This window comes from Oppia nitens, unplaced genomic scaffold, assembly GCF_028296485.1.
Source record: "Oppia nitens isolate AA-2021 unplaced genomic scaffold, nextdenovo-longstitch-racon4-pilon3 scaffold10_pilon_pilon_pilon, whole genome shotgun sequence".
Classification (NCBI taxonomy): domain Eukaryota; kingdom Metazoa; phylum Arthropoda; class Arachnida; order Sarcoptiformes; family Oppiidae; genus Oppia; species Oppia nitens.
In genome coordinates this window covers 1536428-1750000 of record NW_026533189.1, presented here as the reverse complement: position 1 = coordinate 1750000, position 213573 = coordinate 1536428, and the positions used below count along the sequence as shown (strand labels likewise).

Genomic DNA, 213573 nt, shown 5'->3' with positions numbered 1-213573 from the left:
ATATAAACATATTTTATATTTTGAAAACTTATTGTTGATATAAACTGTTTTTGTCATAAAATATCATTCTATAGAATCAAATATTCTATTTATCTATTTATATATATATATATGTATTATATGTTGMAATGATTGTTTGAGACTATTATCGTTGATTACAATTCATAGTATAACTTCATGTTCATTGTGTAAGAAAATAACAAATAACACATAATATAAAAGTTTTTAATATTATTGCTATCATTGTATAAAATACTCTGTGATGAAAATGATATGTAATTTAAAGTAATTGAATAAATAAACAATTTTTCTTAAAACAAATACAATTTATTTGAATAGTACTGCAGATTCTTTATATTATTAATAACATTGATGTTTCTTTTCATATATATATTTATATAATATTATATATTATTAATTTTATTATTRTATTTGCAAAMACAAAAGATCAAAATGGCTGAAAAAGTGGACAATTTTTAGATTGTTTTAATCAGATTACTAATTGTTGGACTGAGTTATTGAATAAATTATTATTTAATTAATAATCCGATAATTTTATAGTGCAGACCCGTGTTTGATGTCTCTATGGAGTGAATCTATTAATAAATAATTATCTAACAAATAGATAGATTGTTACTAAATAATCTATGATAAACTCAAAAATAAATACATATAAAGACAGTAAAGTACTATACAATATACAATATATAAGATATATTACTATATATATACACACAGTAACAAAATCAAGTTGTTTGATGGTTTGTATGCCAACAATGATATTACTAAATATTATAATCTAAAATATAGAGAAACTTTCCAATAACTTAATATAATTTTTTTTAAATAAAGTTATAATTGTTAGTTTTGGAGTAATATAAAAATTTGTGAAAACATATATAACATTAAATATAATGCTTAATAATCACAAACTTGATAATATGTGTCCATCAGTTGACCACTCAAGTGGACTCCATTTGATTAGAYATTTGATTTAAATAAATTAATATTGAATCAATAGTTAGATCAATGGTGTCAACCAAAGTGTTAAACTAATGGACACATATATTTTTTTAGTGAAAATGTTTACATATTTTTATATTAGTCCAAAACTATCGATTATAATTTTATGGTAAATTTCTGGAATGTTTCTCTATATCTTAACCTAATATTTGATAATATTTAGTAATACCATTGTTGAGATACAAAAATGCAACGTGATTTTGTCACTGTGTGTATATACTGTGTGTATATCTAAATCATATATTAATATTTAATCACTAAAAACGTATTATAGTTATTATAGTAAAATATTGAACTCTCAAAAAATGTTTTAATAAATTATAATATCAATTTTATCATAATACTAATGTTAAATAATGTATATTAATTATAAAACATATTATAAAATACTATATATATATATATATATATATATTAGAATTTCCAATAATTAAAACGTTAATATAATATAGTATTATCATTGACATTGTATCAAAAGCTTTAAAATTTATTTATTTATTTATTTAGTATTAATTAAATTTTAAATAAACTCATAAATCATCATAACATAAGATAGTTAGCAAATAATCCAATTAATATACGGATATAGGAAATACAGTAAATTTAATTTTAAATATTTATTTTTGTTTTGTTTTTGATTAGTAAACTTTACAATTAATATTTAATGAATATTTATGTATATATTATTGTATTGCGTCAATAGTATAGTATTTGTATAGTTTATTCAAAATAATTGTACATTAATTTCATGTGACAACAAATCACTAAACATAGAAAATATGTCTATTTTTTATATTCATTATTAATAAGCATTTAATTAAATTGTAGTAAAAATAGTTTATTTATTTGCCGCCCACTCAAAGATAAACTGATCGATAAAATTTCATAACTATACTAATAATGTTTTATATGACAATCTATTCAATATATAAATAYTGTAGTTTTGCATAATTATAACACTGGAAAATAATTTTATTATTAAATTGTGATTATTATTGATATAATTTTTATTGAAAATATACTCTACTAATTCATCACAATAGTTATCAAATAAAATATTTATATAAATTACTTTAAATGTTGACATAAAAATACAGTTAAACAATAAACCGATTGTTTTATGATTTATATTTCGGAAATGTCTTATATAATAATATAATAAATGAGTTGTCTGTGAAATTTATATATATATATAATATCTATAAAGTTATGAAATTGAAGTGAAACATAAAATCAAGTGATCCGTCAATTCATGCCATAAGCCATTCAAACATATTTCCATCTCTTTTGAAAACCATTTCCAACTCTACTATTGTTATTGTTGTCTACAGTTTCCCAATCAATAATAGTTTTACTTTTAAAGTATTACTGATACTAACAATTGGAGAATAATAATAATAATAATAATAACATAAATAGAAATATGAGATAGTTTGAATGAGTTTGAAGACAAATTTAGTTATATATAAAGTACTATAATTTTTTTTAATATACTGTATTGTATAATATATTATGTTAAAAAAATTTTAGTTATTTTTTTTGATAAATATATGAATATAAAAAAATAGTGTATAAATAATTGAATAATATAATTTTTTAAAATTATGGCTATATATATATATTATAAACATAAAAGTTACAGTTAAAATTGGAGTTTATTATTAATGGTTTATCATTATTTTTCTGTGAATCTAATACATCACAGKAAAAAATATTTTTTAGTTTTTTTAGATATGTTGTATTGTACTGTATTTATATAAATTACTATTTATATTAACCTTTAAGATACTGTACTTATACAGTATAATATGATAAGTAAATTTAATAACTTAAATAGCTTTAGGTTTAAAATATATGTTTCAATAAAAATATTTTCACACAAAAATGTGGCAATCAAAAAAATGTATTTTTGCCAAATATTTAATAAAAAAATAATTTAATTTTAATGTATTTTATTAAATTAAATTTTTTAGTTTTATTCTCTTTATTGAAGAAATATTAAATCTAAAATTTTCAATTTCAATAATACAATAATAATTATATCAAGTTAGAAGATATTTATAACTTTATTAAATAAAATTATATATTTTTATATAAAATATTACTTAAAATATACTTTAAAATATTGAAAAACTAACTCATATTTGATTTTTAAATATAATAAAATCTCAAATAAAAAATAATCTCTCATTAATTTATAGTAATATCTTTAAAGTATATTAAAGTTATTATATTTTATAAATTATAATATGATTAATATCTTTAAAATATTAATACATATTTTTATTGTACTACATATTATTTTTGAAATCATTATTGATTTAGTAGTTATCTCAAAACAGATAAATAAAAGCAATTTGTTAAAACATTAATATGTATTCATATTAATAATATCATAGCTATTAAACTTAAAAAACAAATTTAATTTAATATATATTTTTCAATTTATTATTTTAAATATAATTATTTTTTATATAGAATAATATGTAGAATGTAATAGATTTATTTTTAAAGATATTTATATAATTTATTTTGCAATTAAAACATATATAACTATAATATAGATAAAAATGTTATTTCACTTAAACGTTATATTTTAGTTTAAATTAAATAATTGCAACTTTATTTTCACAATAAATCTATTTCATTTTTAATTAATTAAAATATTTTACCATAAAATATATATCGTATATTTAGTAAACACATATTACACTATAAAAATAATATCATAAATAATTAAAAAATAAATGTATATTTAAATATAATTTAATACTATCACTGCTATTATAATATCATACAAAAAAACGAGAATCAAATAAATGAATATTTGCACTACAAATACATTGTACTATAATATGCATTGCTTTACAATAAAAATAATGTAAACATTGATTGAAAAAAATGTTAATATATTTTCTATTTATATACTGTATTATAATATGTGATAATAGTTATACAGTTTATCATTATATTTGTAGCATTTTTTTCTTTATATATGATAATAATACCAACGACAACAACGACACACAAAAAGGTAAAACTAAAATCAATGGTTAAATAAATAGTTTTAGGACATACCTATCATATACTATAATAAACGCTTATAAATATATATGATTTATATGTAATTTTTATCACAAAAAAACTTCTACACACATATAAATATACACACAAACTGTTTTGACGACACGTAACTATTTTGACAAACAATAAAAAATATATACAATTATAGAGTGTTTGCATTAAAAATTGTTTTTTATATTTTTTTCTCTCTAGTTTTATATAATAAAAATGTGGTAAATGTTAGTCAATTGTGTAAATACATTAAAGCAAAGTTTTACGAGAATGAGAAAACTTTTCCAAATAAAAAGTAAAGTAAATTAATTAGCAAATAATTTGTTGTCAATAATATTTTTTTGTATTTGAAATTACAGGAAACACTTCTATAATAGTGTATAATATTAGTGAAATTACATTTAAAAAAAACTTATATAGCATTATATATACTATAAATGCTTATCATTTAGTCACGTAAATGTATGGTTAGTAAACTTCAAATAATTGATATAAAAAATAAAATAAAAAACAAATTAATTGGTTACACATACAAAAATGTACTTTTTTGCGTATGTCCTCAACTAATAATTATTTGATGTTATAAAGAGATAAACCTAATGGACAGTTAACTAATTTTTTGCTTACTTAGGCTTTTTCTACATTATATACAAGTTTTGTTTTATACAGACAAAAATAAAAGTTTTCAAAACAGTTTACAACAACAACAACAACAACTACTACTATACTTATTATTATTATAATAAAAAACATTGAATTCACTTTTATTTTATTTTTTGTTTGTTTATAATTTTGTTCAATAGTTGTCTTTCATACCAAATAAACACTATTACTTGGATATAAACTAAACTATATGTATAAATATAATAACGAAAGAAACACTGTATGCCATTGTATTTTTGTTTGACATGAGAGTAGCACTGGTAGACAGTAGTAGACAGTGATAAATGAACATTACTTTACATTGCGTATGACTGGGTATTTCTAAAGTATTATATATTAAACTAAGGAGTTGTTGTATTTTTTTCGGATGGGGAAAGGGATACAAAAATTTGCATTATGTGTCAGCAAATGAAAACAACTGAATAATATATTATATTTATAAGAAAATAAAATTTTTAACAAAAAAAAACAATTTCAAAACAATGCAAAATAATTTCACCCTTCAAAATTATTTAGATATAATTTACTATAATATATTCATTAATTTTTTAAAAAAATTATATAAATTATTATTATTATTGTATAAATGCTTTACAATTTGGCATAATAAATTGTTAAGGTTAAACTTATTTTTAAATTTTAATTTAATATACACAAACAAATTTTTTAGATGTACAATAATTTTTTTAACTTTAATAAAAATTCTTAAATTGTCACTTAATAAAAATAAATTCAATTTTTATAACAAATATTGTTTCTAAAAGCAACAATAAACAGAAAAAAATATTTTATTAAATATATATATATAGAAAACAGTTTTATCGTTTAGACTCAGTTAAAGCAAACAAGAGTTTAAGTAATTTTAAAGTAAATCAATTTCTGTGTCCAAAAACATGAATTTTTTTTAAAGCCTGGATTTAAGTGAGTGATATAATCTCTCATTATATGTCGTGTGTTATTATCACAAACTCGTGTCACTTATATTATGTAATGTCTTGAATAAGAAAGAGAAAGAAAGAAAGAGAGATAAGTTAAATCATAGGTTAGTCGTTAAGTCACGTATATTGTGGTCTGTTTTTTAATAATTTTAAAATCAAACATAACTATACAGTATTTTTATATAATATAAGTATATATATAGTATAAAAGTTTAAGTAAAAGTTTTAAAAACACATCGGACTAAAAAAAAGTGTCTGAAATGTAATTAAAAAATGTGTTCACATAAACTAAATTCCAATTTTGTTTATAGAAAATATTTTTTATAAACTAGATATAGTCTATTTTAAAACAAACTTTGAAAATGTTTTGTATTCTGGAATGTATATGTCTGTGTATGTCTGACTGTCTGTCTGTCTGTCTGTTATGATAATAACCAATTTTGTAAAACAGAACCGAAGATCAAGTATTGCCGTTAGAGGCGGTGCTAACCCGCCTGAGCGCAGACAGTGTAGTCAATCACTATTACACATTCACACGAAGGCTATCACATGCATTGAGACAAAAGTGTTTGACACTGTTTTTTGGTCTTAATGTTATAATAACAAGATTAATGTTTATCCGCAATAAACATTTTGGTTATATTATGAGTTATGTGCTATTTATATTTAGCAATGTTTACTTTGTTATAATGTGAATCCTATAGACTAATGGTTATCATTAGTAAATATTTTAGTTATACTATGACTAAAAAGAAATATACGGTTTTCTTAGTAAATATTTTTAATATTAAGTGATAAATACATACAATAAAATAATAGCCATTTATATGTGGGTTATTTTATTATTTATAGAAGTAATTATACCATTAATTTTTGTGTCTGGCAATGCTTTCTAGCATTCTCAACTAGTATATACACTGTGTATACTGTATCTATAAAGTAAAAAATTATATTAAATTTTTTTCTTAAAAGCTAAGTATTTTTGTGAAAACAATTATTAAATGTTTGACTTTAATATAAACTTTATTTTGTTGTACTTTTGATATAATACTACTACTAATGTAACATTATTGAAGTTTGTTGTCGTTTTTAAAAATTTATTTATAAATATAATTACTTTTTAAACAAATACTGTATTTCCTTAAATATTTGTAACGAAAAATTCAATAGAATAGCATTAAAAATGTTATAAACTATTAATTAAATTTTAATTAAATTTATTTACTCGTTATAATTTTTAAATTTGTTGTAACTATATATAAATAAAATTACAGTATTAATTTTAAAACTATTTAATAGTTTTTTTTAAATGTTACTTAAGTAATTTAATTTTCATTTATTGTAAAATATAATAAAAATGAAAACATAAGTGAAAATTTAATGAATTGCAAAAAAATTACAGCAATAAATGTCTTAAATTGAAAAAAATAAATATATGATTATTAAATGCATTTATTATATATATATGCAAAGCAATACTCATATCAATGACAACACAAACAACTTTTTTTTTAAAAAGTTTTTTAATTTTGGTTTCCAAAATTTTCCATTAAATGCAATATAATTTAATCTATAGTTCTATTGTATTGCACTTAATATATACAATACTTTTAATACGATTATTCAATACAAGATTTAATTTAATTTCTCACTTTTAATATATATATATATATATATATATATATATACTGTATATTTGTAATATATAGTTCTATAATATTAATAGACTTTTAGGGTCAAATAAATGTTGACATTTAAATAAATGTTAATTTTGAAAAAATATTTTATTAAATATAATAATATATTTATAATATTCTTTCTTAAACAATTATAAAGTTTTGTATAATTAATATTATTAATTTTTGTTTGCTTACAGAATAATTTTGTGTATATTAAATAGTTTTGTTTTTATTTTATTATTCAGTATTTTTTCAATAAAAACTAAAAATTATTTGTAAAAACAAAAATTCACAACATAATCTTTATAACATAATTTATTTTATTTAGAGAATATTTTTATATTATCTAGTACATTTCTATTTTTATTATTTGTTAGGTAAATAATAAATAATAATTAATTAATTAATTTTTTCTAGTTTTTATTATTATTGCTTTTATTAGTATTCTTATTTTATATTATTTTTTCATTAATTATATATATATTTAATTATTAACAACCAAATAAATATAATAAGAATAGCACTTTACATATTATTATATGTTTATATTAATTATATACTGTATTATACTATAATAATATAATAGTATACTAATAACAAATAATTGTTTTTTAATGTAATTATAGTCTATAATATATTAATAAAATATATAAATTATAACATTTAATAAAAAGTGTAGTAGTTTTTTTGCTAAAATAAAAATAAATTCAGTAATTTTTAATATTCAATTATATTTTACACATTTTTGTTATAGATTTCACATTGCTTGAAGATAACTAAAATATTAAATATAATTGAATTTTTAAAATATAAATAGATGTTTAAATATTTTTTGAAAATTGTCGTAAAAAATAATTGACTTTAAATTAAAGAAGTTTTTTTTACTTTAGGCTAAATGTTAGACATAAATAAACTAATAACTTTTTTGACAAATTTTTTATTTATATTATTATATTTATTATTGATAATATACGGTATATAATTATATTAGAAAGTTATTTAAATATAAAACTTGTGAGTATAAGCGCTAGTAATCAACATTTTACATATAATAGATATAAATAGTACTTAAACACAGAAATGTGTTTCAGACAAATTGTTTTCAAAAATTGTTTTGCCATTAATTTAATGGTTTAAATTGAATGCAATTGTATTACTTAACGAATATCATTATTTGAAGACATTAATGGCTATTCATTTAAAACAAACCATTTTTTGTGTATATATTATATAAGAGTCAAACTCTCACCCATTCATACACTTAAACACTTACATACATACTGTCCATCACTTGTTATTTAGCAATTGTATCCATTATTTCTTTATATACTCCGTTTGCCATTATTATCACACCAAACACACATCGGTTGAATAAATTTAGTTTTAAAAAACAAAACAAACAAAAAATAACACAATTTGTTGTGATATGAGATATAATGGTTCATTGATATCAAATGCTAATGTGACAATTTGTTTATTTTTTTAAAGTATCTCTCCTTGATCATTTACATAATAACATAAAATATAATATATATAATATGTTGCAAAAGAAATTGAATATAAAATTTTTATTGTTTATTACAATTTCGACTTAATATATATATATATAGTATAGTATATCTCAGTATATTTATAGTCTATAGTATTAAGTTAATAAAATTATAACTTAAATATATGTATATAAAATAATGTATATCTATCTAGAGCATAAATATATATTAATATATATGATAAATAACAATTTATGGAAATTTAATATTAGGTTTCACTTGATTTTGTTTATTTATAAAAAATATCCTCTTATAGTAACATAATCTGTTTAAATGTAAAGCCATTAATAGATATAAATTTTGATTCACGCATTTGTTGAAATTTTCAAAAATGACAATATATACAGTATTATAGTATTATAGTATATTTTTTTATAACCGTATAAGTACTAATGACAATAATAATAAATCTCATTTAAACCAATATATGGTTGAAATTCAATAATAACAACAATAATGATAAATATAATACTATGGAGGAAATGCCAGTGAAATATGAATTTGCACTCAAAGAGAGAGAGAGAGAGAGAGAGAGAGAGAGAGAGAGAAATAGTACTGAAATTAATGGTTTGAAACATTTTCGGATATATTTTTGTCAATAGTTTTTCATAAATACAATTCAGTTATACTGTAATTTAAGATATAAAGAGTTAGACAAAAAAAACTATACTGTATTTGGAAAAAAATGATTAAATATCATTCATCAATATATCATCTAAATGTATTGTTATAATATACAATATACGTATAATTTAATATATATAATATATTAGATGTTTAATGATTATTTACATTGTTTACATACCTTATAATTATTTTTAATATTAATACACTATAATTCAATTTTTTAAGATTAATTAAATTTTCAATGTTTATTTTTATCATTTAATAAAAATAATTTTTAATTACTTGAATTTGATACTGCATAAAAATCTATTGTTAATTGATTACAGAGAGTGATTGAGTGTGTATGTGTATGTGTGTGTGTGTGTGTGTGTGTGTGTGTGTGTGTGTGTGTGTGTGTGTGTGTGTGTGTGTGTGTGTGAATGTGTTACTAATATTGATTCATTTGATTTTGACGCTGACATGACTAGGCTTGTAGTCAATCAGTCAGTCAGTTAGTCAGCCAGTAATCAGTAGTAGTCTATTGAGTGTCTAAATTGACGATCAATTTGTTGCCAAAAAAAAAGGAGTGATAAAACCGCTAAACTGGTTCACAAAAAAAAACATATATTAAATCAAATGTCGATTTAGTTGAAGCAAGAAAAAAAACTTTTTCCATTTGTATAATATTTTATTTTTTTTTAAAAATGTTGAATTCAACAAAAAAAAACTAAGTAGTCGTAGAAATATTAATTTTAATTTACAAGTATAATTACAATTTTACATTTATTTTTTAGTTTAGTTTAGTGTTACTTTTTTTATTTTGTAGAGACAATATGTTACAGTAATCGCAAGCATACATTATATATTAGCCACAAAAATAGTACATTTTATCATAAAAAAATAAACTAAAAGAGTAAATGATATAAATTCTCAATGGACTCACTTATTTCCGTAATATTTGCAATACATTACTACTATATTGTTAATACTACTATTACTATAATACTACTGTTGTTAATGATAACAACTGAAAAAACATTATGTTTTTAAAAAAAAAGTTAATACTAAGTGACGAAACATAATATATAAATGATATGATAAAAAAGATTTACTTGTAATAAGGATTAATAATTTTTTTATTATATACTCTATACTATTCAGTATACTATTACACAAACCTATTGTTGGGACAGTCATTATATCTGTCATTTACTATGTTTACATGTTTTGACAAATAATAATATTAAAAAAATAATAATAAAGTAAACTAATATAAATAGAAACTAAACTAAATTTTATATATCATATATATTATTTCTATAAAAAATAGACACGTATCGTATGATACTTAAATTATTTGTGTGTTTGTTTATAATGTAACAAATATTTGTTTATTTCATATAATAATGCTTTTTGTTTTGCACGTAAACATATATATATAAAGTATAAGTTTTCCTTAATACTGTATAATTATATATTGGTAATAATGATATAGGATTTTTACTATCTTATATCATATAAGTTATTTGGTATAATATAGTGATATACTATTAATAGTTTATAAATTTAATCCAGCTTAAATCGTGATATTACAAGTTAATACAACTATCTCTGTTTCAGTTATAATAATATATTGTCTATTTGTGTGTAAAAATCTAAAAAATATAATATATATATATATATATATATATATACTGCACTACTATCTATATCTATATCTATACTATATATATATATATACAAAATTATAAATTATATAAAATGATATTATAAATCATAATGCAAGAAAATAGTTTTTTATATAATTAAAAAGTTTTTTATTTGAATTATATTTTTGTTTCTACAATAGTTAATATACCTTAAGAATCGTCATATTTTTATATGATTTTGTCTAATATTTGTATCTTTAAAAAGTGAACAACAAAAATAACCACATTTTAAATATCATAGATTAAACATATACAGTACTATAATTGTTAAAGTAAATACTAGTATTTAATGTTAAGTAAATAAATCATTAAAATGCAAAAAATTATAATAGAGAAAGAATTATAATTATAATGTAAATCTATTAAGTGTAAAATTATACAATGTTTTATTATGTTAATATAATTAAAATATTATAATTTATACAGTATTATATAATAGTGAATACATAATAATTATAACTTTTTAAACCCATAAAAGATTTTATATTAAAATGTAGCTTTTGCTAAGTTAGCCAACACATTGTTTTTGTCATATATTACTTAAAAATTAAAATAAATCATTTTAAAACCTATTTTATAGATATAACATTTATAATGATTTTTATTTTAAAATAATATTTTATGTAATATAATATATTAATGTTTATATTTAGTTATTTTAGTTGTTATTGTAATTATTTTCTTAATATTCAAAGTTCTTTAAAAATCTTTTAAAAATTTAATTTAAAAATATAAATATATAAATATGATAAGTTTGAATATATCAATATAAGCAATAAATATATAATAACTTTACATTAAAAGGATATTATTATTTAAACTTAAAGTAAATATTAAAGTTTTGTAATATTTTTGTATTATTAAAACTAATAAGTAAATAAAAATATATTATAAAATTTGTTTTTTATATGAAATATATTTGAAAATATAAATAACAATAACTTACCATTAAATGTCAGCAAAATATTAGCAAAATTTTTATTTTAAAAATATATATTAAATATATTTTTTTTATCACAAAAAATTGTAGTCTTTTATGTGATGATCACTTATTTTGCAATTGGCTGTAACCAAACCACCAGTGATATTAAAAGTGCAAAAAGTTACTAAAAACTTGGAGTCAAACTGTTAGATATATATATATATATATATCTATAGAGAATATTCTGTGTATGTGTCGGCTCACAATATTTTCAATGCCTAAGAGTCTAAACGTACTGTACATACAGTGCACTCGCACTCACTCTTTCATTTAGACAGATGTGCGAGACATCAGTAAAGATGAGAGAAAAGGATAGAAAGAGAGAGAGAGAGAGAGAGAGAGAGAGAGAGAGCTGTTTACTGGGGAAAGTAGTGTTTCACTAACGGTTTTCTCTCTCTCTCTCTCTCTCTCTCTCTCTCTCATATATATATAACATTATCTTATTTAAAGGAGAGAGAGAGAGAGAGAGAGAGAGAGAGTGCGATATATAGAGTGTGTACTGTACTACACAGTGTTAGGTATTGTTAAACTATTGGCGATGCGAGTCATGCGCCCAATAATTTTAATTGTACGCCAAAAACATATATCAAAATATTGAATTTATAATAAATTTTCAAACAATAGAAAACAATATTAGTGAATATTATTATATATATATATATATATATTGTTTATAAATATTTATTAAGAAATTAATTTCTATTATTATATTATCTTATATTTATTAATGTATTGTTAAAGTTAAGTTTAAATTGGTTTGTTTGTAAGTCTAAAGCACTAAATTTATTTCAATGTAAAATAAATTTAGTTTATATATTAGTTAAACAATAAGTTGAAAAATTATGTAAATTTTAATTTAAATAAAGCATAAAATATGCTTTAATAAAACAAAACTATACGTTAAGTAATTGAATAAATATTTATTTGTAATTATGATAAAAATGTTGACCAATGATCAAAATGATAAGAGTTATGTATTTATTTAATTTAATATTATTCATATAGTTATTTTAAAAATTATTTTTGGTTAATTATATTGACTGATAGTTTAAACATAAAATTTATTTTGACATTTCAAATATATTCAATTTTCTATAAATTAGAAATTTATTATAATTTAATTATTATGATTTATAATTTATAATTTATAAATATTTTTAAAAATATTTTAGTGCATCAAACTATACAAATGATATAATAATTTGTTCTAAAAATATTTAATAAACTTTAAAGTGTCTAAACTGTAAGGTTTGTGTCAAAATTAATATCAATTTTTTTATTTTATTTTATTGGTTTATAAAAGTAAAATTTTATAATATATATTAACTTTAGACATTTTCATAGGAATTTTATTTTAAAAATAAATTATAAATAAAGTATATCATAGTCCTATATAAAAGCTTGATTTAAATACTCTAACATTAGCTTGACATCAAATTTATTAATCTACTTTTTTTTAAGTGTATTATAATAATTAATTTTCAACGAACTTCAAACAAGTTTCGTTATCTGAAATGTATTGTGTGTCTGTCTGTCTGTGTGTGTGTGTGTTTCTGTCTGTCTGACTGTCTGTCTGTACAACTATTTTGTTGTAATTTTTAAAAAACTTACTTCAGATTCTGTTCAAACATCAAAAATGAATTATCTCATCAAAAACATTGTGAAAATATTATAATTTATATTATTTGACTTTGGATTCATACATAACATTAAAATGTAAAATATGATTGTTTGAAAACATATTGAGCTATCCTTGTCATAAACATAGTCAAAATGGTTGGAAATTTATTTTCCAAGTTTGAGCAGGTTCATTTTAGAAATATAAATGTCAATTATGATATGATTATATAATTATATTTGATAATAAATAATTTGATTATATGACTCATATAATATCAATTATTATTAAAAATTAATACTTGTATTTTGTTATTGTTATTAATAATTGTCTGTTTAATTATTTAGATTTATTTAGATAAATATAGTTTTTAAAAATGTCACATGAAAAATATACTTAAAACAATTATTGAATATAATGAAGTTTATTATGGCAATGATATTTTTGTATTTGTCAAATGGTTTTTATTATAAATATGTAAATAAATAAAAAATATTTTTTTTGTCGAATATAAAAAATAAATAATTCTAAAGTTTTATTTAAAAATTGTATTAATAATAATTATACAAATATTTTATATTTATTTGACATTAATTTAATATAATACGTCATAATTAAAAACTGCTGCTATTTTGTGTATTCAAAATAAATATGTATTATTATTAGTCAAAATAGTAAAATGTTTTAATAATTTAATTAAACAATAGATTTCAATATAATTTTTAACACAAAGATATGATTAAAACTTATTTAAATACACTATTAATAATAGAATTTCTTTTATTTGTCTTATTTTGTGAAAATTTTTATCACAAAATTGCCATTTATTTACAATAAAGTCTAGACATTAAATTTTGACATTACTAATGGCACATATTATACCATATAAAATATTAATATATAAAAACCATTTTTAAAGCTATATTCATTTTTTATGTGATTTATATACAGTATATATATTTTTTTAAAATTAAGCTTATTGTTAGCAATGCAACAATAATATATATTTTATATATAAATTTATATAAAAATATATTGAATAACAAATCGTAGGCCATATTATGTGATATTGACTTCAGAATATTTGTGGGGTTTTATTATTTTGTAAAGTCATCAGAAAAAAGTGCTTAAATTTTATGTTCATTAAAAAAAACTTTAAATAAAATTGACTTTTTTTTAGTTAGTTAAATATCAAGTATAAGTAATGCTAAGAAAGTGGGAATAATAATAATAAGCAACAAAACATTAATGCTATAAATGCAATGCAAAACACTTTTAAATAGACTTTTAAATAGACTTTTTGTGTGTATTTTTTTCTGATAATATTAATATTGTTGAATGTGTTGGGGAAAACTCATTTGCCAGCAAAATGTCAATTAGATTTACTTAAAGTATTGAAGTATCGATAATATAAATTAAAAATTAACTCTACATTTATTAATGTTATTTACTTATAATTATTACGATAAAATACAATTAAAAAAATATTAGTAATATTAGCAAAATAAAATATATAATAATATTTTGTTAATCAATGTATATTTCATTAACAATAAAGAGGTAAACTAATTATAAATAGTTTATAATTTTTAAAAAATTATTATTTATTGTTTTAGATTTTATAAATGATTTAGCAATTCGTAAACTACAACACAAAGTTTGCGTATTTAATAAATAATGTTAAAACAAAATAATGGTTTACCAAAAATCATTTAATATAAATAATAAATATAACTAATTTTTTAGCATATATGTTATTATTATAGTTGTGACTATAATTAATAAATATTTAATTTATAAAAAATACTAATGCTTTTATTACATAAACAATTGCTTGTAATTTACGATATAATTTATAAAAGCTTAAAAATTACACAATCCTATATAATTGGATAAATTTTCAAAAAAAACTTGAAAAGTTTTGTTTTCTGAAATCTATACGAGCCTTTTTTGTGTGTGTGTGTGTGTCCGTCTGTAGCATTTCATTTTGCGAATTTTGAAATTCTGACTTCAGATTCGGTTAGAGGACTACTAATAATGTATTGAAAAGTTGCATTAAAATTTTGATATCTCTTCGGGAACATAGACAAAATGGCGGCCAAAGTAAGAAAAATTTTAAGAAATTTTTTTTAAGTATAGATTTGAATAAAGCATCAAAAACAAGAATAAAAAATATACATTAAAATTTTGATATTTCTTCGGGAACATAAAGAAAATGGCGGCCAAAGTAAAAAAATTATGTAAAAATTTTAACGTTTAGAATTGTAAAGAGCATCAAAAATATGATATAATATATCAGTATAATTTTTTTTAAAATGGCGGCAAAAGTATAAAAAATTTTAAGATTTTTTTTTTAAGTATAGATTTGAATAAAGCATCAAAAACAATGATAAAAATATGCATTAAAATTTTGATATCTACGGGAACAAAAAGAAAAGTATAAGCGGCAAAAGTATAATTATTTTTATGATTATTTTGTTATACTAAATCATTTGATACTACAAATGAGTAGTTATTTTGTCAAACCGAGTCATTTGATACCCTACATGACTAAAGTTAAGTTTATTTTGTCATACTGAATCATTTGATACCATACATGACAATATTTATATTATGTATATTTGACCAGTTTTTAAATTTTTATATGTTACTATATAGACGCTATAATTATACAAACTAATGGTTTTCAATGCTATTCAAGTTTTTTTTTCTGAAAATGCTTTCTAGCATTCTTAACTGGTTTTTTTTGAGATAGCAAAAGCTATTTTTAATTAAATTAATATATATTTAAATAATTTAAGCACATTTTCCGATTATTTTATTTATTATAATTTTTATATTTTTTATATATTGATTTTTAAAATTTTTTATGCTTTTTTTTAACTATAATAACAGACACAACTAATACAGTCCTCACAATCGAAAACTTTTGTTTCATATGACTATAATATCGTTGGACACGAAGCTTATAGACGGCCGACAAATAAGTAACAAAATATATATATATTTCTTCAATAGATTATTGAATCAAAAAATATCTTTCATGTTATTGTAATTTTGTTAATAATATATTTTCATAGATTTTTAGTTACTACTAGTGTTGGCAGAGACAAAATGTTTGTATTATACAAATCGTATTATACAGTATAATACAATGTATAATAAATAACAAATATTGCCAAACAAAACAAGAGTTAACGCAACCTATTATATACAGTAATAAACATAGATATGATATTAATTTTTTAGTTTATTTCAATCTTTTATATTTATTTTATTGTTATTTTTGAAAACAAATATTAATATAGAAAAATGAGTTATTAAATTATATTGTGATTGAATAATATTTATAAAATTTTTAACATAATATATTATATTTTAGTTTTTTTTTAAATGTATAATACAATATACAGTCAAAATTCAAAATTCAAAACCTTGTATTTTTCAAACCCTAGTGACTACAGTATATAAATGTCCAAAAATAATACTTAATATTAAAGTTTTTTATTTAATAAATAAATAAAATAGTATATAATTTCCTTTCCATACATAGAAATATGTTTTATATGAAAATAAATATTCAATTCTGGAATCTATATATGTATGTACTGTATATCTGTCGGTCTGTCGATTTCTTTTTGTAAATTTTGTAATTTTCATTTAAGATTTAGTTAGAGCATCAAAAATGTACTATCACTTCAAAAAACATAGATAAAATGGCGGCCAAAATATAAAAAATACAAACTTTTGACTATGAATTTATTTAAAACTTTCAATTATATAATTGTCTCAATAATTGCTGTTAAAATAGTCAAATTATTTTTAAAAATTTTGAAAGAAATGAAATTAGAAATAATTATGTATACTGATGTTGTGATCTCATGATGTCGCAAAAAATAGCAAATTTTAAATTTGATTTTATTAAAAAGTTAATTTTAAATAATCAATGATATAATATCTATTAACTTCAATAACATCTTAAAATTTATTCAGCAATTTTTCAAATTTTTCGGCCTGCAACTTTTTCTGTTATAAATCGAAAAACTCTTCGTTTCCCATTTTGACTTCTTCTCGATTTTCGATTTATTTGCCGCCTAGGAAGTGTTACATTGATCGAAACAAATACTAATCTGACAAAGCAATATCTGGTCAATACAATGATTCATCAACGGTTTTAATACATCATATAAATCCGTCAAATTTTAATTGTAAACAAAATATTGGCAAATTTTTATCAACTTTGCCTATTGTTTAGGAGTGAAATCATAATGTAATTAACTTAATTACAAATATCCTATGTCAATTTAGACTAAATTCCTTTTAATAGTTTATATATCATAGCCGGATATTAATCGAATTTATTTTTAGAAAAACTTAAGATTTATCACCACTAATAGTTTTTATTTTTCGTTTTGAATCTTTGATGATTTTCCCGCGCTTTATTGTTTCCCACGTCAACACCGTTTTCTTTTCATAACTTTCATTAAAGGTGACTAATCATTTTATTAACGGCTTTAAGATAGGCATCACTAATATTTATTACCGCCATCGATGGATTAGTTTTGGGACAATATTCAAATTTTATCACAAATCTTATCTGAATGTCATGAGAGTTTAAGCAGTGTAACGGATCCATTTAAAGTGATATAACAAATATTTCTTAGCATACTTAAAGACCAATAATCTATGTTATATTTTATCAAAAAATAAATTTAAAAACATTGCTAGGACTATTACAAAAATAAAATTACTTTTAAAAATATTTTATGCGACAAGAAGAGATCACACTATCAGTAGTTATGTATGTATAGTTAGTCACTCATAATTAACTTATTTTATCGATGATTATTTTTGATTTAATATGATTCATTGACTAATGTTATATTAGGAGCAATAAATATTTTGGTTATTATATGACTATAATAAGTAATTTATGCCATCAAAGTTTGTTTCTGGCAATGCTAATTTAAACATAATTATATTTAAAATTATCTTAATTAAATTGTGTTTTTATATATAAATTTTATAAATGATTATTATCTAAAATTATATTAATATATTAAATACTATTAATTATAATAATACTTTTATATTCATTTAGTATAATTCATATAATTTTGTTATTTACTTATATAAATGTCATTTACTATAAATAACGTTATTTGACATGTATTTACTTTTATTTATTCAATCACTTTGCTATTAAGTTATAAAATGTGTCACAAAATAAAAACATTTCATTAAATACATACTGAGTGTATAAAATAAAAAAATATATTTTCTGATAATAGTAAAAATGTCAGGCCTTGAGGTGGGAACGGGTGGCCAACAAATACATCTAAAAAGCAAAATATGATATATTTTGTATATAAATGTCGATTTTTTAACAAATCTATTTTTAAGATTTAAAATATTTGTGACTTTTATTGAAAAGTTTTGTGATTTTTGTTTTGCTTGTAAAAACTTATCAATAAAAACTTTGCAAAAATAATTTTTGCTTTTAACTAAAAGATATATTATTGATAAATAATAATAATTAAACCATAATATTAATACAATTAAATTTAATTAATCTTAAATATTTTTATATTTGTAATAATAAATACAAATTGAATAAAATTTTATTTTTAATTATTTTTTAAACGCTTTTCCTACTTTTAACAAAATAATATTTATTTATATTTTGTTATTATATTTATTTTGTATTTTGTTTTTTATTAGTCTGTCTAAACTAAAAAATTATTTTTTTTGTTATAGAAAAATGTTTGTAAAACTAATAATAGCCTTTAAATTGATAAAACACTTTAGTGAAAGAAATAAATTTAAAATTTTTTTTTTGATAAAAATTAAATTGCAAAATTATTGCCCAAAATTTTATTAAAATATATTGCATTACATTAAAAAATGAGTTTATTTTATTTTTCGGGTTTTTTATAAAAACAGTATCACTTTTAACAAATTATTAGTTTGCCTCTATTTTTCAATTTAATAAATTTTAATAAAATTACTTATTTTTTCAATATTTGTAAATCATTGTATAAAATTTAATTAAATATTTAATAATGTTTATTGTTTTAAAATATAAGTTAAAATGAAATTCAAGTAAAAATACAACAACAACAACAAAATCCTTAGCTTTTAAGATAAATAAAATCTATTAAAGTATAAAATCGTGTAGATTTAAATATAAACAAAATATAAAGATATTATATAAATATATATATATAAGATATAAAACAAAATTCTGTTATATTGTTGTAGAAAATAAAAAATTTAAGTGTGATTTACACAGATTTTAGTGATCAACACAATAACTATTGCATTAAATTACTTCTACATTGCAAACCAAATGCTATAGTTTTATCTAAAAATACATGTTATATAATATAATTAAATTGTATTTTTATTTTATAGAATTATGTCAAAGTATTTATTTTGTTTATTAGTTTTGTTATTTTATTATTATAAATACAATAATAATATATTAGTAGACTTTATGTTTTACTATTCAGTTATATTTTTAAATATTTAATTATTAATATTTAATTGTTAATTAATAATTTATATTATTATATAATTAATAATTAATCATTATAATTATTATTGTTTTGAAAAGCCTAATTATATTTCATATTTTATATTACATAAAAATATTTTTTAATAATAAAATATTTGGATTTAACGCAGACTGATAAACATATTTGAAGCTATTTAGTTTATTAATTGTTTTAAAATTTGTTTAAAAAATTATAACATATAATTTTTAATATATTTATATAATATATTAAATAAACATATTATAAACTATGTAAAGAATTGAAATTAATTGATTAAATTAGTGATTAAGTCATTATTAAAAATAATTTCAGATTAATTGAAAAATATTAGCAACAAGTATCTGTTCACATATTAAGGTCTATTACTTAAAAACAAAAATAAATACAACATTAGTTAAGTTATTGAACGATACAATATTTTATAGATAAAACATAAATAAATTATATGTTATGTATTGATATATAATAATATTACGGAAATAGTCAATAATAATAACTGACATAATGTTGATAGTAATGAGATAAAACTGTGATAAAAACAGTCAATAAATTTGAATGACATACAGAATATTTGCAAAATAACTTTAAGATTATTATTTATTTACATTTAATGAATTAACAAACTATGGTTAATATTAAACAAAGTTATAAATATTTAATAATCTGTAATTATTTTTACAGTTTTTAAATTATATATGAATTTATATATAAACTAATACAATATATCATATATATTTTGAAATAATATTTATAAAAAACAAATTATAAAAATAAATTATGAAGAAAAATTATTTATTATGAATAAACTATTTTAAATAACAAAATATGTAACTATCAAAAATTATGTTAAATATAATTTATAATCTAAACATCTCTATTAAATTTTTTACTAAACTTAATAAACTACTTAAGTATATAAGTGATTAATTATATTTAAAAATTAAGTTTACTAAAGATAATTGCTAAACACACAGTTGTTGTGCACTTTTTTCTAAAAAATAAAGTAATAAATGATTCAAAATTACAAAATTTGTTTTTTTATAATTAATAATAAGTAATAGAAATAAAAACAGACTAAAAACAGTCTAATAAATAAATTTTTTATATAAATATCTGTTTAGTGTTTTATATTATAGTTTACATAATAGTACATAACAGTTAATTATTAAATGGTTTAATAAATTTTATTATTATTATATAAATATATTTTTATTATTATTATAATAGTAATCACTGATTTCTAAAATACAGTATATATTGTTTATGAATAAATGTATTTTTTACTAAACTTAAATAAATGTCAAAAAACTATTTTAAAGATTATGTTTTATACACAAAAAAACTGATGTAAACCGGATATAATGTAAGTCATAAATACACGCAAATATGTTTCACATTTGGACACTTATATACATACTATGATATATACTAAATACTGATTAATGGTTTAAATATGCTTAAAAATAAATATATATATATTACTATATATTTATAATATGTATGTTTATTTTCAAATTATATACAGTATACAATAAAATATAATTTATATATATATATATATCAGGGTTAAGCAAGGTTTTGGATTTTAGGGGGGGGGTATTGGGTGGGGTAAGATTTTTATTGCATTTTTAAACGGCAATTTTTTCAAAAATCCAAAATCAAGGGGGGGGGTCAAGAGAAAATTCCCTAAAAATTCCTTAAGTTCCCGAATATTCCCATGTAAATTCAATAAAATTCACATAAGTTCCCGTATAAATTCCCGGGAAAATAGGTAAAATTTCCAAAAATATAAAAAAACTTAAATTTTAACAAAAAATTAATATTTTTTTTTAAATTTTAAAAATTAATAAAAACTTAAATTTTAACAAAAAATAAAATAATGTATTTAAGATTTTAAAATAGTTGATAAAAGCATTAATGATACACTATGAGTTATTTTTAGTATTTTAATAATTTTTAACTTTTAACATAATTAATTTTTAAAATAATACTTAATGTTCATAGTTTAAAGATATATAATTTTATTTTTTAATGTTTATTTTATATAAATAGTGACTGAATACTATTATTAAATTCAAAATTTTAAAGATTTTTTAGTTAAAATTTTTAAAAATATTAATAAAAACCTTCTAATATAAGTATTTATTGTTTTATTAACTTATTAAACTATCTTAATTTTATATTTAAATTGTAATAAGATTACTTTTTTCAACAAATAGGTAATTTTTAATTTTTTAGTTTAATATTTTAATTAAAATTATGTTATTTTTTCATGAGATTTAATGTTATTTTAACTATTTTATTTATTTTTAATCAATAATTAGATTCATATAGATTTTAAAAACATATAAACACTAAAAAAACTAAAATTAAAATTTTTAAAAACTTCAAAAAATTTTCTGCCCTTCGGCGCCGTAATTTTAGGGGGAGGGTCATTTCTCCTCGTTTTTAAACGACAATTTTTCCCATTTGGTCAAAAAGTCTGGGGGGTAAACTCTCAAATTCTCGATCCTAGGGGGGGTATTTTGGCCTTACCCCCCCCCCTACCCCCCTTACTTAACCCTGATATATATATATATAATATACATATCTTACATATATATATATATAGTTAGTCAGTACATAATATGTGTCCGGAATTCATACCTGATTGAAATTTTTACATATATTTATGACTTATACATTAAACATGTATTAGAAAAAATATATTTGCTAAATTAAATTCAATATAAAATATTAATGTTGAGTTTATTTATTATGTAAATTACATATACCAGTACATCCATTATCATAGGTTATATCTTAAAATATATTTATGATTTTAGTATTTTTTTAATTTTTAACATAGCTTTACTAAATAAAAATATTATTTATATATTCATATAAAATTACAAATGATAAAATATTATTATTGTTTTATTAAAAACTATTTTATTATACTATTTTTTTATCCACAACTAAGTGCCCGGAAATTCTGTATTACAATAACGGGAAATACTGTATGATGTCGTGCGTCAAACAATACAAACTCATTGATCGCACAATTAATCATCATATTTATCACAGTGTAGTTACTACTACTGAATAATACTGTATAATATACTATATATATTGTATAATATTATTTATATATATATATATATATATATATATATATATATACTCTAGATGAAAGAGAGATCAAAAGAAATAAAGTACATATAAACATGATAAGCAAAATATATAATGCATATATATATAGATAACTTTTTATTGACTTAAACAATTATAAGACACTAATGCAACCATACTCTTAGCATTAATAACACAATCATAATATAAAATTATATATATATATATAATTTACTATATATATATATATATATGATATACAGTTATGTGAGTGAGTATCATATTAGTTGACTGTATATTTATAAAGATAATCATCATTTATCACTTGATAAAAATACAATAGTCTATAGCTATAGTGTATGAGTTGAAAGATAGAAAGCAAAAAAAAATAGTTAAGAAATATTATCTATTAGTACTATATTATATCGTATTATACAGTGTATATAAATACTGTATGTATACTGTAATACAGTATAGGACTAACTAATAATAGGAGTCGTAGAAACATTTTATGGTATTTGTCAAAAAAAATCCAATGTATTTATATACTGTATATATAATTTAGGTGTTAACATATAAATAAAAAATATTTTTTTTTAAACTATAAAATTATTAATGAAGTTATATTTAATTCACAATAAATAGCACATAACAGATTAAGTAAATGTATTAATCAAATAGACAAAAACATGTTAGCATTTTTAAGTTTTAAACTGTTGAATTTATTGATGATATTTTTATTTTATTATCTAATTTATTGATAATTTAATTATGTTATAGAACAATATAATAGAAATAATTTAAGTTTATAAATATAGATAATAAATTTAGTCGATTAAAAAAATATTTGATTAAAAAATAATAAAACTTATTTCATGGATAAATATTGCTAATAATTATATAGATATTCATATTGTTAACAAAAAGCTATAATTATAGTTAACAATATCCATATTTTTGTCTAAAATAAACCATATTTTATTGATTAAGTAGTATTATGTTGCATACCGTCAAAAATATTGCGATAATAAAATATAAATTATTCTGTTTACTATAAACTTTGAAATTATATAAGTTTTTATTTGTAATAAATTGAATTTATTTATAGTTAAAATTAAACTAAATGTAAATATAATTACAATATTATTGACACTTATTATTAATATTACAGTAATATATAATATAATATATTAGGGAATTTGTTTATAAATATATGATTCAGTACTTGAAATACTGTATTTACAATATGTTTATGAAAAATATTAGATCCTAAATATTTTTATTTTAATATAAAACATTTTGTTACATAAAATTCATGATAACATTTTTTAATACATAACTATTTAATGCAATAATATTGTAATTTTGTTATAAAAATATATTAATCTTTTCTATTGAATGTCATTTTACACCTAATTAATTAAATTTATATTGATTTATTAATATCATATATTCATCTCTAAATAAATTTACAGTATTTTATATTACTTTTCATGTTAAATTTTTTATATATCATATATACTGTATATTATTAAAAATTAATAATTATGCGGGATAACATTTTTTTTGTGTAAATATCTACAAAATAATGTTTAATATAAATTGATTGCTACTATAGTACAGTATATACCCTATAGTGTAATAATACGATACAATCCATACATAGATAGATAACTATTGAATAAATATAAGACACTGATGTAGTAAACAAGTAAACGACAATTTATTAACTCTTGATAATTGTGTTTCTTTGCTAAAAAACCTATTTGTTAAGTGTTATGGTTTGATAATAAATCATAAGAAAAATAAAAGCTATGTATAATACACTATACATACAGATATGTATTGTCTGTCTCCGACTGGTGTGTTGGTATCCAACACCGACTTTATACTTAACAAACATTTAGTATTTATTATTAGTAAATAAATAATAATAATAATAATAATATATTGTTTTCTGATATGTATTTTTGTTTCTGAATACATATCCGCATGACATTGCTATGTGTTTAATATTGTATATACGTATATATACAGTATATAAAAGATTTATGTTTTATATACAGTATTACAGTATATGACTATAACGAGAACAGTTGGATATATCACTTGAATTAATCAGTAATAGGAATGCTATCAAAAACAGACACTAATATGCTTTTACTTTTTCTCCCAATATATGCCATATATATACCACTTCTGTCTCTTTACTTGAGATAATCATCACTGACTTACGGGCATCGATAGCAACAATCATTTATTTAAGTATATTTTATATCAATTAGTAAAGACATAAAGTTAACAAAGCATAAATATTTAACTAAATGTCAAAATTTTATCACTAATCAATTTATTACTATACGTATAATATATACACAGTATATATAGTATATATATATACGAGATGACCACTAAAGCTGATTGTGTTTTGGGGGTGACATCCTATCTATAAAAGTTTGTCAGTTTGATTCCTAGTTGGATAGCATTGATTTATACAGTATTATACTGTATATAAACATACAAAATAACATTAGTATAAAAAAGATAATACTTAAAAAAACACTTAAACAATAACACTAATCTACAATTTTATTACTTAACTAATTAAGTTAACTGTATTTTCTTAAATATTCTAAACAAATATTAATATAAAATAATATCTTATAACTGTTTTTTCTTATAAATTTTCTTAAATTTTTTTATGATATACTATTTTTTATAACTTATTTACTAAATATTAATACTCTAAATATTCATAATCTAAATATTTATATTCATACAATTTAATAGTTAAAACATTTTTAATGATGACGATAAGCATATATTATTATTATTATTATTATCTATTGTTATAAAACTTATTTTTTATATGGTTAACAAGTTGCCTATTGTGTGACGGATTTGGCATCATTTTTAAGAAAACAATTGTGATTAACATTTGTTACTAAACAAACTAATAAAAATAGTTTGCAATGCGTTTATAAGTAAAATATATAAATATTTTGTATATTTTATATATTTTAAAATTAGAAATAAAAATATAGTAAATATTAAATATAAAAAATAATTTTATTTTCTTATATATTTAGAAATGTTATTATTTTTTATGTTTAACAATATATCTCTCAAATATTTTAATATACTTTAAATTTATTTTGATTAATATATTGCAGTTTTTATTGGTAATATAAACAATGTCCGGTTACATTTGGTAACTATAAGCTTAAAAATAATATACAAGTATAATATATGCAATATATTTATATGTTATGTCATTATTTGTGGACTTTACTATAATATATTAAAGCAAAACTTATCTGACTTTTTTATAAGTGCCCATAAGGTATAGGCATTTAAAACTATAGTAGACATCAATCGATAGGCGAAATACAATGATTTTAATGAACTCTTTAAATAAAAATATCTATATATTCAATGCTATTTTGGATATTTCTTATACTGTATTTTATTTTATAGTTTCCAATGGTTTAAGTCTTGAAATGCTTTCAGAAAGAAAGAAAGAGAGAGAGAGAGAGAGAGAGAGAGAGAGAGAGAGAAAGAGAGAGAGAGAGAGAGAGAAAGAGAGATCAAAGAATTGGTCGAATGTTTAAAATGATTGCTCTTTTGATTTAATCTCAAAAGACGTGTCTATTTACTAATACTTTCTCTGTATTTATTTGTATAAATAAATGTCTGAATTTGACTTTTAAAAGCAATTTTAAATTTACTCAAATTTAATTATATTTATTGTATTTAATTAAATTATACGACATTTTCTCTAATTTATGCAGATTTTGGCATTTTTTGTCAGACTAATAAAAAAAGTTTAATAAATTAAAATTTATTCATATACTGATAAATGTATTTGAAATAAATTTTTAAATAGATATTCAAAATAATATAATTACGGTATAAATCGGTCGCATTTCATATGATTCAAATCACTAAATAATATTATTTAATCTAAAATTAATTTTTATATTAACATTACACTTAAACTAATCACACAATTTATTTGTTTAGTTGAATAAAAATTATATTACATTTTTTAGTTTTATTTATAATCATTTGTTTGATCATCAACTAGATTTAAAATTGTTTTTAATATCACATTTTGGTGAGATTAGTTTAAATGCAATTAGGGGTTGTTCACATATTACGTTCACACTTTTTAAGAAATCTAGACCCTCCTCCCCTATGTTCGCAATTGTTCGCATGTAGTTATTATAAAAAATTACGTTCACATTTCCATAACCGCTAACCCCCCCCCAGTACTAAAAAATAACATTATCTAAATGCGAACGTTGTTAAGATCACTACCCATCCCTCCCCTCGTTCGCAAAAGTTCGCTTTGACCGACCCCCCCTCCTCTCAAGTGCGAACGTAATATGTGAACCACGCCTTATTAATATAAAAATTAATTTTGGATCAAACGAGTTTGGATCATATGAACTAGATCCATTATAAATTATATTAATAGATATTAATTTTTTTTTAAATTTCATAATAATCTCTAGGGACCAGTTATTAAAACAGTTAAAATGTTAAATATTTTATTTACTAACAAAATTATAAAAATATGATAATTTGATGTTTGATAACTTTATTTATATAAAATATATCAAAATATATTTTAAAATATCATTTTGATTAAGCGTTTCATTTACTTTTATTGATTAATTTATACGTACAATATATTTAAATGTTGATTAAAATTAAAACGTAAATTGTAAGTTTAAAAATTAAAAAACATAATTACTAATTAGCATGCATTATATGAAAGCATAGTATTAATATTTACAATATATAGTAAATTATAATAAAAATATATGTTATTAAAATATAAATTTTATATAATTCATTGTAAAGTTTTCAATACTAGACATATTTGATATAAAATTGCTATTCATATACACTTTTCATATGACTATAGCTATAATGTACTATATTTACACTATCAGTATATTATATATGACAAATTGTGACCAAAAAAAACTTATTTTATTTTTATACTCTACTCACACAACAAATCAATATTTTTATTGTCAAAAAACATTTTTTAATTTAAAGTTTCTCTAAATAAAATTACTATACTTGTACTATACTATATAGTATTTAATACAAAGTAATAACCATTTTACAATTTTTAACATTTTCACAATAATGTCATTGCAAATACTTGGACTGTATATTAGATATACAGTACTATTCAGGTACATAATAATAGTAATAAAACTATGTGTATGTAATTTTAGATATAATGATTATTATAGTATTTTATTTTTAATATTTTTATATGCATTGCAATTACATTTTATCTATTACTATAAAAAAAATTTTATTCATTTTATATATTTAAATAATTGTATAAATTTATATTTGAAATTAAAGAATTGCATAGAGTTTGGTTCGGTTAAACCGTTAAAATTTAAATAAAACTGTTTTAATTTAGTTAATTTGTAAATTACAACAAATAAACTACAATTATGTAAAATATTTGCTTAAATTTTAATAAAATTAATCTATAGAATGAATAGTGTGTTTAACTATAAATTAGATAAATTAAATGTTAATTATTAATAATTTATAGTTTTTAAAAATTAATATTAAATATTAAATTAATTTAGATTAGAAACCAAATCAATTAGAATTTAAATCAAATCCAGATTTTAAATAAGTATTTTTGTTAATTTTTACTAATTTAAAAAAATTCTATGATTAAATTCAATTTGTAATAAAATAACATTAAAAATGTAAATAATAATATCATATATGTTTAACAATTAATTGATTTATAAAAAATAAAAACAAAACATTCTCTGTTCATATATTTTACAATACAAGTCATTAAATTGTTGTTTATTATAAATATTTTCGTTGTAAATAACACTTGCATTTATTAATATATCTATATATATATATTATTATTATTATATACAATATAACAATAGTATAACAATATAGAAATAGATAAATTTATATATAAACTGTACATCAAATCTATGTGTTTTATTTGGGAGTAAAAAGTTGTTTATTGTTAATATCTTTTGGTTTATATATCTCTGTTTATGACACTATTATTATTATTATTATTATACAGTATCTAACTGTCACACAATTGCTATTATGCTAGTGTCAGGTGTTATTAACATTATTAACAATTTTCATATGAAATATTTCAGTTAAATAATTGTTTAGTAGTGTATTATTATTATTATTATTATTATTTCTATTCAATAATTGTATTCCTAGAAATAAATAAGTAATTCTTATAATTTATATATCATAATATTACTAAATACTAAAATAATTTTAAAATGTTAAATATTTAAATTTAATAATAAAAATAAAATACCACTTTAAACATTACTACTAAAACTAGAAATATGGACAAATAGAAAGTTTCTAATAAATTTCTGTGAAAGTTTCTAGAAATTTTTTCAAGAATAAATTTCTATAGAAATTTGACTTTATTGTAATACTATGGGATACCTATATATAAAATAATTATAATTATTTAATAATAATCAGTTTTGTAAAATTTTATTTATCATTTTATTATATATTAATATATAATAGTTTAATATAATTAAATTAATCAATTTTTACTTTAATTGATAATTAAAATACTAAATAAAATCAATGTATTTTTAAAAGATAACAAATATCTTTAGAACAAAATAAAACAATGAAATCCTATAGATTAAATTTTTTTAGAAACTTTCTAGAAATTTCTCTATTATTTTATAAATTTCTCTTATTTTGCCAACATTAACTACAAAATTTAATGCTAAAATTGTTAAATTAAACATTTTTATTTAATTATTTATATTTTCAAATATTTTTATAGTATAATTTGCATTATAATACATATTTCATAACATATCTGATAATATGTCAGTAAAAATAATTTTTTAATATAATTTTTTTGTTATATTGTTAATTAAATCATAGAAAACATTTATGTTAATGCATATTTGATATTTTAATTTATAATTTAATTTAGCCAAACAATGTTATTTAAATTATTTTAGACAAATTGTGATTTTTATATAATTTTTATTATTTGTTGTAATGTCAGATGTTTTTTGCAAATTAAATGCAAAACTCATTTATTGGATTTATTTTGTATGAATTGTATTGTGTATACCATCTGAATGTATAATGAACTTAAATGTTATACAAATTGATTACTATTTAAAAAAATAATATAAATGCAACATTTGTGTCACAAAATTACAATTTCTAATCTATTTTATGTTAAAATTTATTTGTCTGTTTTTATCATTTAAATAATTAAGAAAATTAAAAACTATTATAAAATAAATAAGAAATTAATAAATATTTATCTCAAATTGAAAGTTATTGGCTATTTTTATAGAAATATAAAACTGATAGATATTATTTAACAAAAACATTTAATCATATCTTATAACATATGATTTATGAGCGTTTAAAATAGTAATTGACATAAATGTATATTAAATTATATATTTAATTGACAGCTACTTATTATTAAAGTTATAATAAAATCTTTCTTTTTTTTTGTTAAAAACAACAACAAAAATTGTTGTAGACATCTATAAACCAAAAATAAAAATATATTTTTTTCTTATCATACTACTCTATACTTTAATCTTAATTTTTATTTTTTATATATTTTATGTGTTATATAATGTACAATATATCGTATATTTGTCGTATATAAGTTTTAATACTTTTTCATTTATAATAATTATAGTTTTTTTGACAAATACAAACACTGCTATCATATATATATATCATATAAGTATATATACTGTATATATATATGATATGTATTGTTGTACTATTTTTTCATAATTTGATAGAAAGAAAAATTAATTTTATTGTTCACAGTATTTAATATCAAACCATTACATGAAATTTGTGAGACTGTTATTAACAACACACATGTCTACAAAATACAGATATTTCTAAACTTAATGTTAAATAATATATATTGATATTTAATAAACTATTTGCCAAATTTTCTACAATGTTTTTGCTATTGATTTTAACATTTGCTCAAACATTTTTATATGTTTAGAAAATATTTTTAAAATTAAACTGTCAAATGTGTTATTATTAGATATCATTTAGTAATTTATATTAATTCAGTCAAGTGTGTAATTATTTAATAATTAAAATATAATAAATTGTATAATTTATTAAAATTATTCACATTAATGATTAAAATTGATTTAATTTTTCAGTAAAAATATATACAGTATATATTATTATAATAATATTAAAATTTGCATCATATATTTTGTCAATTTATAAAATTTACTTTTAATTTTTTTGTCTAAATTTTATTATTATTTTAGTATATTTATTATAATTTATATTAAAAATTTGCTTTACTTACAATAACAAGTTTATTTCTTTTTTATAAAAAAAATTTCAAACAAATTTTGAAAACTTTTATTATATTAAAAAACATTTTAAATTGTAAAATGTATTTATAAATTACACAAAAGATTCATAAATATATCGATAAAATCTTTATGTTTAGCAAACATTTATAATAATTTGAATTCACTTTATATCCATTTGAATATTTGAAAACATGAATACTTTGTTAAAATTAATCATTAATCAAATAAAAATTATTATTTGTTTTAAAATATTACATTAACTAAATTTATGTAAACTAACATTTTTGACAAAAAGTTTAATTTATTCTCATTTTATGATTTAAAACAGTTTTTTTTGTAACTAAAATAGTAAAGTTTTTTACAGCATTTAAAAATAAACTTTTTTATTAAACATCATTATTGATAAATAATTTTAACAAAAAATCAATATTTTTATGATCATTAGTGATACACGTAAATCACAATAAATTAAATTATAATTAAGATTTATTTTTATATCATCAAAGATTTTTTAAATGAAAAATAAAAACAAAAAGATTTTTTTAAAACGTTTTTCGCGATTAAAACACTCTTAACGTTAAACACTAATGTATTGCAGGAAATATTAATTTATTTTTTTTTAAAATAAACGTAATTTTTTTGTTATTTTATTCAATTAATAATAATTTAATAATTCTTATTCAAATAATATTAATTATTTAGATTTTTAAGTAAATAAAAATTAATAATAGATTATAATTATAAATAAAACTATTACTTATATTATATATCCTTTTACTAATATATTTCAATTATTAAATACCGTATAAACATTAATAATACAAATATTATTATTATTACAAATATCATTGTTATTCAAAACGTTGCGCTCTCTGGTGACATAAAATATGACTATAAATAATTATTTTTAATAAAAATTACAAATTAATAGAAATTAAAAATAAACTAATATTGCTTATTAATATTTAAAATATTACTAAAATTATATTCAAAATTTAGTTATCAGATTTTTTAATATATATATATTTCAATTTTACATATAACACATGTGTGTTTTTAGTTAAAATAATAATAATAAATAAATAAAATTTTTAAAATAGCATATTATCAAATTCAATACTATACTAATATTTATACAGTATATGTTATATTATGTGTCATCAAAAATAATATATTGAATATATTAAAAAAGATATATAGTTTATTGACATTTAATATTTTTATTTGTTTCCAAAAGTACTGTGACATAAATGTCAAATACAATATATATATGAAAAATTTCTATCAATTATTGTTGACGTTTATAGTCATGGAAAGTATGGCTTCAATTTATTTATCAAATTGTTTGGACCCATAGATTCTCATCCAAATCACAAACATATTTATTTATAAACAAATCATAGTATGAACTCAATCTGTAACTTAAAGAGAGAGAGAGAAAAAAAATTTGAAATAAAACTTTTATTTATTTCAAGAAATCAGTCAAATGTATCGAAAATCTAATTTATTTCAATTTTATATAACATTTTTTCTGAAAATAAAATATATTCAGTATTTAACTTTAAATAACATTTTTTTAAAGAAAAAATATATCTATTTCTATATATATATATTTATGATAGTATATGTTTACAGTAAAGGTTTTACAATTGATATGTACATAAAATATATATTGTATTTACTTTTATATTTTCTTCAATTGAACAGTTTATTTAAATACTGGTGTAACAATATATTTGTAGAAATAAATGTTTTATTTATATAAAACAAATAATTATTTACAAAATATACATCAATAAATATTTTTTAAATGTTTATTTTATTGTATTAAAACATTGATTATTTTAAAAATAAAATTTTCAAATTATCGATAACATACTACCAAATATACTGTACTATCACTAACATAACATATAATAAATTTATAAACAAATATAAAAACTACAATACATTTGTTAACATTTGCTAAATCTATAATATATAATACATTCTAAATATAATATATCCTAAATCTATCGAAATTGAACTACATTTACAATAATATAATTATTGATTTTTGTTCAATAGTTTGGATGTCAAAATTATTGGTATATTTATATATATTTCAATTTTGTTTATTTTTTACACACACTTTAAAGCCATTATTTATAATATGATGGCATTTGTGGCAAATGTATGACAACAATATAATGTGTTTGTATGTATATAATGATTACCAGTTTATACAATAGGAGAAAATGTGAGAACAGATAATGCAAAGTGTCTGAAGTGTGTGTATGTATGTGTGTGTGTGTGTGTGTGTGTGTGTGTGTGTGTGTGTGTGTGTGTGTGTGTGTGTGTGTGTGTGTAACTGTGTGTTATCTAAATGAATGGCGATATCGATGTTGTCGACCGCATAATAGCTTCTTGAAGGCAGTCCGGAAGTCAGGGCTATTGAGGAGAAAAATAGATATATATTTAATATTATAAATAAATAAAATAGTGTTACAGTTATATTGAATATAATATATCTCAATATTAGTTATGCTTTATAGTATATTATAATATTATATAAAATTTTAAAAAATAATAAAGAAATTTCATATTGTATTATAAAAATAATAGTTAAATAAAAAATAACTTTTTAATCATGATTTGAGAGAGAGAGAGAGAGAGAGAGAGAGAGAGAGAGTTAAAGATATCAATACTAAGATTATATTGAATTTCATATTAATAATATTCAATATTTGTATTTTAATATTTTATTTTTAAAACAATGAAAAAAATATTTCAACAAAATATTTCACTATATTATACAGATATTATGCATATTTAAAATTAAAATTGAATTTTTATGGATCTAATAAACAAATAGAAATTTATTCAAAAAAGTCTATATATTTTTTGGTGCCATATATGGAGTATATAGTATTTATTTTGTGCATCACTTATCTCATTCAATGCTCTTTTATTTAAAAAAAGGTTTTTGTTTAGTGTTTTTTGTTTAAGTTTGTGTTTTGTTTTCAATTCACTGAATATAACAACTTATTCACTTTATTTTATCAGTGTTTATTTATATATATAAAACTTGAAAAAATAGTTAATAAGTTTTTTTTGCATTTAATTGTATTGTTTTTATAACATTGTTTTCTAGCCATTGTTGTTCAATAGTTATCTCTTTTACTTTAATACTACTCTATATATCTCTCGCTCGCTCTTTCTCTCTCTCTCTCTCTCTCTCTCTCTCTCTCTCTCTCTCTCTCTCTTATAGTTAACATTTAGATTTTTATAAGTCAAATAAGATCAAGATATATATATAGATAAATAAATAAATAGATAGAGTAAGAGAAATGGATAGAAAGATCCATAAGTTATATCTATTGATGTTTGAGATGTCAAAAAGTATTGCTTAATTCACAGCATTTCTAACATTTAAAGATAAAAGTCAGTGAATATAAGTCAAAGTGAAAAACAACATTAAGTAAAACACAAATGCATTCATTGTATTAAATAATTTTATATCCGCTTATACTCTTCAATAACTTTAATTTCACTTATTAGTATTATTACCGGTATTGTTATTATTATTATTATTATTATTATTATTTTAGCTAATAATAGATTTGTACATTTACTATATTATATGGTTTATTATAACTGTTTAATCTTTGAAATGATTAAGTGTTTAAAACAATTTGTTTATCTCATAACCAAAAAGGCATAACTTTTAAATTTTAATCAACAACAACAACAAATAATTTAATCACTTTCTACAACAAACTTAGTTTTTAATTGTATAATAAATGTTTGAAACTATAATTTTAAATAAGTATATCATTTTTAAAATAAAATTATCCAAAAACTAAAATTTAAAAAAATAAAGGATTTAACTCAAAAATATAATGAGTAAGTCATTTAGTAATTAATTTTAACGCAATCGTAGGCTTAATATCACAAAAATTAGGCTTTGATTTCCTTTGTGTTCATTAAAAGTTAAGTCAAAATCTCTGGGGTTTCACTGTATTTAAAGAGTCGCTACAAAAGCTAACACAACAACAAAATATATAATCAATTTAATTTAAATCAATATTGTTTGTTACAGTGGGTATAGTCTTAATCTAACAAATCTAGTCATATATCTCGAGTCAATATTGAGATAAAATAAAAAATTTTAATGCAATAAGGATTAAATTAAATGATTTTTATAATAGTGTTAATTATAATATGACCAAATGATTTAGTTTAGTTCACTTTTATTTTATATAATTAAGTTTTATCAGATTTTTCAACAAAAAAATTATAGATTAACATAATAATGTATACAAAAATAAAATAAAAATCATTGACACGTAAAAAACATTTATAAATTGTGTAAAATTTTTATAATTATTTGCAAATACTGTACCTATTTATAATCGGATTCAATTTATAAATTTAAGGTTTTTATATTTGTGTTATATTGTATATATATAACATTATTTAAATGTTTAAAATTTATTGGGTGTTATGTATTAACTAAAATCTATGTTATGCATAAAATGTAGTTACAATTTGCAAATAAAATTAAAAATAACACTTTAAATCTGCTATAAAACTGAGATTTAGAGATATAAGAGATATAAAACAATGTCTACTCTTGTGATAATTCAAATTATTTTCTCATCAAATTGTTATAAATAATTTAAATTACAATATTATTTAATTTCCAATTAAATAGTGGAACATCAAAGATCACATAATTATTAAACAAAACAAAAATTTTTAATTACCTAAAAATTGTATATATTATACAATTGAGTAATCTGTAAATCAAAAGGTATAATTAATATTTTTAAAAATAAATTTATTATATTTGAAATTGTTTTTATTTTAATAAAACATGACATACGAGTTGACATAACCGAGCCATAAGAAGACACTCATCAGAAGCAGTGGAGGATTACAAGTGGGACAGAGAGGCAGAGCCAGAGCCAGAATGAAGAACGGGGCCCAACATATGACAAACACACCTGACATACATTGGATTTGAAAAATCAAAATATAATAATACTGTTTATTTGTAACTTATGTTTTTAATATAGTATGTCATATAATACCCGTATAAAAGATACTAAAGTAAAAGATATCAATTTTATAATTTCATAAAAATGTTTTTGCATTAAATTCATTTAAATTGCAAATATTGTGCACAGTTTTTTGGAGTATTTATTTTCAACTATTTTTAACCCATTTATATGACTGTATTTAAGTGTGAGTGTGTTTATGACATAATGTTTCTCTTCCGATACATATATCCCCAAACATTAACAGAAACTAAACAATAATTTTTATTTCTAGTATTTTTATTATTATTATTATTACTTAATCGAAATTTTTATACATTGTTTAACGTTGTTACAAAAATAAGTCAAAAATGTGTTAATATCACAATTGCCTAGTATTTCACAACACAATAATGAATAGGAAAGCTCCGGGATGTAAAATATTGTGAAATTTAATGATCGATGAACTGTACACTTAAAGCTACGACCTCTCTCTCTCTCTCTCTCTCTCTCTCTCTCTCTCTCTCTCTCTCTCTCACACACACACACACACACACATACACACACACACATAGCTATATAAAGCCCATATAAATCCATTTCCCCACTACGTTAAAGTTGACCTTATGATAGTATTTGCTTTTATACGATAATTAATGAGTTTTGTGGCGACAATATAAACATGATAAATATACATTTTATTGTTGTTTAGCTCCGGGAGGTAGTCATATATAATCTTATATATATAAATAAAATAATATAAGCAATACCTGTAACAATAGCCAGTGTTTTGGCTGCTTTTTTCTCGCGTTTTGAATTAAGTGTTTGTTTTAAAGTACTCTTTGATCTCAAAAGTAATGGTTTAATGATAAGCGGTGGCGAATGGTTTGTCATTGTTGTCGTGTTTGATGCACAGGTGGTAGATGTCGAGCGATCGGTGATAGACATGGATGGCGGACCTATCGTTGGTTTTGACTTTACTGTTAATTTGGTGTTCATGTGATTCATTTCGTGACAATTTCGGTCAACATTTGGTGATATGGTTTGTATGACGGTTGGCGACAGCGGCTTATTTGGCGATGAATTGGTATCCATCACTTGATCCAATTGACTGGTTTTGATCTCTATTTTACTGCCGGGTTTACGTCGGATACGACGTCGGGCCACCTTTTAATCGATAATAATTTAGTTGATAATTATTACAAACTATTCAAATATTTGACAATTACTGTATATTATATAACATATATAGTATAAATTTATACTGTATTAATATATCAATTAATAACAAACTTTGTATATTTTCCAATAAAGCAGTAGTATTAGTATAAGTGGTGCGTAAAATGTGGCCACAGTTGCAAATAATTGATAGCCGACGTCTTGCGAGACCAGACATCGCTTCTCCATTTGAATGCGATTTTTGTAATCCGAGTCTTTCCAACCAAAGTTGGGAGCCATGGCTATGACGGCCGCCACTAACCATATCGTTAATATCATTAAACAAATACGTTTGGCGTTTCGGTGATGCATGTAATCAACGTTAGTTACCGCCCAATACCTATCCATAGCAATGGCCAACAAATGGAGAATACTAACGAAAATAAAGTTATAGGTATTTAAACAAAAAATTAAACCATTTATCGATTATGATGAGCACTGTTACCTGGCTGAGCAACAAAGCACATCAACACTGGTCCAAAATTCACATAATATGTCGCCGAGTGTCCACTGGCCCTGTATCTCGTAGAAGGCGCCCAACGGCATCACCAAACAGGCCACCAAAAAATCGGCCACTGCTAGTGATAACACTAAATAGTTGGCCGGAGTCCGCAAATTGCGTTCCAATAGGACAGCAGCAATGACCAGTATATTACCGATTACCGTACAGATGGTCAGTATTGTTAGTACGATACTCGTCGATACGATAAACAATATACTATTTTTATAAATCTCTTTATTTACATCTATAAAATTATCGCTAATATTATTATTATTATTACTAAAATTATTTAGGACTTTGTCCACCACTGATAACTGTCCACTACTATCTGCTCCGATATCGGCACCAATGGTCAGCACAGTGTTGGCTATTTCGTGAAAAACATCTGTCCTTTCACTAGTAATTATAGACAATTCATGTGTTGCCGGCGTTGACGATGACAACCATGAATAGTTGTCAAACATAAAACTACCGGTGCTTAAGTTCGCTAAAACTGTCGTAAAGTTTTGTTGTGCAATCAGTTTATAGTCGGTAATAGTCATCATTTGAAGTGACTAATAGTTTGGGCCAATAGTTATCATATATTTCTGCCCATTTCTCTGACTAAAACAATACAAGCATACGGTGCTCAAGACAAACAACTGATGACCCATTAAAATATATATATATATATAAACAGATTAAATATGTTGTGTATATATATGTGTGTGTGTGTTGACTACAATTTGTTTTTTCTTCTTTCTGTTTGTCTCAGCACTGGTCATCACTAACCACACCAAACGCCAACACTATTAACATACTATATATATGTTGAGAGAGAGAGAGAGAGAGAGAGAGAGAGAGGCTGTGATGGCTCTCATTGATATCAATGTCTCTATGGCTCAGTTGGAAATTGATGGGCAAAGTCGAGTCCAAGGAGTTAAAGGCAATCATCTATTTATTCAACACTCGAGTCAGTCAATCCTCCAAACATTTCAATCACTTTTAGGTTTTTTTGGATCTTAAGTTTAATGACTTTTTTCTCTCTCTCTGGTGAACAGCACTACTGTTTATAACCACTCATTAATGGGTTATCCATTTACTTGAATAAAACAATTGATGGATCTGTTTGGGTAAACAATAAAATACAATGCAAATAGTTTTTTCGATTATACATTTATTATACAATTATTATTTAATCACTATTTTTAAAAATAGATTCCTTATATATTTTGATATTGATTATTATAAAAATATATATAAATATACTGTATATACATAGCTGTATATAAAATCATTAATATTACATATTTACTATAGACATGTATGTATGTAAGTATGTAAATACTGAAATAGCTTATGAATAAATAAATTAATAGACTTATTGATATGAATTTTAATGTAAATCATAATTAAAATTTTTGTGTGCATTTGCTTTATAAGTCAAAATCAATATTTTACTTATAGGTAAACTGTAAAATATCTACTAGTGATAATAATGTACAGTATAATAAAACTAACTTACTATTATAAAATAAAGTTAATTATAAATAATTCAATGAATATTTATATATTTATATTAAGGATATTATATATTATTAAATCATTAATGCCACAAAAAAATAATGCAAAAAATTAATACATGTGTCGAAATATTTTTTTTCATAAGAGAATATACCATACAATACAGTAAAATACAGTAAAAATAATAATTTTAAACAAACAAAACAAAGTGATTAACTGTATGTTACTTTAAAACATAAATACATCCATTATCTCAATTTATGAACTTTAAGACTATTATTTCCATTATAATTATTATTATTACTTTTGTTATCTTTAATTTTTACTTAATAATAATATAAAGAGTATGTTTTTTGCTTTAAACTTATCTCTAAATTATTCATAATATATAAAATAATGTTTTTAATGTTATTAAAAAAGTGCCTAACAATGGAAATAATCATAAAAATAAATTTCTATTATTTGTTTTTATGACATCAGAAAAAAGTTACATTTTATTTCTATTTTTAAATTAACTTGTGTTTTAAAATCATACAAAATAAAATAAGATTTAATTTTTATAAATTTTCAATGGTTATGATAATTTAATAATGATAATAAAATTACTTAATATTCAAATATTTTTTATTTATTTTAATGAATGTTTTAATAATAATTATATTTTTAAAATCATAAATTATTATAGTAAGCATAGTATAAAAATCTATAGTACAGTAGTTATATTTTATAATATACTGTATATACTGTACATTATTATTACATACTGTATATTTAATAATAAAACATGGGTCCATCAATTTAACACTATTAAAATTGTAATTAATATTTTAAAAATTTGTATAAAACAATAATATATTAAATCTTTGACAAATTAATTAGTAAAATTAATTTTTTGTTTGCTTTATATGTAGCAAACAATAAATAATGATTTTTTAATTAACAATCAAAAGTAAAATTTTTACGAAAAAACTATAGATAATACTAATTAATATTTTTAACTTAATAATCAATTTTAGTAATACAATATAAATATAAACTTAATCACGTAATGAATTAAGATATTTCAATTTATTTAATACTTTTTTCTTGGAAAGTGCTGTACAAATATTTATATCCTACTTATGAATAAAATATTATATATAAATATAGATATAAAAAAATAATTGTTTAATAATTTTTTATTGAAACATTAGATAATTCTAAACAAACAAGTTTTAAAATATTATTTTATAAGTACATCTTAAACATACTTAATAAATAAAAATATTAATTAATTAATTTGAATAATTTTTAAACTAAATTAAATACTAACTATAACATACATAGAATAAGTATTATTTAATATTATTTTACTAAAACGCTAATTAAATAAATAAATAACCATATATTAAAAATTTTCCTATAAAAGTTAGTCATTAATAGTTTAAATTTAATGTAATTAGATAAAAAATAAATTATATAATTTACAATACATAAAAAATATGAAAATCACTATTTATTTGTAAAAATTTAAGATTCTTTATAAATTCATTTTATTTTTTAAAAAAATCAATTTTTGCACTAATTTTATAAAATACATTATTTTAAAATGATTAAAAAATTAAATAAAATTTACATATTATTGAAATAAATTTAAACTTTAACATTTGCTACTATCGTATATTTATGTAATTGGATAACATACTATAGCTAAAGCAACAACAAAAATTGAAAAACAACTGTAAAACAATTATAAGGCAAATATCATGACATAAATCAATGTAATTTTACATATATATTGTGCAATGTTTTTGAATCTAATTTTGTTAATAAATTTTTGTTGGATTTTCAGTGTCCAAAAAATCTAATTAATTTCAACTTCAATAAGCATCACAATTGTTTTGAAATATATATTATTGTATGAAATTTGTTCAAATATTGAGATTTTATTTTATAATTTTAAAAAAATTACAAACATAGTAAATAGTTAAATATACATTAACATTGTTATTAATAATAAGATAAAACCAAAATAACATTAACAACATTATTTCATGAAAAACAATATAAATTAAAAAATTAAGTATTAAAGAAAAAAATTATAAAATTTATACAAATCTAATAAATATTTTGAAATTTTATAATACTTTTAAAAATTTATTTTATTTTTTACTATCTTAATATATAGCTTTAAGCATTAATAATTAATTATATGTTAAAAATATGGTGACTTTTGATTTGAAATAATATAAAAAATAATAATTTAATAGACATTCAGTAAAATATATTATATAACAGATTTTACATTAAAATAGTGAACTAAAACATTTTATGTTAGCAAATAAATGTCACTATTTTTAAGGTAAATGGATTTATGATTGTATTTATTTAATATTGTTATGAAATATCAAATAAAAATACATTTTTGTCAAAACTTGTTGCCTATGATTCTTAATAATTTAAAGATATTTTATAAAAACAACATTTACAACATTTACAACATTTATCGATTTAAATAATAAATATTTAAATTAAAAAAAAAATAAAATGACGTTTTTACTTTAAATCTATTAAAACATAAAATTAATGATGAATACTAAATATAATTGAATAAAATAAAAAAGTTTTTTAATTAAATAATGTACATTTAGTAGAAAAAATTATTTAAATAAAAATAGTCATTACTATTTATAATATACTGTATTTAATTTTTAATTATGTTTTAAGTAATTCATCAAATTATCATATAAACAAATTACTCTATATTTTACATTATAAATTGATTTTATTTTATAAAACTGAAATTGCGTGGTTATGATTTAATCATTTTTAAATAGTTTTTTATTTCAACAAATGTTTATTAAAAATTAGATTTTTAACTTATAACAAAAAATTACAACTATTTTCTAAATGTTAAACAAATTTGTATTTATAAAAAAATTATCACTACATTATTTTGTACTACTCATAAAAATAATATATTACAAAACTAATAAAATCAAAATAAATAAAACATTTTTAAATCAAATAAAAGTCTTTTTAAAATATTAAAGAATTCAAAGCCATATTTGCGTCAATAGTTTATCAAAAATATAAACTATAAATACATTTTCAATTACATAATATAATATTATATTTGAAAATTTAATTTTTGTAGTTTTCTATTATGTAATGCATCAAAATTATATTACTATTGAATATACTTTTTTTATTATTTGTTAATATTTAATTTTCTACATATAATACACATTGTATTTATTTTAAATAATAAAAATAAAAATATTATGAAAAAGTTACAAACTTTATTTTACTTTCACAAAATTTTTAAAAATATTTATATATAAAAATATTATGTATTATTTTTTATGCCGTTGTTTTTTTACAAAATTATTTTGAATTAAATGTTGTTATTTAAAAATGTACATAAAAACTATATTTAAGTTTATTTATTATTAAAACATGCGTCATTGTGTATTATAGCTTATAATTTATAAGACTATTTTGATTTAATAATAAATAAATTAATTAAGTGTAAACTAGATATTTAAAAAATGGAGCATTTTTTATAATCAATAAATTCTACATTTTATTTATAAATAATTGTAATTATTTTTTTAAATAGTTTTTTCTACAACATAAAAAGTATTAAATGTTTTGATTATAATTTTTAAAGTATATCCAAAATAAAATAAATTCAATATTTTTCATTAAGAATATATTTGGAATATTAGATTTGAAATTACAATTTAAAAATAAAATAGCGATTTGATTGGTATATAAAATGTTGTTATAATAAACATCAAATAAAATATAATAAAAATAATTTTATATAATATTAGATTTATAATAAGTTTATAAAAATTTATTTACTAACTAAATAATGTATTTTATATGGAATTTCTTTACATTTAAAAAAATTCCCATGGTCAATTTATTATAAAATTTGTTAAATATTTTACTGTTAAAACTTAAATTACAAATTCAGAATCTCATTGAAATATCAATGCATTTTAAAGGATACTTCACTGTAAAACTAAGCTATTATTCAATAATTATATAAAATATTTTTTATATACCTATACTAGTCATCATTAATAAATGTTATCAAAATGTTAATATTTTTAATATACTTTATTTATTACAATAACATATATATATATCATAACCCAACAACATTTATTAGTGATATGAAAAAACCAAATGTTGTATTTTGTAATAATTTGACAAATATTAAATTATGAGAAAAATAAACTAATTATTTAATTTATATAAATTTTGCCGTAAAATTTTATTAATAAATTATATTTTTTTAACTACAAATTAAGTATAAAAGTGTATAAATTGAAAAGCGGTTCATAATTTTCAATGAACAGTATATTAAATTAAAATATGACAAAAATTCATGTATTTTTGCAATAAGTTTTTTTTATTAATATTTTCTTAAATTTTATCCTGGCTTATTTAATATGCTTAAGATCCAATTCAAATTTAAAAACAATAATTTACCCAATTCAAATATATGTTTTTTATTATAATTTAATGACAAAAATGTTATCTATTATTTATGTACTATAATATATTAAACTTATGTATATACACAATATTTTAAATATTTAATATAATACCGATATATTGTAATAATGATTGAGTAGTATTCAAAATAAATTTAATTGTATGGTTTATATGACAAAAATAGTTTCTAAAAACTATGGATTAATTGATTGTAATTTTCTAAAAATAATATTATATATAAATTTACACACAACATGAAAATATAAATTACAAATGAATATTAATACTTTCAAATATACAGTATTTATATAATCTGAATAAATCTTTAATTGAAATTCATTTAAAGTAAAAAACTAATTTATAAATAGTTTGCTTAAGAAAACAAAATTTATAAATTATCATTAAATTGTTATTTTGAATTTGCTAACTAAACAATTATATATATAATTTTTTTTAATTTATTAAATAATACTTATATTCGTCAAACAAAAAATTTGTCATTTTAAAAATAAATAATGATATTTATTATTTATAACAAAATAGTCAAAAAATGTATGCAAATAGTAATAGATTTCTGTAAGGCATTTATTAAAATCAATAAATAAAACTAATTTTGTTTGTTTTATGTATCGTAATTTAAATTTTATGCATAAATAGTCTATATTTTATTAAAGAAAAGTTACGAAATATTACGGAATAATAAAATGTTGATTTTAAATTAAAATAGTTTTTTTTTGCATTTATTTAAAAAATACTAAAATCATTTATTGCTATTATAATTGACGCAAACAAGTTTTATTTTAACACTAAAAAGTTTTAATCAAATTTACATAATATTTGCAATTTTAATAAATATATTTAATATTAAAAGTTTTGGTATGTCTTAATTTTAGTATTTAATTTATTTTTTTTAATTTAAAAATAAAAAAAATTATTATATAAATTAATCAAATAAGTTAAATAAAATATATCATAAACATACTTATTTGTTTATTTGCTATTATAACTTTATAAATTATTTTTGTAATATTTAAAATTTTAAATAAAATATAATACTTCTACATTTTAATATATTTAGTCTTAAATACTTTAAAACAGTGATTAACAGAAACATTAATTATTGATACATATTGTGAAAACAATATTTAAGTATATTATAGTAATATTGTATAATATTAAATCATAATATAAATTTATATTAGTTTAAAATATATTAAATAATATTTTTTAATTATAAGATATTAACAATTTATTTATTACACAATTTTTGTATAAATGTAATAAAAATTATTGTGCATAAAAACAAAATTATTTTTTAAAATTATTAACAAAATTATTAACAAATAATTATAAAAATTAAATATTTTTAACAAATACTCTATTTTAATAATAATATAATTATGCAGTTTTAATAAAAATTAAGTTATATTTTTTTACTGTTTACATATGATATTGTATAAAATTATTATGTTTAGATGTCTCCAATATATAATATGCTAAACACAAATAATACTTTAACATAAAAAATTTAATATATTTTTTAAATATTATACTTTAGATAAAAAAATTCTACATAGATTATAGATATATATTAAATATTCTACATTTGTTATACAAAACAGTTACAATCATAGTAAAGTGCTTACACGTGTGTATGAATTTAATATTTATTTATATAAAAAATAACATAATATTGTTTTATATTACATATGATATGATCTATCATGTAAAGTCATGAAATTAAATATTTAGCAAACAATAGATGAGAGAAACTAAAATAATAATAATAAAAAACAAAATTATCATCAATAAATTGATGGGAAACACAAATAACATACTAATCTTGTACATCATCTTTAAAAATATTATTTTTTATACAGTATTATAGATATATAGATAAATTTATATTACGATCAGTATCTATCTTATCTATCATCCGATGCTTTTACTTTTTTAGATGAAACCATAAGTACACACTTTATGTAATTCAATGATCACAACTACAACAACAATATCTAATACCACTGTATATACCAATACAATAGCGAAGCCAACAATAATATCAATAGCTATTAAAGCACTCGACTAGAGATGACTTGAAAATAAAATCAATTTTTTAAATTATTTTTTTCGTTACTAAAAATGTCATAATAAATATATTTCATTTTTTCTAATTCTATTTAATAATAAAAAATACAAAAATCGATTTAAACTATTATTATTTATTATTTATTATTTTTAGATTTTATCCATTTATATTTTAACATAATAATTTGCAAAAAATATTATTAATAGAAATTATAAAACTAAAATAATTTCTATTAATAATATTTGTTATTATTACTAACATTATTGCTATTATTGCTATATTAATACTATTGATAATTTACAATAATTACAAACATTATTACAGTGTCACAGTACATATAAAATTTTTAATATTTTAAAAGATATAAAAAAATTTAATTAAAAAAAACATTTATTAAATGTTATTAAATTTAATGCAATATTAATCAAAATTTGCAATCTATTATCAAACTTACCTATTGCAATGTTTGGCTTAAATTAATATGCAATATCAATAAATATTATACTGTATTAAAATAATATTATACAAGTCTTAGTTCAAAACACAATTTAATAGTCTACGCGAGTGATGTATCACATATATAGTATATTTAATTAATACATTAGATTAAAATTAAATATAAATTATATTATTAAATATATCTTTATTTAAAATTTTTCAAATATAATAATAGTTTACTAATAATAATAAAGTAATGTACATTATACCGTGAGTAGAGTATAATATTTAATTAAGTAGACATTAATTTCTACTTGTTGTATTTATATTATATATTTACAGTATATACATGTAAATAATATACACTACTATATTTCAATAACATTTATTAATATTACACAAATTATTAAATGATTGAAAAACTTAACATAATTTATATCTTTTAAAATTCAAATAAAAAGAAATATGAAATTTTAAATTGTCATAAAATATGTGTTTGTAAAAAAATAATGACACAATTTATATTATAACTATAGTTTACACAGCAGTCACATACACTGATATAACACTAATAGAGTTTTGAAAAAAACTGTATTCAACTTATATTTTAGTTGTGTTTCTAGATTTTACTAAACGGTCTTTAATACTACAGTATATATGAAAGTCCTGTTATATTCAAGGTTAGAAACAATATTATATGATATGTTATGTTATGTTATATGTCTATTCAACATATAAGACAATTAAAGTGAGTGTAGTTAAGTAAGTGAGTGAGTAAGTGTGTGTATGTGTGTGTGTGTGTGTGAGAGAGAGAGAGAGAAATATAATATGAGTGCGCGTGTAATGACAGTCTTTAATAGTCACGATCTGTAGATAGTGGAGGAAAGGGATGTCATGATTGATAATAAATAAGCTGACGGTGCAATTATGCCAATGTAATACAATGTACAGTATGTCACTTTCTTATTAAAATTGTTACTTATTTATATTGTATATTATATCAATGAAAGTATAATAATCTTTTATACACCTAATATAATTCATATTACAAATAATTTCTATTGATATACATATAAAATTAATATTTATGAAGATTAAATTATTCAAATATAAAATAAAAATTTTTATCATATGATAATTTAAAACTATGATAAATATAGATTATACAGAAAACAAATTATAATTTTAATATTAATTTTATGTAAATTGATATTAGTCTATAAAAAATCAAAATACTGCACCCAATTACTTAAATACATAGTAAATGTATTAAATTTACTTGCGTGTTAAACAAATATTTTATTAAAATTAATAGATATTTAAGCTAACAAAATTGAAAAATAATGCAAATATATTCAAAAATATAACTAAATAATAAAAAAAACAAACGATAATCTCATAGGGTTTGAAATTCTTTGTCAAAAAACAATATTATAATAACACTAAAAAACATTATTTTATATTTTCATATATTAAATATTCTATATTTAGTTATTTTGTTGAATAATAAAAAATTATATAATTATTGAAATTTAGTTACTTTTTTAATAATTTTACAAACTTTGATTTTATTATAATTTATAAATATCTATGTATTTTTATGATTTATGATATTTGAATAAACAAATTAATTTTAAATAAATTATATAATATATCATATTTTATTTTTGCATTAATAATACATCTATATTATTAATCAATTTAATAAATAATTAAAGCATAAAACATGAACTTACAATATTTCATAAGTTAATAGTTTTGACAAAGTCATCTATAAAACGAGTTATCAAATAAATATATTTGAAATTCACGTTTACTTATATTTTAACAAAAAATATATAAAGTTATAATAAAATATAACATTAAAATCAAGTGTAGGATATAGTTGAAAATAACTTTATACGTATAAATAAATTTTATATATATATTATTTATACTATACAGTGTATATATATTAATACAGTATAGAATATACTGTATATAGTAAACATTAAAATAGTAAGTTTATTGTTTCCGACAATATAACTGAAAATACATTTTACAACAAATATAGAGACTCTCTATAATCATATTCTGTGTCAGAATGTAATACTATAATGATATCTGTTTACAAAAGAATAATTTTTGAATAAAACATTATAAAGATTATGATAATAATCTTATATAAACTGTTTATATTTCGACAATATATATATATAGTAAACATTTATTTACCTAAAAATATAATGTCATATAAATTTGAATTTTGAACATCATTTCATATTAACATCGCATCATTCAATGTCTAAAAATAACTCACATTTTGTATACAGTATTTAACTCTATATTGTAAAATAGTTTTTATATACCATTATTTATAATTAATGATGTATTTTTTAGATAATATTTTATAACGTATCATATGTATTTTAATAGTTTATTAAGTTTTTTCTAAAATAAATAAATAATTAATCAGTAAATATATATATTAATTAACATCACATCAATACTGTATATACACATTATGTAGATAGTAATCAATATTATGTTTTTAAAATATCTACAAATAAAAAATATTAATTATATATTAAAATAAAATTATAAATCATTTTTTTGTAAAATGAAAATATATTTAAAAATAAATATTTGATTTATTGTATATTATAACTAATATGTGTGTCTCTATTATAATCTGCAAAATATACACACAGTAGTATACTAGCTACTATGGGCGCGATTTAATCCTCCTATAGTTTTAATCCTTTAATCCCCTACTAATCCTCTTATCAGTTAATCCTTTCAGTGAGCGCGTAAAAGTTATGAATGAAATAGTACTACTACATGTAGTAGTAGTACTATTGACCATTCATAAATTATGTAAGTGTGTAGAAGTGATGTTATGCAATATGTCACGTGACATATTGCATCACAAGAAATTAAAATGTTTTTTTAATTATGCATCTATTTTTTGATTAATTATTAATTTTATTTTATTAAATACAATTAAATAAATTTTCAAACAGTTAAATAAAAGTTAATTACAATTAAGTATAATATAATTATTATAATTTAAATTGGTAATTATAATTATTAGACTCATTATAATTATTCGGTATTATTTTTTAACAAATAAGTATTTGTTTATATTTTTAATAAAATTATATTTTGATTTAATAGGTATAAATTCTAAATATATTTTCAATGATAAATTATTTAAACATTCACGTTGATAAATATACTCATTATTATCCGAGTTTATAATAATCAACTGTAACCCTAGATTACCTTTTATATTTACAGTTAATAGATAATCTTGCATTAAGTCCCAATTGTGTGACCCTAATTTCTCACTATAATTGATCCCAGCTAAGCGACATAACTTTTGTGTACCACGAGTTTGAATGTTTGGACTATATCCCTTTGCAGCAATAATTTTAAACCAATGAAGATTATTGGATAGTTTTTGTTTATCAAAGCCATAATAATGCCAGACGCTTCCTATCCAAATAGCATGATATCCAGATGAATAAGATTTGCAATTAATTGTGATAACACTTCGCTTTTTAAAACTTTTTATTAACTGCTCTTTTTGATTATTCACAACAGGTATTATTTCAATTGATTGTGATTTAATTGTTTTTGACTCGCCGGTGTTAAAATTCATATTTTAATGATATACTAATTGTCACACTACAAACACGTAAAAATAAATAAAAAATACGTTTTAATAACACTATAATATATAATCTTATTGAGATTGAAGTATATATTGCTTGCAATTTACTGTGCGCTATATTAAGCGCCTGCGTTTAAATAAAATAATTATATATGATGCAATGCTTATTAATATTTATAACACAATTAGATATTGTTATAATTATTATATATCTAAAATAAATAATATATATTTATATATTATATTATTTAAAATAACAAATTATAATAAAATTATTAACATACTAATAATTGTAATATTAGTTATATATCAACTAACAATAATTTAATAATAAAGTACTTTAAAACATTAATATACTTATAAGATTACCTGTTTATAACATGTATAATAAGATAAATTAAATGAAGTGAACGTTTAAAGCTATGCAAAGCTAATGAAATGCGTTAACTGCTATGCAATGCTTGCAATATGTGGTGCTATGTATTACGCCTGCGCACAAAGTGTAAATGCTGTTAATGCATAAATGTTGATGCAATCATATGTTTATAAAAAAATATATATAATTATAGATGATGCAATGAGTTTCTTGATATTATTATTAACACTAATATATTACTATTATTTCTTTTACTTAAAATAATCATAACACTAGAATAGTAGTTTACTCTTATTATAACTTAGTATAATAAGTAATAAAATAATTTTTTGTTACAATTGAAGTAAGTTTTGATAAATTATTTAAAATAAAAAATGATGTATACAAAATTCAGTAGTTCTTATTATTACACTAAAGACTATTATTATAAATAATTATAATATACTGTGAATTAAAATTCTTTATTACAAGTTTTACGATTATTTATATATTAACTAATATATATAACTTAAGTGCATCCATTAATACACTCTAATAGAATAATGCTAGATATTAAGATAGTTTGTATGCAATACGTTGAGCTATGTATTACGTCTGCGCAAAACCGTTTATTAAATGTTGATTCAATATAACTGGTTCAAACCGGTTTATTAGTGTTAATGCAATCACATGATTAAAGAACCGGTTATTACTAGTTTAAAAATATAGATAAAAAATGAATTCCTAAACCTAGCTATAGTCATTATATATATATATATATATCGTAGCTATAAGTTTAATAAGATATGTATTAGATTATGTTTATAATACGGATTGGCTGTATATACTAGTGGTTCTGTAATAAAAATATATACATATATATATTAAGACAGTTATGATATAAAATTTTTCGTTGAGTTATATACTAAAGATATAATACTGTTTTTTTCGAATATTAAGTTTTAAAAGCAATATTTAATTTATTTATGTTAAAGTTATATTGTATAAGTAATTTTCTTAATGCGTTGTAAAGAATATATGTATTACAGTATATTATACTGTATAGTAACTTGTAAAGTATATAAAATAAAGAGTAATTGGTTATATTAAATCTATGTACTGTATATAAGTGATAATTAAACTACTACTTAATTTTTTTTAATAATATCTTAATTTATATTAATTATCAATATTGTACTATAAAAAATACCTATTAATTTATCTATTATGTTATAATATTATCATACTGCGTACAAGTATTAATGTTACTGCATTATATTCTATTATTTTTACATTTTAGTAATATATATCTTGATATATTGTACCAAAACATATACTATTTTTGAAATATTATACTACGTCAACTTTTAATTACATTAACTATGTAAGAAAGTTTGGTCATTATTCTGGATCTTCGGATCAGTAATCCATCTCCGAGACAGATACAAGACTTCAAAATAATATTAGTTATATATAACGCAGCTATCTATAAACAGAACTTCAAATGGGTCATTCATATACACTGTGACGTAATAGATAAGCTATAAAAATTGACCATACCCCCTTAATCTTTGATAAGTAATCTTTTAATTCATAAATTACGTTACAGTTCCTTATAAAATATATCTAGCTTTACTTATTGTTTTGTAAATTTTACTTAAAATTCACTTTAAGGCTATATGACTGTTAACTCACAGACTAAACCGTCAAATACTTATATTATTTTATTTAATAATATATTAACTTAAAATTAATAATACATAATACATTTTATTAACATATTAAAACATATTACACAAATAAAAATTATTTTAAAAGAAAACTATTTTATTTTATATTACAAATAAATAATATTGTACTATAAATTTATAAAGATACATTACTATTATGTTATCTATTTATGTTTCTGGATTATTTTACAATATTTTTAAATTTTATTAAAATATATCTATGATTTATTGTACTATAGAATATATTATACTAATTTTTAGTATATTATAATACTTTTACATTATAATACTATATAACGTTATAATTGTTATTGTATTGTAATATTATTTTTAACTATTATTATTGTACTAATGCACCATTGGATAAAAAATTAGTAAATTACTTATATGCTTATATACTATTTAATAAAGTTATATATATATATTTACTTCATAGTAAATTTTATTACCATAAATTATTTTAAAATAATACTATTTTATTTAATATTTAAAACATTTTGCAGAATTACTCTTTATTATATTACAATTCACATTATTAAGTTTAATAACTAAATTATATTACACTATTACTGTTTTATTTGACTATACTTATCTTATATTATATTATTAATACATTAAAATTATTAAACACTAACTAATATATATTTTATTAATGCACATACTTTATAATCATAAGAATAATTTTTTTATTTTAAATAATAAATTCATTTTTAAAACATTATTTTAAAAAATAAATAACATTACAATTACACAATTTAAAATTTATTATAAAAATAATAAATTATATTACAAATACACTATTTTACATTTTAGTTATTTTATATTATGCTAGTAATAATATATTTTACTAATAATTATAATAAATTAAACTATTACAATATATTTTACTATACATGTATGATATATTACTAGCAGATTAATTAAACATTATGATATATTTATAAATATTAAATAATATATCTTTATTATGATCAACGAAAACTAATATATTAATTTACATTATGACTGTTTTAACAAATTATAATATGGAAATAATGATATACTATTAGTAATCATATACATTATATCTTTTTTGTATTCAATAACTTAAATAAATAACAATTTTACATTATTTTTCAATAATACTGTTTTATTTTACACTATTTGTATATTAATTTATATTTTAACTATTTTATATAACTATTGAATTACGTTTACCTATACAATTACAAAAGCAGATAACATACAATTTAAAGATATAATGTTATTTTTATATTTATGTTATACTGGACTACATTATACCATTAAACAGTATGACTATACTTAATTAAAGCACTAATTATTAATATAACGCTATAATTTATTAGTTTTGCATTTGATAGCAATATAAAATATTTGAAATATCCTACACAAACTAATTTATATTAATTAATAATAGTATAATTAATAAAAAAAATATGTTTAATCCTATTACACACCTAAATTATTTCAACTAACTAACTAGCTAACAACACAATTATGTAATTATGCAGTACAGTTACACTATTAAAACAGTATAACTAGGTTATAAAACACGATATTCAACTATTTATTAATATAATTATAGGTTATAGCACAATAATTATAATAATTATTCCTAATTACTATTATGTAATTTGCAATATATCTAAGTTATATAGCATTTTCAATTTATACAATAATCTAATTTTTAACTATGTATATTCAACTACCTTTTAATAATTTACGACATAACAATGAAATATTTCTTTAAAATACGTTATATTGTATCATATAATATAACTTTATTATATATAACTATATCTATACTAATTAAAAATGTTATTATAATCAATTCTCTATACACTTGTTAACAAAAATAGTAATCTGTTCTGCACTATATTAGTTAAAAATATCTTAACATTAAGTATGATGTATTACATTTAGATTTTTAAACAGTATGACACTTGACAGTTATACTAATTCACACTCACACTAATTTACAGTATTGTTATATTGTTTAATAATAAATTTATATTTTAATACATTACAATTAACATCACTAGATAACATTACACTTTTGTTATAATACACAAATATATAGTCTAACTAATATATATTACTATATTTACAATATTTTATTATATAATTTTAATATATATTTTATTATATTTATTAGCATTTACAGTAATTTATAAAATAATTATTGCATTTTAAAACATTTATACTTATTTATAATGTTAATGCATTGCATTTCCATTGATTTAGTCTATAATTATGGTATATCGTATACACCTATATTAACTAATAAGATAATTACAGTATATTACATTACTCATTAATTAGCAAACACTATAATTTATCATTATTATATTACTATTATTATTGTAACTAGCGTGTGGTATAACTACGTTAAATTTTACTAAACTTATGCTAATATGATATATAAAATATACTTTAAACTTAACATTTTAATATTTATACTACCTTTAAACTTATATACAATATATCTAAGCTACATTTCAAAACATTTATTTAACAAACAATGTAAATTTTTTATTACACTACCAAACACTATAACTATCCTATATTTCTTATATATATTTCTATTCTATATAACTTACACATATATTATATAACAGTATAGCACTATCAGTATACTAGTTGACATTATATCCATTCTTTGTTACACAATACTAATTATAGCTAACAGTTTTGATATGCTATATTAAAGTACTAATACTATACTGTATGGAAATGTATACTATAATATTTACATTTTTTAGATAACTGTTTTTAAATTTATTTCTTTATTTTTACACTACATAACAATATAATTACTTTAAAGCACACTACACGTACACAAGTTTACTGTATAACATATTATTGTCTACAACAAGAAGACTTACTTAATTTTTTTTCTTAATTTAATATAATTTTTCTATTTTGTTGGATTGTTTTACAATATATATTATAAATTTAAAACTGTTGGTTTGTTATTGTTTTATAAACTAGTAAACTATGTAACAGTTATATTATATATTTATGTATTTTGGTTAAAAAATGTTATACAAAAATAAAGATGATTGACAAAAACATTGCTTGTCGTTGATAGTATATAGATATAGAATATTTACAAATATATAAAGTAATAATTAGTTTTGATAGATATGATAATAATAAGAATGTAAGCTAATTGTGATCAATAGTTTTTAGTGTATCCATATGGTGAGATAAATGCGTTATTAATAAATTTCAAAGACCATCATTGCATATATTTAGTAATAATTATTGGTAATTAGTAATTGATTATAACATTATCTGAGCAAGTAATACATTATACACATTAAATATAAAATTTGATAATAGAAATAGACTGTTGTATACAATTGGTAACACTTTGATATAATAAATATTATATGAGTTGTGCTAATATTGTTACTATTACACACTCTAGTGACTAAATTATAAAGTGATGAGGTTATAAAATAATTATACTGATTATATTTTTGTATTATTAATGGTAATAAACATTACGATTTTTAGTTAACACAATTGATATATATATATTTGTTTGTTAGTATTTATTATTATTTATAATAAAACACGGGTGAATAGTATCATTATTCTACATATACTAACATATTTTTCAATTTACAGCACAATTTATTTAAAATGTAACACTAATATATTTTTATAGAGTAATTTGTTGTGCAACAATATATTACGTTTAACTATAAACTATTAAGTTTACAACATGTTATTAATGTAACATAAATTATGTTTACTATCTAATTAATATTAAGTATAAACTATTAAAGAAAACTAAACCACACTATTACTTTATTATATTTTACTTTGACTGACTAATTTATTGTACTAATAATTTAATTTATGTTGTAATTTATGTAATATTATTATATTATTAACTACTAGTAACCAATATTTTGCAAATATATAGTATGTTATGAGAAACAAGTTTTTATTTATATTTTTATATATACTTACTTTTGAATATAATGTTTAAAATAACTTTATTATATAATATGTGACATTTGCTATGCAGTGATAACAATAATGAATAGTATATTTAAGTTATAGTATATCTTATTTTGGATAGTATGGTATATTTGATAGTTTCATAGTATATAAATAGTATATAGTTTTTGTACAAGTATATTGTGTATAGATGTAATATTTTACTGATTTACTGTGTTCTACTTTTCAGTATACATATTTAGTAAATCAGTAAAATATTACATCTATACACACTATACTTGTACAATAACTATATACTATTTATATACTATGAAACTATCAAATATACCATACTATCCAAAATAAGTTATACTATAACTTAAATATACTATTCATTATTGTTATCACTGCATAGCAAATGTCACATATTATATAATAAAGTTATTTTAAACATTATATTCAATAGTAAGTATATATAAAAATATAAATAATTTACTTGATTCTCATAACATACTATATTTTTGTGAAATATTGGTTACTAGTAGTTAATAATATAATAATATTACATAAATTACAACATAAATTAAATTATTAGTACAATAAATTAGTYAGTCAAAGTAAAATATAATAAAGTAATAGTGTGGTTTAGTTTTCTTTAATAGTTTATACTTAATATTAATTAGATAGTAAACATAATTTATGTTACATTAATAACATGTTGTAAACTTAATAGTTTATAGTTAAACGTAATATATTGTTGCACAACAAATTACTCTATAAAAATATATTAGTGTTACATTTTAAATAAATTGTGCTGTAAATTGAAAAATATGTTAGTATATGTAGAATAATGATACTATTCACCCGTGTTTTATTATAAATAATAATAAATACTAACAAACAAATATATATATATCAATTGTGTTAACTAAAAATCGTAATGTTTATTACCATTAATAATACAAAAATATAATCAGTATAATTATTTTATAACCTCATCACTTTATAATTTAGTCACTAGAGTGTGTAATAGTAACAATATTAGCACAACTCATATAATATTTATTATATCAAAGTGTTACCAATTGTATACAACAGTCTATTTCTATTATCAAATTTTATATTTAATGTGTATAATGTATTACTTGCTCAGATAATGTTATAATCAATTACTAATTACCAATAATTATTACTAAATATATGCAATGATGGTCTTTGAAATTTATTAATAACGCATTTATCTCACCATATGGATACACTAAAAACTATTGATCACAATTAGCTTACATTCTTATTATTATCATATCTATCAAAACTAATTATTACTTTATATATTTGTAAATATTCTATATCTATATACTATCAACGACAAGCAATGTTTTTGTCAATCATCTTTATTTTTGTATAACATTTTTTAACCAAAATACATAAATATATAATATAACTGTTACATAGTTTACTAGTTTATAAAACAATAACAAACCAACAGTTTTAAATTTATAATATATATTGTAAAACAATCCAACAAAATAGAAAAATTATATTAAATTAAGAAAAAAAATTAAGTAAGTCTTCTTGTTGTAGACAATAATATGTTATACAGTAAACTTGTGTACGTGTAGTGTGCTTTAAAGTAATTATATTGTTATGTAGTGTAAAAATAAAGAAATAAATTTAAAAACAGTTATCTAAAAAATGTAAATATTATAGTATACATTTCCATACAGTATAGTATTAGTACTTTAATATAGCATATCAAAACTGTTAGCTATAATTAGTATTGTGTAACAAAGAATGGATATAATGTCAACTAGTATACTGATAGTGCTATACTGTTATATAATATATGTGTAAGTTATATAGAATAGAAATATATATAAGAAATATAGGATAGTTATAGTGTTTGGTAGTGTAATAAAAAATTTACATTGTTTGTTAAATAAATGTTTTGAAATGTAGCTTAGATATATTGTATATAAGTTTAAAGGTAGTATAAATATTAAAATGTTAAGTTTAAAGTATATTTTATATATCATATTAGCATAAGTTTAGTAAAATTTAACGTAGTTATACCACACGCTAGTTACAATAATAATAGTAATATAATAATGATAAATTATAGTGTTTGCTAATTAATGAGTAATGTAATATACTGTAATTATCTTATTAGTTAATATAGGTGTATACGATATACCATAATTATAGACTAAATCAATGGAAATGCAATGCATTAACATTATAAATAAGTATAAATGTTTTAAAATGCAATAATTATTTTATAAATTACTGTAAATGCTAATAAATATAATAAAATATATATTAAAATTATATAATAAAATATTGTAAATATAGTAATATATATTAGTTAGACTATATATTTGTGTATTATAACAAAAGTGTAATGTTATCTAGTGATGTTAATTGTAATGTATTAAAATATAAATTTATTATTAAACAATATAACAATACTGTAAATTAGTGTGAGTGTGAATTAGTATAACTGTCAAGTGTCATACTGTTTAAAAATCTAAATGTAATACATCATACTTAATGTTAAGATATTTTTAACTAATATAGTGCAGAACAGATTACTATTTTTGTTAACAAGTGTATAGAGAATTGATTATAATAACATTTTTAATTAGTATAGATATAGTTATATATAATAAAGTTATATTATATGATACAATATAACGTATTTTAAAGAAATATTTCATTGTTATGTCGTAAATTATTAAAAGGTAGTTGAATATACATAGTTAAAAATTAGATTATTGTATAAATTGAAAATGCTATATAACTTAGATATATTGCAAATTACATAATAGTAATTAGGAATAATTATTATAATTATTGTGCTATAACCTATAATTATATTAATAAATAGTTGAATATCGTGTTTTATAACCTAGTTATACTGTTTTAATAGTGTAACTGTACTGCATAATTACATAATTGTGTTGTTAGCTAGTTAGTTAGTTGAAATAATTTAGGTGTGTAATAGGATTAAACATATTTTTTTTATTAATTATACTATTATTAATTAATATAAATTAGTTTGTGTAGGATATTTCAAATATTTTATATTGCTATCAAATGCAAAACTAATAAATTATAGCGTTATATTAATAATTAGTGCTTTAATTAAGTATAGTCATACTGTTTAATGGTATAATGTAGTCCAGTATAACATAAATATAAAAATAACATTATATCTTTAAATTGTATGTTATCTGCTTTTGTAATTGTATAGGTAAACGTAATTCAATAGTTATATAAAATAGTTAAAATATAAATTAATATACAAATAGTGTAAAATAAAACAGTATTATTGAAAAATAATGTAAAATTGTTATTTATTTAAGTTATTGAATACAAAAAAGATATAATGTATATGATTACTAATAGTATATCATTATTTMYATATTATAATTTGTTAAAACAGTCATAATGTAAATTAATATATTAGTTTTCGTTGATCATAATAAAGATATATTATTTAATATTTATAAATATATCATAATGTTTAATTAATCTGCTAGTAATATATCATACATGTATAGTAAAATATATTGTAATAGTTTAATTTATTATAATTATTAGTAAAATATATTATTACTAGCATAATATAAAATAACTAAAATGTAAAATAGTGTATTTGTAATATAATTTATTATTTTTATAATAAATTTTAAATTGTGTAATTGTAATGTTATTTATTTTTTAAAATAATGTTTTAAAAATGAATTTATTATTTAAAATAAAAAAAATTATTCTTATGATTATAAAGTATGTGCATTAATAAAATATATATTAGTTAGTGTTTAATAATTTTAATGTATTAATAATATAATATAAGATAAGTATAGTCAAATAAAACAGTAATAGTGTAATATAATTTAGTTATTAAACTTAATAATGTGAATTGTAATATAATAAAGAGTAATTCTGCAAAATGTTTTAAATATTAAATAAAATAGTATTATTTTAAAATAATTTATGGTAATAAAATTTACTATGAAGTAAATATATATATAACTTTATTAAATAGTATATAAGCATATAAGTAATTTACTAATTTTTTATCCAATGGTGCATTAGTACAATAATAATAGTTAAAAATAATATTACAATACAATAACAATTATAACGTTATATAGTATTATAATGTAAAAGTATTATAATATACTAAAAATTAGTATAATATATTCTATAGTACAATAAATCATAGATATATTTTAATAAAATTTAAAAATATTGTAAAATAATCCAGAAACATAAATAGATAACATAATAGTAATGTATCTTTATAAATTTATAGTACAATATTATTTATTTGTAATATAAAATAAAATAGTTTTCTTTTAAAATAATTTTTATTTGTGTAATATGTTTTAATATGTTAATAAAATGTATTATGTATTATTAATTTTAAGTTAATATATTATTAAATAAAATAATATAAGTATTTGACGGTTTAGTCTGTGAGTTAACAGTCATATAGCCTTAAAGTGAATTTTAAGTAAAATTTACAAAACAATAAGTAAAGCTAGATATATTTTATAAGGAACTGTAACGTAATTTATGAATTAAAAGATTACTTATCAAAGATTAAGGGGGTATGGTCAATTTTTATAGCTTATCTATTACGTCACAGTGTATATGAATGACCCATTTGAAGTTCTGTTTATAGATAGCTGCGTTATATATAACTAATATTATTTTGAAGTCTTGTATCTGTCTCGGAGATGGATTACTGATCCGAAGATCCAGAATAATGACCAAACTTTCTTACATAGTTAATGTAATTAAAAGTTGACGTAGTATAATATTTCAAAAATAGTATATGTTTTGGTACAATATATCAAGATATATATTACTAAAATGTAAAAATAATAGAATATAATGCAGTAACATTAATACTTGTACGCAGTATGATAATATTATAACATAATAGATAAATTAATAGGTATTTTTTATAGTACAATATTGATAATTAATATAAATTAAGATATTATTAAAAAAAATTAAGTAGTAGTTTAATTATCACTTATATACAGTACATAGATTTAATATAACCAATTACTCTTTATTTTATATACTTTACAAGTTACTATACAGTATAATATACTGTAATACATATATTCTTTACAACGCATTAAGAAAATTACTTATACAATATAACTTTAACATAAATAAATTAAATATTGCTTTTAAAACTTAATATTCGAAAAAAACAGTATTATATCTTTAGTATATAACTCAACGAAAAATTTTATATCATAACTGTCTTAATATATATATGTATATATTTTTATTACAGAACCACTAGTATATACAGCCAATCCGTATTATAAACATAATCTAATACATATCTTATTAAACTTATAGCTACGATATATATATATATATATAATGACTATAGCTAGGTTTAGGAATTCATTTTTTATCTATATTTTTAAACTAGTAATAACCGGTTCTTTAATCATGTGATTGCATTAACACTAATAAACCGGTTTGAACCAGTTATATTGAATCAACATTTAATAAACGGTTTTGCGCAGACGTAATACATAGCTCAACGTATTGCATACAAACTATCTTAATATCTAGCATTATTCTATTAGAGTGTATTAATGGATGCACTTAAGTTATATATATTAGTTAATATATAAATAATCGTAAAACTTGTAATAAAGAATTTTAATTCACAGTATATTATAATTATTTATAATAATAGTCTTTAGTGTAATAATAAGAACTACTGAATTTTGTATACATCATTTTTTATTTTAAATAATTTATCAAAACTTACTTCAATTGTAACAAAAAATTATTTTATTACTTATTATACTAAGTTATAATAAGAGTAAACTACTATTCTAGTGTTATGATTATTTTAAGTAAAAGAAATAATAGTAATATATTAGTGTTAATAATAATATCAAGAAACTCATTGCATCATCTATAATTATATATATTTTTTTATAAACATATGATTGCATCAACATTTATGCATTAACAGCATTTACACTTTGTGCGCAGGCGTAATACATAGCACCACATATTGCAAGCATTGCATAGCAGTTAACGCATTTCATTAGCTTTGCATAGCTTTAAACGTTCACTTCATTTAATTTATCTTATTATACATGTTATAAACAGGTAATCTTATAAGTATATTAATGTTTTAAAGTACTTTATTATTAAATTATTGTTAGTTGATATATAACTAATATTACAATTATTAGTATGTTAATAATTTTATTATAATTTGTTATTTTAAATAATATAATATATAAATATATATTATTTATTTTAGATATATAATAATTATAACAATATCTAATTGTGTTATAAATATTAATAAGCATTGCATCATATATAATTATTTTATTTAAACGCAGGCGCTTAATATAGCGCACAGTAAATTGCAAGCAATATATACTTCAATCTCAATAAGATTATATATTATAGTGTTATTAAAACGTATTTTTTATTTATTTTTACGTGTTTGTAGTGTGACAATTAGTATATCATTAAAATATGAATTTTAACACCGGCGAGTCAAAAACAATTAAATCACAATCAATTGAAATAATACCTGTTGTGAATAATCAAAAAGAGCAGTTAATAAAAAGTTTTAAAAAGCGAAGTGTTATCACAATTAATTGCAAATCTTATTCATCTGGATATCATGCTATTTGGATAGGAAGCGTCTGGCATTATTATGGCTTTGATAAACAAAAACTATCCAATAATCTTCATTGGTTTAAAATTATTGCTGCAAAGGGATATAGTCCAAACATTCAAACTCGTGGTACACAAAAGTTATGTCGCTTAGCTGGGATCAATTATAGTGAGAAATTAGGGTCACACAATTGGGACTTAATGCAAGATTATCTATTAACTGTAAATATAAAAGGTAATCTAGGGTTACAGTTGATTATTATAAACTCGGATAATAATGAGTATATTTATCAACGTGAATGTTTAAATAATTTATCATTGAAAATATATTTAGAATTTATACCTATTAAATCAAAATATAATTTTATTAAAAATATAAACAAATACTTATTTGTTAAAAAATAATACCGAATAATTATAATGAGTCTAATAATTATAATTACCAATTTAAATTATAATAATTATATTATACTTAATTGTAATTAACTTTTATTTAACTGTTTGAAAATTTATTTAATTGTATTTAATAAAATAAAATTAATAATTAATCAAAAAATAGATGCATAATTAAAAAAACATTTTAATTTCTTGTGATGCAATATGTCACGTGACATATTGCATAACATCACTTCTACACACTTACATAATTTATGAATGGTCAATAGTACTACTACTACATGTAGTAGTACTATTTCATTCATAACTTTTACGCGCTCACTGAAAGGATTAACTGATAAGAGGATTAGTAGGGGATTAAAGGATTAAAACTATAGGAGGATTAAATCGCGCCCATAGTAGCTAGTATACTACTACACACATTTATAGAAATGTAAGTCAATAATACACTTGAATATAATTTTATATTATTTTGTATATAGACTGATGTCTTGTTTGTGCTTTATGTCTGTCTATTTATTTGGACATCAATGACATCAATATTATTGAGCATTAAATGTTGTGATCAATAGTAACACACATTTTTACGCCTCAAAGATAAAATCCCTTATATAGATATAATATAGAAAAATACATTACTTTATATATATATAAATGTGTTTATATTCAGTGTTTGGTATCTCTGGTGACACATAAAGAGCAAACACATCGACAATTGATAGAGTTTATCATTTAAACATTATATTTTACACCATCTAAAGTTTTTGCAATTAAATATATAGATCTCATGACAAATGTAGTATAAATATAAATACCTAAAAAACATGATATCCTATGAAACATACTATGTTTAACATAGAGTAAAGTATCATTAAAATGTTAAAATTAATTTTATAAAAAAAAATCAAGTTTCTTGAATAACAAAGTGTATTAAATTTAACTCTAATGTAATTTGAATTTTATTATTAAAATTAATTATTGAAAAACAAGTTTTAAAGTTATTATATTTTTTTTAATTAAAAATCTTGTTTATAATATGTACTAGTATTTCAAACCTTAAATATAACTTTAAAAAATAATTTAATAAAACATCTAAATAAAATCACAATATATAAATAATATGTATAAGCATTAAAATACAATAATTTTAAATTAAAAATTGCTCTAAAATAACATATTACTTTTATCCTAAAATATTTCTAATTTAACATAATATAAAATGTCATATTTAAAATATGATAAAATATAAAAATGCTTAAAATAATTATTTAATAAATATTACTGTAAATATTTTCTAAATATAAAAATATCAATTTCACACATTTCTTTAGACAAAACGTTATTATTAATGAGAGTTTAAAAAATAATATTTCTTTTATATATAATAAATATTTGTCTAACATATATGTCTAACAACTAACTAATAATGAGATAATGGGTTTTAATTGTCAACAAAATTGTCATCAATGGTGATTAATTTCATTTCATATACAGTACACATATATTCAGTATATATATATATATATTAAAAACGAGATTACTGTGTGGTTATTGTAACGCATTAACACATTTTTTATCATTTTCTTTATGTTTCAGTTGACACATCACTTTTTGGATCATCAGACAAACTAAGAGAGAGAGAGAGAGAGAGAGAGAGAGAGAGAGAGAGAGAGAGAGAGAGAGACTGACAAACCAATTATTGTTGTTGTGTTAATAAATGGCATATTATGATTGTTCAAACACTTGAGTCTAACTAAAGTTTGTTTTTTATTTATATCAACAACTATACCAATATCTAACTAATGTTTTTCAATACATTTCATGTTTTACATTAATATATAAAATAATAATGTATTAACAATTGTGTGATAGTTATTGAAATATATATAAAGTTATATATGCAGTATATATATGGCTTATATAGTATAGTTGTAATATAATATTATAGTATATCAAAAATAAACTGCTTTTGCTTAATATCAATGAACACAATACATCAGTGTTATTACAATAGCAACAAGAGTTTTGGATAATTTAATGGATATTTATTCAACACATTTGTTAATATAGTGTTTGTATTCACACACATGAATAAAAAAAATAGTATTTACCATTTAGTTCATAACATTGAGCTATAATGGCAAACAATTTTTTTTGCTATTTTTTTGCAATTTTATTAGGCGTAATGTGATTATTATAAATATTATGTACTGTACTGCACAACACAACTAAATAATTTATAAATACTTTTTTACTATACTGTATATTATAATGTATATGCACTATAAATAATAATAGTTAATGCATAAATGTTAGATTTTTTATCTTTCTATGATTTTGTTGTTGTTTTTACTGTTGTCGTATTTGTGTCTCTTTTTCCTATGAAATCTAATACAAAAAAAACATTAAATACAAACACTCATTGCTTTTACTTATAAGTTATTACAGACTATCATTACATCATTTGTTTTTTTGTTTATTTTTTATAATATAATGTTAATGTTTTTTATATAAAAGTATTAGACAGTGTCCAGTATAAAAATTACTAAACTATTTGTTTGGAAATTTTTCAATACTAGCTATAAGTATACATGTATACTATGTTTTGTATGATAAAGTATTATAAAATGTCATAGATTTTTATAAAAATAATACAAAAAATTACAAATATGATGAAATACGATAAGGTTTATGTAGATTAATAAATATAATATTACTGTTTTTCATTAAATGTATTGAATATATAGTATATTCTAACATTTAAACCTCAAATATTAATATCATAATAGAAAAACATTATATTCACAAAAATAAAGTATAAAACAGTATTCAAAATGAAATATTAAATATAATTTATGTGTATAAAAGAAAAATATTATTAAAAAAATTGTAATTTTTTTATTTCGCATAAAATCTCTTATAATATATATGTTATATTAATATATAAATATATATATAACATAATATTATAATACTTATGTTAAATCAAAATAAATATAAGTGAAAAAGAAAAAATGAGATTTGAGTAAATGTTTTAGATTTTTTAGACAAAAAACTTTTTTTTTATATAATTAATTGAAATGAAAATTGAAGTTTTAAAATATACGGTAAATATTAAAGTTTAATATATTAATAGATAACTCTATACTAAAGATTATTTTTTAAAATAAAGTTTACACCAAAAAATCTGTCCATAGTTTTTCAATAGAAATATTTAATAAAATTAATTGTTATTAACATACTTATTAAAGGCTTAAGTGTTTTAATGTATAGATAAAATTTCAGTAAATATGGCAAAAATTTCTTTAAAAATATATTAAATTCTATAAATAAATATTAAACACAGATTACAAATATCCAATAGAGATATTCAATAAAAACCAATTATTAATAATTAGATGACTTAAATATAAAAACATAACATAATTTTCTATAAAACTTCTAATACATAATTTTATCAATATTTATCAAAAAGTATTATTGATCTATTTTAATATATAATGTATATATTAATATATATGCTGGTACTTATAAATTATTATTGATATTTTGACTATTCTATAGATTATATAAATATTAATTAAATAATTTTAAATTATAATTAAACTTATATATTAACTAATAAAAAATAATAAACCATAATAGTCATTATGTTATGATATTTATAATTTTTTATACTTGGTATTTAATAATTAATAATATTAAATAATTTGAAAAAATTATTTATTTATTTTTAATATACTGCAGTGTCTATAATTAGATTTTAATTATCTGGTAAATTAACTTTTTATATAATTGTTTGAATAAAAACATTACATTCTCTATACAAACAGTTTTAATGCTGTTTTAATTATTTACTCTATTATAAAAAGTACTCGAAATATATATAATCCGCAAATAAATACAGTAGTTGTTGAGTATAACAACAAAAGTTTTATATACAAAAAAATAAGAGAAAAATTACTCGAATGAACTGTTTTTTCTTCATTCAAACTGTATGTATGTCCTGATGTCCTGTTAGAGTGAATAGTGAGCGGAAATGTAGTCACAAATGACTGTCTCTTTTATATTTTGATTGCGAGTCAAAAATGCATCACAAATGCAATGCACAGTCATATTCTATATATATATATATATATATATATATATATATATATATATATGTACAATATATATAAAGTATATGTATGTTATATGACACGCAACTATTGCACGTATCAATCAGTCATCACTCAATTGTAAAAACAGTTTTATAATTTAGAGTGAGAGAGAGAGAGAGAGAGAGAGAGAGAGAGAGAGAGAGAGAGAGAGCTTTTGAACCAAAACTAAATATTCAGATTCATTAAAGTGATGGTTGATTCTGCTATTATTGTATAGCTATTGCGTATACTGTATGAATGTTTATGGCCAGTGATGGATAAACTTCAGAGTAAATAATGTATTTTTATGTAGAAATGCTTTTACTATTATATATATACAGTATATAAACTGTATAATAAAATTATATGAATACTGATGCATCGTAATTATATTAAAAACATTTATAAGGTTTTTATCATTGATAAATTATCAAATATATAGTATATACATAGTATACATAATAAATTTTTATTAAATTTTGTCAATAATATCTTATTATTTATAATTTATTTATTATTGTCGTCATAATTACATAACAAATCTCAATTATAATACTAAATTTAAATATATATATATTGTCCAACTATTATATTTTTGTTATAAATTTGTTGATTTGATATAAATTTGTATATAATATATTATTTTCAGACAATAAAATTATTAAAATATAATATATTAAATATGAGATAAAATAACTTTAAAAACTAACTAATTCAATAAGCAGCGAATCATTAATATATATTTGATTATATTTAGAATAAAAATAAACTATTATTAAATCATATTTACGAAAATATGATAAATTCAGATTGACATTAAAACTATTTAATGCTATTTATAACGACAAATACATATTTAAAATAAAATTATTTAAAATATTATGTATAAATATTTAAAATATATCAATAATTGCAATCAACAATTTTGCAATAAGTGATAAATAAATAATATTTATTAATATTATATAAAATCTAATATTACTAACAATAGAGAATATAAGTTATCAAAATTTATGCTAAGAATATTTTTAAATTTTATATAAAGTTATACGATATATAAAAATATTTATGTGTGTGTGTGTGTGTGTGTGTGTGTGTGTGTGTGTGTGTGTGTGTGTGTGTGTGTGTGTGTGTGTGTGTGTGTGTAGTTAATATCAATATATGATTTTTTTCTAATACAAAAAATTTTTATATAATAAATATTGCATACATTATAATGTCTGATTGAATATTTTAGAAAAGCATATTTTGTCAGTTAGTTATGCATATAATATGAATGTGTGATATGATGTGAATGTGTGTGTTATTTGTGTCATAAATCAAATTATTTATGTATTAAGGCTTTGGATGTCATTTAGTCAAACTTACATTCACTATATTATATATTATTATACAGTATATACTATATATATATATACATACTGTATATGAAATATTGTTATCTTATTATTATTATTGAATATAATTTTAGTTTTCCTATCACTTGTTTTACAGTCGATTATATTATTTTTCACATTATATTATATATCAAAAGTCACATTTTTATACTTTATTATTATTATTATATATTTTTAATAATAACAGTCATGTTCAAATATTTGCATGTATTTAATTTTACATATAAAAACTTATTTTTTAAGTAATGTACACTTCTATTGTTTGAATAGATAAATGTAAACAAGTATTATGCAAAAAGAAAACATTTTTAACAAAAAAAATATATATAAAAGCTTTAGAAAATTAAAATAAAAAATATTAAATTTAAAGTATAGAAAAGCCTTAGAATTTATTTTTGTAAATAAAAATATACAATAAATATATTATATATGTATTCACTATTTTTACAATAATATATTAGAATTGAATTTAATTCTAATTTATATTTTCACTATTATTTTATAATAAAATTATGTGAAATAATTTTAATTTTAATTTCAAAAGTATTTTATTCCCAAAATGATTATTTTGATGTATGTTTTATTAACAAATAAAACTTAATTTAAAGCTAAGTCTTATTATTGATATATGTGATAATTTTTCAGTTAACTCTCCATTGAATTTCATGTAAACATAAATTTTAAAAGACAACAAACTTATCATAAAACTTGCAAACTTTATTATCTGAATTTATATTATTTTTATTATACAGTAGTCATATAATAAAAACAAAATTAAAACTTTTGAAGATTAAATTATAGTATTTTATTATACATTAGTATATTGTTGCTTATATTTTATTAATGATTTATTATTGCAATTGTGTTCAATTTATTATTTTAATATAACATTTCATGAATTTTAATTTGCAATATAAATTTTTATTGTATGTGCATATATTTATTTGAATTTATATTTATATGTAGATGCAATGGACAATAAATAAAATAGTGGCAAAAATAATTTTTTAACAAAAACATAATTAGTTTTCATGTAATTAATTTGATTGTATTTATATTATGAATACTAATGACATTTTGACCCATAAGCTAACACATAAGTGTCCACTTTGTATAAATAATATAAATATCCCCATAACTAACTAACTAACTAAATAAGTGGACATACAGTACAAATATTTTGTGAGCTAAACAATCGATAATTATTTGCAAACAAAATATTCTGTTCATATAAAGAAATACTGTTTAATACAGTATATTATTATACGGTATTCATGTGTTAATAAATAATAATATTATTTATATTTATACTAATTTAGTAAATGAACCATTAATATTTTTTTATTTAACTTTTACTATATTAATAAAATAATATAACTATTATTATTATTCAATATATTTATTGACTTATATAAACAATTAAGTTTATGATAATATATTTGTTAATATTTAAGACCAACAAGTTTTATTCACAGCTTTAATTGAAACCACAATAACATACATTCAATCAACACATTGAATAATTGAATGATTTTTCTGTATATTTTTATTTCGCTTATCTCTGTACACATGATAAGAGAAATGTTGTGAATAATGTATTGAACTTTATTTATCCCAATATATATACAATAGTTTATATAACATATAATATTTGTCTAAACAACAATAGTGACGAAAATAAATATACAAAACGTGTCTCACATTTGTTTTTGTTATATTAAAACAAAATCAATTTGAATAATAAATTATAAGAAATATATATATTTAAATTAATAAGATTTAATTTACTCATTTGACATTATTTGGGTTGGCAATAGGTGTGGTCAGTGAATATGTGTATGTGTATGTGTATGTGTGTGTATGTGTATGTGTATGTGTATGTGTATGTGTATGTGTATGTGTATGTGTATGTGTATGTGTATGTGTATGTGTATGTGTATGTGTATGTGTATGTGTATGTGTATGTGTATGTGTATGTGTATGTGTATGTGTATGTGTATGTGTATGTGTATGTGTATGTGTATGTGTATGTGTATGTGTATGTGTATGTGTATGTGTATGTGTATGTGTATGTGTATGTGTATGTGTATGTGTATGTGTATGTGTATGTGTATGTGTATGTGTATGTGTATGTGTATGTGTATGTGTATGTGTATGTGTATGTGTATGTGTGTTAAAAGCGCCGCCAAAATAAATGACAAAGAAATTCAATGAAAAGAAAACCGGATAAAAATTGCTATTAAATGTCAATATAAAACATTATATGAATCACAATATCAAACAATATATAAAAAAAGTACAACAATTGGCAATTAAATAAAAGAAAAGTTAATTATATCAAAATATAAAAGCAATCTAAAATTATATGCTATTTAAAAAGTGCAATATAACACATAAAATGTGTCCATCTATTTATATAAAGTGCTCAATCAAACTATAACTTATTGTCAATAAGGATACCGGAGCTAAAGGATTCTAACTTTTTAAGTTCACTTGAAATTGAAAGTTAGTAAAAGAGTTGGTTAGTTAGTGAGTCAGTGAGTGAGTGAGTGAGTGAGTGAGAGAGAGAGAGAGAGAGAGAGAGAGAGAGAGAGAGAGAGAGGAAAAAAGAGAGACGAGGGAATAGTTTCAATAGTCAGGAAAATATTGATTAATACTTGTTTTCTGTGCATTGAATTCCTTAAGGAAAATAATATCAAAAGTCTAACTCATTATTCTCAGATGTTTTTATGCTCTCTCTCTCTCTCTCTCTCTCTCTCTCTCTCTCTCTCTCTCTCTCTCTCTCTCTCTCTCTTAACTCATTCACTCAGTTATTTACTTTTACCGATTCTCTAATAATAAGAAACTCTATTTATTGATTAATATACTGTAATATTACTTATAGTTAATACATTATAAGTCAATATAATCAAATGTACTCAAATGTGTGTATGTATTCAAATGTATAGCTCGCAGATAGTGTATTAAGTGACTAAAATGAATAATAAGCAAAACTACAGTACATTATAATTATATTGATGTCATATACTGTGTATATATTAAAAATAGATAGATTTAATCAATAATCATCACTTAATACATAATTAGATGAGTTTATTATCAATTTGTGTCTCAAAATAATCTTATTATTAATTTACTGTATGTTTTTTGGTCACTTATGATATAAAATTGGCTCTCATTTTATATTGAAAAACTAGTAATCACTTTCTATTGCCTGCTATTACTTTATATAGTATTTGTCTTTAATATAGTTTTTATTGATATCAGTCGAGTAATCCCATGACTATTACCAGCAAATAAACAACAAAAAAATCCATTGAAAAAAGCAATACCAGTGAAGACACGTGTGATTAATAACTGGAAAACAAAACTCATTTATATTTTTTTTAAAGCGAAAATACAAATCAATAAAAACTTAAACCCTTCGTCAAAAAACAAATATAATATTAAATTGAGTTATTAGTAATACATATACTGTATGAAAAAAATCATAAATCTATGATATACTGCTTATTGTTTATATTAATTAATTTTTGTCATTTACAATAATAATAATTCAAATAATAAATAATACAATTATTATAAAATAGTATATAATATATCGTGACTCTACTGTAGATAGTGTGATGGATAGATAAACTATAATATATTAAATTTATATATTATATAAATATAATATATAGTATAAAATCTGTTTAAATTTTCAAATTTTTTATTTACTCTGAGAGTGATAGCGAATAAAAGTTAGTGAATGAGTGAGAGGGAAGAGAGAGAGAGAGAGAGAGAGAGAGAGAGAGAGAGAGAGAGATAGCAAATATTTTAAATATTCTGAGTGCACAATCAATTTTTATTAAAAAATAAATAAAATTCAAATTATTTCAAGATTTTTTTTTGCTGCTATCGTAAATGTTTTAAATAATGCAAACAGTAAATCAAATTTAATATATTGTTGTCCACAATATTTTTTCATTATTATCAATATATCGTTTAAGATTTTTTTTTTAAATTTGTCCACTAATTATATACAAATCAATCAGCGTTTGCTATAATATATTGTATATAAATATTTACAAATACTGTATAATATAAAGTTCAGTTTCAATAAGTTATTATTTAACTTCAATTAAATAGATTTTTTGTTATTATAATAAAATTCAATTGCAAAATCAAATCTAAAGTAAAAAAAAACTAATTATAAATTATAATTTTGTGTATATATGTTTTTGTGATAGATGTATAAATACAATTAACTATTTCTAAAATCTTTATAATTTGTATGCAATCACATTAATGTTATCAATAAAAAATTTAATTGAAATTATTTTTTTTAAATAAAATGTCTAAAATAGTTTTAACTTTTGAATAAATTAGTAATACCAATATTTATGCCATTTTTAGTAAACATAATATTTATGAAATTTATATTTAAAATATGGTTTTATCTCTCAATAGTACAATATTTTTATTTTATTAATACTATTGTATTGTATTGAAAACAATTGTAATAAACATCTATTTATATTCAGTAAATCGAAAATTCAATAATCAATTCTTTAGCTTTTATTTATTGGAATAAATGATAAAATCGTTGCGAAATATTATATATAACTTACAATATATATATACATATATATAACAATATCATGAAATACATATAAAAAATTATTGGAGATTTACTATTAATATTTGTGTGACATTTAATAAATAATAACTTAAATATATCAATATATATAAATTCAACAATTTTTATTATTATTTCACTATTTTTTATGTATCGAATCATTTATTAGTACAAAAAGTTATATGTAATATATATTTTTATCATTTGTCATATATTTATAAAAGCAAATTAGAGTTTTTATTAGTTAATTATACTGTAAAAATTTTTGCTAAAAAAATAAATAATTTAATTTTGTTCAATATCCAAATCACATTCATTAAAAATGTCTAAATACTCACAAAATTAATTATAATTATAAAAATAATACTGTATTTGTAAACAGCTGTGATAAGCTTGTAAATTACAAATTATATTATGTATGTTATTATACAGTAGAAAATTTAAAGCCACTTATATACTGTACTATACGTGCCTTATTGTCATTGCTTTATTATAATAGAGATAAATCATATTTGAAAACTATTTTTAAACTTATTAAAAATTATTCATAAATTTTGTTGTTCTGAGACTAAAATAATTTGTTTGTATTTTCATTTAATTTTTGTATGAAAGTAAAAATAATAAATTACTTTTATTTAGAAAAATAAAGATAATTTATCATGTTTTTCATTTTTTTAAATAATTAATTTATCATCTAAATAGATTTTATTAAAAAAAATAAAAAATTTAATTCAATTAAATACTACTAATACGATTCAATTAGATAGCATATTTAATTGAATTGATAGATAAATAAAATAATAGTTACGCATTATTAAAATCAATTTATTTTAATTACTTTTATAATTATCAATTAAAAACGCATACCAATGTTTAGTATGTACACACTGTATGTGGTAGCACACAGAGGTTTGTTAGGTAATTATCTATTTATTTTAGTTGTAGTTTTTTTTTGTTACCAGTCTTATATTTTTCACTTTTTATATCAATCATAATAATACAGTATATGTATGTATCAGATAATAATAAAAAATGATACGAAAAAACCATTGAGTGAAAGACAGTGTAGATAAAAGCAAACAGAAAGAGAGAGAGAGAGAGAGAGAGAGAGAGAGAGAGAGAGAGAGAGATTATAAACTCTAATAACTAGTGAATCAAAATAATGAGTAAATGAATTACATAGTTAGTGTACACTTGCAATCAATAATAAAATATAAAAAACAATAATAACAACAATATATATATGAAATAAATGTTTGATTGAAATATCAGTCCAAAGTATTTAGTGGATTAAACACGCAATGGATGAGCTAACCGATTATATTGGACAGTTAGCTTGTGGGGTCAGTACAAGTTATTAAGGTTTTATTATTATTATTTGGACATAAATTGATTCAATTTTATATTATATTGAATTAATAATAGAAATATATATAAAGATATTATTCACTAACTGAGTGTATGAACAACAGTCAGTCTAATGGCACTAACTATATGTTAAACTTTTTTTTTTAAAAAAGGATACAAAAACACATACACAACAAGACATTTATCATTTCTGCTATTATAAAGAAAATAATCATTGAATTTGTTTACACAAAACTTGTAGTCAACATTAAATTCATAGTCATATAACAAAAAGTAAAATAAATAATAATAATATAATAGATTATATTATTATATTAATAACAATCATATTTCTTCTTTTTAAGTGTCTATAAATTGAGAGACAGAAAATCAAATCAAATCACTGAAAGTGCTGTAATTTAATGAAAATCGTTTTATTTTATTTTTAGCTAAAAATATATATATATAAAAAAAATTTACAACATATTTTACACAATCATTTGCTACCATTTTGACAATAATATAGTTATAAAAACTATTATTTTCTATGGTTTTCTTATTTATCTAACATTATATGTCAGTTAAAACATCTTTTTTTCCTTATTCTGTCTCAACATCTATGAGTTGTTATACGAAATAATAACAATAAGTATTATATAAAAATATATATAAAAAGATTTGCTTTTTATGTCTATTACTATCATATACTACTTGAATGAAAATATAATTTGAATTTTATGAACACCTTTTAAAATTTATTTACTTATCATTATTATTACAGTCTTACTATTATTATTAAACACTAACTTATTTCTGTATATCTAAAAAAATATAAATTATCGGTAATATAGGTTTAATATAATTATTTAGAAAAATAAAAAATATGTTTAGTCTTCAACCATAAAATTAGTGCTAAATTACACACAATTTTATTGCAACAATCAATCAATTAATAAACTAAAGTAAACTACATGTTCATGTAAAAAAATCAAGATAAATACTAACTAATATAATATAAAATTACAAATATAGTAAATCATAAGTAAATTAAAATTAATTATAAATATATTGACACTTTAACTGTACACATAAATTTGTTCATTATTATTTTGTTGTGTAGCTAACTATATCTACACTTATATTATATGATATCATTTATATAATTAATATGTCTATCAAATACATAACAAATGCTTGTAATAATAGTTAATATATTTTAATAGCTATAAGGGAAAAGTCTTAACAAATAAAGTAATAAAATATTGCTTAATATTATAACTACTGACAGTAAAGTAATATTATGTAAAAACAAGTTATTATATAACCAACAGTGAAATTGAAATTATAGTCATATCATCATCAATGGTGAAACTGTAGGACATCATAAAAATATATTCATGAAATACATATTATATTTTATATACAGATACATGAAAATCAATATTTTTTTATCGTGAGCTATGAATATAAATGATTACTACTATAACTTTTATTAACAAATACATAATAAATTTTGGCTCTAATTTTACGCAAGAATAGCATATATTATTGTATTTATATTATATATATATATCGCATATATATGGTTTTATATTGTATATAATATATATTTATATATAAAGTACAAAACAATATATTATATATGCGATAAGAATATTTAATACAATTTTTTTAATAATTATAATTATTTTCATAACACTATTATATTTCTCCTCAAACTTCGACAATAGATAAAGCAATCAGTTTTAATAATTAATTTTAATAATTAATAACTATATTTTTGTCTAAAATTATATTTTTAGAAATCATATAAATGCAATTATGATATTGAAATTCAAAAATAAAATTTAAATTAGGGTTTAACATGTTAAGTATAAATTATCTTCTATTAGCTTATATAAAAACGTGTCATAAATTTAATTATATGGCATTTATATGTGACATAAAATAATAGCACCCATGTAAAATAAAATATATTCAATTTTTGTTAACTATTTTCTTATAATGGATATTGTTATAAATATTAGTTTTTTACAAAATTAATAATACAAAAAATAGCTACAATTATTCAAATTTATATACTGTATATATATATTCTACTTATGATTCAATAATCTTAAATATACTAAAAAAAAAAATATTTTTAAAACTAACAAATTATATGATATGAAAACTTTATATGATTTTTGTTCAATTAAAATAATAAAAGTTTTAAAAATATAGAAATATTTTAAAATATAATAGATTAGTATTAAATATATTGATAATTAAAAAAAAACTTTTTAATAATAATAATAATAATTTCAAAATGTTAAATTAGAATCTACCGGTTATAATAGTAAATTATTTACAACAATAAAAAACAATTTACGCAAAACTTACTGTAAGATTAACCAACTTTTATGGGACTGAATATATATTAATAGTTTAAAAAATTGTATACAAAAAACAATGAAAACTTTAAAGTCATTTAAATTACAATAAATACAAAATAATAAACTTTTTATTAATTAAATATTGAGTTTATTTTTACAATTATTTAATATTTATGATTCATAATACTGTAATATGTGTTAAAAAGTTATAAAACAATTTCAATACTATTTAACAAAAATAAATGAAATATATATTTAATAAGAAGTTCACAATTTGATGGGTCGGACAATCAAATGATTATATCGTTACGAATATATTCACTAAAAATATATATTCAATACTATTGTTATATATAGTATTGAAACAACCGATAGATAGTATAAACATCGGCTATGACTGAGCAGTGGGTGCTCTCTCTCTCTCTCTCTTTCTTTATCTCTCAGCGCAAATGCAATGTACTCTAAATGATATTTACTGTAAAAATAATAATATAGTTATAAAAGTTAACAAACAAAGTAAAAATTTTGACAAAAATGTAGAGAAATTACAGTTTAAATATCATCTCTATTGTGATACAATTGTTTGAATGAATTAATCGAAAGCAACAATTGATAGATAATTTGTTTGTGGTTTTCGTCTTCAAAGTCAAAAGGATTTCCATAATTTAGTTGTTTTACTATCACTTTATCAGCTTTTGTTAAGTCATTACTTAACAATCGTTTTGTATATTTTTTTGTTATTTTGATTTCGAAAAAGTGAAACCATTTGCTTCTAATTAAAACACAAAATATTGGATCCAATGAGTCAAATGTATGGAAATTATAAGCACCGGCCATAATAGCCGTCCCGACGGCCTGAGCCCTGTGTCGGTCATATGAATCACTTGAATTGACAACAGACTTCAATTCATATGTGCAAACAATAGGTTTGTCCAGAAATCTGTTCCCTTTATTACTGTTGTCAAAGATTGTCAGATCAGGTATAGCTGTTTCGGGTTCTTCGCCAAAGTACACCTTAATTGGTCGCTTTGTATCTAATATAATGTTGTCATTTGTATCATAATTCAAATAATCGGTTACCATATTAACAAAAATCATGACATTATCTTCTCGTATTTCATTATTCTTCATATTTTTTATTACACGACCAAACCTTTTAATTAGTGGTGATTCAAACGATTTGTTAGTTACTGTTAACAAAAAAAAATAAAATCATTAAATAAGATTTATATCTAATTATACAATAAATAAATTTTTGATAATTTAATATTAATTTATAACTATATTGACAGATAAACAGTGGACACAAATATTTGTGTCAATTATTACCGACTCTATCGGTGACAATCAATTTTCTATTGACTTTAATGTCTTTAAAGTTAACTCTAAAGTTGTTCCTTAAGATTTTATCATCAAATTTTGATGGACTCACTTTCTGTCCCCTAATATTTGATATTAAGCGATAAACTAATTGACTAAATATATTAGTCTTAATTTGATTTACAAATAATTTATTCATTGCTTTATAAGCAAAACATTAATGTGAATTTGACTGAACGTATTGATGTAATTAAAATGATTTCTAATAAAAATATTTATCAAAAAAGTCTACTAATAATAAAAGCATTGATCGATGTGTTTGTTATCAATATATTGAATCTAAATGTCAATTACCAGTTGAGTTGATGTGTGGTTCACCCAATTGGACAACACTTGAACCTAATGTATGTGAAGGACATGTAATAAACTCAACATTCAAGTAGTGGTCAACAGTTTTTTCAGTGAAGTAATCACTTCTCAAAAGTGTTTCAATTGGATCGATAGTAATGTCTGAAAACCAAAACAATACAAAATAAATATTTAATATCTATTATTGTATTATATATTATATAATACTAAACCAATGAGTCCTTCGGTCACATGTTTTTGCCATTTCTTTACATTCAATGTCTTCACCAGTGATACCACTGATGGCTTCGAAAGACTGTATTTCAGTTGATTTGTCGTTCCTTCAAATCTGCGCTTCATTTCTGTCTCAACCACTTTCATAACAATCTCTGAATTGTCTTCATTGGTGTCACTGTCCGAGTCTTGAGCCGATGATGTCATCAATTGTGTCGATTGTCTTCTGGTTGTTGTCAATGATGTCATAAATTGATGATTGTGTCCAACACTTGATAATAATGTTGTCTTAGATATTAACGACTGTCTTAACAGTGATTTCATTGTAGTTGTCGTTCAAAAGTATAATCAATTGATTCAAATGCAGACAATTGATGTGAAAATAGGTTTAAAAATAAATGTTTTTATTGTCTGAATGTCTTAATTGTCATCAAATTGTTTATATATTTTCCAAACACTTGGAAACTCATGTCATCACTGATTGGTTGAAATCTCAAACAGTGTTCATATAAAACGTATACAAATTATTATTATTAAAAATATAATGTAATTATCGGTAATTTAATTTAAATTATTTCTAATTGTAATTAATTGATATAAAATATATTTAAAACCAATTTATTTGACATTAATGTATCATTAATGTAATGCATGTATTTTACAAAATAAAAATCAATATTAATTTTTAAAAAGTTGTCAAAATTGACATTTTAATTTTAAAATCAATTGACAATAAGTGTCCATTAAATCTTCTGGAAGGCCGCGATGTCCACGGATTGAACGTAGTCTTCAAACTTTTCGATCTCTTCAGTCAACCAATCGATACTAACTGTTGTTCATTTAATAGTTAAATAAATAAATCATTAGTTTATTGATCTAAAACTATTGCTACAAATAGGACATACCTTTATCGTCCTCAACCACACAAACGATTGTCAATTTATGAATACCGTAAGCCAACGGAACCAACTTAGCTAAACAATTATAAAATAAATTGTTAAAACAATACAAAAATATCGCTACAGATGATGACATACAGGCGCCCCAAACTAATCCCTCAGTCTGTATGGTTCGGACACATTCCTCAAGTTTTTTCATATCTGTTTCGTCATCCCATGGCTTCACGTCGAGTATGACATTGGATTTTGCGATCAATGCTGCCTCTGGACAATACAATTAAGATTAAAAAACATTAGTTATTGATATTTGATTTAAAAAACAGTAAACAATTCAATCGATTGCATACTTTTGGATTTCTTTTCATTATAAGCCGCAACTCTGGCCGCCTTAGCCTTCTCTGCCTCCTCGTCCACCTATAGACAAGCAATCGTTTAGCAACTCATGACATCACACAAGAAAACACAACTACTCATCTGACCTCATCATCTGATCCAAACAGTTCAAAGTCATCGTCATTATCTTCAGCGGCCGGCTTCGAGGCGGCGCCGCCAGCAGTAACACCAAAATCGGCTAAACTTTTCTTAACACCGGTAAACCTAATCATTGGAAAGGATAGAAAACAAGACACAAATCTCGATATCAATTATCATATCAAACAAAATGGTTACTTAAAAAAACATTAATAATGAAGAAGAAGAAGAAGACATACGCTTTGCGTTCGTTGGTGTTAAACGACTTGATATGTGTCTGCCATCGGCTCACGTGCGGGAACTTCTTGCTGTCGACCGAACCGACGGCATCAATGAGTACAACATCCGATTGAGATGCTGTGTATCTAATGGTTTAAACATCCAAACTATTAGATCCAAACTACATAACAAACTTATGGTGCGGTTATGCCTACCCCTCGATATAGCTTCGGGACTCCAAATGGTCGTTCAGTTTCTTGAGGCCGGCATCCGATTTGAGGTCACCACCAATCTTAAGACTCATTGTTGGTATTGATTTGATTTTTCTTGACTCAAAAACAAACGGATCAATTGAAGTGATGATTGATTATGAGTGACAGTCACTGCACTTATGTCTGACTCAAACAACACGTGGACTCAAAAAGAGAGATCACTTTAAACGATATGTGTGTTCATTGTTATACTATAGATGGCTGTAGTGTTTGAATATAATGTTTAATAATTCAATTATTTTAAATTTAATTAAAAATCTATAAACAATAAATATTTTTTATTACTTTCAAGTTTGTAGTTATTATTATTATTATTATTATTATTATTATTAATACATGCTTTTAGTAAATATTGCATATTTGATGGCATAATAAAAGATTTTATTGTATTTTTATACATTAAACAAAAAGGATTTATATTTACAATTTATTTATAATAATATAATTAAATTTGTTTATTTTACACAAATTTTATCACAAAGTTTTTTTTTATATATAATAAATAAATAAATTTATACTTATTAGCAAATTATTTAACAATAATAATAATAAATAATAATAATAAAGTAGTTTAGTATAATTAAGTAATAGTAAAAATTGATTGTGTGATTCAATTTTTTTAGAAGTAATAAATATTGTGATAAATTATAATACAGTATATATTAAAATGTTATTACATTTAGACAATTAAAATTTATATACAAAACATATTATTTTTAAAATAATGATTTTTATTTCATCATATTTTTTATTGAAACAAACAACAGATTACTGTGAAGTTATCACAGAAATCGCATCCAATGATTACTTAAACAAAATATTTTTTTTCAATTTATCAATTGATTTGATTATCTCTTTCGGTATTTTTTGCCAAATATTATTCTTCTGAAGGCACTCCTAAAGTCGGGACTGAATAACATAAATAATTAAAACATTTTTTTATCAATAAATTATTAAATTAATAATTATAAAAATATTGTAAAATTTAAAAAATCTGTAATCTTGAATAATAATTTATAAAAATATACCTAAATATTGTATATAAAAATGGATTTAGCGATGAGTTAGTCCATCCCAACCAAAGACAAAAACTGAATAAATATGGATTTATGAGACATTGAGGACAGAGAGGCATCAGTAGTGCCACTGCAAAGAACGGGAGCCAACACACCATAAATATTCCTATAAAATGCAAATTAAAAGACATATAAAAAGAAAAATTAATTACTTTTTTATTAAAAAACTTTTTATTTAATAGTTAAACACTTGACAAATAAATCAATAAAACTATAAAAAGCACTACAACATGGATTTTAAATTAGGTTTATTTTGCATATTTTTGTGTGTATAATCTATGCTTAAAATAACATTAATTTAAATAATGACTTTTTTCCTACACTAATCCAGGAAATAAAATCAAATAAAATTCAATTCATGATTTAAACGGAATATTCTTTAAATAATTTTTTTTAAATTTTATTCCGTGTATTCTATGCTTTATTATATCACTAATTCAATAATTATCTAATAGTATATTAGTTTTTCATTTAAATTTTAATTGTAATAAATAAGAACAACAAAAATAAAAGCATTACTTTCTATTATTAAAACAATTAAAATCCTAATTATTACAACTTTCCAGAAAATCTATTTTTAAATTTATCAAATTATAATATTGTGTAATAATTAAAAATATTAATATCACTAACCAAAACCAAACTAACTTTAAATGTTGGTTTATTTTGTAATACAAAAGTGTAAAAATGTAAGTTTTTTTGATAATATTGTATTAAACTGTTGTGACATTTAGTGTTGAAAAGGTTACACACATTTTACATTTAATAGCAATTTAATCTCAACAATAATAATGTTAATTCAATGAGTCTATCGATAAAATTATATACAAAGTCTATTACACAGACACACACACACTAATGGTTTATAAAATACATTAAATAAATGTGATGTGTGTGTGATTATAATGTGAGTGCACTACTTCCTACACTATAACCAAACCAATGGTAGATTTGCCTACTGGCGCAAACTGACCACAAGCTCCGGGATCTACTCATGTGTTTTTATTAATGTAAGGTCATATCGTTCAATGCATTAACGTTATATAACTGATCACAGCGTGTATTGATATTTTAAGCCTTTTAATAATAATGAAAAATATCTATAATCTTTATTAAGTTGTGTCAATAAATTAATATAAGAATAAGGCAAACACATTAAGAGAAAAGCACCGGTAGTTTTGACTATACCTGTAATTATTGCTAACGTTTTGGCCGCTTTGCGTTCCCTTTTATTTTCGACTTCACGTTCATTCAAACACTTTCGGCGAAATTTTAATCTCTTGAGCGGTTGTGCTCTGGATTTTGTATTACAATTGCCGATCGAACCGTTAGATAGATTGCCGTTTCCATCGAACGACATACCGGTGTTGGAGTTAGAACTACAGCTGTCTCTTTGGAATTCAATAGACGGTACGTCCAACTGTTCCAAACAGTCCGAAGTGGATGCACACGATATATAGTCGGCCACAATATGATTTGCGGCACCGGATTGTGCGCTACCGTTGCCAACACTCATTGATGAGGCATACGGTTGTGGAGGTAATAATAGGTGTCGGGTTTGTGTGGACACAAGTATTTGATACGAATTGGCCGAACCGTTATCGGAACTGGCGTTACTACCATTGCTCGACGATATATTGTAGGTCATTGTAGTCATTTCGGTATTAGAAATATACGTATTTGGCACCGGAGGACATGAATGCGGACGACGCGATTTGGCTTTTACGCCACTCGAAGCCTTGCGTCGGATGCGCTTTTTGGCCACCAAATAGATCCGATAGTATAGTATTAATACTATGGCCGACGGACCGTAAAACGAGAACATTGTGGCAAATATCTGATACGATATGTCCTGTGAGACCAAACATCGTTTTTCTTCACGAATCCGGCGATCAAAGTCGTCGTCCTTCCAGCCGAGTATCGGTGCCAATGATATGACCGCCGATACGATCCACACGACAACAATCATTCCACCGATATGTTTGCCGTTCCGTTGGTGTACATAATCGACATTTGTGACCGCCCAGAATCGGTCACACGCTATGGCCAACAAATGTAGTATACTATGTGCACAGGTAGGTAATAAAAAAAATGTCAAATATTTGTTATTTTAAACAAACAATTTTTAATTGATGTATTTAATTTTTTAAAAAATACCATATAATTCGTTATATCATTATATTAATGTTTAATCGATATATAATGTAATTGATTTAGTAATATAAATACTTTTAATACTATTGATAAATAATTAAACATTACTACTTTATAATAGCCAAATATTGTTAGACCTAAAAACCCAAATCATTTAACTCAAACTAAAAATAGTCTTAATTTTTTACTTAATCTTTATTATTAGTTTAACTATTTTTAATTTAGTCATATTGAATTTGGCAATTTCATATTTGGCTATTTTGAAATAATCACATAAAAAATAATTATATAATTGTTTATAAAACATTAAGAAAAATTTATTATATTTATTGTATTACTTAATATTAGAGTTTATAATAAATAAATACAACATTATATTCTATTAAATTATTATTATCATCAAAAATAATGAGATCTTCTCACGACTTAATTGAAGAAAATATTAAAACCATTATTAGTTTTATTTTTTTATTGATTTATAGTTTAATTATTTATGATAAAATTGAATAAAACAAAATATTTAATAATTAAAGAAAAATAAATTATTTTTTCTTGAAAAAAATAATTACTTTCATCTAATTTACTGTTACTAAAAATAATGTAAATATAGGCACACAAATAAACTAAATTTTTCAATAACAAGATTGTCTAAATATATTATTAAAAAATAGTAATTGCATTATCCATAAGATTTGTAAATACATAGACATCAACAGGTATTTACTAATTGCTTACTTATATAATATAATTAATATAAGAAGCGATTTTCTATAATAATATTTGTTTAGTACTTCAGTTATAACATAGATTTGAACCCAAAAAAGTAAACATTAAATTGTTAGCTAATTAGTTGATAAATAAATACCTGGCTGTACAGCAAAGTACGTCAGTACAGGTCCACAGTTCGCAAAGGGATGAGCCGAATGTCCATTCCTGAGTGATCTCGTAGACGGCGCCCAATGGCATCACCAGACAGGCAACCATTAGGTCAGTGACCGCCAGTGATAATACTAAGTAATTACCCACTGATTTGAGATTTTTCTCCAGAATAATAGCTGATATAACAAATATGTTGCCCACTATAGTGGCCAGTATTAGACATCCCAGTGCCAGTGAGACTACTAATATTTCAGCGAACGTACGCTTCCGCACTTCAAACACTTCATTGATAACACCGGAGGTCAGTCCGGACATATTTGAAGCGGACGTTTGTAAATACAAAACCGTTTGATAATAGGTTATTGTCGTCACATTAGTCTCTAATGTATTAGTAGTGTTGTTGGCTATTGCACCGGTAGATAAATATGTTGATTGATTAGTTGACATTAGGTTTGTGGTGTCGTACTGATGCCATACGGTGCTGACGTTTGCACTGATACTCTGTACTGATGGTGCTATTAGTGATTCTAATGATGTCATTGTAATGTATTAATAAAATTTATATATATTTATAGTTATGATAATTATTATTATATGCTAATATCAACTGCTTATTATAATAATAGTTATTATTATTTTTATTCTTATATTTTATTAAATTTTTCAAATTTAACGCTTCAATGAGTTCATAGTGTAGTTTCATATTTGGTGAAAAACTTTAATATTAACAAATAATAAAATTTTTTATTATATTTTGTATTGTTATTAAAATCATTATCTTCTTATAGTTTTAAATCTGCAAAAAATATAATAAAAACAAAATTTTATTTTTCAATAATACTAAATATAGTAAATTTTTTAATAATTTTTATTTATAATTATTAAATATACTGTTTTGATATTAAATCCCAGRTTACAAATACATATTATATTTGTTTTGATTAAATTTTCAAAATATATCTTTTATTATACAAAAATGTTTTAATATATAAACTAAAAAACACATTAACGTAAATAAAAAAAACAAACTRAATAAAATGATATACTTAGTMTGCACCTGAAATAATTGCATAACAAACTGTAGCTTTCTATTGATTTTATTATATTTTGCTTTAGTATAAATAATATTGTAAATAATTAATATCTACAGATATATGTTTAAAATATAACGTTATATACTGTAATGTATTTTAATTTAGAATTAAGTTTAACTTATTTATCAGAATTAAAATTTTAATATTATATATAAAAATACATCACTTTAAATATTATGAAAGATTATTATGAACCTGTATTTTATTAGTTTATTTCTAACAAATTATTTATATATTTTTATAGACATTAAATCTATGTTTTTGACAAATGTAGTTTTATAAATACTAATGTAGTTAGACTTTACATTTTACAAATATATTTGTATACACTATTTAGTATTTATTGCTATAATCGCATAATATATTATTTTTAGTTGTTGTTTGATACAAATGTTTAATGCAAATATCTCAACACTATTTTACGATTTATTTCTCTTATATTTATTATGTAAAGCAATGATAATAAAAATATATACATAAAATTCTCATTAAAATTGTCACAAAAATAGTTGAAAATTGCAATTTTTGTCAGTTAAGATTTTTTATTACTTTCTCATTCACCCATTATATTAGTTACTAAATGGCATTTAAAATAAAATAATTTTTATTATAGTAAATTGCTTTTACAAATGTTTTGAAACATATATTTAAATAGATACACATTTATTCTACAATGTTTRTTCTATTAATATATACATGTAKATAYATATATATATATATATCAGGGTTAAGCAAGGTTTTGGATTTTAGGGGGGGTAGACCGGGGTAAAATTTACAAAATATCTTGGGGGGGGTATTGGGTGGGGTAAGATTTTTATTGCATTTTTAAACGGCAATTTTTTCAAAAATCCAAAATCAAGGGGGTGGGTCTAGAGAAAATTCCCTAAAAATTCCTTAAGTTCCCGAATATTCCCATGTAAATTCAATAAAATTCCCACAAGTTCCCGTATAAATTCCCGGGAAAATAGGTAAAATTTCCAAAAATATAAAAAAAAACTTAAAAAACTTAAAAATTAACAAAAATTTAAATTTTAACAAAAAATAAATATTTTTTAAAAAATTTTTTTAAAATTAATAAAAACTTAAATTTTAACAAAAAAAAATAAAATAATGTATTTAAGATTTAAAAATAGTTGATAAAAGCATTAATGATACACTATGAGTTATTTTTAGTATTTTAATAATTTTTAACTTTTAACAATTAATTTTTTAAACAATACTTAATGTTTATAGTTTGTTATATATTTTTATTTTTATACAAATACTGATAATACTACTTATTTAACTCAAATTTCGTTAAAGTTTAATTATATTAAGTACAAAATAAAATATTTTTAAATTTTTTATTTAAAATTTAAAAATTATTAATAAAAACATAAGTATTTATTGTTTTATTAACTTCTTAAACTTATATTTAAATTGTAATATGATTACTCTTTTCAACAAATAGGTAATTTTTAATTTTTTAGTTTATTTTAATTAAAATAATGTTATTTTTTGATGACTTTTAACGTTATTTTAACTATTTTTAATCAATAATTAGATTTTTATAAATATTAAAAACATAAAAACACTTACTAAAATAGTATCAACTAAAATTAAAATTTTTATAAATTTCAAAAAAATTTTCGGCGCCTTCGGCGCCGAAATTTTAATTTCTCCTCGTTTTTAAGCGACAATTTTTTCAATTTGGTCAAAAAGTCTGGGGGGGGTAAAATCCCAATTTTTCGATCTTAGGGGGGGGTATTTTGGCCTTACCCCCCCCCCCCCCCCCCCCCCCCTTACTTAACCCTGATATATATATATATATATATAGTATTGCTATTATATCACACAATATCATACAGTCACTATTTTAATATTATATTAATTTTTAWTTTAATGTATTTATATGTTTAAATGGAYGYTTTTTGAAAATAATACTTAATTGAATTTATTTAAATATAATTTACAAAAWAAATCACAGTTATAAATGTTCACAGTTTCATAATACAGTATTTTATTTGTTGAATCTAATGATYAACAAAAGTGCAACAAAAATGCTCTCCAAATCATAAATGAAAAATAATAATAATTAGTAAAATGAGAAATTTTGTATTTTGTTTACTATATTTTTGAAAAAGTCCCCGCCTCCTTAATGTTGARGGAGGTATTAAAACTTATAATAATAATAAACCGCATCTATTCCTTGTTATTTTAAACTTTGTTTGGTTAATATATATATATATATATATATATATATAATAAGTTATTAAACATTTATTTCTTCCGGGGTATAAATTACACCCTATAATAAAGATATAATAATAATAATAGTTTAGTATATTTTATACTATGTTTGTCGGCATATCTTAGTTTGAAAGCATCAAATAATTAAAATTTTTCAAAACTAATTTTATTTTGACACATTAAAATTAATGTATTAGCTGAGTTAAATTTTTATTATTAATTTTATATTTTTTTCAAAATAAACCATGAAATTGTTATAGTATTTTATTTTTAAATTTATTCTAACATATGAAAAAAATTAAAATGATATAAAGACTATTAGATAATTAAATATTATATTTATATTCTAATTAATCATTTTTTATTATTATATTATTATTTAATTATTTTATTTTGAAAATATTTATAAAATGATATTAATTTAAATAATTTATTACAATTGACAAAATAATAGCAATACAATAATGCATTACAACTTATTGATTACTAAAAAAACATAACATACTCTACATGTCTTATTGTTTTTTTTTGTATAATATATTAGTAATAGTATTTCATTAATATTATATTAGATTAAAAATTGAAGAGAAATTACAGTCATTTKTTATATATTTGACAGATTTTATGTTTATTATACTTATAAAGTGGTAATAATCAAATTAGTAAAAAGTAGTAKTAGTAATATTAATATTATTAAAATATATTTAATATTTAAATACATATTTGAATACTTTATATAAATTTACTCACATAAAATATTTTTTAATTTTAGTAAAATTTTAATATAAAATTGAAATTAAACAAATATTTATACATTAAAAAGCACTTATAGTAAGTATCTATTAATACTTATTTTAAAAATAAATATATTAATGGCATAAAAATACGATTAAAAATATAAATTGCATATAAATATATTTAACTTATAATATTATTAATACTAGAATTATATAATTTTATGATCAATAAAATAATATATTCATTCATATATACCAGTAATTTATTAAATTAATAAAATAGTTTAATTGTGCTTAATTTAAATACATTATTTCATATGTAACTATACTAATAAATATATAAAATTAAATATATGTTGTATTTTTTTAACCATATCCCATTATAATATTACAAAATAAATAACTTTAAAACTATTAAATACATTATTTATAGATTGATAACAAATGTATAGTAATTTCACAATATTGATTATAACATTAAATTATAAAATTATAATTATATTAATTGAATTATTAAATAAATTTAAGCAACAATATATACATTTAGGTGCGGTTTCTATACAATGAATACTTTATATGAATACTATAAATATATAGTATTACAATAACATAAGGTTTTATAAAAAAACTAATTACATTATGCTAATAGATATTTGCTCAAGATTTTTACTTAACATAAAAAACCATTTTTGTGTTTAGTTTTTATCACATTTTCACTATTTTTGAAATTTTTTTAAATGTGCGATAATTAAAAAAAAAGTTTACTTAATTTATCTAACTTTTATGAATTAAATATTTCATTTGACAAAATAGTAATTTACAGTATACTATATAGACGTATAAGTTCTATAAGTCTATTACATGATGTGTGACACAAAATAAAACTATTACTTAATATTATTATTATACAAAATGTGTTATTATGTGTCAATTAATTTAATTTAAGCTAATTGTTTTAAATCAATATTGTATCGACATAGCATTACTATATTACTACATTACTACATAAATAGCATAGCATTAAATAAAGATATCATACATTAGTACATAAAAAATTTAGTTAGTCTAGATATTTCTATAATTAAATTTATATTTTTATTGATATTATTAAGTGTTTTATCTAAACTAACTGTAAATTTGATTATTTAGAAAATTATTAACTAATAGTATACAAGAAAGATAGTGCAAAATGGACTATTGGTTATAAAACTAATACTACTAATACAGTAGTAAACCATAAATATTGATTATTGTAAATATTAAAAACAAATATATCAAAGTAATAGTTAATTATTATTATAGTATATACACTGTTAATACATTATTAATAGATGAGTTGTTTAAATTATAATTGAATATCAATCTGATAATCAGTCGGACAATAATAACTTAGATTATACAGTATAGTGTACTGTAATGTACCGTAAAATAAGGTAACCAAACTTATGCTATTATTTTACTGTACAGTGTATTACAGTAATAAATATAATAAGCCTATTGATGACAATTTACTGTATATATCTTATTATCTGTTTTAATACTAAACACATGTCAATAGTAATAACCTTTAACTTTTTAACCTTTTAAAACTAATTTTCTATGAAAATCTTGCAATTTATTAATACTTTATTAATAACTAATTAGTTGTTGACTATAATTCAGTTCAAAGACATCATTTAATCAGCAAATAAATAAATAAATAATATATAATAATTTATTTAATATTATACAATAGTTATGATATATTTCAATATGTTTTTTGTATTATAAAAACAAATTATTTTTAACTTTTACTCTACAGTACATACTGTATATACTATACATTTATAGTAAAAATATAGTTCGTTATAAAAAAATATAAAATTTATTTTATAAATATTGTTTGATAAAACTTGTTAACAAAAATTATTTTTGAACTTAACTTATATTACATTTTGTCATCTGATTTAACTGGATATATGATATAATAAAAATAGACATTTTTCTTTAAAAATGATATAGATTAAATATTGTAATATATTGAAATACTGTAATTTAACATAAATATTTTATTTTTAAATTTCAATATAAATTGTTATTAGAAATATTAATATAATAATTCGATACATTTATTATACAATACTTATACAATATATTGATATATTAGTCGTTTTTGTAATTCAATCTGAATTACAAATTTATAGAAATAATATTTTTAAACATAATTTAATATCAATATAATAATATAATAGTAGAAAAAATCTATATTTTAAATTTAATCAATATATTCAAATTCAATATTCAAAAGTAAATTTAGTTAATATAACATATTTTTTAAATTATTTAAAATGTTTGTCTAAACTATAAAAAATGTTCTTATTAGTATATATATAATTATGGTCAATTATTTAATCAAACTTTTTTATAATAACATTTTAATACTTTTTTAAAAAAATTTAACTGAAATTTTATAATTACAACATATTTTGTATTTAATTTTATTCAATTTAATGCTAAATAAAGATTTATTTAAACTTAAAAATATTCATATAAAAACATTTCAAATGATCACATTTATTAAGCACTCAATGTTTGATTAGTTTACTATTAGAAATAATATTTCAATTAACAGTTACTATAGCAATAAAGCTAACAATATACAGTATAATTAGCTTAAAATTATTAATAATTAAGTTGATTACTTATTTACAATATATTATGCAAAATAATCAGTTAAACTATGATTTTATTAGTAAATTAATTATAGCAATAATAATAATGATTAAACCGCTTTTATATATGATAATTTAATTTAATTATTTTTATACCGTATTACTGTTTATTATATGCTTTAAAATATAATAGCTATAAAATAAAAACAACATTATTAGTTTAATAAAGTTATTAATAGTTATTTTCATAATAAAAATTAAAAATTAATTTATTTTGTTATATAAAAAAATTATTTAAAAATAAAAAATTAAATGAAATAAGATTTACATATAAATTTGCTAAATATTTATATTAGTAAACATAAAACTATTTTATGTGTAAATTTATTTTTATATATTTTATTCTAAAAGTAAAACTTTATTTAAAATAACTATAAAAAACAAAATATTCTAAGAATAAGTTGCTTTCGATAATAGGTTTAGAAAAAAAGATTTTGCGAAATACTCTTTTAATGAGTGTTTAACTTATAATATAAAAATGTGTGAACTTTTAAAAAATATAAAATAACAATAAAAACGGATAATTTACTGTAGTTTTCACATTTGATTTTTTTATCCAAAAGCTCTTGATTTGCATAATTACTGTTAACATTTGACTACATAAATATTGGTTATATAAACACACAATTCCTAGTATATAATATGTGTATATAAATAATATAATCAATTTTTAAAAATATTACACAATATTTTAGTCTTTTTATAATATAAATTTACTATAATTTTTCAAGTTTATTAAATATTTTGCTTTTTATGTAAGTGCTTGATTTACAAACGCCTAAAAATATTTTTTAACACCTGTTTTACATATTATTAATATTTTTAATGCTCACTAATGTTATTAATTTATTAATTAATTTGCCATTTAAGTATTAACAGGCAATAGAAATTTCTAATAAATTTCAATAAAAAATAGAAATTTTCTTAGGAATTTCTATAATATTATATCATGTGATCTCCATATTTTTAGATATTATAATAATACATAATATCCAATAAAGCATCGATTATACAAATGGGATCCCTATATAATAAATTAATAAATATATTTAATTATACATATGGTTTTGTAAAATTTTATATTTAAGTTAATTATATTTTTACTTTGATTATTAATTAAAATAGTAATAATTGTCTTTAGTTACTATAATATTAATAATTATAATCTATTGTTAAAATATAACAGATATTAATAGAACAAAATTACTTATAACATGAAAATTCCATAAACAGAAATTTCTTTTAGTAACTTTCTAGAAATTTCCCTTTTTTGCCAACTCTACATTAAAGGCAAATATAAATACCATATAAAAATAATTTGCTTAAATCACAAGAATACATTAAAATATAATTTAATTAAAAATAGGAAATGCATTAATAAATTGCAATTAGTATTTTTAGAATTATTGTTTTATTTTTGTTTTATTGCGATTTCCAAAATGTTATGTGAATTTGTTAATTTAATAAGTTTTGTATTATTTTTTTTTAATAAATAGCTATTATAATCTCAAACTATTCTAAGTTATGAAAATTTAACAAAATGAGTTAAATAATATATAAATATTTTTAGTTAAAAAAAAGCAATAACAACAAGTACTTAAAATTTATAAAAAGTAAATTTTGTTATAATTTTTATGATAACATTTTTGCTAAATCAATATGTAACAATAATACATTTCATAATGCATATATAATATTTAGTTATATCTAAAATATTTATTATAACATTTTATATAAAACATATAATATTTACCGCAAACTCCCACAACATTTTTAGTAGTAAATATTACAATAGATATAGTCAATAAAAAACATCATTAGTAACAAAACTTAGTTTACGTTAAATCGTTAAAACACGTTAAAGATGACTAATATTATATAATATTCACAACAATATAATTTTTCTAAATTTAAATATTTTACAAATAATGTAGACATAGATTTTGACAAAAATAGAGTAAATACATTACGATTTTTTAAAAACAACTTTTTTTTAAACACTTATATACTATTGAATTACCAGAATATTCTCTATGAGTAAAATTGATAACACATTAAACTAAATCTTTAAGAATAGTTATTTTTAAAAGCAATACTTTTATTCTTTTATCATCTATTTATCTGAAATTTTTTCACGTTTTATATAATACAAGTACTTAATATACAGGTATTTATATATCATTATCCTTTAGATATTTTACGAGACAGTATTTTGTTTCAAAAATAGTAAAACTCATGTGACAATTATCACTATTGATTGTGAATGAACTTTATATCTCAAATTTTTTTTATAATAAACAGATCTATTCATCAAAAACTACAGTACATTTGTTCAATACTATAGAGTGTATTCTAGATTATGATTTGCAATCAAACATATTATATAAAATAACATATTGTTAATCACGTTTATAATTACAAATTATTTGTTAATACAATTAACAACAGTGATGTAAGCATATATTTATACTACTACTACTACTACTACTACTACTACTACTACTACTACTACTATATATACTCATATGTTTATTTCAATTAATATTTTTTGTATTTGAATTCATCTACTATTCGTATCATTTAACAAATTACAATATTGTTGTTCACAAATAAATATAAATATATATATATATATATATACATTGCATATACTGTATATACAGCAAATATACTTCATATAAAGTTTATATTATATAAATATATGTCTATCTTTTGGAAAACGTGATGTAACCGTGTGTTGAATGTATGTAAAAAGGATTTACTATCACTGATAAAGTGCATAATAAGACAAGTCTTGAACTGTAAATGTCATCTCAAGGCATATATAGTCTAACCCTATGAAACAACAACAACAACAGTATATTTTAGTATATTGTTGAATGAAAGTGGATTAGTAGCACATTTACTCCGACATCTCTCACATGTCAATCAAACGTTAGCCTCAATTTGATAATCAATGGCTAATCACATTTGCAAATGACATTATATATTATATTAAAATTGGTTACTATGGCTATTATATTATAAGACACAAGCATTTACTTAACAATTATTATTTGCTTATATAATATATGCATTGTAGGCAAAAATTACTTATTTTGGCCTATTTTTTATTATGTCTTTTCACTACTATTTTTAGTAATTTGATTACAATTTTATATACGGTATATACTAGTGTTTGATAATTCATTTACTAAAAAAACACAATCATTTAATGAAAGTGGTTACAAAAAATAGCAAAAAAAAACGGTATATAATTTATATATCAAGATTTAAATATTCTAGTTTAATATATTATTAAAAATTTTAACAATTTATAATTTTTTTAAATTTATAATATATCTTATTTAATATAACATTATTTTTTTGATAAAATTAATTTAAATAAGACCCCAAATGACTGAGAAAATATAAATTATTTCGTGAAGATTCGGGTTTTAATCGGGACAGTTAGTAACACTAGTAGACACAATTGACGATAATATTATATATATATATATATACTGTATATTATTAGATAGTGGTTTGTCTGCTTTAGGTTTCATTGGAGTGGTAACCAAATATTTATTTAATAATGATTATTCTGATCACATAATAATAAAAATGATAAATATACTATACATATATATATATATATATATATATATATATATATATATATATATATATATATATATATATATATATATATATATATATATATATATATATATATATATATATATATACTGTATGCTTGATTATTAAGCTATTATATTACTGTACATAAATATCATATAATATCCACACACAAAAAAACATCAATGTTATCAAATATTTAATGACAAAATATTTTTGTATACACTGTCCATAAAGTTATACATTATATATTTATTAATAAATAAATGTTTTTATATTAAATAATATTTTGAAATTTTATAAGATAACAAAACATGTTGAAAATTAATTATTTATTTATTATATAATAAAAATTACATCAATTATTACATAACTAAACCTGTGTTTGTTGTAAATTATATGAACATAATTACAATCACATAAACTCAAATAAAATACAATATATAAATAATAAATAGTTACCATTATATACGATACTATTGTCATTCAATGGGTCATCTCAAGCATTATTAAAAACCCATTCACGGCCTACATGTATGTGTGTAAGCTGTTAATGATTACTGAAATTTTTATATAATCTCATTGAGTATGAGATAAAACATCGCACACACACACACACACACACACAGAGAGAGAGAGAGAGAGAGAGAGAGAGAGAGAGAGAGAGAGAGAGAGAGAGAACTATCCTCTAATATTGCATTACAAGTGGTTTATTTTTGCCTTACAATTTCATGTACACATACCGTATAATAAACGGCGTATATACTGTATATTATAATATTAACAAATATATATATATATATATATAGAGAGAGAGAGAGAGAGAGAGAGAGAGAGAAAGAAAGAGAGGGAGAGAGCATTGGTTTGATATTTATTGTGTGTAACTATTTAACTAACACCAGATGCCTTGCGGTTATATACATTCATTATGAAAAAATGTTGTGATATTGGTTTAGGTATATATTGAGTACAGTAATGATCCATTAGTCAACAATACAAATAAATTTTTTTTAGTTATATAAATGTATTGCAAATATCATATTTTCTTTTTTCACTTATGCTTTAATATATTTTTGGGTAATAATAAACATTTATCGAAAAATTAACGATTAATTTTTATAGATATTTTTAAAATATTAGTATAACGTTATATAATATACGATTATAGTTACATTGCATTGCATATTACATTTATACAGTATAATTTGTCAATAATAAAATAATAAAGAATTTATGATAAAAAACATATTTATAAAAATTTTCAGTATATGTATATTTGTTATTAAATTTTAAGTCAAAAAACAGCAAACCTTTCAGAAAAGTTAGTCGCAATCATAGAAATATTCAATATATTGGTTCAATAGACAAACACAAACGTAATAATATTTTTCTCAATGTCTATAAATAGCTGTTAACTTTGATGGGCTACCAGTGCTGTGAATCTACACACACACAGACATCTAAATACACAGTAATAGACAATTTGGTGGACACATCATTATTATTTTGTCGACAAATTGTTTGCTATAATATCAATATATATTTTCACTAAAACTATTTTTTTCACTGTATATATCATATAACTAACTTAAATATTTGCAACACAACACAGAATATTCTGTAAGTCTCAATATTATTGTCATAACTTTTAGTGTCAGCATTTATTAGCAAATTAAAAAAATAAAATATTTTTAATATCTATTAATGTCTTATAGTACAAGTGCTGTACTTTTCATCAAAAATTGTAATATATTTTTATTTTATTTTGAAAAAAATTCACTTATATAAAACTTTTTACGAAAAAAATTTACTTTAAAAAGACAAATACAATAAAAAAGAGACACAATTTTATATGCAATTTAAATTATCTTCAGACATAAAGTATTTACACAATTTTTAAGTCGTAACCGAAAATAAGAGTTTAAATTTGATAAATATATATAAAAAGTTTTTTTTTGTACACAACTATGCGATGCTTTCAAAATGTCGACAAAATTATTTGAAATTTTCAAGTTTTATCAAATTGAATGTAAATGCTATTTTATTGCTTACGCAAAAATGTCATTATCGTTATTTTTTAGTCAAAATAGTAGATATATAATTTAGTAACTAAATTTTAGTTATATATATATATAATAATAATAATAATTTATGATTTATATGTTGATAACTTAAAGAAAATATAAGTTGAAATAACAAAAAGTTTTTTATAATCTGTGTCTATGCCAACCATAAATAATGAACTTTTACTTAATTACATTCACTATTATCGTTAAATTAATTAAAATAGTCTAAATATATGTATAAATATTAATATTTAATTATTAATATTTTTTTAAATTGTTAGAACTTCTTATCAAATAAAAAGTAAAAACATTTAATTAATTTATACAACAAAATACTTTATATTAATATTAACCCATTGCTTCATAATCTTATTTTTTATAAGACATGAATAAATAAATCAATAAAAAATCCATTTGTTTAGCAAATCATTGTGAAAATAGAGTAAATTATTTTTATTATAATAATAAATATATACAAACAAACAAAACAAACTCTATTATTCACAATATATTGTATCACTTTATACGTCTGATGTTTAGCACCTAATCTGTATATATATTTGTATTAAATCAATCAATTTAAATATATTTTATCAATAGATAGCAATCAGCCAAAAAAGTTTTTAGTGTTTGTTTGTTATGGACTGTTTGTCTATTGTATTATTAGCTATTTTATAGTCACTCAATATATTGCAATAGTTTACTGTATATACAATACAATAAAATATTACACATAAATCTTATTTCGCAAACTGTAAATATTGTGGACGTGTGTTATATCATGAATACTGTATCATTTATATTGCGAAATATGCTTTAATTCAATGTTATCTAAGTATAGACTATAATTAAATTTTTAAGTTATAAATATCATATGATTTTATGAAATAAAATACAGAATACTATTGAAAATTAGATATATTAGATATATAACATATTACAAATAAATATATAATTTAGTTTACTTTAAAATGTAATGTTTTATACAATTATAGTTATTATAATTATACTGCTTTTAGTATAACTTATTAACTATTATTACTATTAAATTTGATAGGTAAATAAATTATTAAGTAAATTTAATGTCATATAATTACACCAATTTATAAAAAGTGAAAGTTTTTCAAAATAGTTTTTGAATTAATTTGAATTGATTTTAAGTAAAGATTAAAAATTTTAAAAAATAAGTTTAATAATTTTTAATTTAAAACATTTCTAAATATTGATTTCAAACTAAACGTAATTGAAATATATTTTTAATAATCAATTAGTTATTAATTAAATGGTAGCTCAACTTTTAACTTATTTATACTACGATATTATAGCAAATAGACTACATTTATAAAATATATAAATTTGTTTGCAAAAATATGTCTAATTTAATGCAAAAATACTTGTTTATCAAATGTTTCATCAATTTTGTCAAATAAGCCATACATTTCAATATTTATTTTTATAAATTGATTTTCATTTTATCTTTATATATGTGAAATAAAAAAATGCTATTTTGAACTCTAAAAACATTTTCTTAAAATGCTTTTACAAAATATAATATTTTATATAAATACCTATATTTGAACAATTTTATCCATAACTTTAAAAATTTTCAATAAATATTATTTTAAAGTATATTTAATATAGCTGTAATATAATAGCTATTTTGCTATTTTAAAATAGATCATTATTTTATAATTTATTATTTCAATATAAATTATATTCAAAAAATATAATCTATATATAAAAACGTCTTAATATTACCAATTTGTTTATTTTTAGATTTAAGTATGTTGAACAAATATTTATTTAAATATAAACTATTATATTTATCTATCGATAATTTAAAATCAAATGATAAAAACAATAAAATGCTAATTTTAATCTAAAATTAACGTTTCAACAAACTATAAATAAAACAAACAAATAACTAAATAATTTTATTTCAACAATTAATAATCTTATTTAATTATTTATCTTTTTTAATATCATTTTATACCGTTATTTATAGACTTGATTACTAATTTTTTAATAACTTAAACTCAAGTATTGTCTTTAGTTTTTAAATGTTAATCGCAAATAAAAAATATTTTTTGATAAAAATGTTAACCAAAACTTTGGTAAATATAACTATGATTTTAATTAAAATATATTTGTTTACAAAGCTGTAAATAAATATATTTTAATTATATCCATAGTCTAAAACTAATATAATAATCATAAATTTTTAATAATGTTTCAATAATTTTATGACTATATTGTCAAAATAATATATATCTCACATTTAATATAATTATCATTATAACAGTATATTATGACATATAAATAAAAATTTAGATGACATTTATGTTATATTTGAATCATAAAACATAAGGAATTATAAAAGTATTTAAATAAACAAATACAATATATTACCCAAAAATGAAATAACATAATCGTTAATATTTTATGAGTTTTAAGTTGCCTTACATTATATAATTGTCATATTCAAACAAATATTAATTACTAAATATTAATTAGTATTTAAAGATTTAAGTAATAAAAATTAATTAGTATTTTAATAATTTGATAACAAGTTAATTAAAAGTTTTATATAAATTAATATCTTATTTGTCATTATATTTACATTTTCAAGTTTAAATATTAAATACTAAAACATAATAAATTATGTAATAAACTTTTAAATACAACAAATTATATTTAATAAAAATTAATAACATTTTAGTTAAATTTATTATATATTATATATTAATATACTGTTACAATATTTGTCTTTGTATTTACTATGTCTTCAATCATTATATGGCTTGAATTAAATGAATGAATACACAAAAATGTCAACAGATTTTAGCTGTAAGGCTAAGTAATAATAAAAATATTGACTAAATATTTGTGAATATAGTAGTAAAACAATGACATCACAAACAAAACAATATAAGATTTAATATTAAATACGAATATACAGTACAATTCAATCAGTGTATGAATTCAATATATTTTTTTATAGTTTAACAAAAAAAAATATTATTTTTATTAGATATTTATATTATGTTATATTTTAAAATAAATTGTATATTTTTCATAGCGTGATTGAACCCATAAAATAAAATTCAATTTTGCTATTAGTTTTTTTCTACTAGGAAAATAAAAAACAAAATGTTATTATTTATTTTTGAAAAAAATGATTTACATAAAAATTAGTTTTTAAAATTATATATATATATATATATATATATGTATAAATATAGTTATTAATGATATAAATATTTTGATTATTTTAACATTACTTGTAATCTCATTATTTGCAAAAGTAATTTAAATTTCTAATACTTGATACACAATAATATCTATCGTTATTTATTAAAACAACAAAACAATTTCATACTTTATATCAATTTGTAAAAAAATTTTCGTAAATATTTATTATAAACAAAATTGTTAATGACTTCTGTCGGCAAACTATTTGATGCCATTATCTATTAAGTCAAATAAAATACAAATATATTTTTAAATGAGAAACGTTATCCTAAATACTATTAAAATTTTTTGTGATGAAAAATTACATTATTGTTGTGTTATATTCAATATACTATACTAAATAAAATGATGTTATTTTTTGTTGTATAGATAATTTCCTACTAAAATTTAAAATTTGTTTTTTTCTCATCAAAATATTTGCTTTAAAATTACGTGAAAATAAAATTTATTGTTACATTAATAATTTAAAGTGTACTTCAACTTATTGTTGTTATTATTATTATTTTGCTATTTTATGATTAGAATCTATAAATCAAAAAATGTTAAATAGTTTTGAAATCATAGATTATGCAAATAACACACATTTATCTAAAAATCTTGTTTTTCTTCAAAGTTTTAAATTAAAAAAAAAGTTCAACAATTTGCATAAATATTGCCACTATGTATACACAAAAAAAGTATCATCAGTTTTATCGCTAAACGAAAAAAATATATAATGACAGACATTTATATCATTTTACTTTATGTATATATAATATATAAATATTAAAAGCAATTACCAATAATGACATTTTTGCGGTTACATAGACACAGAATATATCATTAATACAATATATACTGCTATATGCTATACAACAAAAAATTCAAGGACTCAATCACATAATATTAACAGCAATTTAATGTCGGTATTTACATAATATGTATAGTGATTATATTGTATAATGAGAAAAACATAGCACAAACAATATGCCACATACTGTATGATAAGTATGTATCATATAATATAAGACTTAATTAAATTAAAAGACATATAAAATTATAATTAAATTATCTATTCCTTTGCTGGGCTCGAAAAAATTAATCACAAATTCAATATGTTTTCAGGGCTTTAATGGCATTTTTTGGATACATTTTGGATAATTAAAAAAAAATGATATATAATACATCCGACAAATGATACTTATAATAATTATTATTACAAATATCCAATGTTTGCTTATATTGAAGATTAACAAAATAAAATTATAAAATAAATTTAATATCAAAAATTGAATTTAATCACTATTAGATAACTTTAATAAAATGAAAATCAAAAAATGATATGTTAATACATTAAATGACAAATAAATTAAATTATGACATAATATTGTGTCACATATATATCTGGTTTAATCAATTATCGCTAACATTGAAAACGTTTGGTTTTTTTTTGTTTAAAAATAACAACTAATACTAATAAAAAGTTTTCTGACTTCACTATAAAACGTGTCGTCAATATATTGATGTCAAACTCATGTAATAAAAATAGTTTAAGTCGTACACACCGGTCGATAACCAGCACTGGTATGTTTTCTAGACTATATAAAACATAAAAACTGTCACTGATAGCCAATCAATTAGAAGTTATTGTATCTATTTATTTGACATATTGTATTATATATTTTTTGATGTAATAAACTTTTATAATAATAATAGTGTTTTATACAGACTATAAATTTATATATATATATTTGTAAAGTCATTGAGTAGAGGCTAAAATTTTTTTCAATATAATTTAATAATATAAAATTTTTTGCCTAAAATATTTCTGACCTTTTTATGTAAGAGTATTAGTGATTTAATGTAATGCTAAATAGCGTGAAAATTTAGCTTAATATATAAAAATTGTATTTGACAATAAAACAAAACAAAATTGATAAATGAAAAATTTTTATTATCAAATTGCTACTGGACATTTTATTTTTAATGTCTTTATGAGTTTAATACTATATAAAAAATATCTGATTTTTATAAATTTGTATAATCGTTAAAATAAAGTTACAGAATATTCTTCAATAGAAATTAATTTAACAGAATTTTTAACATTTTTATTTTCTATGCAATAGTAATATACGCTAACATTATACTTTTAAAAATGTAAAATATTAATCATTTTAGTATTTTTTGTTGTTGAGCAGACAATTAAAATATGGGACATATAAATTAAATATATTTTTTAAAATTTACATTAAAACAAATTAACCCACAAAAGTGATAAAAAGTTGCAAACATTTTATGTGTGATTAATTTTGTGTATATGTGTTAGGATGGGTTAAACTTAGACTTAGACTATATGTGCATAATTAATGATTATTTTTATAATCAATAATTTGTATGGAATTTAAGGATTGTGCTAAACTTTTTATATATCGTATACTTTATTGTATAAAATAAAATAGTTTATATATTTATATATAAAGTTACATCTAAACATTGTTTGTCTATACATCTATTTTTGGAAATGTTATAAAAAAAAGAAATTATACTATCATTTAAAGCTATAATATCTAAGCGATTAACGCCTGGATTCTTGTATTACATTTATAGCTAATCACTGTTAAAGATATCAGTTATCCTAAAGGTGTCGATTGACAGCAGTATTCATATGAACGACAAACGCATGTCTAATGATACACAAAGGTTAGAGTTTGTCATCAATTTATACCATTATTTTCTACTGAAACTTGTTTTTGACGTTTATATTTGTTAAATCATATTAAAGTTAATTAAACAAATAGACAATTTTTTGTTAAAAAGTAAGTTTCTCTGTGCATGTATGTGTTTTTGTCTATGTATGTATGTATGTGTTTATACTGTATATACTGTATATACTGTATGTATGAATACCTGGCTAAACATGGTTCAACAAATTAAGATACCTGTATTTAGACCAATATATATTATTTTACTTACATTTATTTCCCCATAGATTAGTTTGCGATTAAACATATAAATTGTATTTAAATAGCATTTGTTTGTTGCAAATAATTGTATTGAACATACATTTGTATTCTAATTATCTAAATGTTTGCAATTGTATGTAAATTAAATGATTTGTTTGTCTGATTGTGAGAAAGTGTGAGATCAAAAAAAAAATTTACTAATGAAAGAAAATGGATACATAAGATAATATAGATATCGATTGTGTGTTGATAATGATTGCAAAAGTTTTAATAATGTAAAGACAATTGATTTGATTTTAACATTTTTTTTTGTTAAAGTTTTTAAATAAAAGAACTAATCATTTTAGTCACAAATTTACTATAAAAGACTTAATTTATATGTTTTGTTTCTCTACTAATTAAGAAATCAATTTAACTGAAACACACACACAGTGTTTATATAAAAATATTTACTACAATTAGTGTTGGCAAAAAAGAGAAATTTGTAAAAATAATAGAGAAATTTCTAGAAAGTTTCTAAAAGAAATTTCTATTTATGGGATCCCCATGGTTAATTTTGTTTTCTCGATATTTGTTATCTTTAATATTGTTTTTATAAGTAATATTTAAATATTAATTTAAATATATTAAGTAACAAATTAATTTATTTAATTATATTAAACTATGGTATAATAAAATGGTGAATAAAATTTTACAAAACTGATTATTATTAAATAATTATAATTATTTATATAGGTATCCCATTTATATAATATTATTATACAGTAATCTACATTATATAGTATAATATTATATGTATAGTAGTATGTTTCATTAATATATTTATAGTTTTGCAATATCTATAGATATGGGGATCCCATAGTATAACAAAAAAGTTAAATTTCTATAGAAATTTATTACTGAGAAACTTTCTAGAAACTCTCAGGGAAATTTATTAGAAACTTTCTATTTGCCAATCTCTAACTACAATATATATAAATATCATATATTATGTTTATCTGTATATATCTAACTATTTATAACTACACATTGTATCCATAGATATCAATAATGAAAATTAATTGCAATTTTCTCTAAAAAAAATTCTAATGCAACTGTTAGTTATATAATATACAGTATAACTATATATATATATATATATATATATTTGTTAATTTCATTTGAAAGTACTTTAGTAAATTAATTATGTGATATATTTTTATATTATATTTTTATATATTATACATGTAAGGTAGATATTTTGTTGTTTTAAAATCAAAATAATTGTTTTTTTACATCTACTAATAAATTTTAATAATAATATTAAAAATATACAGTATATGATTATTTCGTAAAATGTAATTTCGTGGAAAAAGTCTATTATCGTATAAAAAATGCAAAAACATATAGCTTTATAATACCTAATATGTAATACACATAACAGGATAATTAAGTTTTCTTTATATTTATATATATTTTTATATAAATTCTTAATACTTAATATTATATGCAAATTACTATAAAATTCAATTAGTAAATTAATGAATGAGTGAGTGACTAAACAGGATATTTAATACACTGTAATGTTGTAATAAACTTCAATTTTATTTATTTCAAACCATATTAAGAACAACTATAAATGTATTATAATATATTTTTAACATAATTTCTAATAATTTGTTATTGTTATAAAATACTATTAAATAACATGCTAAAATTATATTACAACTAAAATCTATTATCAAACAATTTTTATTTATTTTTTATTATAAACATATCATATAATTTATAATATATTTAATTGTTTATAATATAATATTATAATATGTACTATACTGTATATAAAAGTTTTAAAATATTCATATAAAGTATGTAAATACACAATACCCGTATATTGTATAATATTCTGTATATTAATTATAATAGTAAAAAATAATTCATTTTTTATAGTAATTACACTATTATTGTTTATAAAAGTGGGACAATTAAATTATAAAAGCATAGAAAATGTACATAAATTTAATAAAATAGATTATTATTAATTAATTACAGAAATAATATAAATTAAGTTTTTATTCTAAACATATGTTTAATGATAAAGAAGTCTACGATCAATGAACTTCTATATATGAGTTAATATTTTTTTTCAATATCTTATATCAACTCTACTTAAATATAGATATAACAATACAATGACTGTAAGATTTTTATATTCAATCAAACAGAAAATGACATCTAAAAACATGAGATAAAAATCACTAAATATTAGACATATAAGCTATAGATATATATTATTATACAGTATATATATATATATATCAAAAAAATATTCTGTATATGTAATACTACTATTATTATACAAATAAATGGTTATGCAATTTGCTGATTGATCTTCAACTTTTTTTGGTAGAATAAGTTATAATAATAATAATACTCATACAGTACTGACAGTAAAAAAAGATACAAATTTTGTTACACTGTATAGACATTTACTTTATTTTTATAATAGTCTGGATATATCTGAGACGTTCATCGGAGAGAAAGAGATAAAAAATATATTGAATTATTTTATTTTAATAAAATAATTGTATAGCAAATATACAGACACATAATTTTTATTTGGCATTGAGATGCAAATAATGCAATTGAAATTTTCTAAGTTAATAAACTTTAGTTGAATATAAAAAACAATAACAATAAAAAACCAATTTTTTGCACACTATTATTATGTATAAACTAATTATCAATTTTTTTCTATTAAATGTTATCCACAGAGTATAATAATAATACAAATGTGTGGCAAATGGTTTATTACAGTAGCTATTAAGTTATAAATACAATGTTTTGTGTCTCATTTATTTTTAATAATATACGATTGAATTTTTCAATATATGCATATCATAGGTATAGTGAAAAAATTATATAGTTTTAAAATAAGATAAAAAACATATATAGAAATTTCAATGTTATTTGCGAAACAATCTAAGATCTAATTCAATGTTTTGCTTATTTTACTTATTGGTATAAAAAACAGAGACGACAGCTCATTAACTTTCAAGGGATCAATAGTTTATAGCACTGGTAGTAGTAGTCGTCTACTGTATTATTCACAATAAAATAGGTTTTTCTTACTTACAAATGTTTTTTTATATTTCAAACACAAACAGTAGGCGACTAAATATTAAATGTGTTTTTTATATATATATTTATTTATTTGGATTTATTATTAATAACATTCTTTTAGTTATTTGAACTCTTGCACCGGTATTAATGATGGTTAGGTTGTATAGTCGCACACATATACTGTATATACAAACATTGTCGTACACTAACATCATTTTATAAATAGTCTACAATTTATTAATAAATACTGTATATTATTATATTAAGAGTGCAATTAACATTTAAAATAACATTTATATAAATATAATAATAATAATATAAATAATAATATTTATTTCATCAGAAATATTATCAATAAGATAAATAATTTATTTTCAACTAAACTTTCATTTTTTTTAAAACGCTTTATTTAAACATTTCTCTATTAAAGTAAGAAAAATAAATTTTATGTCAAATTTTAAATGTCAACAACTTTTTTCCGCAAATATAATGAGAAATTATATGATCAGTATTTATAATATATTTTTTTATTTAAAAAAATGAAATTTTATTTTTTTAAATATAGTAAATACAAACTATAGTAAAATTATAGCATATAATTTATGTTTATAAAAATTTAGACTAATTTTTCTGTTGATAATAAAAATATAATTTTAACATTTTTAGTATTTATGGTATTTATTTAAATTAACTCGACTCTCATCAAAATACAAGGACATAAATTTTTATAATAAGATTAGACAGTATTTTATTACTCTTGAACTTTTTGAAATTAAACCACACAATTATTAATTATTTATTATATAATAAATTTCACAATGTTTATGAACAAAAAAACTACATTTTTAAAGATTAGTTTTTATTATAGTTAACCTTTTATTTAATTTATAAATACAATACTATTAATATCTTGGTTTTATAAAGATAACGACAAAGAAATAAAAATTTTAAAAATCATTTAAAATTTTTGAAATACAAAATAAGTGTACACTCAGTGATTAAGAATCCTCTTTTATATTAACAAAACCAAAAATATTTAAGAATATTCTTAAGAAGTGTTCATAAAAAATATTTTGTTTTTGTAAGGGATAATAATAATAGCAAAAATACATTATAATATATATATATATATATATATATATATATATATATTTGATGAATATAATGAAAGAATTGCATAGAATTATACTCAGAAATTCATTTAATATAATATTACATTTAAAGTGTACGACAAATAACATACAATACATACAATATATTTAATACATTATAGGCTATAATACATTGTGTTAAGTAGTTTGTATCGCTATTAGATGCATTCAAATGCAATACTATATTTTTGTTGTTTGTATTGAATACATATTTATAGTTAATATATGATATGCATTATAACAGTATTGATATTGAATAGATAGATGAAAAATGTACAGTATATAATATATTGAATAATACAATGAACTGATATTTAATATAAAATATGTTTGTATTGACATTATTAATATTTTTTTGATTTGCAAGTTTCTACGAAATAATTTTAACCTAATAAACAAATCAGCTTAATATTTATAAATGTGTATATATTTAATATATTAGTAATTGAGTTTATCTATATTTAATAGATCAGTAAATAATATGACAGGTTATATACAATATACTATAATTTGTTGATTAATAAACTAAAATATATTTACTTTTATATAACTATCTTTAGTAAAGTATTAATTAAAAGACATCTTACATGAAAAACATATTATTACTATTATACAGTATATTGATATATACACTACTTATTATAAAGTATATATATATACAGTATATATTAAAATAATTTATATACAGTATTAAGTTTATTACTTAAAAATTCATTAATTTTTATATAATTATAACATTTATTTAGTAATATATTTGTTAGCTGTAAATATTGACAAAGTTTTAATAAATTTCATATAAAAAAGTAAAAAAAGTAATCAAAATTAATTAACTTCCAAATGATTATTTTAATTATTTCAACCTAAATATAAACCAAATTTATTATTTGAATGGATGTCTAGTATACTATATGATAGAAGTAACACAAATCTTATTTAAACACAAGTTTTTTTCAATAGATTTTTATTCAATAGATTTTTGTCTATTATTGCTGTTTTTTATCTATTTATTTGTCGAGTTCTTATATTTTTTTCCTCTAAAAATAAGTGCACTTTTAATGTATATATTATTTTAATAATATAAAATTATATTTAGGAAAAAATATATATTATATAAATGTTATTTGATTATTTAACTGTTAATAATAAACTTATTTTTTTTAAAAGGCAAATCATTTATATATTATAATATATATAAATCCTAACATAAATCTATTCTTTAAAACAATAAAAATTAAAATAGAAATAAAATTTATTATTAAATCTTTTATTTTATGAATCATTAAAATTGATAAATTTGAGTATTTTTTTAATAGATTATCTGAAAATGACTTTAAAACATCACAAATATATTCTGTAAATAATTATTTGGCCTATTTTTAAGTGAAACATCTATTAGCGGCAAAAATATACGTATAGTTTGATAAAATTTATTAGTTTTTCTTTGTTTATTTGTTTGCTTTTCTCTAAAATCTTTTTTTGTGAGTTTCAATCAATTTATTTCAATCGACTGTATAGTTTAAAATACATAAATGTATGTTGGATTTTATTGTTTTTATTTATATGTTGTTAAACAAATAATAATAATAATTTAATTATTTTAAATAATGACAAAAACTATATTTTTGTTTAAAATATAAATTATCAAGCATATATATATATATAAATAAAACATCTAAACTAAATTTTAATGAAATAAAATAGTGTTATTAGATTTATTAGTACAGTATGTTTATACAGTAGATATACAAACTGTATGTTTCATTTAATATCTAATAAATAATAGTTTTAAAAATAAGTTTTAAATCTCCGTTTATTTTTTTCTCTCTCTCTCTTTTTCTACTAACTCACCCACTCTCTCATTTACTCACTCACTCAAATTTCCTCAGTTAGAAAAAACTAATGTACCATAAAATGTGTGAAAATATCAAACGATTTTATGTTAGCAAACATTTATTAAAAACTAAGGATTTGAAAAAATTTAAAAACAAAAAATTTCATTTAGTAATAAAATTTATATATCTAATAATAAAAATGTTTTATTAACTTTTTCAAACTATTGTCAGTTTACTTCAATCAATATCAATGAATTAAATACATTACAATATATTAAATAAACCATTTTATTATTAGATTTCTTATTAATTTTTTAATTAATGATTATATTTTGAAATATATATATATATACTGTATATTTTTATATTTATTAAACTATTGTATACAGTGGTTAGTAATGAACTTAAAATATACAAATTATGTTTTCATAAAATTTATTATTGGTAAATATTTTAGATTTTTAAAATAAATAATATATACATTCTATACAATATTTAAACCAGATAATTTTTTAAAATTTAATTATTTAATAGATTTATTATTTAAAGCGTATATATAATAAGATTTATATTATTTTGAGATTTTTGTTTTTATAAAAAACAAAATAGTGATTTATTTGAAAATACTATAAATCATATAAACTATTTTTTTTATTTAAAGTTAAATGTTTATTTCACATGAATTCTCATATGTTTTTAATTACAATAAAATATTTGTGTAATTTGTATATAAATTTATATTTTTAAATATATATATCTATCTATTTATTGTTTTAAATAACAATTAATCAAAAAACAACAAACAATAAAATTCTTAACATTAACTATTCATATTATAACTTTTTATTCTTTAAAACTGGGAGATTACTTAAAGTACGTCCTATAACTAATTTTATTTATATTATTGGGCATTCAATTAAATATTATAAATTTTATAACAATTTAAACAGTATATATATTATTTTATTTGACTTTAAATATATGCATTAATAAAAACAAAAATTTAATTAATTGAAAAATTATAATTTATAGTGCTAACATAACTTTTAAAAATAATTTTTATAGGCATTTGTTTGCAAAATTTAGTATAAAATTTCAACAATTTCAATTCATTTATTTAAAAAAATAAACTATTTTAATTATGTTTTAAGAATATTTATGATATGTAGGATCAGTGTAGGATAAGTTTGTAATGTTAACATTTTTTGACTTTAAATTTAAATATTATATATTATATAAATTAATGTCATTTTTAGTAGCAATAGATTCTAAATTTTATTTAATTAAAAATACAATTTTTTATATTATTTAACACAATCTCATCACACAATCTCTTTGATCTTATCATCAAAAACTGTCATTTATTTTCTCCATTAAACAACAACAACACTATAGAGATTATAAACTAAAGTTTAATTAATTTTATAATTTAATTAACGACTTATTGTATAATTAAAAAAGTAGATAATTTTAAAGTTATTTATTAAACTTATATTTTATATACTAAATTAGATTTGTGATTGCATTAATGTTGTGTATAAAAAACATTTTGCATAAAATTATATATTGTAGACTAGTTTGCAGACTAAATAATTTATCATTAAATATATTGAGTGCGTGTGACTAATCTGTTAATTTTTATTAACATTTTAAATGGTTTCCCGTATGTAAAGAAAGAAAGAGAGAGAGAGAGAGAGAGAGAATTTTACTTGAAAATTACATTAAAGCAAAACTATATTTAAAAATATGCAATAAATTTAACTAAAATTATCATTTTTGTTATATTTATACTCTATATTTATCTTAAATTATACAAAAATATTTAATAAATTTATTCATACCTTTATTATTTTATAATGGTTGTTTAATTTTTTACCAAATAGTTTTATATTATAAGATTAAGTTTTTAATTTACACATAAATATATATATACACTAAATTTATAAATGAAATCACTTGCACATAATAAAACTATTAATATTAAAAACAATATTTTATATAAATTTATATATAGTTTGGAAAATTAATTACTATTCTTATGTTTATAAATCTGCTAATATTAAAAGTTATTAATACTCAATTTATATACAATATATTAGTTGCGTTTAATTAACACACAGTTTGACAAACAAAAAGTTTTTTTACTGTTTTCCCAAAACTCAAACTACAGGCGCTCTATACATATATATAGTATATGATTGAAGTGCCGATTCTTGTGTTGATTTCATGCAGACTAACAGTTATGTGCTTTCAAGACATGCGCTTACATTATACCTGTGCCGACATTCGCAATATATGTGCAAACAGTTGTACTGTTATTGACTCCAAAACAGAATATTCTTTAGTCTTATTTAATATTTATGCAATAATATGACTTATGAATCATAAATTATAATATATTAATAAAAACAATAATACATGTTAAATGAGCTTAATGTTTGTAAATATGTTTTTCACACACAAATGTGATTTAAAATATATGATATTTTTAATTATATAATAAATATTTATTAAAGTTATATATATATATTAATTAAATTTTATGATATATATATATATATAATCTAAACGCCAAAAATAATTGCAATGATAAACATGTATACTATAAATATAAAAACAAAATATGTAGATTTATTAGTACTAGAAACTTATTATTTTATGTAATTTAATATTAATATTTATCAAATACATGTTTTTAACAATATTAATCATAAAATATTACGTGCATTAAAAAGATTATATAAACATTTTAGTTGAGTAAATAAAGTTTATTTATCACTTATACTGTATTTAATTTAAAATAACATTATTTGTCATTTAAATATATTTAATGTAAACTTAAATTATATTATCATATACAGTATTAAAGCAAAATATTTATATAAATATATTTGAAGACTTCTAATAATTTTTGGTTAAAATTAAAATTATTTAATTTTAATTATATATATAATTGCTCATAATAATGGCAAATATTTGTCCAAAAAAACTATTTTTAAAAATTCAATTATTAATATATTAAATCCGACCGGAAAATAATAGCACGAAAAGATAAAATGTTTAATATTTCTATTATATAATTTTGTAAATTAAACCTAATTATAACAATTACGAAATTATAAATAGTTTAAAAAATAATTTTGTTAATATAAAATTATAATTCTTTATAATTTATGTAATATTTAAATATTAATTGATATGTTTGGTGTTTTTACTATTGCTTGAAGTATATTTTATAAAACTAAATAAATATTCACATAAATTTATATATATATATATATATATATATATATATATATATATATATATATATAATGATTTTATATACAGCAAAACATAATCTCTATACAATTTATATATTATATATATTTTACTGATATTTGTGAAAACCAGGAAATGTTAGTCCATTTGTATGAAAGCGACTTTAAATGCATTAATTTCCATTACATTTCTATTTTCACAATTTTATAGCTAATAACAACAATCGTCTGTATTTATTCCCATACTTTCACAGATCACTTACTTTAACATCTTTTATCTCACGTAAAGTGTATTTTTGCGATTAAAATAATATAAAACTCAATGTCTAACTAAATCCTATGTGACAACTGTCTATATGTCACACAATTATCTATGTGTTTGTATGTAAAAGTATATACTGTGTATATATATTATAAATTTGTAAAAAAATACAATCAATTTATTGAAATACTCGATGACTTACTTAGCATACCTTAAGCGATATAAATTATACTGTATAATACATGTTAAAATATATAATTTATTTAATATTACAATTATCAATTTACAATTTCAAGTAAATTATAATTTGAGAAATTAACAATTAACAATGAATTTAAAATCATTTAAAAATTAGTTTTTTTTTAATTTACTGAACACCAAATGCAATATTAAATTTTTATTATATGTTTACAAATATTTATAACGAAAAACTGTCTAATATTTCAAGAGACAGGTGTTGTTTGACAATTGAGTGATTAAAGTCTGGAACCATTTATAAACTCATGGCTCGTATCAAAAATAGTACAAAACTTAAACAAATGTAAAACTTTTTTAATCACTATTACTTGATTTCAAATATTTCCACTAATAGTTTCATTCAAAACTTTCATAAATTAAATACTATAAAAATTAATTGAAATCTATTTAATTGTTTTTATTTAATAAATTATTTATTGTTTTATAAGAGCTTTAATATTAATTTATTTATGTTTTATTTTTAACCTTAAAAATTGGATTTTTATAAATGAGTCTAAATATTTACAAGTGGATTCTGACTTTAGAAACTCAATTGTTTATTGATATTAACAGTAAGGATATGTATTTATAGTATATGGTATACCTTTACAGTTTACATAATGTAAAGCTATAGCTTATTATTTGATGCAATAAAACCTAATATATCTTTAAAATATATAAACATTAATGTAAGCAAAATTACTTTAGTGTATTATGCAATAATTGACTTACACATAATGGTCACTGAAATAAATATATTAATAAATATAATTTTCAAATATCCTGCGATGCAGTTATCAGTCATCTCCTGTTGTTTATAATTTTCATTGTAAAGTGTTTTGTATGGATATTATAAGCTTTATTGTTGGCTATGATATTACTTTTTGTTTTGTTTATTGTTTGATGTTGTGTTCAATTTAGTAGTATTTGAATATTTTGGATATTATATAAGCAATAATATATAGTATATACAATACAGTTTATATCGATTATATAATATGTATACCGCTGAGTATTATTAATGCTAATATCAATTGAATTTTATGGCCAACATTTTATGGTAGATGCAATTAAATAAAATTGAACTTGATCAGATTAACTTAATCATACTGGACATTTTGTTTTGTTGATAAGATTTTTTTTGTTACTTACAAAAAAAACCTGAATTATTCATTATAATTAAAAATGTATAAATTGATTGCATTAGATACACAAACACTCATACATTGTATTATAATTTATAATGTCTAAATACCTACGTAAGTATATTTGATTAGTTTATTTCAGTAAATATATCTACGATTGTATACTGTATTTATATATATATAATATATTGATATTATATACACAAAAACAAACTACTGGTCATCATTGAAGTTGACTTCAAATCAATTGCAAAATGAATTAAACATTTGAAGATTTTATTTATCTTTAAAGTTTATTATACAATGTCTATACTGTATGTAAGCTACAAAACAAACAAAAATTTTAAACTAAATTTTATATCTAAAGAAATACTATAAACTTAAAAAATCACTTTATATGTGAGTTTTTTACACAAACTTTAAGTATTTATTTTCAATTTATTAAACACATAATTCATATTTATCACATTAACTAAAAGTACAATATTTATTATTGATAATTATTATTATTAGATTTTTAAATATAGTATTGATACATAATATAATATATAATACTTATCTATAAATGTTTAATTTATTTATAGAAAAATTATTTTTAAAACATTTATTGCACTAATAAAACCAATTTCATCATTTCATTCAATAATCCGTTAGATTTTTTGTAAAATCTCTATATTTTTAATACAATTACTAAATTTATATAAACATAAAGATAACATAAAGTATTATATTATATAATAGCTATCAAAATTTCATTAAAAAGTGAAATTATTTTGTGACATATAAAAGCCAAAATGAGATATAAAAATAAGTTTAGTTCAAACAATAAAAAACCTAAAAATATATTTAACTTTTTCTAAATAAAATTAATATATTTTTTATCAATATAGTTTTTTATTGGAAAACTTTATATAATTTTTTTATCTGTTTATTATTATGTAATAAAATATAAGTATAAACATTATTATTTACAATTATATATATATATATAATATATATATAAATAATATATCTATCATATGATACATTTATAATATGCTATACAATATTATTTATAGCGTTTAATATACTGTAATAGATGTAAGTCATTATTTATTGCATAAACTTATTTAATAATAAATTATTAAATATTACATAAAAATGTTAGAAATTATTATTAAACAAATATATTATACAATATAAAATGCAAAAATGTAATATTGCAATCCATATTTATAAAATAAAAACAAAATATATATAAAATATTTAAGAAATATTAAAATTATAATTTTAAAAAACAAATTTGTCTAAATTGTTATTACATAACATTACTAATATAAACGTTTTCTTTTATTTTCCCAAATTAAACTATAATTTTATATGTTAATAAATTTTTTTTGTATATGTTATCTATTTTATTTTTATTTTAACTAATATTACATCAAATGTTAATTTTACGATTTTTATTTAATAAAAATATTTTTTTCAAATACGTTTGAATGGCGTCAGTATTAGGTCATCGGTTGGTTATATAATACAGTAGTTATTATGAAACAACAAATTTGATAAAACATTTTAAATAAGTTTTAAATAAAATAAGTAAATAAAGGTATATAATAAACACATGGCTATTATACATATATTATCTAAATACACATATCTAATTAGGATTAAAATAATTTTGACATACCGTATAGACTCGCATATAGCCCCCTATATTTATTTAATAAATTATATTTAATAAATTTATTACAAACATCAATTAATTGTTTAAAAAATGATTAATGGTTTTTAGTATAATGCAATATATTAGTCAAAGTGAATTAATATTTTAAATTAAAATACAATGTGTATTAAAATATTAATGAACTTAAAATGGATAGTTTATCAATAATTTTGACCACTAGTGTGACGTATAGTTTAAAAATAGCAATTCATTTAAATTTAAAAATTTGTAATATTAAATATAATAGATTTATATAATTTTATTGTTAACAACTATGTATGACATCTAGTGTAAAACTATAACATATAATTAATGATTATAAAAGTTATAATTTATAAAATAAAATAAAGTAATTATAAGATATTACAATCAAATTGTTTAATAATAAATTAGTTAATTAAATTTATTTAACTAAAATTTGACAATTTATTTAAATTTATTAATTTTTTAAAATTAAATGATATCATAAAAAATTTTAGTTTTATTCTATTTATATAATTATAATTTATTATATATTTTTCAAATTTCAAATTTCTACAGTATAAACTAATAATTAAATATGCCACAATTAATTAACTAATTAAAATCTTCCATCAATTAAAAACATCTAGCATTTATTATAAATTATTATTATTTATCTTTAATGGTAAATATTTCAATGTTATTATAGAAGTATTTAAACTATAATAAATGATATACTGTAAACATAAAAACAGTATTGAAAAAAATTATTATAATAAATAATTTAAAATAGTATATTAAATTACACAATGAATTTAATAATTTATTGATAGTAATTTGATAAAATTCCGTCAATCGTTTTAATATCCTAAATATTCTCAACTGACTGGGAATTCCCAGGAAATTTATTTCTTTGTTCTGCTAGCTATTGAACCCTAAACAACAAATTTTATTATGATGTTTGAAAAACAAGTATTATATTAAACTATATTTTTAGTGATTCATAGAAAAATAATTTCACTAAGTTTATTAAATTGAAATTTATTTTTTTAAGTATTTCAATAATTTTTTCAAAATCTTTATTTTTTGTATTATTTATTGTAATTATATAAAATATATTTTGACTGTCTAACGATGAATAAAATAATATAATTTCCTGGAAAATTGGAGGAATTCTATTAAGGAACTTCCCTGGAAATGTTGCTCTAACTCTAATAGTAATATAAGAGTCATCTTATATTGTTTTAAATAACGTTATTATTGAATATCGTTTATTTTGAAAAATTTCTAAAACATATTCACATATGTAGACTATAAATAAACCTGTTTAAGCATTATAGTATTATAAGATATTTTAAATTAGTATATCTCAAATTTATCTTAATATATTTTTATTCAAGTAATTTTATTATATTCTATGATCTAAATAGAACATTATTCTTATTTATAATATATTATTAGATTATTTATTTTTTGATAAAATAAGATGAATAATATAGAAAAAAATTAAATATCTTTGAATCAAAATATTAGTATTTATATGCGATACTAGATATCGTTATTATACAACTAAATATTTATACAGTTTTTAATAAAATATAACAGAATATTCTTTAGGGATAGATTTTCAATCTATTTTATTGATTTTTTATGCAACAGTTTGTAGTATATAATAACTGTTGTTTAAATTATTTTTTATAAATATTGTATATGTTTTGACAATATTTAGACATTTTTTAAAGAATATTTTATTTTTGAATTACTTACTTTTATGTGATAAAATTGAAAACGTTTAGTTTAAATAGCGATTAATAAAAATAAATAACTTTTTATTATATTTATGTATTGAAATTTATATTTAAAATTATGTATTTAAAACATTTTAGTTTATTTTAAAGTTAAATATTAAATAAAATATTTTTTTTTCAAATAATAATATACAAAATTTTATGATTAACTGAATAAAAAATTTTATACAGTCGTAAAAAATTATACAAAATTAATTATTAATTTTTAATTTTTTAATTTTATTTATATACAAAACTGATACATCTAAACATTGCCTAGGGCATTTAATAGAAATTAAATTAATTAAATAATACAATACTGTATTATACATATTTGTATCTGTATAAATTTAATATAATAGATATTTAATAAATAATCCATATTTGTATTGTTTAAGTAAATAATTATAAAAAAATAATTAATAAAAATATTTTGGCAAATATTATATTATATTTTCATAAAATATAATAAAATATTTTCAAATTTAGTTAAGCAAACATTAATTATTTTATACATATCTTTTTGATTCAGTGATCAATTACATCTACATTACAAATACATTATATACAATGTATTATAATGTAAATGTAGGTTATTACTGAAAAATATGTTTTTACATCCATAAGCAACAAGTGACCGGTGCTTACCTATCGTATTACAATAAACTAGAATATAGTATAAAAGTATTTGTTTAACTATTTATAAATTTTACTTACTTTTTCATCTATAATATAATATTAATATTATTCAATAAATGTAATGTAAGACATCATAATTTATAAATGCATTCAACAACAGAATATAATGTTGTTTTTTAGAAACAAAATAACAAAACATTTTTAAAAACATAATATATTGATTTTATATTAATTTATATATTTTATGATATACCGTATTAGATACTAACAGTTTTTTAGAAATAATATATATATATATATTTTAACAAATTAGTTTTATTATGAAAAATTATTCCTAAATGTCTTTTTAACTTTTGTTTCTTATTAATTATTTATATGTAAAATTTTATAAAAATTTATAAATTTTATTAATATTTTAGATCATTTTTTATATTATTACTTACAAAAATATGAATTTGTGTAAATATATAGTTAATTTTATATAAATAGTTATTCTTCTAAATATACAATAGATAATTGATAAAAATAGCAATAAAATGTTATTTTAATAAAATTTAAATATTTTTAATAGAGTTTCAATATTTCTATACAAATATGACAATTTTATCAAATTATATAATATAAAAATAAATATTTATATTTTATATTTTTAGCAATTCTATTATATAATTGTTAAGTGGTTTATTAATATAACAAATTGTTAATATACCGGTATATAATGTATTAATATATAATTTATTGTATTTTTGTATTTTATAAAATAAAAAGAAATCTAATAATAATAATATTTTATATTTTTATAATTTATATTCTAAAAATAAATAAAGTAATAATCAAATAATATAAACTAAAATGTATTAAATAATAGATTACTAATAAATAATATACTAATGTTGTGTAATAATTTAATTGTTTGCTAATGTTAGCAATTTATTTTTAATTAGCCAGGGTTTTAATGTTACTGTTGTAATGTTTAATTTTGAAACTTATTATATATAAATATATCTTATAATAAAATATTGGTTAATATGAATGGAAAAATCAATAACTTAATATTGTATATATAACTTCTACGTACATAATGTTAATGTCAGTATTTATTAGAATAAAATTTGTTAAATAAATTTTTATTAACTAAAAATAACTATTTTATAATAAAAAAAATAATTTTAATGACATTTTATCTACTTTTAAAAAATTAGTAATAATTTATTTTTAGTTTAAATACATTTAATATTAATAGAATAAATAAATGTTAAAAAATAATTTTTATAAATCATTAAGTATTTGAAAATGTGAACTTTCATTTTAATAATTTGCTATATTTTTAAAATGAATAATAATATTTATTAAAATAATAGTACTCTAATAATACTAWATTTATAAATTATAAAACATTGAATATATTTTATTAATTTTTATTTTAAGCTTATTTTTTTAAATATTTAATTAATGCTACATACAATTATAATAAATTAAATATAAAATTAAATTAATTTAAAAATAAATAATTCTATAAACTATTATTATTATTATTAATGTTATCAGAAAATTTAAAGACAAGATTTTAATATATTTACGTTTATTTATTTGATATTAAATTAAGCTTTTAAAACATATTAAAAATAGCAACAAATAATTGCTAGAACAGCGGTAAAATCGTATTAAGACAACAGTAATTAATATAATGGTTATTTAATTAAAGTTATTAATTAAAAATATATTTATAAATTAAGTTAATACCCAGAAAAAAACTGTTTTGTGCTAAAATAACTATTATACAAACAAATGGCATTATAATAGGAATTGTTGTGTTTTTTTCTAATTAATGGATTTATTTTTATGTGCAAATACTCACCACAATTCATATATTCAATAATATGTTAATAAGTACAGCACATAGTTATGGCACATATATTTGTTGTTGTTGTTCTGTAAATATACAATTTATCAAATAATATTTAAATATATATATATATTATATAATATAAATAATATTTATGAGATCAATATTTAGTGAAAATAAATTGCGTGTAAACATAATGTATGATATTTTTTACAAAATAAATTTTATATATACAATGAAAAAAAAACATAAAAATTGAACAATGTTTCTAAATATAAAGTAATAATATAATAATAATAATAAATAATAAATAAATGTAAATAATTTATCTTTGTTTTCTAATAATTAATATTTGTTTTCTGTAGAAATCTATATGTTTTTTAAATACATATACAATTATTTTATATATTATATAAATAATATATATATATATGTTATATTTATACAAATGTACATACAATTGTTTGTGTGATTGGCTATAGACGGCTTATAATTTGTTAACAAATATTTTTTTATATTAATTATTAATATAAGTAATTATAAATATATATTTATTTTATATTTATATTAATCTAATTAAAAACAAATATTCTATTTAAATACAATTTTTGATGCATTTGTAATGTATATATCTGTATATTATATATAATTATATTTTGTGTTTTTAAGGACTTTTGTGATGAGTTTTTTGTATTTATTTGGCTTTTCAGCGATGAAATGAGTGAGAGATCACAATTAGACACATAAGTTTTTGTTTTATAAAATTGTTAGTTTATAAATATTTTTAATAACAATTTTAATTACAAAAGGCTATATATCGGTATAGTGGTTGATAATATTAATATATAAATAATAATCATAATTACAGTATAATTATAGCGCTTTAAAAAAAACAATTTTCAATAAATTTTATTATTAATTGTTTACACATTTCTTGATGTTACGATTTTTTTGTCATTATTTTGTTGTGCAATCAGGTCTATGGACTTATAGTTTAAATATGTTTTTTGCGTTTAACATATATTTTTTTAATCAATTTTATGATATATGAATATACAATATATATGGCACACAAAATAGAAAAATAAAGTTAGTTTTTATTTAATTTCACATTAGATTGTGGTATCAATTAATTAAATTGTGAACAACAATAAACTGATTGCTGTATTTAACGACAAATAAGCAATAAGTCGATGAATTTTTGTTTTCTATCATAAAATTTGTCGCACATTTTTGTTTATTAGTAGTAATATAATAATAATAATAATCTATAAATATATTATAATAATTTAGAGCCAAATAATTAATTGGCAAACAATTAGATATTATATGATAACTATATGACAACTATTAGCTGCTCTCCATTAAAGTCTTCGACCGTTTAAATGGTTTACTGAGCCGTCGTTTTCCAATTCTCGACGGTTTTGACTCTTTTTCCTTCTCTTTCTTTTCTTCGTTAGCGTTGGCAGAGCTGTGATTAGTTGTTGTGGCCGTCGATGACGACTCTTGTATTGTACTATTGGCCGCCCGTTCGGCCCAAAAGTTAGCCGATTGTCGCAACTTTAAGAGATCACTGCCGGCTATGTTGAAGGCGTGCGGAAGTGTCATACGGCGAAAACGGTTGGGTGACTCAATCTTATGGATGTCGACACTACTGGGATCGGCCTATAAATATACATAAAATAATAATACAATTATTATTTTTTAAATATTTATAAATTAATTTTTAAAAAATATTATTTTTAATTATTGATTTTTTAAATATTTATTTCAATTTATATTTTTAATTTTAAATATTTCTCTCTCTCTCTCATTTACTTTCATTTGTCTAACTTATCATTTATTTATAAATTGGCTCTTTATTTGTCTATCTATCTCTCCAATTGAAATATAGAGCAACCAATGATTTATTGATTAATGACTGAACAATAGACTACTTTTTTCTCTCAATTTTTTTCAATAGCAAAGCAAACTCAATGACACTTTAGGAGACATTAAGACATCTCTCCAATGAATAGATATATAAGTTAATGGTTGGCATCACTTATGTGTGTATATATGAGATCTCATTGTTGTTGTATATTATTCAGTGATAAAAACATGAAAATATTTTGCCATTATTTATGAGACTTTAAATACGAAGCATGATATCTATATACAGGACTATAATTATATATAATGATTGATTGCATTTATTGTTTGTCTATAAAAAATGCTTTGTTATTATAACTATTATACTAAATAATATTAATATGTTTTTAATTATCATATTTAAAAAAATTATATAAAATCAATATTTTATAAAAATTATAAGTTAAATATAAAACAATTCAGATATTAAAAATTTATACAAAAATATATATATATATATATTGATTATTATTATTATTATACTAAAAAAATTTCAAATGTTCTTACTTTATATTTTTTAAAGTTACAAAAAATGATTGTAACACTTGTTAGTGATTTATTTATAATTAGATAGAAATGCTGAAGAGATACTTTATAATACATTTTTTTAGATAAAAATTGAGTTAACACAAAATGAAAGATAGCTTATTAAATATACAGTCGCATTCAGAAGGGTGGTAACTGGTTTTTAGTGAATAACTCACTAAATATAATAGATAGAATAAAACTATTATTTTTGGTACTATGGTTTTCTGGGACGGATATTATAAAATCTTAATATTCGATGTAGCGCAGCTCATGTATATATATAAAAACTATAATAGATATCAAAATATAGTAAAAATTATTATATACAGGGTAAAAATTCATTTCATACGTGTTTTAGGATTTTTAAAAATATTGAGTTATTTTCGAACAAAAAATATAAAATTGTCAAAAATGCAAAAGTATATAGGTTAAATTAAAAGTGTCAAAAAATTTAATTAATTGATCTAGAATCTAAATTATATGCTTAATAATTTGTCTATACATGAATTTTAATTATATAAACTAGTTACTTAGTTATTTAATAAAAACTATTCTCTCATTATGTAATTTAAATAATACATAAGTGCAATATTACTTAATATTAATTTTGTTATATAATGGAAAAATAGTTTTTATTAAATAACTAAGTAACTAGTTTATATAATTAAAATTCATGTATAGACAAATTATTAAGCATATAATTTAGATTCTAGATCAATTAATTAAATTTTAAAACACCTTGACACTTTTAATTTAACCTATATCAAACTTTTGCATTTTTGACAATTTTATATTTTTTGTTCGAAAATAACTCAATATTTTTAAAAATCCTAAAACACGTATGAAATGAATTTTTACCCTGTATATAATAATTTTTACTATATTTTGATATCTATTATAGTTTTTGAGATACAGTACCTCCCTGTCCCTACATTCCTGAGCTGCGCTACATCGAATATTAAGATTTTATAATATCCGTCCCAGAAAACCATTATAATAAATATATTATATTTAGTGAGTTAACTAAAAACCAGTTTTCTGAAAATATAATATAAATATATAGTTAATGATATATATAATGAGTATTCAATTATTAAATAATAAATTAATTTTAAAATTTTGATAATGTCTCATACAGTGGGAACTCTATAACAAATAAAACATTAAAACCTATTGAGTTGAATATCTAATATATAGTAAAATCAGAAATATTAATTTTGTATAAGTTTCTAATTAAGAATTATTTTATGTTACTTTTAAAGTAATTTTAATTTTTAATTTTAATTAAAAAAATTTCAAAATATTATAATTTAATTATTAATGAATTTGTCTAATAATGTAACTTTTCAGATGATATCATCAGTTATACTGTAATGTATATACACTATATATTATAATAAATGTAAAATTAAAGATTTTAATTAATAAAATATTATTTTWGTTTTAGTTTTTTTTCTAAAAATTTAATTATTTGCATATTTATATTAATTATTATTTAAGAAATATTCATTACTTAAAAGTTTAAAATTAATACACAATATTATAGATTATTTTTATTTTTAAATATTTTATTTATTTAATACATTTTATATAAAATTATTTAATGTAAACTTCATTAAAATAAATTAAATTCGTTTCAAATTATTCATTGCTTCAAAACTAAATAAMTAMAAATTATATGCAATCATTTACATAAAAATATAATTTAAAATCATTTTTGTGTCTCAAGTGACTAATACTCTATATTGTCAATAATATATTAAAAATAAATTTAGATAAATTCTGTATATATATATATACAGTAACTGAAATTAACAAAAATACAGTATATTTATTAGAAATAATAACATTCATATCATAAGCTATATCTATGATTTAAATAAATTAAAACTTTTTAATAGTTAATGTTATGTTAAATTATAACTTAGATCTCAAGTATCAAAATTTGTATAATTTTATTTTATCATATATTACTGTAATATTAATAATGCGGTATAATATTATACATAAATAAATTTATTACTATGTGATGCATGACTTATAAATAGATAATCATTAATAGATGGCATTAAATGCTAAAAAGTACACAATAATTATTAGACTAAACGATATTAGATATTTGTGATGATATAAAAATAAATACAGTAAAATATTGGTATAATGTTATGTTTTACTAATACTGTATATTAAATTGAATAAATTAATAATACATTAAAAAAGTATGAATAAATAATATACATACAGTAAAATAACAATTATATTTTTTATCTAATTATAAGCCCATAACAAAAACAACATAATATACAGTAATTGCTCTACAATAGGATTAACTCAAAAATATTTGGGTTTTTAAATATATACAGGAATTATAGGCAAAAATAAATTAAAATAGATTACAATATATACTTTATGTATATTATATAATCAAAAAACACAAACTAATCACTTGTTATTTTTCTACTATTTTTATCCTTCAATTAATAAATAATTTGATTAATGCTTTTATTCTATGAATTTTTGTTTTTTGATTAATGATTACATTACTCGACTTCAATGTTTTTTCTGACTATTAGTTAAATAAGCTAAAGAGCTATCAAATTATATTTTTATCCGTTTGTAATGTATTTATAGAGTATTAACTGTATAAATACTATATATAAATTCATATACATTGAAATAACATACCAATTGTAAAATACTAGTTTTCAAATTAATATAATTTATTGAGACATAGTTTTTAGTATCTATGGCATTATTTACTGAATATATGGGAAATTTTTATTTTTTTAATTAAGTTTTGCAACGACAACAAAAAATTATTTACTAGAGATAAGATACTGTATTTTTTTTGCTATTGAACAACAATATTATTATTAAAATTTAGCAAACATTTTTATTTCAAGCTATGATAAAATCTATCAAAAGTCTACTGAATTAATTAAATATTTGCTCTATATGTTATCATATTTATTCACTAAACAATATAATACAAAAAAATTAAAGTATTTTTTGCAACATATATCTACTTTAGTATACTATCAAATATTTTGTTTGTTTKCCTATTCAATAGTAGTATATACCGTATATATATATATATATATATATATATATATATGTCTACCGGAAGAAAAATGAATTAATTTATTTTTGTCAATAAAATAATAGTCATATATATATAATGTGTTATTTTCTCTATTGTTTGAAAAACTAATTATTTTCTATTCAATTATTATACAAATTAGTTGATTGTGTCACAAAATTTTTATTCGTAATCTCTATAATATTCAATAATATATAAAATTCTATACATTATTTGATTTTATGTATTGACGTAAATTCATTTTATTTACACTCAAATACTAAAAAAATAKTATTGTTGTAAAAGAAATTTTTATATTATTCAAATGTTTGGTAAATACTATAATTAAATATTTATATAAAAATAGTTTAAACATAGTAAGTCGTATAAAATAAAATCTAATAAAATASTAAAAAAATAACTATTGAGAAGACATTTTATATAATAATAATAATACTATATTTTAAAAATATTAAGTCATTTAATTATTATTATAGATATATTATTACATAAATATTATATAATTAATGTATTTCAAACATCTTTGTAAATTGTAGTATTATTATTAACGATTATATAATCAACAATAAATTTGGTAAATACCTGAAATGCCAGTGCATTCATGATGACGTGGTCGGGCACAACACCTAATGGGTGGACCTCACGCATCAATACCGAAGCGGGTATCTTATAAAACTCGATACACTCCAAAAAATTGGACATAACGTCCCTGAGATCGGCGGCACCGGGCGATCCATCGCAGTAACGTTGACTCCAGTGTAGGGCCGCTTGAAATTTGTGCAATTCGTCGGCCTTTAGCTCCTCCCGGGCCAGTATAAGGCGTACCACATGTTCGGGTAATAATGCAAACGACCCGAGACTAAGCACTTCATTTCCGTGATTATCCACATATTCGAGTACCTAATCATTGTTTTTATCATATTTTAGACTATTTTTTCATAAATTAAGTTAAATTTATTGTATATGTTATATAATATTATCTGTTTAATAATGTGTTTTTTGTATGTATCGATTTATTTTTTATTGATATATTTTTAGATTAAATACTATATAAATGATATTAGAAAATGTCACTAAATATAAAACATTTTTTATATATAATAATGTTTATCAAAAACTAATAAATTGAATTACAGTCACTTCACGCCAGTAGTCATATAAAAAATTTATTACATTATCTTTATTTATCTCTTTGTTGTTGTTTTTTCAAAGCTAACTTAAAACACATAAATCGAAAAAAATTTTAAAATAAAAAAGTTTGGTTAAATATAAAACAATAAAATAATAACTATTACTATATTACTCTATTTATTACACTATTATTATTCTTATTATTATTATTTATCGGAAATACAATATAACTCAAAACTCTATTAGAAAATATAGTTTGTGTACACATAAAGTATTGTTAAATACAATTCACAAAACAAAATCCCTAAATATAAAGACATAAAAGCAAAACTTCTGGACTATTATTTTGCTTTTATTTTGAGAGACATTTATTTTTATACTGAGAAAACAAGTAATAAATTTTTATTTGCTTTGTGTCTTTCTCTTTTAAATACATATACTATTAACTGTTACAACAAACAACTAATGTATACTACCATTACTACTGATAACAAACTGGAAAATGGATTAAAGAATATTCTCAAAGTATATAACTCTCTCTCTCTCTCTCTATTATATGTTAACAATAATATTCTTTAACCTATTTTTCAATGTGCTATCAGTAGTAGAAATTTTAGTACACATTAGTATATTTTTTTAAAAAATGAATACTGTTTTACTAAAAATAAATATATTCAGTACTTACTCGTTGTACAAGAGATTTGGTGCACTTGTATTGTATGTATCGCTCGGCTGAGGCCAGTATAGAGTTGACGGTATCGACTGTTATACAACACGTGACAAACCCCATACAGGCGCGCCGTAATTCGTCTAAACCATAATAGTCGGCCGCATTCATTAGACCTGTCCATTAAAAATTGTACCAACGATTGATAAAACAGCCAAATAGTTGAGGGGATACAAAACAAAACAWAAAAGCAATGTTAGTAGTGATCAAATAAATTAATTAGTAATTTATGTCTTATTACAGGTTTCGACTGCTATTAGCTTTATTTGCCACGACATACACTATATTGGTTTATACTGTATCATACCGTATGGCAAAATAGATTTAATGTTATGTTTGGTTAGGTTTGACTTTATTTGACTCTAATATAACCTGATTTTTGTTTTGCTTTTGTCTATTATTGTCATTGACATTGTTGGTCAATACATGTACAATAAAACAAATGAGATTATTTTAATAGCCATCGATAACACATTGTTTGCTATGTTTGTCTCTCTCACTCTATATGTATGTATTTTATATATACAGTATAGGTATGTATTAATGTCATGCAGTCATACAATTACTGCTGACTCGGGGATCATAACCAGTATAGTACACAAAATACTGGACTATTGGGTATCACTTCAAACATTCAGTGCATAACGTCTCTTGACTTTAACCAACAATTATCACTTAACTTTAGTTTACTTATTTTACTTTATTTTTTTATATGTTTTACTTTTACTTTTCTTTATATATTTTTGATGTTAAGTTACTTTATATTAAATAACAGACAAACACTTAATGTTGCGTAAATGGCTTTCGTTGTTAACAACACTGTAAATGGATATCTGAAAGCAGTTTTGTTTCATTTTTACTTAAAGGTCTACTTTTATTATATATAATGTAAGTTATATTAAATTTAAGGGATAAAACAAATTTATATTAAGGAATATATTGAGAAATAATTTGTCAGCAATGTATTCATTATGTTTAGTTTTATGATAAAAAAAAGTTTATAAGTAATACAAAAATTTATTAGTTTTTTTTCTACAAAATATACTAAAATAATATTTTATTTGATTATATATTATTATAATATTATCAATAATGCAAAAAGCTTTATCTGTTCACATGTTAATAAATTTTAAATAAAATATAAATTTATGTTATYTGATTTAATTAAACATTATTTATAATATATTTTAAACATATATATATATATATGTATATTAAATAGTATAATAGTATATACTTTATATTGTTTATTATACTGTATATCATATATTAWAATAGATTATAATCAACAAGTTATATAAATTAAAGCAAATATTTCTTTTATAAAAGCAATATTGAAGTTCATTTAGACAACTATACATATATTTTTAAATATATTGAATAAAAACATATATTATATATTTGCACGTTTTTATGCATCAAAATCAACTAAATATTATTAACTACAGTATATGAATACTGTACWGTATTATAGTAAACTGTATATTGAAGCAGAGTATGGGTTTATACTTTAAATGAGATAAAACTTTTAAAAATACTTATTTCCAAATCTATATATTCAGTCATAATTTAAATACTCTCTCTCTCTCTCTCTYTCTCTCTCTCTCTCTCTCTCTACATGTATTTAAAAAGATATTTCATTAGCTACACAGTGTTAATGCATATGTTAATAAACTAAATAYGATTAGTAAAGTACAGCTGAGTATWAAAATATAACAAAAACATAATATAAGCATTAGATTTACGAAATACATTCATTAAACTGTATATTTCATGTCAACCACAACTTTAATGGCATAAAATATTTAGCGGATATTAATTCAATTTGATGTCCAACCATACGTGTGCTTAATAAACACTAAACATATATTATCACACATTTTTCAATTACAATAACACACACACACATTATGCATCAAAATATTGATGACAGGGATTAAATTTGAGTTTTGAAAGCGTACACAGTTGTTAACACACACACACACACACACACACACACACACACACACACACACACACACACACACACACACACACACACACACACACACACACACTAATCACATGACATATCGTGCATACTTTTGTTACATTAAATAAAATATTTGGTAATTAAATTAAAACTAAACTAAACATCACTATTTCATTTACATTTATTTGATATTATATGATATATTCTTCCATAAACTTGTCATTAATTTTATGAAAATCTATTTATAGTATATAATCAAAAATGTTTTGACATCTATTTTCTATATGTTAGCAATGAGTTTCACCACTCAATTATTAATATTTAATATATAGATTTTTTTCCTGTAAACTAAAAATATTGATTTAATGTATAAGATATTTAATATGTAAATTTTGCATTTTATTAACAAATAAAACAAATATAATACTATTAATTTATAACTTAAATATAAATATTTTACAATATATTGTAAACAATAATAATTTTAGATAAATATTAAAGTAGTGATTTTTGCTGAAAATACATTAAATGACATTGAAATCTAAATAAAAAGTATATTAAATATTTTGATCATAAATTTCAATTTTATGTTATAATAAAATAAGATATAAAAATATTTATAAAATTATGTCATTTATCATATTTTATTTATTTATAAATTAACTACAATATATCATAGATCGATAAAATATTATTATAAAATATATACTAAGTTTTAGTAAATACATTATCTAATAAACAAAATTTTAAATCATTCATAGAAATAATACAGTATCTATAACAAGAAAATAAGTAAATCTTTATAATACTTTAAATTATAATAAAAATTTTATTTTTTTTATCAGAATTAGGATTTCTAACATTAGTACATATATTTTTGTTGTTATATTTAATATCAAACTAGAATATCATACATARTATTATACAGGATATTAAAATCTAATATAACACATAAAATATATTATGTTTAGATTTAATAAACATTTTATATAACTTTATGTGCGCTTAATCTTATATATAGAAATACATAAATAACTTTAAAAAATTATTATATCACAAATATAATATGTGAGAATAAAAAAAATTATAAAATTCATAAATTATAATAAATATGACATTAAACAAATAAATTATGGACCAAATATTTTATATACCCTATTTTTAWAAAAATTAAGCTGCTAACACTATTGTCAGTTTTAAAAACTAAAATTTATAACATCATGAACACAAAGATTAAAGCTAAATATAAATATATATTCTCAAAGTTTATTGCATTTATTAAAATACCAAAACATGAATATTTTATTGTTTTAAATCAAATATACAATATCTCTGCAATATATAAGTTACTGTATATACAGTATATATACATTAAATAAAACAAAAATACCGTTTGTTAAGTGAATCGACTAAACAATATATAACAGCAAATGTTTTATTTATATTATCAAAATTTATAAAATATATTTTGTAATATTATAAATTTAATACATCGTTCAATAAATTTTGAGTTACGTTTAATAGGATTATATATTACATAAATATTATACGATATACAATATATCTGAATGCATGCATTTTTTATAAAATTAATTTCGAGTACTATTGAAAAACAAGATTTTTTTATTTGTTTAAAAATATATTGAAAACTGAGCACAACATGAAATTGTCGTCAAAATACTTGACACTCGTTTTTTACTGTAGAAAATGTATTTAAAATTATACAAAAAAAWTTGAAATACATAAAATACTTTTATTAAGATATACAGTATATTATTTAAGTACAGGTAGTTTATTATTTTTTGGATTCATAGTAAAGTCTATTTTTTTGTTCAATTCATAGTACTCTTTCTCTCTCAAAGATTTTCGGTTWAAATTTTATTACAGTATTTATGTAAATCAACTCAAAATAAATTTATTAATAAATAGAAAAAACTACAAACGAGTTTAAAATGATTAAATTAATATATTTATTATGTTCATCAAAATAATATTATTATTTATGGGATAATATTTTTTTWAAATATATTATTATATTAATATTSTAACGACAGAATCGCCAGACCGATGAGTGTGTGAATCAATGAAAACAAATAGTTATTATATGAAAACAGTTTATTAAAATAAGACAAATAAATACAATTGTTGAAGACATCCATGTAGTCTCCAATTACCGATAATTTTAGATTTATATTTTTTATTTAATTCCTATTGTAATACCTATTTCACTGTAATTCACTAATCCTTATATTTACACTATGTATTACTTTTACCGTTTGTTAACCATTTACCTGTATATCCTGGTCAGTGACACCAATCACTGGCACCTCAATGTCCAACACATCAACTATTCAACCGTTTTATATTCAAATAGTCCAATGACTACCTTTCCCTCCAATTCATTACCTGTATATCAACTCACTATAAATACAGTACAACTACTGTATTCATTAGTCAGTACACCAGTCAGTCAGTCAGTACACATCACATCTCATACACAGTCACTGCCACTGTATATCTCTTACCTGAGCCCAGTCTCACAGTCACTACTACTGTACTCTACTCCACGTGTTATCCATTATAACCTATTTTACCAATTCATATACAGATTTATATACATATCTTAAACCATTGTTTAATTGATACCGATTTATAATAAAAGTCTTTAACTTAAACTTGTGTTCAACTCATTGTCAATCACTACCATCGTGTGCAAGGATTTGGATCATAATTGGCCACCACTTGGTTACCACAACTGCACAGTGATCACACTTATCATCTGAGAAGTCCTTTAAAGACCTGATTAACAGTCTAATTGGTCTCATAATATACTTGTCATTATTATTGAAAAATTAACGGTTTCATAAGGATTATCAAATGTCATAACAATTGGCGCAGTCGGTAGGATTCATCAATAGATCCCTGACCGTGTCATAACACAATAATAGTTTTAATACTATGACTCTAAGCATAACTCAAACCCTAGTAGTGTATGTAATACTAATAAACCCTGATATATAATAATACGTTTATTTGAAAATAATTTAATTTAAATTGTATATTACCATAAATGAATTACATAAAAAACATAGTCATTATATTAAAATTGTTATTTTTTAGAAAATTTTGTGTCACTTTTTAATATTTTTTTTATTGTTAAAACTAGTTTTGACTATTTTGATAATGATTATATCACATAAAATTTATATATATATTATTGATTTTTTATTTAAAATTAGACTAAATCATAGACATGTAAGAAGAGAGAGAATGAGAGATAGATAGATAGATAGATAGATAGAGAGAGAGAGAGAGAGAGAGAGAGAGAGAGAGAGAGCTAATTGTAAGTACTCTACTATAACTTTCATTTTTATAATGAGACCAACAAAATACACAGAATATTCTTTAACAAAAAAGTATTATATCGTTAAAAATAAATTATATTCTTAAAAATTTTTTTGTAGTCTTTTTTWAATAAGCTTATTTTTTAAATATCATTATTTTTATAATAAAAAATTAAGTAAATACAGTATATTATTTATATAATATATTTTATATATAAAATAAGTGCATATTCTGTATAGAATAACCATAAAATATATGCAATTGTTTGTTATCAATCATTACATCACACATTATTTTATTTTGTGTTTAAAAAAATATTATTATATTAAGTCAACTATTATTAATACTAATTTAACTAAAATTACAAAAATTTCACATATAATTAATTCTACTAATTTAAAAAAATTAAGTAATAATGATATATATAACAAATAATATTGCAATCATAACGAAAAATAGAAATAAGTAATGATAAAATTTAGTATAACTCATAAATGCATAAGGGGTGATTCACATATTACGTTTGCACTTGGGTGAAGGAGAGGTAGAGACCTTAAAAACGTTCTCATTTAAATAATTTAAATGGTTAATTTTTATCAAAGTTAATCTTTTGATAATAAAGGTTTAATAACATGTTTTCAATAAATATATAAATTTTTAATAGAAATAGTTTTAATTACAGTATTTTAAATATTTTATAAAAGATTCATTAAATATTATTTATAGTTTAAATTAATTGATGTCAAACTCAAAGCCATGATAAGAGGTCTACATTAAGGATATGTGATTTAAAGATTTAATTTTAATTAAATTATTAATAAATATAGTGGTATCTTATTTTATTTTTAGGGTGGGCGGTTACGTGCGAACRTAATATGTGAATCACCCCTAAATCAATATATTAACAAATATTTCACAATTTAAATTAAATGTGATAATTCCATTTTTTTAGTTATTAATGCATTATTACTAATAATATAAATATACAGTAAAGGTATTAATAATAGTATAAAATTTATACTATAAATAACAAATTGTTTATTCGGAATAAGAGATTATATAAAGCATTAAATGCCATCGATATTAAAAATAAAAATATTAAATATATTATGAATTAATGACAAAAATAATATGAAAAATATATATTATTTGTGAAATGTATTTAAATTAAGTTTTATGACTAAATAGTTACTAAATTATCATAATTTTATAATTAAAAATAGCAACTATTTTCAAAAATATATTTTTGACAATCCTATTATATGTAAATAACTATAATCCCTATTTTATTATAATATATATTTTATTTTTCAGTGTTTCTATCTTATAATATTAAACTTGTAATATTATATTTAATCTTAAAAATAAATTGTAAATATTTCTATAAATTTACACAAAATAATGCTAAAGACATAAAAACACATAAAATTAAGATATATTTCAAATAATAAGTAACACTTAATCTGTAAAAGTATTAAAATTTATAAATTTTGTGAAAATATCTTTTCATAAATGTTTTATATATTTAAATAGCGATACGTTATAAAAAGCATTTATTGTAAATAATTTGAAATTTTAAAGATATTCATTATTAGTTTAATTTAATGAACATTTCAATAGTACAAAATAACTTTATATTTGCATTTATAATTAAAATAACTAATAAATAAATTGTTATTTAATAATATTAGTTTATATAAACATTAATCAATATTAAAACAAATAATTAAATATATGATATATTAAAAATATGTCGAATAATTTGAAAATAATTGCAAAAGACAATGTTTTTAATTATTAATTGTATATTATTTTATTGATTAATTTATCATAAAAACCTTAATATAAGGTCTTATAATGTGACAGTTCTGACCAAATAAAATAATATCAAATAAATAATAGCCAACAATCATATCTAAAAAATAATTTTACGACAAATGCTTTTCACTTTTATATTTATTATATTTATAAAGTTTTAAGTTGTTTTATTGTATGAAAATAATTTTATAGCTTTTGAAAAATAGTTTTCAACACAAAATGATTTATGAGATCATTAATGTTATATTAAATTATATTCATTTTTATTCAGGAATTATTCTTTACAAAAATTTTATAAATAATTTTTTTTAAACTATTTTATTATATAATATAATTATATATCTATAGTTAAATATCTTTGTCTACCATAAAAATATCATATCATTTACTTTGAGATAAAAATCAGTTAAATAACTGAAAAAACAAAGTTTATTATTATTATCTATTGAAATTTTAAATAAAATAATTGAATTTTGTCATAATATAATTTTTATATTTATAACAACATTAACAATAATATTGTTAAAAGTCATAAAAATATGTTTTATAAAAACGCCATTTATTATAATTTAATGCTTTTCTCTAATATATTTCGGGTTTCTTTCATTATATTTTTTGTGTAGATTTATCGATAAACAAATAACTCATTTTTGTGTATTTTTAGCTTAAAGTATTAATAAAAAAAACTCTTATTTAATTTAAAGGCAAACAAAAACAGTAAGATTTACTTTAAAAATGCAAACAAAATATATTATTATGATATTATTATACTGTATATTATATCATATATATATATATACAGTATATAGATAAGTTGTACTAATTTAAATGTATGTTATAATAAACTGTATTTTGATAATACCGTACTGTACATTATTTTAAATTTATATAAACATAGTAAGTATTTGTATTTTGATAAAAAAAATGTTTTAACGATAAAAATTATAGTTTGTTAAAAAAATATTTTTGCTTTAATACGAGGGGAATAAAATTCTTGTGTAAATATACAAAGTTGTTAAAACATTTTTGTCAAGAATATTCTGCTAGTATTACATACAATATATAATAATAATAATAATACTGTATATATAAATACAGAATTTATACAATGTATATAAGTATAAATATAAAGTTTATACTTTATAATGTATATGTAGTAAAAAAGCAAAGGACAAAAATAATTGGCAAAAATATGTTTTGTAAAAAATAATCTAAAAAATTCTTAGAAATCTTAAGCAAAAATAACTATTTATAATAATATTGTTTTAAGCAAAACATTTTTTATTATTTGAATGAACACCAAGTTTAGTAATATATATACTGTTTATATATATATATATATATATACTTATCATAATCACATAGATCTGATTTTAGATATAAAAAATTTAATTAAATTTTTGCTTTTACAACAATATTTATAGTTATATAGTAATAATTTTTTTACATGTATATATACAATACTGTATATGTATATCAGGGTTAATCAAGGTTTTTGGATTTTAGGGAGGTATAGGGGGACAAAAATCTTGAGAGGAAGGCATATGGTAGGTGTAGACTTTTATTACATTTTTAAACGATTTTTTTTCATAAATCCAAAACCTTGATTAACCCTGATATACAGTATTGTATATAATTTAGAGGTACAAATTTTTATCAAATTTTTATCAACCAAATTATAAATCTAATTAATTAATTAAAGATATACAGTATATATAATATTAGTTATCAATATAAAAAATTTAGCAAATAGTCTAAACGTATTGCTAATAAGTTATAAACTTATTATTATTTTATTGCTGTCATTTATAAGTCAAACACATAAAATTTGTTGAGTCAACAACAGGTACTGTACTTTGCAATAAACATGATTTGCATTCAATATTTTATATTTTGCATTATTTGCGCAAAACTCAGACAATAACTGTCATAATATATCTAAAAAACATATATATATATGACTTACCCAACAGAGTCCTGGCCTGAAGTGTAACACAACCGGTGTGTATGTATTCAATGAGTTGCCGAAAGACGTCGGGTTCAAACTCCTCGATTATCATTGTCTGATGGGTTGGCACTGAGGGCTGTTATCATACATTTACCACAACATAGAAAATAACATATTTAAGTTGATATAATATAAATTACAGATATATAATATATTTACAAAAAAATAGCTACAATAAAAAAAATATTAACGTTATAAATAATAAGTTTGCAAAAAATATATATCAAATAATAGATGTTATATTTATAAATTATATTAAATTTGTCGAATACAAACTTCTATTATATATATATATATATATATATATRTGTGTGTATACTGTATATTATTTATTTTGTTTATTTTGTTACAATAAATTCATTATGTTGTATATGTATATTTAGTTTTTTATGAATAGACATTATTTGCTATGGTTTTTTATTTGCATTGAAATATCATAAATGTTATATTATATTTAAAAAAAACATATTAAAACCCAGTATAAACTGTATATTTTTATGTATAATATATATATATAAACATAAAATCATTTATATGACATAACAGAAATCCTAGTGTTTGATAAATGATAAGACAAAAGGCATATTTTGATGTAATGGTTAATCTGAAAGCGTAATGATGTGTTAGTACACATAAAGGACAGGGAGTAAATCAATCACAGTCATAGTCATCTAAGGTAATGCTTCAACAGCAGCTATAATTAAACAGTAACACAACATTTGGCTCATAATTAGATACAATTTTGAGTTTCAAAATCTTTTAACTTTACGACAAACTAATGATTGGACTTTGAATATAATCGAAATACACTAAAAGTAATAATAATAATAAATAATAATAATAATCAAGAGTTTGCAATCATAAAATATAGTGCACTAAACAACTCATTAATTTCCAAATGCTTGGGGATATCAACAAATAGTTCAGTAAATGTCAACAAAAATGATAAATTTATTTGCGATAAATACTATGCCTTATGAGTGAAACACAATTTTCTAGTTTACTATAGTTTAGTCACTAAAATTTTAGTGCATATATTGTATAGAATATTCTGTGTATAAATTTTCTAAGTAAACTAACTATTATATTCAGTATATACCTTATAAATTTATATACAGTATTGTATATGCAGTATGTGTTATGTTTATATGTACAGTGCATTAGACCCCTATCCGGGCTTTTAATTAAATGACACTTTCTTGCAATAACTATAATTAATTGTTTGTATGAGACCTGGATGTATAACTTTATATATATATATACGGTATATGGTGTGTAATACCACTTGAATGCCAAAGAGTAATTGAATGCCTCCAATACAACAATAAATATATAACTTTATATATATTGAGTATATTTAACAATTAAATTTATCTGGATATTTTGATGTCTTATGTAATATTAAATTTAATCATAAGCTTTATGTGTATTGCTTTATATTTATGAAACGGTAAACAATATCATGCCGTATATGCAAACGTCAGGCACTGATGTTTTACGTCACTCAATGGCTCATCAAAGGGAAAGGCATACAAACAGAGTAATGTTTAATACATACAAAACATCATTTGCTATTACGTTTGATAGAGACTATGGGATGTAATATCAAATGAAAATTTTTGTATAGGATTTATCGAAAGATAAGAGTTTTGACTTTAATTGAATTGAATTAAATGTCGTAAAATAAAATGTCTATATTTAGATAAGTTTTAAATCAAACTAAAAATAAAAGTTACATTTTATGATAATGTATTACATCATTATTGAAATCCAACATCAATTGAATAGCTTAATTAGTTTATTTAAAAGTCATATAACGTATATATATATAATGTATATATATTGTATTGAAATATATTAATAATTCTATTGAATATATATATATATATAATTTAATTTAATTTAATTTAAATAATTTTTTCTATAAATTTAGTAATACTTTACCGGAAATTAAATTAATAATTTTACAAATTTGTAAAAATATACTTAATATTTTTGTGAATATTTATTAAAAAGTTTGAAACATTAATTAAACTTTTTTTTAAAATATGTTATTTGACATTTTATTTAAAATTATATATATACAGTTTATTCTATATATATATATATATATATATATATATATATATATATATATATATATATATATAAATAATATGACTCACAAAATATAAATTAAATAATATACTGTCAAAAAATAATATACTGCATAAAAAAATGTTTGTGTATATCATTAATATTGATAATATGTGAGCCAACCTGTTGTTGATTAAAAGGCAGTCCATTGAGTATGGGTTCAGACGATCTCTTAAGAAATAGCTTTAATTTTGTATCTTTTGGTGACTCCTTTTTCTTGGCAATGGTCTCCTTGGCGTTGCCACCGCTAGCCGTGTTACCTGAGCCCGGGATCTGATGCTGCTTTTGGCCGTATAGTAGTTTATGAAATACTCTATAATAACAACAACAAAATAAATATATCAGTTTCACATACATATATTAATCAATTTTTTTGTAGTCTAACGTTTAGTATATATCATTTTACTGTACTTTGTATATATATACTGTATATGTGTATGTATTTCATGTATACATGTTTTACATTCAAATGAAAATATATGATAAAACTTTTACTATTTTTGATAAATAAGATTAAGTGAATGTTATCAATGAATAAATTATATTAAATGTATATATAAACAAACATTCTGTATATAGACTATAACTTAGTTGTATTTTTTATCTAAATATGTTGTGCTGTTATTTACATTCATTATCAGTAAATTACTAATTGTTTTTATATGCAAATCAAAATAAATGATTGTATTTGCAAAAAATTATTTATTGTTATTTAATGTTTTAAAAAAGCTTTTACGTAAAATATAAAAAAAATATTTTAGTTTATATTAATCTATTTATAATGTTATTTAATGAATAAATGCAATTATTAATTATCAAATGATAGATTTTTAAAGATTATTTATAATTTTAACTATAATTATAATTAATAACATTTTATTATAATTTAAGTAAATAATAAGAATTTCAATCATTAAATAAATTAAATAATTAATATTAAAAAATTATACAGTATATTTAATCAAAATATTTAATTTTTCAAAAATATTTTTAAACAAATATCATAAATATATACTAAAATACAAATAAATAATATTTCATTAAATCTTATATTACAAACATGAAAAAGTAATTATAATAAGTTTTATTTGTAATATAATAGCTATTATTGGATGTATTTGCTTATATAATTTATTCTACATTTTTTTATTCTGTAATAACATTTTATGGCTATCTATATAATAGGTCTCAAATCTCTAAACACAAAATCAATTTGAAAGCTCTCACAGATTTTTCCGCAACTATTCACGTATTTTTATAGTCTTAAAACTCGAGTAAAAATTAATGTATTATAATTGCAATGAAAAAACAATATCTAAACTATACTGTTATATATATATTCTTTACATTAATTTTATTTTTTTAAAACACATATTTTGATGTTAATTACCTGCTTCTGGCGGCCAAAACTGCTTTAACAGCACATACCGGCTCCCGGGTCTCACCTATTGAATTGAACAAAAAATACAGTTATTTAAAATGTTTTTTTCTGGGAAAAATAATTGTGAAAAACAGTGATGTGTTTGGTTTGAGTGTTAACTATATTTGTGTGAAAACATATAAAAAATTAACACAAAATTTGTGTGTTGGATGTAATTAAAAATATACGTTAAAACCTAAGTGTGTGTGTGTTTAATGTAAAAGCATTAAAATTGCACTTAATTGACTGTAATTTTTGTACTAAATTCAATATTTTTTATTTTATAAAAATGTGGTTTTTATAAAAAAATCAATACTTTTAACAAATTCAAATACATTTACATTAAATTCAATTAATTTTTTCTATATTTCTACTTTAAACAATGCTTTTTCTGTAGATTTTATATAATGTTAAGTATTATATATATATATATATAATATTTTATTGAATATTCTATAAACCTTTAAGTAAATCACTATTTTATGCTATAAATCTCTCTCTTTCACTATATCTATATCTCTCTTATATCTATCTGTCTATCTATATATTTATCTCTTTTCAAGCAATATATTTTCACTTAAAATGAATATATAACTTATTTTTATTCTAGAAATATATCCGTTAAAATGTGAGTTGTTTTTTATTTCATAAAACATTTACACAATTGTATGAATACTATGTTTTGCTAAAAATAGAAAAAATAGTATATAAAAAATAAAATATTGTTTTCATTTATATTATATTACATACATACATATATATATATATATATACTACAATAGAGTATATATAGGCATTTATATTTACATATTATTTTAGTAATTAAAATCAATTTTTATCTCAAAAACAGCTCTCTGTGATTAAATTAATATACAGATTATGTAAGAAAACTGAAGTTTAGTGAATAGTTTGAAAGAAAAAAATATTTTAATAAAAATATACTTATAGTATCAAAATATAAGAAATTTATACAGTATTTCGTATACACATTATATTAAATTACTGACTCAATGAATAATAGCAAAGCTATACAGTAGTTTTGAGACTATGAATTGAAAAAACTATTTACTTTTATAGTAAAGAAATAGCAAAGAGTGAGTGAGTGAGTGAGTGAGTGAGTGAGTGAGTGAGTGAGTGAGTGAGTGAGTGAGTGAATGAGTGAGTGAGTGAGAAAGAGAGAGAGAGAGAGAGAAAGAGAGAGAGAAAGAAAGAGAGAGAGAGAGAGAGAGAGAGAGAGAGAATAATTGCATTTATACGATATGCAAGAAAAATAATATGAAAAGAAAAACTCTAATATGGTTTATATGTGTAATTCCGGTGCTTTTGTGTACTACATGTGCTGTTAATACCGATACTTGATTTAAAAGTATAATAAAATAAAATAAAATAAGACATAAAATACAAATCACTGACCGACGAGAAACGTTATATCGCAGAGTTCAGGCATTGAGGCCAAAAATTTCATGTCCTCCGCCAGTCCCGTCCGGTTCTCATACATTGAATAGTCGAGAAAATCTTCGGCCGCGTCGTCCAAATCGATATCAAAGTCCAAATCAAAGAGTCCGGTGTCGATGCCCGACGAGTCATCCTTATATTGTTCATAATGATGGGCCAAATCAATAGGCAAACCAATTGCCACCAATTCGTCGGACATATCCTTCACTACCGAAACACACAACTGTTCACTCTTTTAACTCTCTATTTATTAAACACTATTTCACTCGTTGTTGTTGTTGTTGTCAATGTTGTTGTTGTTGTTGTTGTTGTATTCAATGACTTCGACCTCTTTGTCTACTATTTTCAAAAGCTTTTTCGATAATTAAATTTTTATATTTATCTCTCTTTTTCTCTCTTTCTATATATACTATATATAAATATATTTATCTCTTTTTATTTGCACTCTATATAGCAAAAGTGTCTTTTTCTTTGTGTCTCAAAACGATAATATTGTTTACTTAATCCGTAACAATATTTTACACAAAATTTTCTGTCTTATAGTTGTTGTTGTTTTAAACAATTCATATACTTTTGTTGATATTATTTTATTACTAAATTAAATAATGTTTTGTTTTGTAATAAATCAAAAGATAATTTTTTATATATATATTCTATTGTATTGATTCAAAATAATAACTATATTTCAAACATTATCAATCATTAACTTATAACACAAATATATTATTTTGTGCATACAATAAAAAAATAGTGTAAATCATGTAAAACATGTATATTACTAAACAAATTAAATTTTAAAATATCGTTTTTTATATTGTATTATTTATTTTGGTAATAACCCGTAAAAACATAGTATTATAAATACAATATATATATATTTATATATATATATCTCAATATATTATTATATCTTTTAAAATTTAGAAAAACAAAAAAGTTTTTTTGTGTGTGTTTTTCATCAGAAATAAAGTAAATGTTAACAAATAATATCACTGAAGAGTCACTGGAAGATGAGTAGCGTTTGATGATATCATCAGTAAATGTTGTGAACCATTGAAAAAGCGTGTTATCAATGCATTACTGCATATCATAATAATCATAATAAAAGCATCGCTTTTCAAACTCATCGCTTTTAATGCAATAAAAAAAATCTTTTTTATCCACCTTTCAGTTGATTTTATTATATATATATAAATATCTTATTTCTTGTTTTTTTCAAATGCTACTATAAATCTGAATAATAATAATAATATTATTATTATTATATATATGATGATGATATAAGAAGTAGTATATGTATATGATATTTATATACTGAATATATATATATATTTATATCTATATATATATTATATATTTATATTATGTTATATTTGAGACACATATAAGTGTGTCACTCGTTATACATATCAGTGTCTAAACCGAGTAAATGAGTGCAAAGCACTTCTCACGCAAGTGTTTCCATGACTACAGTCAGCGGAGAGCGCGTACAGACAAACACCGAAAGGCTGTCTGTCCTCCACTACTACTACTACTATGAGATGATGTCCTGCCGTTCCTCATAGCCAGTGATGGATCCACTTAATAGCGATATAATGGCAACGACTGGTTATATATTAATATATATATACTGTATATATATATATATATATATAAGAAATTTTGTGATAAATAATACACAAGCAGTCACTGACTGACTCTCTTCTTATATATTGTCAAACATGTGGTACTGACAACCGATGCACACAAATATACCACTACTATGAAACACAATCAAACTAAGCACATGTATGTTAGTTTGTTGTTGATGTTGTTGTTGTTATCTTTGATGATAATAGCGATGTCAATGTTATCATGTATTGACCACTTTATTCATACAATACATATAACAACAATGACTTGTTTTTTAAAATATATATATATTTTGTTATTGAATTCAGTTATTCAGTGAGAAATAAATTGAAAAGATTTTTATTTGACTTTAAAATCAATGTATTTCTTGTTATTCTTGTTTTTCTTCTTGTTTTTTAAAAGTTAATCTCTTAAGGAATGTCTTTTATTTTGACTTTTCGAGGAATAAAATTTACAAAAATAAATAATACATTTGTATTGAAAAATATATTTATATATAAATTTTTATCACTGTTTTAGTATGTTATATGTGGTGATGACAACATATGGAAAGTTGTGGGAGTTTTTTAATAGAGAGGGAACGACAGTTAAATTTAACTTTTATTCAGATGAAGACAATTGTTTCAATTGAATTGTTTTTCTTATTATTTAAATTTTATTATCCATTATATTATATATTTTTCTTATTATAATAATTCGTTTTGTATGTAATGAATCTCTTTAGTAGACTATGGCTTTCATAATGGTATTGACAGTAAAATAACAAATTGTGTGTAACCTAATGGAAAAATTATAGTTAAAGCATCATTATTATTATAATTTAAGATAATACAAAAAAATAATACATATATTAATCGTAATTTTAAAAATGATTTTATATGTGAATAATAATAATAATAGCTATATACTATAGTAATATCAATATTTATATTTGACTAAAAAAGACAAATATAAATTTTCAAAAATAATAATATTTATTTACAGAAACTAAAAATATTCCTATTCAATAACAATCATAAACTTATGTTTTAAAATAATAACTATTATATTGTATATATTATTATATGTACATGTATATTATATATAAAAAATTTTATAGTATAAAGATAATAATTGAAAATAAATCATTTTTTTTATAAAAAACATTATCTATTGGTTGGTACACAATAGAGATTTTATATCAAATTCAAGTTCAATAGCAAAAAAAATAAGCAATAAGTACATGCAATTGTATTGTTTTGACAAATCAAATCACACATTGTGTACATATACAGAGTACAGTATATTATAATGTGGTATACAATAAGTTTATATATATATAGTATATGTCCTTAAAAATGGACAAAAACTTCTTAAAGCTCTTTAACAAACAATAGACTAAATTACTTTTCTTTTGGATATTGCTTTATATAAATACTGTATTATTTGTAATAATAATAATACAGTAAAAGTAATGCATATAAGAGAGCATCACTTTTTGTTGTCGTTTTTTGTGTCTCTTTATTTAAGTGCATACATGTACTGTACTGTACTGTACTATACTGTACATGCAATAGAGTATACAACTACAGTATAATGTTTTTATATAAAAAGTATTCAATACATTTACTTTCAATATGCACTTCAATTTTTTTGTCTCATTCAACAACATATGTATTATATAACAACACTTATTATTAACTAAACACACATACATATAGATACAGTAGATATGCATAAATATTATAAAAATTTAACGCAAGCCTATCCCCAACATTGAAAAAATAATTTGGTATCATTTGGTACAAAAAAATCCCATTATTTCATTTATATTTAATACATAAACATAAAAATTTTCATAAATTTCATATTATTATAATGTAAATAAGCGTCAAAACTGAATAACTCTATTGCAATGATGTTTGCTAATAATATTAAACATGATTTTTATATTTAAATTATGAATAACTGCTTAATTGGTATTTCACTTATTTTTCATATAACGGCAAAAATATTTTATGAATATATGACAGAACGTATGTATAGTATTAAAATATTAATCAGTAGTTTCATAATATTTAATGTTTGTATAAATTGTTGGCACAGATATTAGGTGAAAATATTTGTGACAGAATTTACTAATTTTTTTTGTTATAAAAATATTTTTATCTCAGAATTCATTAAAAACAATAATATTATTTAATAATAATTAAAGCAACAAAATCTTTTTAATTTTATATTAATAAATAATACATAAAAATATTGTTGTTTATTTATATAGATTTATAATTATTAAAACATAAAAATTGTTTAAATAATTTTCTGTTTAAAAAATATATTTTTCACATTTATTTGTTTGTATTCTACATTATTCTAAATATTTCCATAAAATTTATACAAATTTGTTTACAGTTTATTTATTATAAATTTCTAATAAAATTACAATGTTAAAATTATAACTTGATAAATCAATATTTTAATTATTTATAAACTTAATGTAACATCATATGATAACTAAAAATAAAATTTATGTAAATTAAGATCAATTTAATTTTAATTTAAATAAATATTTTTAACAAAAATAAACTTATATTAAATATAAATATTGATTTGATTGAATACATAAAAACAAATACTAATAATTTTTCATTGGTTTCAAAGATTTTGATACAAAGTGATAAAAAATAATTTAATAAAACTTTCATTTTTTATAAAATAATTTACTAAAATACTTTGTCATTAAATAAATATAAAACTGCAAACATTAGAGAAAACAATAATAATATATGAATATATTTTGTAAAATTTTGATTAGAAATCAATAAATTTTTATTTTATATTCAAATATATAAAATCAAAACAATTTTGTATTTTAATGCAAATGTATTTTAATTAATTTTTCAAAATTTAATAGTTAAACTATTTATCAATTTATGTAAATAAATAAAAATGTAAACATTAATTTATTAAATAAACTTACCAAACAAATATTGTTATATTTTAATTAAAAAATACTAATTATTAGTTTTGTAAACCATTGGTAATAAAATATAAATAATATATTTATTGTGAAATTATTTATTATTTAAAAATCTAAATTATTAAATTATTTACTTATATTATTGTAATTAAATAACTCAAATATCTTTATAATATTGCTATATATATATATATATATATATATATATTTAATAATTTAAATATTAATTGTTTATAAATAAATTCATAAATATACAATATGTATAAAAAATAAAATCTGTAAATAAAAATTATTTATACATAAACTATTGCTAAATATAAAATTTAATTACATATAAATAGTAAGGCTTAGCAATAGTTATTTATAAATTGAGTACTGTATAGTGATATAGTGATAATCTTTAAAATTTTTATTTTTATTTTGGTTATTTTGTTAATATTTTTTTACTAATATTTGGTAATTAAAATAAATTAATATAATATTTTGTCATTTTAAGTATTAAAAATAAATTTAATTAAGATTACAGTAATATAAAAATTATTATAATTTTAGTAAATAAGATAAATTGTAATTAATATTTGTATATAAATTAATCTTATTAATAATAATATGTATAAATAAAATAATTTATAAAACAAATTAATAAAAACTAAAATATTATTAAAATTGTTCAAGTAAATATTAATTTTGTGTATCTATACGATTAGTATTATTAAAATTACAATATATTGTATATCATAAAATATTTAAATCTATGTTAAGTTTATGTTAATCTAATTTTTATCTAATTAGTATCAATAAAAAATTAATAAATTAATAGTTATTAATATTCTATACTAAAATGTTTATAATTTATTATTATTTTAAAAAATAAAGCCATTTTTCTTTTAGTTTTTTCTTATATAAAATATTAGTCAAAATATAATATAATAAACAGTAGTATTGTAATGTATAATATTAGGCTGTTTATATTACACAATAATAGCATTTTTATATTGTATATAATAATTTACTGCATATTTTATTTTTTGCAATAACATTGACATATTTAATAAAATATTTAGCAAAAATTAAAATCAATAAATCATAAATTTTTATTATTGATAACTTACTAAACATATGATAATATATAATATTATAAATATTTGTTTATTTTTGCATATAATTAATGATTTTTTTTGATTATATAAACAGAATTGTCATTTTTACATTAATATTTATATTAATATCTAACAAATTATAATCATTAGGTAATTGTATATAAAATTTATTAATAAGTTAACTGTAAGACAATTAAAGGACAAACAATACCTTAACAAATGATAATAATTGGCGTTTTAATAATAAATCAGTGAAAGATCGGGAGGTTTGTTATAAGTAGTAGTTGTGTGACATAACAACAATTATTATTATTATCAGTGATCAGTTGTAATTTAATGGCATGAAATGGGCGCAGCATAACAATCACTATGATATGGGTCGGCCCTTAATGCCAGTCCAGTTGTCGGCACGCGATTTGTACACACATTGAAAATATATAAAACACAACTCAAAACTCACGGTTGCGATGGAGAGAGGATAACCAAAATGAAAAATTGGCGACACTTTTACTAGTATTTAGTTATATATATATATTATCAGTTTTCTGGGCAAACTGTGGCGTGTTTTGCTTAGCACTGGTAGATATTGTTGTAGACGACGACTACAACGACAACAACAACAGTGTGCTACCAGATGTGTGCGCTGACGACGCCGGCGCTTACAATCGTTTGGACGGTACCGGCGCTCAAACATTATTCTTCGGCATCAATGGCATAGCACCGACAGATATCATACATAACAGTGCAATCATACGGTATATGTTTATAGTTGTTTGTAATTACAGATTTAGATAATATATATATAATTTGATAAAATATTTGGCAAATTAATTGCTAGACATAAAAATTTGACAAAAAACAATAATTTCTACGTTTATATAAATCTTTAATCATTTGGTGACGTAAAACACTATTTATTCACTGTTCGCCCACTCATTTATGGCATATAAAATAATGTTTTAAACATTTTTTTGTATACAAATACTTTGTAGTTAACAATAGACTTATAATCTAAAAGCTTAATATTAAAATAACTAAATTATTGCAAATATATATTTACGGTATTAATACATCAAATACTGTACACTAAAAAATCTAAATTTTTATTTAAATAATCTTATAAATCATAATATAATAAATTTTATTTACAGAATATTCTGTTTTTGTCACTAATTTTGCTTTGAGTTATAATGCAAAAAAAAGAAATTTATATTAAAATGTTTATATATATATAAATATCACACATAATTACTGTACTATTTTAAAATAAATAAAACTACACATTTTATATAAACAAATACAACTATAAATAGTGAGTGACATTACATTTACAGTATTATTGAATTTTTATGTAAATTAGAATTATTGAAAGATTATTTTGAAATCAAATTTGTGACAAAACTATATATTATATAATACAATATTATATATAAAATTTAAATTTTAAATATATATATATTAATAATCTAAATAAACATTAAATGATACAAACCATTTTATTCGTGTTTATTGTATTTACTTTACCAAATAGAGTATAATTCTAATTTAGTATTATTTATAAGTAAATATAAATTTTTAGAAATAACTGTTTGCTATTTTATAATATATTTTTTATTATAAGCTTTATGTAATAACAAGATTGTCAATAACATTGTATTATTGATTGCATTCATTTTTATGAAATTGCATTCCAATTGAAAAAATAACGTTTTACTGTTGAAAATAGCAAAACATTAACGCAATTTTTTTACAATATAAAGAATAACAATACAAAATACATTTTTTGTATTAAAACATGAATAACAGCATACATTCAAATACTATAAAACAGACAACTAAATCATTAATATCTCATTATTTTTCATTGAAAACAAATAATTCTAGAAAATAACATTAGATTCTTGAAAATTGTTGTATTTTCTTAAAAATAAGAAAAATATAATATAACAATAAATTTTATTTTGATAGTTATTTTTTCTAAAACAGTCTCTTATTTGTAGTCAAATTCATTGATTTTTTATTGTTTATAAGTCTAATATTAAACTTTTTAACTCCTATATAGAAATACAACATTTGATATATTAAGTATGTGTATGTGTATGTGTATGTGTATGTGTATGTGTATGTGTATGTGTATGTGTATGTGTATGTGTATGTGTATGTGTATGTGTATGTGTATGTGTATGTGTATGTGTATGTGTATGTGTATGTGTATGTGTATGTGTATGTGTATGTGTATGTGTATGTGTATGTGTATGTGTATGTGTATGTGTATGTGTATGTGTATGTGTATGTGTATGTGTATGTGTATGTGTATGTGTATGTGTATGTGTATGTGTATGTGTATGTGTATGTGTATGTGTATGTGTATGTGTATGTGTATGTGTATGTGTATGTGTATGTGTATGTGTATGTGTATGTGTATATAGTTAATGTAATAGTGATTTGTGAAAACGCGTTGGCGTATAAACATAAACTTTCTGCTACTACAGTACACTAATACTTCTAATACAGTATACAGTAGTATAATAATAATAATACAGTTTTTGTTTATTATTGATCAATAAAAAACAATTGTATTATAGATAAAGCTAATGAAAAATGAATACATTAATATATTTTGGTGACTATATATTGCCATAAGTTTATTGTATTAATCCATCAAATAATACTTTTAAACAGTTTATTTAATACACAGTATTATTGCTGATTTTAAACAAAATTAATGATAAATTTTAAAAAATTCTTTTAAAGCTTGAAAATGTTGAATAATTAATGAATAGTAAAAATTATTAGAGATGTTATTTATTAAATAAATTTATAGTAATTAATTCTAATTATAATAATATAAATTTTTAATTTGTTATCATTATTTTAATAGATTAACAAATAAATTTATTTAAAAAAATAAAATATCATTTATTTTTAAATAATAATATTTTTTGCATAAAATGTTTTACTTTTTTATTGTTTTTTATAATAAGTAGTGCTATTGTACATTTAATAAAACATGTATTAGTACAACACTAATCGATATAATTTAAAATATATTGTAATACTTGTTTTTGCAAAGTTTAAAGTTTAAAATTTATTTTATTTTTTATACATTATACTGTATATATATACCGTATATATATTAAATACTATTATTAATTAAGATATACTAAAAATTATTATTATTTTATTAATGCTCAACAAATATTGAATGACATAGTCTTCTTAGTTAATGTAATAATTGAAAATCTTAGACTATTTTAATCTTATCTTATTTTACAGTTTAATGTTGATTTTTTTCACGTTTTTACGGTTATCAATAGGTATCCGCACTCTTTGTAAACCAAACTTTGACTTAATATTTTATGAATATTTTAATAGTGAAATAATACTTTTTTAATGCATATAAATACTAAATTTACTTATTTATATTAATTTTAAGTTGATTTTTTGATAAAATTCAAAATTAAAGTAATATGAGGTTTAAAGTAGAGATACCCACAAATTAAAATTCTTCAATAATAGTTATAATAGATATATTGATATAAAACAAGTATTAAAAAAATAATTTTTAGATTTTTTTAAAATGTACCTTTTAATACCTTTTATACATGATAGTTTACAAAATTTAAACTATCTAAATTATTCTAAATAAAGTTTATACTGAGATTAAAAATTAAAATTAATTTTGTGGAAAAACTAATAAATAATGTTTAAAAATTTTAAATTAAAAAAATATAATATATATATATTTAATATTTTATTTAACACAATTGAAGAGTTAGGCATTTAAATAAAAAAGATATGAGATATCAATGTATGTTTCATATTTCAGATTAATTTTCTCTCAGAAAATACATAGAAAATTATCAACTTTTTTATTTAATGATTTGTAAAAACTTAAAAACATAAGTTTAAAAATTGTCTGTAAAAAACATCTAATATATAGTACAGATAATTAATTTTGAAACTACCAATTATTTTAATTTTTACAGCATTTTTTAAAGGGTTAAAGTATCAATAACTAAAAATTGGTTAGTCAAAATTGCTATCTTTATGTTTTCGGTCAATTAAAATTAAAACAATAAAAGTAAAAAATAAATAATTTTACACATTAAATGTACACAATTTTAAATTTTATATTTAAAAAAATCTATAATCAAAACCAACGTAAATAAATTAGGTAAAAGTTTAGCTTTTCACTTATGTAAGTATATTTTGATTATAGTAATATAATAATACTGTCATATCTATAGTATTATTTTAGTGATTTATTATTAAATTTATGTTTATTATATATATATATAGAAAAAATTATAAAAAATTATAGCTAATTTATAAAATGTGAATAATATTATTACTAATACTGTATAATCGTAAACAGTACTTTTTAGTAATAATAAATTTAATATTATAGCTCATGTATTATTAAGATTAAAAAACATTAAAATATTTTATGTTTAAGGACTATAATTTATCTAATTGCAGTTTGGTATTAATATAATAATTTATATATATATATAAATTTGATTACAAATGATTATACTATTTAATTAAATATTACAAATGGTTTATAATAGTAAACTGGATGTCACAGTGTGTATGACATTGTGTGGAGTCATCATCTGTTTTGCAGAGATATCACATTATTTGTTAAATCAATTCATATATTTGGTGACACTTATGTCATTCAAACCATCTTTTTTTCTCTATTTATTGCATATAAATCTATACATATTAAGTGTTTATATCATAAAACAAATATATATCATATTTATTTTGTATGAGATCTGCGATGCCTTCAAAACTATTTGATTACTCGACATTTTTTAGTGAAACTCTTTGTTATGTTTAAAGTATCCGATAATCAAATTTGCATTTATATGCAAACAACACAACAACTCTCCCCATCTCTCTCTCTCTCTCTCTCTCTTTCTTTCTTTCTTAACAAACAAATGGGTTGAGTAAAGAAATTATACAGAAAAATGTTTACTCATGACGTCAATGATTTGAATCTAAAGTACAGAATATTTACTGAATATTCTGTGTTATTGATGCAAAATATACAGTATATACTGTATATAAAAGTGAATTGTATAGAAAATGGTTTAATACTGTGTATATACTGTATGATTGCCATTACCATTGAAGGAGTTTGATTGCACAGACTCTCATTGCAAACCAATAGACATAATAATCAAATATATTGTATATAAAAACTATGATTAGATATACTTTATTTTACTTTTCTAAATATCCTTTAACAATGTTTTTAAAAGTAACTTATTATTCATTGTATTAATGCAAAGGTAATTAAGGAGACATTTTTTCGTCTCTCTCTCTCTCTCTCTCTCTCTCTCTATGTCTTTCTCTCTCTCTCTCTCTCTCTCTCTCTCTCTCTCTCTCTCTCTTGATTTTGTATTAACTCAAATTTGTATCCCCTTTAAGTACTGTATTAATATAATCCTTATTAACCCATATAAGCAGTAAAAACATTAAAATAAATTTATATTTAAGAATATGTAATCCTAGCATATAATTGCCTTTTTAACCACTTATTCGTTGTATTAGATTATCACTTTGAATAACCTTAATTACTGGCTCTTATGGCGATTAATATCTATAAATAGTATAATTCCTGTATATTATGCTAATTAATATGAAATTTATTAAGAATATTGATAATTTATTCAAAGAAAAATTATGTTTATACTGTATAAGTTTTTTATTTACTGCAAAATTTTAATTATTTTTTAAATTGAAGTAAAATAATGATAAAATAACTAATTACTTACACAATGATAATAAAATGTACATAAATTTTAAGTTAATACAGTATTATATTAATGATGATAATTATAATAAGCACTTTAAAATTGCTTTAATATAGTTTTAAATTATTTAATACCTTATATTTAATTCTTATAAATTTAATTTAATTAAAATCAACGATTTTCTTAAAATTTATTTTTTTAATCTTAATATTATAAACAATTTTTTTTAATTTAATAACTAGGGTATTTTAATTATACTATTTAAAAAATTTATAACAAAAATTACAATTAATAATTTTATTTTTCAAATATTTTTATTTATATCATTTAATTGATTTTATTTTAAAATATAATTTATAACTTGATTATTTTAACGTGTTATAAACAAATATAAATTATTATTATATTATTTTAGTATTGTGGAATAGCAATATAATTATTAGAAATAATACCAAAAAAAATTTAATTTATTTAAAATAAAATTTATTATAAATGTTTATTTGACATAACTAATGTATAATAATATTAACATTAATTTAATAACAATACTAGAATAAATTAATTAAATAAGAAACTAAGTGCAATTATTTTTTGTGAAATATTTTAAAATACTTAAAATCATTATAAATATATTTAACAATCAAAAATAATTATGCTATAAATGTTAGCTTATAAAATGTTTATAATGTGTGACACATTTGACAATATTACATAATATATATCATATAACTTCAAACAAATATTTAATTAAATCCGTTATTTTATATATTATTTATTATATCATATCATATATACATTAAGATGTTTTAACAAAACGTTAATTTGTTTACATTGTTAGTATTCAGAGCACACATAAAATACAATGATTTTTATAATTATATATTTAGATATTATTTTAGTCTATTTCTCGTTTATTCTTTTAGTAATAACAAAACTGTTTAGAAAATTAATTAATTAATTAAATAGCTAATTTATATAATAAATATATTAGACAATATAAAGTAACAAAAATAAATTAGAAATCGTAATTAGACAATGTTACACAATTGATAAATATATATATAATAAGATTAAATGAAATAATATTGTATAATAATGTTTTATAAATTTATGTGTGCACTAAAAATAAATTCAATTACTATTAGGATAAAGATTAGTATTTTGTAATTGTTTACTGTACTACCAAATTAAATGACACAAATGTTTACTACCGGTTTTCACCAGTAATGATAGGAAATATATATTTATTTACATTTATATAACACACTAATCATATCTGGACACACAGTCAGCCAATACAATCAATTGAAAAACAATTATTTTCAAAAAGATTGTATTTAAGTGAAATAATGTAAAACCACTTTTATTTGGACTGTCCGACAGTCTAACAGTTTTAATATATTCAATACAATCGGAAATCTGAACACTCTTATTGTTATTTTTGTTTGACAATATGACACACTTGGGAAATAAATTGTCGATTAAATGCTATCCAAAATAAAACATAGTAATAATAATAATATGACATTTATTTTTATAACTTTTTTGTTATATAAATTTATTTGCATTGTATTGTCATTTGCAGCACTAGATTATAGATGAAAAATATGTGTATAGAATATAATAAATAAATAAATAATATTATTATTATTACTACAATTTTTAATAAAAGCTGATATGTTTAGAATATTAAATGGGAATAATAATTATCGAAAAGAATATTTTTATTCTTTATATATATATATATATATATAAACAGTATTTTTTATATATTAATATATATTAACTCTAGTATTATTGGTTTTATTTGAAGCCTAAAGGAAAGACCTAACATTACACATACACACAAAAAGACAATAATTGTTGAAATTCATTATATTATTTGAAAGAATAGCTATTGTTAAGACCAACTATAAGTTAGTTTATTGTACTGTACTCTGAATGTGTGATCAATAGGATATATAATAAAAATCAGTAAAATACTAAGTCTGAGATATAATCCTATGTATTGTATATAATATTATATATATTGCCGTTAGAGTCAGCAATTTGATTGAGTAGGCGAGTGATGAGACAACCCGAAGGCATCGGTGAATAGGAGTTCCGCAATTTAGCCACTCTAGCAATCATCATATCTATTCATTTTATTATAATGACAACAATATCTCGTTTGAGTCTTTCGGACCAAAATTATCGGCTCATATATATATATCTAATAATATAAAAATTGTATAGAGATAGCTAACGTGCTTTTTCCAGCACACATCCATTATATAATATTAAATCAATATATAAATATCTACTGTATGTCACTGTGTATGATATATCAGTCTTATATCTCTTATCAAATAGTCTAACAATTTTGCCGTTCAATTGCTTTATACGGTATGGTATTTCTCTCTCTCTCTCTCTCTCTCTCTCTCTCTCTCTCTCTCTCTCTCTCTCTCTCTCTCTCTCTCTCTCTCTCTCTCTCTCTCTCTCTATTTCACTAACTTTTTTCATAAGTGTCTTCCAAAATGCAATCTTATTATAGAAATTTGTTGAAGCGATCACTTTTGCCATTCATTTGTCGTCTAAAATCTGTTAACGCCTAACAAAATACCCGCTCATACACTAAGAAATCAGTTTTTTATCTTTACTAATACATAGTAACACATAACCCTCTCTTTCTCACTCAACAACAAATAATATTCACTAATATTACTATAAAAGCTAAGATAATATATACAATACTGTATACGATATTATTATATTACTATTTCAAAGAAAAAACACATACAGATATATATATATATATATTTATATATATATATATATATACATCACTGATCTGACCCTTTGCCATAGTAGTGGTGTCTACAGTAATCTACATTTAAGAGTATACCCTTTATTTATATAATATATTTAATTTTTTATTTTTAATAAAGGTTAGTGAACTGCACTTTATATAAATATTCACAACAGTTAACTATTATGATATATAGTATAAATATGAATTAATTACATTTAATACAGTACTGTATTTTTATTGTTTATAACAAAATGTATTATTGGTCGGCAACAGTAAGACAATAAAATATATTTTTATATTTATCATATAATATAATATAACAATCAGTTAAAATAGGAGTCCAGTACCAAATTAAATAACACCTTTTTTGTTTTAACAAATTATATAATATATATATATGAAGTATTTAATTTTGTTTATACCATTTCACGCTGACTTGTGATGTAAAATAGTTATTAATTTGTTGATAAAAACTTTGTCTTTAAAAATATTTATCTAATTGAAAAAGTTATACTATTAAATTAAACTATATCAACAACAAAATAAAAAAAATTATTTAAAAAATAGATTTATTGACATATTTTTGTTAATTTATTATCGACTGGTTCTATGCGATGCAAATGATTATAAGTTAACTAAATTTAAGACATGTATTATACGACAGTTTATTTGACTTTCTCATCGTTTTTAGCATCGATTTCTATTATTATTATTATTATTTCAACCACTGGTGTCAATACAGTCCGAGCTTCAAACCAAACACTTATCAATAAATATGGTTATACTTCACGACAGTCAACGATAATCAATAATAAAAGTCAGAATCACTTAAGTCCTACTTATAAACAACAAAATCGTGGTATAAGAGGTAAGTGGTGTCTGTTTGTGTCACTAATTACCAAAATGTTTAACTATTGATTATATTACTATTTATTGAAATTAAAATAACAAATTTCTATATACTGTATAAACTTAAATTATAATATTTATAATAATAATTATCATAAGATTAAATCTGTAGAAAGTTTTTTTATTTTACTATTCCATACATTGACTTAAAATATAAATTAAATTTTATCCACTGTATATAATTAATTTTAATAATAAAACTTTAAATAATGTTTCAATTAAAGTATCATCAAATGTCAAGTATATTTTTATATAAATATTAATTAATAATTATGAAATGTGTGTATAGTTATAGTTGCTATTTTATTTGATATACAGTATCATACAATTGTTTTAATTTTAATATTAAAAATACAAATTATATAAACATATTTCCACACAACTCGGGTGTCATTATTCCCGTCCGAACCGCACGTATTGCTTAAAACACTATTTGCCTCAATGACTATAAGACAGTGCAATAGTGCTGTTCTGATGGTGTGCTGTTAACCACCAAAACAATGTCGATATTTGTAAACCAATTCACTAGTTTAGTGATTATAATTGTTTTTAATTAAAGTAAGTTTTTTACTTAAATTATTTAATAATGTGTGAAAACAACTGCAAAGTACCCAATAATAATAATTATGAAATTGTTTTATAATTATAATAAATTATTAATAATAAATATTGTATTTCTGAATTTACAATAACTCAAGTATTAAATATATTATATTATTATTTCATCATATATACGTTATATTAAATTAATACAATATTGTATTATTACAGTTGTAAATTAATAAATATATTAATATAAAAATATTATTGATATAACTATATTTTTTAACAAACAAATACAGATTTTTTTTATTTTGATAAGCTTATAATTTTACAAACTTATTGATAATAAAGATAATAATAACTTATATTCAAATAAAATATTGAAGTTTTTATATGCATTACCAAATGTGAATTAAATATATCTAAATAATCAAATTGACCATGATATTGTTGATTAAAAATAAACTCATATCCATTGGCTGATTGTCTATATTTCTATTATTAAATTTGGACAACAATTGCAAATAAACAACCAAACAGTCAATTGACTGCTGTATACTACAGTGTATAGTATATGTTTGAACTTCAATAATGACATACTCTATAAATTGATTTATTTTTCTCTTATTAAGTTATAACCCAAACATTGGGAATAAATGAGTGAAAAATAAATGGCAATCGATTTTCACAAATAGACATTAGATTACTATTATATTATGATGTTATCCAATATATCATTGAGCAATGATAAATTATATACTAATATATCAAATGTCTTAATCAATAAAAATTTATTATATAATTTGGTAATAAACAGTTAATAATATATATTTATCAATGCAACTGGTCTATTATATATTAATCTAATAAATAAAAACCGATGCTAAATAATCATATATTGTAAAATTAGAAAAATACAATAATAATTATAATTAATAACTTATTTATTTATATTATATTATAATAATTATATTTATATAACACATTACACTTTCTAAATGTTTTATTACAAATTTTCATAGTATTTATTAATATATTACTTAAATATTTCAATTATTTAAATGAAATATATTCATTATACATATATTAAGATGTATTAAAATATATAAAAACAAAATTATATTTTTAATTATATTTAATCATAATTGTTTGGGTAATATTTTTTTATTTCAAAAGCATTTTTGCTATGAAATAATTTTTAAAAATTAAAATAAAATATTATTATTTTTTATTATAACGATGTTTTAATGATATTTTATTGCTATATGATTTTCACAGAAATCATTAATATAATTGTTTTTCTAGTAAATAAAATCAATAAAAAAARTATTTCAAATAAACAATTATTAGATTATTATCTATAGTTAAACATTTTATATCATCTTAATCTATATTTTTATGTAACAAAATAATTTATATTACTTTACTTTACGTTAACATTGAATATATAATGTATTTTATTTATTTTATTTTTAAAAATATTTATTAAATGCTTTTAAATATTATACAAATATATGAAATTATTAAAAATGTAAATTATATAAAAACATGAATAATTTTCTCTTTATTATCGGTCATTTAATGTATGTTAACTAAAACCCATAACAACTTTATATGAATATTTAATATATATTTAAATCTTTTGTTGGCAGTAATAGAAAAATTTATGCAATAGTAGCAAAAAAATGAATAAAAATCACAAAAATTAATTCACTACTCATTTAAATTCATACAATTCACATTCAAATGAATAAAAACTAATGAGTTTTGAATCAATGTGTAAGTATGTATGTATGTATGTGTGTRTGTGTGTGTGTGTGTGTGTGTGTGTGTGTGTGTGTGTGTGTGTGTGTGTGTGTGTGTGTGTGTGTGTGTGTGTGTGTGTGTGTGTGTGTGTGTGTGTGTGTGTGTTTATGTATGTGTGTGTGTTGTGTGTGTTTTGATAATTATTAGACGACTAACAAATAAAAAAAAGTCAAAACTTATAAAAGCTTTATAACTCAAAGGACATATCACAGTAATGACACTTAAATTAATACTCAGTCTATATGTATATCTAGAGTTTAGTAACTTTTAAAAGATGCTTATATCAAATAGGTTTACTTATTATGCAATTTAGGATTAATATTAGCCTAAAGTGTTACCATTAATAATAAATATGACATTTAAAACCTGTCGTCATGTTTAACACAAAATTATAAGACATATATTTTAATAAGTTATTTAAATTTTTGCTTCAAGAATATTCTCCGAATATTTGAGAGATTTATATAATAAACAATATTATAACTACATTTACGTCAAAAAATAATTATCAAGAAAAATATTTGCAAATTATGTAAAAAAATTAATTATTATTTGCTTTCTCATTAAATATTTAATCTAATAAAACTCCACAAATAAAAATTTTGAAAACAAATTTGTTTTCAAAATTATTATAGATTATTCTACATTTATAAAATGTATTATATTGTACAATGTTTATATATATAACTAAATTATTCAAACATGTTATTGTAATTAAACATGTATATAGCCAGAGGGCAAATGATAATTTGCATTTAATTCAAATGTTCAACAAAATTGTTTTAAGGCTTATATTTGATGATAAAAAATAGTAACATTTTTGCTGAATAGAGTATTTATTTGATATTTTTAGTGACATTTTGTCAACTAATGAAATATTTATAATTTTGTAAAATTAAACTTTTGCATTAATTTTTTTCAATTTAGGTGCTTATTATGAAAGTCCTTATTATGTTGAACATGATATTCATGAAACAATAGCTGAACCAATTATGGATCGCTATATGGAGCCTCCCATACATATTGTCAAAGTGATGGCACCTCCAAAACGGACTCGAGATGCCGGTGTTCGGGAACTGTTGCTTGTATTGGCTCCGTTGGCAGCCATACCACTCATAGGAAGTGCAGCGTTGACTACATTTACTACTATGTTTGCCGCTGGAGGCTATGGTAAACGTCGAAAGCGTGATCTCCTAACTCGTGAACTGTTATCTCGTAGTTTTGAGGTACACCCGACTGGTCCGACCGATTACATTGGCCAACAAATGATGGGATCTCAGCATAACGTAGGATTGGATAGTCTGTTGGCCAGCAGTACTATTGCTACCGATGTAAACATTATGAGACATACGTTACCAGCGAATAGTTTGAATCGCCTAAAGTTTGATAGATTTGATGCACAAATTGCACCGAAATCACAGATAAGTCGCGTCAAAATTGAAGATAAAAATAATTGGAAACCAATCGATATGACAGCTGGTAATGACAAGAAAGGTAGTCTTAGTTATAATAATAATAATGCTGTTCATCACTGGAGTAGTCTATTAATGACTAATATGAGCGCCGACTCAACTGCACTGAAGATGACAAATACCGGTGACAACAATAGTAGCTTTGGTTCACTTGTAAGTGGATTTGAGAAGCACTTCCAACACAGGACTGGCGTCAATGGTAGAGCACTGGTAGACGAGGAATTAAATAACAAGAAACAGCAGTTTGTTAAGCCAAATGTCGAAGACGGAGCTTATCTTTTAAAAGCAGACATCAAACAATCTGAAACTATTATCCAAAATAATAAGTCAAGAGCTGATAACAGTATATCCAGTAATAATAATAATAATGATAATAATAAATTGCATAACAATGTGTCACAGTTTTATAGAAATATTAAAGATATGAACAATAATACTTTACCAATAGTATCGTTCCCTTTTAATACCCATTCGCATGAATCGCAAACCATCTCAAAGACAACTATTGATGTCGAAGCCAAACGACGTGACGAAGAAAAAAGTCAACAAAATATCAACAATAATGACAAACAAAATATCGACGGCTTTCAGTTCAATACTTGGATCCCTTTCCTATCAAATCCTTATTTGGTATCTGTTTTTACTAAAAATATTTACTTTTATGGAAGAATCAGAGAAAAATATTTATATTGAAAAAATAATATAATTCAAAATGCAACTGAAATATATTATATTATATATAATAATATAATATTTAGTTATTTTTATACAGAATTTAGATAGAATATTATGTTTACATTTGAAGATAATTAATATTTATATTACGATAGAAAAAATAATAGGTTTAAGATTACGGTACAATAAACTTAGTACTGTATCTAAAGCTAGTATACTGTATATACTGTATGTTTGTATATTATACAGTATAACAGTACAGTATATGAATAAAAATATTGATTTTTTCAATTCTAAACATTATATCGAAATAATAATAAATTATAATATTTTCAAAATTTTATTTAATAGACAGATGATGTAAAAGAGAGACGAGAAATACAAGAGTTAGATGTTATACAAAAGTACTTGAATACTATGGGAAGACCTGATTATAACGATGAGATTATTGCCACATACCTGTCCTGTAATGGTATGCTCAGTGCGTCCAACCAGTGCTTGGAAAGGCTTACCTGTCAGTTCTCGGACACAAATAGTCAAATGAAAACAATGGAAAAGGATGTCTCGACATTGTATGTATAGATAGATGACATAAACAAAGGAAAAAAACAATTACTAAAATAATTTATAATTTTTTTTTCTAATAATAGAGTTATTTATTCATTGCTTAAAAACCAACACTTAGACAATGCATTCAAAGCACGTTTGCAAAGGGCAGCCGTTTTCGGTAAAGACAATCCCGGAAAATGCAATCTTTTTAATTGTCCGAAAAATACATTTACCAAAAATARAAAATAGCCAGGACAAATATATCATTTTTGTTATTATATTGAGTTTTATAAATAACTAAGAATATAGATTTTATTTTGAACTCATAAATTTTAATATGATTTTTATAAAAAACTTACCTAATATTGACATAATATGTATACATTTTTAGAATTATAGTTGAATTCAATTATTTATATTTAATCAATTATTTTTATGCATAAATTTTTGTTTGTTAGATAAATATGGTTTATACTGTATTACGGTATTATATAAATAGTGTTATGCAAACACAATTATTTACTATCAAGTAATACATTTACTATACATGTAATTTATACACATATGATATCAAAACGGTCAATAAAATATTTTATATATAATAGTATATAGTAAATATAAAAAACATATTTTTGTATTTTTAAGATTTTTGTAAATTTAAAAATTAATATTTATTTTTTATAATAAATACTACAGTATTATAAATTCGTTAATTACAAATATTAAATTATTATAATAATATTAACAATAATAAATTAGCAGATTTTAATTTGTTAAATATATTAGTAGCACATTTATAGTACAAATAGAGTATAATTTGTGTATCAATAATTATTATTTTTATTATAAAAATATATTGAATTAATAAAATTTATTTGTTATAATAAAATATATTTTTACTTAAATTACAGTATTATGTTCATTATTTTTTTATAACAATTGTACACAAATTATATTTATTTGAAGATCATATATCATAAACTGTAATCATTATGTTGGCCATGAAAACAAATATTAATATAATCGTATCTATAAAACCATCGATAATAACAATAATTAGATTATGTTTTCTATTTCTGGCAAATATTTTCCAGAGAAATAAGTTTTTTTCTTTGAACTTATTTGTGTATGGATTGTATATATATATATATATATATATATATATATATATATGTGTGTATGTGTATGTGTATGTGTATGTGTATGTGTATGTGTATGTGTATGTGTATGTGTATGTGTATGTGTATGTGTATGTGTATGTGTATGTGTATGTGTATGTGTATGTGTATGTGTATGTGTATGTGTATGTGTATGTGTATGTGTATGTGTATGTGTATGTGTATGTGTATGTGTATGTGTATGTGTATGTGTATGTGTATGTGTATGTGTATGTGTATGTGTGTATGTGTATGTGTATGTGTATATATATATATATATATGTGTGTGTGTGTGTTTATGTGTATGTGTATGTATGTATACATGTGTGTGTTTGTATGTGTGTTTGTGTGTCTAATATTTTTTGATAATAAAAAATTAGATGGATAAATATTGAGAAATACCATACAATAATTGCAATAATAAACATTATATGATTGTATCAAAAAATTGCTAAAATTGTTGCGCCGAGAGATTAAATCATTTGTGAAATGCACTAAACCTTTGGTATTTTCGAGTCGAAGACTTTACTTTTTTTCCCAATATATCTGATGATACAAAACTAAAGACATATTGTGGCACTTGTAGTATAGCTGAGGGACTGCTAAATATTTTCAATTTATTTTACTTGTAGTCTCTGGACACACATAGCTAAGCAATTTTTGTTAGCACTCATAGTTGTTGAACAGTAATTTTATATTAACTTCAGCAAACATTTGTTATTTTATTGGTTAAATAATATTACTTTTTTATAATTATTTTGTTAATTAATATTTTAATTTACTTTATTGTCATATATTAATACGTAACTACTAATATATAATATTTATTTTTTAAAAATTAATTATATATTTATGTATTTTTTTTGCTGATATATCATAATTATACTATAAAACAAATTGAAGTTATTGTATAACAATTGTAATACAATTAACAATAACATGGTATTTTTATTTAAATATATAATTTAAAGTATATAGTATAGGGTTTGAAACAGTTAACTATTGCATTATTTATATAAAATCCTATTATTTAATATATGTTTCTATGTATTGTATATATCAAATATAAACTTTATAAAGTATTGTATTATATTATATTATATATATATATATTATAAATAATGTTAAAAATTGAATGCAAATTTTATTATAAAAATCTATCGAAGCGTTTATATTATTATTAATTTATTTGATATCTTTGTCACCGCTTAAAACAAGATATTTCAAAAACAAGTGCATAATATTATGTATTCAAATCTATCTAATAATTTCTATCAGCGCTTTCATGGGTACTACCGGTGCAAAAGTAAGACAATTGCATAGGTATTGTATAAAAACACTGCTGACCTGACCCATCCTTAGTGTAGCGATCATAACAATGGCTTTTAAGACATACCCAAAGTTTTCCGGTAAACAAACCGCACTGAATAAAGCAACTCAACTAAACATTATATTCATTTAAATAATAATATTTATTATTTTATTTTGTTATTGTTATTATTATTTTATAAAATAATGTTTGCTATTCGTTGATATTGAAATATATTTTTCAAATAATAATATAACCAAATATCATATTATGATAATTGTTATAATACAATAAGCATTGATCACTAAGATTTTAAATTATTATCTTTAAACACTGTGAATGTGATAGTTTCAAGTTATTTTGTTGCTATTGAATTATTAACTATCAATTTAAAATTGTTTTTGATTAAAAGTTTAAATTTACAAATATATTAATTTAACTTTTGTTAAAAATTAATATGTGATTGTAATTTAGTTAATTTTATATTTAATTAACATATTCTACATTTATCACAATTGTTATGTTTAACTCAAAATATTTTGATTTTTTATGTATTAATTTTGATGACATATGTTTGATATAAATTAGTCATGAAATATACAAATATATCTTTTAATTTTTTATTTATTTTCATATACATAAACATAACTATCAAATGTGATGTAAATTCATTTCAATTATTAAACCAAACTCTTGCTAATAAATATGACTATACATTAAAATCAAAGTTAAATATTAATCAAACAGAGTATCGTATTAATCAATCAAAAGATGGACTAAAAAGTAAGTATTAATTATTAATATTATTGTTTATAAATATTTTTAAGTTTAAGTTTAGTAATTTAAATATTATTTAATTCATAGTAAAGAGAGACATTGAATGCAATAGTAAATCTGATGACAACGATAACAGTTTCATCGATGACAACATCAAAAGCGAGGATACGGATCACAATAGGATCCGTCGATACAAACAAATATACCCGAACTCTATCCAACCGATACCATCACCACTGCCGCCACCGCAATACGTGTCGCGTCGCAAATCTCCCGGTTCTATGTTCGTACCGGTGGCCGCTTATTCAATCACTAAGAGCCGCAACAAACCATCCCGTTCCTCGTYCAATGGCTATCGTAAACGACAAGGAGGACCCAGTAATGCTAAGATTATAAATTCATTAATTAAATAATAATTATTATATTATTTTTATTAAATCTTTAAATTTGTAAATCTATAGTCCGACGTAACCCAGATGTGGGCAACGGTAACAAACAAACCGAAAGCGCAGTCTATGGTTATATGCAAAGACCAGAAATAATTGAGTTTCGCGGCCAATACTTTTACGGTCCGCGTCCGGGAGAACCATATGACGGGCCACTGACCGCTGCCGGTTCGAGTGTTGATGGCGTCAAATACCCACCTTTCAGTGCCGGTGACCCTCTCTATGACCCACAACTTGCCGATGCCTCCAATCCATATCAATCACAATCATATTATGGCGGAAAATATCCAAAAGGTATTTAATAAAATTATATTAAATAAGTATATCTACAGTAATATTAAAATAGACATTTATAATGAATTTATATTTATTAAATTGATGGACTAATTTAATTTAATAATAGGAGGTCTTGGACCGGGAGGTCTATTATTGGCAACTTTGCCTTTAATATTAGCTCCAATGCTATCGTATTTGTTTACACCAATGATAATCCCAATAACAGCAACGGTTGCCGCCGGGAGACGCAAGAAAAGGGACATTGATTTGAATGATTCGCTTCATGTCATAATGAATAAGGCGTCTAATATGAACTCATTTAACCATAAAATATTAAATGACGGCTCATTTGGCACAAAATCTACGCTAAACTTTTCACCGACGACACCAACAACAGCATCAACGACAACAGCCAACACTAACATACATATCGCTGGAAATGAATGGCACGATTCCGATCGATTAAGTGATCCTAAATATAAAGAAGCACAGGTAGGTTATGTGGATATGTATAACTTACTGTATTATTAGATAACTGTGCTCTAAGGTTATTAAAAGATTAGATATATTCTGGTTTTTTCCTACAATATATTGTATGCTATATTTTTAGATTCAGAAAAAATATTTAAAAGTAAAATRATTTTTTTTCTTTTCAAAAAAATATTAGGAATTTATTTCATGACATTATTTGAATCTATATTTTGCAACTTTAAAAAAATCTATTTTAACATCAATAGTAACAGTAATCAATAGTTCTACAAAATTATTATTACTATTAAAAGTGAAATTCTCTTTTTTTATTTGATTAAATAAATTAATTTTATTGAGAAAAATCAATAATTAGCTTTACATTAGCATAACATTATATTGCAATTAATTTAATTAGATGTAAAAATTAATTGAACCAATTACAACTAATAAAAAATTATTGCTAATTGTGTCGATATTAATGAATAAAGTATAAATTAAAATGTCATGGATTATAATAATAATAATAATAATGCAAATGTTGCCATTTAAATAATTTAGAAAATAATAATTAATATTTATTATTATAATAATTATAATTGAAATTTATATATAAACAGGTTGTTGTTGAATATCTACGAAAAGTGCATTTTGATGAAAATACGACCACAAAAGCTGTGGCCAATTATCTACAATGTGATGGTATGTTAGCCGATGAGGACCACTGTATTGAACGACTTTCCTGTGAGTTCAGCGATCCTAACAATTACTCGGCGCCCGAATTGGATCGCGCCGTCACATCAATGTATGTCCAATACATTTATAAAAATAGCTTATCTTTTCAAATCTCTTGATGACAATAGTAATGGTAATATCAATAAATAGATATTACATTTGTCTGAACAATAGTTTACATTTGTCAAACACAGAGACAAATCAATAAAATATTATAAATAATGTACAAAAGCATATACAGTACAGTATTTTAAGTACAATACTGTATACAGTATATTCTGTATAAGTCTAACTAACCATTTTCAATATGAATTTTAAAATTTTATTTCATAAATAATTTATAAGTTTGTTTTATAGTTAGAAAACTAAAAATTTTGTTTTATTTATATAAAATTTTAATTCACTATTTATTTAATTTATTGCTTTTCTGTTTTTTTATATATATATATTTCAGAATTTTAGGCCATATTTTATCCAATGAATACATAAGCGCCGGTTTTAAGACCAAATTAAAGTTGGCCGCCGTTTACGGTAAGGATAATCCGGGAAAATGTGAAAACAAATTTACTTGCATCAAGGTCGAAAATGTATTATCTAACAATAAATATAATAAAAATTAATAATAAAAAACAATTAATATAAATTGTTATTTTTCACGATTATGTGACAATTTTGTTAAATAACAATTTATACATTTCATTATTCTTTATGTGACAACATAATTAATATTTTATAAAATTAATATTATTGTATTTTTATTAATAATAAAATTAAACAACACTAACAAAACTGTATATTAAAAATGTATATAAATTTATAAAATATTTATGACTTATTTATACCATTTATGTCATACCATATCTTTAATATATAGTTATGAAATTTTTTCTTATGGTTTAATTTAGCGTATAATTTGCTTTCTATACGATATAAAAATATCTATACATTCATTTTATAATTGTAATTTATTTATTATTAAAACATAATAGTAAATTTATATTGTTTTGTATTACACAAAAAATACTAAATATGTATTTTTGTATACAATTTTAAAAACATGAATGATGTTATGTAAAAGTATTATTTATAATGTATTGTTAAATATTGACTTTATATACAACTTTTATCTTATGTTATAAAAAGGGATAAAAATATTTTTTTAAATATATTTAAATAAATATATCTGTAAATAGATTTGGGAAAAACATAGTGAATGTTTGTGTGAGAGAGTTTAGTACACAAGAATTTAATGGTTTGAATCATATAATAACTAATTAATATATACTTTAAGAGCAGGTGCAGCACCTGTTCAACAGGTTGTGTGGATGCCCTGTGCTCTCTATATGCACATACAATATGTTTGTATACAGTTTTCGTGCCGATTAAAAGCTATCTAATCGTGCATTTTGTTCATAACTCTCTCTCTCTCTCTCTCTCTCTCTCTCTCTCTCTCTCTCTCTCTCTCTCTCTCTCTCTCTCTCTCTCTCTCTCTCTCTCTCTCTCTCTCTCTCTCTCTCTCTCTCTCTCTCTCTCTCTCTCTATTTACAATTTATAATAAAATAATAAAAGTCTATTACAATGTTTGAGGACAGGCAATAATGGACATCTACAATGAATACATTGCGAGTTTAGTTATCTAAATGTGTGGTAAAACATAATATAAGTTAGTGTAGAGTAAAACAATTATTTGTTTTCAATTTACCAAAAGACAAATAATCAATGTCTTAATACCCCCTGAATTGCCATTACATATACAAACTGAAGCTCTGGGATRTCAACTCTCCCACAGAGTTTGTATTATTTAATAAACTATTATTTAATTAAACAGTATATTTAAACTGTGATATTTAGTGACCGATATTTCATATGAAATAAAAAGTTAATGTGATTTTTAATTTTGTAAAAAATAACTGTTCGTTTAATATTACTACTACTACTACTACTACTACTACTACTACTACTACTACTACTACTACTACTACTACTACTACTACTACTACTACTACTACTACTACTACTACTACTACTACTACTACTACTACTACTACTACTGATCCAAACACTAATGCATAGCTTGTGGTCTATCRTCTCTACGGTTCATCGGAAAAGTCTTTTGGCGTACTTTAATACACGGCTAAAGACCACAGCAAAGGACACAACTGTCAACTGTTAAGAACTGAGTTTAAGATCTCTAATTACAACTCTAAAGATGACGTCCTTCTGAGAAAGAGACTGATTGTTAAGTTTATAACCAACAGTTCATAATATAAATGTATATTTTCTTATTATAATAAACTTTATGGATCTCTTCAACCCTCATCTCTCTCTCTCTCTCTCTCTCTCTCTCTCTCTCTCTCTCTCTCTCTCTCTCTTCCTATTGCTATCCCTATCCGGCATAACTATATACTGATCCGATGGTGTTTCCTCTTACAAACTACTCACCCATACTGTATGTAATATACAGCTAATAAACAGCAGTGTATACCATGTGTGTGACTGCCGTTCAATACCATCACATAGACTCCCATTTATTCACATATGTGTTGGGGTTTATATTATTGTACAGTATTTGTTTGTCTTAGCATATGCTGTATGTTTTAGAGCTTTACTATTACCACCACYACTACTACTACTACTTGAGAGTGCCTCTGGATGTGATCACACACAGGGATGGTGTGAATATGTGTGTATTTATACGCTATACTGTTATATGTCTTCATACATAAATATATACTGAAAGAAATGAGTGTAAGTTTTGATGTTTAGCGGTACTGACTGAATGGTGGTGTGTATACTGTATGCACTGTATGTTTGTGCCAATAAAGTGTTGTAATGCTATTGCTATCCCAGTGCTGGATATCCCATCACAAGAAATGAGCGCAAATGCAGAGCTCAATCTATTGCATCCCATTTTTGGCAATGAAAGGCATCGACAGTACTGAAGGAAAAGAAAAAAAAAGTAGTGAATGGTTTGGTGGTGTCGGCTCTCTCGTGAAGGAGGATAAGCACAGCACATGAACTCAATCCTAACCCTCGTTTACAACCGATAGTTACTACTCTTCTCTCTCGTCGTCYTCTTCTTTAGTCTGTCATGTCTTTACCACAACATATGAAATGCTGTTTACAAATGATCTCACATTAAGAACTCAACTTTTATAAGTTATACATATATTTAATATTATATATAAATATATACATCTATGTAATCGCTATTTACTTTCATAAGTGAATATACAGTATATATACCACAGTATATACAGAATATAAAATATAATAATAATATTATACATGAATTTTATTTTATTTAAAAGTTTTTTTTGATAATTCTTATCACTTTTTTTGAAATACAAAAACTTTATACTATTTTACAATAACGGAGATAATGACTATAACGTCAACCAATATGACAGTTMATAGGAAATATCGTTTTTGTTTGTATAATAATAGTAATAGTAATAGTTATTTATGTAAATGTGTTAATTGTGCCAAACATCTATTATTATGCAATAGTTTAGTAATTTATTTAGTAGTTATTTGTATGTTATTATGCGGATTACCTGCCAATGCCTTCAATGTGGACACTATTACACCTCTGGTTCAAAGGGGTCCTTCCGGTACACACTTTGGCTTTTCTGTGTCTCAACACAAGGATCGGGGAAAGAGTTGGTCAGTATTACAAATAATATTTATTTAATTTTTATATTTTTACGAATRCACACTAAAATAATTTATTTTCTATACCATAATAAAATTAATAAATATATATTTATTTAAACAATTTTTATTTATTTGTTAACCAGGAATTACATTATTAAGTAAAATATTTCGTTTATTTATCTTTTAAATTGTTGTATTGATTTATTGTAAATTAATTTTTGTATATAAAAATTATTTCATAAATATATGATTATATATAAATTAAAAAACAAAATTTTTAGCACTTTTTTTGCTCGACATTTATTTAGTTTAATATATGGTAATCTACTTTAAGTGCCTCTAATAATAACAGTGCGATTATATAGTATTACCAGTGAAATATTAATCATTTTATATCTATATATATATATATATTATGTAACATGTATAACATATATACATATATATGCACCCATAAAATTATATTTCCGTCACATGTGTTTATTATATAATGAAATAACTCTTTTGGTTTAATGTTTTGGTTAAATAWAAATTTCACCAAAAATTGATTCATACATTGCAACTATTATAATAATAATAATATAATGCAAACGATTAGTCGATCATCAATTGAAATAAAAATAAACACATGAATCCATTGACACTCATTATGAAAAGTTTTATAAATGTGAAATAACAAATTTTTTTTCTGTGCCATTATATTTGAATCACACCATTTAACACAACATGCATTATTTAAGTCAAAAACTAAATCGATAAAATTTGTTTATATTTTAAATTTAAGTTTCCTAAACTTTTATATTTATATGTTATACCAGCGATTATGTGTGAAATGTGTTGTTTGGCACTCAAAAAAAACATACTTATATTTAGCAATTGTTTATATGTAAAGCAAGAAATAATTTGTTCCCCTTATTGTTGTTTTGTTTTGCTTTTTGTTTGCTGTTTATCATTGTGTTTGGCAAATATATATAGCATTTATATATAGTATACATATATACATTAATATATAAAATCTTGTTTTGTTATATATAAATTGTATATACCAGTAGTCTATAATATATTATACATCAAATAACATAAATAAAAGCTATAATTTTATCAATTATAGTAATTACATCAATCAATTGGCAATAATTACAAATATAGCATTTTTCTAATACCATATACAGCATGTTATGAAAATGTAAAAATAAATACTTTAAAATGAAATAAATTTTATACTTGAAAATAAATTTATTTTTATATATTATATAATGTCATTATACATACATTATATTAAATTTGATAAATATGTCACTAAACAATTAAAGTGCAAAATGACCAAAATTTTATATAAATATATATATATATATAACAATTAACTTTAATTAAATAAAATACATTTCTATATAATAATATTAGTAAATTTACATTATACATTTTTTCTGGTATCAATCAATAATAATTAACTAACCAATTAATATAATTGAATGAATATCATAATAATGTATATTATAGTAAATAATTTATTAAAAATTGTGTTAATATTTAGGAAGTATTATATCATATAAACACGTATTTAAACTTATAAATCATTTAATTTTTACATTATTAATATTTTATTATATAATAATATATTATGCTTAACATTACATTTATGTTTTGTGTAATACAGTATTATTCTAATTTATAATATCATAAATAATAATTTATGGTCAATCATATGATATTTTCAAATAATTTTTAAATAGCAAAAAAATAAATATTTTTATAAGATTAGTAATTTACTATTAATTTCAGTATTTTTCAATTTAAAGTTCAAAATAATAAATAAAACAAATAACTTATATCTCAAATGAGCAAACAAAATGATAAACAATTATTATAATTGAAGTGTCAGTTTAATGTTCAATGAGTTAGTGAGCCATTGGATTAATTGAAAATATTTTTGTTTTTTTGAAACATAAATTACTTAAATATTTTTTCAATCATTTATGTAAATTATAAAAATTTTAATCAATTTAAACAACAAAAATTTTAATGGTTTGATTTTTTATAATCATATATTAATTGAATTAATTATTAATATGCTTTGTTCTAWAATTTATGTAAAAAAACTAAAAATACATATTTTGTATATCATTTTTTTCTTATTTAATGAGACAATAAACACATATTTTTTAAAAAAAACTAAAAATAAATTAATGTATTCATTGATTTTAACTGTAAAATACAAATCATTGTTACATTAGCTTTGATTGAAGTGACAAAAAGTTTAGGGAAAAGACAGAAAAAGAAATAAAAGATATAAAACTATTTTTATCGTAAAACGAGTAAATGAGATAAAAGAGAAAATGAAGTGAAAATATTTTTAGAAATGCTTTTCTCTCTCTATATCTTATATGTCTTTCCCTATTCATGTCTTCCCCTAAAGCACTGGCATTAAGCCGGTCGTCGTCGTCATCCACGACTCACTTGACATCATTGCTGGCAAACAGTTAGAGTTGTTGTGATGAGACACAGGATATGATGCTCTCATTTGTGAAGTCAAGTCAAATATAAAGACAGTTGAGATTCACTGCAAGCACTGACCATAACAAGTAGCGCCAGAGCTATGTCTCTAAACGCTGATCGCCACCACCTACACAACCACCCTTTCCCTTGAAATATGTCCCCAACAAGTATTTAGTAATAGGAAATGTGTTCAAAATTAGCGCAAAATGTCATTATTGAGCTCTTTTAGCAATGAATTACTAGTGCTTACATTTTCTATGCACTCCATTACTTTAATTACGGTCTCGAGTGATACAACATATCATTTTAAGATTATATTTATCGCACTTTTTTTCTTTCATATAAAATAGATATACACTGTGTATACACTGTGTATAATATACACTGTACAGTATATACTGTAGATATACAGTATTATAGTAAATTTGAAACAAACAAAAAATAATTTTAATGATTATTTTTCTAACCAATTTGTAGACCACAGTAACTATCATATATCACTTTTATATAAATATGAGATATGCACTCAAATTAATTACATTTGATAATAATATTGTTTAGCATTAAACCAACAAAAGATTTTTATTTTATTAATAAATTTTCCTTAGATTTATCTTATTTTAAGTTCATAAATATAGTACAGTATATAACAAATACCATACATTAAATGCTTTCTCAATACAGTAATACATTGTATATRAACTAYTGATGTAGTTTTGTCAACATATAATATATTTGATGTTAAAGATCGCTAAATAATTTCCTTTACTAGCCTTCAAAAGTGTTTGGCTCTGCTTTATATTAACAGACATTACAAACATTACAACAATTTTTAAAATAACATATTATAAGATGAAATGATGTTTGTTTAGACAAACATCAGAAAAAAGAAAGAGAAGTTAGAGTTTGAGAGATCCCTGTCCTTGAAATTGTTATACTTTTGAGCCCTTTTTCCTTATAGTCCTAACCTATGGTATCGGTTGGTTTGGCATTTTTCAGTCATGTATAATAACACAGTAAAAAATATATAAATATTTAGTGCAAAACTTATATACAAAATTTAATTTACTCTATGCTAGGGATAAAAGATATTATTCAGATGTAAATATATATTTTTGATATATTAAATTTTTAAACCACATTTTCAAACATACGGTAGTTTTATCAATAAAATTGAATTTTAATGAAAAATATTTTCAATATTTTTATTAAATATCAAAAGTTCATATTTTTCAAATATATGAAACATTTTTAAAGTTAAGATCATAATTTTTAAAAAGTATTTTCTATGCAATTGAAATCAAAAGTTATATTTTATATTAAAATTTTAAACGTATTTTTTGTTATAAAAATAACTTTTAAAAATGTTAAACATATTTATTTGTAAATAAAGAAATTTTTGGCAAATATTTATTGTAACAAATTTAAATTTTATTAAATATTTTTACAATTTTATGTGAAATATAAATAATTACACAATTATTTCAGCTAACATGTGAATACATTGTATATTAAAATTATTCATTAAAATGTCAAATATATAAAGTTAATTAAATTATAATAATGAAAATAAACATTTTTAATAAATTAGTTTATTATAAAAATTGCTTGCATCAACAATTTATATTAAATGTTTACTTTTTGCTATAATGTAAACTTCATTATTATTTAGTTTATTATGTAGTTTTAGTTAAGTATTTAATAATTTAAAATACTTTTTACTTATGGATTAATTTAGTAAATTTGAAATTTATGATGATAGAAAAATATTTATTAAAAAATATAGTTTTATTTTATTTTATTAGAAAATATATATATTTATTTAATTTATTTATAGTATAAAACTAAATTTTCTAGATTAGATTTTTTTTAAAAAAAGATATACCAGTAAATTAAAATTAATATTTTTGTTTTTATACCGTAAATGATTTATAATAAATAGTAGAAATTTCAAAACGTTTGTATTTTATATAACATATATTTACATCAGATTATCAGATTAGAGTTTTCAACATAAAACATTAATAATGATTTTAATGCAAATTGAAAATATAAATTTATATTTGAAATTTATTCATTTCAAATAAATCGTTTTTATCATATGTTAAACAATGTATAACTATAAAAAAGTATGTAAATTATACATTTTATTATTTTAATAACTAATTCGTGAATTTTTATAAAATTTGTATTAAAATTAGTAGTGTTTTTTAATCTATAGTATTTATTAAATTAAGTAAATAATATATTTTTAAATAATGTATTATATAAGTAATTCATTATAATGTCATTTGTATTATTATCAATACAKATATTTTTATATAATTTTGAAGTTATATAATATTGTAATCTATCATTTTTTATTTTAATTCAATTGATAGGTTATTAGTTGGAGCGCCGTTAGCTCATACAGATCAACCTGGCGTTGAAAGAGGTGGTGCTGTCTATAAGTGCAATGTCGACAGTTCCGACTCCTGTCAACAAATTGCTTTCGATAGATCAGGTAATGGTGTGAAACTACAGTATTATATAATGCTTTTAGTCTATACGAGTCTAAAAAAAGTCAATCAATCGATAAATAGGACACTAAACGACATATATATATGACTTATGTATAATAATAGCAGTTTCTAAATATAAACTATATATTTGAATGCTTTCCAATTGTTCGCTAATCATGTTATCATAACACCACTAATCCCGGCGCTGAAGAATATATATATAAATTATAAACATAAAAACTAATGATGTGTTTTTTTTGATGCAATGTTTTGATTTTTATTGAAAACACCGGAATTTAGGTTCGGCTCAAATACTACTAAATAATGCCAACAAACAGGCCGACGATAAATCACACCAATGGTTTGGTGCGACCGTCCATAGCGGCGGTGAAAACGGAATGATTGTTGTATGTATTGGTTTCAATAGATATTATCTATTGATATATTGTATACACAAAAAACTTATTTTTTAAATATAAAATTCAAGGCATGTGCGCCCCGTTATGTCTATTATTCAACATCACTCAAGAGAAGGGACCCGGTGGGCACCTGTTGGATATCCAGGGGTTCATTTCAGGGATTTTTTGAATACTCTCCCTGTCGGACACCTTGTGAGTGATAAATATAATTTATATCATGATTTTACAATAAAGTTTAGTTTTACAAACTATATTTACAATTAACTACATTAACATTGTATTAAGATTTTTAATTTAAAAAACATTAATACTTACAGTACTTTTGTTATTATGTTAACTAAAAAAAATTAATTTATTTACATAAGTATAATCAATAGTTTGAAATTTATTGCTTMAAAGGTGATGACAAGTAATGAGAATTATTGTTAATTATTTTGCATTATTTATTTTACTACTTTATATAATCTATTCATACCTATTATGGTAACAATTAAATGCATAAAAATAATTACAATAATGTTTTAAAAAGTTATTTATTTTTTCTTGGAAAAATTATTATTATTATTTAATTATAACTTAACAGTCAGATTTACAAGGCTTAGAATAATATTAAACTACAAAAATATAAAATAATTATTATTTGTTCAAAATATTAGCAAAGTATTAACAAGTAAACGATTTTTGTGTTTTTGTTTTATTTTAGTATTTCGTATGAAATAAAGTTAGTTTAAAATAAGATATTATATTATTAACTAAAATTTGCAGAACTTATGTATGACTTCAATCCGTTATACAAAATAATAATAACAAAAACATTAAGCTTTTTAATAAGTAATATGAAAAATACAGTATATATGTTACTAAAAACATTTTTGTATGTATTTGAAAATTATGTATAATTTGTTTGACATAACAAATCCTAATAAGAACTTAACTGTCATAAAGATTATCTTCTCATTTATTTTCCAGTATTTATTAAATATATATTAAGTAAACTAAAATATTATTAGTTTTTTTTTTAATTTTATAATATATTATATTTTGAATCTTTTAAAAAAAWCAAATATTGTATTATTTAATTTAAAATATTATTAAAAACACTAAAATGTCTAAATAATTAAGTTTTTCATAAATTTTAAAATTATATTAACAAATAAAAACTTTTTTCTATATTAATCAATTTTAGAAAAAATGTTTTTATAAAATTAATAGCAATAATAACAAAAAATAGGATATAAATATATATACATATATGATATTTTTATTTATTTAATATTATATTTCAGATGCCTGGGGCTATCATCGACAGGGCTCGTGTCAGGCAGGCTTCTCAGCCAGCGTCTCAAAGGTTTGGGTTTTTATCACTATTATTGCTATTATTATTATTATTTTATATATACTATATTTCAACTTCAAATGTCATCTATTATTTGCGTCCAATTTTTTTGCTTTAATATTAAAAGGCTTTTCTATTATTATTTTTTACTTTTAAAATGAGACCTATTTTTTCTGTTGCCAACAACAAGTTAAAAGTAAAAAGTCAAAAGTGAAAATCAATTTTATTTTTGAAAACTTATTATTTACAACTTTGAGAAAAATGTGTTATATTTATTTAATGTCTCTCTCTCTCTCTCTMTTTTGTTATTTTTCATTTTTTGACATTTTAAAATTAATTAATTAACTAATGATATTGTTGGTTAAATAGGATGGAAAGCGTCTATATATAGGAGGACCGGGTAGTTGGTACTGGCAGGGACAGGCATTTTCACAGGACTTACAGGACAATCAAACTCTTTACAGTACTAAAGATAGTCCGGCTTATGATGACGACAGCTATTTAGGTGAATATCATATGCAATGTTTAATATAATAGTCTCTATTATCATATTTGTAATTACAATGTTATAAGAGGTCTATTTTAATATAACAAAATTGTAAATACTGTATAACAATAGATAATCAGTGCTCTCATCATATTGTATTATAACAAATAATGGTCTCATTATATAATATACAGATACATGTCATACTGTATATAAGGGTATAAAAAACAATATTATTAATATTTAATATAACTAATGTTTTGTTAGTAACATTGTTTTGTCACAAAATTTTCAATAATAAGCTCAAACTCATTGTCCAAAGCGTAACATTTGTTATTAGAGTATTAAATATTTATAATAAATTGTGTATTATTTTTAGTTTGCAGAGCACTCGTGAATAATTAGTTTTTACACATTGTTTTAGACAGTTGTTTGTTGTCTATTGTTAGCACTCACTCATATTCATAGACATTCATAATTATTGTAAAAAAAAATTATTCATACATTATTAACATACTGTACTGTATTTACATGGTTTTAACAAAATTATTCAATTATTTATTGTGATAATAATCAATCTAATCTTTCAATATAAAAATACTTATATATTATATATGTAGGTTATTCAACAACTATTGGAGAGTTTACGGGTGACAGTGATTATGATTTAGCAATAGGAATGCCTAAAGGAAGTAATTTAACGGGAAAGGTATGAAAAATATTATCCATTTCTAACACTTTATACTGTATATACAATATATCAAAAAAATATAAATTTGTATATTTTAAGTAAATATTCAATTGAAAAAATATATTTACAATTTTTTCATGTTTGGCTTATGGCTGATATTTATTTGACAATATTTATTTATTTATATATTTAATACATTTTTTTATAATACCTTCAAGTTTATATTGTGTGATATTATTGAAGACAAAATTTAAGAGTTAAAAAATATTATTCAGTGACAAAAATCTAATTTCAAAATATTATTGTTTAGTCGAGTGTTAGAGACTTAAAGTGTTTCACAAATATATAAATATATATCAAATGAATCACAGAATTTAATTATATAAATGTCACCAAAAGTCTAAATGAGAGAAAATTTTTGTTGGTTTTCAATCAAATAAAACTATAATGAATTTCAGTGCATTGAGCCGTTTGTTAAGTTTTATTTGCACTTAATTGCAAAACTACTGCAACAAAAGTTTTATTTATTGTATTAAACAATAGTTTTAGACTATTTTTAGACAAAACAATAGGCAAAAGTTTTAGATAATAAATTAGAAAGTTTAATAATATGTAAATTTTTTGATACAATTTTTATTCAATTTTCAACAAATTTACAACTTTTGATCATTTTTGGTACATCTTTTTAAATTAAAAATGTTGACTAAACAGATGTTTATCAAATTAATTATATCAATCATTTGAATGTCAACAATATTTTTACAAATCACTGAACTTTTACATATTATTATATTAATATTTATTTTGTATTAGTGTTATTAAAATATAAAATTTAATTTTACATTTACATTAATAAGTTTTTCAAAAAATATTTTAACATTTTAATGGAATAATAGGAATATTTACTAAATGTCACATTAAATGAACAATTAATGAATTTGTTGCAGAATTCATATATTGATTTAATAATTAATTTTTTAACTAACAAAATTAAAATTTATATTTTAGTAAAACATAAATAATTACCAGTTATTATATTAAATTAATTGAACATCTATAATTTAAAATTTATTGAACTAAATATTTAAACATATTGCTTATATTTCTATCATAAAAACAACATTTAAAACGTTAAAAACATTAAGTAAAAAGCATTTTCTTTATATTTATTTTAATTTTTWAAATTTTATGTTATCTTTGACTATATATCTCCTATTTTTTCCTAAAATAAATTTTCAAACAAAATCTAAAATTAGCATAAATTCTGTGTTCACTATATTCAGTACAAAATTGTTTGTTTGAGATATTTTAGCTGAAAAATACCATTTCTTTTTTTCAGGRCTTTTCAAAAGAGGTCTAACAGTTTTTTTTATAAAAATATAAAATTCATATTTTCCTTATAGTATAATATTATATAAGATATAGTAAACACATAAATAGATAATACATGACTGGCTCTTGATTTAATTTTATTAAGATAACACAAAACAGCAATATATACGGTATATATATTTATGTTTTGTATATTTTTATTTTTTTCTACAAAACAGTAGTGTATATAATTGTCATTAATCTTAAAGTAGTTTAACTGTAACACCAAAACTTTATGCAATTATTATCTTACAGTATATATACTGTATATATATATATATATATATATATATTGTTTTTATGAATAGGTTATTCTCTATACATCGAGTCTGAAGAATATTTATAACATTACTGGCGACCAAATGGGAGCTTACTTTGGCTACAGTCTAACTGCTGCTGATCTTAATGGGGACGGGTATGTAATGTATGCCATCAAATGATGCACAGACTGTGATAGTAAACCTGATGATTCATAAAATTACTGATAACACATTGAAAAAATATTATATTATATAAAGTTATTATTTATTTAAAAATATCATTATGTTGATAATACGGTATTAATACTAAACAATATTTATAAATTATCATTTATGAGTATTTAGTATGGCTATTTTGAAAATATATATTAATATTAAATTAATACTTGATCACAGATTTTTTATACCTAAATAATTATCAAAAAACAATTTAACACACTCACACTCACACTCACACACACACACATAGATAGATATTATGTAAATTTATAAACATATACAAACAGTACATACATTAATGCACAATGGATTTTAGTCAGTCTAATATTTAATTAGTGACATAACTCTCAAATGTATAGAATATAATGATAAATGAATTAAAAACTTTACGAAATACATATGGGTTTATATTAATATGATTTATTGAATATTGTTAACAAAAATAATAGTCAACAGACAACAACAGTCTACAAGTGATCGATTTACTGTACATACTATAGATAAATAAAAATATTTTAATAAAAGTTTCACAACAACTAAATGATATATATTTTTTTGATGTCAGTTATGATGATGTTGTGATCGGTGCTCCACTATATTCATCGCCCAATGTTAAGGACCTAAGCTATGAAAAGGGAAGAATTTATATCGCATACCAAAACCGTGAGGTATTTGCCATAATATCACACAATTTATTTCCTACACTAACACTCTCTAACATATATATATATACTGTATATATATACTATAAATATATCTAAAAATAAATTTAGTTTAATCTTTAATGGTTTATATTTAAAATACTAATAATAGTCTAATAAAAATATTATTGTTTTGCCAATTATTTTATAAATTTTATTRTTAAATGTATTTTATTTGTCAATAAAAAGCATCGATTTATAATCAAAGAAGACGATCATATCGATGGCATCAAATCTAAGGCCAGATTCGGTATGTCATTGGCCTCGTTATCTGACATTAATAAAGATGGATACGATGACATTGCTGTGGGTGCACCATATGATGGTGAAAAGGGTACCGGTGCTGTCTATATTTATTTGGGTTCGCGAAAAGGTTTACAACCAAAGTACTCGCAAGTGATATACGCCGACTCTATCTACGAACCGGGACTCAAGACTTTCGGGTTTTCATTAGCCGGTGGTTTGGATTTAGATAACAATCAATATCCGGATCTACTGGTYGGCGCCTATGCCTCCGATAGAGCCATATTCCTCAAATCCAGACCTGTCGTCAATGTGACCGCTAGTTTGAGTTTAGCCAAAGACAGTATCAGTTTAGATGATAGAGACTGTATTCTTCCATCTGATAACTCACGMGTTGCCTGTCTTAGCATCAAATTGTGCCTTAAATATGATGGCCTCGGAGTTGACAATCAATTAGGTTTGACTTYTATTATTTTAACCTAAATAACTATTTTATAATATTAGACATAACTGAAAATTGATTTAAATAATTAGATTTTACTTATGAGACTAAACTGGATGCCGCCTCCCGTCGAGCGCCCAGAATATTCTTCCTCCACAAAGAAAGAGAAAGTGAAGAGAGGATTACTGTACAGCTTAGCAAAGGCTCCAACTATTGCACCAGTCGTCAGGCATACCTAGCGGTCAGTAKATAATTGTYATAAAAATTAAAATACCCGACCAGTCGGCTATAAATATCAATATCAAACAAATTAGAAAATTACTTTCGTATTAAACATTTACCTAAACTTAATAAACAGTGAATATGTTATCCTCTTAATAACTTTTACTATTTCTTGTTTTATTATTTTTTTTATTTGGCAATTATAGAGTAATCTGAGGGATAAACTGACACCAATTAAAGTGAACGTTGAGTACAGTCTTCATCAAATGCCAATGGAGAGGACACTAAAGCCAGTCCTCAATCAGGCCATTAGCAGTGTATTGACCCGTCAGATAAACATCAGAAAAAATTGTGGAAAAGACAACGTCTGTGTCCCTAATTTGATCCTTAATGTCAAACCGTAAGTGTCATCTCATTATACATACTTACATACAATTTATATAATGATTACATTAGTAGTGTTTTAAATATTATGCAACTTATTATAATATTATAATATGATATTATCATTTTGTTATAAAATTTGTTTTATACATTTTGCTTTTATTATGAATAATATATTAATATGCTTTTATGTGCTTATAATTATATATTTAGTGAGTCTATAATAATAATCTAAATTTCATAAAAGTTGTAAGCTTGAATTTAATGTATTTAAGTTTTAATTTTTAAAAATACATTATCAAGATATTGTTATTTTTTATACATGTATAATTTTTTTTCAAATAATGAAAATAGTTATTTGAAAAATTTATTACTTTAACAATTTAAAAGTTATTGATAAAAATACTGTTATTATTATTATTATGAAACTCGACTTTCGTCTAAATGTTGTAAAGATTTGTCAAATTCAAGGATAATAATACTAKAAAATTATTAATAATTTATTAYTACATTAAGTTATTATGTTATTTCTTACACTATTGTTGTTGTGATACTATTATTTGTGTTGTTGTTGTCTCGGTTTATGTGAATTAACACTATTGTGTATAAAATCACAAACCATTTATAAATTATAGTGTAATAAGCGTCACATTATATAATATCAAATGTAGAGACAAACCCCAAACCCTTTAATATTTTAGTGCATTTTTTCGTGTGTCTGTCTATCCATTACTTCCTTTAACAGTAKAAAACCCGGGGAATAATGGCTTTTAATATACAGTACTGCTGTATATAATACTATGTTATATAATTTATAGATAACTAAATTGTAAAACACAAATCAAATGCCAGTCAGTCATAAAATTGAAAACAATTTACGATTACGACTCCTAATGGGCTTCTCCTACTGTAGTATTAACGGCCCACTCAATTACACACTAGTTATTTACGGAGAATTAAAACTACTTTTTAAACAATCAATGCATTTCTTTTATATATATAATTTAATACTTTATATACATATTGTATAGTATTTTATACTTAAAAATTTTTTTTAATAATTGTAATAATAGTAAATAAATATAAAATACAGTATTTAGCAAACAACTAAAATAACTTTATGTTATGTATTTAATAGAATTATTATATAATAAATTGAATATTGCATAGTGAGTGAAAAAAACATGAAATAATGTTTTGTTTAGTAGTTTTAAATATACTGTTTGAATAAAATACAAAGTGTTTGCATTATAAACAAAGTTTTACGGTATTATAAATTCATATATTATATTAWACTGTTTTTGTCAATAAAAATCAATAGATTTTATTTTAACAAAGTACAGTACAGTATATACCTGTATAACATAAATATTGTATACTTAGGTATAAATGTGTGTTTATGTAATTTAACACATATTTTAATCTCTCAAATGAATTGTAATTTGAATTTTGCTTTTCACAGCAATTTTTGTATAACTAATAAGCAAATAACAAAAAACTCTTTTTTGGCAAATGTTATTCAAATCTATTGCAATCAAACTATTTTATATATTATGTTTATTTTTCTGTAAATTTCTTTTCAATTTAAACTACTTTTAAAATCACAAATCTCTCTCTCTCTCTCTYTCTCTCTCTCTCTCTCTCTCTCTCTCTCTCTCTCTCTCTCTCTCTCTCTCTCTCTCTCTCTCTCTCTCTCTCWCTCTCTCTCTCTCTCAGTCTCTGTCTCTCTTTCTCTTTATTTTTCAAAAATATCAATTCTATTTCAAAAACAATTTTAATTTGTATTTTAGCCAAATGTTTGTGTGTTTATAAAAAGCACTTACAAGTTGTTTGTTAACATTAGATTTTATAGAGTGAATTATTTGATAAATTGCTATCATTTTAGTTATCAACAGTTATTTGTCCAAACAATTTGTCCGTAAATTTGTTGTTGAAATCTTTAGTTAAACAAATAAATGTATTTTTGACTTTATTTTTTAATTTTTGTTGTTGTTTATTGATAATCATATCGATCAATCATGATATTAATTAGCTAATATTAGATATATTTAATTAAAAGCTATTTCAATTAAATATCTAAGTTGTAATTTTATATCTTTATAAATTTATAACTTGTTTTATCTATATTATAAAAAAAATTTAATTTTAAAAGTTGAAAGTATTTTATTTAAAACGTTAAAATTTTCAATTAAATACTTAATTTTAGATTTTTAGACACATAGTTTTATTTTTTTTATGTACAGTAAAATAAGTTAACTCATTTGTTTATAATTAAACATAAAATACACAAAAGTATTTCAAAATGTTGTATTAATTTTATTATTTACACAATTATTTAAATAATTAAATTATGGGTGAAATTATAATAGTTCAGACACAACATTCAAATGTAAAATTTTAAATGTTTATTATTATATTTTATATTTATTTATTCAAATATTTTTTAAATATRTATTTTTATTTATTCCATTATATGTTTATAATTTAATTTAAATGTATTGATTAAAAAACCCCTTAATGTCTATTAAAAACTCTGAAAATAATGTTGAAAATAATCAAGTTTAAAATAGACATAATGAAAAATATAGCATAATTTTATATATTATATAAACTATATAAAAAATACTTACATTTATAAAAGTTTTTGTATGAAATTCATGGATCTTTTTTTAAATTAATTTAGATTTACGTCAAATGATATTTAGGAGAAAGAGATTTGTTATTTATATGCATTTTTATGTTTTTTTGTTTATACATTAAATCCTCCAAAATAAATCTACGGTCTTATATTTATCGTTTGGGAAATAATATATTATTTTGTTTATAAAATGAATTATTGTTTTTCTAACTTTATAACGTTATATAAAAAATACACACATGTATAACATTATTAATTATTTTTTTTATTATATAATGCATTTTTCTATTCTATATATCTATACATTATTGCTTATACTAAATGTTTAACACATTAGATTATTTACGTTATAAAAATTATAATTACTATTAACTATAGTACAATAAAAAAAATATACACTTTATTATTAAGAATCGGCTACTATTCAGACATATTATCTAATATAATGTGTATAATATTTATTTAATTTTTTTAAAAACTATTTATTTCTGGTGACAAACCCACAGATCATCGGATGAATACATAGTTGGCAGCAGAAAGAAGATAGAGTTGCAAATAAGTGTCGTTAATAAAGGAGAGGACGCCTTTGAGTCGATGCTCTACTTATTTATGCCAACGGATGTTAATTATGTCAATATAAACAAAACTAAAAACGTAAGAGACATACAAACACTTACACACAACACACACACACATACCTAATATCATAATCTAGATTTGCATCCCTAACCCCAACATATATCTCTATTTCATCACTATTTCTATACTTTCTATATTTTCAGTTTAGACTATATATATATTTTAAAAAACAGTTTATTTTAAGTAATTACAGCAAAATTATGTCACAGTTGACTTATTTTTTTAGTTTTATTTGTGTCATATTTGTTTGATTTTATTTTCTAATTTGTAGATCAAATTGATGATAATAATAATATTTTATTTGCTACTTATTGTTTTGTTAAATCTCTAAAATAAATAAGTAATTWGTTTAAGTGATAGGTGTTTGGTATGAATGATTCACTAAGAATTTCCGTTAAATTATTCACAAGAATTTCCAATTTATTTAATTAAATTTTAAATAAAAATATATTACCGTATAATTTGATACTAAAATAAAAATAAATATGTTTTTTTGCAAATAGAAATCAGACAATTCATATAATTAGTAATCAATTGACTTCTAATGAATTTCAATTATAATATAAAAATTTATGTGAAGGCGGTTAACAACAAAAGGAACTCCTATTAGTTCATTGAGTTTTAGTTTGTTTTATGACATTTACTACATTATAATAGTTATTTGAGATAAGAGTGATTGAGAAAATATATGTGAAGTCCTATACAATATCATATAAAGTATTATTATTATTGAATAATAATCAATTTTTATCCTAATTATTATTATATCAATGTTTTATTTATATATATATATATATATATTCAATAATTTCAGAGCGATGTTAGCTGTTATGGAGCCCAACCCGATAGGACAGGTATTAACAATCTTGAGTGTGACATTGGAAATCCATTGCCAGCCGGAAGGAAAGTATGAAAAACAAAATTTTACGATTAAATTACATTATATACAGTAGAATACATATAAGAGTTATTCTTTATTGAATTTATATATTTCTATATATTATGTTACATCAAAACTCAATTTGCAGAAAAAATTTTGCAAAATATTTATTACTTTAACATTAAATTACTCAAATGAATTGACATAATATTTAGCTTAAATAATTTTTCTTTTTTTTAAAAAATACAATTTTTATTTAGATTGAATTTACTATAATTATGGAGCCATCAAAACAAATATCTGCCACTTCTCCTGATTATACATTTATTGTTGAAGTGAACAGTACTAATAGTGAAAAAGATATCGACACCGATGACAATAATATTGCCGTTGGGATACCGTTACGCGTTGAAGTCAATCTAACAATTTATGGGTACAAACATATTAATCATTTTTTAGTTTTATTTACTTTTTTCTAAATATATACTAATTATAAACTAATTCTGCAATAAACAACTAGGTTAACGAGTTTTATATTGTTTTATTTTCTTGTTTTTTTATTTATCTATTTTGTTACTCTATTAAGTGAATCTGAAAAATTAATGGTTTTAACATGTTTTTTATATTGTTATTTTGTATCACATTTTATATTTTATTTATTTTGTTTGTTTGTTAATAATTTATGCAAACTATAAGAATATTCTGCTATTTTGTTTTGTTATTAAATTATACTATTTTTTATTAAATTATAAGATTGATTTATTCAGTGAAACCTTAGTAAAAGATATTTTATGAAAAATTGTTTTTATATCAAACAGAATCTCAGATCCTGATGTCTTATCATTTAATGTTTCAACCGAAACGTTTGTATCACCAAAACAAGTGCTCGAAGATATTGGCCGTGAAATTAGCCATTCATATACAATACAAAACAGAGGGCCGTCTACTATCAAGAAGGCCGACATTACAATTCTGTGGCCGACTAGAGATCTTAAAGGAAATTATTTACTTTATTTGGTCGATCAGCCTATAGTTAGGAGTAAACCGGGAAAAGGATTTTGCAAAAGCATTACACTCGACGACTTAAATCCATTGGGACTTAGAGTAAGGWTAACTGTTCACAAAACATGATAAATATTGATAACGTATATAAAAACAATTATTTAATACCCATTTCTTAGTTTATGATTGATTAACGTAACAATTCAATTAACATTATGTTATATCAAATATTTTGATAATTCAATATTTTTTTGACATTTATTTGTTATATTTAATATATGGCTAATATTTAACATTAATAACTATAGTCCCGAAAAGTACCGGAAGGACGACTTCCATTTGATTCACTGCCCAGTGTTCAGAACCCGAACACTCGATACTTAACCCAACCAAACAACGACAATAGCAGGGATTTAATCAGCTCAAGACATATACGAGACACACAAACATCAAACAGACCAGCAATATATGGGTCCAAAAAACATCGGACGGATCCACAAACCATAGAACAGGCAAAAGTATGTCATCTTATTTCACAATATTTTTCAAAATAATTATAGATTTGACTTATAATAGTAACATTTAGCACTACTTTTTTTAATTTCATAACCAATAATATATTTCTGTGAATGAATGTATTTATTTGTTTGTTTGTTTGTAAGAGTGTGTATATATTTAACACAAATTGCCATAAAATTAAAACAAAATGTTTTTTAAACCATTAAATTATTGTTTGAATAGTATTCAAAATACACTAAAAATAATTAGTAATTAGTCTTTTATTTTATTTTATTTTATTTATCTTTTTTATKTATTTGTCTCACGTTTTAGTCGTGTGGAGCCGTTAACTGCACGMGAATAATATGTACTGTTTATGAATTGGATACCAATGACACCGTCCTATTCACCATACGTTCCCGTTTTTGGAAAGACAACATACAATTCATTAATTTGGAGGATTTCCAGATTTCATCGAAATTAGTCGCTTTAGTCACAGCACTGCCTTATGATGTCGATCCCATATTACTGGAGCCATACGTACAGACAGTCACCACAAAGATCTACGTGACGGGACTTGACAGGACTGAACCCATTCCACTATGGATTATYATATTAGCCATTGTTGTAGGCCTTATAATATTGGGAGGTCTGGCACTAGCCTTATGGAAGTTAGGCTTCTTTAAGCGTAAACGACCGCCAAGTGATTTGGCTGATAGGGAACCGTTACAATCGAGGAATGGCTATCATTATCGCAAAGGCGACACTTCGTTATGATTATTGAAAGAGTTAAACTAATTTTTTTATATATTATTTGTTTTTTTGTTGTGTCAATCCATGAAAAAAACTTCATATGTTTTCAAACAGAAATAATTAATCATTTTCATCATTAAAAAAAGATAACATTTTTGCTAATAAAAATATAAATGATTGATAATATAAATACAAAGTATATAAATAAATAATACTATTTAACTTATAACACAATTTTATTGTAGAAATATAAAAAACATAACCTATTGTATTAATTAATTTTAGAAAAACAATAATATACTTGCAGTATAAAACCCAAAGTCAAAAATCAATAATCAACTATCAATTTAATAATCTCTTAATGAAATTTTTTGAATTCAATTGCAATTCAAAAWTTTTTTCCGGAGAGACTAAAGAAAATAATAAATTTCTCTAAATATACTCTCAGAAGTAATAATAATAATAATAATAATAATAATAAATAATAATAATAATAATAATAATAATAATAATAATAATAATAATAATAATAATAATAATAATAATAATAATAATAATAATAATAATAAGTACATCAATGAATGGAAAAAAGTTTAATAACGAAGAATATGTTAGAATAATATCTAATATAACTTTTATTACTTATAGACTATAAGTTATAGTCTATAGACTTGATTTTCTTCTCATATAATAATAATAATAATAATAATAATAAGCGACACAAAAGAAATATTTAATCCGATAACACAATCATTGACTTTCATTGAGTGAAAGTCATTGCAAAAAAGCAGGTYTTCATTGTATCTAAAAAAACTATTACTTAAATTACTTAATACTTAGTTTTTATCCATAAAGAAAATTATGTGAAAACATTGATGTCGTTAAATGAACAAAAATATTATATAAATTATATATAATGAAAATGTATTATTAAAATATACATTTAAAAATGTATATAAATACTATTACAGTGTTTGTATTTATAAATTACAAAATTTTTATTATAATCATTAAAATTCGACGAATAATAATAATAATAGGAATAAAAAATATAATATTTAACATATATTTATTAATATTTTATATTAAAATAAATTTTATATAATATAATGAATATATTTTATATATTTGAAGCTGAATACATGAATTTTATAGTAAACATTCAGGAACAAACATCAAAAATTTTAGCATGATAAATTTTATTATYTATTTTTAAACATCAAACTTTTAATATAATTTGATTGACAATTAACTGTATTTTAGTTTGTTTTGAGTACTCTGTTAAAAATGTGTGACTACAGTATATATTAATTATATTATAGTTTTAACGGAATATTCTTTAATAACTGTTTTTAATAACTTTTATTATATAATAACTCTAATGAAATGATAAATTTTAATACAATCATCTAAATTTTTTAATTATACCAATGCAATGCCAATACCAAGTTTTTTTTGTTATATACAATAATTTATACAATTTTATATTATTATTATTTATTTTGAAAGTACATTGTATTGTATAACTTGAAAAATATATAACAAATGAGAAAACAGAGATCATTGGAAAGCAAAACATAAATAAAAGATATGACACGTTATTACGATTATAGAAAAATTGTTGAATTTAAACACATTTTGAGTGCACTTCAGGATTAAGTGATTATATGGATTGCAATATACAGTATTATAACAACTTATGAAACCTGTTATAGGTTTTGTGGTGTTATTATTATTGTTGTTGCTGTTGATGATAGTTGTTGTGAATGTTGGTGGTTGTGGTGGTGGTAGTGGTGGTGATGGTTTGGTTTTTAAAAACCAAAACAACAACAAAAATGTTTTTATTTGTGACATTTTTATGGTTATTAGTTTCCAGTCATCAAACAACTAATCCATAGATATATTTCATTTAATGATATGATTTAACAAAGTAAACACCAAATGTTTTATTTGCTAAATAAATCATTTTTAATTTATTATTTAATTATACACTATATTAACAATAATTTTTAGTCATTTTTATTGGCTTTTTTGAATATTTACTAAACAAATAAATAACTAAACAAATAAATTATATAAATAATTTTTCAATACTTGTATTGTATAAAAATAAAATCCAATTTTATTAAATTAAGCTCAATTTATAATAAACTTATTTTTATTAATATATGACAAATAATTTATATATATATATTATATATTTACAAGTCATAAATATAAATATTTTGAGTACTGATTACATTATTATTTTAAAAATCTAAATTATCTATTGCCATTAAATTCAAATATAATTATTGTATATCAAATAATTATTGCATGACTTTAAAAAAAGAAATTTGGTGTATATCAAATAAAATAATATAAGTAAATAAAATATAAAAATATAAATAATAAATTGAATATTTGTTATTAAACCGGCAAATTTGATGACAGTTTCGAGTTGGCATCCAATGACATACATTTGCATTCACAACCGGCAACCGGACAATTGATGTGTTCATTAAACCATTGTATTATATGGTTGGCGTGACCTCCGTGTCTACACGTTTGACACCAAGTAAACCATGAATTAAAAGGTGTTAACTTTCTTTCACTTTTATTGAACGTAAGACCTGGTCTCCAGTATTGGCCGCCAGGTGTTCCTAAATGTGTCAAACAAAGCGCACAACGGGGTAATGGTTTTCGGCATTGAGGACAACTTTGAATGCGATTCTTATGAATCGATGATGTGGTAGAACTGCTTCGGTTGTGGTGATGGTGTGACAACTGTTGCTGATACTGTTCCTGTGCTTTCACTGTCTTAGGTTGACTAATGTATGAACTGATTGGAAAACCACAGTAATTGCATGAAACAAATATCTGTTGTTTCGGTTCTTTCAAATGACACAATCCTTTATACCAATCGATATCAAACTGGGCTCTTATGTTCCACAGACGCCAACAGTCCAGTAATTGTCTGTARCTTTCTGTCCACATCTTAGCTCTGGGAGATTGACTGATAGCACTGGGAAGAGCTTTTAATAATATTAAACTAATTGTTTGGACATCAGTGGTAAGCTCTATATAACGGGCAAATAAGTCAAGTCCTTCATTTGTAATACCCGTTACTATTATTCCCCTTAGATTTCCGCTTTCAATCATTGTTTGCGTCAAATAATTAATATATTCACATAACTTGAATTAATTTTTTTAAAAAAAATATTATATTATAATTTTTCAAMTAATAATTAATAATTTCATTTCACTCACCGATTGATCGGACAGATATATACAGGCAAAAGCAATCCTGTCTGCAATRTCTAACGAGTCTTTATACTAGAAATGTTGAAAAAATAATTAAATTGCAAATTAATTTACCGATAATATCAAAAACATACCAATATTTCTGAATAAGTTTCCGAATCGGTGGTTAAAAATGTAAAAATAGCTCTTAAGTATGGGTCCGACAATTGCACTTGAATGCTGTGACACATTTCACACCACAACGAATTCCTGTCCCGTGTATATCCAGATAATGCCAAAGCAATGGCATTAAATGATTTATCTTTGCCGACCTCAGCTCCCATTTTCAATGTATTAATTGCTTTCTTAATTTTTCCGCCGCCAAATATTAAGACAGCGGCCGCACGGGTAAATTGGCCACTGGTCACCAAAGATTGGACTAATCGTGCATTTTGTGAGTCGCTATCAAAATTTGTATCCCATCCGCAATGCAATAGGGCTTTGCGTCTAAAAAACATTTTTAGCAAAAATTACTAATTTTCTCAAAAAATTTATTAAAGACTGAGAGTTCGTACCTATCGTTACTTTTATAATATTTTTTAATTATATTATTTGAGAGATTCTTATCAAATGATTTGCTTTCATTATGAAAGATAACGACTTCGCTTTGGATTTTCAATTTGGTATCACTTTCCATAAGAATAGATCGGACGCCATAAAGTCGTTGGGCGTCCTGTGAATTGATAAGATCTTCTTCATTGGTGATCAGATTCTTTGCCAATAGTGATGTATTCTTTTCTTTGTCAACTAAATGTGATTCAATCCATTTCCAGACATTATATAGTGTCGTATCATTTGGAAACATTTGCCACAACTTGTCATTCTTCAATTAATTATCAAATAATTCAATGAATTTAAATACATTAACATTAATTTAATCTTCAATTAAATATAAAGTATATTTCATTTAGTATTGACTTACAGAGAGTCCATAACCATCTAAAGCTAATTTACGCATTTTAACGGCTATATCATCAATGGACTCATAAACAGTATCTCTAGAATCAATACATTGAAGAATCTTCTTGCCGTGTGTCCAAATTATCTCCGAAACTGGTGACCAGTTCTGTAATATTTCAAATATTAAGCATTCGTTTTGTGTGAAAAATACCGATTTACGGAAATTACAAACCAAAGTAATCCTATCGACAACAGTAAAGTCACGTAATGTTCCCGAAGGTGTGACAAAAATCATTCGTGATTCATGTGTCGGATGCCATGAAAATGATGATAATTTGCTTTTATTTGATACTAAATTCAGACACCAATAGTGTTAAGTAAATCAAATAAATAACAAAAAAAACTTACAGTCAAATGGATTGACTATTCTGTCAATTATTGCCGGCTCTAAATCATTATTTGCATTCACGTAATCTTTTATATCAAAAAGTTTAATACCGGTCCCATCTTTTATAAGTGAGGCCAACATATTAGATCTGGTCGGTGACCACTCTATTTTCACAATAGGTTTGGGTTCGGGTCCTATAGTAGTGACCGGTTTTTCAATGTTGCGAATATCCCAAACATAAATGTAATTCTTTGATATCGAAAAAAATAAAAACAATTTTAAACATTTGAATGTAAATTACAAACACAATGTAACAAATACTTCAAAATATGATGAAAATCTATTATCATAGATAGGATCCAATGCTAGTCCGTGGACGGCTTTAGTAATGGTAGACAATGGTTTACCGGAGTCTCTTAAGTCAAATAATTTCAAATGTTTGTTATTCATTCCGCAAATGATGGCCTGTTTGTGGCTCAACAGCCACTTCAGTGAATGAGTTAATTCGCCGAAAGCTAACTCATGTAATGGTTTCGGTGAATAGCTTTCAGTCATAGCTATGACACTGGCTTTTCGTTGGACATCCCATACAAGTACCGCGTAATCATTGCGGATGCGGTCGAAACCGGCACTTAACTAATAAAACCAAATATAGTAAACATATCTTAATAATTAATTTCATTACCAAATTGGTGTCGGCCAGAGACCAGTCCAGACAATTGCATTGTCGCGCGTGTTTCGGCACAAACTCGCGTCCAATGACTCCCGTATTGTCGGGATTATAATGAAAGCTCGTCAACAGTACTTTGCCAGACGTGTGTCCGGTGGCCAACAGGACATCGTTTTCCGAGTGAATCGGTTTGGGATTTATTGCAATACACTGTAAATCATTTGTAATAATATTAACAATACAAATATCACTCTTAAACTATCACCACAATTGGTACACAAATTACTTTAACAAACTGTATTTCGCTGTTTGTGGCGATAATATTTGCATATATTTTGTCCGACAATTGAGTCCCGGCTAACAATTATGGTTAACAAATGTCAATCAACTACTGATACTAATATTCAATCAAATATTATATGATATGTTGATAATTACCAAAACTTTTTGGTGACTCTTTAGCTATTGTCTCGCACTGGAAGAGCTTCAGATCGTTACCAAATGTGATGAATCTATTGGAGACACAATACAACAAAAATAATTKAAATAAATACAATCACCGAAACAGACGAAAGTGGTCACTAACCTGTCGGCAATCGGCGACCAATTGATATCAATCTTAATCAATGACATCACTATTTATATTGAATTTTAAATTTAAATAATTATTTTTGATTTAATTATTATTTAATTATTGCTTTCAATTGCATTCAAATCATTTGTTAATACATTTGTTTATTATTATTATTTATTAAAAAAAATATAACAATATTATGTAATCATATAAAGCGTTACATTTAAATTAGTTTATAATCACCCGATTTATTATTAATACTTAAGTGACAAATGTATTAATACTTATATAATTTATTAAATAACAATTGTATGCATTTGTCACGTTGTTTGTGAATATTATTAGTATTATTACATATACTGACATCTATTAGATTTTTGTACAAAAATAGCTGTATTTCAATGGTTTTGCCAATGATTGCAAATAATAACCTTTTAATAACTTACGAACATTTAGACCTTTTATAACTAACATAATTACTATTACTTACTATTACTTTAAGATAGTAAYAATAAGTACAAGACATTCAATTGTCATTTAGTTGTGTTTAGTTTTGCGCATATAATATGATTGAATTTAAAGCATTAAATTGTAATTAAAATTATAAATTAAATTAATTACTATTTAGTTGTAATTAATTTTGTAAATCATTGGTTGCAGTGATAGTGGACTCAACTGCGGACACAACGAGTGGTCAATCGGTGACATCGACGGTATAAGTCACGCGACCAGACGTATGGGATATGTTTGCAGTGATTATCCCCCAAAAAAATCGCCGCTATTTTAATCGCTTGTTATAAACATTTAATTAATTTTTAATTAATTTAATTGTCATCACATCCCGTGCGGTGACAATGGCTTCGGCGGTCATCGAGATGTCGGCCGACCAGTTGACACAAATGAATACCTATCGGTCGTATGTATCGCTTCTGTTGGATCCAAACGCCAGAGAAGAGAACAAACTGAAGGCCGTTCAAGAATTGAGCGAAGACTTGGAGGTAATGTCTTGTCTTGAAATAGATTTCTGTCATATTTTAACTAATATTTGAAAACAATTGATTGAAAACATTTGTCAATTGGTTATGTGATCCCAAATTGTAGACAATAGTGTCTTCACCACAATATCCTCAATTCTTGGATCACGCAATGAATGTATTCATCAAATTACTACTGGAAGGCGAACCACATTTTATTGCCGAACAAAATGGACAACAATTGCGTAAACTATTACTTGAAATAATCCATAGATTGCCGGTTAATGAGGCGTTGAAGACACACCAGAAAAATATTACTTCACTTATGTTCAAACTATTAGAGGTTTGAATTTAGTGATTGAATATCACTTTTTTGATTATTGTATTATAAGTATTGTCTTAAGTAATAACTAAAAATGTCATTTACTTCTTCATCATAAAGAGTGAAAACGAAGAGAATRTATTGGTCTGTCTGAGGATTATCATTGAACTCCACAAACAATATCGACCGCCATTTAGCGATGAGGTATTGTATTTGACTAACTGTTTAGACACAAATAAAAACTTATAAAAAGTTAATTATTTTGGTCACCATTTATGAGATGATGACAAACCAGCTCACTTTGAGTATCAATTTAGTGGTTTATCGTTTGGCATCATTGGCCACTATTTTGTACAATGATTGCCTAAATTGGCTGATAAGATCTGATCCTAAATATATGTGACCAATACTTTTGAGATTTTTGTTGTTGTTGTTGTTGTTGTTTGTTTGAATACAATTAATTAATTGTTGATAACTGACTCAAAATGTATTATCATTTGATTTAATTATGAAATTTAGATCAAGAATTTTCTGCAATCAGTGAAAAAGATTTATCAGGATTTGCCGTCTAATTTGAATAAGATTTTTGAGCCAAAACCTGTCATTAAAGTGTCGGATATGTCTGAACTAAACATTGATGCCCTACTAAGCGAGACATTCACTATAACAAACATACAAACCGGTGTCAATGCAGACAATTCAGTTCAATCAATAAATCTTATTCCTAAAGCTATTCTATCGCTCAAAGTGTTGGCGGAATTGCCTATAATAGTGGTGCTTATGTATCAACTTTATAAAAACAATGTCCACCAAGACGTGGCTGAGTTTATACCATTGATAATGTGTACCATTTCAATGCAACCACAACCACACCAAAGGTATTTTTTTCTACTAAATATAATTTTTATGTAACAAATATTTATTACAAAATTGTTTTTTTTATTATTAGAATGAATCCCGCGTTCAATAAAGAGGTTTATGTGGACTTTATGGCCGCACAAATCAAGACATTATCGTTTTTAGCATATATTGTCCGCATATATCAGGTATTTGTATAAATATATTTATAAATGAAAATAAAATTATTGATAACTAAATTAATAATTTGGTAATTATAGGATCACGTAAAGGCTCATTCAGCACAACTGGCTAATGGAATGTTAGGTTTATTGACATTCTGTCCCCAAGAAGTGGCACATTTGAGAAAAGAGCTTCTCATTGCTGCCCGACATATATTGGCCACTGAATTAAGAATAAGTAATAAAATTTAAATTAAATTTTATTTAAAAAATTATTTCTAATAAAAACAATTACGATTTATTTGTAAAGATTTTGTCGGACATATCGAAAAATTATTTGAAGAAAATGTTTTAATTGGCAACGGATGGACTGCTTATGACTCGTTAAGACCACTGGCCTATAGCACAGTCGCTGATTTAGTTCATCACATAAGAAATATGTTACCACTGAAAGACTTGGCCGCTGCGGTCAATGTATTCTCAAAGAATGTTCACGACGAGTCACTTCCGACATCAATTCAAACCATGTCTTGCAAACTGTTACTCAATTTAGTTGAATGTATTCGCATTAAGTCGGAACAGGAGAATACCAACGCCAGAGAACTACTCATGAGAATGCTTGAGGTGTTTGTTATTAAATTCAAAAACATAGCGACACAACAACTACCGTCTCTTACAGCTAAATCCAAACCAAATATTGTAACCACTAGTACTGGTGGTACTACACAATCATTGACATCATCCTTAATTGAGACGAATAAATTTGAAGACGTAAAGTTTGCCATAGGATTTCCCTCTACTATTGGAGAGGCGGCGAGTAAAGAGGATAAACCAAAGTTTGGTTTCCCGACACCACCAGCTGTTAACTATTCAGTAACTGATTGTCGAAGTCTTGTTAAAACACTAGTTTGCGGCGTTAAGACCATTACATGGGGAATACCATCCATTAAGTTTGCTAACGAACCTATTCAACCAAACGCTCAAAATATCAGACAATTTCAACCAAAAGAAATAATTGTTTTCATACGACTGGTTAAGTATGCAATGCAAGCACTCGATATATATTCATTGACCGGAACCACTACTCCCAGTACTGTTCCAAATGCTGGCATAAATCAGCCAAATATGAGACCACCAGTTATGCAAACCGTTCGATCGAAAGAAGAAAAGGAAGTTTTGGAACACTTCGCCGGTGTCTTCACTACAATGAGTCCGCAAACATTTCACGAAGTTTTTTCGACTACCATTGACTATGTAGTCGAGCGAATTAACTCGAATTACGCTTTGCAAATAGTGGCCAATAGTTTTCTGGCCAATCCTCAAACATCGCCAATATTTGCTACAATTCTTGTCGAATATTTATTGGAAAGAATGGAAGAGATGGGATCTAATGTTGAAAAATCTAATCTTTATTTGAAACTCTTTAAGCTTGTGTTTGGTTCAGTGTCACTGTTTGCCGCTGAAAATGAACAGATGCTTAAACCTCATTTGCATTCAATTGTTAACCGATCGATGGAATTGGCACTTACAGCCAAAGAACCATATAATTACTTTCTACTACTCAGAGCATTATTTCGGTCAATCGGTGGCGGTAGCCATGACTTACTCTATCAAGAATTTTTGCCTTTACTTCCAAGTCTACTTCAGGGACTTAATAGTCTTCAAAGCGGTCTTCATAAGCAACATATGAAAGATTTATTTGTTGAACTTTGTTTAACAGTTCCAGTAAGACTCAGCAGTTTACTACCATATTTACCAATGTTAATGGACCCATTAGTATCAGCACTGAACGGATCTCAAACGTTGGTCAGTCAAGGTTTACGAACACTTGAGCTCTGTGTCGATAATCTTCAGCCAGACTTTCTTTACGAACACATACAACCCGTTAGGGCTGAACTTATGCAAGCCTTATGGCGAACACTTCGTAATCCGGCTGACAATATAGCACAGGTATCATTCAGAGTGTTAGGCAAGTTTGGTGGCGGCAACAGAAAAATGATGACTGAACCACAAAAGTTAGAATATGTGGAAAATAAAGAGAACTTCAATACGAGTGGATCAACTATTATTGTTCAATATCAAGATCACCGAACGGCCATTAATTTACCGATTGATAGAGTCATCGAAACGGCATTTAATGCGCTAAAGTCGTCGAGCACTGACCCGTTTTATCGGAAACAGTGTTGGGAAGTCATTAAAGGTTTTCTCGCCGCTCACATCCAACAACAGGCCGAAGAAGAAAAATATCGTATTCAACACTTTTTTAGTCATCAAAGTTTCACTTTATCGGACATCACCCCAATTCAGGGCCCGTTCTATAAGTGTACGGATAATGAGTTAAGAAAAGTTCACGAAATGGCACTGACGGGTATGTTTGTGGCCGTTGCCATCAAAGAATTGCGACAAATGGTACTTCCATTTATGGTATCAGTTGTGCGACACTACACTTTAGTAGCCATTAGTCAACAATGCGGACCAATCAATTTGGGCGGACGTCAGCATAGACTTCAAGGTATGGATCCATTAGTTTTTATTGACGCCGTGGCTGCTATTATGGGCCACGAAGAGAAGGAACTGTGTAAACCCGGTCATTGGGCGCTCATATTTATTTTGGATACAGCCGTTGCTGTTCTCGGCAATAAAGAGAGGGCCTGTCAGTTACCATTATGCGAGTATTTAGTTGAACGTATGTGCTCCCTGTGCTACGATAGGGCCTGGTATGCAAAATTAGGTGGTTGTATTGCCATCAAGTTTTTGTTTGAAAAAATGACACTCAAATGGGTTTTCGCTCATCAATACGTTCTATTGAAAGCACTGTTGTTTGTTATGATGGATTTGACCGGTGAAGTATCGTCCGGTGCCGTAGATATGGCCAAATCAAATCTTGAGAAAATGTTGACTTATTGTGGAACTCCCATTCAATCGGACGGTACAAATACCGATCTCATTGAAGCCCAACGCAAATCACTTCACGAAGTGACACAAGAATTGGTTCGTCAGGTGACGTCACCGAATACCTGTGTCAGAGAACAGGCCATACATTCTTTAAAAGTGTTGGCTAAAGTCAATGAAAAAAATGTTACGGAAATAATGGAACCGCATAGAGACATATTGGCTGATATGATACCACCGAAAAAGCATCTCTTAAGACACCAACCGGTCAACGCACAGATTGGTCTTATGGATGGCAACACATTTTGTACAACACTTGAGCCACGATTGTTCACTATTGATATCAGTATTCAAGAACACAAAGTATTCTTCTCTGAACTGTTCCAATTGTGCGACTTAGAGGACGCACAGCTTCTTAAATATCCCTGTTATAAGAATGTGACAAATTTGGTGCCATTGAGAAAGTCAGCGCTAAGAGCACTGTCTGCCTGTCATTATATCATACAAATGAAAGAAAAAATATTTGCAGTACTTATGAAAGCATTGAACGCCAAAGACACTGATTTACAGCGTACGGGCTTTGAATGTATGAAGAGTTTCATCAGTCGTGTCCCTATTGAACAAGAGATTCTCACTCAGAATCTGAGACCACATTTAGTCACTTTGGGTGACTTCAGAGCTCTAAACTTGAATGTCATTCAAAAGATTTCATTTATGACACAACTATTTCCCCATATATTCAATGAGAAACTTTGTGACCAAATGATTGCCCATTTGAAACAATGGGCCGAAGCAGCCATTCGTGCTCAACGAAGTGGCCAAAAGAATGTCGAAGAATTGAAAATATGCGCCGCTATTATTGGTCTCTTTCATGAGATATCTTCGGCAAGTTCTAAATTTGTGGAACAGCTATTAATTTGTGTTTTCAAAACCGAAAAAGCAATTATGATTGAACCGGGAAGTAAACTTCGGGAACCATTACGCAAATTCTTGCAACGATATCCCGAACAGACCATTGATTTGTTATTTATTGAGCGCAATATGTATGAAAACCAGATCTTCAGATTTGTTAAGGTATTRTCAATAAATTTGAAATTATTATTATTTTTGTTTAATTATTGAAAAATTATTTTATTTATTGCAGTTTTTATTGAAAGGCCCCGAAGGACTTTTATTTAGACAGATTGTCGGTCAGAATTCAAACAAACTAATAAAGATGGCCAAAGCACCAGTAGTTATACAGGAAAGAGTTCCGGTACCACCATCACCACAGCCACAGCCGTCACCTCAACCATCACAATCACCTCAGGCCGGACCTGAAAGCGCTGCCACACCACCAGTGGCTGTATCTCCATCACCACAACAAACTAAAACCATTAATGTTACTTATGGTCTGCAATTTCATGCCATTTCTATTACAACAATTTTGGTCAAACATGACGAACAATGGTTGGCCGGACAGCGAGAACTTATGAATACTATTAAACAAGTTTGGAGTAGCGATGCTTTTCATAAGAAATATGTTAACACTGATTGTTCTGATTATGTCCATTGGAAAGAACCGAAATTATTGGCCAAATGTTTACTAAATTATTTCCAACAAAACCCCAGCGATATTGAACTAATTTTCCAATTGTTGAGGGCTTTTATGGGCAGATATTTATGTGATTTTGAATTTTTAAGAGATTTCTTAGAGAATACAGTCGCCAATAATTATACTATTGAATGGAAGAGACAGGCATTCTTCAAGTTTGTTGAAATCTTTCACAATAAGGCCTATCCTCAGGAACTTAAGGCAAAAGTACTTCAATATATTATCGTTCCTGCCTTTAGCATATCATTTGAGAGGGGAGAGGGCGAGAAACTGATCGGAGGACCACCAGCTCCTGAACATGACAATCATGACAACCTAATCAGTGTTTTCATCAATCAGGTCATCGATCCGGAAAATCCATTCGGAATGTCGGACTCGGTTCGCATACTTTTACTTCAATTTTCATGTTTATTAGTAGAACAGGCGTCACCTCATATTCATGACGCGGCCAACAAACGGCAGGGAAATAAGTTGCGCCGATTGATGACATTTGCGTGGCCGTGTTTGTTGGCCAAAAATTGTGTCGACCCGGCCACTAAATATCACGGACACTTACTATTGGCCCATATTATTGCCAAATTTGCAATTCACAAACGTATTGTTCTTCAAGTGTTTCATAGTTTACTTAAAGCATATGCTGTCGAAGCGCGTACTGTTGTCCGCCAGGCCTTAGAAATACTGACGCCAGCAATGCCTCAGCGTATGGAAGACGGAAACATTATGTTAACTCATTGGACCAAAAAGATCATCGTTGAAGAGGGACATACATTGGCCCAATTGGTACATATGTTGCAGCTATTGGTACGACACTACAAAGTGTATTATCCCGTTCGTCACCACCTCATCCAACATATGGTAACATCAGTACAACGTTTAGGATTTACTCCGAACGCAACTATTGAACACAAGAAAATTGCCGTTGATCTCGTGGAAGTCATAATTCGCTGGGAATTTACTCGAATACGCGAAGAACAAGACCATCAAACAAGTGGTTCTCCGATGGCAGTGGACAGTCCATCAACGGCTGCTCAAAGAGCTCTACGACAGCCACCATTACCATCAGTACCGGGTATTCGACCGATGCCTGCCGACAGCAATAAGCCTATCGAGAAAATACATTCCGACGCTGTCGTAAACTTTTTACTTCGACTGGCCTGTCATGTGAACGAAACTTCTACTACAGTCGGTTCCAATGGTGAACTCTTATCTCGTCGATGTGTTTCACTTTTGAAGAATGCTCTCAAACCAGAAGTTTGGCCCAACGCTGACCTAAGACTTCAGTGGTTCGACAAACTATTAGCGACTGTAGAACAACAACAACCAAATTATGGAAATATCTGTACAGCACTTGAATTGTTATGCTTTTTGTTAACTATTCTTCGCAAAGAAGCTGTTTTGACAAGTTTTAAGCCATTGCAGAGAGGAATCGCTTTGTGTATGACTTGTAATAATTCAAAAGTCATACGTTCCGTACATAATCTATTGTCGCGCTTAATGAATATGTTTCCGCCGGAACCGACCACTTCAACAGTTGCCTCGAGACACGATGAGTTGGACTCATTGTATCAATCAGTGAACAAAATAATTCACGACGGACTCAATAATTATGAAAAAAGTACTAACGCTTCTCCATCGACACTGTTTAGTACATTAATGATACTGAAAGCTGCCTGTCTTAACAATCCCTGTTATATCGATCGACTAATTACACCATTTATGCGTGTCCTGCAAAAGATGTCCCGCGACCACATTCAACCACCGAACCCGACCGAACTCAACACACCGATGGGCACCGAATTGCTTATATTGAGTCTCGATTTGGTTAAGAATCGTATTGGAGTTATGGGTCAAGAAATGAGAAAATCATTTATTCAGAACATACTCGTCAGCCTTATTGAGAAATCCAGTGATTCTAAAGTTATGAAAGCTATTACCAAAATGGTTGAGGACTGGGTTAAGAATAAGGGCCCGTTTGGTGCAAATCAGGCACCAATACTAAGAGAAAAGGCTATACTTTTGGTGCGAATGATGCAAAATATTGAAAAAAGATTTCCCGATGATCTCGAACTGAACGCACTGTTTCTCGAACTAATCAATTATGTATACAGAGAGGAAAGTCTCAAAAATAGTGATCTGACGCCTAAACTGGAACCGGCATTCATGGCTGGTCTTCGCTGTGTTCAACCCCATATTAGGGCCAAATTTTTTGAAGTTTATAACGCATCCATGAGATCCAGACTTCACGAACGGCTAATGTATATCGTTTGCTCTCAAAATTGGGAGACTATTGGACAACATTTTTGGATCAAACAATGCCTCGAACTACTGATGGTTACAGCAGTATCATCGATGTCAATACAATCAGCCAATCCATCAGCAATGTTACCATCGGTGATGTCTGTTATAAGTTTAGGCGACTCGCATGAAAAAGCCTCGTTTGCCAATCTATCACAAGAACCTATAGAAATGGATGTCTCTCCGCCTGATAAAGAGGACGAAGATATGGTCGATATCGAACTTAATGGTAGCGAAGAAGCRCGTGGATCAGCACTTAATGATCCGCTAACTACTAGTGTATTGGCCGCTGGCGGTGTACGCCGTCCATCCACTCCATTAGATCCGAAACAACATTTACAATCAATTTTGTTGAGACAAACAAAATTTTTGGACAGTTTACGTGAAACTCGTGTCTATGCATTCCTAATGTCAATGTCACAACTGTGTCATATGGATACACCACTCGCACAACACATTTGGATTCAACTGTTTCCGCGAACTTTTAAAATATTAAGCGAAAGGCAACAAAATTTACTGACACTCGAAATTGTACCGTTTCTGTGCTCCGGTAGTCATGTAGTCCAAAAAGACAACCACCCCAGTGCTATTGGAACCTTTATGGAAGCCGTAGCTCTTTGCTCTCCAGCCATAACAATCAGACCCTGTTTGCTCAGGTATTTGGGAAAATCGCATAATCTATGGCATAGAGCAGCACTGCTTCTGGAGAATGCTTTCGATAAGGCCGGTGCTCTGAATGCGTTGAATGCACAGACACCACAACCAAAGATAACTCGAGCCACAAATAATGCCGAATATGACGAATCCATWTCAGTGCCCGCATTGACACAAACACAAGAAGCGTTAGACTCTTTGGCTGATATTTATGAGCTCTTGAAAGAAGAAGATCTTTGGTCTGGACTTTGGCAGAAAAGAGCTAAATATAGTGAAACATTAATTGCGATATCTTTTGAACAACAGGGATATTTCGAGCAAAGTCAGGGCGCATATGAATTAGCTATGACTAAAGCGCGCAATGATTACAATACAACAGCGGCTCCCGTCTCACTTCAAGGAGAGTACCGTCTTTGGGAAAGACATTGGATTCGCTGCTCCAAAGAACTCAATCAATGGGATCTGCTTTTAGACTACGGAAACTCAAAGGGTTGTGCCAATCCTTTGCTTGTATTGGAGAGCGCTTGGAGAGTACCGAATTGGCCACTGATGAAAGACTCTCTGTTTCAAGTTGAAGCCAACTGTCCCAAAGAGATGACTTGGAAAGTGGCTCTTTATAAAGGATATAATGCTATTTGTAATTCTGAAGATCATAGTTTGGCAACAGTTGACAAAATGGTTGATTTGTCGACAACAATGTGTATTAAAGAGTGGCGTCGTTTGCCACATATCGTCTCTCAGGTACACATTGTTCTCCTACAGGCAGCCCAACAGATAATGGAGTTGCAAGAAGCCGGACAAATACATCAGGGATTGCTTCCCAATAACTTAGGTCGCAGTACTAGTCTTCATGACATGAAAGCTATTGTTAAGACGTGGCGCAATCGACTTCCAGTGCTCGCTGATGATCTGAACCATTGGTCCGACATATTTACGTGGAGACAACATCACTATCAAGCGATTGTCACACATTACGACACCAATAATAGTATTACAAACGCTGTCAACGCTACGGCTCAGGCGGTGACCAATGCTTTGAATGTCAGTCCTCAGAGCGATCAACAGGCTTCACAAGCGATGCTTGGAGTGCACGCCTCGGCCCAGTCTATCATACATTACGGAAAAATAGCCCGAAAACACAATTTAATTAGCGTTTGTCTCGATTCACTCAATAGGATACATACCATTCCGTCCGTTCCCATAGTAGACTGTTTTCAAAAAATCAGACAACAAGTGAAATGTTACTTACAATTATCTAATACAATGGGCAAGAATGAGCTCCAGGAGGGCCTAGAAGTGATAGAATCAACAAATTTGAAGTATTTCGCCAAAGAGATGACCGCAGAATTCTATGCACTCAAAGGTATGTTTTTAGCACAAATTGGTAGATCAGATGAGGCGAACAAAGCGTTTAGCGCTGCCGCACAACTTCACGACACACTTGTCAAAGCGTGGGCTCTTTGGGGCGATTATCTCGATTCGATGTTTACGCGCGACCGATGGGACAGTCGWCAAATGGATATCGGAGTGTCGGCTCTAACTTGTTATCTTCACGCGTGTCGTCACCAAAACGAGAGCAAAGCGCGCAAATACTTGGCTAAAGTGTTGTGGCTCTTGTGTTACGACGACGAAAAGTTCTCGTTGGCCGAAGCCGTTGACAAATACAATATCGGTGTTCCGCCAAACAGTTGGCTGCCGTGGATTCCACAGCTGATGACATGTCTGGTCAGAAATGAGGGCAAACTTATTATGAATATTGTTTCACAAGTCGGCCGAGTATTTCCACAAGCGGTCTATTTTCCCATCAGAACTCTATATCTAACCCTCAAAATGGAACAAAGAGAGAAACTTAAGACATTAGCTTTGATTGCCGCCCAAAACGCTGCGGCAGCCGCTTCTACATCAACGACACAAATTAACAAACCACCCGTTTCTATGCCTTCTACTCCAACAACTGCTGATACGCCAACTAATGAAGGACTAAAACAATTACAACCACAACAACAACAACCACAACCAACAGTTCCTGATCCGCAATATAGAGCAACTCAACCCATGTGGAGATGCTCTCGTATAATGCATATGCAACGAGATCTGCACCCAACCATACTATCATCACTAGAAGGAATAGTTGATCAAATGGTTTGGTTTCGCGAGAATTGGTATGAAGAGGTTTTACGACAGTTACGTCAAGCACTGGCCAAATGTTATGCCGTGGCGTTTGATTGTAGGAACAATGTGGCTGAAGCTTCGGTTACACCAAATACACTAAACTTTGTGAAGAAACTCGTGTCAACGTTTGGTATTGGCATAGAAAACGTGTCCAGTTCTCAGTCGGCACCCAATACTACGGCCGTTTCAGAATCACTGGCAAAGAGAGCTCAGGCGACACAACAGGACCCGGTTTTCCAAAAAATGAAGGGACAGTTTACCACTGATTTCGATTTCAATTCTCCGGGATCTATGAAATTACATAACTTAATCACCAAACTTAAGAAATGGATCAAAATATTAGAAGCAAAAACCAAATTATTGCCAAAATCGATGTTAATCGAAGAAAAATGTAAAATATTGAGTAATTTTTCACAACAAACGGCTGATGTGGAACTTCCCGGAGAGTTTCTGTTACCAAAACAAAGCAATTATTACGTTCGAATCGCCCGATTTATGCCCAGAGTTGAGATCGTCAGCAAACATAATACCGCTGCCCGAAGATTATATATTCGCGGACACAACGGAAAGATATATCCGTATCTTGTTGTCAACGACTCGTGTCTTAGCGATGCTCGACGTGAGGAACGTGTGCTTCAATTACAGAGATTGCTTAACCATTATTTGGGAAAACAAAAAGAAACCGCCAAACGATTCCTGCATTTCACGGTTCCCCGAGTGGTTGCCGTTAGTCCACAGATGCGGTTAGTCGAAGATAACAACAGTTCAATCTCGTTGTTAGACATCTATAAACAGAGAAACGCTAAGCGAAATATAGAACCCGACGCACCCATCGCTAAGTTTTATGACCGACTGGCCAGCGTTCAGGCCCGAGGATCGGCTGCTAGTCATCAAGTGTTACGTGATATTCTCAAAGACATTCAGACAAATATGGTACCAAACAATTTAATTAAAGAGTGGGCCATTCAGACTTTCCCGTCGGCTACCGATTGGTGGACCTTTAGAAAACAGGTTTGTGACCATAGAAATGACTTACCGTATAGTAATAATAATAATAATATAAAACTAATTAAATWGTTATTTACGTTTTGCACCTCTAGTTTACACTCCAACTGGCTTTGGCTTCATTTGCCGAATATGTTCTGCATTTGACTCGACTTAATCCAGATATGATGTACATTCATCAGGACAGTGGGCTCATGAATATAGCTTACTATCGATTCGACATCGACGACAGCACTGGTATTGCAAATGAATTAATTAATGAAATATTTGTTTATAAAGTAATAATAAAAATTATATATATTTTTTAGGCGAATTGGACGGCAATAGACCGGTTCCATTCAGACTAACTCATAATATATCAGAATTGATATCATGGATCGGAATGTCGGGTCCATTGACCGCTTCAATGATAGCATCGGCCCGTTGTCTAGTAATGCCTAACTTTAAAGTTCAATCTATATTGCGAGCCATACTCAGGGATGAGATAATGATGTGGCATAAAAAGGTATTGTTAATTGTGGACTACAGGTTGTTGTTGTTGTCATAGATTTTAATGTTTACATTATTATTCAGACACAAGAAGATGTGACGGCATCGAACCCGTCGGGAGAGATGGTAGTGGACGGCGAGATACTTATCAATGGTGTCAACAAAGCGGTCACTGCTATTATGTCACGACTTCAAAGTAAGTCACGAAAATAATGATAAACACTTGAATAATATAATATAATATAATAATATAATATAATAATTGTATCGTTATTTAACACAAAAAATAAACAGATTTAACAGTATTCGAGGGCACCGAAAGCAAAGTGGCCACTCTGGTAGCGGCCGCTAACTCGCACGACAATCTGTGCCGTATGGACCCCGCGTGGCACCCGTGGCTCTAAAAATTGCATGCATTAACTATTTTTTCAAAACAATTACAATAATTGTATTATAATCATCCAATCATTTAATACTTCTGTTAATTATTTTGTAATTCAATTATTAATTATTATAAATATTATATTTATATTTTTACATATTTTCCATTAAATTTGACAAATAAATTATTACTAAATTAAATCCAATGTATTTTAGTTAATGCCTTTCAATGAAATGGTAAACTTATTGTCTGACTTGTGATTGTCGGCTCGTGTGTCGTATGACTGCATTAAACTAATTGTTATCTCTTTTGAATTAATATCTTCATTATGTCTAACAAATTGCAAACAAGTATTACAAGAGTTATTCCAATAATACTTCTTTGCCATCACTTGGGAATTAACAACAATTATGGCCATCGAGTGTTTGACAGCAAATGCCCTCAAACTTGTGACCATTTGTGTCATTCGTACTTTCAATTGGTGGTGAAGTTTTCGTGCGCCCGAACTATTTGCTCGTTGGTCTTGAATGTTAGATTTGTAATTAGTTTTCTTCATCTCAAGAGTAGCCGGCGATGACATCGAGTCAATGATAATTAGTTTCAATTGTTTGTATTCCGATAACGGATTTGTCTGTAAATCACAATCAATGGCTTCAATATTATCTAAAATGGATCGCAAATCAAATACTCGAGTGACAAGAATATAGTCTAAAAGTTGATCCAACTTTTGTTCATTAATAGCGGGGAATCTGTTGTTAATTATTTGGATAAGTCTTGACGAGTCAAACGATAATTCGGTGTCAAAATAGAGAACTCTTTGACCGTAAAGTTTAGCCACCGATGCCATCAAAGTGTAACAAAACTGTGTCTTTCCTGAACCACTTTCACCGTATATCTGTGTCACTTGTCCTCTGGGGATACCTTTCGGTAACATTTGATCCAAACTTTAGACAAAAAATATCAATAAATTTATTAAATCAAATGTAAAGCTTTTGTTGATTGAAACTACTTCTTGATTGTGGTTTTCAATGGTTTTAAAGAAATGGTTTTGTTGTATAATTTAAATGCGTTGAAAGGTTTGGCCACAAATCGGGTATACAATTGATCTCTAATATCCAGAAGTGTCTGTAAATCAACAGAAATTTTCAAAAACCAGCGTCTGGTTAGTCGTGTGAAGAAATCACCTGAAAGTGGACATCACTTTGACGACTAATTTGGCGGACTTTTGGTAAATCGCATAAAACAAGATCTTCGACTGAAATCACTTTATTGGCGATCAGTTTATCTGTGACTTCGGTGGTCAACAGTGGACACAAGTCTTCACATAACGAGATTCTCATAGTTTTTGATTACAAAATACAGTCTACACACAAAATCTTTTAGTCGATTTGGGGAATTTTTATTGCAAACTTCTGGGTAATTTTGATGGACTTTTATTTCACTCATAAGTTAGCAATAAATTGTGTAAATGTTTGGAACTTTTATGGAAAAGTCTCAAAAGTTTGAGAACATTAGTCACACATATATTACGTTAAGTTAAAGTATACTTTATATACGTAATAGATTTGAAACTTTATTATTGAAATATAGATATTAAAACATATTATTGTTATAATATATTAACTAATTGTTCGATTCTATTGTTATGTTAATAAAATGTTTTTTTAATACAATTAATAAACAATTGGTTTAATTATTGATATTATTGTTTGTTTATATAATTGTGTTTTTGTAAACAAAGTTTATTAAAATAAAGTAAAGTAAGTAATCAATTGTTTTGTTTTATATTAGTATCAATAAGTTTAGGTATAAAACTTTATTATTGATTAAAAACTTAGTTTTTAACTAATTTTTAATAATATATAATATAAAGTCTACTTTATTTAGTATTTGTTTATCCATTAATTAATCCATATCTACACAAATAAATTAAATGTTTTAAAGTATACTTTATTTAATTTAATTTTACTTAATATTTGATTATTTTTGAATATTAATCATAATCATATTGTCTAAACTTTACAAATAAATACTCAATATCATTTTACAATTGTGTTACCAAGCAAAAATTTATATACCATTAATGCATTAGATGTACGCTAACAAAATGGATGATCACGACTACACTAGTCTTAAAGATACTACAAGTAAAATATTTATTTTAAAATTTATTTACTTTAAAAATATTTATTTTTTTATTTTTTTAAGATTATTACCACAATTAGTATGCAGAATGAAGATTACGAATTTCATCCACGAATGTCTGAAAGTTATTTGCAAAGAATTCAACATTGGCTTAAAAAAGCAAAACAAATAACAACTAATGGTATTAATAAATAAGTTTAACTTTAAAGTATACTTTAAATTAATCTACATTTAAGTATTATGTTTTAATTTTTACTATTTAGATGAATTCCCGATTATACCTATTAATGCTATTACCATTGAAGGTAAATAAACTAAACTATATTAGAATTTTAAATTAAAATGTGATTAATTAAAGTTACTTTATTTTAAAATTATAGCAAACATTAAGTTTGAAAAATTTCTTAAAATGATTGAAACAAGATTTGATGAAACAGTTTTTGTTAAACATATTACTCACACTACTGTTGGCCTATTGAAGACAAATGAAAATCAATATCAAGTTTTATGCATCGGCTACACCATTGGCATCTATAATTTGATTGAAGCCCTCTATTATCTTATGGTATCGATATTTGCATTTAATATCAAATACGATACAACTAATTACAATTTGATGGTGTTTTTTGAAAGACAATTATTGGATTATGGTTTCACTAAAGTTGCCAATAAAAATGCTAAATATCTTGATTTATTAGATATCTTTAATTAATTGTTTGTTAATAATTAAATATATACGCAACGTAAAGTAAACTTTATAATTAACAAAAATTTAAAATTTGTTTAAAATATTAAGTAATACATTAAATTATCTAACTTTAAATAAAATGCAAAAAATATTTAATTAAAGTATACTTTTTTATTAATTAATTAATTTTTTGGAAAATTTTTTTTCATTATAATTAACTAAAAATTAGGAATTTAAGTTACAAAGAATTAAGATAAATAATTGCAAAAAATTTAGAAAAAAAGTTACAACAAATTTAGAAAAAAAATTCAAAAAAAATTACATTTTTTATCCTAAGTTTTTCAGTTATTATAACTAATTTATGGTATTTTGATTTCTAAAAATTTATGACAATTTTTTCCAAAAAATACATCAAATTATGTCTAAAATTTTATTGAAAAATAATTCCTAATTTATAGCTAAAAAAATGTCTAGTTTGTTGGAAAATTTTTTCCAACAATGCCACCTAGGTAATTTTTTTTTCCAAGAGATGTTTGTGTGTAATATATGAATCAAATGTTAAATCAATTGTTTGTTGTTATCAGTCATTGCATCACATGTTTTGCGCAAACATTTCATATGTTTTCTCATTGAAAACAATAATAATTATTGTTTTCAAAAGTCAAGTGTTTTGTGTTAATGAACTGAGACTTGACTTTCATTACAGTTATAGAAATGTTGTTTGATTTACATTAAATGATTTGATAGTTATTTAAGTATATAACTACTAGTAATACAATAAACTAAAATATAATATCATATTATTATTTATTTATATTTATGGTATAAATCTATATTTTTATACAGTATATTATTTGAATGTTTTTTTTATATAAACAAATAATATTTGATGTTTTTTCAATTTTTATACTTTTATGTGATCAACAATTATAGTGACAATGGATTAGTTACTATATTATAGACAAAGTTGTAGTTAATATTAAATTTTTATAATATTGGTTTCAATTTTCAATTCAACTCTAAATAAACTAAATTAAATTAAAACATTTAATTTTAAGATATTTTTTATTTTTATTACCGGTAATAA

General features: G+C 22.0%; 8 protein-coding genes across 9 annotated transcripts; 2 read left to right on the top strand and 6 right to left on the bottom strand.

Annotated features, from left to right (window-relative positions):
• Positions 1 to 34267: 34267 nt before the first annotated feature.
• On the bottom strand, positions 34268 to 39193 carry LOC128965280 (5-hydroxytryptamine receptor-like). The gene is made up of 6 exons (XM_054311929.1): positions 38595 to 39193; positions 38225 to 38522; positions 37702 to 38098; positions 36778 to 36898; positions 36659 to 36691; positions 34268 to 34340 (listed from the first exon to the last, which is right to left on the bottom strand). Exons 1-6 carry the CDS (start codon positions 39191 to 39193, stop codon positions 34268 to 34270), a joined length of 1521 nt encoding a protein of 506 aa, XP_054167904.1.
• A 307-nt stretch (positions 39194 to 39500) lies between these two features.
• On the top strand, positions 39501 to 190065 carry LOC128965269 (integrin alpha-PS2-like). Its single transcript, XM_054311919.1, has 19 exons — positions 39501 to 39603; positions 72000 to 72009; positions 176737 to 176858; positions 177157 to 177263; positions 177344 to 177467; positions 178562 to 178623; positions 178981 to 179116; positions 179719 to 179807; positions 181469 to 181575; positions 182205 to 182307; positions 182530 to 183040; positions 183118 to 183266; positions 183454 to 183647; positions 186776 to 186923; positions 187723 to 187815; positions 188049 to 188221; positions 188607 to 188892; positions 189099 to 189308; positions 189622 to 190065. The coding sequence occupies exons 1-19, from the start codon at positions 39501 to 39503 to the stop codon at positions 190063 to 190065; spliced, it is 3171 nt and encodes a 1056-aa protein (XP_054167894.1).
• LOC128957987 (uncharacterized) lies at positions 78106 to 80240 on the bottom strand. The gene is made up of 4 exons (XM_054303835.1): positions 79733 to 80240; positions 79506 to 79661; positions 78381 to 79021; positions 78106 to 78306 (listed from the first exon to the last, which is right to left on the bottom strand). The coding sequence occupies exons 1-3, from the start codon at positions 80055 to 80057 to the stop codon at positions 78384 to 78386; spliced, it is 1119 nt and encodes a 372-aa protein (XP_054159810.1). The 5' UTR covers positions 80058 to 80240; the 3' UTR covers positions 78106 to 78306; positions 78381 to 78383.
• Positions 80401 to 81751, bottom strand: LOC128958466 (elongation factor 1-beta-like). Its single transcript, XM_054304362.1, has 7 exons — positions 81538 to 81751; positions 81343 to 81468; positions 81112 to 81229; positions 80980 to 81046; positions 80771 to 80896; positions 80639 to 80707; positions 80401 to 80562 (listed from the first exon to the last, which is right to left on the bottom strand). Exons 1-7 carry the CDS (start codon positions 81624 to 81626, stop codon positions 80477 to 80479), a joined length of 681 nt encoding a protein of 226 aa, XP_054160337.1. The 5' UTR covers positions 81627 to 81751; the 3' UTR covers positions 80401 to 80476.
• LOC128957598 (serine-enriched protein-like) lies at positions 122630 to 143157 on the bottom strand. The gene is made up of 7 exons (XM_054303428.1): positions 142789 to 143157; positions 141346 to 141400; positions 140079 to 140268; positions 137778 to 137895; positions 128635 to 128792; positions 127401 to 127718; positions 122630 to 122944 (listed from the first exon to the last, which is right to left on the bottom strand). Exons 1-7 carry the CDS (start codon positions 143027 to 143029, stop codon positions 122630 to 122632), a joined length of 1395 nt encoding a protein of 464 aa, XP_054159403.1. The 5' UTR covers positions 143030 to 143157.
• A 2348-nt stretch (positions 190066 to 192413) lies between the features above and the next one.
• LOC128957204 (GATOR complex protein MIOS-B-like) lies at positions 192414 to 196007 on the bottom strand. Its single transcript, XM_054302972.1, has 12 exons — positions 195868 to 196007; positions 195720 to 195793; positions 195568 to 195638; positions 195297 to 195491; positions 194933 to 195247; positions 194632 to 194860; positions 194456 to 194574; positions 194246 to 194389; positions 193839 to 194146; positions 193419 to 193770; positions 193291 to 193356; positions 192414 to 193215 (listed from the first exon to the last, which is right to left on the bottom strand). Exons 1-12 carry the CDS (start codon positions 195912 to 195914, stop codon positions 192451 to 192453), a joined length of 2685 nt encoding a protein of 894 aa, XP_054158947.1. The 5' UTR covers positions 195915 to 196007; the 3' UTR covers positions 192414 to 192450.
• Positions 196008 to 196394: 387 nt separating this feature from the next.
• On the top strand, positions 196395 to 209733 carry LOC128957109 (transformation/transcription domain-associated protein-like). The gene is made up of 13 exons (XM_054302861.1): positions 196395 to 196446; positions 196516 to 196853; positions 196957 to 197172; positions 197272 to 197355; positions 197671 to 198029; positions 198101 to 198197; positions 198270 to 198408; positions 198481 to 202136; positions 202207 to 208788; positions 208878 to 209019; positions 209091 to 209287; positions 209356 to 209467; positions 209566 to 209733. Exons 2-13 carry the CDS (start codon positions 196710 to 196712, stop codon positions 209673 to 209675), a joined length of 11838 nt encoding a protein of 3945 aa, XP_054158836.1. The 5' UTR covers positions 196395 to 196446; positions 196516 to 196709; the 3' UTR covers positions 209676 to 209733.
• A 127-nt stretch (positions 209734 to 209860) lies between these two features.
• LOC128958092 (DNA repair protein RAD51 homolog 4-like) lies at positions 209861 to 211028 on the bottom strand. 2 transcript variants are annotated; one of them, XM_054304014.1, is made up of 4 exons: positions 210838 to 211028; positions 210663 to 210778; positions 210342 to 210597; positions 209861 to 210284 (listed from the first exon to the last, which is right to left on the bottom strand). In XM_054304014.1, exons 1-4 carry the CDS (start codon positions 210991 to 210993, stop codon positions 209865 to 209867), a joined length of 948 nt encoding a protein of 315 aa, XP_054159989.1. In that variant the 5' UTR covers positions 210994 to 211028; the 3' UTR covers positions 209861 to 209864. The 2 variants fall into 2 exon arrangements, with proteins under 2 accessions (XP_054159989.1, XP_054159916.1); XM_054303941.1 differs by having other exon boundaries at positions 209861 to 210597.
• Positions 211029 to 213573: the final 2545 nt, after the last annotated feature.

Coding starts and splice junctions, on each gene's coding strand:
- LOC128965280 (XM_054311929.1), bottom strand. CDS start 39,193: ATGACTATTACCGACTATAAACTGATTGCACAACAAAACTTTACGACA. Junction 38,099..38,224: donor TTTATTGGAAAATATACAAA/GTTTGTTATTAA, acceptor ATCGATTAAAAG/GTGGCCCGACGTCGTATCCG. Junction 36,899..37,701: donor AACACTGGCTATTGTTACAG/GTATTGCTTATA, acceptor AATGTATGTCAG/GTGTGTTTGTCATATGTTGG.
- LOC128957987 (XM_054303835.1), bottom strand. CDS start 80,057: ATGAAATCACTGTTAAGACAGTCGTTAATATCTAAGACAACATTATTA. Junction 79,662..79,732: donor TGTGACCGAAGGACTCATTG/GTTTAGTATTAT, acceptor TTTGGTTTTCAG/ACATTACTATCGATCCAATT. Junction 79,022..79,505: donor ACCACACATCAACTCAACTG/GTAATTGACATT, acceptor TTTTGTTAACAG/TAACTAACAAATCGTTTGAA.
- LOC128958466 (XM_054304362.1), bottom strand. CDS start 81,626: ATGAGTCTTAAGATTGGTGGTGACCTCAAATCGGATGCCGGCCTCAAG. Junction 81,047..81,111: donor TGTTTGGATCAGATGATGAG/GTCAGATGAGTA, acceptor GCTTGTCTATAG/GTGGACGAGGAGGCAGAGAA. Junction 80,563..80,638: donor TGTGGTTGAGGACGATAAAG/GTATGTCCTATT, acceptor AATGAACAACAG/TTAGTATCGATTGGTTGACT.
- LOC128957598 (XM_054303428.1), bottom strand. CDS start 143,029: ATGTCCGACGAATTGGTGGCAATTGGTTTGCCTATTGATTTGGCCCAT. Junction 128,793..137,777: donor TCAGGCCAGGACTCTGTTGG/GTAAGTCATATA, acceptor TTTAATGGACAG/GTCTAATGAATGCGGCCGAC. Junction 122,945..127,400: donor TGAATGCACTGGCATTTCAG/GTATTTACCAAA, acceptor GTATATTTATAG/GCCGATCCCAGTAGTGTCGA.
- LOC128958092 (XM_054303941.1), bottom strand. CDS start 210,993: ATGAGAATCTCGTTATGTGAAGACTTGTGTCCACTGTTGACCACCGAA. Junction 210,779..210,837: donor AAAGTGATGTCCACTTTCAG/GTGATTTCTTCA, acceptor GTTGATTTACAG/ACACTTCTGGATATTAGAGA. Junction 210,598..210,662: donor TTGAAAACCACAATCAAGAA/GTAGTTTCAATC, acceptor TTTTGTCTAAAG/TTTGGATCAAATGTTACCGA.